Raw genomic sequence first — 288,358 nt, forward strand, 5'->3', positions numbered from 1 at the left:
AAAGTAGGATATGAGAGGTTGTTCTAAGTTAAAACAAAAGAAAAAGATGACTGTCAAAGAATTCATGACTATGATATCAAGATAAGTGATTGGTATTCCATATAAATTTCAGACAACATTAGCATATGTCATTCATCTATTTACTACTTCAGGACAAGATTGGTTTGTTTTTGGTGGCAGAAGTAATTCCATCTGTTTCAAAAGACTTTGGCCCACAGTTATGCCCTATTTTTTATTTGGTTTCATAGAACAGTCATGTTTTCTTGGTTTTATTTTTCCCCCAAGAATTTTGGGTCAGAGCAATTCTATATTTGCAGTGGTTTTTATGAGTTTCTTTATGTGTGTTTTGATATCATATTGGGACAAGGTGTGTCCTTTTGTAGACTTTCTGGTTTCTGGGAAGAATTAATTTTTTTTTCTTTTGTATGCCATGAATCGGATGTTTAAATCGAATGTAAAAATCAGATGTTTATATTTTTCTCCTTGTAAAGTAAAAATATCCTTTGGAAAATGGGAAGGAATACTTTGAGTAAATGCAACAATATGTTTAAAATGCCACCATCCTCTTCTCTCCTCCCCCTTTTCACACTGCATTGATTACATTTGGTGCAATAAGACATAAAATTGGTCCTATCTCTAGTTCAATTTGTCTGCCTTTTTAGACCCTGCTGCCCAATGACCTCTAACAGGCGTTTACACTATAACAGTGTAAAAAAAAAATGTATTCGTGGGCAAACAATATCTTTATATTCCTAGTATTGGTGGTAGTAGAATATGGGATGCAATAAAGTTGATCTAGCAAGGAAGAGCCAAAGCTAGAAATCCAGGAAACAAGAAATATGTCATAAAACACTGAACAAATATTTGTTGAGCATTTTTTTTATGTGCAGGGAACCCAGTTGACCACTATAGAAGTTACAAAGGTGTTTAAAATACAGTTCTTATCCTCAATGAACTTAACAGTCAGCTGGAAGAGACACAGTCACATACCCAAATCACAGCACAAATTACAAAAGATGTTTGAAGATGGCGTCAGCGCCATAGGGGGTTTTCACAGAGTGTGTGTTTATTAATTGCTTTATTGACATATAATTTATATGTGATAAAATACACCCATTGGATAGGCATATTTGAATGATTTTTAGTAAATTTATACAATTGTGCAATCATCACCACAATCCAGTTTTAGAACATTTCCATTACTCAAAAAAATGTCCTTGTGTGCCCTTTTGATGTAAATCTTCCACTTCTATCCCCAGCCTCAGGCATCCATTGATCTGTTTTGTCAAAGGAGACTTGAGTCTAAGGCTAATTTGACCTCACTACTGAGACAGTGCCCTTTTGAGGACTTTAGCCAGTGCCTGTGGGAACGTGAACTATTCTCAGCCCTATGTAAATAACCCTCAAGGGATTTTTTCCTTTTGCCCCTTTCCTGTGGTTCTTTCCTCAGCCTCGTAGATTCCTCACACTCAGACAAGAGGGCTTCTCTGCAAATCTCTGAAAGCACCAACATGTGTGCAGCTCTCGCTTCTCTGATGTTTAGCCCCATACATGGTAGTAGTTGCTTTGGCCTCCTCAAACTCTCAGCACTGGCTCCTCAATCCACTGAGACCATTGGGCTTGATTAGTGTGGCCTGTGAGCTGGGATACTCATTGAGATTTCACCTCATTTGTTCCCTGATTTCAGGGACTGCTATCCCTGAATTGCTTGTTGTCCAATGTCTGAAAATCATTGTTTTCTATATTTTATCCAATTTTCTAGTTGTTTAAGGTAGGAGGGTAAATCTAGTCTCTGTCATTGCATTATGGCTAGAAGGACAATTTCTAGTTTTAAGGGTATTTTCCTGTTATTCCCATGTATCACCTATCTGTTCTATGCAATACAATGAATTCTCAGTAAGTCAGCACCAATTTAAACTAGTTTTAAGATCAAACATGATTAATATAGATGCACACATATGTGTATCTATATAGCTATATTTTAAAAACATTAAAATAGTGATGAAGCAGGGAAAACCTCTATATATTGTTATGAACTACCATACTTGCCACATTATGTCAACTTAGTAACAACCCATCTCTTTCCAATTACATGTAGATAACTGTTATTTTGAATTTCATATGGAACGGGGGTCAAATGATTCATTTGTTTTTAAATTTTAAAAAATTGAATTTATTTTATAACCCTTTGCATGACATTGCAAGTTTGCTTGGTAGAGAAGAAAAGAATGGCAGTAATAGAACAGTGGAAGCACAGAGTATCACAACCAACATCCTGCATGAGATACTTAAGATATGCTCTCATCCAGATAGTTGTATTTGTATTGTCATACTTTGGAATGACATTTACAGATTGAAAGATATATTCTTTTACCAGGATTTTGTGGTTTAATTAGAGAAACCCCCACCCAAACTAGTTAATCAGAAAAGGAAGTGAGTGGCAAGCTCAACTTAAGGTCGATAATTAGGTCTAAGTTTCAGATGTGGCTGGATATTGAGGACCAAAAGATGTTATCATCGTTCTGCTTTTCTGGCTCCAATTCTGGCTCCACTTCCTTTATTCGGACTCCATTCTCAGGCAGTTTCTCCCATCCTGGTTGCAAGATGGTTGCCCTGGGCTGCATATTTCCACTTCATATTTCCAAACATTCCAAGAAAAGATCCCAAGATTCACTGTGAATCAACCTAGGTCTTACATTAGATCTGCAATTAAGTTCGCGAATTTGTTGCAACCATGTTGCTAACCTTTTTTTGATATCAGAGGGATTATTCATTATGAATTTGTACCAACTGGACAAACAGTTAACTAAGTTTACTATTTAAAAGTGCTGAAAAGGCTGCTTGAAAAAATTAGACGACCTGAACTTTTTGCCAACAATTCATGGCTCTTGCATCATGACAATGAACAAGTTCACACAGCACTGTCTGTGAGGGAGTTTTTAGCCAGTAAACAAATAACTGTATTGGAACACCCTCCCTATTCACCTCATATGGCTCCCAATGACTTATTTCTTTACCTGAAGATAAAGGAAATATTGAAAGGAAGACATTTTGATGACAGTCAGGACATCAAGGGTAATACGATGACAGCTCTGATGGCCGTTCCAGAAAGAGTTCCAAAATTGCTTTGAAGGGTGGACTAGGTGCTGTCATCAGTGCATAACTTCCCAAGGGGAGTACTTCGAAGGTGACAGTAGTGATATTCAGTAATGAGGTATGTAGCATTTTTTCTAGGATGAGTTCGCGAACTTAATTGTCCTACCTTGTATGTCCACCTTGACCACTTTGGAAAAGGGAAAGTAATACTCGTACACTGATTGGCTTAAGCCACAGTCATGTACTTTCCCTTAGATCAATGCTAGAGTTCTTCTCAGATCATGTGGCTTAAGACTGGAAATCAGACTGTGGTTGGAAGGTGGGTGAATGGCTGCTGGAAAGACAAGTAATAAATGTGCTCTCTGTGTATCGGATGTAACTGTAGCCAAATAAGTTTACATCAAATCCACTTCAAACAATATTTTGACTGTTACAGCCTATATTATCTCCTCCTCCACTCTTGCACTGAACACACATATAGTCTTATTGCCCTGATTAGCTGAAGACTGATTATACTTGAGTTACATTGTGCAATAGAGCACATAAGGAGAATATGTTAACAGACAGTGGAAATCCTGGAAGACCTTGTAGAAAAGGAAGGATTTTAATATCAAGAGATGGAAGGGGAATGCCATTCAGGAAAAGAGAACAGCACAAAGCAAACAGGAAGGAAAATGTAGAATAATAAATAGATCAGTGAAAGTAAAGGTTGGAGTCAAGGATGAGACTGTAAAGAGGCTGAGGAAAAATCAGGCAGATTCTTGAGCCTCGTGAAAGGATATGAATTTACTCTGAATGTGCTAAAGCTCAGGTCAGCAAACTTTTTCTATAAATATCCAAATAGCAAATTTTTTAGGCTTTGCAGGATGAGAGGCAAAATCAAAGGCATCATGTAAGTAGTACTTATACAAAAGATAGAAAACAAATTTCCATAATGGAAATATAATAATAAAAATAATAGAGTATTTTTTTTATTAAAGTTTATTGGGGTGACAATTATTAGTAAAGTTACATAGATTTCAGGTGTACAATTCTGTAATAAATCATCTATATATCACATTGTATGCTTACCACCCAGAGTCAGCTCTCTTTCCATCACTATATATTGGGTCCCCTTTACCCACATCTACCACCCCCTCCCCCTTTACCCTCTGGTAACCATTAAACTGTTGTCTGGGTCTATGAGTTTTTGTTTCTTTATTTGTTTGTCTTGTTCTCTTGCTGTTTTCAGTTTTATATACCACGTATCATTGAAATCATATAGTTCTCTACTTTTTCTGTCTGACTTATTTCGCTCAGCATAATAGTACTTTTTTGTAATATAAGCCTACTGTATGAAATTCTTTTGGGGGATCACATTTTATTTAATTGAGTCTCAAAATTAGTGTGCCTACCAACAAATGCATTACAAATGTTATGTGTAAAAACCATTCTTAGTTCACAAGCCATGTCAAAGCAAGAAGCTGGATTTGATCCACTGGCAATGGTTTATCGACCTCTATACTAGCAAATCATTTCATGTTTTTGAAAAGGGGAGGTCATCTGATCATAATGTTAGTGACATCATAATGAGACAAACTAGAGGCAGTATAGTACAGGCAAGAGATAATGAGAAACAAGTTAGAATGTCATGGATTCTGGTGGTCATGTAAAGTGGAACAAGTAAGAATCTAGGGTCAAGTCAGAGTCGTAAGGAAGAGCATTAACTACTCAGATGCATAAACCCTTATTGTAAGGAGAGTGTTCACTCCCTTTTCTATACCTCCTTGACATGTGCAGGGCCTCTTATTTCTATTGGGAAAGGAGTCAGATGCCTTTAGGCAAGTCTAGCCCCTGATTTAAGCAGAGTAAGAAAAGCAAAGAGAACCTCCAGAATAAAACTTTTAAAAGATGAATTGACTAGGCAAGGAGAAGGGAGGTACTTGAGCTCTGTTTTCAGGCACTGCGGAGACCTTTTGAAAAGAGAATCACTGCTCTCGGAAGTAGTTTTGTAGCTATGGTGAGACACCATATCTTTAAAATCCGTTAGGTTTGGTCAACTGAGTCAAACTCTCAGTTATCTAATTGATATCCTACTAATCAATAGCTTTTTTGTTTTTTTCTGTAAATCTTAAATTCACATTCTTTTGCCTTTTTCTCCAAAACTAAAAATTGGTCATTAAAAAAAGAAGAAAGGCCAGAGCCACAAGCAGGGCCTGAGAATGGACTCCCCCACTGTCCACTCCACCCCACCACCACCACCACCCTCCACAGCTTCCTGGCATGGAGGCAGGTGGCCAGGCATTGGTTTGGAAATGACTTTATAGTCTTGTTATGGAAGAGTCCTTATACTGTCCCTTCTATTTGTGGTCATCTGTCTGCTGTGTCCTGGGCTGGACGTGCTTGAAGGGCTGGATTGTGACAAAGCTAGGCTGCTATTTTCCCCAACCTACAGAGAAGGGGCACTGTTAACTAGATCTGGAACCAATGCAAGAAGGCTGGGCAGGTGTTTTTTGTGAAAGCTATTCAAACCAGGAATTTTAGTGATTTTTATAGGCTTTCCTACTGGAACTTGAGTTCTTACACTTTTTTCCTTCTAACTTGTCAAACGTGAGGAGCAGAGAAGATGTGGCATTGTGTGCGGCCAGAGAGAGGGAACAGGAGTCACTGCCGCTCACCGAGCCCTCAGGACGGACCTCAGGAGGTCCGTCCTGAGGGCTCCAGTTTGGCACTGAGTGGGCTCACTTCGTTGTTTGAGTTGTGCACAGGCAGACTGTTACAGGGAGGGCCCACCTGGTAGGAGTTCAAAGCTGAACTGGCATTCAAAGCTCAGTTCTTTTTGTGGGGGCCTGACAATGGAGACCAGAGGGATGTCTGCAAGGAGAATGAGGAGGAAAAAGAGGAAGTTGAGGACTGCAGTTTCCTTTTTTTTTGTTAGTTGGAACCTCATTGCTACAGGCAAACAGGACTTTGACGTCTGAGGATTTGCTGGTTTTGATCTTGGATGGCTTGTGGGATGGGAAAGGGATGACGGCTGGTATCGGGGCCACAGCAGATGGGGCCTTGAAGGTTGAGTCCATGATGCTGAAGGTTGCAACCACATGAGGGAAAGCTGTGGCGTGTGACACCAGGGTGCTCAGGCCCAGCGATGTCACAAAAGCTGTGTTTAAGAGCATGGCTGATGTCATTATGTAAGAAGAGGTGAGTCTAGCACTGATGGCAGCATGAAGGAAGATACACAGCACTGGGGTTGCTGAAAGGCCGTAAAACGGATGCTGGAACAGAAATGGTGATGTGACTACTGGAGAGGGCCTGGGCTATCTGCCACACGGGGGATCTTCCTGGCTGAAAGAGAATAGTACGTTGGCATCTCCTGATGGAGAATTAAATGCTTGTCAATGACAAAAGAGTCTTAGCCATTCCTTTTCTCCCTAATGAAGCAGCCAGCCCTTCAGGTTTGGCATGTTGGGGCTTGGGGTTTAGGCAGCGATGTTGAGAGGGCTGTGGGGTGCTACGCTTTCCAGAGTTGGCACCCAGGCAGCCCCAATTTTGCTCAGTAACAGCAGATTGGTTAGGCAAGTCCTGAAATGGGGGGAGGGACCTGGTGCTCTGTGGGTCAGGTTTCTGTGCTGCCACATCTGTGAATTCAAGTGTTCTTCTACCATGGAGTTTAGTGCAAATCGAAAACGATCCCATCTTCTGTCACATAGTACCCTTGTCCCATGAGGCGACTCCTGAATGATTAAAACACAAGCAGTCTAAGGTGGTGGATGGAGAAATGACAGTCTGACTTCTCAGATATTTCGGTTCTGTCCATCTCCCCTTCATCACTCAACATTCGCCTGGTGAGGTCACCTCCAACTATGGGCAGAGGGGTTTCCAGAGTGTAGCCACTGTGATTTGAAGATGTCCTGCTGCTTGTGCTATTTGCAGATGATGGTCTAGGAAGCACAGAGTTAGGTAGCCTGGATTGTGCAACTTTAGGTTTGGCCCAGAGCTCCCTGAAGATCCTGGCAGAGAATTGTACACCAGCCTGGACTGGTTTGGAAGACTTCCCTTGCTGAAGTCTGGAGGTGTTCTTTATCTTTAACTTCTTTTTCCCAGGACTTGGCTTTGTGTTCCGCCAGAAGGAGGTCAAATTGCTTTTTCCAGCTGGTGACTGGCCTCAAATGGCTTAGCTAATATGTCTTGTAGGTGAGGGATCTTGTGCAAGATTTCTTTGTCTCGGGATCCAGTTCTCCACAGTGTTTATTTGGGTAAAATTCTCTCTCTGAACGTCTCCTGTAAGGCTTGTTGTTGTTTTTGGTACCATTTTGGTGTTTTTTGTCTATTGTGGAGGACAAAATTCCTTTGCCATTTAAGATCTTCTCTGGAGAAGGTGGCACTGATTGGACATCAAGACTGGCTTAATTAAGGGTGGGGTGAAGACAGCTGAAGATGAGAGAGAGCAGGCAGTGACCGCAGCAGTGGCTGCAGAGGTCATTTTGACTTTGGCACCATCTGCCTTCACTAAGTAAGGAATTTTCTCTAAACTGACTACAGGAACCTGAACGCATGGTTTGTCCCTCGATCCTTTTGCTGAAAAGACTGTGTGCTGTTTGATGCTGGAGGTAAGTAGATTGTCTTTGGGCATTTTGAATGGCTATGAGGTGCTGCTGGCAGAGATATGGCCACTGAGACAGGCTTTTCTTTTCATCTGTACTTGTGATATCCTGGAATTGGAAGGTGGAGACACTGGAGAGGGAGAAGGTCTGCACATTAGATTGTGTCTTTTCTCTTGAAGAAAATGTAGATGTTGGCAGATAAAGGACAAATGTCAACCTAGTTTATTGGTGGGGTGGGTAAGGAGGCTTCCAGAGAGAATGTGGGGAGGGTCCTCAATATCTTTTACTGCCACATTAGGTAGGTACTGTATCAAGTGAAGTTGCTTTCCAAAAAGTGGAAATAATGTGCTGTTGAAGTTTCATCTTGAACCTGAATCTTATTCATCTAGAATCCAAGGTGAATGTGTGAGCATGTTTCAAGGAACAATATCTGGGCCATAGAAGTTTGTTCACATGGAGGACCAAGGATCCTGCTTGGACAATCAGTGTTAAGGGAAAAGGATGGTTCTGAACAAGGCCGTTTCGTGAATGAAATTGTTCTCCAGCCCAGTTCCTGCAGGCGTATGCTTTGGTTTTAGGATATTGGGGAGACAATGAAGGAGGCAGTTAAAACTGAGTTCAGAGATTAAGAACCCTTGGAATTAGTGATTTCATCAGTAATAGGAGACTTGCTCTTGACACAAATCTTGACATACTTGACTCAAGTATTTACCACTTTTGGGTAAATGTTGGCATCAGGGTACTTGTGTGACCCTGAAAGTGAGGGCCTCCTTCACTTTTGTACCTAGGCACCTAGTCCTGGCTCTAGTTAGCAGTCATAGACAGCAGTGATGGCAATTTTGGTGACAACTAGAAGCTAGTAAGAGTGTAAAAAAGGTGAGTTCCATAGCAAGCCACCACATGTAGTCTTTGAAAAACTCACAAAAAGATAGTTACCCCATGAGCACATGTAGAACAATCTTGGAGAGGCCTTAAAAGAATATGTATTGTTGCCTTACTTCCTATGTAGCACATGGTGGGCTGTACATACAATAGTGACTCAAACAATCAGATAAACATGTTATTCCATATGAAGACTTAGATGTTGTATGACTATGTGAATTCCCTTCATAAATTGAATTGTATTTAGTCTATTATATTCCTCCTGGAAAGCTACAGTGAAGTTGCAGCCATGCAGTTATGTTATTTCCTAGTAAGTGTTTGCTTTATAATGAAGGAAAACAAGCATATTTCTTAAGGAACAGGTGTAGTGTTCATAGTCAGGAGAATAGCAAATAGCAATGTCCTGCTGCCCTGGAAACAGCCTGGTGTCCTAGCAACAAGCACATTTATTTGCCTGGCCTCCCTGGTGGAGTTCTGTCAACACAGGTAAAGGGCTTACCCGCAAAACTGAAGTGACAGCCTTTCTGTTCCAGAGTAAAGCCAGGCCCATATACGTAAACCTGGAAGTGGAGGAGAAACCAAATCATTCTGCCAAGCAGCCAGTGTCTTGGAAGCTAAAAGAACAACAATGTAGGAGTTAAATTTATTTACATTTACTCTTCATCTAAACGGCTAGACATAAGTTTCTTTCTTTAATTATTAGCTCTCCTAAAGGAAGGATTAAAAATGTGGTGGTAGTGGCTAACACCATGATCTATGGCTCTGCTCCCCCTGCCTTATTTGGGTTAAGAAGTGCAGTATTTCCCCTAAAGTTCATTTGACCTCTGCTATGTTTTAAGCCATAAAGACTGGGAGAAAGCGGACAGGACATGTCCTGGTAGTGATTTAAAGGTTGTAGCTTTCCTTTTCCACATTTATTTTACTTATAATCCCTAAATTCTATGAGAATGGTTAAGACTTTTGTTCTGGAAAATGTTCAAAATATCTCATAGTTGGAATATCTCAAAATGGCATAGCACATAGGGCAAATTTTCTGATGCCAGGGCAGAAACTTTATATATATATATATATATATATATATATATATATATATATATATATGATAAATAGATAATAGATAGATAGATAGATAAATAGATAGATAGATAAATAGATATAGAGACCTAGATATAGATATATAAGTATAGATATATAGGTATAGCTATCATATATATTACGTATATAATATATTCATATATGTAGTAAAATTGTACATAATTTTAATGATTGGATAAAAGAAATTAAATACTTAAAACTTTTTAAAAGTAAAATGTTTATTGGTGTGTTGTGTCTTAAATAAGACTTTTATTCCTTTAGAATGGTTTAACCCTTTCTATTAGTTGGTGTCATAGTCTAGTAAGTCATATACACATACACAAAATGTTGAAAAGTTTTTTCATAACTAAATTATCAGAAGTAAAAAAAAAAACACTTTAATAATGAATGTCAGCTCTTAGTTTAGTCTCTAAAGGAAATTCAGCCTTTCATTTTGACTCAAAATGATATCATAAAGTTCTAGTGAATTAGTATTTAAAAAACTAACAAGGACAGTCATAAAACAAATAATAAAATTAGTTTAAAAAAATTCAAGTGGATGCCTAAAAAAATGTCTTTGGTAACTGGGAAGATAATTGTTTATAACAAAGAACACGTTGAGTAACTAGCTATTGTTGTCATTATGACAATTTTGGCTTTTAGAATGAAGTATGACACAGAAGGAAATAGTTTCTTACCTCCAAGTTGGTGACCAACCAACCAATTTAGAGATAAAAACTATAAATCAATTGCATTATATTTCAGCTGATTACATTTCATTAATTAGTAAAAGAAAAGCACAAACCAATGAGAGACTTTTTGTTTTCAGTATGATTGACAATAAAAAACAAATGATGCCGAGTGATGACCTGAGGCAAGTTTCAGCAGAGCATAGGGAGAAACTAAGAAATAATCACAGATAAGGCCAATAAATATAAGGTTAGTCTTGAAGAAGATAGCAGAAGAATATTTTTGTTAAAAGTAAATATAGAGAAAGTACTACATGTGCATAGTGTTGATATCTTAAATAAACACCCAAATATATTTTATTTTAAGCGTTTAATTAAATATAAACAGCACACAGCAGTTACATTAACTTCTATTTTAGTAACATGTTTAAAGCCGATTACAAATCCCCTAGTAACAATGTAGCCACAGATTTTCTTGATAAAAAAATTGTTTCTCTTCAGCACTTGGTTCTGAAAGACAATGTATTTTTTTAACACCAATGAGATATTATTTTGTTGGCAAAGTATGTGAATTTTGACGTTAAGTATGCTCATTGAAATGTATTTAATTTTCCAAAGGACCGTTCTATACAAGGTTAAACGTTAAGGTTTAAGAGAAGTTTTAAAGTCTTGTTAAACATTTCCTAAGAGTTCACCTCACTTCCATTTTACTTCTGCTTCTCTGTGGTCACTACTACTGCGCAAGAAGCAATTTTGCAAGCATTTAAATGGCGGTGAGCCATGTATGAGTCAATTAGATTGCCTATTTTTTAAATCTCTCTAACAGTTTATAGAACAGACTAACCCCTTCTCTCACACTGCCTGAGGCCTGGATTCTGCCCTTTTGAGGAAGAATACATGAGACCGAAAAAAAAAAAAAAATCTCAGTGAGATCAGGGCAGAAAATTAGTATCCAATTTTCTCCCTCTCCTACTTTAAAAAATGACCTACAAACTCCTCTTGATATCTATTTGAAACACCTATACAATGCTCAGAAAACAGTAATTGTTTAATAACAGAGTCCAACAGATTCCCCCATCCTAACAAGCCCCCAGCCCTTTATTCTTCTGTATTTGTATGTTTTAGGTTGGCTAAACCATGTTGCTTATCAAAATTGCAAGTAACTTCCCATTAGAAACCCACTTTCTATGAATGCAGGTCTCTATAGATAGAAGAGAAAGTCAGTGATGTGAAACATAGTCTATTCAGTATTATTCTAGGCCAGTATTTAACAAAGCTAAATATAATGGACTAAGGAAAAGAATAGCATGGATAATACGTAAAGAAAAGGAGTTTGAAAAAAAGATTTTCGTTGCTTTTGGTGCAGCAGACTTGCCTTCTTTCCTCTTTTTCTTCCTTTCTTCCATCCTTCATTCCTGTGTGCTGGTGAAGCTAATATGAGCATTAGTTTGTATTCCCTGAGTGAGGGCAGATGCTTAGGCCACTAGTGATGAGAAGTGGACGAACAGCGTGGTGAAAAAATTCAACCTGGAATTTCTACTTAATATGTTTGCATCATAAGAACTACTTGGCCTGCCTTGATAAGATCATCAGATGCTATTTTATTCAACAGGTATGTTCTGTATTAGGCAATACAGCAATTGATGTTGGCCATTAGCTACATACCGTGTTTCTTCGAAAATAAAACCTAGCCGGACCATCAGCTCTAATGCGTCTTTTGGAACAAAAAGTAATATAAGACCTGGTATTGTATTACGTTATGTTATGTTATGTTATGTTATGTTATGTTATGTTATGTTATGTTATGTTATGTTATGTTATATGATTTGGTCTTATATTATAGTAAAATAAGATTGGGTCTTATATTAATATTGCTCCAAAAGACGCATTAGAGCTGATGGCCTGGCTAGGTCTTATTTTTGGGGAAACACGGAAATATGATAAAAAAGGCTCATGTGAGCACAAAGAAAGGAATGATTATTTTTTCCTGGAGGTTGGGATTAGGCTGTATAGAGGAGGTAACATTTGGCTTGTCCTAGGGATATAAGAAGTTCACCAAGGGGATAATCTGGAAGAACAAACACGATGAGCAAAAACAAGATTTAAAAGTATACAGTGCGGCACTGGAGCTCCACTTCCAGCCAAGCTGGAATAACAGGAACCAGATTTATCCTCTTACCTGAACCACCTGAAAAACCAGACAAAATACATGAAATGATGGTTTCAAGATATTATACACAAGTAACAAAAGACAGTGATGGATGTAAGATGAGGAATAAGTAAGATGAACCCTGTGATTGTCCCAACTTACCTAGACATAATTTTCAGGCCACACATGGATCAGGGAGAAGGAACCTAGGCAGGGCCCACTGGTCTCCCTGAGTTGAGGAGATGGAGCTGGGAGTCTCAGGAGCCAGGGTGCTTATTTCCTACAAGGAAAAGTACTGGAACTGCAAAGAGAAAGAACTCCAGAGATCTGAGGAGATTCCCCCTGAAGTCTTCAGCTAAACACTGATTAACATACTTCAGGTGAAGAAACTACCTGAGGCTGGGGAAAGAATAACCAAGTGGATTAAAAGGAATAATCCTTAGAGTTAATCCACTGGTGGATATGGTTCCTGTTCCCCTAGCCAGAGTGAAAAACCTTATAATTCAGAGTATTGAGTAGAAATGTTTTGCGCCAGTAATGGGATGATATTAGCCCTAGACTCAAAGCTGCTCTAGTCCCACCCAACAAAGCTCAAAAGCAAGAACTGTTATTAATTTTCTATTGCTGTGTAACAAACTACCACAAATTTAGCAGTTTAAAACAACACTAAATATATTTTACAGTTCTTGTGGTCAGGAATCCAGGTACAGGTTAGCTAGCTGGTTTCTCTCCTCAGGGCCTCACCAAACTGCAATGAGGTGAGGTTGTTGGCTGGGGCTATGATTCTCATCTCAGGCTTGGAGTCCTCTTCCAAAATCATTCAGGTTGTTGGCAGAATTCACTGTTTTGCGGTGGTAAGACAGAGATCCCTCTTTTCTTGCTAGCTATTGGTCCAGGACAACTTTCAGGTCCCAGAAGGCACCCACAAGCAACAGACCAATGGAAGTGTGGTCTCTAATGCTTCATCTTCTTTTAAAGGTTCCTGTGATTTGGTCAGGTCCACCCAGGAGAATGTCTCAGTGCCTGATGTTGTTCTAAATGCACAAGGTCTGCCAATTAAGTTCACGAACTTGCCACTGTGTGCTTACATTAGCAGCACGGTACAAATAGCTCGGTAAGGCTTCATAACCTTGATATATCAGTGTCTCACAGCTGTGTTCATGTGGATGTGTGGTATTGTCTTGCTGAGTGGTGTTCATTCCTGTTGTTGCATGTTTTTGTGTGCCAGCGAGAGAATGTCTGAGCTTGAATTAAAGCAATGAACAATCATTAAATTTCTTGTTAAACTTGGCAAAAGTGGAACTGAAATCAGGGACATGTTAGTCCACGTTTATGGGGATAATGCCATGAAGAAAATGGCAGTGTACAAATGGATTAAACATTTTTCTGAGGGGAGAGAACATATCACTGATGAAGAGAGGTCAGGGTAGCCAGTAACGAGCAGAACTGATGAAAACATTGCAAAAATTCATCATTGCGTCAAAATCATCGGCTGACTGTGAGAAGCATAGCAGACCAAGTAAATATTGATAGAGAAATAGTTAGGAAAATCTTAACGGAAAATCTTGGCATGAGAAAGTTATATGCAAACATGGTCCTAAAGGAGCTCATTGATGAACAAAAGCAAAGGAGAGTCGAAGTTTGCAAAGATCTTTTGGAGATACAAGGCAATGTTTTGGGCCATGTTATCACTGGTGATGAAACATGGATGTACTAATATGACCTTGAAACAAAGCATCAAAGTGCACAATGGAACTCAGCCAATTCTCCACAATCAAAAAAAGTTCCATCAGTCCAAATCAAGAGTTAGAACAATGTTGCTAAACTTTTTTGATATCAGAGGGATTATTCATTATGAATTTGTACCATCTGGACAAGCAGTTAACCAAGTTTACTATTTGGAAGTGCTGAAAAGGCTGCGTGAAAAAGTTAGATGACCTGAACTTTTTACCAACAATTTCTGGCTCTTGCATCACAACAATGCACCAGTTCCCACGGCACTGTCTGTGAGGGAGTTTTCAGCCAGTAAACAAATAACTGTATTGGAACACCCTTCCTACCCACCTGATCTGGCCCCCAATGACTTCTTTCTTTACCCAAAGATAAAAGAAATATTGAAAGGAAGACATTTTGATGACAGTCAGGACATCAAGGATGATACGATGACAGCTCTGATGGCCATTCCAGAGAAAGAGTTCCAAAATTGCCTTGAAGGGTGGACTAGGCTCTGGCATCGGTACATAGCTTCCCAAGGGGAGTACTTCAAAGGTGACCATAGTGATACTCAGCAATGAGGTATGTAGCACTTTTTCTAGGATGAGTTTGCTAACTTAATTGGCAGACCTTGTATTAGTAGCAGCTTCATTCATAATTGCCAAAACTTGGAAGCAACCAATATGTCCTTAAGTAAGTGAATAGATAAACTGTAGTTCATTCAGACAATGGGATATTATTCAGCACTAAAAATATATCAGCTATTAAGTAATGAAAAGACATGGGGGAAACTTAAATGCATGTTACTAAGCGAAAGAAGCCAATCTAAAAAGGCTATATACTATGATTCCAACTATATGACATACTGAAAAGGGCAAAACTATGGAGACAGTAAAAATATCAGTGGTTGTTAGGGGTTATGGGGAAGAGAGGGGTGAATTTTTAGGACAGGGAAACTACTCTGTATGATACTATTAATAGAGCGGTGAATACATTTTATCATACATGTGTCCAAACCCATAGAATGTACAACACCAATATGAATCCTGATGTAAACTATGGACTTTGGGTGATAATGATATGCCAATGTTTGTTCATCGATTATAAAAAATCCATCACTTAGAAATAGGATGTTGATAGTGGAAGAGCCTCTGCATGTCAAGGGCAGGGATGTAGGGGAACATTTTGTACTTTCCACTCAGTTTTGCTGTGAACCTAAAACTGTTCTAAAAAACAAAGTTTATTAAAAGTTTTTAAAAAATAAAAATATTTAAAACTGGTATTTATGAGTTACTTAGTATGTTTTACAGCATGTCTAAACTCGACTTCTTAGCCACTCAGAAATAGTTTGGATTTTCAAATATTTTTCATACTTTTATAATGTTAAAGGAAAGCACACTTCTATCAAAATATCAGATAACCATATTCCTTTTAGGAGGCAAAAGAACTATAAAAATGCTAAATGTGCTGATGAGGTACACAATGTGACTATATATACCATATGTTTTTGAAAACCCTTAAAAGTATATATAGCCTACATTATGTACTAGAGAAGGAACAAATTTCCTAGTTTCCTCTTTTAGTACAAGTGAAAATAATACAGTGTTGTATATTAAGACAGACATATACACACAAATATATATAAAGACATGCAAATTCACAGATGAGGAAGTCAGAGAACTGTTGAAAATTATGTTTCTGTCATATACTAGCTTCCTGACATGTATAAATTAATTCATATTCTGAGACTCAATGTCTTTACCTGTAAAACTGGGATATGTCACAGGGTTATGATAACTAAAATGAGATAATCAGATAAAATTCTAGAATTATACCAGGCACATAATAAGGGTTTAATGAACATTGGTAAATATAACAAATAATCATTAAAATTATAAATATTAAGTATTATTATTACATTCATCTAACACTTTCTCTGACATTTTATTCCATATAATTTATGACACTTAAAATAAATAATATATCTTAGTGAAATATCTATATTTGTCTCTTAACTCTGAAAAATACAAAACATGCTTTTAATTAAAATTTTTAATTTTTGGAATTCATCAATTTAAATATCTGGTCACTGGATTTTAATATTGAGAAACTAAAAAGATGAAATGAACAATTCACTTATAAATGACTGTTTCCATCTTTCACAAATGCAAACTCCTAGTCATTATGAATGCATTCTCCTTCCCCTAGTTGCCTATTGATTGAAGAATATATAAAACTCCAGTTTACTCAGAATGTAAGCAATTGAGATAACCAAATAATTTAAAAATACCTATGCTTCATACTTGCAAAGAAAATCTCAATCACAATAAATTCTAAATAGGGAAGCTAATTTAGAGAACTTTCTTCTTTAATTTGGTTTTCCATGTTATGCTTTGAACAGTATTTTTATAGCTTCTATAAACAGTCACGTTCATGTTAATATATGATTTTCAAAAAGATGATGCTGACGCACACTAAAATCTTTAAATTACTCTGAATAATGTAAAAACATTTTAGTACAATTTGTGCTAAATAAACTATTTAAAAATATAATTTATTTTTAAAATTATTCTTGTCAATCTCATATATTTCAAAAACACATATTCTATGTGTGCATAGACTTTAAAACTATGTTTGCATATGCTAAAGAGCTGAATTACACAGTAAAACTATATTCCAACTGACCTTACGTAAAACATACAGACATATATATATGTGTGTGTATGTATGTATATATGTAGCGGGGGTGCCAAAAAATGTATACAAATGGACACTTTGATCAACGTTGCTCAAGCAGTAGTTCGCCATAATCAGAAGTGTCTGGATACGGATGGTAACCACTTTGAGCACCTCTTGTAATTGCAGAGGTCAAATGTGACTTGTATTCATCTTTTGTTATTGGTATATTTTGAGTATTACAATTTTAATGCAATTTTCCTTTCTTAAAATGTGTATACTTTTTTTTTGGCACCGAGTGTGTGTGTGTGTGTGTGTGTGTGTGTGTGTGTGTGTGTGTGTGTATAAAATCTTGAGCTGTAATAATGACTGGATATGAATTCTGAGAACCTGAAGACTAGTATTCATGCACAATATATTCTGGAAATAGCTGAGGAAAGATTTTTAGCTTTTCAAATTTAGTCTTTAAAAGATAAGATGTACCGTGTATATTTGTGGAAATATTTTGTATTCTTAAAATACCTTTAAATGAAAATGGCTTCATTGAAAATAATGTGGATAGACTGAGTCATCTTGTTCAAAATAGAAAGCAGATGAATTAATATAAAGGATAAAAGTCTTTTAAAAATAATTTACTCACAATATATGTAAATACAATCATTATGCTATACACCTTAAACTTATATAATGCTGTAAGTCAATTATATCTCAGTAAAACTAAAAGAAAAAGTTGCTGAAATGCCAATGCTTTTCTTCATAAAGTAAAAAAGGAATTTGAAAAAAATATAGTTAAATAAAAGTATCAACTTTTTCAATTAAAACTAAATCATTAAGATGATAAATCTTATTGGTGCATATAAAAGACAGTATTAATAACTAATATTTACTAAGAGTTTTACAGCTTATTAAATTATTTTTATCAATTATCTTATTTGTTTCTCACAACCACCATCTGAGGCAGGCATTATCATAATTCTCATATGCCAGATGAGAAATTTGAGACTCAGAAAAGATACTCCCCATTTTCATGATTTAACTTTTCTGCCAAATCACAGCAAAGATAGTTTTCCCTTTCTGTAGGCAGTAGAGCTATTTTTTGGTTTGTAGTTTTGTATTTTGTTTTTTTAAGTTCCATGCCACGGAAATAACAGTTCTGAATAGGTGGTGATGTGATTCTGTTTCTTCCCCCAAGCTATGATAGCTAATGCTGCCTTGTTAGGACTAAAAACAAACCAAAACTCTCAACTATTCTGAGATCCAGAAATAGATATCAAGTCAATCCTGGCTCCCTCAGGAATTTAGGTTGGCATTTAGGGAGTGGGATTGTGTGTACTCTGGCATTAGGAATCACTCTAATGCTCAGTCCCACTGACGTTTACTAGAATATTAGTTTGGGGGAAGTATAGGACAAGAAAACAGGCTAGAGGTCCCATAATGTAAGTAAAAACACAAGAGTTCCATACAGAGTTTCAAATTTCATTCAATCTACTATTTCAACTAAAAGACATAAAATGCTTTCCAAATATTGTCTCCTTTGCTAATGTGAGATTGCCTTCTACTTGGAGGTCATATATTTTAGTCTCTACACAGCTCTCAGAGTGTTCTGTAAGCCAAGTAGTTCTGTTTTTAGAAACATGTAAACTAATGTAGTTATCTGACAAAATTAGATTAAGATATTTGACTGGGGACTGTGAAATGGAGTACTTCCAGTTCACGAATCTGGAGGGCTTATATTGAAGAAGATTTGGAAAAAGAACTATTAACATGGATAAACTGAAACATTACATAATATTAAATGGGTTACTCATCAAAAAGGTAAAACAATCCTAAATGTGTACATACCTAACAACAGGGCTTCAAAATATATGAAGCAAAACTAATAGAACTAAAGGGAAAATCCATATTCATGTATGGAGACATCAATAATTCTTTTTTGGAAATGAATAGAACAATTTAATAAAAAATCAATAGGGTATAAAAGACTAATATTATTAACCAACTTGACCATATTTACATTCACAGAATATTTCACCATCAGCAGAATACACAAATTTTCCTAATGTACATGGGGGGCGGGGAACATTTACCACGACAGACTGTAGTCTGGACCATGAAACAAATCTTAACAAATTTAAAGTATTAAAAATGTACACAGAATAGACAAATTCATGGAGACAGTAGAAAAGAGGTTACCAGAGGCTGGAGGAAAAGAGAGTTACTGTTTAATGGATGAAGAGTTTCTCTTTGGGATGATGAAAAAGTTCTAGAATTAGATAGTGGTGATAGTTATACATCGTAAATGTGCTTAAAGCCACTGAATTGTCCTCTTAAATATGCTTAAAATGGTAAATGTTATGCATGTTCTACCACAATAAAAAATCAGTTGGGAAAGAAAACCACATACAGAGTGCATTATCTGACCAGATTAGAATTGAACAAGGAAACAATAGAAAGATATCAGGGAAATGTTCAAGTATTTGGAAATTAAACAACACATTTCTAAATAAACAACATATCAAAGAGGAAATCTCAAGGCAAATTAGAAAGTATGTTGGATTGAATGAAAATACAACATATAAAAATTTGTGGAATGTAGCCAGTACTTAGAAGCAAATTTATAGAACTGAATGTTGATGATAGAAAAGAACAAAGGTCTAAAATTAATAGCCCAAGTTTTCAGCTTAAGAATCTAGAAAAAGAGAAGCGAATTAAATGCAAAGCAAGTAGAAGAAAGGACATAACAAAATAAGAATGGAAATCAATAAACTTGAAAACAGAAAAAAACAATGAAACCGAGAGCTGATTCCTTAAAAAGATCAGAAAAATTTATGATACTCTAGTCAAACCAAGAAGGAGAGAAAATACTAATTACTAATATGAGGAATGAAAGAAGGGCCACCACTAGAAACACTACACACATTACAAGGACAATAGTGGATAATAATTGAAAAATTAATTCCCAGAAATACAATAACTTAGATGAAATAGACCAATTCTTTGAAAGACACAAATTAACAAAGCTCCCTCAAGAAGAAATGGATAATGTGAATATTTACTAAAGAAATGGAATTTATGGCTTAAAACTTTCAACAAGGGCGGCCGGTTGGCTCCGTGGTTAGAGCCTTGGTGCTTATAACACCAAGGTGTTCGATTCAATTCCCACATGGACCAGTGAGAAAGAACGGCTTGAGTTTGGAGCTGAGCCACCGGTGGGTGGCCCGTTGGCTCAGTGGTTCGAGCGCAGTGCTCATAACACCAAGATCGCCAGTTCAATTCCTGCATGGCCCAGTGAGCTGCGCCCTCCACAACTAGATTGAAAACAACGACTTGACTTGGAGCTGATGGCTCCTGGAAAAACACTGTTCCCCAATATTTGTCAATAAAAAAAAAATTTTTTTTTAAACTTTTAGCAAACTGCAGGTTTCACTAGTGAGTGAAAGATATTATAAGAATTCTACCACAGTCTGGTGTGAGGCTAGCATTACCATGACAGTGAAACAAACAAACAATGAAAAGAAGAAAGAGGGAAAGAAAGAGAATATAAACATAAATGTTAGTAAAGTGAATCCAGCAATATATAAAAATGATACTTTATAGTAAGTTGGATGTTTAGCCAAGGAATGTGGAATGTTGATTTTACATTTAAAACTTATGTAATTTACCATATCAAAAGAATAGAAAAGAAAAATTACACAATCATCTTAATGGATGCAAAAAAGCATCCATATTTAAACTTTTTAAAAGCTTATCAAACCAAGAATAGAAAAAAAATTCCTCATTTTAATAGAGGGCACCTGTAACTAACATATTAGTGAAAGACTGAATGTTTTTCCTTATGACTCGGTACAAGGGAAGGATGCCCACCCTCATTGTTTCTATCCAATACTGTACTAAAGGTCCAGGCCAGTACAATAACACAATAAAAAGAAATTAAATAAATACAGATTAAAAAGACAAAATAAGTCTGTCTCTATCGGCTGACAACAAATAGAAAACCCCAAAGAATGTAGGAAACAGCTACTGGGGCTAATAAGTGAATTTAAGAAAGTCACAGGTCAATATACAAACATCATTTGCATTTCTATAATCTAGCAAGAGCTATTAGAAATTGAAATTTGAAAAGAATACTTTATAGAATAGTATAAAATATGAAATGTTTAAGTATAAGCTAATGAAATATGTGCTAAAATTATAAGTTATTGATGTAAGAAATAAAAGACCCAAATAAATCGAAAGTATACTGTGTTCATGGATTTGAAGACTTAATGTTATTAAAATGTCAATTGTCCCCAAATTGATCTATAGAGTTAATGAAATCTCAATAAAAATATCAGCAGAGTATTTTGCAGAAATTAACAAGCTGATTCTAAAATTTCCATGGATAAACCAAGAACCTACAATAGCCAAACAAGAGAACACTTACCATACTTCATTCAAACTCATTATAAAGCTACAGTTATCAAGATATTGTATCACTGGTAAAAGATAAACATATATCAAATATATGGGAGTGGAAGGAGAACTGACTCTGGGTGGTGAACACACAATGGTATTTATAGATGATGTAATACAGAATTGTACACCTGAAATCTATGTAACTTTACTAACAATTGTCACCCAATAAACGTTAATTTAAAAAAAAAAAGAAAAGAAATATACAAATGAAAACTAAAAAAAGAGAGAAATAAACATATAAATCAATTAAATAGAATAGAGTTCAGAAATAGACTCATAAAAACTGGTCAATAGATTTTCAACAAAGATGCCAGAGAAATTCAATGGTGAAAGGATAGATTTTCAGCAACTGGTGATCAAACAACTTGGTATCCACATGCAAAACTAAAAAAGAACTATCTTTCTGTTGCTGATTTTTAATACAATTATTATGATCAATGAACACACTTTGTATAATTCTGATTTATTTAAATTTGTCAAGATTTGTTTTTGCTTCATGTATTTAATTTAAAGCCTTGTTATTAGGTGCATACCCATTTAGATTTATTATATTTTCTTGATAAAGTGACCATTTTATAAATCTGTAATATCCTTTTGTACAAATTCCTTATAATATTCCTTGTTCTGAAGTCTACTCTGACTGATATTAAAATAGCCACTCCAGCTTTCTCTTGATTATTGTTTGCATGGAACATCTTTTCCCATTCTTTTACTTTTAATCTATCTAAGTCCTTATATTTAAACTGGATTTCTTGAGACAAACATGTAGATTTTTTAAATCCAATATGACTACTTTGATCTTTTAATTGGTGTCTTTAGACCATTTACATTTAATGTAATTACTGGTGTGGTTGGATTTAGGTCTATTATTTTGCTATGTGTTTTGTGTTTGTTCTGATTTTTTGTTCCCCTGTTCTCCCTTTCCTGTCTTCTTTTGGGTAGTTTATTTTGTATACTACTTTTTAGTTCTCTGTCTCTCTGTCTCTGTCTCTCTCATTTTTCTAGGGAAAACTTCCTCAACCTCAATACTACTGATATTTTGGACCAGACAATTCTTTGTTCTGGACAGCTGTCCTGTGCATTGTAGGATGTTTAGCAATATTTCTGACCTCTACCCACTAAATGCTAGTTGCACCTCTTCCCCAGTGATGGCAGTCAAAATTGTCTCCAGACATTGTCACTTGTACCCTTGTGGACAAAATCACCCCAAGTTGAGACTCTGTGCTCTAATTATTACAACAGCGATGCTTAACATTTCAAAGTCTGCTTAAACTAATGTTTTACCATTTAAGTAATATGTAGAAGCTTTACAACCATATAAGTCCCTTAATCTCCCCCTTTATGCTATAGCTGTCAAATGTATTAAATCAACATGTATTAAAAACCCCATCAGGCAATGTTAGAATTTTTCTTTCAGCAATTATACGTATTTTAAAGAACCTTACATAAAAACACAGTCTTCGATATTTACCTAGATATTGCTGTTTTTTGTTCTTCTTTCCTTCCTAAATTTCCAGATTTCATCTGGTATTATTTTCCTTTAATCTGAAGAACTTCCTTTAGCATTTTATTCCTTTTTTTTTAACATTTTTTTATTAGTTTCAGGTGTACAAAACAATGTAATAGTTAGATATTTATCATTTATATCCCTCACACAGTGATAGTCCCGCCATCTACTACCCCTCTGACATTTCCACTGCATCTATTCCTAATGCTGTACTCCACTTCTTGTAACCATATATATATATATATATATATATATATATATATATAATTTAGCATTTCTTTTAGTTAGCTATGTTTTCTCTTAGTTCACCTTCATCTGAGTATTTATTTATGTTCATTCCTGATGGTTATTGTTGCTGGATATAGAATTAGGTTGACAATTCTTTCCTATCATTTTAAAGATGTTGTTCTACTGTCTTCTAGCCTCTGTGGTTTCTGATGAGGAACCATCATTGTTAACGTTATTATCTTTAGCTCTGAAGTGAATATCTTCTAGGCAGCACATACAAGTAAGTAGATGGGTCTGGTTTTTCATCCATTCATCCACCCTGTGTCTTTTTAATTGGAGCATTTAGTCCATTTACATTTAAAGTAATTATTAGTAGGTATGTACTTATTGCAATTTTGTTAATTGTTTTTGTAGTTTTTCTCTGCTCCTTTCCTCTTCTCTTGGTCCCTTGTCTTATGGTTTGATGATTTTCTTTAGTGTTATGTTTGGTTCCCTTTCTCTTTATTTTTTTGTCCATGTATTATAGGTTTTTTGTTTGTGGTTATGAGGTTCATGTATATTGACATACATATGTGTATATCTGACCATCAGCTTTAAATACACTGATATATATATATGAGTATATATGGGGGTGCCAAAAAATGCATACCAGTGGACACTTTGGTCAATGTTGCTCAAGCAGTAGTTCGCCATAATCAGAAGTGCCTAGATACTGATGGTAACCACTTTGAGGACCTCTTGTAATTGCAGAAGTCAAATGTGACTTGTATTCATCTATTGTTGTTGGTATATATTGAGTACTACAATTTTAAAACAGTTTTCCTTTCTTAAAATGTGTATACATTTTTTTGTCACAGAGGGTGCCAAAAAAATGTATACACATTTTAAGAAAAGAAAATAACTATTACAATTTATATATATATATATATATATATGTAATTTAGCATTTCTTTTAGCTAGCTATGTTTTCTCTTAGTTTACCTTACCTTCATCTGAGTATTTCTTTGTTTATGTTCATTCCTGATGGTTATATATATATATCAGTTTATTTAAATCTGATGGTCAGTTAAGTTAGATCATATTCTAAAAGCATTACATTTTTACCCCCCTTTATGTTTTATGTTATTGATGTCGTATTTTTCATCTCTTTAATTTGAGTACTTATAGTTCATTTCATTACTTTTGTCTTTTAACCTTCATACTAGCTTTTTAAGTTAGCTGATTCCCTGTCTGTACTATATATTTGCCTTTACCAGTGAGATTTTTTTTTTTTTGTCATATATTTTCTTATTTCTAGTTATGGTCTTTTATTTTCCACTTAAAGAAGACCCTTTAACATTTCTTTTAATGACTGTTTATTGATGATGAACTCCTTTAGTTTTTGCTTTATCTCTCCTTCAATTCTGATTGATAACCTTGCCGGGTAGAATATTTTTAGTTCTAAATCTTTTCTTTCAGCACTTTAAATATATCCTGCCACCCCATTCTTGCTTGCAAAACTTCTGAAAAATCAGCTAATTGTTTTTTTTGGTTTCCCTTGTATGTAACTAGTTGGTTTTCTCTTACTGCCTTCAAGATATTCTCATTTATCTTTAACTTTTCCCATTTTAATTATAATACGTTTTGGTGTTTTCCTCTCTGGGTTCTGCTTCCTGGACTTGGGTGTCTATTTGCTTTCCCAGGTTAGGGAAGTTTTTAGGTACTATTTCTTCAAATATGTTTACTGATCATTTCTCTCTGTCTTACCTTGGGGACCCCTATAATGTAAATGTTAGAATGCTTTATTTTCCCCAGAGGTCCCTTAAACTATCCTCATTTTTAAAACTCCTAATTGGATGATTTCCACTGTTCTGTCTTCTCAATTGTTGATCTGTTCTTCTGTATTATTTAATCTGTTGTTGATTTCCTCCAGAATTTTTTTTTGTTTCAGTTATTGCATTTTTCAACTCTGATTGATTCTTTCTTACATATTCTATTTGTTGAGTTTTCACCATGCTCCTCCATTCTTCTCCCACATTCAGTGAACATGTTTATAACCATTACTTTGAACTCTTTATCAGGTAAATTACTTATCTGTGTCTTATTAGGGGTTCCAGCTTGTTTTTTAATTTGGAACATATTTCTTTGTCTCTTCATTTTGTTTAACTTTATGTATTTGTTTCTATGAATAAGGCAAAACAGCAACCTCTCCCAGTCTTTAAGGAGTGGCCTATGTAGAGGTGACCCCTATGTAAACTGTGTGCCAGGCAGCTTTGACAAACAACTGGAGCTGGAATAGATACAGGCTAGGGTGTCCAAGGTTGCTCTGCACTGGAGCTGCCCTGGTGGGATGGCTGGAGCTGGAGCAGTCATAGTCATGGGATTTCAGGACATTTCACACTAGGACCAGCCCAGTGGGATGGCGGAAGCTGGGATGGGCACAGGCCAGGGGATCCTGGGACATGCCACACTGAGGCTACCTTTGGAGGAACTATTGAAGCTGGTGGGCCAGGGGCCCAGGACACACTGAGGCAGCCTTGGCAAGCCAGCTTGAGCACCTGGACAGTGCAGGGCTATATCCCATGCAGGGCTATAACGGAGAATGTAAAACATCATGTTTACCAGCACTTCTGATCCTGGAGAGAATTCCACCAGTTCTCCAGTCATTTGGCAGACACTGTAAAAAATTTTATTTACTTCACCTATAGTCTATGTGCCCTATAAACTACTGGATTGTTTGTTTGTTTGTTTGTTTGTTTGTTCTGCTGTGCCCCGGGGTGGGTGAGTCTATGCCTTGGCCCCTCAATGGTTTTCCTTCCTACTACAGGACTCAGCATGAGGGTGAGGTTCCCAGTGTTACTGTGTCTCCATCTCATCTACCCTTCTCAATGTGGTCCCTCTATCATTTGTTGTACTAATGCTGTTCAATCAGCCTTCAGTTCTTCTTCAGGAGGAATTGCTTTATATGTAGGTGTATATTTGATGTGTCCATGGGAAGAGGTGAGTTCAGGGTCTTCCTACACCACCAACTTAGACCCTGCCCAAGATTTTTACGTTACATTTAGTTTTCAGCAATTTGGTTATAATGTGTCTGGGTGTGGTTTTCCTTGAGTTTATTCTGTTCTATGTCCACTAAACTCCTTGAATCTTCAAGTTAATGTCTTTCACCAAATTTGCAAAGTTTTCAGCCATCATTTCCTCAAATATCTTTTGAGCAAATATTTTCACACAGATTTATTTATTGTTATAAATATTCAATTTTTGATGAAGTTCCATAATTCCTTGATGTTCTATTCAATTTTTCCAATCTCTATTCTCTTTGTTTTCAGATTGGATAATTTCTACTAATCTATCTTCAAGTTCACTGACTCTTTTCTCTGTGATCTTTATCCTGCTATTGAACTCATCCAGTAAATTTTATATTATAGACGATTTTATTCATTTTCAAAAATTCAATCTCTTTACTAAGAAGTTTTATCTTTCCTTTTATTTTATTCCATGTGTTTTTTTTTGTGTGTGTGTTTTTTTAACTTTTGGAGCTTATTATAGTATCTGCTTTAAAGTCTTTGTCTTACAGGTGGCTGAATGGATAAGAAAACAAGATCCATCTATAGGCTGTCTGCAAGAGACCCACTTCAGATTAAAAGACACAATAGATGGAAAGTAGATGAAAAAAGATATTTCTTGAAAATGGAAATAAAAATACCTAGGATAGCAATACTTATATCAGACAAAAAGACTTTAAAACAAAGTCTATAATAAAAGACAAAGAAGGATGTTTCATAATGATAAAGGGATCAATCCAACAAGAGGATATAAACATTGTACACATTTATGCACCCAATGTAGAAGCACCTAAATATTGATGGACATAAAGGGACAGATCAACAGTAACAGAGTAATTTTAGGGGACTTTAACACCCCATTGACATCAATGGATAGATCATCCAGACAGAATATCAACAAGGACACAACAGCCTTACATGACATATTAGACTTGGTAGATTTAATTGGTATTTTTAGAGCATTTTACCCCAAAGCCACAGAATATACATTCTTTGCAAGTGCACATGGAACAATTTCCAGGATAGACCACATGTTAGGCCACAAAACAAATCTCAATAAATTTAAGAAGATTGAAATCATGTCAAGCATCTCCTCTGATCATAATGCTATGAAACTAGAAGTCAATTACAAGAAGAAAACTAAAAAACACAAACACATGGAGGCTAAATAACATCCTACTAAACAATGAATGGGTTAACAAAGACATCAAGGAAGAAATAAAAAGATACCTTGAGACAAATAAAAATGAAAACACAATGACCAAACATCTATGGGACACAGCCAAAGCAGTTCTAAGAGGGAAATTCGGAGCAATACAGACCTACTTCAAAAAACAAGAAAAATCTCAAATAAATAATCTAATCTTACAGTAAAGGAACAAAAGAAAAGAAGAACACAGGAGGACCGGATGGCTCAGTTGGTTAGAGCGCAAGCTCTGAACAACAGGGTTGCCAGTTCAATTCCCATATGGGATGGTGGGTTGCGCCCCTTGCAACTAAAGATTGAAAACGACAACCGGACTTGGAGCTGAGCTGCGTCCTCCACGATTAGATTGAAGGACAACTACTTGGAGCTGATGGGCTATGGGAAAACACACTTTTCCCCAATATTCTGTAGTTAAAAAGAAAGAGAAGGAGAAGGAGAAGGAGAAGGAGGAGAAGGAAAAGAAGAAGAAGAAGAAGGAGAAGGGGGAAAAGGAGAAGGAGAAGAAGAAAGAAAGAAGAAAGAAAGAAAACCAAAAGTGACTAGAAGGAAGAAAATAATAAAGATCATCAAGGATATAAACAAAATAGAGTCTAAAAAAACAATACTAAAGATCAGTGAAACCAAGAGCTGGGTTCTTTGAAAAGATAAAAAAAACGGATAAACCTTTAACCAGACTCATCAAGAAAAAAAGTGAGAAGACCCAAATAAATAAAATCAGATATAAGAGGAGACGTGACAACTGACATGCCAGAAATACAAAGAATTATAAGAAAATTATATGCCAACAAACTGGACAATCTGGAAGAAATGGATAAATTCCAAGAAACATACAATCTTCCAATATTGAGTCAAAGAGACAGAAAATCTGAACAGACCCATAACTAGTAATGAAATTGAATCTGTAATCAAAAATCTCCCATCAAACAAAAGTCCTGGACCAGATGACTTCACAGGTGAATGTTACCAAACATTCAAAGAAGAATTAACACCTTTTCTTCTCAAACTATTCCAAAAAATTCAAGAGGAGGAAAGACTCTCACTTCACGATGCCACAATTACCCTGATTCCAAAACCAGACAGACACATTTCAGAGAGAGAGAGAGAGAGAGAGAGAGAGAGAGAGAGAGAGAGAATTATAGGCCAGTGTCCTTGATGAACATAAATACAAAAATACTCAACAAAATATTAGCAAACCAAACTCAGCAATACATTAAAAAGATATACCATGATTAAAAGGGATTTATTCCTGAGATGCAGGATTGGTTCAATATCTGCAAATCACTAATGTAATACACCACATAAACAAAATGAAAAATAAAAATCATATGGTCATATGAATAGATGCAGAAAAAGCATTTGACAAAATCCAACATCCATTTATGATAAAAACTCTCAGCAAAGTGGGAATAAAGGGAACATATCTCAACATAATAAAGGCCATATATGACAAACCCACAGCTAACATCATACCCAATGGGGAAAAGCTAAATGAATTCCCCTTAAGATTAGGAACAAGACAAGGATGTCCCACTTTCACAACTTTTATTCAACATAGTATTGGAAGTCCTAGACACAGCAATCAGACAAGAAAAAGAAAGAAAAGGCATCCATATTGGAAAGGAAGAAGTAAAACTGCCATTATTTGCAGATGACATGGTACTATATTTAGAACACCCTAAAGGTTCCACCAAAAAACTGTTAGAACTGATAAATGGATTCAGTAAAGTAGCAGGATACAAAATTAATATTCAGAAATTAGTTGCATTTTTATACACCAGTAATAAACTATCAGAGAGAAATTAATAAAACAATCCCATTTACAATTGCATCAAGAAAAATAAAATACTTAGGAATAAATTTAACCAAAGAGGTAAAGGACCTGTACTCAGAAAATTATAAAACATTGAACAAAGAAATTGAAGAAGATACAAATAAATGAAAGCCTATACCATGCTCATGGATAGGAAGAATTATTAATAATATAGGTAAAATGTCCATACTACCCAAAACAATCTATAGATTCAATGCAATCTTTATCAAAGTACCAGTGGCATTTTTCACAGATATAAAACAAATAATTTTTTAAAATTATATGGAACCACAAAAGACCCCAAATGGATGCAGGAACCTTGAGAAAGTAGAACAATGTGAAGGTATCATGCTACCTAATGTCAAACTACAAGCAAGGTCTGACAATAAGTTCGCAAACTTGTTGCAACGATGTTGCTAACCTTTTTTGATATCAGAGGGATTATTCATTATGAATTTGTACCAACTGGACAAACAGTTAACCAAGTTTACTATTTAGAAGAGCTGAAAAGGCTGCATGAAAAGTTAGACAACCTGAACTTTTTGTCGACAATTTATGGCTGTTGCATCATGATAATGCACCAGATCACATGGCACTGTCTGTGAGGGAGTTTTTAGCCAGTAAACAAATAACCGTATTGGAACACCTTCCCTACTCACCTGATCTGGCCCCCAATGGCTTCTTTCTTTACCTGAAGATAAAGAAAATATTGAAGGGATCACATTTTGATGACATTCAGGACATCAAGGTGTAATACGATGACAGCTCTGATGGCCATTCCAGGTAAAGAGTTCCAAAATTGCTTTGAAGGATTGACTAGGCACTGGCACCGGTGCATAGGTTCCCAAGGGGAGTATTTTGAAGGTGACCATAGTGATATTCAGCAATGAGGTATGTAGAACTTTCTCTAGGATGAGTTTGCGAACTTAATTGTCCAACCTTGTATACTACACGGCTATAGTAATCAAAACAGCATTATACTGGCATAAAAACAGACACATAGATCAATGGAATTGAACAGAGAGCCCAAAAGTAAACCCACACCTATATTGTCAATCTAAGACAAAGGAGGAAAGGATATATGCTGGGTAAAGACAGTCTATTCAATAAATGATGTTGGGAAAACTGGACAGATAGATGCCAAAAAAAAGAAGAAAATAAAAGAAACTACACCACCTTCTTACACCATATACAAGAATAAACTCAAAATAGATTATAGACTTAAATGTTAAGACCTGAAACCTAAAACTCCTTTAAGAAATTATAGGCAGTATACACTCTGACACTGCTCTTAGTAATTTTTTTTTATATATCTCTTCAGGCATGGGAAACAAACAAACAAACAAAATAAACAAATGGGTCTTCATCAAACTAAAAAGTTTTGTGGAGCAAAGGAAACCATCAACAAAACAAAAAGACAACCTACTGAATAGGAGAAGATATTTGCCAATGATACATCTGATAAGGGGTTAATAATATCCACAATTTATGAAGAACTCATACAACTCAACACCAAAACATCAAACAATTCGATTAACAAATGTGCAGAGAACCTGAATAGACATTTCTCTAAGAAGACATACAGATGGCCAATAGACATTTGAAAACATGCTCAACATCACTAATCACCAGCAATGCAAATTAAAAGCACAATGAGATATTACCTGAAACCTGTCAGAACGGCTATCATCAATAAATCAACAAAGAAGTATGGTGAGGATGTAGAGTAAAGAAAACCCTCATGCAGTGTTGGTGGGATTGCAAATTGGTGCAGCCACTATGGAAAACATTATGGAGTCGCCTCAAAAAATTAAAAATAGAGCTACCTTATGATCCAGCAATTCCACTTCTGGGTATTTAGCAGAAGAAATCCAAAACACTAATTCGAAAAGATATGTGCATCCCTATGTTTGTTGTAGCATTATTTACAGTAGCCAAAATATAGACGCAATCTAAGTGTTTATCAATAGACGATTGGATAAAGAAGAAGTGGTACATATATACAATGGAATATTACTCAGCCACAAAAAAGAATGAAATCTTTCCATTTGTGACATGAATGGACCTAAAGGGTACTATGCTAAGTGAAATAAGTCAGACAGAGAAAGACAAATACCATATGATTTCACTTATGTGTGGAATCTAACAAACATACAAAACAGAAACAGACTAAAAAATACAGAGAACAAACTGATGGTTATCAGATGGGAGGGGAGTTGGAGGGCTGGGTAAAAAGGGGGAAGGGATTAAAAAGTACAAATTGGCAGTTACAAAATAGTCATGGCGCTATAAAGTACAGCACCGGGAGTATAATCAATAATTTTGTAATAACTGTATATGGTGTCAGGTGAGTACTAGGCTTATGGAGGGCAGGGGGGATGTCACTCCATAAATTATATAAATGTCTAACCAGTATGCTGCACTCCTGAAGCTAAGATAATATTGAATGTCAACTGTAATTTTTAAAAAATTTAAATTAATAAAGCTAACAATAGTCTTTGTTTTATATTTTCTACATCTGTGACATCTTGGGATTGTCATATGTTGGCTGTGTTTTCCTTTGATAATTGGTCACATTATCCTTGTTCTTTGCTTGTCAAATATTTTGGATTACATTCTGGAATTTTTGAATATTGAATTGTATAGATATGAATCTTGTTAAAATTTCTAAGGGATGTTATTATTATTATCATTATTGTTATCATTATTACTGCTTTAGCAAGTGATCAACTCAGTTTCAGACTGCAAGTTTTAAAAATCACTTTCTAGACGGTGGGCAAGTCCTGTGGAAGTGCAGCGTTCTCCAACGCACAGGGAAGCGAGCAGATTCTATGTGCTCCCAGGGACTAGAGTGGAAGCTATGACGGATTCCCGACGCGACTCGGCCCCTAGCTGCTGGGTCACCTGCACCAACTTCTGGAGCACCCAAAAGGGAGTTCTTCTGTTTGCTGAGATTATAGTCTGCTTGGTGATGCTGATATGCTTCAGTATCTCAGCACCAAAATACTCCTCCCTTTCAGTGGCTGAGGAGATCGTTGCTGTGTTTTTCTTGGTCCTCTACTCGTGTAACCTGCACACCAAGATAACTATCGTCAACTGGCCCTGGTGTGATTTCTTCCGAACCTTCATAGCAGCGATACTTTTCCTGATCACCTCCATTATTGTCCTTATTGAGAGAGGAAACCTCTCCACAATCATCGCAGGGGTACTGGGCCTAATCGCTACAGGCATCTTTACCTATGATGCCTCTGTCACCTTCCCCTTGCGATAATAAAGACATACAGCAGGTGGCTCATTATAGTGTATTTCCTTTATTTCTCTCTGCAACTTGCAAATAACTCCTCCATTGAATTAACTACTCTCCACCCTTATAGCACTCCCAGCCCCCTATTGAAGTAAAAATGCCTTTATCGGTATAATTTGTACTCCAGACTGCCAGTCAACCCTCCTGGGTGTGGCTACCTTTATGTGTGTGCCTAAGTCCCCCGTGTGCAGTATCCAAAAGGAGACACCAGTTCTAACTTATCCCCACTTAAGCCACAAAATGAGTCAGGAAGGCAGCTTAGATTTCAGACTCCAGGCTCTAGGTTGTGACCCCCTCCAAATAATCTCCTGGGGGTGTGTGTGTGTGTGGGGGGGGGGTTAGTTCAGTGGAGGGATAAACAAATAATAAACATTGTTTGAACAACAACAACAACATCAGTTTCTATGAGCAGTGGTCCAATCTCAGTTCAGTTATTAAACCTTGTTGATGCTGTTTTGAGTCTATTCAACACATATATCTCTAAAAGGTTAGTCTGAGACGCGGTTGGTGGTTTAAATCTTAGTTCAATTCTCAAAACTTTTGCTATGCTGCTTTGGGTCTATCTCATGCACAGGCAGCTCAAGGGTAAACTGGGGACTTGTGTAGTTTCTTTCACAGGCTGAGACATCCTTTCCTCCAGCTCACCTCTCTCCAGGATTCTGCCTACACACTCTGCCCTACAGAGTCCCCATTCCTGTTTTTCTGAGTAAAAAGAGGAGGTTTCTTTTAGAGTTTTAACTGCTTGTGTAACTGCTGCTGAGCAGTTCTGCACTTGGGGCCTTGGGGCAAAGCCATAGGAGAAAAGGGAGAAAAATGGAAAACTCATTCTCAAATGTGTTGCCTCTTCCAAGTTTTGACTCCACACCACAATGGGCCTCATTTTGTTTCCCTGTAACAGTCCTCAGGTAATTGTTTTTGTGTGTTTTGCCCAGAGTTTTTAGTTGTCAGGAGGCTAGATAGGCTATAATGCATATACTCTGTTTTGGTCAGCATTGGAAGCCATATCCTGATATTTGATGCCAGAAAAAATTTTCTAAGGATGTTTGTAAAGATACGAGAAATTAATATGATGGAAAACTGAGATCTTAGAGCTCACACCTAATGGAACTCCTCAGTAGTTGCCTGGGGTAGGAATAGATAAGAGGGCTAAGAATAGACAACAACAATCAAATGCATCCCTAAAATAACTGACCGAAGTCAGAACTCAAGCATTCTAGTTATGCTGAGATGTCTCGATGCCCTTTCTCATACTTTTCTTTAGCCTCGCACAAATATCCTTTATTGATGTCTAGGATAGTGATTTAGAAATTAATGCTACTCTGAGCTCTAGGTATCCCATGAACCCCTTTCAGGGCCAGAAGTAGTAGGGAGTGGCTGAACTCTCTGGTGCTCATCCCTCCTTCGATTAGAGCAGCCCACTTCTACTTGTTTTTCATATTGGACTGTGTCATAAGGTCTCATAAAAATTAAGGTTTATGTTGGTAAAAGAAAAATCACAGAAAGCCACCGGTTTATAGTAAAGAGCCCGGGATTGATCAGCAGTAGCCATATGTGATGGTGCTTTCCAACTCTTCTCCACTGATGCTTGTAAAATAGCTGAGATACTCTGCATAGGAAACACTGAGGACTCTTCAGGGACTGCCTGGGGCCCTAGGGAAGGTTCAGAGCAGTAAAAGTGTTTGTTTCTGCTCCCCTAATTTAAAGTGCTTGTCGGAATATTGGGAAATGCAACATTAGCTGCTTTTTTTATTATCAGTTTCTGTGCTGCACTCCCTCACTGCCAGAGCAAACCAGCTTTGCTTGATGACTTAATTTTCAAACCAAGATGATAGTGACTTGTTTTACCCCTTTGGAGAATTTTTTATGAGGCTCCTAAGAATGTCAAGTACTTAACATGAAGAAATTGTCATAATACTTGCATTTAAGGTATCAGGCTAGTGGAGGAAGAGACTCTTCCTTACACATCTTACAACACCCAGGTTATATAAAGTAAGTTAAACAATCTTGGACCCACACTTTAGGGTTAGGATGATGGCTGAGTAATAGTACCACTTAGTAGTTCTTCTCCCGACCTTCTGTTGAATTTTTTGGATATATATGTCCTATGCATGTATCAAATGTTCAAAAAATAATTATGCAAAATTTACAGAATATGGATTAGAACAAGAGATGCTTCTCAACCTCTGTTAGTATTTAAATTCACTGTACTGGTATGATGCTGAAGTTGCTATATCTGGCTTATGTGCAGGGAGAAGTAGAAAAAAATAAGTTTACAAACATAGGGAGGAGAATAAAATAGATCCACAAAGAAGCAAAGATGAGGACCATTTAGGCCTGGAAAGACTGAGAGAATATCACTTGTTCATCAGAGGTTAGCAACTCCTGGTTTCAGTCCCTCTTGATGCCCAGCTAGACTTTCTGCTCTTGACTAAATTGGCTTAAGTTGGTTTCTGTTTCTTGCAACAACTATAACAATACACCTAAAACCTTGGCAATAGTTATAAATACAAATAGGAAAATCCTAAAGAAACTATTAGAAAAAAGAATTCAACTGTATATTAGAATGTGTGTGTGTGTGTGTGTGTGTGTGTGTGTGTGTGTGTGTGTATCTCCAGGAATATAGGGTAACATAATATTAGAAACTTTATATGATACATATATCAATCATTAGCTTATGTATTAATAAAACAAAAGCTATAAAATAACCTCAACATATACCAAAAAAGCACTTGATAATATATGAAAAACATTCATTCCTAACAAAGTTTCAAAACCAGGTTGCCTAGATGATTTTATAGGTGATTCTGACAAAGGTTTAACTGTAGTGAGAAGATTACTCTATTTCAATTCTCTTTATAATCTGATTACTTCCAGGAGAAAGTTCAGTTTGGTGAATGAGTATATATTGAATATATATCATTGGCATGAGGCTCAGAGCCTTAAGCTAGTAACAGAAAGTAAACAGAATTTTATAACATTGTTTTGTGTTACTTTGTTTATTTTTATGGTTACCTTTCATTTCTGGGAAGTGATTCTGTTTTTCCATCTTCTATAATGGTAAAAGGTTTCTTTTTCAACTAAATTTACAACTAAAAAGTGACACAATTTAAGAAAAATGTTAAGTAAATAAAAACACATGTAGAAATTAAGTTAGCATTTGACTGAGGTTATTACATTAGTGAATGGAAAGATACTGTCTTAACATGATAGAGTATTCATTTTAATCAAAAGTTAATACCATGTTTAAAAATGAATTATCTCTATGGAAAACTGACAAAGGACAAGTATGCTTGTCATCTACCTAAATTGCTCTGGCTAAGTCACTGAGACCTGAAGTAGTTGTGAGGTGTGATTACTGCTGAGAAAGAAACCAAATCATCATCATTTAGAAATTTGTGATATTTTATCAAGTATATGCTTTGCACTTTTTCACATTTTAACCTCTCTGAAATTGAGATACATCCTAGAATCAGTGATTTGTTACAGTTTGTTAGTGTCTCCTCCTTTTGATAGTATGTAAAGTAAGTACCTATCTTACATTTAATAATAATGATGTCTTTCACTCAATGAAACACGGTAGTAATCAATATACCGGAGGTGCCAAAAAAATGTATACAAGTTGACACTTTGGTCAACGTTGCTCAAGCAGTAGTTCACCATAATCAGAAGTGTCTGGATGCTGATGGTATATATTGAGTATTACAATTTTAATAGTTTTTCCTTTCTTAAAATGTATGCACATTTTTCAGCACCCTCTGTATACTTTAAGAATTTCAAAACAATTAAGAAAATTTTATGGGCCACCTGGTGGCTCATAACCCGGTGGCCGCGGTTAGAGCTCCATGCTCCTAACTCCGAAGGCTGCCGGTTCGATTCCCACATGGGCCAGTGGGTTCTCAACCCACAAGGTTGCCAGTTCAATTCCTCGAGTCCCGCAAGGGATGGTGGGCTCCGCCCCCTGCAACTAAGATTGAACATGGCACCTTGAGCTGAGCTGCCACTGAGCTCCGGATGGCTCAGTGGGTTGGAGCGTGGGCTCTCAACCACAAGGTTGCCAGTTCGATTCCTCGAGCCCCACAAGGGATGGTGGGCTGTGCCCCCTGCAACTAGCAAGGGCAACTGGACCTGGAGCTGAGCTGTGCCTTCCACAACTAAGACTGAAAGGACAACAACTTGACTTGGAAAAAAAAAAACTCCTGGAAGTACACACTGTTCCCCAATAAAAGTCCTGTTCCCCTTCCCCAATAAAATCTTTAAAAGAAAAAAAAAAAAATTTTATTGACCCAATAGCAGTTCAGTAAAATGGCTGGGTAAAAGATGCTAAATATATCATAATCAATAATATTCCTTTGTATAAAAAATCATGACATAATCAAAACAAAGGTCCTATTCGGGATGGCAAGTAAAATTTTAGAATACCCAGAAATAACCTCAATGAGAAATATCTATGGTCAAGGTGATAAAATCTATAAAACTTTGTCAAAATACATATTTTTAAAATTTTGAGTAAAAGTTACTTAATTTTTGATTGGGAAGATGGACTATCATAAAGAGTTTCTTTTCAAATTAAGTTATAAGTTCAAAATATTTTCAGTTAAAATGGCAATGGAATATAGAGGAGTGTGGAGGTACTTGAATAAAATAGCTTAGGAACTTATTTTAAAAGAAAACTAACAAAGGAGGAATGGTTTTTCTGGGCTATTAAAACATACCACATAGCTATAGTTCTATTATTAAACTAGTGGAATAAATATGTCTATAATGGAATACAATAGTTCAGAAACAAATGCAATTATGTATCACAATTAACATATGATATTAAAAATAGTGTAATAAAAAAAGAAAATATAATCAATAAAGACAAGTTTATTTAATAAATGATGTTGACAGACTTATTTAGCTATTTGAAAAAATATAGTTAGATTCTCATCTTATTCAATATATTAAAATACATGTCTATTGGAATTTTAAAAAAAGAAAGAAAAAACAAGTCATGGTGGGGGTAGGGGAAGGGGACAAAAATAAATAGAACTATATAGCAAACTTTTGAAAGGCAGAAGGACTTTCTAAATATAAAAATAATAAAAGAAATTCTTTAAAAAGTCACAGATTTGACAGAATTGTTTAAAAGTAAACATTTTGATTGTCAAAAATATTCAAAATATTTAAATAAAGAAAAACAGGAAATTTTTTTTCAATTATAAAACAAACGTTAGTGTCCTTAAGACATACGTATATATACATACATATATATATGTGCGCGTGTACATGCACATATATCTGACAAGTTAGCAAACTCATCCTAGAAAAAGTGCTCCATACTTCATTGCTCAATATCACTACAGTCACTTTCCAAGTACTCCCTTTGGGAAGCTATGCACCGGTGCCAGCGCCTAGTCCACCCTTCAAAGCAATTTTGGAACTCTTTTTCTGGAATGGCCATCAGAGCTGTCGTCATATTACCCTTGATGTCTTGAATGTCATCAAAATGTCTTCCTTTCAACATTTCCTTTATCTTAAGATAAAGAAAGAAGCCATTGGGAGCCAGGTCAGGTGAGTAGGGAGGGTGTTCCACTATAGTTATTTGTTTATTGGCTAAAAACTCCCTCACAGACAATGTCATGTGAGCTGGTGCACTGTTGTGCTACAAGAGCCAGAAATTGTTGGTAAAAAGTTCAGGTCATCTTTTTCACGCAGCCTTTTCAGCACTTCCAAATAGTAAACTTGGTTAATTGTTTGTCCGGTTGGTACAAATTCATAATGAATAATCCCTCTGATATCAAAAAAGGTTAGCAATATCATTGCAACAAGTTTGTGAACTTAATTGTCAGAACTTGTGTGTGTTTGTGTGTGTGTGTATACACACGCTTGTGTAATATGCTTATACAAATCAATAAGAAAAAGACCCAGTTGATAAATAGGCACAGATCATAAATTAATTTATAGAAAGAGAAAAACAACTAGTTAACAAAAATAGAGTAAAATATACAACTTTGTAGTAATCAAGGATGCACATTAATGCAACAATGAGATAAGATGTTAATAATGACACCCAGTGCTGGGGAGAGTATGATTTAAAAAGGGACATAAACATAGTGGGAATGTAAACTTGCATTGCTATCTTGAAAAACAATTAGGCAAAAGTATTAAAAAGTGTTTAAAATGCTTTGACCCACCTCTGAGAATCATTTCTAAGGAAATAATTCTCAAGGAAAAACTGTACACATAAAAATGTTTATAGTAGCAGTATTTATAGGATGAACACAGTGATGGTTAAATAAGCTATGGTAAACTTCTGGAATGGAATATTATGCAGGTGTTAAAAATTATGTTTAAGGAAAAATGCTTATGTAATTATGTAAGCTGAAAAAAGTATACAAGAATTGTACACATCATGTATAATCCTTTTGCAGTGGAAAACGATTAAAAGAAAAACTTGGAGTTTTTCAATAGTGAGTGGTGGGAATGTGGGTGATTTTTGGTCTCTGTTTTACTTTTCCTCATTTTCTAAAATTTAAAAAATAAGCATGCACTATTTTTATACTGAAAAGAAAAATATGATTCTTGCTTTTAAAGTCCTAGCCTGTGACCTAGGGCATGTATGAAGCAGCAATGACAAGAACACATAAACAAAAACAAATGTATAAATTCAACTAGCAGACTATTTACACTGCAAATAAAAATGGGTAAAAGTGCATAAAGTGTCCTGGTTAGGAAAGAGTATGTAGAGTGTATATGGGTAATACTTACATGTTGATGGTTGGGTGTGAGGGATCCGTGCCTTTCTTCCAGTTACAGAGATTTTAGGGAAGATGTTATACTTCAGGAGGTTTTTGAATGATGGAAGGGAGGGAAAAATGGTGAAATGCCAGAAACAGACATTTTTCTGTTTGCAGGCATTTGGTTGGTATGGAAGTCTTAAAGTTGGGACTGAGATTAGTAACAAATGTTGTGATGAATGAAAAAAGGGAAGTAGATATTGGGTAAAGAGCCAGTCACTGCCAAAAAAGGCAATTCACCAATTAAGGGCCCTAAAGAGGAAGATGTAAGAACCTAAAAAGCAATGGGTCAGAGAGCACATTTAGCCTTGGAACTCAGTGGAGTGGTGCTGGGTCGGATGGGGAAATTTGGATAGGAGATTGTTGCAATAAATGAGAGAGTATGTGACCAACTATGTGTTTCTGTTATTATCTCCTTAATCTGGGTTTCCCTCTTTTGCTTTGGTCACACATCCAAAGCAAGGGGCGGGGGCCACAAACATAACAGCCCCTACCCTTGGAATAGATTGTAATATTAGTTATTTGCATGCTTGGGCATGTGAGTGTGGTAACAGTAGGGTCCCCAAAATGGCAATGGCATAGAGCAGGGAAGCAGTTGTTTTGCAGAAATCTGTTTCTCTATTCTGTTTCTAGGGTCAATGCAAGTATTTTTGCAGTTGAATGGAACAGCAGCTTCTAAGAAATAAAAAACAGATGTTAGAGGAAGGCATTCCAGGCTGAGTCAGGAGAAGCCCTTCAGGGCACACTGTGCTCAAGCTTGCCTTATTCTTTCCTTGCTGTAGTCTTGATAGTTGCAGGCATCACTAACTCTGTTTTAGTGGCACCAAGGCTGCAATAGATCTAAAAAGTCAAAATACACTGACTCCCAAGCCTGAATGTCCTGTGGAAAGAAAAGAAATGCTTGGCTGAATTTAAAAGGAGTACTCTTACGTAAAGGAACATATTCTACCTGATTAACTTCTCAGATGTAGAAAAATATGTACATATAAACTACTTTGGGGTAAATATTAATCATACAAAACCAACGTCTTAAAACACAACTGAACCTAAATTTTCACAACTTTCTGTTTACTGAAGTTGTTCAGAATCAAATTAAGTTGCTCTACATTAAAAAAAATTAATGCCTTTTGGAAAGTTATGGTAAACATAGTAAGTACTTTCTTGGAAATGTTAGCTAAAGTTTCTATAGGAACTTAGCCACATCACATTCTTAACACATTTGTGGTATGCATTTTTGAAATTACATGCAATTTATGGCACTGAATTACAATTGATATGCAATTTACAGTATGTACCTGAATTTTTGGAATATCTTTTAGACAGAATAGACATGACTATGCACCAAATGAGAAAATATAAAAATGCAGGTAAAAATGTGTTTATATGGGAATTGTATAACGTTATAATAATTTTTTAAATCTGGAAGCATTCCTTAATTAAAAAAAATATTTTACATTTATTTTATACAAACTTTTGTTGAAGACAGTAAACATGAGTTAATTTGTCATTCCTTTACAATGCTCCATGTGGACAGCTTTCACCTACAGAGGTTAATATTAAAAAGTATAAAAGGTATTCTCAATATGTATCTATATACATACTTTACTATGAATAATTCTTTTCCTGAAATCCAACTGCTTTATTTATCTTTTGCTGAGAAATTACCCCAAAAACTCATTGGCTCAAAGTAATACCCATTTTATTATCTACTCATGAGTACGCAGTGCTTGGAAGGATTAGCTTGTTTCTGTTCCTTGTGGCATCATTTGGGGTGTTTCAAATGGCTAGGGGCTGCTGGAGTGGCTCAACGCTGGTCATAAATCTGGGGTCTCTGTTTTCAAGGTCTGCTGGATTCTCCAGTCGTCTTCTATGTGATCTCTTCTGTGGTTAGTTAGCTTAGGTTTCCTCACACAATGGTAATCTTAATTTAGTCCGACTTCCCACAAAACAACAAAATTCAGTACTGAATGGTTAGTTGCCAGGCAAACTCTCAAAGTTTAGGCCTGATGCTGACGCAGTGCCATTTTTACTGCATTATATTGGTTAAAGCAGGTCACAAGGTCCCAGCCCAGATTCAACATAGGGAGGAATTCCATAAGAACATGTATGCTGGGAGATATGGTTTATTGGGTGCCATCTTTGGAGGCTAGCTACCACACCAATGCTTATGAAAGAAATACCATAAACATAAAACTAATTTCTATTTCCTACCAAATAACCAAAAGCAAGGAAGGCTCAACTTAATTATCTTTCACTATACACAAGTCTACATCCAAATCTTTCTTATTTTTCCATAATCTTTCCCAAATATGCCTCATTCAAATTATTTCAGTATTGCAGTCTCTTCATTAGGTCCTAGAATGAGTCTCATCTAATTAAACATTTCCAGATGTTTGAATTCCAAAACCAGAAAAATTAAGATATATCTAACTTAATCTATATATTTGCATAGAGTGCCAACTTTGTAGTTTTTAAATTTCTGTGTAAGAACAATAAAGACCGTACCATTTACTATTACTCTTTCTTCTTAAAAGAAAGTCCATGTAATTTTTTTTTTTAAAAAGTGGTAAAGAGAATTTCAGACTGAAGAACAGTCTTAAATTAGAACTGCTTACTTTATGAAAACATATAGTAATATGTCTTTATTTTTCTAATTTTGGCTCTCGTCAGGAAAACTCCAAGAACTGCCACTGTTTCTTGGACCTAGTGTTTGGGAACCTCTAGTGAAGTCACTGTTACTGAACATTGTTAAGGTCCTTTTTATTCTGAACCTTGGTAAAATCATTTCACATCTTACCCTAGGGACTATAATCATACTGATCACATTGCAAATTTTATAATTCCTTCTTCTACATGGAATCATTTAAAGCTATGCTAATGTAAATAATACTATTATGAAATACTTGTTATTGTATAAGGATTGGATAGTGTTAGCATACTCAGCACTTACAAGTGGGGAAATTGAAGTCAGACTGTTTCTGTTCCAGTCTGGGTCTGTCATAACCTTTAGCAAAAAACGTATCTTTCTGCACCTGTTTCCCTAGCTGTGATGTAAGTATAATCATAGCAGAGATCTCTTGAAGTTTTAATAAATACTATGTATAAAGTACATGGATTAGAGCTTGGCACATGGTAAGCACTCAGTTTGTAAAATTAATATTGCATTTTTATTATATTTATACATGATAGCAATATTTTGCAATTGACTTAGGATCTCAATATATGTCTTATTGGTGATCTCAAATATCCACAGTGCTTTTGAAAAGATTAGTCACAATTAGACAATAGAATTTTAAAGTAGGAAGGAACTTTAATGTCATATGATTCTACCATAATACAGGTGAGAACTTTTCTATTTAAAAACAAAACCAAACATTGATACAGAGCCCAGACAACTAGTGAGGGGTCACAATCATCAGATTAACCTTGTAGATGAGTAACATATATAGACACCACATATTTTTCTAGTCACTTTGCCAGATTGGTTTTCAGTCTCACTTACATTTATCAATGCCACTCATGTTATTGTCGTAGCTACCTGCACTTTTTTGTGTGTCCAAATGGAAAGCAACATAATGCTCATAATCTCTGAGAAACAACAAAATTCCTAAGAATACCTAAAAATGGTAATAAAAAAGGACAAGCAGTGTTTAGGAAATTTAGGGCAACTGCCAGATTTATTTTAAGCCCTATGCTTAAAAATAAATTTAATTCACATGACTGGTTTAAAATACTGGAGCCAAGAAAAGTCATTGCAAAAGCATCTAATGAAATACCTGAATTTTGTCTAGCTGTTGTCTTTGGTACAATTTTTGTGAACTTACTTCCTATCTTGATTTACACAGTGGATTTTATATCTAAGTATTCCTTGAAAATAGAATAGTTGTTTTTCAAACAACCTAAGATTTTCCTAACCTCTGACTCACATCATAAAGTTGGTGGACTGTTCAGATGCTATATAAAGCCTTTTTATGTAGAAATAAAATTGGTTTTATCTGTAGCATTTTCCAGTGTGGGGTAAAACATCCACGTTTTCTATTTCTAGCAACCCTTAATTTGACCTTTGAGCAAAATTATGATTACAAATAAATTAAGGTGAATTTCCTACTGAAAGCAGTGAAGAACATTATCAGCAGATTGAGTAACAAGTCTTTCATGCTGTCTCACACCACATTCAATGAAGCAATTGAATTAGGAGGAAATGCCTATTATTTACATGTTCTATCTACATTAGTTCTAGTCAAATCACAACTCTAAGTTTCACTGAACGTTTTGAAATTGAAACAGGAGGATTATACATCAAGAAGAGAACTACAATGGGAGTGTTAATGGTGTAGAACTAGTATGAATAGCTTAAAAATAATGATTGTTTTCTATGAGATTTTCTTTTAAACTAAATTGAGCTTGGCTTCTATTGACTATATCTTCCGGAGTGATTATTTTAATGCTCCCCTGACACACACGCTCGGTTTAGGAGGGCTGAATACTGCATTGCTTTGTAATTTTCCCATGGAATCATACACGAGTTAAACGTTGTGGGGTTCATGGAGGACCGACGACGAAGTACACCAAACCTCGTTGATGCTAAAATACTGGTGCTTGCAAGCAAAACGGCGTCCTGCCTAAAAGAACAAAAACAAAAAAACCTGTCTCCAAAATAACAACAAGCACCCTTTCTTTCTTGTCAGAATTCTCCAGACGGCTGCAGCCCAGAAGCAGCAGAGCTCGGGCAGCTGCCAGGACGCGAACAGAGGCAGCGAGAGCCCCGCCCCCGCCCGGACCTCCACGGCAGCTCTGGAGCCCTGTGTGGTTCCTCCAAAGCCTGCCAGGGCAAGGGCTGTGCCGCCTGCCGCACCCTGTCGGCTCCTCCCCGCTGCCAGCCTTCCCAGTCGGTCGGCTAGGCCAAGGGCGCGCCCCGCCCTCTATCCCACTCCGCCCCGCTCCGCCCCGCCCTGCGGAGGCGCCGGCTTGTGCGCGCGCGCGCGCGCGCGCGGGGCCTGACCGGTTCCCCTTCCGAACGTCCGCGCCCCGCATGCGCAGTCCGTGCCGGCGGTCTCCGTTTGTTTGAACAGGAAGGCGGACATATTAGTCCCTCACGGCCCCCCTCGCCCCACCCCCCCAGGCATTCGCCGTCGCCACTCGCCCTTTCCGCAGCCGGGGCCGCAGCGCGTCCCAGAAGCTCCCCCATCAGCAGCCGCCCGGACCCGACTCGTCTTCCTCACTGCTCGCTCTCCAGCCTTTCCTAAGTCTCCATCGGGCACCGACCTCGCCCTGCCCCGCCGGACACCGCGGCAGACGCCCCAGCAGCGACCGGACAAAATGGGAAAGTGAGACTATTCTGCGGGGACCAGCTCTTGGTCGAGACGAATCGGTGCGTCGGCCCGGGCCAAGCAGAGCCAGGGATGCGGGGATAGACCGCCTACAGCGCTTCAGAGCGGAGCGGGCCCGGCCCGTGGCCCTAGCGGCGGCTGCGGCAGCTGGCACAGCTCCGCACCCGCCCTTCGATTTCGCCTTTCCTCTTCTCCCTCCCCTGCTGCCCGGAGGAGTCTCCACCCTGCTTCTCTTTCTCTCCCCGCTCCTGCCCATCTCGGGACCGGGAATCCTCCATGGCGAAGGCAGCTGGGGCCCGCTAGGCTGAAGCACCTCTCCGGAGCGACGAGGCTGGTGGCAACGGCGCTGTCGGCTGTCGTGAGGGGCTGCCGGGTGGGATGCGACTTTGGGCGTACGAGCGGCTGTGGGTCGCAGTTGTCCCCGGCCCGGGGTTTGGAGAACGGAGATCCCCTCAGTGAGGGGAAGGAGGGGGAACCGGGCGCACCTGGTGACCCTGAGGTTCCGGCTCCTCCGCCCCGTGGCCGCTAACCCACCGCGGGAGGAAGTTGGTTGAAATTGCTTTCCGCTGCTGGTGCTGGTACGAGGATATTGTCACTGTAGCGGCAACATGTCGACTGGGGACAGTTTTGAGACTCGGTTTGAAAAAATCGACAACCTGCTGCGGGATCCCAAATCGGAAGTGAATTCGGATTGTTTGCTGGTAAGTAGCGCAGTTCTCTTTTGCTTGTCTGTGCTTCCGTACGTATTTGCCTTCCTCTTGCTTTCAGTCTAGTTATCTGCAAAAGAAAGTTTCAGGCGTGCATAATCTTGGACAACACCAAAATCTGTTGTTTTTCCCCGAAGAATCTTGGAGTACTACTGAAATCGCATGCCGTGGCCCTGTTTATCATTGGATTGACTGTACTAACCACTCCCGTTCATCATTACACAAAAGATACTTATAAACCTCTATTGCAGTCATCATATAAAAAGTTACCACGTCAGAGTTATTACTACATATATATAGTTTGTTGAATGGAGATTTTAGTAATATTAATCTTTGTGATCGGTTTGACAGTATTATTGGAAAGACTACTTTTCATTTATAGCGATTTAGCTCCTAAGGGTTTAGTTTTTAGACTTGGAAGTGACAACAGAGAATAGATATTGAGGAAGTGATTTTTGAGCCAAAATGTCACAGGTGAACTGAGTTTGAAGGAACTTTTTGCTGTTCCTTCAAACAGCAAAATCCCAGGGAAACTGATGGTAGGTCATCACAATATTAACGTCTTTTACAATACTGTTGGTTTACAAAAGTACTGCGCAGATATTTTATTTGCCTTTTTTGGTGGTGGTGTGCTTAACATTGTCACTTTTAAAACATTCTACAGAAGTTTTTATGATATGAAAGGACAAAATTCTATTTTAAAAATTCATCAGTGATTTGATAGCATAGACAGACTGGAGTTTTTAAGTTTTATCAGTTTCCTCCAATACCAATAGTTGCAAACTGTAAGCGAGTTTCTCCTTTTACTTTACAGATCAACTAAAAGTTATGTAAGAATTCTATTTTAGTCCAGACAAAACCACATAATCTCTAAAGTTGCAGGGAAAATGTGTATGGATAGTAATTTACAGCCTCCTCAGAATTAATGTTAGATGTACACAATATTTGGAATTAAGATTAAGTGAAAAAAGTACTGTTACGCCATTCAGAGAAATTAATACCATTTAAAATCTCTTGAATCAGGAAAATCATGTAGTTTAAAATTAACATGCATTTTATTTTAGTCTACATACCTCTATATATTTTAAATGTGTATGGTTTTACAAGAAAATTTTCCCCCCAAAGCTTTCAAAATTACTCTAAACATCCTTGACTATGAAATTAGTCTGGTGAATCGTATATTTGAAATGTGTACCCCACATTGTGGGTGCTCTTCAGATTGAAAAACAGAAAGGAGGATTGATGCTTAATACAATTTAAAACATTTTATTGAATGGGAGAAGTGGAAGGAATTAGAACACATCTTTCTAGTAAGGTTTTCTATAACTTCTAAGAAGTTTAATTCTTCTTTTAGTATTTATCTAATTCCCATATAGTATCTTTGATTTTACTTTGCTTTTTGATCTTGTTATTCCATGAAGCAGCTTTACAGGAAGGGTATAGTCTTTTTTTTTTTAAAGCTGTCTCCTAGCCTCTTGCCATAGCTTCATTTAGTGGGAACCTCACAGATTTATTGAAATGTGAATGATCCAAGGAAATGTTAAGTCATGGACTCTTTCCTTGAAAGTCTAATCTATTTAGGAAGAGAAGTCCTAATCTCACATATACATACACAGAAACAAGGCAAAACACTTCACAGATTGAGAAAATATGTGATAAATTTCAAATAGTTGTTATGGATAAATATGTTTTTGGATATTGAAAAGAAGCAATCACTGAGTTGAGCCAGGGTATGCTTTATGATGGATAGGATTTAGAGAGAAATTATTCAGAGGGAGAGTGAAGGATAGCATGAATACGTAGAGGGTGGAGACATGTCTGGCTATGACATGTTTAGGGGAACAGAAGATAAAGCTGGAAGGATAAATTGGCGTTAGAGTGTGGAGGATTTAATAGTTAGGCTAAGGAATTTAGATTTTCTTCAGTATGTTGTGTCTATAAAATATTTGCAAACAAGACTGTGCCAGGATGAATGAGAAGATGAATCTGGTAGCTATGTGAAGGTTGGGTTATGTGGAAAGAGAGTAGAGATGGGGTGAGATTGGGGAGTTTTAAAAAAATTAACAGTCCAGAAATGATTGAAGCCCAAAATTGGGGTATAGAACGGGGGAGGAGGAATTGATGGAACCTGATTGGCAGGGTTGGGGAGGAAAAAGGGGAACCAAAGAGAGAGAGACTTAGATGATTCTAAAAATTTAGAATCTGGGTTGTAGGGAAACTGGTGAAAACAGCAAAGACAGGTTTGGAAATAGGTTGAGAAGAATAGACTTGTTATATTTGAGGGGGTAAATTTAATTTTAGTTTTGCTTTATTTGAGGGCATACTGGGACAACTACAAAGAAATGACCTGTAGACTATTGGAGATATAAAACCGAGCTCATAATTAAAAATAACAATTTGGAAATCATTTGCACAGAGGTGCAAGTTGAAACTGATACAATGATAAAAGGGCAAAAGATGAAAGTTGAAGAAATAAGAAAAGTCAAGAAAGTAGGCAATCAAGGCGTTTCAGAGTTAGGATAACCAAATATCTTGGAGCCCAGGATTTCTAAAAGAACATTTTGAAAAAGAAAATAGTCAACAGATTCCCCCCCCCCCCCTTGTAATCTTATAATCTCGGCTCTTTTTTCTGTTTAGTTCCATAATTGTTTATTGATAGCTGTTGAGATTTTATTAACCTTATTAATCTGAGCTTGGTAAAGATTAAAATTTTCTTTGGGAGATAAAATCCCTTTTCCAGTTTTAGAGTGTCTAGCATAAATTTTCTTTGCATGATAGTTTGTGTTTATTACTGAATAGTCATTCATTCTACCATTCAGAATGACCTATCAGGTAGCTTCACCTTTTTCAGTGAGTCTGTTCTTACTCGTCCCTCTCTGGTCTTTGGACATGTCCTGTATTGTAGGGACAATACTTCTAAATTAATTGCCTTTCTCTATTATTTTGGCCTTTGTTGATTTATTTAACTGATAGTTATTGAGTATGTATTACTATGTGCCATGTGCAACACTCAAGTTCTAGGGGTTTCTTTTGTAATCTCAAAAATTGTCAAATTATGTTTATTCTCCACTTCCTTGGTTAGATCCACTCTTAGGTGATGATAGTTCCTAAACCTTTTGGGTTTAGAAATGTTTGCTGGCAGATGTTTTTTAAACCACCTTGCCCATTGGATATCTTTGTTTTTGTTGTTGAAATACTAATGTATATTAATATTTATAATGTAGCTGGAAGAAGCCCTAGTAAGTGGTTATCCAACCTTTTCTTGAACACAGTCGTATAATTTAAGAACTAGATAAGTCAGCTTTTCATATTGCAAATATAGATTTAGATACTAAAACAGACTGCAAATACCAAAATTATATTATGCTAACTATTCACTTCTTTCCTAGATCATCCAAATTTCTCAACCTTGGGTTTTTTCTCAGTCAGATTCTTTCCAGTATCCTAGTGGTCCATCACCTAATGGTCCATGTTATAGTTTATAATGATTATCAAGAACTGTTTTCCTTTTTTCAACTTCTTTTTAACTTAGAGTTATTTTATCTAGGTCTTGTTAACAATTTGTCAATAGTTTTGTACCTCTGAGAACAGTAAGGAGCAGAGTTTAATTAAGTCTTAATTTTTCTAGAGAAAAAAATGCATATGACTTGTAAGTTAAAAAGCAAGAACAGAGGTAGGTGGGTGGGAAGATTAGGTATATATCGGGGGTGCCAAAAAAATGTATATACATGACTTGTATTCATCTTTTGTTATTGGTATATATTTAGTATTACAATTTTAATACGGTTTTTTACCTTTCTTAAAATGTGTATACATTTTTTTTGGCACTCTCTGTTTGTCTTCAGATTTCACATACATTTTTTGAAAATATGGCTCTTGCCTGTAGATGTTTAGCACACTCCTTTAGGATGCAGGTTAGGAGCATGACTTTTTTTTCTAGTTTTTGTTTAGCTGCTAGATGTGTAGCAATGTTGGGGTAGAAAGGGGGGAAGGAAACCAATGTCGGTTGAATAGTGCATACTGAGTTCTAACACTGCTGTTACCTTTGTACTATTACCTTTGTTGCTACCATTTTTTTATTAGTTTTCTAGAATGTAGAAGGCAAATCTAAAGGAAGTTTCAGGTGTTTGTTTTTGAGATTTTCTTTCTTTAAATTCCCGTTTCCTGGTCTTCTTTGACCCATCCTCTCGTTGCAGATTTCTTTTTCTTTCAGCCTCAATCTTGGCCCATAATACTTATTTTCCTCTTTACTCTCTTGGGGAGTTCATCCATTCTTATAGCTCCAACTACTATCATTTCCGTGCCCATGATATCCAAATCTTTATTTTTCAGTTTTTTTTTTCTGGTTTTAAATCCTAAATATATGACTGCCTACCAGACATCTTTATTTAGATGTCATGTTATCACTCAGATTCTTCCTTTTCTGAAATAAGCTTTCTCCCATATACTTATCTGTTTTATCATTAATATCATTCCCTGTCACTCACCTGGAATTTTTGTTGTGAACTTTAACTTTGACAGTCCTAGGCCACACTTTGGATTATTTCAACAGATTTGGGCTAGCAATCCAGATTCTAGATTATTGCTGTATAGTTCCTCTGTATGTCCTGTCTGTTGAATTGATCACATTTGGGGTTATAGTATTGGTGGTGGAATGAAAAGACCTGAGGTAATTCTCTGGGCCTTAAAGCTATACGTCTGTCAGTATTCATAATTTATGAGTTAATGGGTGTTACCAGTATTAGTTGCATATCTAGATAGTGTGGACCAGAATGTTTTGATGTTAATATGTTGCAAGAACTTAAAACAACAACAACAAATTACTCCACTTATTCAGCAAATCTTTGTATAGGATCTAAATTTGGATTCAAATGTAGGTTCTGCAATGTATTTGCTAGATGATTTTTGGTGCGTTAACTCCTCAAAGCTTGTTGCATCTTCAGGAAAGCAGGAGATAATAGTACTAGATTGTCTTAAGGATTAAATAATATTGATAAAGCAATTATCACAGCATATGGCATTTAGTAAGTGTTCATTAATTGGTCATTATTTTGTCTTATTTATAGTATTCCTGTTATGTTGGTCATTGTGCTTGGGCTGGAAGTTGATATTTATTGTCTTCTCTAAGTGCAGAGCAATTTATTTGGCCCCTCAAGCCATGCCCATAAATTTATAATCCAGCTGTACTTGACTGAAGTGTCTAAGCCAACTATTGCTGAAAATGGAGACATTTAGATGGGATTCAGTAGAATGGGGAGGGGCTTTTGGAGACTGTTCATTTAGTCATGATTTATAACATACCTACTTTGTGCCAAGGGTTTAGATTAATTAAGAAAAGCAATTGGGAGCTGGTTTATAGAGATTTAGTTATCTTGCTCTCTTTCTGTGTGTATCTTTTATATGTTTAGTATGTGTTCCATAAATAGGCCCTCTTGCACTACAAGCACCCTGTGGGTGTATAGAGAGGTGGCTCAGAGTAACAGCTGAGGCATGAATTGGGCCATTCATTAATCTCTTGAGTCAGAAATGTTTTTAATCCGGAAGGAGCCGCATGTAAAATTTTATAATGAACAAAGAGTAAATTCTTAGTTTTAGATTAGATTTTGCATAACTTGACAGTTTTGTTTCATGATTATAAGTTTTGATACTGTTTATATGTAGTAAAAACTAGAGATTCTGTTATGATATATGACAGAAAAGTCCACATATTAGGAAATACATGTATAGTTCTATTGCTGAAGATAGTCCATTAACTCCACTTCCCCATTCCCATCCTACTCAAAAAGAGGTATGTCCTTTTCGTTTAAGTGCAGAGCATAGCTGATGGATACCACACACACATATGTACAAGATGAACAGATAGTACTGCATTTCACAGTGGAAAATATTTACTTTTTTAAAATATGCTATGGTGTAGTGAAAAGAACACTGGACTAGAAATTCAGAGCATTGGCATATCCTTGTTTTGCTATTAACTTTCTGTGCAAGTAAATCTTTTTTCTTATCTGGGCTTCAGTTTCCCCATTTGTAAAATGAAGAGTTGGGCCATGTAATTGCTGATGTCCATTGTGTCTCTAAAAATTTTATGAGTCTTTGTTCATTATACTTTCATAAAAACTTAGAGTTGTGTCATTGATTTATTTAAGAAATAAAATTTAAAAGTTAAATGGTGTTGGGGTAGAAATATAAGAATAGGGACCATCTTTTTAAGTGCTATTGTTGGAGTTAGTGCTATATAGCCTGGGAAGATCATCCTAAACTAATTTTTAGTTGTTATATTTGGCATGTATTTTTTTTTTTTTTTGCATTTGTGACTTTTGTTCATAACTATAGGGGGTTGTGCTTTTGAACAGAGAAAGTATTAATTGAGTTATTCATTTGTATTTCCTTTAAAATGTATAAATATAGTTTACGTCTCTAATACACCTGCCTTCCTTGTTTGGATTTGTGAAATATAAGAGTACGTTTCATTATAGTTTCTAAACAGTAGGAAGTTGGATGTACAAATTAATGTCCAAAGTTTGATATCTCAGAGAGGGGAGACGTTGTTTTATACTTGTGTCATATTTTAAAAGGTAGACTAACCTGTGCCAGCTCTTTATTCCTGTTAATTTTTATTATATTATTGTTATTCCCTACTTTATTTCTAGTCGTTATTTCGTTCTTCCTATATTGACCTTTGGCAAGAAATTGAAATTTATCTCATAGTTCCCTGAAACTAATTTTGAAACAGTGAACTGCAGTTAACCCTTCTTTATTCTCTTTGCTGTTATTCATTCATTTATTCATTCAACAAAACTTTATTTGGTATGTACTGTGTGCTAGGCACTCTGATATGCACTGGGGACACCATGGTGAATAAAAATAAACATGGGCTCTACTTTCCTGGAATTTATAGTCTCAGAAAAGAGGATAAATTATGAGCAGATAGGAGTGGGGTAAGGCTTGAAGGGGAGGTAAGAGATATGATCATGCCTTTCCTTTAAGGTTTGGGGTATATTGAAAGACTTGTGGTAAAGTAGTCTAAGTGTATAATTTTCAGATATGAGTCTGTAGATTGTCTGTATCAGATTTGCTTGAGGACTGCTTAAAAATGGAATCTGGGCCCGTGCCCAGACAAACAAAATGAGAATTTTTGGGGATGGGTCCTAGGATTCTGCACGAGATGTGGATTCTTCCGAGTAGACACATTCAAGTGTTTGAAAACTATGGTTATAGTGAAAGGAACATGGATTTTTGTTTTGTTTGGTAATTTTATAAATGAAAAATTTCAAACACACGCTTAAGTAGGGAAGGTAGTATAGTGAATCACCATTACCCAGTTTCTGCAGTTTTCAAAATTCTGTCACACTTATTTCATCAATCACCATTTTTCTTGCCAAAATATTTAAAAGTAAATCCCAGATATTGTCATTTCACCCGTACATATTTCAATTAGCATCTTTAAAAAAAAAAACAAAGAACATTTTCTTATATTACCACAATGGTGTTATCATGTCTAACAAAACTAAGAGGTCCTTGGTACCATTAATTCCCAGTTTATATTCAGATTCCCTGATTGTCTAAAACAATGTCTTTTTTACAGTTACTTTATTAGAATCTGGATCCAGACAAAGTCCACATGTTGCTTTTGTTTGTTTGGTCTTTTAAGTCTCTTTTTAATAAATAGAGCAGTCTTCTCCCCCGTCTCTTCTAACCTCGATCCCTAATCCTGTCTGTCTCCGACCCATTGTTTTGTTGAGAAAACTAGGTCATTGGTACTGCACAGTGTTTCACATTCTGGATTTTCCTTTTGGTTTCCTTGTGATATCATTTAACTTGCTCCTGTATCTTACATATTCCCTGCTAGTTGATAGATCTAAAAGCTTATTTAAGTATTTAGAATTTTTAGTCAAGTATTTCATAGGTTGTATTTTCTTTTGCATCACATCAAGAGGCACATATATTTGGCTTGGCCCACCCTTAGTGATGCTAAGGTTGATCAGGGTGTTCAGGTGGTGGCAGCCTTTAATAATTTCCTTTGTGACATCCTTCATCATCCTGTCATCTAATGGTTTCATCCATTTTCTGATCTTTAGCTGAATCAGTTATTTCCTTAGAGATACCAAAATAATGATTTTCTCATTTTACCATTCTTTTCACATTTATTAAAAGGAATTCTTCTGTTTAGAGGACTTAAGAATTTTCACTAATCATTTATAGGACTGTTTGCTTACCATGAAATACAATTCATAAACAGGATTAATGCTTTAGTCTTTCTCTTTAATTGCAACTTTTCAGAGTAAGTTATTTGGAGCTTTAGTGTGATAGACATGGTATAGTTTGAGGGAAATTTAAGAAAGACCCTATTTACAAAGGTATAGACAATATTTAAAGAAATTCGTAGGGATAATGCAGTGCCCTGGGACTAGTAACAATGAGCTGCTATCACCTCTAGACCTGAAGGGACAAGAGAAGAGAGCAGTTGTGGAGGGTAGCTCTATGAAGAGGGCTATCTGACGGGCTGTGGTTTTAAGTAGAAGCATGTTGATCTGGCAGTAACGGAACTATGGGAATATACAGAGGGTGCCAAAAAATGTATACACATTTTAAGAAAGGAAAAAAAAGCTGTATTAAAATTGTCTTTATATATACTGATAGCAAAAGATGATACACAAGTCATGTGTATACATTTTTTTTTGGCACTCCCGGTATATTCCCTGCCCTTATTGGCCTTTCACCTTACAGTCTTCTGCTTGGTGTCCCATTGCCTGAAAAGCTAGTATGCAAAAGAACCCATAGACCAATTCTTAAGGGTCACCATACAAGATATAACCAGCATTTATTATTTATTTCTCTTTTAATTTTTGGCATTTTGGAAACCATTTAAAAATATATTTGGTGTGTTTCAGTCAATTTTTGTTATTTTTGCTGATGTTTCAGTTGTCCTATCTTTTACTAATGGGAGCCTCTTCATATTGACTCCCATATTATTTGTATATGATCCTAATAATCTTTGATAGAGCTTTCTTGTTTTTTTTGTATAATGAGATGCCCAGGCTCATCTTGTACATTTGTTGCCTCAAACTTAGAAATCAGCCACTTCTTTCCTAGTGGGGAATGATATTCTGATACCACAATCTGAATACTAGGAGTACTCAGTGCTACTGGGTTGAAATTGCTTCTTGTCCTTTTTAATGAATAGAGCTGTGAAATTTTATTTTTGAAAAGAAAAATGCTTTATACTGATAATTCCAATTTCTATTTATCATCACTTTGAGTTTGCATTTATTTTTTTACGTTAAAACTTTTAACACTAACAGAATTATGCATTTGTTTGAATTCCAAGAATGTGGGGATGGTATAGTGAAAGAAAAATTGAGTGGGGGAGGAGGATGTCTGAAGCCCTGAATTTTACACTCTAATTAACTCTGTAAATTGGAATTGAAAAATTGTATGGCCCTTTTGTGATATCCATTCTCTGAACCCTTGGTTTTCTTTAGGAGTGTAATACAGAATTTATTAATTGAAACCATCTTCAAATTAAGTTAGATACAAGCTTATTTAAATTCTCAACCTTATCAAGAAATTCTCCTTTGGATATATATTTTCTAGTTGTTCTTTCATTGATTGCTTAAATTTTACTACTTTAAAAAAAGTAGGACAACAAAAATGTTTTTCTGATTTTTATCATCCACTCTAAAAGTATTTATCTTTCACTCCAAAAGTATCTTATACTAATTGTATTTCCTCTGCATATTTCTAGTAATCTTGAGCCATGGAGACAATAATAGGATAGTGGTTAAGAGCATGGACTCTGGAGTCAGACTATGTGATTTTTTTTTTTTCTTTTTAAAGTTTATTGGGGCAACAATTGTTAGTAAAGTTACATAGATTTCAGGTGTACAATTCTGTAATACATCATCTATATCTCACATTGTATGTTCACCACCCAGAGTCAGTTCTCTTTCCATCACCATATATTAGACCACGTTTACCCTCTTCTAGAGCCCCGCTCCCCCCTTCCCTCTTACCCTCTGGTAACCCCTAAACTATGGTCTATGTCTGTGAGTTTTTGTTCTTGCAGTTGTTTGTCTTGTTCTTTTGCTGTTTTCGGTTTATATGCCACATGTCAGTGAAATCATATGGTTCTCTGCTTTTTCTGTCTGACTTATTTTGCTTAGCATTATAATCTCAAGATCCATCCATGTTGTCACAAATGGTCCTATTTCATCTTTTCTTACCGCCAAATAGTATTCCATTGTGTGTATATACCATAACTTCTTTATCCATTCATCTATCGAAGGACATTTTGGTTGTTTCTATGTCTTGGCCACCGTAAATAAAGCTGCAATGAACATTAGAGCACACTTGTTTTTATGGATAAATGTTTTCAGATTTTTTGGGTAGTTACCCAGGAGAGGGATTGCTGGGTCATAAGGTAATTCTATTCGTAATTGTTTGAGGAACCTCCACACTGCCTTCCATAGCGGCTGCACCAGTCTGCATTCCTTTTTAATCGCATCCAAGCCAGCCACTTATTAGTCTTGTAACTTTGGGCAAAGTTCTTAACTTTTTTAGGACTCAAACACATCATCTCCAAACAGGATTAATCATGGACCTTTTTTTTTTTTAAACTTTTAAAATTTAAGTATGTTTTTCCAGGACCCATCAGCTCCAAGTCAAGTAGTTGTTTCAATCTAGTGGTGGAGGATGCAGCTCACAGAGGCCCATGTGGGGATTGAACTGGCAACCTTGGTCAGAGCACTGCGCTGTAACCAACTGAGCTAACCGGCCACCCCAATCATGGGGCTATTAGAAATATTAAATGTGATAATGCAGGCAATGTGCTTTGCATAGTTGCCAGCATTTAGTAAATTTTAGCTATCATTATCATCATTATATATGTCTTTATAACTTGTCCTGGGATAAGGACAGGATTATTTAGGTGTCCTGTGCTGATCAGGTGGATTATTTATTATCCACCTCCCTCCCCCGCCCCCCACTCCACAGGCTAGCTTTTTATTTAGTTGTGTGATCTTGGACAAGTTATCTAATGTCTTTGAGCCTGAATATATTTTATTTGCAAAATGAGAATTGTGAAAATACATCATAGGTTTTAATTATGAGAATTAAATGAAATAATTTATATGTAAGTGCCATAGTTTCATTCAGTGTTAATAGTAACTGCTTTCCTTGCTTTTCTGTTATAGGTTTGATGAAGGTTCAGCTGTAGTTAGAAATAATACTTGGAAACTTGTGAGAAAAATAGAATGGGATTCTTTATTTGAAATATTTCTTGAATCTGATCTTTGCTTTTTTAACCCAACATTCTTGGATTAGTGGGACACCCTAACAGTTTTCCAGTATAATCCATACTATATCTTTCTTTTTCTTAACTGTAGTCGTGTTAGTTTACCTGTTTTCTTAGTCTTAATTCCTACCATTCTCCAAAATTCGAGATTATCTGTTCCAAGTGCATTTTCACTTTCTACAGCATGTTGCCTGCTCTTTCCTGCCTTTGCTCTTACAGTTCCAGGCCTTAGGTCTCCCTTTGAGTTCACTCCTATGTCTTCCTCACCAATTTTCTCATCTTTATTGTCTAACATAAGTTACAACTGTGTTTTCTTTTCTGAACTCCTACAGTATTTATAATCTGTCTCATGTAGTTTAGAACTTGATCACAGCTATCTTGTATAAGTCTGTCTTGAGTGTTAGTCTTACCTCTACTGAGAATTCCTTGAGGGCTTAGCATAATTCTGGATATTATTGTAAAGTTAATGTTTGTTGATTGTTGTGAATGATTATTCCCACCACCCCCATTCCCCTTTTCTTTCCCTCTGAATTCGTTAGGACTCTGTCAGTTATATGTGATAGAACTCAGCTTGAATTTTCTCAGGCAGAAAGAATTTATAGATTCAGGGAAACCAAATCTCATTAAAAGTAAGACTCAGTGGAACTTCAGTAAGAGCTGCAACTTTGGGCTCAAATGCAAGCAAGGCTCTCTCTTTATTCTCCTATTTTTTCTTTTGTTGTCTTTTCTGTAGATTGGTGTTAGTCATCTGTGGAAAATATGGCTGCCCAGAGCACTGGAACTTTATTATCTAACAGCTCCAACTTAGCCACTGACTTCAAATCTTTGAGTCTCAAATCCAAAGCTCTGGAGCAAAAGATTCATTGGTTCAGCTTGGGTCAGGTGCCTACCCCTCAACTAATCACTTGTGATAAGGAGAGTAAGATCACGTGTGAACTATGAGAATTGGGGGAGGCCGTTCCCAGGAAAATGAAGGCCGAGGGACAAGGCAGACAAGAACAGTACTACCCTTCTCCCTTTCCTCTTTTCTTTGACCTCTGATAAGTCACTTAAAGTCTTCAATAGCTGAGTCCTCAATTTGTAAAATGGAGTTAATAATAATTTACTCGAGAGCATGATGGTGAGCATTAAATGTGATAGTCTATAAAGCAGAATTTTAAACCTCAGAAAAACAATAGTGTAAGCTAATGATAAATGGCTGCTCCTTGGTTCCTTTTGCCCTCATACCCTGTGCTCATCTGGCCTGGCCCCAAAATTTTTTTGCCTCTAGTTGCTTTTCCTGACCCTACAGGATGCTAACTGGCCTTTTGGCATTACCTTACTCAGCCCCCTGCCTCATGGAGGAAGTTACTAACATCACATAGCTTTTCTCAGATAGTTTTAGGGTACTTATTCTAATGAAATGAATTATAATTATAATGTAAGTAAAATCAGTGGGCTTGTTTTGTAATTGTAGTGTTCATGCTCAGTCCCTTTGCCCACCTTCTCGCAGTAGTTGCCGAGTAACTGCTGACTTTAGTGACTTGAATGCCAAAGGCCCATAGAGATTTCTGCTCATTTCACCTACATTAATTAAGAATCTTTTGATTGTAAAGGACTGAAAACGCAACCCAAAACAGCTTTAACAATAAAGAATGTTTATTGCCTCTGAATACTTCATAGGTAGACTCTAGCTTCAGGAATCTTTTTCTCAGGGCTCAAATGATGTGACTGGGAGCTGGTTTTTCAGTCTGCTGCTTTAGTATTGTCTCCTTTCTCAGAGACACAATTCCTTGTGGTTGTAAGACGGCCAGTAGCTTCTAAGACTACTTGTTCAGGTACAATGGGAAGAAAATGTCTTTCCTTGTAACTTTCTAATAGAGTTTCTTCTAACTGATCTGGCCAATTCAGTTCATATGCCATATCTGAACCAATCCCAGTGGTCAGAAGAATGGTATGCTGATAAGCATAGACCTTCATCATGTACTCCAGTCTCAGAATTGGGGGTGAGTCAGCTTATACCAAGATATGTAGAGTTATATGATGGAAGGGGTGGAAATTGGAGTTCTGCTACCAAGAGAAAGGTAAATGACATCCTGGGCAGTCCCAAACAACAAATATCCACTACATTAGGTAGAGACTCCTCAATCAAAGAAACCCAAGTAATGATAATAGTTTATTCTTATCTTTTTTTGAAAATGACTTTTTTACTCAATTGTTAAGTTATCTGACATTAGAATTAGAATAGGTATTGCCAACTAATTGCCAAAGATAGCTAATTTAAGACCAGATAACATTTGGTCCTTTAATGGAAGGATTCCTGTATGCTGCTTGGCCTTAACGATACATCTTTGGATAATGAAGTGAAAGATTTCAAATGCCTCTTCATGGACCAGTCACATAAAAACCAAATGCAGGTTCCTCTGGCTTCACTATACCCCTAACATATGAGAATTGGAGTTGGCAGATGTAGTATGCTGAAATTTGTATTCTTCACAAGGCCTAGGTGATTGCATAGCCAGGTGTGGGAAGGACGGAATAGTTGCCAACTAAGCTCATTATGCCTCCTCCATGTATCTTATTTGGGAAGCTGCTGTTAGGAAAACAATATAAATTGAAGTAGGATTGGATGGTAAAACTTCCCTCTTATTTAAGAAAATTTTTTCTCATTTTTAAAAAATGATTTAAGGAAAAAGGGTTATGTGAAAGAGAATGAGTATTTTATGAAAAAGCTGGTTTGTTTTATTTGGTTACTCTGATTTTGGGGGGAGGGAGAAGGGAAATAATATTTGATAAAGAATCCAAAAAAGTGTTACCCCCAGTCATCATCATGACTCCCTAGTACCATGTTCCTTTGACTGTCAAAAAGAAAGGACCTGCTATTTTGTTAGGAACTTATGAAGAAACTGTTTAAATGTGAACGGGCTATAAAAGAATAATTACTATGTTTAAAAAAACCTTTCTTTACAAATTTAAAAGAGATTAAAATTTATTGTTTCTATGAGACTCATTTTTTCCCCTAAATGAAAACACATCTTGATTATTTAGATATCTCTTGGAAGAGAGGTCCCGGATAGCGCATTAGGTAAATGCTATGCTTACTGTATCCCAGGATCACATCAAAATTACAAATAAATTATAGAATAATCACCCTCAAGAATCATCTGAAGACTGGCTGAACAGATCTCCTATAAATAAGGATATAAAGATGAGGCCACATTGAGACTGGTAGGAGGGGTGGAGATGCAAAACGGGTGGGCCCCAAACAACCGATAGTGGTTGAACGCCAGGAGCAACACCTCGGTGGTGGAGCTTCCCCCTGAAGAGGGAGAGGTCCCAGGCCCACACCGGGCTCCCCAGCCCAGGGGTCCTGTGCTGGGAAGAGGAGTTCCCATGGCACCTGGCAGTGAAAATCAGCGAGGACTCTGTCTGCCTTGCCTGGTGGGATGGTGGGTATCTGGAAACCCAGACGCCTTCTTGTAGAACTGGCACATGGACTTGGTCTCTTGTGGGCAATCATCTGGTCTCTGGTGGAGAGGTGGCAGCTCAGGGAGGCCAGGAGCATGCAGGGAAGTATTGAGTTGTATGGCTGTGGTGTGGGAGCAGGAAGGACAGGAGCCATTGTTGTCCCTGTGTGGAGCCTGACACACATGTGGCCTACAGAAGGGTGCCATATTTTCAGTGGTAAGCCCTCCCCCAAAGGGCCAAGTCTGGGACCACATTGGTCTGGTGGAATCCACATGTGTACTGCCTTGGTGATGCTCTGGATCCCTGCTCCCCCACCCCCTTTGCACAGCTGGTGCTACATTACCTGGGAAACTCTTGATTGCTGGGCTGCTAGCCCCCGACCCACAGGCTGCAGAAGCCTGTTTGCAGTGGGTGGACGGCCTGATGCAGCCAAGGAAGTGTTTGCTTGTGGGCAGTAACCCAAGACCTGCACTGCAACATCTCTTGGGCAGCTCTTGGGAACCTGCGGGCCTGAGATGAGTGGTGGCTGGCTGTGGTGTTCTCAGGGTGTTTTTGCAGGGTGCTTGTGGGCCCAGCACTGGTGTGGGAGCCAAGACTGCATTGAATTTGTAGAAACTACTGACCACACTCTTTAGCTCCCTGGAACCTTGCCCTGCCCACTTAGAGGTCACTCTGAGCATCTGGGTGGCCATTGCTGCTCCACAAGCTGCAGAGGCCTTTTACAGCAGCAGACAGTCCATGACAGCCTGGGGAGATTTTGGTGGTGGATAGTGACCCAAAACCTGTGCCGCAGCCACTCTTGGGCAGCTCTCAGGTATTTGCAAGCCTGGTAGTAGCTGGTGTTCTAAGGACATTGAGCGAAGTGGTGGACAGATCAACACTGCCCTGAGCTGAGTGGTGGCTGGCTGCGGTGTTCTCAGGGTGCTGTCCAAAGTGGTCACAGGCCAGGCACTGGCGTAAGAAATGAATCTGCATTAACTTTGTAGAAACCACTGGTCATGTCTTGTGACTCCCTTGAACTTCACCATGCCCAGCTCGTGCTGCATTGCTGAGGGCACTCTCAACCCTGGGTCAACCAGTCCACCCCATGCACCTAATGAGGCTCTTTGAATGGCTGGATCTTATGGACAACTGGCGGGCGGAAATAGGCCTAGGGAGCCCTAGACCTTTTGCCAAGCTGCCCCAGGCACACTATTGGTGACAGGTAGCCTTGGTTCACAGAGACGCCACCCCCACATGCTTCCAGGTCCAGCACAAGCAGCAGCCAACCACATACAGCTTTGTGGTTCCTACCAGGCAGCCGCAGGCTGGGAATGGGCAAGGCTGAAATTGGCCCGCATGGGAGCCCCTCCCAATGGACATCAGAAACAGCACACCTAGAGGCCAGCTTCAGACCATACCGGAGCACTACCTGGTTAGCCCCACAAGTGGCACACACAAAAGGGGGGATCTCAACAGGCACAAGAGCCCATAGGGGCAAAGCCTCCTCTGAGGGTCAGCCTCCACATAGTAGCTCATACACTTAGGGCGTAGCCAGTCCTCACAGTTAGTCAGCCTGGGAGTCAGTCCCATCCACTGACGCACCAGAAGCAATCACGGCTTAGCTACAACAGGAGAACACACAACACACAAGGGACACTTCTGGAACACACACACAGGAAATCAGGGAGACTGTGTAATTGGACTACACAGAATACATACTGCATGAAGCCACCCAGCAAAGACTGAGAGACACAGGAGATCTACCTAATACATACCAGAAAGAACAAACAGAGCAGCAGCCAGAATGAGGAAACAAACAAACAAACAAACAAACAAACAAAACATGTCCCAAATAAAAGAATAGGAGAAATCTCCAGAAATGGAACTAAATGAAGTGGAGGCAACTAACCTACCAGAGACAGTGTTTAAAACACTGATTATAAGAATGCTTAAGGAACTTAGAATTTCAACAAACATATAGGAAGCATAAAGGACAAAGAAGCCATAAAAAAGAACTCATCAGAAATAAAGAATACAATAACTGAAATGAAGAATACCCTAGGAGGAATTACCAACAGATTAGATGAAGCAGAGTATCGAATCAGTGATTTACAAGACAAGGTAGCAGAATACACCCAATTGGAACAGCAAAAAGGAAAAAGAAGAAGAAATAATGAAGATAGTTTAAAGGACTGCTGGGTCAACATCAACTGTAACAACATTCACATCATAGGAGTACCAGAAGGAGACGAGAGGGAGCAAGGGATTGAGACCTTATTTGAAGAAATAATGACGGAAAACTTCCCTAACCTGTTGAAGGAAATTTACACACAAGCCCAGGAAGCACAGAGAGTCCCAAACAAGATGAACCCAAACAGGCCCACACCAAGACACATCATAATTAAAATGGTAAAGGTTAAAGACAAAGAATTCTAAAAGCAGCAAGAGAAAGACAACTGCTCACACACAAGGAAACTGCCATAAGACTATCAGCTTATTTCTCAACAGAAACTTTGCAGACCAGGAGGGAGTGTTGGGAAATATTCAAAGTGATGAAAAACGGTCCCATAACCAAGACTGCTCTACCCAGCAAGGCTAACATTTAAAATTGAAGGAGAGATAAAGAGCTTCCCACATAAGAAAAAGCTAAAGGAATTCATTACCACCACGCCAGTGTTACAGGAAATGTTAAAAGGACTTCTTTTGGCAGAAGAAAGGAGAAAACAGATTAATGAAGATCAAAAACACAAATAATAAAATGGTAATAACTTTGTATATCAATAATCACTTTAAATGTAAATAGATTAAATGCTCCAATCAATAGACATAGGGTAGCTGAGTGTATAGAAAACACGACCCATACATATGCTGCCTACAAGAGACCCAACTTAGATCAGAAGATACACAGTAAAAGTAAAGGGATGGGAAAAGATATTTCACACAAATGGAAACAAGAAAAAATCTGGGGTATCAATACTTACATCGGACAAAATAGTCTCTAAAGTGAAGACTCTAATAAGAGACAAAGAAGGACATTACATAATAATTAAAGGATCAGTCTCACAAGAGGACATAACCCTAGTAGACATGCCTGTACCCAGCATAGGAGCACCTAAATATATAAAACAAATACTGACTGACATAAAAGCACAGATCAACAGTAACACAATCATGGTAGGGGACTTTAACACCCCACAGGCACCAATGGACAGGTCTTGCAGACAGAAAATCAACATGGAAACAACAGCCTTAAATGACACACTAGACCAGATGGATTTAATTGATATTTTTAGAGCATTTTACTTAGAGCAGCAGAATATACATTCTTTTCATGTGCACATGGAACATTTTCCAAGATAGAGCACATGTTAGGCTACACAACAAGTCTCAATAAAGTTAAGAAGATTGAAATCATATCAGGTATCTTCTCTGACAGTGGTATGAAACTAGAAATCGATTTCAAGAGACAAACAGAAAAACACACAAACACATGGAGACTGAATAACATGCTGCTAAATAATGAATGGGTCAACAATGAGGTCAAGGAAGAAATCAGAAGATACCTTGAGACAAACGAAAATGAAAACACATGATCCAAAGTCTTTCAGACACAGTGAAAGCAGTCCTGAGAGGGGAGTTCGTAGCAATGCAGGCCTACCTAAAGAAACAAGAAAAAAATCTCAAATCAGCAGTCTATATCTTTACACGTAAGGGAACTGGAAAAAGAACAAGCAAACAAAGCCCAAAGTGAATACAAGGAAGAATATAATAAAGATCAGAACAGAAATAAATGAAATAGAGACTAAAGAAACAATACAAAAGATCAATGAAACCAAGAGTTGTTTTTTTTAAAGATAAAACTGACGAACCTTTAACCACACTTATCAAGAAAAAAAAGAGGACCAAAATAAAATCAGAAATGAAAGAGAAGTGACAACTGACACCACAGAAATACAAAAAATTTTAAGAAAATACTATGAGCAGCTATACGTCAACAAATTGGACAATCTAGAAGAAATGGATAAATTCCTAGAAGCATACAATCTTCCAAAGCTGAATTAAAAACAAACAAACAGAAATTCTGAACAGATCGGTTACTACCAATGAAATTGAATCTGTAATCAAGAAGCTCCCAACAAACAAAAGCCCTGGACCAGATGGCTTCACAGGTGAACTTTACAAAACATTCAAAAAAGAATTAACACCTATTCTCCTCAAACTATTCCAAAAAATCCAATAGGAGGGAAGACTCCCAAGCTCATTTTACGAGGCCATCATTACCCTGATTTCCAAAACCAGACAAAGACATTACAAAAAAAGAGAACTAAAGGCTGATTTCCCTAATGAATATAGATGCAAAAGTCCTCAACAAAATATTAGGAAACCAAATTCAGCAATACATTAAAATGATCAAGTGGGATTCATTCCTGGTATTCAAGGTTGGTTCAATATCTGCAAATCAATTAACATGATACATCATGTAAACAAAATGAAAAATAAAAATCATATGGTCATATCAATAGAAGCAGAAAAACCATTTGACAAAATCCAGCATCCATTTATCATAAAAACTCTCAGCAAAGTGGGAATAGTGGCAATATATCTCAACATACAATAGTAAAGTCCATATGTGACATACCCACCGCTAGCATCATACTCAATGGAGAAAAGCTAAAAGCATTCCCCTTAAGATCAGGAAGAAGAAAGGATGCCCACTTTCACGACTTTTATTCAACAGAGTACTGGAAGTCCTAGCCACAGCAGTCAGACAAGAAAAATAAATAAAAGGCATCCAAATTGGAAAGGAGGAAGTAAAATAGTCATTATTTGCAGATGACATGATTAATATATATATAGGGGACCCTAAAGATTCCACCAAAAAAACTTATAACTGGTAAATGAATTTAGTAAAATAGCAGGATACAAAATTAATATTCAGAAATCAATTGCATTTTTATGCACCAATAACGAACTATCAGAAAGAGAAATTAAAGAAACAATCCCGTTTACAATTGCATAAAAAAAATACTTAGGAATAAATTTAACCAAGGAAGTAGAAGACCTGTACTCAGAAAATTATAAGATATTGACTAGAGAAATGAAAGACGATACAAATAAATGGAAACATACACCGTGCTCATGGATAGGAAGAATTAATATAGTTATGTGTCCATACCAGTCAAAGCAATATATAGATCCCATACAATCCCTATCAAAATAACCAATGACATTTTTCACAGAATCAGAACAAATAATTTTAAAATTTATATGGAATCACAAAAGACCTTGAATAGCCATGGCAATTCTGAGAAATAAGAACAAAGCAAGAGGTATCACACTACCTGATATCAAATTATACTATGTGGCTCAAAAGAGCATGGTATTGTCAGAAAAACAGATACATAGGTCAATGGAACAGAATAGAGAGCCCAGAAATAAATCCATACCTATATGGTCATTTAATCTATGACAAAGGAAGAAAGAATATACATTGGGGTAAAGACAATCTATGTGATAAATGGTGGTGGGAAAACTGGATCACCTTCTTATGCCATATACAAGAATAAAATAAAAAAGGATTAAAGACTTAAATATAAGACCTGAAACCATAAAACTCCTAGAAGAAAATATACAAAGTAAACTCTTAGACATTACCCTTAGTAATATTTTTACGACTTATCTCCTCAGGCAATGGAAACAAAAGTAAAAATAAATGGGACTACATCAAACTAAGTTTTTTCACAGCCAAGGAAACCATCAAAAAAAATGAAAGACGTCCTACTGAATGGGAGAAGGTATTTGACAATGACACATCTGATAAGGGGTTAATATCCAAAATTTATTTAAAAATTCATGCAACTCAACATCCAAAAAAAAAACCAAACCCACAAAACCCCCCCAACAATCTAATTTTAAAATAGCCAGAGGACCTGCATAGGTATTTCTCCAAAGAGGACATATAAATGGCCAACAGACATATGAAAAGATACTTAACATCACTAATCATCAGAAAAATTCCAAGTAAAAACCACAGTGAGATACCACCTCACTTCCGTCAGAATGGCTATCATCAATAAATCACCAAACAAGTGCTGGTGAGGATGTAAAGAAAAGGGAACCCTCGTGCACTGCTGGTGGGATTGCAGATTGGTGCAGCCACTATGGAAATCAGTATGAGGTTCCTCAAAAACTTAAAAGTACAACTTCTGGATATTTATCCAAAGAAATCCAAAACACCCATTTGAAAAAATACATGTATTCCTATGTTTACTGCAGCAATGTGCACAATAGCCAAGCTATAGCAACAACCGAAATGCCCATCAATACACCTGAAACCTATGTAACTTTGTTAACAATTGTCACCCCAATCAACTTTAATTTAAAAAAAAGAGAGAAAAAAAAGAAATGCCCATCAGTAGACGATTGGATAAAGAAATTGTAGTACATTTATACAATGGAGTATTTACTCTGCAATAACAAAGATGAAATCATACCATTTCCAACAACATGAATAGACCTAGAGGATGTTATGCTCAGTGAAATAAATTAGACTGAGAAAGACAGATACCATATGAGGGGTAGTAGACTTGGGTTTATCACTTTGTGAGGTGTGTAAATATCTAATTATATTGTTTTGTATACCTGGAACTAATTATAAATTAAAATTAAGTTAAATTAAAAAAATAGCTCTTGGGCTTTGGAGCTATTATATTTTGAGATACTGATTTTTAACCTACAAGCTCCATGAAAGAAGATATCTGATTGTCTTGTTCATTGATGTGTAACTTGTTCCTGGAGCAATGCCCGGTATATTGAAAGTTTTCAATAAATATTTGTTTATTGTTAAATTACTAGAAAACGTCTTATGTTTGTTTCTGACAGAAGTGAAGAATGGCTAACATAATGTTAAGAGATAATGATAAATTGGTAATTTGTTTAAATCTAAGCTGTATCTATTCTAGGGGGATAACATTTTAAAACTACAAGTGGGGCAGCTGGTTGGCTCAGTTGATTAGAGTTCAGTGTTCATAATAACACCAAGGTCGATGGTTTGATTCCCACATGAGCCAGTGAGCTGTGCCCTCCACAACTAGATTGAAAACAATGACTTGGAGCTAATGGGTCCTGGAAAAACACACTGTTCTCCAATATCCTCACATCTCCCCCACCCCCCCAAAAAAAAAACAACTGCAAGTGGTCTATATAAAGATAATTGTTTTCCCTCTCCTGATATCTCTGAATTTTGGATGAGGGACCAAAAGCCAATAATATTCATTTTTATAAAACTTTGCACATTTATCATTTAGTCTTTACACTGATATCGTGAGCTGAGTTAGGCAGGTATTATTCTCACTTTGTATGTAAAACTAAACTTTATAAAGGTAAATGAATTGCCTAACAGCATATAGTCGGTAAATGACAGACTTTCTGATTCTTTGCCCGCAGTATAGTGGAAAGAGCACCAAAGTTGTAAATTAACATGCCACAAAGAGAAGTGTTTCCATTTAGGACAGTGCTTTGTACACAGAATGCACTAAATGAAAAATATTTGATTGACTGAAAAGCGTTGAGAATTGATAAAGAATAGAATGGGGAAGATGAGATATGAAGTAGTAGGGAAAAAAATCTTAGTGTTTAATGACTGGGTTGGAGGGAGAAGGTAAGTCCTGTGATATTTTATCTTCGAAGCAGTGGTCTAGGACTTGACTGGATGAGGGATGGGAGCCAGTTCTTTGACCAAACCTGCAGTGTATTGCAAGGTTCAAATAGCTGCCTGCTAAAACATACCTTTGTTGAATTTGACATGTGTGGAAAGTGAGTGTTGGTAGGCAATCTAAGCTATGATGCATGGTGATATGAAGTAGAATAAAATGAACAGTTACAATGGTGATTAATGACGTCATCATGCACATAATTTAACAATAGACAATAGTAGCATTTTACTGAATTGGTATGAAGTAAGATATGGGATGACTTTGGGAAAATGTTAAAAAAAAATTAATATCCCTATAGTTGGTGAATGGATTACTGTCCTATAACAGAATTGAATATTCATCAGGGACTGGGGAGGGAATAGGAGAGTGACTACGAAGAGGTATGAGGGAACATTTTGGGTGATAAGAGTGTTCTGTATCTTGATTGTGGTGGTGGGAGTAGTGGTTATGCAACTATATATTTGTCAAATTCATAGAACTATAAACCTAAAAAGGATGAATTTTACTTTACATAAATTATACTCCAATAAACCTGACTTAAAAAAGGAAAAAGTACTTATTTGGTGAAGGGATTAATGATCCAATGACAGAACTGAACATTTGTTTGTTACTGTCAGTAATATGGCTTCTGAATATGAATGATGTGTTTGTCTGTATATGGCTTTACTTATGTGTATCTATTTGTGACTTGGGAAGGACCTGTGCTGACTGGATTTTGAAGTATGACTGTTGGAAAACAACTGATAATATTTGTGGCCAGTAATAAAATTAGAGCTTTTAGGTATAAATTAGAATTTTGGAAAACTTGTATCTGGTATCTGAACTTGACAGCTTCCCAATGCCTAAAGACATTCCTCATGGGGTTGGTGGAAACATTAATAAATGTTATTTTTCAATATTATATGATGAATGTGTCAGTGTTTGAAAGCGTTCATAATTCATTGAGCCAAAATTTTCTAAATGACTTGTATGATGTTATAAAATAATCTGTGACTGAAAGATCCACTCAGAGTGCAAAATATATTTTGTTGGAAAGTGAGTGCAAAAAGTTCATTGACACAGATTCAGATTCTTTATTACAACTAACCTTTAAGAAGCACCTCTTGTCAAACTAGGTGTAGTAGCAAACAACTTCCACAATTATCTGAAAATGCTATTAATATACTCTTCCCTTTTCCAACGACGTATCTATCTGAAGTCAGATTTTCTTACTTAAATCAAGACAGTGTATTGCAACAGATTGTAGATGAGAGTCCAGTTGTCTTCTGTTAAGCCAGACAAAAGAGATTTATAAAAGTGTAAAATAATACCATTCTTATCAATTAAAAAGTTTTCCTAAAAATATGTTGTTATATTAATATGTAATGGATTTATTTTTAAAAGTCCATTCTGATGATTTGTCTTCTAATCTGTATATTAAGACTATTAATATGTAATATAATTGGGGTTTAAGTCTCCCTTTTTGTGCTTCTTCACTTTGTTTTTATTTCCTTTTTCTTGCCTTTTGGGTTGTTTAAAAAACTTTTAGTATTCCATTTTAATTCATCGATTGTGTTTTTGATTTTATCTTTTGTATAATTTTTTTAATGACTGCTGTTCTAGGAATTTTAATATACATAATTAACTTTTCACAGTCTACCTGGAATTGTTATGTTACCACTTCATATGCAATGTAGAAACCTTACCAGTATATAGGCCCCTTTATCCTCCCCTTTATGTCGTAGTTGTCTTATGGATTAAAACTATATACATTGAAAACCCCATCGGAAAATGTTACAATTTTTACTTTCAACTGTCAAAATTTTTTTAAATAACTCAAAGGAGAATAGATACTTACCATGTCTGTTGCTCTTCTTTCTTGCCTCACATTCCAAGTTTCCCTCTCCTATCATTTCCCTTCTGTCTGAAGAATTTCCTTTAGGAGTTTTTTGGTTTTGATTTTGTTCTTTAAGTAGTTCTTTTACAGTAGGTCTGCCGGCTGTGAATTCTCAGAGCTTTCCTTCCTGTCAGAATGGTTTTTATTTCATTTTAATTCCTAAAGGATATTTTCAGTGGCTATAGAATTCTGGATTGACAGTTCTTTTCCTTTGATCGACATTTTAGAAATGCTGTTCCACTTCTTTCACGTTGATTTCTAATGCGAGATCGTTAGAGGTTTCACGTTGTTTCTAATGAGAGATCGGCAATTATTCAATCAGTCTTCCTCTGTAAGTAATGTGCCATTTTTCTTTGGTTGTCCTCAAGATATTTTCTTTGTCTTTGTTTTTCAGCAGTTTGATTATATGTGTGGAAGTGGATTCCTTTAGGTTTATCCTTTTGGGATTTGCCGAGCTTCTTGAATCAGTAGGATTATATTACATCTTTCAGCAAACATGGGGAGTTTTCAACTTTTGCTTCTTCAGATATTTTGCTGCACCATACTCTCCCTCCTGTCCTTTTGGGATCTGATGACACAAATGTTCCAGCTTTGGTATCATCCCACAGGTACCTGGAGCCCTGATAATTTAAAAACAAAATTATTTTTTCTCTTCGATGTTAAGGTTGAGTAATTTCTACTGATACATCTTTGAGTATACTGAATCTTTTCTCTGTCATCTCCATGTTGCTATTGAGCTTATCGAGTGAGTGTTTTTTTATTTTGGTTATTTTATTTTTCCATTGAATTCTTTTTTTTTTTTTTTAATTGCTTACACTATCTTCCATTAAGTTCCAGAGTGCCCTTATTTTTTGGAGCATTTTAATAGCTGCTTTAAAAACCATTGTCAGATAATTGTAATCTGTGTGTCATTTTGGCATTGGCATCTGTTGTTTGTCTTTTTAGCTGTTTTGAATGACAGATTCACAAGAAGTTGCTAATATATTGCAGAGAGGTCCAGTGTGCCCTTCACTCAGTTTCCCCAAATGGTTACATTTTGTGTAATTATAGTACAGTATTAAACTCAGGAAATTACAGTTGATTCATTGTGAGTAAAGTTCTGTCATTTTTCACATGTATAGATTCCTGTAGCCTATAATACAATCAAGTTACAGAACTATTCTATCACCACAAAGATCTTCGTTTTACTCCTCCATAGTCATAACCCCCAACCCCTCACATCCCTAACCCATAGCAACTACTAATCTGTTCTCCTTCTCTGTAATTTTATCATTTGAAGAATGAAATCATACAGTATGTGACCTTTTTAGATTTTTTCCACTCATCATAATGCCTCTGAGATAATCCAAGTTTTTGCATATATCAATAATTCATTACTTTTTATAGCAGAGTATTATTGCATTGTATGGATATACTGCTGTTTATTTAGCCATTCACCTATTGAAGATAATTTTTGTTGTTTCCTCTTTTTAGCTATTAGAGATAAAGCTGCTGTGACCTTTCACGTGCAGGTTTTTGCATGGACAGTGTTTTCATTTCTCTGGGATAAATGCCCATGAATGCAAATGCTAGGTCATGTGATACTTGCTACAAACTATTTTGATTCGTGGCCCTACCATTTTATATAGCCAACTGCGAAGTGTGAGAAATCTAGTTTCTCTGCATCCTCATCAGTATTGGTATTGTAACTACTTTTTGTATTATTGTTTTTTCTTTTTAGTGAAATGTATCAAAATTTGGAAGACCTGTGTAACTCAGAGGGTCTATATTTTCCAAATGACCAATGCATGATGTTACACAATCTATTCAAAGTGTCAGATAAACCCCTGGATTTTAATGAAATAGAATAGGAATTAATTGATATTTTTTCAGGTTCCACATTGCAGCTAACCTTTAAGATATTACCATGTGAACCATGTGTTGAGTTTTGGTGTAGTATCAAAGAAAAATATCTACAATTATTTGAAAGCTAAAATATTGCTCCCTTTTCCAACTCTGTGAGGCCATATTTTCTTCATATACTTCAACCAAAACAGCATATTGAAACTGAATGCAGAAGTAGAAATGAGAATCCAGGTGTTTTCTATTAAGGTGTCTTCATGTTAGTTATTTTAATGGATGTATAGTGATATAATGATTTAAATTTACATTTATTTAATGGCTAATGATTTTGAATATCTTTAATATGCTTATTTACCATCAGTGCATCCTCTTCGGTGAAATGTCTGTTTATATCTTTTGCCCATTTTAAATCAGGTTGATTTATATTGTTGAGTTTTGAGAGTTCTTCAAGTATTCTAGTGTGTGTAGTTTGCAAAATTTCCCCCCCAGTATTTGGCTTGTCTTTTCATCCTCTTACCTGGCTCTTTTGCAAAGCAAAAGTTGTTAACTTTGACAAAGTGTAGTGTGTCAGTTTTTTTCTTGCATGGATCGTGCTTTTTGTTTCATGTCTCAGAAGTCTTCACCAAGTCATAGGTCTCAAGATTTTACCCGGATTTTTTCCCCTAAAAACTTTGTTTAAAATTTAAATCAGTGACCCAATTTGAGTTAATTTTTGTATGAGATAGGAAGCTTAGGTTGAGCTTTATTTTTTCGTATGGATATCTAATTCTGCAGCACCATCTGTTGAAATGACTCTTCCCCCATTGAATTGTTTTTGTATTTTGTCCTGGGTCGTGGGTCTATTTCTGGGTTCTCTGTTCTGTTTCATTGATCTATATGTCTGTCCTTTCATGAATAGCACACTGTCTTGATTATTATAGCTATATAAGTCTTAAACTGGGGTACAACTATTCCTCCACATTATTCTTTCTCAAACTTTTTTTAGCTTTTCTAGTTCCTTTGCTTTTCCATATAAATTTTAGAAAAATCTTGCCTATAGTGACAGAAATTTTTGCTGGGATTTTCTAAGAACTGTGTTTAACCTAGATAACTATTTATTTTTATTTTTTTTTTTAAGATTTTTTTTTTGGGGGGAAGGAGAACAGGACTTTATTGGGGAACAGTGTGTACTTCCAGGAGTTTTTTCCAAGTCAAGTTGTTGTCCTTTCATTCTTAGTTGTGGAGGGCGCCCCTCAACTCCAGGTCCAGTTGCTTATTGCTAGTTGCAGGGGGCGCAACCCACCATCCCTTGCGGGAGTCGAACCGGCAACCTTGTGGTTGAGAGGACGCGCTCCAACCAACTGAGCCATCTGGGAGCTCAGTGGCAGCTCATCTCAAGGTGCCGTGTTCAATCTTAGTAGCAGGGGGCAGAGCCCACCATCCTTTGCCAGAGTCACGGAGTTGAACCCGCAGCCTTGTGGTTGAGAGCCCACTGGCCCATGTGGGAGACAAACGGGTGTTAGGAGCACAGAGCTCCAACTGGCCGAGCCACCGGGCCATTCCCCTAGATATTAATTTTGGGAGAATTGGCATCTCTACTGTGTGGAATCCTCCCGTCCATGAATACCATAGGTGTCTCCATTTATTTACATCTTTTTTCGTTTCTTCGATCAGTGTTTTGTAGCTTTCAGCTCATTTTGTTAGATTTATACCTAAATATTTCTTTTTTTATTTGAGTAAATGTAAGTGGTGTGTTTTTAATTTTGGTTTCCTCATGTTTATTGCCAATATATAGAAATACAGTTGATTTTTGCATGTTGATATTATGGCTTAGGACCTGTGGAACTCAATAATTCTAGGTGTTTTTGTTTGTATTTTGTAGCTTCCTTGGGATTTTCTGCATAGACAATCATATAATCTCTAAATATGGACAGTTTTATTTCCTCCTTTCTGGTCTGTATACCTTTTATTTCCCTTACTTACTTTATTGAGCAGGCTATGAATTCCAGTGCTATATTGAATGAGTGGTGAGAGGACATCTTTGCCTTGTTCTTGATTTTTGAGGGAAAACATAGTCTTTCACCATTAAGAATGATGTTAGGTTTAGGTTTTTTGTAGATGTTCTTTATAAGTTGAGGAGGTTCACCTCTATTCCTAGTTTTCTGAGAGCTTTTCTCGTGAGTGGGTGTTAGCTTTTGTCAGATACTTTTCCTGCATCTGTTATCATGTGATTTTTTTTTTCTTCTTTAGCCTGTTCCTGCAGTGAATTATATTGGTTGGGTTTTTTTTTCACTTTTTAAAAATTGAGATATAATTAAGATATAACAGTAAATTAGTTTCAGGTGTATAACAAAATGCTTTGATATTTGTTTATATTGAACAGTGATCACCACAATAAGTCTAGTTAACACCCATTACCACACAGTTACAATTTTTTCTTGTGATGAGAACTTTTAAGATTTACTCTCTTGGCAACTTCCATATGTACAAAATAGTATTATTAACTGTAGTCACCACGCTGTACATTATATTCCCATGACTCATTTATTTTATAACTGGAAGTTTGTGCCTGTTGACCACCATCACCCATTTTGCCCACAACCCTGCCAACCTTTGCCTCTAGCAACTACCAGTTTGTTCTCTTTATTTGTGAGTTCATTTTTTTGTTTTGGGAATTTTAAAGAATTTTTAATTTAATGTAAAGTGAAATCATATTTCACATATAAGTGAAATCATACAGTATTTGTCTTTCTTTTTCTGACTTGTTTCAATTAGCATAATACCCTTATGTTCTATCCATGTTGTTGCAAATTGCAAGATTTCCTTTTTTTTTTCTTTACGGTCAGATAATATTTGTGTGTGTGTGTGTGTGTGTGTGTGTGTGTGTATGTATGTGTATGTGTGTGTGTATGATTTTCTTTATCATTTTGTCCATTGATGGACACTTAGGTTGCTTACATGTCTTGTCTATTGTAAATAATATGGGTTGATTTTAAAATATTGAGTAAGTTAAATCTTTGGAATAAACCTTGGTTCGTTATGGTGTGTAATTGCTTTTATATATTGCTGAGTTTTGCTAATATTTTAAGAACTTTTGCCTCTATACTCATGAAAGATATTGGTATGTAGTTTTCTTCTTTTGTAGTGACTGTGGTTTTGGAATCGGGATACTATTGGCTATGTAAAATGAGTTTGAAAGTGTTTCCTTCTTTTTTGTTTTGGGAAGAGATTGTGTATAATTGGTGTTAATTCTTTAAAGATTTGGTAGAAATCTCCAGTGAAACCATCCGGCCTTGGATATTTATTTTTCTGAGGGCTTTACATTATTAATAGTATTATTCAACGATATCGTTTTGTATGGATTAGTTTTGGTAGTTTGTACTTTTTAAGGAATTGTCCATTTCATTGAAGTTGTCAAATTGATATGTTGTTCATAGTATTCCCTTATTGCTTTGTATAGCTGCAAGATCTGTATGATAGCACCTATTCCATTTTTGGTATTGGTAATTTGTGTCTTTTTTTCTTTGTCGGTCTTGCTAGAACGTTGTCAGTTTGACTGACTGTCAAAGAACCAGCTTTTGTTTTCATTGAGTTTTCACTAGTATTGTTTTTCTGTATTCAATTTTACTGGGTGTTTTTTTTTTTCTTTATGCTTTCTTTTTATGTTTGTTCTCGCTTTATTTTGCTCTTCTAGTTTTTTGGAGAAAATAACTTAGATTATTGATTGAAAATGATTTCCCTTTTCTAATATGAGTATTTTGTGCTATATATTTCCCTTTCAGCACTGCTTTAACTGTGTGTCACAAATTTTGATATATTTTCATTTCAGTGTTTTTCATTTCAGTGTGTTTTTTTTTAAATTTCCCTCGAGACTTTCTCTTTGACCTTGGATCACTTAGAAATATGTTATTTAGTTTCCAAGTGTTTTGCATTACTATCTTTGTGTTATTTGTTAGTTTCATTACATTTTGGTCAGAGGACACAACTATGATTTTAATTCTTACAGATTTGTTGAGGATTGAGGTATGGCATAGGATATGGTAAATCTTGTAAATATTTCATGAGCACTTGTAAAGAATGTGTATTTTGCTGTTTTGGGTGGAATGTGCTATAAATGTCAATTTGATCCTGTTGCTTCATGGTGTTGCTGAGTTTTACTGATTTTCTGTCCTGTTCTATCAGTTAAGAGAGGAGTGTCAAAGTTGCCAGTTAAAACTGTGGATTGGATTTGTGTATTTTTCTTTTCATTTCTACCCATTTTGCTTCACATATTTTGCAGTTCTTTTGTTCTGAACATATACATTTAAGATTGCTATGCCTTCTTGGTGGATTGACTCTTATCATTATTTAATTTCCCACTCTGTTCCTGGTAATTTACTTTGCTTCAACGTCTATTTTATTAATATAGCCACTCCAGCTTTCTTTTGATTACTATTTCTATGGTGTATCATTTCTCATCCTTTTATTTTCAACCTACCAATATTGTTACATTTGAAGTGAATTTCTTGTCTGTAGATTGGTTTATTGATTTTGCTAATCTGTCTTTTTAAATTTGTGTTGTTGCCTCAGACCATTTACATTTAATGTAATTGTTGTTAGCATTTAAATCTGCTGTTTTGTTTTCTGTGTGACATCCCTGTTTTTTACTTTTTGTTTCCCTGTTTTGCTTTCCTGTGGACTACTTGAACATTTATTATTATTCTGCTTTACCTATAGTGCTTTCGTGTGCATTTCTTTGTATAGCTCTTTTATTGGTTACTCTAGGTTTTAGACATATATAACATCACATTTGATTAGTGTCAGCATTTTAGTTGTGCAAACGAAGGGTAGACATCTTACCTTCTTTATGTTCCTTTACCCTCCTTGTTTATAATATGTTTATCTTTAATACCTTCTTACATACATTGAGAAACAATCAGGTAATATAATTTTTGCTTCAACTTTTCAAGAGAAAAAGTGTATTGTGTTTTTCCATCTTTTTACTGTTTTTCAATCATTCTTCATTCCTACTATCCCAAGATTCATTCTTTTATCATTTTCTTTGTAAGGTCCTTGCCTTACTCCTTTGGGCACTACCCAGACAGGTTAGAATAGACATACACAATAATTTATAAATATGGTCTTCTCTGGTTCAAGGTGGGGGAAGTAGGAACCAATCTGTTGCCTGCTCAAGAGCAAAACTGCCCCCACTCTGGGAGGGATGGAATAAGAGTGAGTAGAATTGTCACAAAACTTTCCTACCATTTGAAGATGGCTGTACTTGATCAGACATTTGCTTATTTGCTTTAAAGCTTTGATTGTTTTCTTCAGTGCCTACAGAGTTGGTTCAGATAGCTCCTGGGGATTTTATTTATGTTTCTGTGAAAATGAGAGCTTGGAGCTTCCTAGTCCACCATTTTGCTGATGTCCAATAATGACTTTAAAGAAAAAAAATGTGAAATATATATAACATGAAACTTAACCATTTTGATTATTTCGTGTTATCCTTGCGCAGGGGCCATGTTAATCTTCTCTGTATTCCAATTTTAGTATATGTGCTGCCGAAGCGAGCACCTACAGTTCAGTGGTATTAAGTATATTCACATTATTGTGCAACCATATCAGTGATATTTTAATTACAAATTATTTGCCTTCTTTTGCATTTTTCATTCTATTTGACTTCTCTGTGGCATTTTATTCTGCTCTTAAATTCCTTCTAGAGTTATCTCAACTTTAATGATGGCTATTATATCTTCCTTCTCTACCTCTCTGACTGCTTATTGACCATTTTTCTTCTGCTTACCTTTCAGATGTTAATGTTTCCCAGGGTGCTAGTCTTGACTCTTTTTCCATTCTCTCTACCGTGTTTCCCCGAAAAGAAGACCTAGCTGGACCATCAGCTCTAATGCGTCTTTTGCGTGTTTCCCCGAAAAGAAGACCTAGCTGGACCATCAGCTCTAATGCGTCTTATTAGAGCTGATGGTCCAGCTAGTTCTTCTTTTCGGGGAAACACAGTAGATCAGTTCAGATTTTTATCTTCTTATACTTGCATTATCACAATATCCTCCTAATTGCCCCCATTTCTAGCTGTCTCTTTTTGTTCTAATTCATCAACTTTATCATTGCCAGACTTTGATAAAATAAAAACCAGTCATATGACTGTTCCCACCCCACCCAAATTCCTATGGTTCAAAATGGATATCAGAAGATAAATACCCAAATTCTTAGCCTGATATGTTATACTTTTACAGCAGTAACCCAGCTTTGTCTTATTCACCTCCTTCTCCCTCTCTGGGACCAGAGCATCTGTTCTCATTCTCTAAGTTCTCCTTGCCTTTTCTCTCTAAATTGCCTGGCCCTACCTCCATTTTATTCCTTGTAAATTCTGTTCTTAAAAATCAGCTCAAAAAAAAAAAAAAAAGAATCAGCTCAAATTACATCTCCTTTATGAAGCCCCAATTGATTAAACATTCTTTTCTCTGTTCATGTAGTACCTGCTTATAACACCGAGGATCTGTATTACTTACTGTTTCCACCTGCTAACCAATGAACTCTCAGATACAGGAAGTATTTTATTATTATTATTAATATTACTGTTTTCCTACAGAAGAGGAGGCAGATTTATAAATAAATAATTACAATATAACAAATATAATAATTCCTATAATAGGAAGCACATAGGCAGTCATTATTTTCTCAGGGTGTTGTGAAAAGCAGCAACAAAGTAAGTGACATTTGAAGCAGTCTGAATATAAGTAATGTTCACATTCCAGCTAGAGAAAAGAGCAAGTGCAAAGGCAGTGGGTTAGGGTGAGCGTGGCCTATTTGACATTACTACATAGATGCCAATGTTCCCTAGGACAGTTATAGTGCAAAAAAATTAATTATTCTAAATATTTAACAAAACATACAATGATGCCTGAGAGAGACTGATTGGAAAGTGCCGTTATAGGGCTATATGTGTGTAGAGAAAATGAGGGAGCATTGACATCTGTGTAGTAATGTCACACTGGTTAAACAGATTTTAATTGTTTTTAATATCAGACGTTGTTCAAATTCCCTGAGGAAATGCTGTTTTCATTTTTATATCTGCTTAATTTTGAGAAATTCCTTATCTCTTTATCTAGCAAAGAGATTTATACATATGCACAATATTTTCTCTAAGTGGTACGTTCTCTGTCTTCAAAAGTTTGACAGAGTTCTTTTAGTACCTAAGGTCAGCCTATTTTGGAAATAGTTTGGTTTTCAGAAGCCTTAGTTTTACTGCTGTAGTTTTAATGAGTTATTTGGTAGTTTCTCAAAAACTATGTCTATTTTTAGAATAGTAACCATTTAGATTTTGAAATCTTACTTAAAAATGAATGTTTTTTATACATAATGTATCTTCCTTTTCTAGTGTTGTTATATTCTCATACCTTATAACAAATGAATTATTACTAGTGGATATAATTCTAAATGATATTTTACGTAGGACTCTTATTTTTGTAATTCAAAACTATTCAGAGAGCTAAAGTTTGTAGCAGTGTTCAGCTGAATAGTTTCTCCTGCTTCTCCTTTTGCTTAAGCTCTGTTGTGAGACAACACAACTGATGTGTTTGCCCCTCCTAATACCAGCACTTCTTAAGAAATGTGAAATGTTCATTCTTTAGAGATTCTTGTAAAATGTTATACTTGGAATTATACCTGCCTTTGTGTGTTTATGTGAAATTACTTCTCTGATGTGACTAGCTTCTTTCAAACAATACCACTATGACTGGTCTGCTATCTTGTTCAATTATGAATAGCGAAGAATTCATTGTAATTCTTTGATATTGATTGGCTCCTCTCTTATATATTCTCTCCCCTACTTGTCTTAAATTGATGGTTAAGCTAAATGATGGACATGTTGTAAAAGTAGAGGGTAGCTTTCCTTCATGCCTAAATCTTAAAATTGCTGGAAGGCGTAGAGGACTGAGTACATGCTTTGGCTGTCATTCCTTGTGAATTGTGTTTGCTCTTGGAAGAATGTTAATTTGTGTTAAGATCTTGAGTTCTGGTACTGGAATATGGACTTTAGGAAGTTGGGAAGTCTTATTCTTTATTATTTCTAGAGAACTTCTGAGTGTTGAATAAAAGTCAGGATCTCTTGCCCCAGTTTATGGTTGGATATAGACATTCCTTGTGTGTGTAGCTCCTCCACTGCATTAACGTGGAGCCTGTGTCCCCCCTCCCCCACCCCACCGTCTTGAGTCCCCTTAGTCTGTTAGTATGTGCTTTAGATTATGCTAAAAGAATGCCTTCTTGCCCATTTTATTTCTCTGATAAAATGCATACAACTTTTACTTATGGTTTATACTGAAAAGCCATACCTCATCTCATGCTACTGTAAAACTACAGTGTATAGTGATATAGTGGAAGCAGCTAGTTTTCATTAACAAATGCATGATCAAATTCTGTGGTCAAGCATTGTCCCAACGTAAAAAAAAGAAAAAATCATAGGTGGGATTACTGCAGTGGGGAAGGGGAAGGGTATAACATTGTGATCTAAGACTTACTCTTAAGTTTTTATGATCACATCACTAAAATGTCTATTTATGTATGTCATTTTTATCAATAGTGAGACTAACTTATAGAACTTTCAAATGTCAGCTAGAGAAATAAAGGAAAGAGACTTCGCTCATTTAATTCTCACAAATCTATTACGAGTTATAGGTAGCTAATATCCTCATTTTACAAAAGAGAAAATTGAGGCTCAGAAAAGTTATGTGACTTGTCCTTCCAATTGTAACATACAAATATACTATTTTTTTTTCTCTTTAAAATGCTTTTACTTTATTTTTTCATGTTTGAATTATTGAGTCATCTGGAATTTGTTTTATTATTAAGCATGACTCAGAAATCTCCATAGTGCTGTCCAGTTATGTGAACATTTACTAAAGAGTGATGCTTTTTGTAAGCCCCATCTTGCCCCTGTTCTCACAATTGAATGAGCAGTAAGTTAGTTCTCTTGCCTTTTCACTGCAACAAGTCCTATAGCTCATGCATTGGTTAATGCTAGTTGGTGCAAAAGTAATTGTAATTTTTGCAGTTATTTTCAACCGTTTAAAACACAATTACTTTTGCACCAACCTAACATTTCAGTTCAGAGGCATTTATTGAGCTCTTTCTAGGTATTTCATTTAGGATGTTTCTAGTCACAAGAAATAGAAAATTCAGTGCAAATAGAGTTAAACCATAATGGAAATGTATTAAGAAAGCATAGGTTGAGCGGCTACAGAGTAGGTTAATTCAGTGGTTCAACAAACATCATCAGGGACCCAGGTTCCTTCCATCTTTTGGCTCTGTCATCCTCTGCCAACTTCCCTTGAGGCTGGCTGTAAGATGGCTGCTGTTGTTTAAGGTGTCACGTACATACACGGTAATTTCTCATGAAAGGAGGGACTGTGTCTTACCTGTATCCTTTCAAGAGAAGAAAATTTTTTCAGAAACCTTCCTGTAGGTTTTCCCTCACCTTTCACATACCAGGTTATTACCATTTTCCTGTTTTTAAGCTGAACACTAGCAAGAATCATGGGTTTTCACGTTTGCCTTGGATTAGATTAACCAGCCTCTTGGAGCTGGGGAAGGTCTCTCCCTCCTTGGAAGATCTTAGTCTCATGGAGGGAGGTGGGTGGCCTGAACAAAATCAAGGTTAAATTAGGGAGCTGGGAATAATTGTTGGGGTAGGCGAGCCAACAGTACCTGCTATGCTATGAATAAAATGTGATGCATGGTCCTGGGATTTAACTTGTTCAAGGTGCTTGAAATCTAGCTGCAAAGATTGAAGTAAAAAATAACTAATACAAAGGGAACTGTTAGTTTTAATAGGTAGTTTAGGGAAGGTTGTGCAGAAGAGGGAGTAATGTATATTAGAATACATTGGAGAAAAAGTAGGGAGCCAGAACACTGGGTTTGCGTCCCAGCCAGCGTACTTTCTAGGTATAATTAGAATGACTTGTGATTTTCTACTAATTTTTGAATAATAAACCTTTGGTTTAAAAATAGATGTTTATTCTCAGTTCTTAATTTCATTTTTAAGACATTGAGGATTTTTAAAATCATGTTTTTATCATGATCATGTTATATGTATTTTGATTCTTACACAGCTTACTAGCTAGCTGTGTGGCATTGGACAAGTCAGTTAATATTTCTCATTATTATTTGCCTTGGCTATAAAATAAGGTAAACAGGGTAATTTTTGAGGTTCTTTTCTAGCATTTAGTAATTTTTCTAAAAACTTATTTGAAGTAAGAGTGGAGGCAATTATTTTAAATATATTTACCAAAGAGAGCATGTGAGTAAAATTTAATATACATTTCCCTCTCTTTTTAAAGTTTTATTTGATATTAGAAAGTAATTTAAGTTAGTATAAATTTAGATGTTCTGAACCTTTTAGAACTGGAAAATGTCTCTGGAAGTAGATGTTTACTAGGAGCTCTTAAAATAATAGTTATTATGAAGTATAATAATATATTGAGGTTATCACATTATAACTACTTGGCATTTCCCAGACAACTTTAAGGTGTCAAAATTTGGTCTAACATTTTTGTTGTGTAGCTATTAGTACAATAGTCTACATGCCCCCATCCGCAAGGATGCTTTCCAAGACCCCTACTGGATGCCTGAAATTACAGATAGTACCGAACCTTATATATGTATTTTTTTTCCTATATATACATACACTTTACGGCTTCTCTTTGGCATATCAGAATTGTCAGCCTCACTACTCCTGCACTTTGGGGCCATTATTAAGTAAAATAAGGGTTAATTGAACATAAGCGCTGTGATACCATTACAGTTGATCTGGTAACTGAGATGGTTACTAAGTGACTGCAGGGTGGGTGGCATATAGGTACAGTGTGGATACGCTGGGCAAAGGGATGATTCACGTCCTGAGCAGAATGGAGCGGAATGGTGTGAGATTTCATCGTGCTACTCAGAGCAGCACACAATTTAAAACTTACGAATTTTTTTTTTTTTTAAGTTTTCCATATATTTTTGGACCAAGGTTTACCGTGAGTAACTGAAACCACAAATAAGGGGGTGAATACTGTACTTGCACTAATCTATAGTCTGTATGATTTTTTGGAGTGACACGATGCATTGAAACTTAATATCTAGTCTAAGAAAATTATTATTTCTTGAATAATGTAATGCCTTTGCTGTTGAGCATAAAAATCATTGGCTTATTATACATTTTATGCCATTTGTTCAGGTTATTGTTCAAGGCACTGTGGGAGAAAATGAGATAACTGTGGTTTCTGTCTTGAAGAACTTAAAATCTAGTCAAAAATTTTAAAAAATATTCATATTTAATTTACCGTCTCCTAGAAAATAGTGAATTTATTGGTTTGGTTTTTCAATTTAGAACAGACCAAGCATTAGCTGGTCTTTCTAAAAATTAAGTTCTCATGTAAAGGTTCACATCTCTTTTCTGTAAAAGAATTAACAGAAATAGTCAAATGGCTTATAAGACTCTAAGAAAATTATCTCAAGAAGAGATGAACTTCCTTTAGTGGAGAAGCTTTTTCTTCAGGTCTGCACAAACCTCTGAATTTTGAAAAGCCAGTATAGGATGTGTTGATCTCTTAAAGCAGTCAACAGTATGAGTATTGTTGGCTGTGTTCTCCATGGTCCATTTCTAACTCATACAATGATATATTTTAAAGCCTGTTTAAATTTGACTCTTCTTTTTGGTTTCTTAGGGGAATATTTTAAATATTCTTAAAGATCTGGGTGAATTACACCTGTGGCTTAACACAAGTAGAAAGTCTGTATGTCCTCCAGCTTTAATTTCTCCTTTTATGAACATGGCTATGTAAGTCTGCAGAAGGTGTACCTTCTTTTGCTGCTTCTGTTTTTATTCTTGGGCTCTGCTAGATAAATAAAATGAAGATTACTTGGATTTGTCTGAATGTTCCTCCCGTTCCTGCTACATGACAAGATATAATATAACCTGAATAGATGCATTCCCATTTCAACACTGATTGGTACACCTTCACATTGCCTGCACTTGCTTACATAATATTTAAATATTTGCTTAATAGTAAAAGTAAAAGCTCATGTTTGTTCTTTACTGATGGTTGCCTTATAAAGTACGTAAAGGAAAGAAAAACAACCCTTGTGAAAATCCAATGTTTTTATAATTAAAAATGTATCTAAATACAGAATTTATTTTATACTGAACTTCACATTTTAGGAGCTACTATTCAGTTACTTTGTAAAATATTTGTAGTCACAAATATAGGCCATTTGTTTTTGATGAGTGCCTATGAAATAAATGCAATAGTAAGGGAGAGTAAAGAGTAAAATTTTATGCTCTCATGAAGGGAAAAGGGCATGAGTTGAAATGAGTTGTAACCAGTCTGTGGTGATTTTGCTGCTCCTGTGTCTGGGAGAGTTAGGTGAAAAATCTATATATAAAATAAAAACAAATTTTTTCTTTGCCAGTATTCATGTAACCTTGTAGAAGGTGTTAAATGAATGCAAGCTGTATGAGAAAAGGCAAGTTAAATGTTGAAGGATGTGTTTTATTCTTAACTCATACAAAAGGACAGCGTTCATAGTGTGATCCAAAAACTAACTATTTGTTTGTTTATTTGTTTAGGATGGATTGGATGCTTTGGTATATGATTTGGATTTTCCTGCCTTAAGAAAAAACAAAAATATTGACAACTTTTTAAGCAGATGTAAGTAATTTTTGTGAAGGTTAACAGTAGACTGTATGTAACGAAATTTTGACTTCGATAATTCAAGCCCTTCTTTTTTCTCTCTGTCTACTTTTTGGTTATTTCATCAATAATTCCTAAATAAAATGAATAGGAAATGGGAAAGAAACTTTATTAATCTGTTTTGATGCCTATCACGGGAATCTAAAACTATAGTCTGCAGAGAAGGGATTGAAAAGTAAATGGCTAAAATAAATATGTTAAAATAAGCATATACATGCATGCACATTGAATTTCAATAATGTTATATTTATACTTATTTTTCTTTTATTAAAAAATTAGCTATTATATTTTAATACCTGCAGGTAAGAATAGATTACATATGAAAAGCCCTCCTGAAATAATGAGAATTTTTTTTTTCAGGAAAGCTGTTTTATATTTAAGTTTTACAGATGTTCTTTTCTAAAAACTCTGTTTTGGATTTTGATATTAGATATTGTCACTTAAAAATTTGATTAAAGAACTTATTAAAATAGTTTCAAACTTTTAATCTTGAAGATTTGATAATAAGATTTAGATCATATTTAGGTTGGGTTGGTTTTAGTATTATCTTTCAATTTTGGTTACATATGTTTTGTTAAAATGTTTTTATTTTTCTAAATAGTCAAATGTTTTTACTGTGTTGTAATTTCTTTTATCATTTCTACTCTGAAATCTTCCTCAGAATTTTACTTATCAATTTTATGTTTTTTTCAGTTTTCTGTTTTTTATAAAAATATTTATTCAGCCTTAATTTTATTTTGGAGTATGGTACCAGATCTGAATTGGGAACTTTTTAAGTATGAAAGTTTTCTTAATTTTTCACATCTTACTGAAACTGCACAAAATTTTATTACTGTTTACATTTGCTTATCTCCCTACTTAACGATATAACGAAAGAACACACACAAAAAAAGATGGAGAAACCTGACCATTTCTTATTTGATGGGAGGCAAAGAATAAGTGTTTGTTAGTACAAGGGGAGTATGTAATTTTATAGTTAGGATAGCAAGAATTGGAAAACATGATTGCTTAATCTGTTACTCCTTTTGCTATGCAACATTGCTGCTTTCATAATATTAAGTATATCTTTATATTACATTTTATAAATAGAAACATCAGTAGTCATAATAGAAATAAATAAAATAAAATGAAAATATAAGCTAAACTACACTTTTAACTGATAAGCCTGTGTAGTCTAGTCTAGTTTTTAAATTGGAGATAGTACAAAGGATGATAAAACAAAATTTTAGCAAGTCATGTGTAGTGTCAGGTAAAAACTGTGACCAAGGAAGGTTTACACCAGGATTGCAAAATTAATTTAAGGTTTAAAAATCAATTAGTGTAATTTACCATATTAGGATCCTAAAAAAGAAAATCCATATATCATTTCAGTAGATGCAGGAAAAGCATTTGATAAAATTCAGTATTCATTCTTGATTTAAAAATATATCTCTGTAAACTAGGAATTGAAGGAAACTCCCTTACCTTGATAAAGAGAATCTACAAAAAACCTACAGTTCAGTTTGTATGTAGTTGTGTATGAGTAAATACTTTTCCTTTAAGATTGGGAAAAGGCAATCATCTCTCAGCATTTTCATTCAACATTGTCCTGGAAGTTTTAGTGCAATTAGGTAAAATAAAGAAAAAAATCATATAGATTCAAAAGGAAGAATAAAATTTTATTGAAAATCCTCAAGATTCTGCAAAAACAGTTTCAAGAACTAATTAAGTTCAGCACGGTTCCAATGTTCATTGATTAGACTGTTCAGTATTATTAGGTTGGTGCAAAAGTAATTGCAGTTTTTGCAATTATTTTTAACCTTTTAAGCCGCAGTTACTTTGGCACCAACATAATAAAATGTTCGAGTCCCCAAATTAATTGATTTATAGAGTCCATGTATTCTCAGAACCTAAGCAGGCTTTTTTAAAAATAAAATGACCAGCAATTCTAAAATTCATATGGAAATTTGAAAGATCTGGATAGCCAAACAATTTTTGAAAGTAAGAGCAAAGTTGGAGGACTAACACTACGGATTTCAAGATCAAGACAGTATAAAATTAATGAAAGACTAAATTCATAAATAAATGGGACAAAATAGAGGCCAGAAATAGACCAATATATGGTCAATTGATTTTTCAATATTCAGCCTTACTTTACACTATATACAAAAATTAATCATAAACCTAAACAATAAGAGTGTAAACTATATAACACTTCCAGAAGAAAGTATAGAAAATAATTATGACTGGTTAGGCAAGGATTTCTTAGATGGAACAGAAATAACACAAATTATTGTATTAAAGTAAAGATAGATTAGACTTCATCAAAATTCAAAACCTTTTCTATTTAGGAGGCACTGCTAAGAAAATGGGAAGGTGAGCCACAGACGAGGAGAAAATAGTTGCAAAACATGAAAGGGAAAAGAATAGTATTTTCAACAAATGGAACTCAGACATCTATATGCAAAAGAATGAAATTCTACTTCGCACTATGTACAAAATTAATTCAGACTGTAAGATCTCAAATTTCAAATCTAAAAAAATCTTCATGACCTTGATTAAACAGTTGTTTCTTAGATATAATACCTAAAGTACAGCCAACAAAAGACACATAAGTAAATTAAAATCATCAAAATTAAAAGCTTTTGTGCTTCAAAGGACACCATCAAGAAAGTGAAAAGACAACCTACAGAATAGGAGAAAATATTAGCAAATCATATACCTGATAATGGATTGGTATCTGGAATATATAAAGAAGTGTTACAACTCAAAAAAGAAAAAGACAACTCAATTTTAAAAATGAGCAAAGGATTTGAATAGATATTTCTCCAAAGAAGATATGCAAGTGACCAATAAGCACATGAAAGCTGCTCAACATTATTAGTCATTAGGAGGTTGCAAATTATGGCTGCAGTGAGATACCAGTATACATCTATTAGAATAACTAAAAATTTAAAAACTGACAAAATCAAGTATACATATATAGAAATGTGGAGCACCTGAACTCTAACACATTTCTAGTTGGTTTGTAAGATAGTAATTAAGGCATTTTGGAAAACAGCTTGCATTTTTCTTATAGTAATACATGCATTTAGTATATTACTCAGGTATTTATTCCTAGGTATTTATCCAAGAGAAATAAAAGTATGTGTCCACATAAAGACCTGTATGAGAATGCTTAAGGCAGTTTTATTTATAATTGCTATAAACTGGAAGCAACCCAAATGCCCATCAGTTGATAAATGGATAAACAAATTGTGGTATATCTACATAATGAAATACTCAACAGTGAAAATGAGTAACTAACTGATACTTACAATAACTGATACATCTCAAAAGCATTGTGGTTAAGTGAAAAAAGCCAGGCACAAAAGGGTACGTAATGTATGATTCCATTTACATGACATAACGTTTTCCTCCAACTCCTGAAGTTGTGTTAATGTAATATTTCAAAGTAATATATTTTCACAAGATGGTATTTTACATACTGCTGAAATTCATACATAAGGATATTTATAGCTTTTATTAGTGAGTTCATCAATATTATTTTACTAAAGGTAGATGTTTTGTTTTGAATTGCTTTTTGCTAACAGATATTATTAAATGTAGTGATCTAAGAATACGCCTGGAATATGGGATAAAATCTTTCTGTTTAGTATGTACTAAGTCTCACTAAAGTATATAGCAGCTTTAAAGTATAGCAACTTGAAATATTTTAAACTTCAGGTCTAACTATATTACACGCTGTTAATTTTCATTTGTTTGGGTTGAATAATGTGTGGTGACTGAAGGGGAAAAGAGAATCTGTGACCATTTGACTGAATACTATTTAGTTAAATAGGAAGATTTGTTGTTCTGAACTCTGGTGTGTGGAATCTAAATAACGAGGACTCCAAAGAAAAGGTTTATCAGCCTCATGTAAGTGATAAAGATTTTAAGGTGAATTTTAGGTTGGAGTTAGAGAAATGCCCATAATGAAACTATCTTGGTAGGAGATACTCACATTTTTGTAGAAACATGTTGGGTGGGGGTGTTGAGAGGTGAAGGGAGGGGGAATTTGGGAACAGTGATTATGACTATAGTTTTATAAACCATTATGAATGTCACTGAGACTTTGGGGTACAAAGTTCATAGTTATAATATGTTCGTAGAAAAGTCTTTACTAAACAAATAAGTTTAAACAAATTAGTATTTATTATTAGTATTTAAACAAATAAGAATTTATTAAACTAATCTTACCACAGTCTAAAAAAAGGTAATGGAGGAAGGAAGAGCATTGTATAAAGAAAATCCATGACTCTGAGAGTAAAAATGTGGTAGAGAGCGTTTGTTTGGGTAAAAAAATAAGCCCAAATTTTATGGTAGCATACTGTGTAATAGCTTTCCTAATGTTGATTACAAAAGCGGCATAATGGCTGTGGTAGTGATGGTGTAGCAGTTATCTACTTATGAAGGCATGTAGAACAATTGATGAAATCTTTATGTGCTTTGCCAATAATTTAATTATTAAGAAAGTAGTGAGAGTAATTGCTATTCTGAGTTTTGAACAAAAACGGCTGAATTGGTTAGCATTTGAGACGTGACAGACCTTGAGACAAAGCATTCAGTTCTCTTTAGATCAGCAACAACTGTTGACATTTTTGGGTCTGATAACTCTTTGCTGTGGGACTGTTCTTTGCATTGTAGGATGTTTAACAGCATCCCTGGCCTCTGCCTTCAAGGTGCCAGTAGCCAGTAGCACTCTCCCTCCTCCCCCCGACCCCCATTGTGACAACCAAAAATGTCTCAATACTTGGCCACATGTCCCCTGGGGATCAAAATTGCCGTCAGTTGAGAACCATTGCCCAAGACTTTATGTTAAGGAAAGAGATGCTGGGTACCAGGCATGTGCTCTAAGCTTAGGAAGTTTAATCAAATTTATTGAAAAGATAAATCCTAGTACAGTGATTCCAAGTGAAGGATGCTATTTCAAAAAGAGGTAAACATAAAAAGGTTGCAGTCAAGGAAACCAGGGTTATTCCACAGGTAGTTCTCAGCTCAAATTGAAAAGGATATTAATGACCGCATTAAGGATGAGTACATATCCAGGGATAAATGCAAAAGAGTAGCATAAATCTATAAAAATTGTGTTGAGCCAAAAGTCTGTGATGAGCCGAGACTTGTGAAAAGTTTTCAAGACAACAAAAATAACTCCCCCCCCAAGCCTTCCCCTTTTAGAGCAGTGGGTTCAAGATGTATGAGAAAATGATAAATTCACTACATGTGACCACTTATTCTTGAATTATTTTTTGAATGTTCAGTCACTAAAGATGTGGAATAGACAGTGTTTTTCTTAGAAACTGTACCTCTTACCATCTTGTGGAGGGAAATACACACAGAAGCAAATAGTAACTTGAATATACCTTTATAATAGTGGAAGTTTGTAGAGAATGAAATGATGCATAGGTATTGAGGGAGTAAAGAAAGGCTTCTGAAGGTAACATTTGATTTGAGTCTTAAAGGATGGACTAGATTTCTCAATTGAGGAAGAACAATTCAGGTGGAGAAGGAACAGCATTTGTTACGTTACAGAGCCATCTGAAAGTGTATCTTTGAAGAACCAGGAGTTTGGTATAAATTGAACTTAGTTTATGATGAACAGGAAGGGGTAAGGAGGACAGATGACGGAAGAGGAGACTGCAATGGCAGGTTGGGCCTTTTGGGTTAATGGATAAAAAAGAATTACATTGTGTCTTGTTTTTTTATTTTCATTTTCATGAGTTTTTAAAAATCTAGATAAAAGAAAGATCAGGGAAAGAAGAAATTTGATCACTTTCGATTAGTTTATACCCCCAGATCTAGGCAGATTATACCCTAGAATATTGAATTAACATGCTGATGTGATTGAGGATCTTTAGAAAAACTTTGGAGAATAGTGGAGCTGCCAGAAAATTAAAGATAAGTAGATGGGCTGATTTTAAACGAGAAAAGACTGATAAATGTAGATTTCTTATCAGTGACAGTCTTCAGACAGAGGCTTGAACTTTTCTTCATTTACTACTACAACTGCTCTTGTTCAAGCTTCACCATCTCCACCTGAATAATCACAGTAAATTTTCTATCTAGTTACAGTGCAGCTACTTTTGCCCATTTACAGTTAGTTACCCACATTATGGCCAGATTCTTTTTTAATTGCAAATTTGATTAATTCAAATCTTCCAGCCTTTCTGTGGATTTTCTTAATCTGGCACTGTATGACCTTTCAAGTTCCATTCTTATCTAACTACTCTCCTCATTTCCTCCTCAGCCACACAGTTTACGTCTATTTCCTGGAAAGTACCTTGATACCTTCTTCACAAGATGTTTTTGATGTTGTTTTCCTCTTCCTAGAATTTCTTCCAACCCCATCTAACTTAAAGGAGTCATCATTTAAATTTCAAATAAGCCTTCACTTTAGTTTCCTAACCCCTTGGGCTAGGTCAGGTATTCTGTTTCTGGATGTCTACTTTCATGGCATGTTATGCACTTATCACAGTTAGATTATATTTATTTGTATGGTTATTTGATTGGTATCCATTACTCTTCTCCTTCCTTCATCACTAGATTGTGTCATTTGAACAGGACATTTGTATTTTTACTCTCAAATCTGACTGAATGTTAGGTACTAATTAAATATTTGTTAAATGTATTTCAGGTTAAATGCTGACTTTTTAAAGATGATCTAAAACGTATTCCTTTGTTGGTAGAGTTTGTACATGATCATTAGTTTTTTAAAATTATTTTTGATTACCACATATGTCAAATATATTGATAATATAGTGGATATCTCTATACCCATCATCACAATTAAACTAATAGTTAGCATTTTACCCTATTTGCTTCTGGTCTTTTGTTTAAAATAAAATATTAAATTACAGTCTAAACCTTGGGTCTCATGTCTTCATCTCCAAAGGTAACCCCTTAGCGTAGAGTTGATATATTTAGTCATTGTTCTTAAACTTTCTCAGAATAGTGATTTGTAAAAAGATGGCCACCACACAGTCATATCAAAAACAAGTGTACAAATAAATCAACAAGCCACACACAATAAGAACAAAATAATTTCATTTGAGATGTAGAAAATAAAGTTCTTTCAAAAGTTTCTATTAGGTTGTCATTGTGAAGAGTAAATCATTATATTAAAAGGCAAATTTCATGTATTATTGAAAAAGGGTTGTATCTGAAGTTTTTGTTAATTTTTCCAAGTAATTATATTTGATAACCAGCCATACGATATTTTAATTTTCCATAAAATGGAGTTTAACCTTTTCTCTAATTGGTTACTTTCTTAAATTCCTTCCAAAAATGAGATTTCATGGATATACACATTTAATTAGAAGTTTATTTATATGTAAACAGGCAGTAATGATCATTAGAAAGTTTGTTCTGCTTTTCCCTCATCTTGAATTGTTAATATGTCCTTATTCTGGCTTGCTTCAAAACATAAAATACCTATTTTTCCATAATGTTTGAATTTTAAAAATGATTATGGTAGTTGAATGTTAGTGTTATCTTTGAATTAGCTATTCACTAAATGATGCTTAAAAATCAGTAATTATCTTTCATTTAAAAAGTAATGGAGAAATAGTCTTTTCAGTTCAGAATGTTCTGCTGATACTCATGAATCTGTTGTTAATCCCAGGAAGTAAAAACAGTTGGACTATGTTTACCGTAACTCCTTGTGGAATTGCACAAAAGGTACATATTGCTCAATAGAAAAGGGAAAACTTTTTTCTCATTTTAAATTAAGGTGTAATGAAAATTTAAACAAAACATCAAAAGTTTTTATGACTTGTATAAGAGCCCACATTTTAATGTTTGTGGCTAGTTTCAGCTTTCTCATTAGATTTGTAAAATCATGTATTGTAATATTGAAAATGAGTACTGCATTATCAATAGTAAAATTAAAGATGTTTTTCAGGTACTCTGAATATAAATTTAGATGTAGTTAGAACTCTATACTTTTTGAGGTATTCTAAGGAACAAAAATACTGAAAACCACAAAATTTATATACTATCTTTTATACACTGTTTACTTCTGCATTTGAAAGGATAAGTTTCTTGAGAGGAGGAGGATATAAATAGATTATATTGACCATATATTGTGATTAGTATACAATTCCAGTTTCAAACTTCTCAACAGATGGGGGGAAAAAGTAAAAATACCATTTTGTAGGGGCATTAAAAACTTTCTTCTTCATAACTAACTGTTAAGGTACGTAGTATAAGAGTGCATTTGTGTGGGACATAACCAGTCAGAAAGCATTGAAGTGTAGTAGGGTTTTGTTATATTTAATTTTTTTGCTTTTATTAAAGTCTATAAATGATTTGCATAGTTCAGTAACTCTAACACTTCAGTGGTGAATGTAATTTCCATTGGAGGAGGGCGGGTGCAGGATTGTAGTCATAATATTTTGAAATTATATTTTCAAACTGGATACTGAAGTATATGAAAAATAGTACTTTGTTGAAGGACGTAAGACCAATAGAGCATCTCTCTCAATACAGAGTCTAGAAGCATATTTTTTTTATTATGTGAAAATTAAGCATAAGCACTTAAGTCATTGGGGAAAAGGTATTCAGTAATTTGTATTGAGACAATTGGATACTGATATGAGGAGAAACTGAATTCAGTCTCCTTAATATATACAAATATAAAAACAAAGTACTGAATGAAAATAATAGGTATTATGTTTATAGTCTTCAAGTAAGGAATGCCTTGTATTTTTTTAAAAGCAGGATATCAGAGCTAGAAGCTAAAGGAAACATCGACATATTTTGGCATATCAAGAAAAACAAATTAAAGAACACTGACAAACTGGAAAAAATTGCAGCATATTTAATGGAATTATATTACTAATATATGAAGAGATCCTTCCAATCAACAAAAACACAAACAAACAAACAAAAAATGGACAAAGTAACTGAATATGTAGTATAAAGGAGAAAAAACAAATGACCAGTGAACAGTTGACAGTTGAACAAATTCATTAATATTTTAAGAAGTCTGGGTTAAAATAAGAAAAAGATTCCGCTCCCATCCCCACCCCAGTCTAATGACAAAGATAAAAAAGAATAATATCTAGGATAGTTCAATATTAAGCGAGAGTGAAAGTTGGTGCAGTCATTTTGGAAAGCAGTTGTACAGTATATTTTAAAACTAATGTTCATGAGCATAATGTATCCTGCAAATCCTTTTAAAGAAATGTATCCTGCAAAAATGGCTCTGCAAATATACAGGAATGTTCATCATAACAAATATATATTGTAAGAGCAAAAAGTTAGAACGACCCAAATACAAATCAGTAGAACTCTTGTCAGCTGTCCAGTGTGTTCATTGAAAAGCAATTCACAAAATATCTTTTTATATCAATATGTATAGGTAACACATTTAGAATAATGAATACATATATTCCATTGAATGAATGTACACCATAATTTTAAAAAGTGTTCTGTAATAGTGGACACTTAGATTCCTTCCAGTTTTTCACTATTATAAATAAGGCTGTGATGAACATTCTTGTACATACAACTTGATATACTTGCTTTTGTCTTTCTTTGCCGTGAATTCCAGGAATTGCAGAATCAAAAAGTTGTATCCAGTCTACATTTTATATATATTGCCAAAATGAAGTTTTATACCATGAGGTGGTATAAAAGTTAGAATTTTTAATGGAGCCATGAAATTGAATATATTATGCAGTATGACCTAGGATATTACAAAGTCATGTTTAAAGTTATTACAAATGAAGTATCACTCAGTCAGATAGATTTTTTAAACAAGTATACCTATTATTATGACTAATATCATTAGCAGACAGGTAAAGGCAAACAAAATTGCTCTGAGTTCAGTATCAATCCATAGGTAAACAGGCCTTGTCAGTGTCTTGGGATAGCTGTCTACCTCTGATGTCAGCAGCTTCTCATCCCAACTTCTCAGTGTCCATTGTTGAGTGTCAGGGACAAGGGTACATACATGTCCACTCACACTTAAGTGCCTGATAAGGTCCCTTCCAATGAGATTGGAGAGTCTCTTATTTTATGTCCTTTCTAAATAAAAACAAAAACAAAACCTCCAGGTAGGTAGTCAGTGATCTTTGAAATCTTTGTCTCCTGGGAGCTCCCTGTGAAAGGAAGCAGTTAACAACTTGGCATTTTCTTAAAGTGACTCTATCAAACCTTGGCAATAGTGTAAGATGTCTCCTTTCAGTAATGTCAGCTCATAAGTTCCTTCATCTGAGTCCAGCTTAAATGTACTGTGATGCATGAAGGAATGAAAAAAACGAAAAATGGTGAGGCTGGGAAGAACCAAGCAGCAGTCTTTGGTTTCCCATAGCCCTAACTATTCATTTAATTTACAACCATTGTTTACCCATATAATATATCCTAGAAGTTTTCATCACTTATTTTATGTTTCCCATGCAATTTCAAATCTTTTGAGGTGTTCTAGGAACACTTCTGAAATACCGCAGTTATTCCTACATGTATTGCAATTTTAACCCTTAAAACCTCAATGTCTAACAAAAACTAAGAAGTTATCAATTAGCATTCTTTAGCTTGGACATTTTATAATCTCTAGAAACATTTTCACAGATACACAAGTTAATTATTAACATGGACTTAAGTAAAACCCAGGTAAAATAAAGACATGTCTGTTTTACTTAAACCAGCAAACGTAAAATTGCTTTTATTTACTAAGGATTAATCTTAGATCACGTGAACTTGGAAAGCATTTGAGTTAGTTTCTATATTTCGAGAATTTTAGACTACCCAGTTCTTACAAGCACTTGCCTTTAAATTAATTTTAATACCATCCAGAGGTAGAAAATTATCTCACATTTACCATACAAACACAGATCTGTTAGCCATGAGAAAAGCTCACTAGTTTATGAAAGAACAGTTGGATCCAAATTTTTCCCTAGAGGCATTTACAATTTATATCTGTTCCACGTCAAGTTCCAAATGACCTTACCCCTTTTAAAAAAAGGACAGCCATTTTTAATACCTCAGAGAATAGGTTTGACACCTAAACAACAACATAGGTTGATCTATTTATCTAAATCCTTTTACATAGTTTCATTTTAGCTTAGGGGAAAAGGCCTTTTAAGTTCTGAGACAGTCTCTAATATGTTTTTCCCCCATGCATTCTGCCTAATTTTTTCTAATTGTGTATGCAAAAATTAATTTAGAAGTATCTAAGAATCCTCATCTTGGACATCTTAGTTATAAATGGGAGGCTGACTCTGGTGGGCCTTGTTGGCCTACTGTGTTTCCCCCCAAATTAGACCTAGCCGGGCAGTCAGCTCTAACACGTCTTTTGGAGCAAAAAGTAATACAAGACCTGGTCTTATTTTACTGTAAGTAAAATATATACTTATTTTACTATAAGACCGGGTCTTATGTAATAATAATATAATATAATGTAATACCAGCTCTTATAATATATATGTAATATATTATAATTATATATACTATACTATAAGATCGGGTCTTATATTATTAATTTTTGCTGCAAAAGATGCATTAGAGCTGATTGTCTGGCTAGATCTTACTTTCGAGGAAACACAGTAAGAGGCACCATTTTCCATGCTAATTTTGAGATCTATAAAAGTTGAACAAACTTCTAGGGAAAACCAGCCTTTATGTGCATGTCTCCAGACAAGCCAAATTTAGTGGGTATCCCTATAGGACTGCTTTACACCCTAGAAGAAATTTTTCTTCAGGAAACCCCACAAGATTCTTAAGTCACCGAAGAATACCTGAGCCAGGGCCAGTGAGAGCTTACCAGACACTACCGGCATTGAGACTTTTTCAAAGGCATGGACTGCTCTGTCTTGTCTCTCTCTCTCTCTCTCTCTCTCTCTCTCTCTCTCTCTCTCTCTCTCTCTCTCTCTCTCCCCCCCCCTCTCCCTCCCTCCCTCCCCCCCCATTCCAGGGTGCCCTGCCCTTCTCCCAGGGTTCCTGCAGGCTTCTGGGATGGGCTACACTACCGCACTGGACAACTCCCAGCACCCATCTCTGCCACTCCGGAATTGGGGTTCTGAACTATCATAACCCCATTGACAATTCGGGTTGGGGAAGCAAATGTCCTTTCTCTTTTGGAGCTCAAGATAGTTCAGTCTCATTTAACCAACAAAGATTTTGTTCAGACTCTCTGTAAATTGGCTTTCAATTAAAAAGCCAAAATTAAAACAGCAACCCATTTTTCCCCCTTTCCCTGAGTATTCTCAACCCTTATCCATCTGAAGGATTTTCTTAAAATAGCTCAAATAAAGTCATGGCCTGCTATTTAAAGAAAGGACGCCCAAAATTCTGAGAGAAACTCACCCCAGTTCACCCGATGAGAAGCGGGGAAGCATGTGGGGCACATTGAGCCCTTGCTGTTGTACCTAGCACTTGGTCCGGTCCACAGGGGCTCCCGAGTACGCTTCTTTGGAATCCTGTGGGCTGTGCCAAGTAAATGTTGATGTATGAAGTGTTGAAACTGTAGAGAAGTTTTATAAGAGTTTATTTGAGCCTAACTGAGGACATGTGCCGGTAGCAAGATCTCAAATGCTTCCCAGACAGATTTTTCAAAAGAAATGTTAAGTATCCTTTTTATTTACTTTTTAAATACATTATTTTGCAATAAACTTAGAGAAAAGCTACAACAATAGCAGAGATTCCTGTAAGCCCTTCACCCACTTTCCCTAATGTTAACATCTTGCATAACCATGGTACATTGACAAGACTAAGAAACTAAAATTGTTATATTACTAGTAACTACATGCTTTATTCAAATGTCAATGTTTCCATTAATCTTTTTCTTTTTTTTTTGGTTCCAGAATGCAATCTAGAATAACATTGTATTTAGTTGCCTTTTCTCCTCAGTCTCCTCCAGTCTATGAGAGTTTCTTAGTCTTTCCTTCTTTTCTATGACCTTGACAGTTTTGAGGATTACTGGTTAGGTATTTTATTGAACGTCCCTCAATTTGGGTTTGCCTGATGTTTTCTAATAATACTGGGGTTAGCCTTTATCACTTGGTTTAAGGTAGTGTCGTCTGCCAGTCTTCTCTCCCGGAAAGTTACTGTTTTCCCTTTCCCTACCTCACTCTTTGCAATCTGCTTCCTAGTCCCACCCACACTCAAGGGAATAGGGATCAATAAACTCCACCTGTAGACTCAAAAGGCTACATAATTGTCTTTCACAGACCAAGTTTTTTTATTTTGATAAAGTCTAATTTATCAGTTACTTCTGTTATGGATTGTGCTTTTGGTATCATATGTAAAAATCACTGCCAAACCAAAGATTGGTTGTTTTAAACAGCTTTATTGAGATATAACTTATATACTATAAAATTCACCCATTTAAAGTATACAATTAATTGTTTTATTTGTATTCAGAGTTGTGCAACCATTATCACTGTCACTTTTAGAACGTTTCATCACCTCAAAAAGAAGCGCCATACCCATTGACAGCTGCTCCTCATTTCTCCCCAAGCTGCCTAGCCCTAGGCAATGATTATTTTGTCTGTATAGATTTGCCAATATGGACATTTCCAATAGATGGAATCATACACTATGTGGTCTTTTGTGACTGGCTTTTTGGACTTAGCACGATGTGTTCAAGTTTCATCTATGTTGTAGCATGTATTTCATTCTTTTTAATTGCAAAATGTTCTATTGTATGCATATATCAACATTTTGTTTACCATTCATCAGTTGATGAACATTTATATTGTTTCTAGTTTTTGGCTATTACGAATAATGCCACTATGAACATTTGTGTACAAAATTGTGTGTGGACATGTTTTCGTTACACTCAGGTAGATACCTGGAAGTAGAATTGCTGGTTCATAATGTAATTCTGTGTGCAACATTTTCAGAAACCTAAGATTGATTTTTAAATATATGTTTTTATTATTTTGGAGTAAATGTATGTGGCTTTTCTGTTGTTCCTGAATGGATAAGAGCTTCATGTAATTGATTGTCTCCATTTGTGAACAATAACATTAAATGTTTTTAATATTTTAATAAGTATCATTGAGCACATATGTGTATCAGGGACATGCCCATAACTGAAGTATGGTCTTTATCCTTAAGGAAATGGGAACTACAGTAAATAGAAGAAACAGACAACTCCAGTCCAGATTGATCGATGAAATAATAGGGAAATAGTAGCATCCCAGAGGAGGGAGTCATCCCATGTGCTTGAGGGGGTCAGGAATGGCTGAGGAAGAGATTCAGGATTAGATCTTGTTTGATAGTAACTTGTCAAATAAAGTGGGACATTTCATTTCAGGCTGGTGATCAGCACCTGCAAAGGCATGGCGATATGGAGCAGTACGACTGTCAGGCGACTGCCAAGAATCGCTTTGCTAGAGCATTGTTGAGGAGAGAGTCTAGAAATAAAAGACTGAAGAATCGGACAATAACAAGACCTAAAAGCCTTTCTATGCTGTCTTGAGGAGCTTGGAGTTTTTTGGCTGATCTGTTTTTCAAACTCTGGTGTGTGTGTGTGTGTGTGTGTGTACACACTGGCAAAACATCACACATCTTACTAAAACTTGAATTCTATTTGAAGAGTTGGGCATAAAATAATAATTGCATTGAAACAATCAGGTTTTTATGTAATTGAATATCACATTGTAAATTTTCCAGATAACTTTAGAGCTTGTTAAGGCTGCTTTGACTACTCAAAAATATGCAAGGTATATTGGGTTTCTTTAGGCAGAGAGTAGCAGCATTTTCTTCAAAAGGTGTATTGTGCATAGCTTTTATTACCATATTTGATCTATTCTGACATTTTAAAAAACTTTCTTTTTTTTAACAATCGGGATACGTCTTACTGTCTATAGTGATACCTGAAATTATGGTGTATTTTACAGTCTAGGATTTTAGGCTAGGCATAATATATCTTTTTCTCATTAGAAAGCAACAGAGTAATTGTAGAAAACTTGAAACATATAGAAAATGTGATGAATAAAATAATCTGTAATCCCACTACACTCAGAAATGACTGCAGTTATTATTTTGGTATATTTCTTTCTGGCCTTTTTTCTATCTATCTATCTATCTATCTATCTATCTATCTATCTATCTGTATATATTTAAATTGAGTTCATAAACCATGTACAGTTTATTTTGTTTTTTGCTTAACATTATTTGCTGAACATCATTCTGTAATTTTTCAACAAAATTTTAAATGTTGCCCAATATTTTATTATATGTATATGAAATTACTTAATCTTTACATTTTAAAAAAACATTTTATTATAGAAATCTTAGTTCCACATCATATCTAATTTCTTTAGGATGAATTTCTAGAAGTAGAATTTACTGAGTATAGAGTGATTTTTTTTTTTCCCCAAGACTCTTAAGAGTACCGTCAATTTGCTTTCTGGAAAGTTACATCAAAGAGTCTGTATGTGATTGAAATCGTTCTGATAACTCTGAAACTAAATTCTCAACCCTTCTGCACTACCTGTTTTGCACAATAGTGATTATTTAAGAGACCAGTTAGCTTTTTAGTGGCCTGTCAAGTTTTATGGTGTCTATTTCTGACTCAGTTTGCCCATTTTATTTCTTACTTACTGTGCTGTGCATTAATATCTCACTTCTCTGAATCTTAGCTTTCTGCCATCATCACCTGGCTCAATGCACTTTACAGTCAGACATTGGTAAGAGAGTCTGATGGTCTCACAGTCCTGTTTATTGGTCTTAGAATTAATGAGAGCTTACTAGATTTATAATTTTGCAAGTTTTATTTTGCATGAAACAAATTTTGTAAATAACAAAAAAGAGGTTGATAATTATGGGAAAAATAGAACATTATAAGAAAGATTGGAAGTTCTCAGAATTTTGCAGTTTTAGTTAGGGTGACTAATGTAGGGTGCACTAAAGTTGATATTTGAGAAAAGAACTGAAGAAGTTGAGAGAGTTAGTTATGCAGATGTTTGAGGGAAGAGAATGACGTACAGAAAAACAGCCAGTACAAAGGCCTAAAGAGAGGGGTGTACCTGGTATGTTTGAGGAGCATCCAGGAAGCCATTGTGTCTGGAGAGAATTAAGCAAAGAACAGTAGGATTATGTCAGAAGGAAGGGAATCAGGAGGCTAGATCATGTGGAGTCTTGTAGACCATTGTAAGATCTTTGACTTTTACTCTGGGTGAGATGACAAGACATTAGAAGCGTTTTGAGCAGAGGAGTGACGTGATCTGACTTGTGTTTTAAGAATATCACCCTGGGTTAAGAATAGACTATGGAGAGCCAAGGATAGACACAAAAGTGATCTCAATAAGCGAAGGAAGAGATAATGGTGACTTGGTCCAGCATGGTAGTGTAGAGGATGAGAAGTTACCAGGTTCAAGATATATTTTAAAGGTAGAGCCCTCATGTTTTCCTGAATGGATGTGTAGTATAAGAAAGAAGAAAAAAGTAATGATCTCTAGGTTTTCGTCCCAAGCAAAATAGAGCCTTCAGCTGAAATTATGGAGATCCTAGATAGAGGTTTTGGGTGAGAACATCTCTTCCGTTTCAGACACATGAAATTTGAGATGTTTCAAGTCTGTAACTGAATATATAAATCTGAAGTTAAGAGACAGTTCTGGATTAAAGATAAATATTTAGGAGCTGCTGACATGTAGATGGTTTTGAAAGCCCACCAAAGAAATGAGTATAGGTAGAGAAGAGAGCACTATGAAAGATCTAGCCTTGAGATGATTCAATGTTAAGAAATCTGGGAGAAAAGAAGGAACCAGCAAAGGCAACTGAGAAGAAACCACTGAGATTGAAAAAAAGACAAAACTCTTAGTATTGTTGGAAGAATGTCGGATCCTGGAAGTCAAGTAAAGAAAGTGTACCAGGAGAGAGTGATCAAATTGTGTCAAAAGCCGCTGACATACCAAGATGAGGACTGAGAATTGGTCATTGGATTTAGCCACATGGTGGTTATTTATGACTTGGACAAGCAGTTTTGGTTGAAAAGAAATGGCCAAAGCCCAGCCAAAGTGGATTTAAGAGCAAATATAAGAGTGATTTACAAACAAAAAGTGTAGACAACTTGTGAGGAATTTTGCTATAGTGGAGTTGAGTAATGGGTAGTAGCTGGTGAGATAAAGGGGATCAAGATATTTGTTTGTTTAAGACAGGAATGAAAATAGCATGATAGAATCCACTTAGGAAGAGGAAAGCTTGATACAGGAGAAAGGGGAGGATTGATGGAGCTATGTCCTTGAATTAGTGTGAAAGAATGACATCATTGGTGGAGGGAGTGATGTAAGATAGAAGTATTCTTCTATAGTAAAAGGTGAAAGACCAAATATATGAGGGCACATGCTGTTAGTTGGAAAAACATTTATAATTATAATTCTGTGGCAGTTTTCTTCTGATTGTTTCATTTGTTTCAGGGTATCAGCCAGTAAGTTCATTAGCAATGAAAGAGGATCAATCAGAGAGGAGGTTTGAGAAGAGAGAAGATAATGTGAAATGAAGTTTCTAGCAGAGTGGGAGAGCAAATAGACTAGGGAAATATATGATTGCCAAGCATAATTAAGGGCCCGCTTTATGTTTGTGATTATGAATTTAAAATGGAATCCGTCAATATGATTTTTTGTGTTTATCCAGATATATTGAACAGCTTGGGTGGCTGACATATGAGTCATGGTCAAAAAATAGAGTGAATGTTTAAATAAAAAATTATTACAGTAAAAGACACACTACCATTAAACCCCCTCAAAATACTCCCTCTCACTTCGAACACACTCATCCCATCATTCTTGCCACTTTCTGAAGCGGTTCTGGAAGTCCTCTTTTATGAGTGTCTTTAGTTGCACTGTCGTGGCTGCCTCAGTGTCCTGAATCAATTCAAAATGTTTTCCTTTCTTGGTCATTTTGGCTTTGAAGAAGAGCCAGAAGTCGCACAGTGCCAGCTTCAGTGAATAAGGTGGATGAGGACACACTGGAATGCTTTTATTTGACAGAAATTGCTGTACCAGAGATGATGTGTCACATGGAGCGTTGTCATGATGGAGGATGAAGTAAAGACACTCACGAAAGAGGACTTCCAGAACTGCTTCAGAAAGTAGCAAGAACAATGGGACAAGTGTGTTCAAAGTGAGGGGGATTAATGGCAATGTGTCTTTTACTGTAATAATTTTTTTTATTTAAACATTTACCATATTTTTCAATCACACTTTGTAGAATTAGTAAGAGAGTTGGGTTTAACTAGGATCATGGTTTTGCCATACTAAGTACAGTATGAGATCCAGGACATTGCAGGTGTATGCAAGCGAGTGACTATAAAAATGGACCATGAAATTTAACCTGGGTAGGTAAGAAAGAAAAGTTATCAGCTCAGTAAGGTACAGTTAAAATGGAACAGGATCAGTAGATTGGATGTCTTGGGAGGGTTGGGGATGTTTGGAGTTGAGTTGTTGGAGGGAGTGAGCAGGAAAGCTAAGGGGGTGCTTAGACAGTATAAGATTTGAAATTGAAATTATGGTAGGATTATAATTACTGACAATGACAATGTGCTGTATATGACCATGGAAATGAGTGGCTGAGATAAGGTGAAGGACAAGATCATTGCAGGAGGGAAGTTAAAGGTATTGAGAGACCAGGCTATTAGAAATATCATCTATGGATATATTAAAATCCTTCAGAATTAAAACAGGAGAATACTGAAGAGAAGATCAGTAAATCAAGAATTAAAATTATCTAGTAATGAGATGTGATGACTGAAGGGTCAGTGGAGTACAGCAGCAATGAGAGGTAGTGGGAGGTATAATCTAATAAAATGAAAACCAAAACTGGCAGATTTAGGGTGTGAGTAAAGAGGTGGCAGTGGAGTTCATCTGTCCTACTTTCAGGGCCAGTGGTATAAGGCATACGTGAGAGGAGAGGTCACCACTTGAGAGCTGCGGGAAAAATGGTGCCCTCCATTGGAGGGGCTGGGTTTCCATGGAAGCAGGGGTTGGCAAACTATAGCCCACAGGCCATCTCTAGCCTATCACTTGTTTTTGTATAGTTCATGAGCTAAGAGTGGTTTTTATATTTTTAAATAATTGATAAAAAGTCAAAGAAAAAGAATAATTCATGACATGAAAATTATATGAAATTCAGATTTCAGTGTCCATAAATAAAGTTTTATTGGGACATAGCCATGCTCAGTCTTTTAGGTATTGTCTATGGCCGCTTTTGTGCTACAATGATTGAGTTGAGTATTTGTGACAGAAATCATGTGATGTCATTGCTTCACATTGCTACTCAGCACACTGTAAACAACAGTGGCGCAGTTACCACTTGACTAGTCCATGTATATCACCATACCACATTATTTATTTTTTTATTGCCACTGCATACCTATTGAGTCATATCAAAAAGGGTGAAGGTGAATTTTGAATGTTGTCATTTTGAGCACAGAGGCAAAGCATTGTGTTTATTATAAAGTAATACTATAGATGTGCTACAAGGATACAATACGACGTTTGACAATTAGTTTGCGAACTTGCCACCATGCACTTACATTGGCGGCACTGTACAAACAATTCGGTAAGATTTCATAACCTTGATATATCAGCATCTCACAGCTGTGTTCATGTTGATATGTGGCGGTGTCTTGATGAGTGGTGTTCATTATTGTTGCATGTTTTTGTGTGCCAGTGAGAGAATGTCTGAGCTCGAATTAGAGCAATGAACAATCATTAAATTTCTTATTAAACTTGGCAAGAGTGGAAGTGAAATCAGGGACATGTTAGTCCAAGTTTATGGGGATAATGCCATGAAGAAAATGGTGGTATACAAATGGATTAAACGTTGTTCTGAGAAGAGAGAACGTATCACTGATGAAGAGAAGTCAGGGCAGCCAGTAACAAGCAGAACTGATGAAAACATTGCAAAAATTCATCGAATTGCTCATCAAAATCATCAGTTGACTGTGGGAAGCATAGCAGACCAAGTAAACATCAATAGAGGAACAGAAAAATCTTCACTGAAAATCTTGGCATGAGAGATGTATATGCAAAAATGGTCCCGAAGGAGCTCACCGATGAACAAAAGTAAAGGAGAGTTGAAGTTTGCAAAGACCTTTTGGAGAGGCAAGATGATGTTTTGGGCCGTTTAATCACTGGTGATGAAACGTGTGTACCAATGCGGCCCTGAAACAAAGTGTCAAAGTGCACAATGGAAGTCAGCCAATTCTCCACGACCAAAAAAGTTCGGTCAGTCCAAATCAAAGAGTCAAAACAATGTTTCTAAACTTTTTTGATATCAGAAGGATTATTCATTATGAATTTGTACCAACCGGACAAACAATTAACCAAGTTTACTATTTGGAAGTGCTGAAAAGACTGCGTGAAAAAGATGACCTGAACTTTTTACCAACAATTTCTGGCTCTTGTATCACAACAATGCACCAGCTCACATGACATTGTCTGTGAGGGAGTTTTTAGCCAATAAACAAATAACTATAGTGGAACACCCTCCCTACTCACCTGATCTGGCCCCCAATGACTTCTTTCTTTACTCAAAGGTAAAGAAAATATTGAAAGGAGGACATTTTGATGACATTCAGGACATCAAGGGTAATACGATGACAGCTCTGATGGCCATTCCAGAAAAAGAGTTCCAAAATTGTTTGAAGGGTGGACTAGGCATTGACGTCGGTGCGTAGCTTCCCAAGGGAAGTACTTCGAAGGTGACCATAGTGATATTCAGCATTGAGGTGTGTAACACTTTTTCTAGAAGGAGTTCATGAACTTAATTGCCAAACCTCATATACTGTATATTGACGTCACCCAGAGTACATACTCATCATAGTATTTCCTACTCACAGGAAAGCAACAATCAGGAAAAAAAAGTAGAAAACTTAAAATGGAATATCTCATTATAGCAGAATTTTCTTCCAAAAATAAAAAAGGAAAATGAGGCTGTAACTTGTAAGTTTACAAGTGGCTTATTAGCCAGGCAGGGAAAGTCATTTGGTGAGTCCTTGCATTAGCAAAACAAATACATACAGAGAGAAAAACTTCCTTAAGAACAGCTTTTTGGCAAAAACCTATTGCTCAAAGAACTCAGGCCATTGGGAGCAACATCAATAGTCAATTAAAAAAGAAGGCAAACAATTTGATTTTCCTTGATTCTTATTGTTCATTTGAGGAGTCAATACTGAGTTTGAAGTGACTAAAGAATTATCCTGAATGTGTAGTCTGCATGGAACAAGTACAGGCAAGAATAGTATTAAAGAAGCTGAGAAAACACTGAGTACAACTTGAAGTGGAGTCTGCTGAGATGTGTTACAAGTGATGGTAGTTAAAATTATGCAAGGCGCAGAAAAAGCCTTAGTTAGCCAAACTAACAAAGCTTGTGAAAACAAGGTATTTAAGCCTATATTTATTCATTGTATATTCAAAGTACCTACATCAGCAGGTATTTTGTGGAAAATATTTGAACCTATCATGTGCTATTGAACCACAATGTCAATGATAAATATCATGCACTCATGGACTTAACCATCAAATCATCAAATCTTAAAATTTTGTCAGAATTTGAAGCTGAACATCCCAATTTATCTTAACATACAGCAAATTTGATGGTTTAGCAATGCTAACATTTTATTGTATTTTGTTTTGTTAGTTGAGGATTGCTATGGTGTGGGGACAGCCCCAGACAGCAGTTTCTAGGCTCTCAGCCTCACGTGGAAAGGTGCTGGCTCGGGTAGTAGATGGCTGTCAGCTGTGGCTAGTTGGCCGTCAGCTGTGGCCCTTGAGCCATTGGCCACTAATATAACTGCCGCCGCTGCGTTAGGGAGGGAAGTCAAGGAGAGAGTCAGTCGGTTGGCAGAAAGCGACAGCAGGTCGCATGTTGTGTGAATCCAGCCTCCAGTGAGACCATAGACGTATGACTCCCCTACCTATGGCTCCGTGGGTGTTCCTTTTTGGCCTAGCCATATCCTGCGTTCTTATGTGGGGAGTGGGAACTGCAGGCCGCCCCATACAACAAAGGAGCGGGACCAGAGACCCCGCAGGCTGCCCCGCTTGACGTATGGACTAAAGCATCCCCCCATCCCAATTCATATGTTGAAGCCCTAACCCTAAATATGACTACTTGGAGATTGGACCAATAAGGAGGCAGTTAAGGTCAAATGCGGTCATAAGGGTGGGGCTCTGTTAAGATAGGATTAGTGTCCTTATCTGTGTGCGCATACTAGGAAGAGGTCCTGGTCCTGTGAGCACGCGATGACACCGGCAACCAACAAGCCTAGAAGAAAGGCCTCATCAGAAACCAAACATACTGGTCCTCTGATTTTGGACTTCCAGCCTCTAGAACTGGGAGAAAACGAATGTCTGTTGTTTATGCCTCCCAGTCTATGGTATTTTGTATGGAAGTGCGAGCTAAGATAAGAAACAAGATGAAGGTTTTTCTGAATGAGAAAAACCACTCAACTGTCACTGAGTTTTCATTGAACACTGATAGACTTTGGGAGTAAGTTTTTGCTCCAGGTTTGATCTTTCTTAATGAATTCAACCTAAAATTAAAATACAAAATAGCACTTTTACACAAAAGTTAAATGTAACAAAGTCATTTGACAACTAATATTGTTTGAATCACAAGTAATGCTTTCTACACTTCTTGTGCTGTCAGAAATTAACAGGAAGCAAGATCTTCATTCCCACACAAATTTGCAGCAGATGTATTTTCTGAGATCAAACTACAGACTTTAAAACCTATTTATGGCTCTAAACTTTGTATAACCAGAGCCAGGGATCCTTTCTCAACTCAAAGGTTATTATATAATACATTATCCTGATTCAGACCTTTCTTGTATCTATTTTACATATTAAGCTGCTTTAAGCATTATTATGAAAAATATTTTTGATGATTAAATAATTTTATAACTACTGGCCTGTAGGTAAATTTCAAGCTCCTTAACTAGTCGGGGGCTCTCCAGCCACTCCTCCAAATCCTTACCAGAAACTTGATACTCCAGCAACCCAGAATTTCTTCTATACAGTTCCTCTGTGCCTTTTGCTTATATATTGCCCATCTGCCTACAGTAGTCTCTCATTTCTTTTCCCCATATGGCTAACTGCTACTCTTCATTTTTGACTTGTTTCAGGTGTCATCATATCCAGAAAGCCTTTTCTAGCTATCTTCCTCCCAGGCAGGCTTGGGTTAAGTGTCTTCCTTAGTACTCCACAATCTGTGCTTATGTCCCTTGTTGGTTTTTTATTTTTTAAATTTGTTTTCATTGTTTTTTTTCCGGTTTCATTTGCTAATTTGAACTCCTTAAGAGCAAGAACGATGTTTTAAAGTTGTCTTTATTTATCTACAGTGATTACTATAGAGCCTATATGGCAGACACAAATATTTATGCAGTAAATTAATTGATTATTGTCTGTATCTTTCTGGTGCATCTTGCAGTAAATATGTAACCTAAAATTAAATGTACTTATGTTTTATGTTATCCCTGTGTGAATAGGTGCTCTCTGTTGCATGTATTTATTGGTCATAATGTACACAAAACATTTGGGTTTATATATGCATTTAAAAAGAAAGACAAGAATATTATATGCAGCTTTTATTAGGAACTAGAACTTAAGTTTAATAGCTGTCCTGTATTTTGTACAACTCTGAAATGTGAAGCTTTTCCATGTAATCTCATGCCAATGTTGACCCATGTGGATTAAAATAGCCCTATTTTAATCTATGACCAAATTAGGAATTAGAATATCTATCCAGTGGGGATTTGTAAATTATTGTAGTTTGTAGTATGACAGGTTTATATAAATAATTGCAGTGATTCCCACTGTGTTTTAAGTTAAAAAAATCTAAGTTCAAATAGAGGAATGTAATGAATGATACAAGTATGTGATTCTTTAGCATGTTTGCCTTTGGTATCTTAAATTAGTTATATCTTTTTTAAAGGATCATCAAAACTGACTTGATAAAAAGAAAATTTTTATTAATCTAAAATATCTACTCATGGTCTCTCAATTCAAATTTGATGTGTACTTAAAATAGCAGGAAGTAACTAATTATCCTCAGTGTGTATTTATAGTATAATTGTTTTCTAAAACATTCTCTTAGGTCAGATTTTAATGAAAACATTTTAATCCTAGAGTGAAGTCATTCTAGAACTTGTTTAAGACAATTCTTAATGCATTGAACATTTCTGTTTTATAACTTTACATTTTACTATATACTAAGTAATTCTTAATTAACTTTTTTTGTTTTTCATTGTGTTTCTCAAGAACCTGAATGTAAAATAAACAGTTTGTTTTAATGCTTCTTTGATTTAAAATTATAAACTTTTCTTTTCATACAGATAAAGACACAATAAATAAAATTAGAGATTTACGAATGAAAGCTGAAGATTATGAAGTGGTGAAGGTAATTGGCAGAGGTGCATTTGGAGAAGTTCAATTGGTAGGTAATTTTAATGAGATTAAAAACAATAACTTTTTTAAATTTAAAAAATCCACTTGTATGTTTAACATGTTATTTGGGAAAATATTATTTTTATAAAATTGTTGATTTAAATTGCTCTGGCATTCTTGCCTAAGGATATGAAAGCCTAGAGTCAAATTCAGTAATGTGAGATATTTTCCCCAGGTGTTCACGGGTAGAGAAAAAGTTTCAAGCATTCAAAGAGAAATCTTACTCCTAATATTAGACTGTCTAAAATGCTAGGGAATAGTAAGTTTTATAAATAGGAAGCAGCATACATAGCAGGGTGGAGGAGGGGGTATGTGCTATAATACAGGGACAACGATTTTTTGGTATTACTTGCTTTGGGTAATTAAAGCCTTGACATTCTCTAGTTGGGATAATTCAGCAGAAGAGAAGAAATAAAAGTGGCTAGAATAATAATGTTAAATTAACAAGTGGTTAAAATCATTTAGTAAATTGTTCTGGGAAACTGAGCTTTAAATTTAAATGTTAACACAAAGTTCATTATTTTCCATTTTCAATTTTAAAGGTAAGGCATAAATCCACCAGGAAGGTGTATGCTATGAAGCTTCTCAGCAAATTTGAAATGATTAAGAGATCCGATTCTGCTTTTTTCTGGGAAGAAAGGGACATCATGGCTTTTGCTAACAGTCCTTGGGTTGTTCAGGTATGATTTTGTTACCGTTTCATTATTGATATACTAGTTTGTAACTAAACATATCTGAGAAGCTTAGCTTATTTTCCAGAACAGTAATAGAGAATTTATTGGCAATTACAGAATGTTTTAATATACCATTATTTCTTAAATCATTAAATTCAGTTTTACTCAATCATCTCTAGTAGCAAAGTAAGGCCAAAACAAAATAATTATGTTCCTGTAGAATTTAAATATTAGAAAATTTAAATAATCTGCTTTGATTTGGGAGAAGTCATAAATTACTATACTCTATAACTAGATACTTTTTATTTAATATTGAAATTTAAGTTTTTTCTCAAATATGAGATCTTATTTGTTTAACTGTCTTTTTATCTATTTGTCTTTCTTTTTGTGGAGAGCAAGGAATCAGAAAAATGAAGGGATGAGTGAGTTAAGCTAGGCCTCCAGATAATATTGTATTAGCTTTAGGCTTCCAGTGGAAAGGAAAATACCCTAGAAGTCAGTAGTTGTAGGTCCTAGTCTTAACCACCACAGGCCTATCTGTGCAGCAGTGGCCAAGTTATTTACATCTCTGGGTCTCAGTTTCCTTCCTCAAAAATTAAAAGTTGGCTTAGATTGGTTATTTTCAATTGTGGAGATACCGCAGGTGCAGTCATAAGGACAAGCAGAAATTTGGGTAGGTTGTCATTCTGGGTTTTCTATTTCTACCTCAAATAGAGCAGCTCCGTGTTTTTTTCACCTGTTTTATATATTAGGGTCCCTATGTAAGATTTCATATGGGGAAAGGGAAGTCTTCTTTTGGTTTGAAAAAGAAATAAAAACTAGGCTAGAGTATTTCTAAATTCTTAACATGTATTTTGTGATTTATTTACAGTATTTAATGAAGCATATCCTAACTAAGCATAGTAGTAACTGAGATAAAAAGGATGTAGAAAACGTTTAAGAGTTACATAATGAGACTTTCTGTACTTGAAATGTCTGCTCAGTTTTTATCAGCTATGTAGAGCAGGGTTTTTTTGGGCTCAGTATTATTGACATTTTGGCCAGATAATCCTTTGTTGTTTGGGGCTATCCTGTGCATTAGAGGATTTTTATCAGCATCCCTGGCTTCTACGCAGGTGATGTCGTTAGCAGCCCACCCCACCCCCACATACCACTTGTAACAACAACAAAAATGTGTTCAGACATTGTTGAATGTTTCCTTGTGCTGGGAAGCGGGGGAGAGATAATTATCACCACTGGGTTGAGAACTGCCGATAGAGAAAATGCCCAGTGAACAGTTCCTTAGACAATTAAAAAACATGATATAACTGTTCCTTTTAGGGTTAAATTTACAACTTATGTACTTGAGACTTTGTTTTTCTTGATACATTGTCTATAAATAGGGTAAACTGCTACCAAAATCAACAGTATTTCTTTCATTATGGTGCCCAATTGTATACTTTAATCTGGGATAGCCATGAGGTGCCACTTGGTTTCTTAACCTTCCACAAAATATATTTTAAAATAAAAACAACTAAATTTGTAACTAAAATCACTAAGCACTATTAAAATATGAAACATAAAAAGGAAGATTTTAAGACATAAATGTCAAGCTAAATTAGGTACATTTTTTTCTCTAGGGTTTATTAATTTTAGTTGGATTCTAATCTCATGTTTACTTAAAATGTCCTTTTGTAAATTTGCTCTTCTTTTAGCCTCAACCCTGGTCACATAATAAATACACTTATTCCTTGTATTCTTGCTAATTTCATACCAATGGACATTACTCTTCCTGCTTTGACTCCAGCTGCTGCCCAGGTCTCTCCCTGCTTCTTTGTTAGCTGTTATTGCTCCTCCTTCTATTGACTGCTATCACTTATTGAGCATCTCTTGTGCAAAGTACTTTCTTCTGTTTTTTTAATTGAAGTTTATTGGGGTGCTAAGTACTTTCTATATTCACTGATTTTTTATTTTTTAAACATTTTATTTATTTAAATGTGTTATTCCAGGACCCATCAGCTCCAAGTCAAGTAGTTCTTTCAATCTAGTTGTGGAGGATGCAGCTCACAGTGGCCCACATGGGTGTCAAACCGGCAACCTTGTGCTCTAACCAACTGAGCTAACCGGCTGCCTCAATATATTCACTAATTTTTTAGCAATTCTAAAAGGTGATTAATCCCCATTGGGTATATCCCCTGTTTATAGACTAATTGTGCTTTTATTCATTGGACATTTATTAAGCACTTGCTAATTGCCAGGCATCCAGATGCTGACTGAGCATAAAAGTCAAACGAGGTATATAATCTGTTGTATTCTTCTAGAACGGATTATAGTGATAAAGACTCAGGGAGAATGAGTAAATTGCCTAGTAACACGGCGAATAAAGGACAGCTGAGACTTCTTGGGAATTGCAGTGTTGATATAAATTTAATAGTAAACCCCACCAAAGCACAACTTAAATTAGAACCAAAATATTTCTTTGCTTGGGAGACTTGTATATTCTGTATTGAAACTATTATAATTTTTAATTCAATTTTGTATTGTTATTTTTGCCAACTTTAAATGAAACAATTTTGTTTTAATCTTAATTTTTTTTGTATTTGTATAGCTTTTTTATGCATTCCAAGATGACCGTTACCTCTACATGGTGATGGAATACATGCCTGGTGGAGATCTTGTAAACTTGATGAGCAACTATGATGTGCCTGAAAAATGGGCACGATTCTATACTGCAGAAGTAGTTCTTGCATTGGACGCAATCCATTCTATGGGTTTTATTCATAGGTAAAGATAAAAATGCTTTAAATTTTCTCGTTTGTTGAAGAGAGAAGCTGAAGAGTACTTAAACTTTATTCGATTAGCATTTCCCACTCTAATCCACCTATTCTTCTTCCATATGACATGAGTGGTATTTCAGAATTTAAAACGTTGAAATTTGTAGTTTTAACATTTCATCTTAATATTGATGTAAATGTATTTTATAATATCCCTTAATCTGATTATATAGCTTTTGTATGGTGTTCAGAAAAATAAAAATGGTAAGCTGGTTTTCTGAGGTATGTGCCAGAGTGTTAAATAGTTTTCATTTTTTTAATATACAAATTAATTTGCTTTTGATTAATTTTATATACAAATTTTTAATATACAAATACATTTGCTTTTAATTAGTGACTAGGTCATATTTACTTACTACATTAATTTTATTTGTTCTGTAAATACCACTTGAATGCAAATGTGCCGTTGCTGTGCTAAATTCCAGGGATACAAAAATGAAAGTGACTTAGTCCCTGTCCTGGGGTTATTTATGTACTTATGTTGAGAAGTATGTTTCAGTTACTTTTTATATCTAAGTGTTACACTTTTTTATGGTTATTCTCTCTCAGTATTATGATTTTCTCCCTGGAAGAATCAACTTCTACTTAAAAAGAAAGGGAATATTATATGTCTTCTTCTGAGGCATTAAAATATGAAGGGGTTTCCCTGCTGAAGTTCAATTTATAAATGTGGTTAGAGAGCACACACAGATCAAAAGTGGCCTTATCTACATTGACTGAGGATACATGACCTAAAATAACTGCCTCATATAATTTTTATCAGTGTCTGATCTGTTTCAGAAATGCTCTACTGGTTGTTGTTTTTTCCTCCCCTTAGAGATGTGAAGCCTGATAACATGCTGCTGGATAAATCTGGACATTTGAAGTTAGCAGATTTTGGTACTTGTATGAAGATGAATAAGGTTAACAATTAGATTTTAATTTAGTTTTTACTAATTCAAGACAAATGCTTTTAAGAAAATATTATAGGAATTTACTGACCATAGCTGGGTTTATACAGAATTGATGTGACGTGTCTCCTTTGTTAAAATTGATGCCATGGTTTCCATGTTGTATTATTAACTTGTAAGCTATTTATTTTTTCCTCTTTATTTAGTGTAAGTGTAGATTGCCAGATTTACTAAATCCTTTATCATAACTCTATAATATACATTATTAGTAACTAGAAATGGAATTAGTCACTAAATACTAATGCCAGGGTTAAAATTAGTTTCATAAATATTGGATTTCAGTAATGTGTGTATATTTTAATGTTTCACTTGGCCTCTTATTAACATGTAAAAGATCTTATTTAAGAGTCAATCTTAAGAGATACCCATTCTCATTATTTATATAAAAAATAACATACACATAGTTGAAGTAGCAATTATATTACTTTATTTTCAGTTAAAACAGTTTATATTCATTCTTTGGAACTTAATTACAGAACAATGTCTAGGAAGTTGTATTTATTATTTTATAAGGAAAATTAATGCTTACAAGGAAACACATGAGAACTTTTGTGTTAACATTTAATTATAATTCTGTTGCATTAACACTAGCTAAATTAAGTAACAAGGATGTAGAGTTTTTGGTTGTTTTGTTGTTGAGAGAGTTAATATGCATATTAGATATTCAGTATGCTTAACACTATTGTGCCCTTCCCCCCCATACACATTCCTCCCCATCTTATATTTGTAGAGTCAATTCTTGTATACGTTTTCTTCAGTTTTAAGCATTGTTAAATTGAATGGCTATTTTAGTAAAAATAATTAAATCATTTATATATTAATATTATCAAATGATTCGTCCTGTTTGCCCCTCAGTCAGTTTGCATTGGTTTATATACTTGCTATCTACATTTAAATGAGATCATTATATTGGCACAACTGGGGGAATGTGTCAATGTGTCTTTCTAGTGGCGTAATTACAAAATAAAAAGTTACTGCTGTATACATATGCATATTGTAACTATACTGTGTGTTTGTGTATGATTAAGTTATTTGTTCATTTTTGTCAAGTTTGCATTACATTTTAATATATTTTATAGCCCAAAGATTTAGAGTTCTATAGATTATATTAAAGTCATTTTAAATGACTGAGACTTTATGTTTGTATCCTAATCAAAATTTGACCTGCCACTCTTTTTAGGAAGGTATGGTACGATGTGATACGGCAGTTGGAACACCTGATTATATTTCCCCTGAAGTATTAAAATCTCAAGGTGGTGATGGTTATTATGGACGAGAATGTGATTGGTGGTCAGTTGGAGTATTTTTATATGAGATGCTTGTAGGTGAGTAAAGGAGGATTCTGTGTACCTCTAAAATAGTTACTCATCCCAAAACTTAACCTATAAAATATTTATTACATTAAGTAGTGTTGATTTTGTTTGTAGGGAACAAACTGATCCAAACTTGCTTTTAAAAAGCTATTTAGAAGATTAAAGCAACTTTGTGACATACTTCTTTTTACATATTTAAGTGTATGTTTTCAGTTTATGTTTATTTAGTAATCTTTAAACAAGTAACATTGACTCTGCCTTTGAAACTGATTTTTTTATTTTCTTTTGTTTTCCCTATCGACTTTTCAGGTGATACACCTTTTTATGCAGATTCTCTGGTTGGAACTTACAGTAAGATTATGAACCATAAAAATTCACTTACCTTCCCTGATGATAATGACATATCAAAAGAAGCTAAAAATCTTATTTGTGCCTTTCTTACTGACAGGTAAATAATCTTAACATTGTGTTTTTTTTTCTATTTATCCTAAGCAAATTCTCATTTTGCTGCTTAGTTTTTAAAGTCTGTATCTGAGCCCCTATGTTTGAACTATTGGAATAAAAATGTTACCATTCCCAAAATCATGCATGGCAGTGAAACCCAATATAATTTTATGATTTTCTGGATACCTTTTCTGGATCTCAACTCACTTGCTTTATCTAAGAAATTAAGATAGAATATATTGTTTTCTGATGGCTAGACTAGATGATTCTTTTTATTTAATTGTTAACTTTTTAACTTGGTTAAGCATAAAAATGATGGTATATTTTATTGAGTCTGAGATTTCTTTTTTTAACATGTTAACATTTCTGAAAATAGAGTGTATCTTACAATCAATGGCATGTATTAATTTAATTGGGAACATTTATTCCCTAGTGATAGAAAAATGATGATGCATCTTCCAACTGACAGCATTTAAGATAACACTGTATTGTATACTTGAAATTTGCTGAGAGTAGAACTTAAATGTTCTCGTTCCCCCACCCACCCTAAAAAAGATAAATATGTGAGGTGAAAGATGTGTTAATTAACTTGATGGGAGAATCCTTTCACAATGTAGACATATATCAAATCATCGTGTTGTACACTTTATCTTAAAATGTTCTCAATTATACCTCAATAGAACTGGGAAAAGGATTTAATTATATACGGTATGTGCTTGTTGAAATTAACTACATAGTGCAAAGCTATAAAATGAAATGTATTTCCTATCTCCTTCCTTCTAGAGATAGTCATTGATATGATGTCTTCCAGATTTAAGAAATACTTTTATAAATGTATATGCATGTGTGTGTTTTAGAAACAAAACTAGCCTGTTACTGTATTTTGCTCAAATTTGTGAGGGAAAAATAAGGATGCAAATTATACATGGGTAGTACTAATTCCATATCTGTATAAATGTTTTTAATTCTTTTGTTTGTGCTTATGAGTTAAAAGTGTAACTTTAGAAGTCAGTAATGATATCCATATGCAAAATAATGTCCTGGAATATGATAATTGGTTTTTTTGAACTTAAGACAAAGTTGTAACAACGAAGAGTTCTTGGCCTTCTATGATGTGTCAATATCATAAATTTGTTACCAGTACATAAAATTTCTTGTACCTTGTATCTGTTCTTGTGTTTTGTAATATTTATTACATAAAGTTTTTTGTCATAATATGTCAAAAAAGAAATGCTATAATTCCTTTATAATATAAACACAAGTACCTAAATATAAACAAATACAAATTTGAATTTAAAAATTAAAATGAAAGATTTTTTCCTCTGAAAGTTTGGGCCCAAAACGTGGGTACGCATTATATACAGAGCCGGACAATCAGCTCTAGTGCATCTTTTGGAGCAAAAATTAATATAAGACCCGGTATTATATTATATTATACTGTACTATCCTGTATTATATATTAGATTAGATTAGATTATAATATGTTATATATTACACTATACTATATTATATTATATATTATCTTATATTAATTTTTGCTCCAAAAGATGCGTTAGATCTGATTGTCCAGCTAGGTCTTATTTTCGGGGAAACAGGGTAGAAATGAACAAGATACACAGCCACTGTTCTCCACCACCTCATAGTCCTTTGGAGGAAATAAAGATATGAGACACTTATCATACAGAGAGGGAGTTACTCAGAATTAAGTAATGTGTGCCATAGAATCATGGAGAGGTGCACCACTCCAGTCTGGGAGAGTCAGGGAAAAACTTCTTTAAAAAATACCATATATCTAAAACAGTTTATCTTTTAACTCATGGAAAAAATTGGAATTCAGGGTATTCTTATTGTTTATAAGCACTCTACTAGAGAACAAAAGTTGCTAAGTTTCTCTTTCAAAATAAGCTCTAGGCATGTTTTTAAACACTATCTCTTATGTTCACTGAAAAAGCCAGGAATTAATAACTTGTCCTATTAAAGCTCTCAAATTTGGTCAGAAATATTTAATAAATTATAAAATGGAAATTTAAAATGCCTTTCTGAGATTTTGTTAGTTTCTGGTTTGAAGTAAAGTTTTTGGTTGCAAAAAATGTGTAACTACCACTGTTTTAAAAAGCTATCAGGAAAATTCAATTGTTTTTTATTCATTATACTAATGAAGAAAGGTGAGTGATTCATCTGGATTTCATTGACAATAGAAAGTCATGTAGTATCAACAGATTTTTTCTTATGTATATTTTTTCTTTAAAAAAAATTCTTTAATATTCTCAGTCTTGAACTTATTTTTTATTTAAGATGAAAATTGTGCTGATGATCAGTATAATTTCAGGGAGACTTAGAACTATATTTAGCATCCTGCACAGATTTAGAATCAAGCCCACAAATAAACCTGGACAGATTATAATATTTTAAATGATTAATAACTTTTCTCCTTCCCTCTCTATTCAGAGAGGTGAGATTAGGACGAAATGGTGTAGAAGAAATCAAACGACATCTCTTCTTCAAAAATGATCAGTGGGCTTGGGAAACACTCCGAGACAGTAAGTTACTTTTTCTTGCACATTACAGTGCATATTTGAAAGTAGTTGTGGTAAATAGTCTGTTGAAATTGCCTTGCTAATATATGTGTATATCTGATGAAAATCTAAAGTATACAAATGCAATACGGGTGTTGTCTTAACCTAGTTAAAAGAGAGTATATTTGATAATATTAGGAGAATTGTACTGCTGCTGCTTTTACATCCCACTCAAGATACCAAGATGAAATACTATGTACCTATAGTGGAGCTGGGCTCAGTAGTCGTAAGTTGATATTTGATCTTAGTTGAATTGATCTTTGTTTTAGATGTTAGTATCTCAGTCAGTGAATGGAAGAGTCAATGAATAACAGGTAATGAAATTAAAATATATTTCCTGTGGAAATACAAGTTATTTTTACTAAAACCTAAAATAAAATATATGGTTGTATTATTGATAAATATTTGTAAAATATTAATTTGTATGAGGATATAGGAAATTATGGTATATTGATTCCATCAGGCTTGCAGCTTACAGTTCAGAAATAAAAATATGTACTGTGCAAGAAGTTCATTTTTGGTTAGTTTAGAAAATCTCCCTATTTCAAAAAACAGTTAACATTATATAATTTCACAGAAAACCTCGTTCAACATTGCTCGATCAAAATTATAATGGCACCAAAGTTCCCATCATCTTTATGGATTTGGGAGGCTTAGAATTTATCTTTCCCCTGTTGAAGACTCAGGAATTTTTTTCCCCTTTTCACTATCAAAGAAAACATAGTGTATACGAGCCCCTCTCTTCTTGCTGTACCAATAGCAATGAATAGTAATGGAAATGGACTCACTATGTGGTTTTAGAAACAGTTATAAATTAGTTATTTGTCTTAAGGACTGCCTATCTATTTGAGACTGTGAGGGATAGTTCTTTCAGGAGAGAAAAATCTTAATTTTGAAGAACTAGGTCATGTAGGTTTGCCAAAATTAGTGAAGTATCCTAGTTATCAAATATTTTAAAAGAAGTAGTTATATTGCCTTTCAGTACGGCACATAACATTCTACTAAGCTATAAAATTGACTGAGAGGGGGGAAGGGGAAATAAAAAATTCCTGTGGAAATTAAGAAATTGTACCTCTACAAAGAATGACATTGAATGACCCGCTATCTGGAGAAGTTACAGGAGCAACTTGACATTGGGAGAGTTTATTAACAGCTATACACCGGGAAATAAGGAACTTCCTCTTCCTCATAAGTAAATATGACATGATTGTGTCTTCATGCTGCATGAGAAACTGTTGCAAGACAGAGATTGAGTAGAAAGAAAGAGAGGTTGCATTGCAAAGCTTTGTGTTATTATTCAATTTATGCTCTTAGTAAAATTTAAGAAGGCTGAAAACATACAAATATGGTTATAAATCTGAAGAAAATTTAAATGAGGACTAAAGAAATACAAAGTATCTTTTGTATTGCTTTAAATTCTTTTGCAAAGTGAAGCAATGCATAAATAACTATAAAATAACCACACAATAAATGACTCTAAAAAGTAGGGAGAACATATTTTTTTGTGTGTATTGAAAGACTGATGATATTAATTATGAGGAGCGGTAACCTAGTCAACAAATATTGAACACCTACTGTATGCTGAGCACCATTCTATTTCAGACAGTAGGAAAACAACAGTGATCAAACCAGCAAACATTCTTTACGTTGTGAAGCTCATAGTGTAGTGGAATTGTGGAGTCCAAACCAATGGCATTTTATGATATTGTTATACCTCCTTAATATAACTGTTTATAGTTATGGAAAAAACAGGTAAAGTGAATTACTTCATTGATTTAAGTCAAAAGAACTTTATATTTAAAGAATGTCTACAATTAGGTAATTTGTTAGTAGTATTATCACTTGTATATATTTTTTAAAGATATTATCTATCGCTTTGCTATAGTATACTTAGATTTAACATACTTACAAACTTTTTGATAGCTTTTCCTAATCCTAATACCTCCTATTTTATAGTTATTGTTTTAAAAAAGAAAGAAAAATTAAAGTCTGTAGTATTTATTGTTCTCTTCTTCCCTTTCCCTCTCCCTATCCCTTCTTCACTTCCCACCCCTAAAATACCAAGAATACTTTTATTCTGGACTGACCTCTCTGACCTTCTAAGTTTTCTAACATTACGTAACAGTTCTAATTCTTTATAATTTTTTTTTGACTGTCCAATTTTCTTTGGCAAAATTGCTTACCTTTTGCAAATAATAGTTCTTGTGGTAGTTTTACCACTTTCATGTCTACAAGTTACAGTGGTAATTAATCTTTATCATCTTTTCCTTGGTGGTGTGGGAGCAGGATACAAACTAGCGTGATTTTTTACAGAATTTCCATAAGCTTTCTGATCTTACTCAGTGCCTCTTAATTTAGAGGCACAAAGTATTACGATTGTAAAATTACCTTTCCATCCATTTGAGATAGAATTAAATGACAGGAGTGAGATTAAAGATAGAAAGCAGAAGAAATGAAAAGACCTAAATAACTTGCTGCAAGTCATATTGCTAGTAAATGACAGTGTCAGGATTCAAATCTAAGTCTGACTCCAAAGCCTTTGATCTTCCATAATACCACATACCACTTAAAGATTTCCACTATTCAGTATTATACAGACTAGAAATGTAGGGAATCAATACTTGTTGGCAGTTAATTTGGAGAAAAGAAAATAACATTTATTACATATAATAATACATTTTTAATAATACTATGTTAATATTTGTTAACTTACAAAACACTTTGCCAATTATGACCTCATTTAAGATATTGCAAGTACTTAATCCACCTATAGCTGGTGAGAAATACACAAGGTGCTAACAGTGCTGTCGGTTCATGAGGAAAGTTCTCAGTTTAGTTAAAAACAAATAAAATTGATTGTCTCTAAGCACATATATACTATTTTAAGTTCTGTAGATTAAGTCTAGTATCTTCTCTTTCAGAGTTACATTCTCATGGGAGAGATTATCAGTATACGCTTAGTGGATAAAGAATTTAGGATCTAACAAGTTTCACGTCTTAGGTGTTTAGACCTTCTCACCATTATGTTGGGCTTTAAAAAAAAACTTTCAGAAGAATTATCTTTTTATTGTAGTAAAGTATATATAACATAAAATAAACCATTTTAACCATTTATTTTAGTGTACAGCTCAGTGGTACTAATCAACTTCACATTGTGCAACCATCACCACCTTCCATCTCCAGAACTTTTTTATCATCCCAGACTAAATTTCTGTACACATTAAATAATACTCTCCATTCTTCTCTAACTCTAGCCCCCCAGTAGCCACTATTCTACTTTATGTTTCTATGAATTTGACTATTCTGGGTACCTCAGATATCATACAATAGTTGTTATCCTTTTGAGATTGACTTATTTCACTTAATCTTTGGGGTTCATCACTGTTATAGCATTTCTCAGAATTTCATTCCATTTTAAGGCTGAATAATATTCCATTGTGTTTTATATACCACATTTTTTAATCCATTTATTTATTGATAAACATTTGGAATGCATGTACATTTTAGCTATTGTGAATAATGAATGCTTCTCTAAACATTGGTGTACAAATATATGTTGGAGTCATTGCTTTCCATTCTTTTGAGTTAATTTTTATATATGGTGTAAGGATATTGTCCCTGGTCTCTACCCCTAGATGCCAATAACACCTCCCTCAGTCTGACAACTGAAAATGAACTTAAGCATTACCAAATGTCCCCCACTCAGCAAAATGGTTTTAAAATTGAGAACCAGCATTTTAAAGTAAAATTTATGCCAAGACCACTTTTTTTTCAATAGTTTCAGTGTACAAAACAACATAATCATTAGACATTTACACCCCTCACAAATTGATAACCTCTCCAGGTCTACTACCCCTCTGACATAGTACATAGCTACTACAATACCATTGACTATATTCCCTATGCTGCATTTCATACCCTGTGACTATATATATATTATAGTTGACATTCAATATTATTTTCATATGTATCGCACATTGGTTAGGCATTTATATAATCTGTGAAGTGAGCCCCCTGATTAGTCCAGTACCCATCATAGTCTTTACATTATTGATGATACTCCCCATACTGTATTTCATACCCTGTGAATATTTTGTGACTACCAATTTGTACTTTCTAATCCTCTCACCTTCTCCCCCATCCCCACCCCCCTCCCATGTAGCAAGCATCAGTTTTTTTCTCTATCTATGTGTCTATTTCTGTTTTGTTTGCTCGTTTATTCTGTTTTTTAGATTCCACATATAAATGAGACCATATGGTATTTGTCTTTCTCATTCTGACTTATTTCACTTGATCATAATACCCTCTAGGTACATTCTTGATATTGCAAATGGTAAGATTTCATTCTTTTTTATTGTAGAATAATACTCCATTGTATAAATGTACCACAGTTTCTTTATCCAGTTGTCTATTGATGGGCATTTCGGTTATTTCCATATCTTGGCTATTGTGAATAGCGCTGCAGTAAACATATATTTCTTTGAATCAGTGTTTTGAATTTCTTTGGATAAATACCTAAGAGTGGAATTGCTGGGTCATATGGTAGTTGTAGTTTTAATTTTTTTGAGGAACCTCCACACTGTTTTCCATAGTGGGTGCACCAATTTGCAATCCTACCAGCAGGACATGAGGATTCCCTTTTCTCCTCATCCTCACCAACACTTGTTGTTTGTTGATTTATTGATGATAGCCATTCTGACAGAAGTGGGGTGGTATCTTCTTGTGGTTTTTATTTGCATTTCTCTGATGATTTGTGACGTTGAGCATCTTTTCTTACGTCTATTGGCCACCTGTATGTCCCGTTTGGAGAAATGTCTTTTCATGTCCTCTGCCCATTTTTTAATTCGATTGTTTGTTTGTTTTGGTGTTGAGTTGTATGAGTTTTTTATAAATTTTAGATATTAAACCCTTATAAGTTGTATCATTGGCAAATACGTTCTCCCATTCAGTATGATGTCTTTTAGTTTTGTTAATGGTTTCCTTTGCTGTGAAAAAACTTTTTAGTTTGATGTCCCATTTTCTATTTTTTATTTTGTTTCCCTTGTCTGAGGAGATATATATCAGTGACAATATTACTAAGGGTAATGTCTGAGAGTGTACTTCCTATATTTTCTTCTAGGAGTTTTATGGTTTCAAGTCTTACATTTAAGTCTTTCAAGCAATTTTGAGTTTATTCTCCTATATAATGTAAGAAGGTGGACCAGTTTCATTTTTTTGCATGTATCTGTCCAGTTTTACAGCACCATTTATTAAATAGTCTGTCTTTACCCCAGTGTAAATTCTTGCTTCCTTTGTCATAGTATTAAATGACCAGATAGGCATCGATTTATTTCTGGGCTTTGTATTCTGTTCCATTGATCTATGTGTCTGTTTTTATGCCAATACCATGCTGTTTTAATTACTGTAGTGTTGTAGTATAATTTGATATCAGATAGTGTGATACCTCCTGCTTTGTTCTTATTTCTCAGGATTGCCATGGTAATTTGGGGTCTTTTATGGTTCCTTATAAATTTTAGGATTATTTGTTCTAGTTCTGTGAAAAATATCATTGGTATTTTGATGGGGATTGCGTTGAATCTGCACATTGCTTCGGGTAGCATGGACATTTTAACTATACTCTTCCTATCCATGAGCATGGTATATGTTTCCATTCATTTGTATCATCTTTAATTTCTTATTCAATGTCTTATAATTTTCTGAGTATAGGTCTTTTACTTTCTTGGGTAAATTTATTCCAAAGTATTTTTTTTTTTTTGATGCAATTGTAAATGGGGTTGTTTTCTTAATTCTCTTTCTCATAGTTCATTATTGGTGTATAAAAATGCAATCAATTTCTGAATATTAATTTTGTATCCTGCTACTTTACTAAATTAATTTATCAGTTCTAATAGATTTTTGGTGGAATCTTTGAGGTTCTCTAAATATAGTATCCTGTCACCTGCAAATAATGATGATTTTACTTCCTCCTTTCAAATTTAGATGCCTTTTATTTCTTTTTCTTGTCTGATCACTGTGGCTAGAACTTCTAGTACTATGTTGAATAAAAGTGGTGATTGTGGACATCCTTGTCTTCTTCATGATCTTAAGGGAAATGCTTTTAGCTTTTCCCCATTGAGAATGATATTAGCGGTGGTTTTGTCATATACGGCCTGTATGATGCTGAGATATGTTCCCTTTATTCTCACTTTGGTAAGAGTTTTTATCATAAATGAATGCTGGATTTTGTCAAATGCTTTTTCTGCATCTATTGATATGACCATATGATTTATTTTTCATTTTGTTTATGTGGTATATCTCATTAATTGATTTTTGGATATTGAACCAACCTTGCATACCAGGAATGAATCCTACTTGATTGTGGTGTATGATCTTTTTAATGTATTGCTGAATTCGATTTGGTAATATTTTGTTGAGGATTTTTGCATCTATGTTTATTAGGGATAACAGCCTATAGTTTTCTTTGTTTGTAATGTCTTTGTCTGGTTTTGGAATCAGGGTAATGATGGCCTCATTAAATGAGCTTGGGAGCCTTCCCTCCTATTGGATTTTTTGAAATAGTTTGAGGAAAATAGGTGTTAATTCTTTTTTAAATGTTCTGTAAAATTCACCTGTGAAGCCATCTGGTCCAGGGATTTTGTTTGTTGGGAGCTTGTTGATTACTAATTCAATTTTATTGTTAGTATTCAGTCTGTTCAGATTTTCTGTTTCTTCTTGATTCAGCCTTAGAAGATTGTATGCTTCTAGGAATTTCTCCATTTCTTCTAGAGTGTCTAATTTGATGACATATAGTTGCTCATAATATTTTCTTAAAATTTTTTGTATCTTTTTGGTGTCAGTTGTCACTTTCATTTCTGATTTTATTTATTTGGGTCTTCTCTCTTCTTTTTTGAAGTGTCTGGTTAGAAGTTTGTCAATTCCCCCCCCCCCCAAAAAAAAAAAAAAAAACAGCCCTTAGTTTCATTGCTCTTCTGTATTATTCTTTCAGTCTCTACTTCCTTTATTTCTGCTTTGATCTTTATTATTTCCTTCCTTCTGCTCACTTTGAGCTTTGTTTGCTGGTTCTTTGTCCAGTTCCCTTAGCTGTAAAGACAGATTGTTGATTTGAGATTTTTCTTGTTTCTTCAAATAGGCCTGCACTGCTGTGAATTTCCCTTTTAGGATTGCTTTTGTTGTGTCCCATAGATTTTGTGTTACGTTTTCATTTTCATTTTCATTTGTCTCAAGGTATCTTTTGATATTTTTCCTTGATCTCATCGTTGACCCATTTATTGTTTAGTAGTATGTTATTTAGTCTCCATGTGTTTGTGTGTTTTTCAGTTTTTTTCTTGTGTGATTTCTAGTTTCATACCACTCTGGTCAGAGAAGACACTTGTTATGAATTCAGTCTCCTTAAATTTATTGAGACTTGTTTTGTGACCTAATATGTGGGCAAAGACTATAATTGACTTACGTACTCCACTGGGAAGAAGAGATGACTTTTTTCTTACTCATTTTACAAATTAAAATTAGGCAGTTGCTATTACTAGGGAACTGGAATTGTCTAGTCAGGCAGTTTTCTTGACCATTAAGTAAGAAAAGGCCTTTTCTCATTCAATGTTAGTCAGTACCACAATTTCTTTGGTTTAAATGTATTGTTTCACTCCCAAATTCATCAAATAGTTCACTGTAGCTGAGATGCACATTAGTATTTCTTACCTGGAATACCCAAAAGATGCAATAGAAAAATTTATTTATGTAAAAGATTAAGACCATAAAACTAGTTGAGTTGTTTTCGTTTTGTTTGCTTCATCTTTATCTTTTTCTCTAAAGAAACATGAAGTGATTGTATCTAAAATAATTATTCAATATTTTAACGATAATATTACAGTGACCTTTGTTATACTCTATGTACTTTTGTATCTTTAAAGTAAAAAACATTTTTCCTGAAATTTAGTTCTGGATGTACTCTCAATAGCAAGCCCCAAAGAAGATATTAGTATTAGTTTCATATGGTATTTTCTCTCGTGTTACGAAGATTTAAGCATTGCCATGTATGGTTTTATATTATTAAATATATATGAGCTTTGTTCCCCTACCAAATTTGTAACTTTTCAAGATTCTGTGTCCATGTTTTGTATCCTTGCTTTTTTTCCTTATGGCCAGTTCATAAATACCTCACTGAGTTATTCCTTAATCACTTTTTTCAGGGAAGATAGCCAGTCTAAAAATATAATTCAAAATAATTTGCTCCTTGTAACTTAATCTTATAGAGATACTGAGTTTGGGGGCAGGGATTATCTAGATTATAGATAAGTAAAGGTATTTCAGTACCAAATTATTATATCCAGGATTACTAAGAAGTAACCTTGATTTCTAGTTTGCTATACAAGCATATGAACAAACAGAATACTGTGTTTGAACCTAAAGAACTTTGAGTACAATTTGTTATGGTATAGTTTATGGAAAGTCTTTTCTGTGGTTCTAAGTACTTTTGCATATTTTATACTATGGTGTATTCTAAAACAAACCTTAACAATACTTGTAATATTTAGATTAACTTGAGGTATAGATGATACTTACAGGTACTTTTGAAGATAATTGTTTCATAAAACTACATGTGATCAATATCAATTGATTAATAATCTTAATAAAGCTTACTATAATAGGATTCAGCCCATTTGAAACTTGTAGTTCATAAGTTATGTATATGTAAGAAACTATTTGTAGTTGGCATAGAATCTTTGCTTTACTTTATTTTTATATCAAATTTGAAGTAAACTTCTGATTTTGTTCTTATTTTTAGCTGTAGCACCAGTTGTACCTGATTTAAGTAGTGACATTGATACAAGTAATTTTGATGACTTGGAGGAAGATAAAGGAGATGAAGAAACATTCCCCATACCTAAAGCTTTCGTTGGCAATCAACTACCTTTTGTAGGATTTACATATTATAGCAATCGTAGGTAAGTATAGCAGTCGGAGCTAACCATTGATTTTAAGGATAAGTACTAAACGTTGTTATATTTTCTTAGGCATATCTAAAAATCATTTTAAGAACATTTAAAGTATCTTAATATGCCATTTTTCAGGAACACATGATATTTCTAGTATTTGATATTTAATTTTTTTCAGACTCATCCATGTTCTGGATACTGTTTTTCAGAAATTCTTTGCTAAATGCTACACTGTATATCTTCAAGTTATAAAAATTAATAGATTAGAAGATTCTATTAATACTGATATTTTTGGTTAATTTTGTTATGCAAAGAGTTCTCGTTTTTTAATACATTTTGGAACAATGAATAATTTTCTAGTATAATCATCACTATCTTGATGTTCACAAAGGCCTATAATTTTCAGGTCTTCAAAAATTGATTCCTTCCAAAAGTACTAAATGAATTCACTGTGTCATGTAGCATGTAAGACCTTGTGACCATAGGCAAATAACTTTAACCTTTTATGCCTCTATTGCCTTAAAAATAGGGATGAGGATGATGATAATATTTTTCTCATAGTGTTGTTGTAAGGATTTAGCAAATCACAAGAGTAAAACAGAACAATGCTTTGCGTGGAGTAAGCACTCAATTAATGTTAATTTATTAGTGTGAGCTAATGTTAGCTTTAATTATTTCAAGTAGACTTGAGATATAAGTTAAGTATTTAACATTATTTCACTTTGCTGAGCATTCATTTATTCATTCATTCAACAAACATGTTTGACAATTTACTCTTGTCAGGTTCATACTAAGCACCACAGTACAGAGAGAGGATGAAGAAGATACAGTACCTTCTTTTAAGATGCTCATATCCTAGTGAGGATATGGATAAATTGTACAATATAGGTTGATAAGTCCTGCACAATAGAAATCTAAACAAAGTGCTGCACCAGCATACAGTGAATCATATGGCAACGTTTACTAGATGTATCAACTCTATTTATTAAATTTATTTTATTTGCTTCTGATAAAATTATAGTCCATTAGAATGATACCACGTATTTGAATTGCTTGCAGTAATTATTAAATTTGAGGTTATTATCAACTAACTTTATTTTAAAGTGAGGATCATTTTAGTCAAAACTTTTTTATAAGAGCTGATTCAGGTCAAGTTTAGAAAACAAGAAGGCAATTTAGTCCTGGCTTATGAAATTTTTCTAATAACTATAAGACAGTACTGAATATTTTTTGTTGTATCACCAACCAGGTACCGGTAGGTAGTATTTGAGTTTTGACCCTTAGAAAAATCCAATATTTTAATCCTTTTTCTCTTCCTAACATTTCATGAGTATAATATTACAGCTATTTTATATTGACATACATACACAGTGAAGCTTCAAAGTGGTTTTTGCTGAAGCAGCCTTTTATTGTTTTGTATTTTTATCAGTTATTCTTGGGTTGGTTTCTGAAACACTCTAGATTTTGAGTTAATTACTTAGGTTTATGCAAAGGTCATTTTCAAGTAAACATTACATTGTCATGCATTTGATTATGTTGTCTGGTTTTTCCTTTTATTCATATGCTGTATATCCCAAACTAACTTCTTAGTTTCTTAAAAGTAGAAATTGTACTCTGTTCGTAAGCACCACCACCTTATTGAGTAATACGAGCTGTGATCAAAAAATATGGTGAATGCTGCTGCCACATGCCATCCAACAGAAAGGCAGGGATCTTCAATATGGGAGGCAGTGCGTCGAACCTTAGTAACAGTGTGTGACAAGTTTCAACTTGTTTGGTGCGGTTAGTTGGGTGTGAGCTACGGTTGAGAAAAGGTGTGTTTTAAAGTGTGCCATAAATCATCCTCCATCATGATAGCACTCTGTTTTACACATCACTTCTGGTATATGGCAATTTCTGTCATATAAAAACATTATGGTGTGTCTTCGTCCACCTTATTCACCAGATCTGGCACCATGTGACTTTCCCAAAGTCAAAATTATTCAGGACATTGAGGCAGCCACAACAGCGCAACTAAAGACACTCATGAAATAGGGTTTCCAGAACTGCTTCAGAAAGTGGCAAGAACAATGGGATAAGAGTGTTCGAAGTGAGGGGGAGTATTTTGAGAGGGATTAATGGCCATGTGTCTTTTACTGTAATACATTTTTTTTTTAAATTTAGACATTTACTGTATTTTTTAATCACACTTCGTTGTAGTGTTGTTTAATAGTTGCTTATTACATGAATGGTCAAAGATACAGTTATGCTTAATAAAGAAGAAATCAACAAAATATTGATTAGCCTTATTGTAATGTGTAGGTATAATTTTGAATTACTGGCATAAAATAGAAAACTTCAGAAATTCTTCTGAAATTCAGACATGCTTTCAATTTCCAAGGGCAGAGATTTTTATTGCTAAAGTACAGCTGAATTAAAAGTGATTTTAGGGCCGGCCTGGTGGCTCAGGCGGTCAGAGCTCCATGTTCCTAACGCTGAAGGCTGCCGGTTCGATTCCCACGTCGGCCACATGGCTCGTTTGGAGCGCAGACTCTCAACGACAAGGTTGCCATTCGACTCCTCGACTCCCGCAAGGGGTGGTGGGCTGTGCCCCCTGCAACTAAGATTGAACATGGCACCTTGAGCTGAGCTGCCGCTGAGCTCCCAGATGGCTCAGTTGGTTGAAGCACGTCCTCTCAACCACAAGGTTGCTGGTTGTCTCCTGCAAGGGATGGTGGGCTGTGCCCCCTGCAACTAACAACGGCAACTGGAGCTGAGTAGCTCCCTCCACAACTAAGATTGAAAGGACAACAACTGGACTTGGAAAAAGTCCTGGAAGTACATACTGTTCCCCAATGAAGCCCTGTTCACCTCCGCCCCCCCCCCCCAAAAAAAAGTGATTTTAAAAACAGCCTTAAACTTTAGCTATGTTTCTTATAGTCTAACTCCTCTTTCATAAAAGTTCCCTAAATTTACACTTTCTACATAAAAACAACATAATATGCAAAAGAACCTTGAAAGAAAATAAAACAAGAAGTATAGCAATGAATGTGTACAGGTAGTGTTCTTACATTTGCAGTGCTGCATTCAGAGATACTATGCAGAAGACTAAATATCAACTTCAGTTATACAGCATATTAAATTTAGAAAGTATCTTAGAGATCAAATAGTGCGGTCTATCTAATTCAGATTCTACTGGCATTGCTGTATATTTTTATTTATTTAATGCAGACTCTCACACTGAATTTCTGAGATACTTAATAGTCAATGGAATTAAATTGCACTACATACAGAATGTGTCATTTGTTACATGGGACCTTTTTCTGTGCAAATCTGCTTTGTAGCACCTGTTGTTGTCTCCTGATTATTTTTCCAAGGAAACATAGGAAGGGACATTTTCCTGCTGTTTCTTTTACAGCACTGTTATATATGTTTAAGGACATAGTTAAAGAACACTTGATTATCTTCTATTTTTCACTATTTAATATGTAGTACATCAACAACCATCCCATAATGGCTGTAAAGTATACTGTTACTATTTGGTACTTTTTTGAGAGCTGTACTAGTTAAGGCAGTGACTGGTGGCAATAGTAGAAGTGTTAATAATAGTAATAGTTGCATGGTAGAGAAAGTAGCAGGGGCAGTGGCAGCAGCAGCAGTAGTACCTTACCTGTACTCAAGTTTTAAAAAGCAGAGCAACTACAATACTGAACAAAAAACAAACGTAGTATTTGTCATTGGTTGTTATTGGGTATTAAAGAGTTTTTTGTTCACTTTTAAAATCTTTTTTCTTCCCAGATACGTATCTTCAGCAAATCCTAATGATAACAGAACAAGCTCCAATGCAGATAAAAGCTTGGTAGGCATTTTCTTATTGTTTTTTTAAAAAGTCTTGTGGATAATGTGTTTTGTGTGCATGATATTAAGCATGCATATTCATGCTTAAGTAAGCATGCATTCATTGCTCCTGAATATGTTGTTAGTGAACTTAAATTTTCATAGCAGTTTTTACCTTCTGTCCTCTCCAGTTTGATTTCTTGCCTAAATATCAAATGGGATATTATATGTGGAGGCAGTTAGTAAACTATAAATTGCTACACAGATGGACATTGGTGGTTTTTCTAATCCTTAAAATTAGGAATTTATGATAAATCAATGTATCCGTAAGGGTCTTCACAGGAAAACAGATGGCACATTTGAAAGATTTAAATAAAGAGAATTTTTTGTGTGTGATAAGATATACATAACACAAAATGTACCATTTTTAATCACACAGTTCAGTGACATTAAGTACATTCACATTGTTGTGCAACCATCACCATACATCTCCACAACCATTTCTTCATCCCAAACTAAAACTCCGTACACATTAAACTCCCTATTCCACTCTCTTCTCCAGCCCCTAGTAACCACTGTTCTTTCTGTCTCTGAATTTGACTATTTAGATACTTCATATAAGTAGAATCATACAATATTTGACTTTCTGTGATTGGTTAATTTCACTTAGCATAATGTCCTTAAGAGTCATCCATGTTGTAGCATGTGTCAGTTGTATTCCTTTTTAAAGCTGAAAATATTCTGTTGTATGTATGTACCACATTTCGTTTATTTATTTATTAAATGAAGAGAGTTTAATAAATGGAAGAGTGGTATGAGCAGGGTCTTGGGGAGCAATAAATAAAGGGTACTAAAGCACCCACTGATTAACAACAGTGGGAAGCCATTGCCCGCCTGAAGGGACAAGGAGAGACAAGTCTTGTTATCACAGTTCTAAGAAAGTCTAGAATCATAAAAGAAGCACAGAACATAGAACACTGCCAGAACCACAGTAATACAAGAAGAGTGTGGGGAGAGTGAATAGTATTTCATTTCTCCCATCTTCTGATTTTCTGCTGGTGTTCCCTGTAAGCTGAAAACAACCTTAAAATTAAAGGGCAATGGAGCCCAGGTAATGTAGTCTGTAGATTTCAAGGCAAAGAAGGACAGAGGGTGGATCTTCAAGGCTAGAAGGAAAAAGGTTCAAATGAAGAATGACTGTACTGGTTTGTCCACTGAAAATTACTGGAAGTAAATATTAGAGACATTAGTCCTTTCTGTTGTTCATATAGCTCAGGTTCATGAGACAGGTGACAGAGGTTAAAGCAAAAAATATTACTTGCTTACATTTGAGAAGGTCCCTTTTGGGTTAACTAGACTTTTCTTATAAGTATCAGAAATAATTATCTGGCCATTCTTAGAGCACTTCTTTGAAGTTTATGTGTCCTAGAGCCTACTTAATTTTAACTGAGAGGGGAGTAGGTAGCAGTCATTTTTAGAAGCTGATATAATTCTCTTTCTCCTTGATATATTTACTCTTAAATATCAGGGAACATGTAATGGGAAGGGAAAGTGAGAAAAAGGGAAATGAACTATGTGAGTACCTGTTATTTGTTTTAGCCATCTTTCTCTCTTAAATTCTCATCCCAGTAGAGCTATTTGCCACATTATATAGCTAACAAGGGCTCAGAAATCTTTAAAAATTAAACACCTTTAACCTAGGGAAGGTGACAATAGGAGCTTCCATAAACCAGTTCTCACTGTGTTGCTTATCCTTAGAATTAGTGGTACACAAAGACTTCACAAAATATTCAATGGAATCATGTTTTTTGGAGACTCGTCTTTTTCAGTAATGATTGCCATAAGTTTCTTTCAGTGGCTGCTACCATGTATCTTTTGCTCTGGTAGGATCACAGGGGAAGAAGAAAACTATTGGCATGCCTTCTATTTTTATTAACGTAGAACTAAGTACAAAAGTCAACTAATTTAATTTCAGCTCTTCCTTGAAAGCCTTCTAGCAGAGATGCTAATGAACTTTACAGTTGTGAAATACAATGTATAATTTTCATTCCATATCTTACTACTTTATTTATTTATGTATTGATGTATTTATTTATTGCTGCATTTGACACTGACTAATCCCTCTTCCATGGAACTTCAAGTTTTTGTAACTTTTTAATGCTACCATTCTTTCTTTTTTTCTTCCTGCCTCTTTGCAGGATCTCCTCCCTCCCTGCACACCCTTTTCTTCCTCTTCCCTCCTTGAATTATTAAATGTTTCTCAAGGTGGTTTTGATCTTGGCTCTATTCATTTTCTATAGGTAATTTCATGTGTGTCCGGCATGTTCCTCTGAGCTCCAGACCAGAATCTCTCTTCTGTCTCTGACTGGACTTCTCTTCCTGCATCTTTCAGGCACTTCAACATAGGCCAGAGCTAAACTCACAGGTCTTCTCTCTCCATCCCTTCCTAAGCAGTTCTTGTTTGTGTTACTTATCTTATGTAATGGTACTCTGTCTGTTCTTATTTCTAATCATTTGTTTGGTTATAAATTCTGACTTGTAATTGATAATTATCCATTTCTTCCTCTTCATTCATAGAGCCTCTGCCTTATATCAGACCTATATACTCTTTTGCCTGGACTGTCTCAGTAGCCTGTTAACTGGTTAACTGGTAGAATTTCTCTACTGTCCAAATCTATTCACCTTATTATTACTGAAGTGATGTTTCTGAGGTACCAGTACTGTGTCATTTCCCTTTTTAACATGCTTATACGGTCAAAGCCCCCAACTCCTAGTTTTGCATACAAGGATCATGGTCCCTCTCACCTTTTCAGATTTTATGTGACTTTTCTCCCTGTTATATGCTCTGCCTATACCTAATTTCTTTCCATTTCCCAAATACATCATATTTTCTTCTGTCTCTCTACTTTTGGAAGTCTAAAATGCCTTACTTATACCACATTCTCTGTTTGGTAAATCTCTCTTATCTTGTAGGTCTCATCTCAAACATTACATCTTCCTGGAAGAATTAGATGTGACTTCTTCTCTCCTTTATAACTTTTTGTATATAATTTTGTTATCACCACATTGTATTATAATACTTATATACCTTTGGATTATTATAGGTTCTTTTCACCCTCCCATGCCCTTATGCCCCACTATTTAACTATTAGTTTCATGAGAATAGGGACCAAATCTTTAATTTTTGTATTATTAATGCCTACCGCAGTGCCTGACACGTGTAGGTGTTAGAAAAAATGCTTGTTAAATTAATAATAAAAATTTCAGATAGAAAGGAAAAGGATAAGATTGAACCAAATAATTTCCTCCTAAACAGGTATAAAATGGTAACATAAACTTGCTATTTTTAAATTCTCTATGAATATTCTTAGTAGAATGAGTTTTGTTTGTTTTCAATTAAAGCAGGAAAGTTTGCAAAAAACAATTTATAAGCTGGAAGAACAGCTGCATAATGAAATACAGTTAAAAGACGAAATGGAGCAGAAGTGCAGGTGAGAATATACTTGTATGTTTTTTACATTAAAAATTGTGTAGCAAAGTTTATTTTAAAGCTTGCACCCTATAAACACTTGAAAGTTGACATAAGTAAAGTGGGGGTATAAAGGTTGCTACTGATACACAGTCAGTAAAGAATGTCTAGGCTAGAATTGGAAAGTAATATTTATGTTGGCATTAGTTACAACTGTATTTTCCTCAGAATATTTAAAGTACGTTTGCTCCCCACAGCCTTTATTTAAAAATTGTAGTATCGATTCACTTAGTGCCTGATTTATTGCTTTTCTCCTATTTTAATTAGCTAGCTAAAAGAGCAAATTAATTTATGTTAAATAAGAGGCTTTCTAAAATTAGAAAGATGCTTTCTAAAATTAGAAGATTAAAATTCACTAAACTTTTGATATAGACATTCTAATTTCCACTATGATTCTTTGGAGCAGTAACTCAGAATTTTTCTCCTATGAGTCTAAATCTAAGAAGAGTTTGTATATTTATGAAAATATAGGAAGATTATTTTAAATAATCTAGCATAATAGTGCAAGTTTTACTTATTAATTACAAACAATAACTTTTTATAATTATATTTTTAGTAGACAGTATTGAATAAATGAAATAAAATACAGAAATAAGTTGGAGGTTAGATATGCAACAAATGGAATTGAGAAAACTGGCAATTTTGTGACTGGGAGTGAGCGGAAACAAGTGAAATTCTCACTGCATACCGTTCCTGATAGGTTAAATGGTTATGTATGTGATACAAATATTTTTTATAAAAGCAATTGAATGTAAGTAAATAATCAACTGATGCCAGGATTTGGAAGGGATTTCTAAGTATAAAATGTAGAAATAAGGGGAGGAAATGGATAGATATTATTACATAAATGTTGGAAATTTCTTACATTCAAAAAAATATTATCATCAAAATTAGAAGGCAAATGACAAATTGCTAGTGGTAGTGGTGATGGAGATCACTTCAGGAAGAAAAAAGAGTGGCCAATAATCACATGAAAATGTAAGATGAGACTGTGAAGGTCAACAGAGTCTAGATCTTGGAGGACTTTGTTTTTGACAAGCTAAAATATTTGTAATTTTTATCCTAAGTATGATGGAAAAACACTAAGTTATTAAACGAAGAAGTGAAAAAAACTTTTAAAAGATAAAAAAATACTAATCAGATTTGCTTTTTAAAAAGAACTGGTTAGTTGGCAGCACTTGACATTTATTCAACCAAATGGAAATGAGGAAGATGAATCAAGGATGATTCCCAAATGGTGTCCTTTACTTAGGGACACTTAGAGGAGAAGCAGATTAGTGGGTGGAGGTGTGAAGCAGAGGGAATAAGTTTAGTTTTGGGCATGCTAAATGAGGTATTTGATGAGACATCCATGTGAAATGTTGCATATACAGATTTGAAGCTCAGAATTATGTTTTGAGCCAAAAAAAAATGAATTGTGATAAATATAATACACTTTTCAGTTTATCTCAAATTTTTACCAAAGTTGCAAATAGGTATATTTACTGATTTATATATGCCTCCTTTCCCTTCATTTACTTAATCTTGTATTAAAGGTTAAATGGCTAATTTTTATTTGGTAGCAAGTATTGCATAAGTTCAGGAATCCTTAACCTGGAATCCATAGGCCTCTCCTGCAAAGGGTCCATGAATGAAATTCAAGGTCTTTAAACTTGGATGACCAAAAGTGAATATTGTCTCCAACTTATAACTGAAATTCAGCATTCCCTTTAATTATGAACATAGGCAATAATCCACAATTATTCGCATAGCTGTGACTTTTTTAATACCAATAGAAAGTATGTTTTTTCTTATATATAGTTGTTAGTTACTTCTAAATATCATTTATGATCACTACTACTTTAAAATTATTGCCACTAGATGTTGCGATTTAATATATTAACCAAGAAGTACACATACTACTGAATCATACATTTTTTCAAGTTTATGACTATTTCAGTATAATTTGGTTTCTTTTAATCCTATGTATTTTATTTTATGCTTTTAAAAATATTCTGAAAAAAGGCTGTAGGCTTCACCAGATTGCCAAGGAGCTCCACAGCACAACAAAAGTTAAGAAATCTTAGTTAAATGAAAAATTCAGATCTAATCTTTATTGCTTTTGTTTTTACAGAACTTCAAACATAAAACTAGACAAGATAATGAAAGAATTGGATGAAGAGGTACTTTCTGTTTCCTAATCAGAAGTGTTTCTTTTTTGAGAGTTTTCCCCCTTTTTCATATTACTTTGTTTTCGGAGAAAATTACATTTGAACTTTATGGTACATTTTACATATAGTAAATTTACATATAGTAAATTACATTTGAACTTTATTGATTGAAATACGAAGAATTATGATGAAAGCCACACATTGGAACTGCAGGTTGAAGTAATGCAGATTAGATTATACTTTAGTTTCTTTTGTATAGATTTATTCTAGAACAATATTGAAATTTTAGTACAAAAATTTCATTGCAGTGGTTCTTAATAGTTGAAAAGTGAGAAAGGAGCAAGAAAACTAAGAGATGAGAAATTGCAGCTGTAAAATCGGAAAAAGCAAAGAATACAATTTAAAAAGGACTGACTAACATAATTTCATGTGATCAAATGGGAAATACATCAATTTTAAAATTACTCATATTTTCCATGGTCACCTAGCACGAAGTTTTTATTATCAGGGAAACACAGCATAAACATTTCATTATACAGATGTCTGTTGGCAAATACTAAGTCATTTTCATTCCTTTTGGTCAACTTATAACTCTTTCTATAGTGTATATGTAGAGTCCCCTGGAAAAAAAATATCCTCTCTATAGTCTTCCTCTCAGTGATGATTTCCTTTGTCCTTTTTAGATTTAATCTTTTTGATGGTTTTTGTGCTGTGTTAATTTTCTTTAAGGAATAGTATCTGTCAGTGGCCGGTTTTTTTGTTTGGTTTCTTCCCCCACCCACCCCTCCAACCCCGCACTTGTAATTTTATACAGATATATATATATATCATCTGAGAAGATTTAGATATTATTTTACCAACTTGCCATTGGTCAGTGTGTACTTAGTACTATTTATTTGACTGTAAGTATTTAAGAAATCCTTTTCGCATATCCTCCACTTTTTATTTCATTTCTAAAACCCAGATAAAATTCACGTGTTCTAGGTTCAAATTATTCAGCTTTCCACATTCAAAATAGAAAGGTAGATCTTAATTATAACATTAAAATACAGTAGTGCCCTGTTATCTGCGGGGCTATGTTCCAAGACCCTGAGTGGATGCCTGAAACCACAGATAATATCGAATCCTATGTATATGTTTTTTTTCCTTTATATTGTTGCTAATATAATGCATTATGGTCATCTTAAACTAATAAATTTTGCATACCTAGTTCGAATCGGGGACTCTCACTGTCTTATAGGGCAAGTTAATTCTGTTATTAAAAAGTTGTCATTAGGAGATACTATCTGATTTTAAAACAAAAAATCCATCTTAAGTCTTTGTGTCTTGTTGTTTTTTAAGAAGTGTATTCTCACAAACAAATGAGTATTAATTGCAATACTAAATTTTGTCATTATAATTTCAGGGGAATCAGAGAAGAAATCTAGAATCTACAGTGTCTCAGATTGAGAAAGAGAAAATGTTGCTACAGCATAGAATTAATGAGTACCAAAGAAAAGCAGAACAGGAAAATGAGAAGAGGAGAAATGTAGAAAATGAAGGTAAGTTGTTACTTCTTTTTAAAAACACTGGAATTTCTGTCTTATACTATCCTTGAGGTCTTTGTCATAAGATTATCTTAAATTTAGTGCCTATGATATATTTTTGAACCCATAATCCTAAGACATCCCATGTCCCACGATAAATTTATAACATACTAAGGTCAGTAGTAATGTTTTAGCTAGAGTAGTGATTTTTATCCTGTATCTATATTGGAATCTCCTGGAAAGCTTTGAAGAATACTGAGCTTAAACTCCAGAGATTCTAATTTAATTGATCTAGACATGTGGCCTGAGCATTGGTATTTTTAATAAGCTTCCTAGCACTTCTAACAAGAAGCCGCATTAGAGAACTACTAAACTAGAATTTCGTGTGTTTTAATGTTCGTGTTATAAATGCACTTAAAATAGCTTTCTACACCCATTGATCCAGTGATTTCACTTCTAGGAATTTCTTTTACATACATACTTGTGGCACATGCAGATTGATGTATAAACAAGGATATTCATTTAGCATTTTTTAAAATGGCAAATATTATAAACAATGTAAATATAATCAGTGATATAATAAATTTTGGTATACCTGTATGGCAGAATACTATGCATCTTAGAATAAAATATCTCCTGATAGATGTTATAAAAGGATCTCTAAGATGTATCTTTAAGTGGAAAAAAGTACAGATTGTTAAAAACAAGAGTGCTTGTCAGTATAGCTTAAATACAGATATGCATGTGAAAATACACATAGGTGTTATGTGTGTTTTTATATATTAGTGTACTGATACATAGACTATGTTAGGAAGGATATGCAGGAAATTAGTAATAGTTGCAGCTGGGGAGGAGAGTCAAGGGACTGGGAGACAATGTGAAGGCGTGAAGACTCATTCTGCACTGTATTCCATTTGGTGCCTTTTGAATTTTGAACAATTTTAAAAATACTGAACTCTATTCAAAGATTTGTATTACTCAAAAATAAACAATATTAAAACTAGCTTTATAACATTTCACTAATAGATTGACCTTATTAAAGGAATAAAAGAATTTGAAATATTGTGACAGAAACAAATCTATTTTTGCATTCTATATTATAAAATGATGCTCTACTTTTTGATGAATTTAAAATATAAGGACTTCCAAAAAAAAGAAAAAGTATGTACTTCCAAGACGGAATTTTGCTTTTGGAATGGACCTACTGTAGCTGACTATTAGGGCCTAAGACTAAATGTCATTTTTAAAAATAGATTTATATGTTTCCTCCATGAAAACTTTGTAAATTCTATGTCTTAATCCTTTATTTTCTAGTTTCTACATTAAAGGATCAGTTGGAAGACTTAAAGAAAGTCAGTCAGAATTCACAGCTTGCTACTGAGAAGCTGGCACAATTACAAAAGCAGGTCAGTTTTTGGAATGCTTTTTTAAAAAAAATTATAATCAATAAGTTAGATTGTATTTTGGTTAAAAACCTATTTTCTTGCTCTCTTTTTTAATTAGCTAGAAGAAGCCAATGACTTACTAAGGACAGAATCAGACACAGCTGTAAGATTAAGGAAGAGTCACACAGAGATGAGCAAGTCAATTAGTCAGCTAGAGTCCCTGAACAGAGAATTGCAAGAGAGAAATAGAGTTCTAGAGAGTTCCAAGACACAAACAGACAAGGAGTATTACCAGCTGCAAGCTGCTTTCGAAGCTGAACGAAGAGACAGAGGTCATGATTCTGAGATGATTGGAGACCTTCAAGGTAATACTTTTTCTTACTGTAGTGAAATATAATGTAGTATAATGTAGTAAACATAAAATTTACCATGTTAGCCATTTTTAAGTACAATTCAGTGGCATAAAGTACTTTCACATTATTGTGCAACCATCCCTACTATCCATCTCCAGAACTTATTTTCATCCCAAACTAAAACTACATCCACTAAACAGCAGCTCCCCATTACTCACTCTTCTCAGCCCCTGGTAACCACAGCCTATTTTATGTCCCTATGAATTTGACTATCTCATAAAAGTGAAATCAGACAATATTTGTCCTTTTGTATCTTACTCCACTTTGCGTAATGTCCTAAAAGTTCATCCATATTGTAGCACGTATCAGAATTTCCTTCCTTTTTAAGACTGAATATATTCCATTTTATTTTCATAACACATTTTGTTTATCAGTAGAAGATAATTATTTTGGTTTTATTTTAAATTGAGGTTAAAAGCATAAAATTTACCATCTTAATCATTTTTAAGTATAAGGTAATGTATTTTTGATCATATTGCCCTCGTAAAGAAAATGACCTTGGTGAAACCGGAAATGGTTAGCATTTGTCCTCTTTCAGGATAATACCTACATTTGTATCACATTATAATTTCTTTATGCTCGCAGGCACCTCTATGAAGTAGGTAATGTGGCTACATCCCAATTTTACAACCAGATTACTAAAAACTTAATTTTAAAAGGTGCCAAATTCACAAAAGTCCAACTCAAAATGGGACTATTCCAAGCAGAGAGGATTATCGTTATTAAAACCTGGGAATTCCTCATGCATTGTTGGTAGAAATAGAAACTCAGTTGCAGAAATAGAATCTTATTATAAAGAATTAGGTACTTGAGAAGGTTAAGACTAGAGATAACGGCAGTCTCTCAGTCTAAAATAAAAAAATTGATTATAACTAACAGTGAAAAAGGAACAATTTTTATAATGGTAATAAAATTCAATTTGTTTTCAAATAGATGCCTAGTTCTACCCACTTCTCATGCAGTTTTCTTTTTGCTATTCTTATTAGCAATAGCATCTATGCTACCTAATCAAACAGATATGCATGGAAGTTGCCAGATCTCTCAGGGAAAAAATGGGGGTGGGGTAGTCCATAGTCACAGGATGGGAACATAGTTTGGGGTCTCATGGGGCTTGATGATTAGCTATAATTCTGTGGAGAGAGGTCAGGGTCAGTTTTTGTGACTGTGGAAACGGAAATTAAGATCTCCCGTTGGTTCTTAGCAGAGGAGTAGTTGTGCAATCTTATTTCTCAGGGACTAGGCTTAAAATAGATCTAAATGTAATCAAGAAAGTAACCTCATTATGTGTATTAGAAAAGCCTCATATTTGGCTTCCTTAAATTGCTTTTCTAGGCCTTTTTAAATACAGGTTATGAACTATGTGAGAGTCACTTCATCTGCCTCCTTTATAAACAACAAAAAAAAGAGTAGACTAGGTGACCCCCTATAAATCCTACCAGTTCTAACATTCTTTTAAGTCTGTGATCTACAGGATGTGACTGAGTTTTGAATCTATTTCATAGATGTTATTGATGTTAAGGAAAATTCACAGCATGATTTTATTGTTAAAGTTTATCTTTTTTTCCTTTAAGGTTTATTTTTTTTATTTAAATGTGAATCAAAGCTCACACATATTAAAAAATGCACACAATTTATATGAGCCTCAACATACATATAAAGATGCATTATGGTTAAAAAACACATAACAAAATTTTTACATTAATCTTTTATGGTCCTTAAGAAATTTCAGGTCCCTCAAGTATAAATTTCTCACAGTTTAGGATGCTGGACTCCTGGCAGAGTCAGGATTATTTCCTAGTTGAATGTCCTCCATGTATACTCGTGGGCAGAAGCTTCTTTGTTTGTATGGGAAATGACTTCCCAAATATAATTGGATTGTAAATAGTTTAGGCTTTGTGGGCCACATATGATCTCTGTTACATATTCTTTTTTACTTTTTACAACCCTTTAAAAATGAAAAAAAAAAAAAAATCTTCATGTCTACAGAGAAACGGCTACACCTGGACCAGTGTATAGAAAAGGCTGCTGTTATAGACAAAAAGTTCGCTTCCAAAAGTCCAGGCCCTAGAGGCTAAAACAAAAGGGATGAACAGCGGCAGAGGGTTAGGTCATTTGGTTAGAGCGTGGTGCTCTTAACAACAAGGTTGCTGGTTCGATCCCCGCATGGGCTGCTGTGAGCTGTGCCCTCCACAACTAGATTGAAACAACTACTTGACTTGGAGCTGATGGGTCCTAGAAAATCACTCTTAAATAAATAAAAACTTAAAAAAAAAAAAAAAAAAAGAAAGGAATGGACAAAGATCAAAATGTCATGGAGGAACAAAAATTTTAACTGAAATGATGAGTTCTTCGTCTAGTAAGTCTGTGATTCATTCTACAGTTGAAATGCAGAAGGGCAAATTTTTTAAATTAACCTTTTTAAAAATCTTGTTGAGTTGGCTTTTTTTTTTACTTTTTTTTTTGGAAAATTTCAGTCATATACCTTAGGAGAATACTATAATGAACCCCTAGGTACCCATTATCCAGCTTCAGTAATCTTCATCTAGCAGCCAGTCTTGTTTCTTTTATACCCCTACCTTCCCTTCCCAATCCCGTCACACTGAATTATTTTGAAGACAATTGCAGGCACCACATTGTTTAATTTGTAAATATTAATATTTCAGTATCTCTTAAACATAAGGATTTAAATAAAAAACACATATCCACAATATCATTATCAAATCTGGACAATTATTTAATATTGTAATATCTATAGTATTGTAATAGCTATAGTATCGTAACATCTAGTCAATGCTCATATTCTTCCGGTGTCCCAAAATTTGTTGTTGTTGCTGTCGTATTTCACTTGAATTAGGATCCAGTTAAGGTCTACACATTGCATTTCATTATATGTCCCTTGAGTTTTGTTTTTTTCCTTGAGTTTTTTTTTTAATCTGCAGGTTTCCCCTCCCTTTTTTGTTCTTTGTAGTTTGTTGTTGCTTTAGGTTGAAGAAAACAGGGATTTTCTGTTCTATTGAATATCTCCCATTCTGAATTTTGCTGATTTCGTCTACTGGTGTCAATTAACACGTTGCTCTGTCCCTGGTAGTACTTTAAACTGGTAATTCTGGGAAGCTTGATCTATTTTATTTCAGGTAGGACTTTGGCAAGAATACTTGTAAGCCGTATTATTTATGCACCAAGAGACACATAAAGTCTGGCTGTCTCTTTTTGTGATGTTACGAGCCATTGATGACCTTTGTCTAGATCCTTTGTTTTTTTAGAGTTTGCTCTGGTGATGATAATTCTTCATTCACTCATTAACTGGAATACAACTATAAAGATAAATGTTTTCTCATTAATTATACAGTTACCGTTATGTAACAGCTTTTAAAAAAATAAAAGTCAGGTTAAGTACTTGATTCTTTTCCTTTACTGTTTCTTAGAACAGTAAGTTATTTCCCCAGCGTCCTCCACAGGTAACCAATGATATTTTAAAATATATTTATGAACTTACAAATTTTAATATATTTAATATGTTAGCTCACTGCAGTATTATTTATGCTCATTTATGGCTAGTGAGAATTTCTTCAAGTTTAGACACTGCCCTCGTAGTCTTGGATAGCATTTTTTTGGTATGCATAGTATATTTTCCGATCATTTTCTGTCCCAGACCTGGAATCAACCATTTTCCAAGGAACCCTAGTCCTTTTTGTGGCATATGGCATTCAGAGACTAAATCTGGATGCTGTGGGTACTCACTGCTTTTGGATTGGCAAATTTTGTAGAACTTTTTAATAGACAAAGGTAGGAAAAATTAAATAATACAATTTTAATACAGTTTTTTCCTTGCTTAAAATGTGTATACATTTTTTGGCCCCCTTTGTATTGGTGTGTGTGTGTGTGTTTAGTTATAGTTGACATTCAATATTATTTTATATTATTTTCAGGTATACAGTGCAGTGGTTAGGCATTTATATAACCTATGAAATGATCCCCCTGATAAGTCCAGTACCCATCTGGCACCCTACATAATCTTGACAACATTATTGATTATATTCCCCATACTGTATTTCACATCCCAGTGACTGTTTTGTGACTAGCAATTTATACTTTCTAATCCCTTCACCTTCTCTCTCATCCCTCAACCCCCTCCAATCTAGCAACCATCAGTTTTTTCTCTATATCTGAGTCTATTTCTGTTCTGTTTGCTCGTTTATTCTGTTCTTTAAATTCCACATATAAGTGAAATGATATGGTATTTGTCTTTCTCTGTCTGACTTATTTCACTTAGCATAATATCCTCTAGGTCCATCCATGTTGTTGCAAACGGTAAGATTTCATCTTTTTTATGGCAGAGTAATACTCCATTATGTAAATGTACCATAATTTCTTTATCCAATCGTATATTGATGGGCATTTCAGTTTTTTCCATATCTTGGCTATTGTGAATAGCACTGCTGTAAACATAGGGGTGCATATGTTTTTTCAAATTAGTGTTTAGGATTTCTTTATATAAACACCGTTAGTAATATTTTTACAAATAGGACTACATCAAACTAAAAAGATTTTTCCACAGCAAAGGAAACCATCAACTAAACAAAAGACATCCTACTGAATGGGAAAAGATATTTGCCAATGATACATCTGATAGGGGTTAATATCTAAAAGATAAAAAACTTGTACAGCTCAACACCAAAAGCAAACAATCCAATTAAAAAGTGGGCAGAGGACATGAATAGACATTTCTCCAAAGAGGACATACAAATGGCCAATAGCCATATGAAAAGATGTTCAGCGTCACTAATCATCAGAGAAATGTAAATTAAAACCACAGTGAAATGCCACCTCATTTCTGTCAGAATGGTTGTCATCAGTAAATCAACAAACAACAAGTGTTGGCGAGGATGTGGAGAAAAGGGAATCCTCTTGCACTGTTGGTGGGATTGCACATTGGTGCAGCCACTATGGAAATCAGTATGGACATTCCTCAGAAAATTAAAAATAAAACTACCTTATGATCCAGCATTTCCACCCCTGTATATTTTTTTATTGAGGTAAAATTCATGTAACAAAAAATTAACCATTTAAAAGTGTACAATTCAGTGGCATTTAGTGCATTCACAATATTCTGCAATCACCTTCTCTGTTTAGTTTCAAATATTTTAATTATCCCAAAAGAAACCTTGTACCTATTAAGCTGTCCCTTCCTATTTCCCCCTCCACCTAGTCCTTGGCAACCACCAGTGTCCTTTCTACCTCTGAATTACCTATTATGGATATATGACATACAATATGTGACCTTTTGTGTCAGACTTCTTCCACTTCACATATTTTTAGGATTCATCTGTGTTGTAGCATGTATAAGTACTTCATTTATGGCTGAGTAATATTCTGTTGTATGTATATACCATGTTTGTTTAGCCATTCACCTATTGATGAACACTGAGTTATTTCCACCTTTTGGCTATTGTGAATAACAGCGCTGTGAACATTTGTGTACAAGTATTTGTTGGAGTATCAGTTTTCAGATCTTTTAGTTATATATCTGAGAGTAGAATTGCTAGGTCATATGGTAATTCTGTGTTGAACTTCTGAGGATCTTCTAAATTGTTTTCCGCAACAGCTGCAGCATTTTACATTTCCACCAGCAATGTATGAGGGTTCCAGTTTCTCCACGTCCTTGCCAGTACTTGCTATTTAGCTTTTTTAATTATAGACACTTTAAATGGGTGTGAAATAATGTCTCATTGTGGTTTTGATTTTCATTTTCAATTTCCTAATGACTAACAATGGTTGAGCATCTTTTCATGCGCTTATTGGACATTTGTATATCCTCCTTGGAAAAATGTCTGTTTATATCCTTTACCCATTTTTAATTGGGTTGTTTGTCTTTTCGTTGTTGACCTTTCAAAGTCTGGATACTAGACCTTATCAAATATATGATTTGCTCAGTATTTGTTACCATTCTGTAGGTTGTCTTTTCACTTTCTTAATAATGTCCTTTGATGTACAAAAGTTAATTTAGATAAAATCCACTTTATCTATTATGTGTTGCTCATATTTTTGGTGTCATATCTCAAAATACATTGCCAAGTCCAATATTATGAAGATTTTACCCCTATGTGTCTAAAAGTTTTATGGTTTTAACACTTATATTTAGGTCTCTGACGTATATTAAGTTAATTTTGGTGTTGTAAGATGTAGGGGTCCAACCTTATTCTTTGGCCTGTGGATATTCAGTTGTCCTAGCACTGTTTGTTTGAAGAGACAGTTCTTTCCCCTTTGTTTGTTTTTGGCATCCTTGCTGAAAATTAATTGGCAATAAATATATGGATTTGTTTCTGGATTCTCAGTTGTATTCCATTAGTCTATATGTCTGTTCTTTGGCTAGTACCACACTTTTTTGATCATGGTAGCTTTCTTTATAGTAAGTTTTGAAAGAGGAAGTTTGAGTCCTACATCTTTGGTTTCTTTTTTTTTTTCTCAGTATTTTAGTTATTCAAAGCTCCTTAGAATTTCATCTAATTTGAGGATCTGATTTTCCATTCCTATATAAAAGATCCTTGGAATTTTGGTAGGGATTGCACTGAATCTGAAGAGCACTTTGGGTAGTATGGCCATTGTAACATATTAAGTCTGCCAGTCTGTGAACACAGGATATACCAGGGGTGCCAAAAAAATATACACACATTTTAAGAGATGTTATCTATGCTCAAGCAGTAGTTCGCCATAATGAGAAGTGTCTGGACGCTGATGGTAACCACTGTGAGCACCTCTTGTAATTTGCAGAAGTCAAACGTGACCTGTATTCATCTTTTGTTACCAGTATATATTGAGTATTGCAATTAATACAGTTTTTTCCTTTCTTAAAATGTAAATACGTTTTTTGGCATAGCCTGTATTTCCATTTGTTAGGTCTCTTTAAAATTCATTTTAGCAGTGTTGGTTAGTTTTTGGTATACAAGTCTTACACTTCCTTGGTTAATTTATTGCTAGGTATTTTATTCTTTTAAATGCTCTTATAAGTGGAATTGTTTTAATTTTCTTTTTACATTGTTTATTGACTATATTAGCTGTGGGTATTTCATAAATACTCTGTTTTATATATATTTATTTGTTTGGTGTGTTAAGGTTTTATGATTTCTATATCTTCTTACTGGATTACAATTATATTGTTATATATGAAATTAAATGCATCTGACCTTGAGGGTTTTTCCCTTATTTTCCATTTTCCTGTTATGTCTTGCCCATCCATTTTTAAAAAAATTTTTGTATGTAGTTGGTGGGCTTCAAATTTAGATTGTAGGTTTCATATTTGGGGATTTTAACATATTTAGATTTTTTTAAGTGCTTTTTTTTTTTTTTTGGCTAAAACTTAGCATGTATGCACATATTAAAATAAATGAAAGATATGTTTGAATTTTTTACATGAACACACCTCCACATAACAAGAATCTAGATCATGAAGCTGAACATTACCAGCAACCCAGAAGTCCCCCCTGTGCTTTCTTTTAGTCACTAAACCTCTTTCCCCTGAGTAACCATTGTTCTGACTTCTAACACCATAAATTAACTTTGCTTGTTTTCTAACTTTATATAAATGGAATCATGCAGTTAAATACTCTTTTGTGTCTGTTTTAATTTTATTCAACATTGTTTGTGAGGTTCATCCATATTGCTGTATGTGACAATCGTTTATTTCTCCTTGCTGTGTAATACTCCATTTATTTTATATGACCACTGCAATTAATCAACCATTCTGTGACAAATGGATATTCTGATTATTTCCATTTGGGGGCTATTATGAATATTGGTGTTACGAACTTTCTTGTACATATTCTTTTGGTAATTATACATGTGGTACCTGTTGGTATACACCTTGGAGTGGCAGAGCCATAGAGTGTATGTATACTTGGCTTTAAGTAAGTATTTCCAAGCATTTCAAAGTAGCTGTACCCATTTACATTCACCAGCAGTATATGATAGAATGCCAGTTGCCCCACATCCTCATCAAGGACAGTACTTATCCCAACTGAGTATTGTCAGTCTTGATGTTTTTTAGCCATTCTGGTGGTATGTGACAGTGTTCCCTTATGGGTTAATTTGTATTTCCCTGGTTATGATACCTGATATTTTGGGTATTTTCCTTCCACTATGTATTTATATATATTTCTGTATAGGAAGCTTTTTTGTTTTCATGTGTTGCACAGATAAGTTAGTTTCTTCCTAGCATATTTTTAAAAATAAAATAAATGAGGATATTTTATTTAACATGTCTTGCATGCAGTTATTAGGAATCTGTAATAAATTAAAATGTTTTCATTACTTTGTCTTGTTGGGAGTTGGTTTATATAAACTTTTATATGAAAAATTCAGTTTAATCTGAATTTACTATCTCTACAGATGTAAAAAAAAATTTATTATAAGTACAGGAAGAAGCATTTTTTTATAGTACTTTATCATTTACATCTTGCCACATTTATTTTATCTCTCTTCATACAAACACAGACTTTATATTTTTGCCCAGTCATGTGAAAGAAACTGGCAGGTGTTTCTTTCTCCTCTGTGAACATAATGCCATTATCGTGTGCGTGCTAGTGCTTGTAAGTAAAATTGTTTCATTGCTCTGTAGCAGACAAGTATTATCAGGTGCCCAAGATTTAATATTCATTGGTTCATTAAAGAACTACTTCAGAAACACTAAAATATGGGAAACAAGTAGAGTGAAGACTTCAGCAAGTACAAGTTAAACACTGAACTTTAAGAAGTACAAAACTTTCTTTGGTCTATCATGGCACTTTATCCATTTGCCTGCCAAATCCTAGGCCACTTTGAATCACAAAATAAGAAAATAGATTCTTACGTCTGAACTAGACTATAAAATAGTCTAGAATTATATGTTAAATTCTACATGTATTAGATTTGTGTGTTTGTTAAATACTTATGCATTAAAATTTTTTAAGGCATAAATAAAACATGTTATTTTAATGATAGTTACTAAATATGAGTTGCTACCATTGCATGTTGTGAGCCTCAGGTGGGTTAAAACTAAGCTTTGTTAGGGCACTTGGATTCCTTAGAACTTAGTTTTCTATAAAAATGAAGTTTAGCTCCATTAATTTAAGAGTAGCTAAATACTTTTAGAATGTCTGGCACGTAAAAAGGACTTAAATACTTGCCTTAATTAACTGAAGGGTCTCACTCTTAAGATGGTAGAAAAGCACTGAATAACGACTCAGCTCTGATTTTGGGACCAAGCCCAGTCTCCATCTCTTTGACCAAATGTGAAATGAAGATGCTCTTGAATTAACATTAACATTTTGGTTACTATATTATAGTTATTGTATGTACTACCAAGAAAAGAATTCTATCTGATCAGAACATTTAAAACTTTGTTTTTATCGTAATGGTCATGCTGAACAAAAAGACTTGTTTTAATAACCATGTAACTTTAACTTTTTTCTCACTTGATAGCTCGAATTACATCTTTACAAGAGGAGGTGAAGCATCTCAAATATAATCTCGAAAGAGTAGAAGAAGAAAGAAAAGAGGCTCAAGATATGCTTAATCATTCAGAAAAGGTACATGATTTAACATTACCAATTATGAGGTAGTATTACTGGTTACCAAATATTATAAGGTGGTTTTATAAAATAGCATTCATTTCTAATGTTTATATATTATGTTTCTAAAAGTTTTTATGATTGATTAATTGGTTGTGGGGGATGGGGTATGTGTCTTAGTTAGGGCTTTTTATTGTGTTATTTTTGTTTTTGCCCTTGAAGGGTATTAGTTGTTTTGTATTATCTGATCATCACAAATTGCTTTGGTTTGGAAACATGTTTTTCTACAGAATTTTTTTCCAATTTTTTTGTATATGGGTAACATGAATGTGCTGAACCTTATTACTACTAGCCTTACGAAGAAGGAAAACAAAGGATCAATATATAGACCATGTATACTTTTTCCATTTTGTTGGTAAGAGCGAAATAGAAAATGCATAAACTGGCCTTTACATGTAGAATTTTCTTAACAACGAAAAATGTCATTGGTTATCTGCTTGTCCCTACCTTGCTTTAAAACAAACAAACAAAAAGATTAAATAGATAATACACAGGTCTAGCTCTCACTTTTTTGATGCCTCCCTGAAATGTAGGATTCCTAGATCCTCAGATAAATGATGAGACAATCCACCAGTTATCTTATCCTTTGAACATGTTTTGTGACAATCAGAATAGTTTTGATGTCGAAGTCTGGTGTAGAAATACGATGAATGAAGATTAGAAGAAGCACCCAAACAGAAATGGAATACAATTTGATTTGGTCTTTTCATCAAAGCAACATAAATCTAGGTATAGATGCAAATGTAGATAGAGATAATTTAATTGTTTAAAAGAGCAGTAGCAACAATTTTTAAAGGAAGTGAAGAACTGTCTTATTATTTATTTCTAATTTTAGCAATGAACCCTCCTGAACATCACCACCACCACCACTACCTTGTCCTGCCATCAGCCATAGCTTAATGATTCAAATGGGAACTAGTAGGTTTGGAGGGGAGGGTAAGGAAAAAATGATACTTCGCTTTTTATTATATGTGCTTATTGAGATTTTAAAAGACATTACAGGCAATGTGAAATACACAAGAAAGTATCAAAAATAAACTTACATATTGAATAAAAATATTTAAGAAATATAATGTCACATTTCAGGCCAGTTGATTCATACATTATTTCCTGTGGAATATTAAATAATGTAAGATTTAATAATGTATCTTTTGAACAGTATTACATGATTTTCATTCTCATTTTACAGGAAAAGAATAATTTAGAGATAGATTTAAACTACAAGCTTAAATCATTACAACAACGGTTAGAACAAGAGGTAAATGAACATAAAGTAACCAAAGCTCGTTTAACTGACAAACATCAATCTATTGAAGAGGCAAAGTCTGTTGCAATGTATGGTAAGTGTCTGTGTTTATATTTTCTACATGATTAGTTTTTAAATAGTGCCTACAAAAAATTTTGATTTTTGATCAGAATTTCACTTTATAGTAGTATACATTCTTAAAAATCATAAATAGTGATCTAGGAAGAGGATATCTTCCCTTTTTTTTCTTTTTTTTTTTTGATAACTTCCTTTTTTTGAAATCACAATTTCACTTTCTAGTTCCCTCACTCTACTATCCTTTACTCCCTATAAAAGTCAGAGGAATCGCTCTTTTTTTCCCAGTTTCTCAGTTCTTTATTTTCTTCCCCAACCATTCTGGAACTTACTGTTTGTTAATTTATTTGCTTTCAATTTTTTCATTCCTTTGTATTTCCACTGTATTAGGTCTCTAAACACATCTCTAGATCAGAACAACCAGCCACTTTCTTCATCTCATAGAGTTCTTCAGATGGGCACTCACCCAATACATTATGTGCAACCACAGTTGAGCCATCAGTTTTTTTATATATCACTCATCAGTTCCTTCTCCCAGACTTTTATTTCTCTTCTCGAGCTTCCTATACCATTTCTTTGTTACTCCACTTTTAGGTGAATAGTTCTCTCATTTCAAAATGAAATTGTGAAAGCATAGTTGTGAGCTCCTCAAAATCTAGTTCTCTTATTTAATTAACCTAGCCTACTTCTTTACCCATCATCAGTATCTTCCCTCTCATCTTAGAGGAGGGTGATCCTCTCTTCCTGTCCAGGTTGTTATGTTCTTGCTGTACTCAGATCCAGTCTCTTTTTACCTCATCATAACTTATTATAGTAGTTCCCCCTTATTCATGGTTTTATTTTCCACGGTTTTAGTTACCCGTGGTCATCTGAGGTCCAAAAATATTAAATGGAAAATTCCAGAAATAATTCATAGATTTTAAATTGTGTGCTGTTCTGAGTAGTGTGATGAAATCTTGTGATGTCCCTCTCTATTTCACCAGCTCTTGAACCATCCCTTTGTCCAGTGTGTCCATGCTGTGTATGCTTCCTACCTGTTGGTCACGTAGCCTTCTGTCGCAATATTGCAGTGCTTATAGTAACCCTTATTTACTTGATAATGGCCCAAAGCGCAGGAGTAGTGATGCTGGCAGTTTGGATATGCCAAAGAGAAGCTGTAAAGTGCTTGTTACATATCTTGACAAGGTCAATAGTAGCCTAACGATGTTACATCACAATGCCTACCTATATCATTCACCTCACTTCATTTCACATCATCGCAAAAAGGGTGAGTAGAGTACAATAAGATATTTTGAGAGAGACAGAAGTCACAGTCACTTAACTTTTATTACAGTATATTGTTATAATTATTCTATTTTATTAGTTATTATTGTTAATCTCTTATTGTGCCTAATTTATAAATTAAACTTTATTATAGGTGATATGTATATATAGGAAAAAATATAGTACATGCAGGGTTTGGTACCATCTGTGGTTTTAGGCATCCCCTGGACGTCTTGGAATGTATCTCTGTGGATTAGGGGGGACTATTGTATCTCTTTTTCTCTTGTTCATCCTCAACCTTTTCTCCTCCACTGAATCCTTGATTGTTGTAAACATGTGCAAGTCTCTCCCACCTTAAAAAAAGGCAAACCCCGGCTGGCTTGATGGCTCAGTTGGTTAGAGCATGAGCTCTAACCAGGTTGCCAGTTCGATCCCACATGGGCCAGTGTTCTGCACCCTCCACAACTAGATTGAAGACAATGAGCCACCGCTGAACTGCTGGAGGAGCGGCCGGCCGGATGGCTCAGTTAAGTGTAGAGCGCAAGCTCTTAACCACAAAGTTGCCGGTTCAGTTCTGCACGGGATGGTGGGCTGCGCCCCCTGCAACTAAGATTGGAAAGGGTGACTGGACTTGGAGCTGATGAGCCCTGGAAAAATACACTCTTCCCCAATAAAAAAATGTTAAAAAAGACAAACCCTTGCTGCATCCTGCTGTCTTTACTAATTGCCACTGTTTTATTTATCCCTTTATACCCAAACTTCTAAAAAGAGTAATCTTCCTTTTCTTCACCTTCTACTCACTTCTTAACCTACTACAAGCTGGACTTGTTACTTGGCACCTTTAAATTCAGTTTGTTCAAGGAGAAACTTAGGATATTATCTGTCAAAACTTTTCTTACCCCCTATTGTCACTATTCTGGTTAATGGCTATATAGTTTTTATGAGGCCAGGCTTGGAATAAGACAAATCTATTTTGCCTCTTAGCCATTCTGTGACTAATGAAAAAAAATTAGATGAGAAAAATGCATGTAAAGTGCCTGTACCTGGAGAGCTTTTCGATAAATGGGAGATGTTATCATGGTTAAGGAGAGTGGTAGTTTCAATAGCCAGGAGCCCAAGCTAGAAATCTGGGAATCATTCAGGAGTTCTACTTCCAAATGATATATATAACCTAGTCCTCCTTTCCTATTCTCTTTTTTTTAATTAGTTTTTTTTTAAATATAGTCATCTTTTTTTTTTCCATTGTATTGGGGAATATTGAGGAACAGTGTGTTTCTCCAGGGCCCATCAGCTCCAAGTCGTTGTCCTTCAAACTAGTTGTGGAGGGCGCAGCTCAGCACCAAGTCCAGTCACTGTTGAACCATCAACCTTGTTGAGAGCTCACACTCTAACCAACTGATCCAGATCCATCCGCTGCCCCTCTGGAAGCTCAGCGACAGCTCATTGTCTTCTAGTTGTGGAGGGCGCAGCTCACTGGCCCATGTGGGAATCGAACCGGCAACCCTGTTGTTCAGAGCTCACACTCTAATCAACTGAGCCATCTGGCTGCCCCATTTCCTATTTTTCTTCTAGTTCATGATAACATCATCACTTTGCTTGATCTGTTACAATAGACAATTTTTACTCTACCAGGAGATGTGCTACTCATCAGTCTGTTCTCACTTAGGTCAGAATGATCTTTTTAAAATTCAAATCTCATTATGCTAGTCTTTCTTAAAATCCTTTTGTGGCTTTTCACTATTTACAAGGTATATATATCAAACTCCTCATGACATACAGAATCTTTGAATTAGCACTTAACCTATCTTTATAATCTTATTGCTTGTTATGTGTACCCCTTTCCTCAGCTATTGAACTACTTTTATCTCACATGTGTTAATTATTGAATGCCTGCTATAGGCCTGGCACAACTGAGAATATAGCAGAGAATAAGACTTACAAGAACTCTTTCTCACAGATTATATTCTGTTGGTGGAAATAGGCAAAAAAGCATATAAATTAAAATATGGAGAGATTGTAATCATTAATATAAATAAAATAACACACAATGTGATAGTTTCTAGGTAATACTACATTAGATGGTGTTCCAAGGAAAGACCTCTCTGAACTAATGATATTTGTGGTAAGAACTGAAAGTTGAAATGAATCAGGCATTAAAAAGAGTGGGAGGAAGTATATTCCAGGCAGATTTGATTGTAAGTTCAATACTCTTATTCTAAAAATGGTGGGAAGCCATTGTAGTGTTCTAAGCTATGCTGAGATGTGTAATTTAGGTTTTAAAAGACCACCCCTGCTGCTGTGTGGAGAATGCTTTTGAGAGATAACAGTTTAAAAAGGGAGATTAGCTACCGTGTTTCCCCGAAAATAAGACCTAGCCGGACAATCAGCTCTAATGCGTCTTTTGGAGCAAAAATTAATATAAGACCTGGTATACTATACTATAATACAATACAATATAATTAATATAATATAAAATATATAATATAATAAAATATAATACCAGGTCTTATATTAATTTTTGCTCCAAAAGACGCATTAGAGCTGATTGTCCGGCTAGGTCTTATTTTCGGGGAAACACGGTAGAAGTCTACAGGCTGTAGACATTGGTGGTAATAGAGCTGAAAAGATGTGGAGATCCAGAGGACAAGAGTTGGTGATAAATTGAATGGAACAAGGAAGAAGAAGGAATCAGGAAAGACTCAAGGTTTTAATTTTAACAACTGGATGGATGTTAATATATTTTGGCATTGAGATGACTGAGGTAGGAGTGATTTGGAATAGGAGGGAAATAAAGGTGTCTGTTTTAGATATGTTGACTTTGAAAAGCATATTTGATGTCTAGGTGGAGATGTCAAATAGTCAATTAATATATAAAGCTGATGCTCAGGGGCGTGGTATCCGTTTAGTGGTCATACACATGGAGCCATATGTAGACCCTGATGAAATCAGCAAAGGGAAGAATAAGGGCAGAAGAACAGAAGAATCATAATGGAGCCCGTAGGGAGTCTAACATTTGGGGGTCAGGTAGAAGAGGAGAAACCAATAAAGGAAACCAACAAAAGAAAGAACAGCCAAACGGGTAACAGGAAAACGAAGAGAGTATGATATTAGAATCTTGAAGAGTAAAGTATTGAAAAAATGAGGAAGTGGTTCAATATACTGAATTTTGTTAAGGTCAGTGAAGATGAAGAGATGGGTATTATGTGTCCTCTGAATTTTGCGGGATGGATGTCACTGGTTACCACATAAAAAGTAGTTTCAGTGGAAGAGTGGAGATAGAAGCCAAATTGGAGAGAGAGAAATGTATAGTATATGTGGCACTAGAGACAGTAAGTGTAGACAACTCTCAGAGGTTTGGCTGTGAACAGAGATGGGGCGGTAGCCAAAGAAGGATGTGTGATCAGTGGAGAATATTTTAGGAGGGGAGATAATAGATTAATGTGTTGATGGGAATGATTCAGTTGGGAGGAGGAAATTGTTGAGTCAGAAAGAGATGAAATAATTGAAGGAAGAAAGTCCAGAACAGAAGTGGATGAATTTATGTTTGGTTAGAGACATGGGAATAAGGTGATGATGTATTGGTGCAGCTAAGTTTGTAGGTTTGGGAGGAAAGATGGGGAAATTCCATTCAAACGGTTTCCATTTTGTCACCTAGAGGACAGTGTCTGAGTGGGGGAAAGCAGACTTAACAAGTTGGAATATTGTTGGTGCAATTTACTAGTTGTAGGAGCATGGAAAAATTGACCTTTCAGAACCTTAGTTACCATATCTCAAAGAAGGAGCCTCACTGTATGTAGGTGTTATACTACACGAAATCTTGTTTATCTGAGTTGCATAAATTAGAATTCCTATCATAGCCTAAGTCTCTTGAAACTTTTCCAGAACAATACAAGGTGTAGATTAATAACCACAACCTTATTTTCCTGCTTTTATCCGAACTATCTCTATTTTTCTTCTTATATTCCACTTTTTTTTTCCAGCTATGCTTTCACCTTCTGGTCTGAAAATGGCTCTGAATAATCTCTTACATCATTGGGCAAAGGCTGGATTTAGAAGGTTTTATTTTATTACTATTATATTTTATAACTTTCTTTAGAGATCCCACTACATAAATCATTCAATTAACATTAGGACTTCTATAATGAATAGCTTTTTTAGAATCCCAGGATAAAAACAGGAGGGATTTTTTGGCAGCAGTTTGTCTTATACAGCCCATGAAAATGAAAAATATTAAGTCTCTTTAAATGTATGTTTGAACTTTTTTTTTCACAGAGATGGAAAAAAAGCTGAAGGAAGAGAGAGAAGCTCGAGAGAAGGCTGAAAATAGAGTTGTTCAGATTGAGAAACAGTGTTCCATGCTAGATGTTGATCTGAAACAATCTCAGCAGAAGCTTGAGCATTTGACTGAAAATAAAGAAAGGATGGAGGATGAAGTAAGAGAAATAGACAGTACTGACTTTTTTCATCTTATAAAAGAGAAATAATCCTGAGCTATGACTGAAAAGCCATTATCTATCATTTAAACAGTATTGGGGAAATTTGAATGAAAATAACCTATGTGTATCTATGTTCACTGCTATATGGTCACCACTATATCCCTAGCTCCTAAAATTTTCATCTTCAAATAGTTATTGAACATTCACACTAGAGGGTCTATGCCATTTTGCACTGTGATAGTACAGCTGTGTAGAAGTGTCATAGCTCCTCCCCTGAAGAAAGTGACCGTCTGCTTAAAAACAAAACAAAACAAAATCCTGCCTTTATTGTAAAGTATCCTGTAATCTCAAAAGGAGCATTGCTGACAGATTTCAAACACGTGTTAAACTGCAGAGCTTTGACTGGCTTAGATTGATAGAAAGCACAGGATACACATTCACAAAACAATAAAAAGACAGAATGACATATCTTTGTGGTTACTGTATGTATTTTAGAAATTATTTATAAGATTAAAGTAATTAGTCCATATATGTAAATTAGAGAATGGAGAAAAAAGAGCAGAATAATCAGGAAAGACTTCACAAAGGAGGGATGGAATGTTACCATTATTTTATAGGTTGAGGAAGACCTTAAAAGTTAATAGTTTGAAAGTCAGAAGCCTGAGTTGGTGGAGGGAACATTATCAGTGAAGATAGCAATAGAAGAGTGATTACTGAGTGCTTAAGAAGATAGGTAAATGAGAAACAAAAGAGACTTCGTCTGACCAATGAAGAAGAGACATGTTGATTCGTAATGGGAGAAACTTGGAACCTAAGTATTGATAGTCTTTTAAACTTAAAATGGGAGCTCTAAGTGAAAACACTCTTTTAGGGAAATTAATCTGATAGTAGTATATAGAATGGTCTAGAAAGAAGAGAGATTAGAGATATTTATTAGAGCCAGCATGCAGGAAGAATGTATGTTGAAAATTTGAAAGACAATATTCAGCTATTTAAAAAATACAATTTTTTAACATCGTGTTATCTGCCTGTTTCTGTGCTAGGAGTTGGGGTACTGAATAATATAGGTATGGTCTTGACTTTTGTGGAAGTTGCAGTCCAGAGGGAAAGACAGATATTAAAATAGTAATTACAACATGACATAATTTAAAAGAGAAAGTACTGAGTGCTGTAGGAGTGTTATGACTAATCCCATCTAGGAGTTTTATGACTAATCCCATCTAGGAGTTAAGGGAGGCCTCACTCAACTTTGGAGGGTTGTAGACTAGACAGAGCACAAACCCTTACAAATGAACAGGTGAATTGAAATATCCCCTCCTCCAAAATGGTTTTTATACTCACCTTCTACTTCAGATTTCCAAGCAGGTGGGGGTAAAAAGAAACCTGATTTTTTCCCCCTGAGATCTCATATCTGAAGTTTGGGAATTAATTTGACTTAATGGTAAATTCTACAGTAATAAACACATAGAACAATGGAAACTTTTTAGAATACTGATATTCTCTATTTGTATAAGGCATTATAATGTACTTGAGATTTGATTAGTATTCTTTCAAATAATGTCTAATAAATTTCAAGAGATTTAAGATCCCAATTATTCTTCTCATTCATAGGTTAAGAATCTTACCTTGCAACTGGAACAAGAATCAAATAAGCGACTGTTGTTACAAAATGAATTGAAGACTCAAGCATTTGAGGCAGACAATTTAAAAGGTCAAGAAAAGCAGATGAAACAGGAAATAAATACTTTATTGGAAGCAAAGAGATTATTAGAATTTGAGTTAGCTCAGCTTACAAAGTAAGTCTCAAAAATAACATTGTTGATTTCTATTTGCGTTCAGCATTGCTTATTTGTTTTATATTTTGTGTGTGTATAGATTACATACTTAGAGTTTGTAAAAGGAAGATTTAGAAAAAAGCATTTAGAAACAATAATTTACTTGCAAAGCAAGTTTGCAAGGGAGTTCGGGCTTTGGAAGGACAGGCTCACTTAATAAATAAATACATGTTTAAAGGAAGAAAAAGGAAGATTATCACAACTACGTTTTTACAGTAAGTCTTTATGGTGGAAAAAACACAATTTTCTCATGATTTTCATATCCACAGAAGTCATCTTTTTTCACACTAGAATTATAAAACCAAGGGATAACCTTCTTTTTAGTAAGAATTCAGTACCTTACAGGAAATGTTCAAGGTTTATTTTATAGAGAATAGAATTAGACATGATGACCCTGTGTTTGTTTGTTTTGTTTGTTCTTTTGGCTCATCTCAGAATGCATAGTGCCTTTTTTCTCCTCCTACTCTGAGATGTGATGTACCCACTTACTTGAAATGAAGACAAAGCATGATGTCAGTATTACTTTGAGAATTTGTGTAAGGACGTGCTTCAGAAATTTAATTTCAAAGATGGGTATATCTTATGCCAAGTCATGTGTTTTTATTTCCTCCAAATTGTTATAATAGCTTCATTTGCCAGCTTCATTTACAGCACAGTAAGTTTTGGAAAAAATTGTCAGTTTTGATTTTATTGGATTTATATTGGTGAAATTCTTTTCCCCTTTTAGAGCCACTGTTTTCAGCCAGTAATGCTTTATAGTTTTCTTCTCCCAAAATAATTTTAACTCAGCATTCAACGAACATTTATTGTGTACCTTCTATCGATGGTATTCCTTATTAGATGCTGAAAATACAAAGCTATTAATGCATAGTTATGAAAACATAGCTGCAGATGGAATTGTTCATCCTTGAAAATCTGTGTCTATCAGTTGTATCATGTCTTTCTGCAACTGTTCCTCTCAGTGTAAGTTGTTTCTATGTGTGTGTTAAATACATGTAGCTGTCTCTGTTCCACCACCTTTGTCAGTTCTTGCCTCCCTTCTTATTCCTTACCTGATGAGTGATTTCCACACCACTCCCCTTGTGCTTAATTGGCCATAAAATATAGTACTGAGTTATTCTTATTATGTGTTAAATATTTTCATGTCCTCTGTTTTTAAAGGTTTACACTATATAAGACATTGTAAATGTATCCCTAAGAATGCTTTTCTCTACAAAAATTTACCAAAGAAATCATTTTTATTTTTGCAATTTGGATTAATCCATAATTAATCGTCTTCTGAAAGTAGAAAAGTGTTTCATCTGCTTTGCGTGGTCTCATTTTATAAGGAGCGAAATGGAAATAGTATGGCCTAACCAAATATAATTAGTAAATACTGCATAATGAAGTATGAATTTCAAAAACAAAGGTCATTTTAGTAAACCTTTTTATTCTAGCAACTTTAAACAACAAAGAATAATATAAAGTCTACTATAAATAGGAGCATTTGTTTACTATTTTCTCTTTTATCTGAAGACAATATAGAGGAAATGAAGGACAGATGCGGGAACTTCAAGATCAGCTTGAAGCTGAGCAGTATTTCTCGGTGAGAATCATTTTTAACATATACACTGTTTCAAAGCCTGACTTAAAAGAAGGTATTGAGATTTTTAATGTGAACTGATTCTTTTTCAAATGACTGTGAAGTGGTTTTCTCCCTGTTTATATTGTCATTTCTACATTTTATGTCTGAATCTGAGTTCATAATCTTTTAAGTTGTAAAGAAATGACCACTTTTGTGCAAATATTTCCAGAATTGCTGTTAAACTAGAGCTACATGTGAGACTTTGGTAAGGGTTCTGTCTGCATGATAGCAAGCTCGGGTGGTTTAGAGTGCCAGTATTATCATGTGTGGTTTGTGTATACACATTACAGTAGCCTGCATACATCCATTTGTAGGTAAAACTACATACAGGTGTAAGTATAACTATTGTTCAAGAGCTTTTTTCTGTTTTAGCTCTGCATTTTATGCATCTATTTTGCTTTTTCTCCATAAAAATCACTCTCTTATTTGTTACAGGCCAAGTTATTTTCACTACTACTATTGATGAGCATTTATAGCTAATGCTTTGAAGTTTTATTGAAGCCTCTGAATTTTTTTGTTTCTTTTGGTTGCCAAGCTTGTGCTCTACCATTTAAACTTAACGTTCTCTAGTTGCTCCATTGCTGTTAACACTGGCGGTCACCCTTCCCACGAGCCTTGTGTAGTGTGATTAAATGTATACAGTTCAGGTTGTGCTGGTCGACATGCCCTAGAAATCAGTAGTGAACAGTATTGGAAGTAATAGTTTCCCCAGTAAAAAAAAATTCTGAATACCATTAAAGCTATATAGATTTTTCACATGATTTAGACTTCCATGCTCTGTTTTGCTCATCTCCTAATAAACAGGGTGACTTGCTATTTTTTTGTCTCTTTATTTCTTGGCTTATTAGACCATTACTGGAGTTATGTTTTTAAATTTTTTAAAAAGTCAGTATTATTGAAAAAACCTTTCCCTGCGTGTAGATCAATCTTATATGTTCAAAGTGTCCTGTAATACCATGCACATTTTCTTGGCCACAGACTTCCATAGAGTAATTATCTAGTACCTCCAGACTTTGGGATGCCTGTCACATGACTTTTGGTGGTTCTTATGGATTCTTGATTGTGCCTCTATAAAAACAATATAAAACCTGACTTTGTGTCTGTCTTAGTTCTGATTTATTCCATTGCTTTTGAGGATTGGGTTAGATATTGTTAAATATGATACGTTATTATGAGCCAAATTTAACATTTTCTTTAATTTAGGCTTTCAAATCAGATTTCTTTTTATTTCTTCACCGATTACATACATAAATTTTAGTATTTGGAGTCAGACAAAAGAGAGATGAGATTGTTTCCTAAAGGCAAAACGGATTATTTTATGTTAGAAATTGTACACCCTTGAACTAGATAGAGCAAGCCATCCCTCTTCTTTCATTTGCAATCCCATAAAAATGTATGTATTTTTCCTCTAAAAAGTTCTATTTCTTAGCGGGATAATTAAGTGTACAGTATAAAATTTGTTCACAACTATTTACTGGTCCTTCCTTACTTTTTTCAAATATTTTATAGTAAAAAGGATAGTTAATTTTAGAAAAGAAAGAAAGAATCTTCAGAACTGAAAGTTTATTCAGACCCCAGCACCTAACACAATGTGGGTCTAATACTTGTTAAATATTTATTGATGAAGTTGGCAAAAGCTTAGTGAATTTTGTAAGAACCATTGTTCTAAGTATACGTTATTTATATGTTAACAGAACACTTGATAAATCTTTGTGGCTATTACTCCATCCCACCCTTCCAAAAGAGAAGTGGTTTCTCAAATATTATTCACTTCAGGAATTGATCTAACGTTTAAATAAGTAGTGCTTGCTAAGTTTCTTTATAATATTTTTCCCAAATCAACATAATTTTAATATGCTTTTGAGGTATAATTTCTATATAATTAATTGTGCCCGTTTTAAGTATATGTCGATAAGTTTTGACAAATGTGTATACTGTGTGTCCACACCACAATCAACACAGAAAACATTTCCTTGACCATAAAAAATTCCCTGGTGGCCCTTTGCAGTCAGTCTTCCCCACCCTCCTCTATCTGCAGGCAGCCACTGATTTGCTTTGTTCAATATTAATTATTTTCACCTGTTCTAGAATTTCATATACATGGAATCCTTCAGTATATACTCTTCAGCGCCTGGTTTCTTTAACTTAGCTTAATATTTTTTAGATTTATTTTGTTGTATATATCAGTATTGCATTCCTTTTTATTGCTGCTACAGATACACCACAATTTAAAAAATTTGTTGATGGATATCTGGGTTGTTCTAGTTTGAAGCTATGATGAATAGAGCTGCAATAAAAATGTGCATTTAAGACTTTGTGTGGATATATACTTGCATTTTTCTTTGGTAAATACTTGAGAGTGGAATTGTTGGAGCATATGATAGTTGTTTAACTTTATAAGAAACTACCAAACTGTTTATTAACCCACCAAAAACATTTATTTCTTCTTATCACCTGTTTTGCAGACACTTTATAAAACCCAGGTAAAGGAACTTAAGGAAGAAATTGAAGAAAAAAACAGAGAAAATTTAAAGAAAATACAGGAACTACAAAATGAGAGGTATGTTCATTTTACTTTAGTGCAAGAATCAGTGCTACAACAAAGCATTCTTAAATGAAAAGTTTAAAGATAGAAAGATGTGCCATATTCTGATGGCAGTGGTATAGCAAATCTTAATGAGTTAATTCAGAACCAGTCAAACTAGATTTAGGCTAAAGTTTACCTTTATGGTGAAGAAATAATTTGTTATTAATACATTAACACTACAAATTATACAGATTCACTAAACTGTGACAGCAAATTTTCAAGGGTCTCTCAATCTTCAAACACCTATTTGTATATAAATAGTTCATGCTGTATTCTCAAGTCATGATTTTGTTATATAAATGTATTTAAAGTCTTCCTTTTAGTATTATTATGCAGGTTAATTTCCATTGCTTGTGTGCTTAGAACCTTAAAAGGAGACCTTAAGGTCTCTTAAGCTACTTAAGTGTGCCAACTTCTCATAGCTAGATAGTGTCAGAACAGACACTGTAACTCGTTTTCCTTTAAACACCTTTTAAAGAAATAACATTTTTTTAAACTTTTGTTGAAGCAAACAAATACATAAACTAACAAAACATGTACAGTATTATGAATTATATGACAAATATCATAACTACCACCCATGAAAGAGATGGAACTTTGCTCTCCACCTCACAATTCTACTAATTATACCTCCTTCCCTCCGCACCACAAGAGTAATCACTGTCCTAACACTTATTTGTTGAAAGAACTGGATCATTTGTCTTACACAGTTTTCCTCAGTTGTGATTTTGTTGATTCTGTTTCCATAGTTAATTGAACATTTTCATCGTCTTTTTGTCTTTTCTGCAAAATGGTTACATCTAGAGCTGTGCTGTCCAATATGGTAGTCACATATAGCCATTTATATTTAAACTTTAATCCATTTAAATAAAATAAAACCTTTAGTTCATTAGATGCACTAGCTACATTTTAAGTGGTTAATAGTCACATATAGTTAGTGTCTACCACATTGGACAGCACGGGTGTAGAACATTTCATCATTATAGAAAGTTTAATTGGACATCCCTAATCTGGAGGCTTAATCAGATTCAGATGGGTTTTTAGAGGGGAGAAGACTGCCTCATATATAACTTTGTAAAGTCTGGTTGCCTGTTGTGTTGTTAGCAACCACTGACGCTCAATTCTTAGAGCCTTAATATATTAGGTAGAGTCTAACGTAGGTACAAAACTACATTTCCAGGTTAGTCTGTGTGACAGTGATAGACTCCTATTGTAGATTATAATCTGTTGCCTATCATTTGTATGGTATCTATGGTGTAATATGCAATCCCAGGTTGTGTGCATTCACTGTGATGGGGGCACCCAATCCACTACATACTATTGTTTCCAAAGGTTGGTATGTTTGCCCTTGTTTGATCTCTCTAAGAGAAATATATTGATCATTGCTATTGTGCTAACTACTGTACCTCATGCCAGTGATATAATTATCAGTAAATTATGGTTCTTACCTTCAGGTACTTCAGAATCTAGGCTGGAGAAAGATAAAAATTAAGGTAGATAGCTGTGACAAAGTGATGTGGGAGCATATTGAAAGGTTATACCTCATCTTATGTGGGATTCAGAAAACATTTCCCAGGTGACAACTAAGGAAAAGAAGAATTCACCAGGGGATAGAATATGAGGAAGAGGAAAATATAGGTAAATGCAGTCTGTAATTTGGATAACAGCAGATGGTTTAGTTAGGGAGACAGTTGGTGACACATAATGCTAGAGAGGTAAACCTGTGTTCATGCTAAAGAGTTTGGAGTTATCAAACATTGAAGAGTGGAAAGTTTTGTTTTTGTTATACTCTGTTGTGTATCCACATCATCTAGATCAAGGCCTTGCAAAGAATATAGTATTCAATAAATGAGAGAGAGAGAGAGAGAGAGAGAGAGAGAGAGAGAAGAGAAGAGAGAAGAGAAGAGAAGAGAAGGGAAGGGGGAAGGGAAGGAGAAGAAAGGAAGAAAGAAACGTCTATGCTGGAAATTGACAAGGCGATGTTTTAGAAAGCTTCACTCTTTAGCGTGGAGAGTGGATTAAAGTGAGGCAAAGCTGGGTGGATACAGGGAGTCCAATTATACAGCCATTGGAATAATCTAGATGTCAAATTATAATGGAAGTTGGCAGTAAAAGGAAAGGCAACTGCATGAAAAAAGTAGGAAATAGAAGCAGTAGGACTTACAGATTTGGGGGACTGGTGGTAAAAGTTAGAGAAAATTTCAGGTCGACTCTCAAGTTTCTGACCAAGGTAATTGGGTTGATGGTAGTAGCGCTGGTCCCTAAGTTAAGGAATGCCAAGTCTATGAGATGAGAGGAGACAACATATTTCCATTTCAGACCTTTCTATAGTCATTACTATTGTTATATAAACATACCAGTAAATATTTCCTTAAAAAATAACCGTCTTTTAACTGCGTATCCTCTTCTACCTACTGTCCCATTTTTCTGCTTCCTTTTGTAGCAAAATTCCTGAAAACTGACATGCCATTTCTCTTTTCCCATTCCCTTGAGCTCATTCCAGGCAGATATTTGCACTCATCACTGTACTAAAATAAGCCTTCTCAAAGTCACTGGTGACTTCCTAAAGCTAAAGACAATAGTTCTCAGTCCTTATCTTACTTAACAGCAGTAGTTGACATAGTTCATTCTCTCTCGACAAATTTTTTCACTTGGCTTTTGTGACATCACACAATATTTTCTTTTTTTTTTTTTTTTTTTTTTGAACTGGCTACTCTTTCTCAACCTTCTTTGCTCCTTTGTCCCTTTCCATCTCTGAGACCTTTAAAGTTTGGAAGGCCCAAGGGATCACTCTACTTGTTCTCATCCAGCCTCACAGCTTTAAATAGCATCAGTGTACAAGTATATTCTCCCCTGAATTCCAGGCTTATATATCCAGTTGTCTATTTGACAACTCCACCTGAGTGTTTAATAGGCATCTCATATGTAACATGTCCAGAAAAAATTCCTGATTCCCTCACCTTGCCAACCTGCTCCTCCATCTTTCCTATTTCAGTATTGGCAATTCTATTATTCCCAGTTATTTAAGTCAAAAATTTGGAGTCATCCTAGACTTCTTTTTCTCTTATATTCTGCATGCAATCCATCAATAGATCCTCGTAACTATAACTAAAAAATATATCCAGACTGTAATCAGTTCTCACCACTTACAGCATTTACCAGTCTGATCCAAACTGTCATCATTTCCAATCTTGATTACTTCAGTACTTTCATAACTGGTAATCTTGCTTCTGCCATTGACCCCCAACTGTCTGAAATTAATACAGCAGCCAGAATTTTAAAAACGGAACAGTCAGAGTAAAAGCCAAAGTCCCTGTATTGTTTTAGAAAGTTTTATATGTCTGTTCTTCACCTTCCCACACCCTTTCTCTTACTGTGTCTTTCACAACTTTCCCCCATCTCTCACTCTGCTCACATTAGCTTTCTTTAGACCAACGTTAGGGTATTTGTAATTATTATAGATGGCTCCTCTGCCTAAACACTGTATTCCTAGGTACCTACATGGATCACTGTCTTACTTGCTTCCTATTTCTTCTCAAATGTCATTTTATCAGAGGCCTCCCTGATCACCCTATATAAAATAGTGACTCCTTTTTTATGTAGTGACCACATTCTTCCTTTTTTTTTTTTTTAATCGTTCTGTATAGCTTACTATATATTGTTCATTCTAATATCTTCTTTCATTTTTCTCTATGGGACTCTGTGTATTACTTCATTTTTAAAAATTGTCTCATCACCCCACTAATGTATGCCTCCTGAGGTCAGGTACTTTGTTACTGCTGCATGCCTTAATTTCTAGAGCAGTGTTTGGCACATATACTTAGCATTCACATATTTATTGGATAAATGAATGAATATCTTTTTTTCTTTTTCTTTTATAGTTATTATATGTCTCTCTCTTTAGGCCTGAGACAGAAAATTCTATTTGCCTCGCTCCCTTAGTAGAAAATAGATAGAAGGTATTCACTTGGCAAACATTTATTGAGCCTAATGTATACAGGGGGTACAGTCATGATCAGGTTAACTTAATGAAGAGAGGCTCTCTGGGAAGAAAGAGCCGGCAAGGCAAAGGCAAACTGGAGTGATCTGGTCTTGATCTGAATGTCAGTTCTGAAAAGCCTTAAAGTATAATTCACAAACGATTCCTAGAATCGTTTATAGTAGTTTGCAAATCTATTTATAAGTCTTTATAATCTCATTGAATTTCAGAGCTGGAAGGGACCTCAAGAATAATTTTGTTTAACGCTCTCATTTTACAGATTTGATTAAATTGAGCTCCAGGAAGTGTAAGGAACTTGCCCAATATCTCTCCACAGTTAGTGTTAGAATAGGGATAAGGGTTTAAATCTAGCCTCGTGATTTACAGGGCAGTGACTTTTCCCCTATGCCATACTGCCTTCCATTCCAAATCCACAACGGATTCCTTTTCAAAAGTAGACTGCTTACCATTGCTTTATTACCTTTTCTTAGTTAAGCACAGAGCAGATACAAGGTTAAAGAGCTCTTTTATAGTTTTTCAAAGTGAGAGCTTATATTTATAGAAAGTTGGTAATGGATTCAAAGTTTATTTTAACCACTAAAAAACTTAATTCTTTTTCTCATTTAAATATAATTGTGTTTTTAAGCATATGGTTAAGTTGGAAGAATGAACTCAATTTGTTCTATTGCAGAGAAACTCTTGCTACTCAATTGGATCTAGCAGAAACAAAAGCTGAGTCTGAGCAGTTGGCTCGAGGGCTTTTGGAAGAACAGTACTTTGAATTGACCCAAGAAAGCAAGAAAGCTGCTTCTAGAAATAGACAAGAGATTACAGATAAAGATCATGCTGTTACTCGGGTAAGTGTGATAGTCAGGTAAGTTATATGACTAAAATTAATTTAAATCAAAATAGGTCACATCTTAAAGTTTAGGGTGTGTGTGTGTGTGTATGCATATTTACTTATATACAGTGAGTGGTCAATCTGTATTCATGTATAAAATAGTTTGTATGATCCAAAATAGTTGTTAAGGATTGAAATTTTATTCAATGTATTGGGTTTTCCCCCTTCTGGCTGTAGATCTTAACATATTTTATGCAAATAAATATTTAATTTAAATTTATTTGTTGTGTTATCTTAATACATTGCAACTTATTTTTATGGCCAGAATTCTGTAAAATTCAGAGAAGCTATTTGGGGATATCTACAAATACATTATAGAAAAACCAGTTACTACAAACAGTTACCTGTTCCTGAAATTTATACTATAAATAGACCATGGGGCTAGAAAGGGGAGTTAGATTTTTCTTCTTTTGAAGCCACCATAAAGTGCTATGATTCAAATACCAGCTTTGTCCCTAAGAAGTTACAGTTTTGACAGTTTGCTTTAACTTCTCCAAGCCTTAGATGCTTCATCTGTAATTTTCAGTCTAGTTTTCTTTCCATTACATTTTTCTTCCTTTTATTCATATGTATATATGTGTATATGTACACGCGCAAACATATTCTCTGAAATAATTTTTGGAAGATACCAGTTGTTTTTAAATATTTTATTTTAATTATAACCACATAAACTGGAAACCAGGCATTTTTATAGTTAAGCAGTGTCAGACGTGTTCTCACCTATGGAAAAAGCAAAGTATTTTTTATAAAGGTTATTGCAATAAATGGGAGACTAGCAAAGAGACTATAGCTTAAACCTTTGTGTGCTTTGTTTAGCTTGAAGAAATGAACAGCATGCTAACCAAAGATACTGAATTATTAAGAAAAGAAAATGAAGAGCTAACTGATAAAATGAGAAAGGCAGAAGAAGGTATGTAGGGTTTTTATTTTTTTTAATCATGTTAAATCAGCTCAGTAAATTTTTGCTAATTATGTTGTGCGTTAAGTTTTGGAAATATTTGTTTTCATATGTTAAATAACTTCTATAGCCTTAAGAATTTTCCTTTTTTCTTTTTTTTAAATTTTTATTGGGGAGTATGTTTTTTGAGGACCCATCAGCTCCATGTCAAGTTCTTGTTTTCAGTCTAGTTGTGGGGGGCGCAGCTCACTGGCCTATGTGGGAATTGAACTGGCGATCTTGGTGTTATGAGCACTGCGCTCTAACCACTGAGCCGGCCACCCACCCAAGAATTTTCTTAATAGAACTTAAATATTCTCACCCCCCAAAAAAATAAATGAGGTAAATATGTGAGTTGATGGATGTGTTAATTAACTTGATGGGGGAGAAGAGAATCCTTTCACAATGGGCATATATGTATGTATATATGAAATCATTACCTTGTATACTTTAAATATCTTACAGTTTTGTCAATTATACCTCAATAAAGATGAAAAAATTATCTTGAAGAAGTTACTAAAAGTTCCTTTGTAGTATATGCTAATTTAAATAAAGACATTGCTAATTTGGAATGCAAAAATTAATGCCATGCAATAACATTTTATATAATTTGTTCACAGAATATAAATTGAAGAAGGAGGAGGAGATCAGTAATCTTAAGGCTGCCTTTGAAAAGAATATCAATACAGAACGAACTCTTAAAACACAGGTATACATGTGCTCAGCCTTTTCTATAAGTTTGTATTTGAGTATTGTATATTCAGAAGTTAATATTTGCTCTTTGTGTACTTTTTCTTAAAAGTGAGGTTATAAGATTCAAGCTGTTCATTGGAACAAATAATGTAATAGTCTTTCTTCACTAAATAGAGAAGACATTCAGGAAACAGGATTTCAACTGAGTTAAGAAAGCTAGTTTGTCTAGTTGTTTGACTAGTAAGAATGTGTTTTATATTGTATAGAAGACCTGTAATTGACAATAGCATAACTTAGTGAAAAGATAAAATACTTGATTGAAGCCGAGAAAGAAAAATTGGGAATAAGACAAATTATAGGAGTGGCTGTATTATTTTGCTTTGTATTAATGATGCAGCTAGATCAGATTTTTTTACACTAAAACTTGGTATCTTGTCATTTTACTAAGTTACCAATAGTTTAAATTCTTCATAAGGTACTATGTAGAATAAATATCTTCTATGTTTTATTAAATGATTATAACAGATTCCTTATTACCATTCCACTCTACGTGTCAGTAATCCTTCATGTTAGAACTAGAGTAATCTTTCAAAAATGCACTTAATACCTGTTGAAAATTCTTCAATGGAGGTCTTACTTACTTTTATACCAAAAGAGAGACAATGAAGAAAAAGATTGACATTTATTACATAAAAATGTCGGTCTGTAGAGCCCAAAACAGCATAACTTGAAAGAAAACAAACTAGGAAGAATGTTTACAGCAAATGTAGATAAATATAAAAACCATCTGCAAATCAAAAAACCATTCAATAGGAAAAAAAAAAAGTAAGGGACATTTAAGAGAAAAAGAAACACTAAAGATTTTTTTAAAACTTAACCACAATAATAAATAGAAATTAAAACAATAATGAGGTATCTTTTTGACAGTTTAATGGACAGATTTAAATGAGATAAAATATTTAGCTTTGGCAAGAACATGGGGAAAGTTTATTCGTATACTTTTTGAGTGAGTAAACTATAAGAGCAATTTAACCAAATAAAGCATTTTAATGTGCATATTCTTTGATCTAGTAATTGTGCCTTTAGAAATTTATGCTATAAAAATACTTCCATATAAATGCTCAAAAGAAATACATACAAATATAATTACTGCAACATTTTCAACAGTGAAAAAATAAAAATAACCCAACCATCCATCAATGTACTATTGATAAATCATGATACATCCATACAGTGGAATGCAAAGGAGCCATTAAAAATAAATGAAGTAGATTTACATGTAATGGCATGGGGAAATAATATTTCCATGATATATGAAATAGTATTAAATTAAAAAAAGCATGTTGCTGCATAATGTACAGCATGATTCCATTTTTAAATTTAAATACATATTTAACCTACTTATATATGAGTATATAGGGAAATGTCTAGAAGGATATATACACTCAGAAATTTAGAGAAAAGAGAAGGCTTTAGCTGAGGTGGTCTTTGAGGAGTGATATGTCAAGTACTTTTCACTTTTTTTATAATATATCTCTGTATTTGATTTTTCTTGTAATTAGTATGGTAGAGTTACTATTAGAAAAATACCAAATATGCATTTATAAGTTCAATGAAGTAAGCTTTTACTGCATTAAGAAAAATATGTTCAAGTGTTCCTCATCCTAGATGAGACCTAATCTACATGGAAATAATAGTGGTTAGGGCTTTTTTCTGTCTTAATGGAAAATCTGGCTTTTTTTTTTTAAACATTAATACAGAACACGCGTACCCTGACTTACGTTTTATAGTTTCTGTAGCTATTTCACATGCTTTTACCAGTTCTGACTCGTTTTGAATATATTTTTTCCTTCTGACAAAAAGTGTTAGCCTCAACTATGTTTACATTTCTTTTCACTTTCAAAAGGACCCCTCAATATGGCCTACTCAGGTGCCTTGTCCCCTTACTTTTCTTACTTGTCCAAAGGAAAAAAATTATGTTGGGCTTTTTTGCCTGTGTACTGTTTACTCTTACTATAATGCCATCCTCCTCTCCTATCCACTCCTTCATATCATTTTTTTGCTTATCCAACTTCTATTTGTTTCTTAAGAAACGTGTAATCACACATGTTTCCCTGCTTCTCCAAGTCCCAGGTACTGTTCATATCACACTCTTGCATGCCTCTTCTTACCACTCAGTACTGTAATGCTTGTTTGCTTGGCTCCTCTACCAGACTAGAATGCCTTTGGGGCATATCTATATTTACAGTCTTTATATCTAATGCCTATCAAAGTATCTATATACAGTATAATAAGTACTGAATAATTGTTGAATGATAAATGCTTTTGCAAGCTTGTCTTGTTCATACATTTAAACAATGAGAAAAATCAATAGTAGTTGTTACTTGTGCTACCATATCCCAATCTTCATTAGATTTTCCTCATTTTTAGCACAAAAAAGTCCTACATCCTGATTTTGTAGGAAAAAAATACATTTTTAGTGGAGATTTAAATTGGATGGCTACACTAGATCCTATTAATAATGTTTTAATGTTTTAATAGGCTGTTAACAAGTTGGCAGAAATAATGAATCGAAAAGATTTTAAAATTGATAGAAAGAAAGCTAATACACAGGATTTGAGAAAGAAAGAAAAGGAAAATCGAAAGCTACAACTGGAACTCAACCAAGAAAGAGAGAAATTCAACCAGATGGTAGTGAAACATCAAAAAGAACTAAATGACATGCAAGCGGTAAGATATGTGTGGGTGTGTGTGTGCGCGTGTGCACGTGTGCACACATATAGGGTTATTTTCTTAAACTGTTATTACTATATATGCCTATTATCTATTGATCTTATTTAGATTAGATTTTTTTCATATAAAAATGCATAGTTTGGTTTATACTCTCCACAGTTCTGTCATTTACTCTAATATGAACCATGATCTTAAAACACTAGAAAATACTCAGTTGCTCAACCAACTAACATCTGCTTGATTACATAGACTACTTTGAGCAGAACAACCAAGAGATTTTTGCCTCTTTGGTTTCAGACTGAAATTGAGATATGGATGGAAATATAGTGACTATAGTTGGGATAGAGCTTTTGGTGTATTGGAGCTTATTTGTTTTCTCTAATCAGGACTCACTGTTCTGAAATCAGAATGTCAAACTTAATTGTTTGATACTTCCTTGGTTGTTAATAGCACAAAATAGAGAACGTGGTCTCTGGTCTTAGACAGACTTAGACCCAAGCATTGACTCCATCATTTATGGTTTTACCAGACTGAGAAGCTTTCCATACCTTTTAAATTACTTTATTTGGAGCCCAAAAAAAGCGTTTTCTGTTGTTTTAACAAGTGCTTACTTTTTGTCTCTGTTTTTTGATGCCTGTATTTAAAAAAAAAAAAAACTTTTAAAAACCTCATGTAAAGCAAAGAGGAGCATATCTAAGCAATGTATTTACTAAGGAAGAGAACTTGCATTTTTATAGTGGTTTTAAAATCTGTAGTAGTAAACATGAAAATTTCAGTAAATTTTTAGTTTTAGCTGTTTTAGATTACTTGTACTTCCATTAATTCTTAATTTCTTAATGTTGGAAATTTGATCTTAACACTTCATATGATCTTGAAATTTTTCACAATTAGCAATTGGTGGAAGAATGTACACATAAGAATGAGCTTCAGATGCAGTTGGCTAGCAAAGAGAGTGATATTGAGCAATTGCGTGCTAAACTTTTGGACCTTTCGGATTCTACAAGTGTTGCTAGTTTTCCTAGTGCTGACGAAACTGATGGAAACCTTCCAGGTAGGAATATTTCTGTTACTTCATCCAAATTTGCTTAAATGTCATGGAAATTAATGTATATTTCTTTCATTTGGTATTCTACCTCTTGTCATTTTGTCCATGGATCCTTAAAAAGGAATTTATGTTTCTGATAGCCAAAGTCCTATGATGTTTGTATACTTAGTGAATTTATAGACTAAAAGCAGTCATAAACAATCTTAGGCTATTAAAATAGATCTCAGAGGCTCTACCCTAATAGAAACCTGAAGAAGTTTCTGAACCTATCTTGAGCTGCCTAACTCGATGGTTGAAGCTGTTGCACATCTCTCACTATTTAAAGAAAATTATACATGTTTCATGATGAGCAGCTCTTTAATGTTTTATGTATTTTGTGCTAAAACTAAGAACTGTACTTAATAATCAGAACCACAGGAGCTCTATTATAGAAGCCTGCCTAATGTAGTAGTGATAAACTTTAATCAGACTTTAAGTTTCAACTTTGGAGAAATAGATAAAAAGGGTTGGGAGATGCAGATGGGGAGCAGGGAGACAACTAAAGGCAAAAGTGAGTAACTAGGATTTCAGACATTTCTTCTATATCTTCTTTTCTCCAGTGCAGAACCAATTAAAAAATAAACACAGCTTCATTGTTGGGTTAATTGTAGTGCAAGCTATAATACATTTATGTCTTTTTATGAACAATACACATATTACAGGTTCAATTTACAAATGAAGTAAATATGTTATATATGTATTAAAACCATGCATTATGATTTTAAAGGCACACACACAACACACACACACTTGACATATCACACATTCTTAGTTCAAGGTATTAGAAATTTTATTTACATGGCCATAAACTTGAAAATATATTTTAATTAGTATATTTCCTGATTAATGCATGAATAAAAAATAAAAAGATATTTATGAAGCAACGTGTTTGATATTGTAAGAATTTTATTTTAACAATTACTTGATGTAAAAAACTTGATAGACTAAGAAAATTTTTATGTTATCATTCTTGGCCAAGAAGAAAGTGGGACTCAAAGTGGGAAGTGAATTCAACTTCTATTTGTATGCCATATGATGCCTGTCCTCATTCTTTGTAGCTTTGCGACCTCAAAATCAGATATATAGAAAGGATAGGGCAGGCAATAACTAGTTCTATTCCAGTGCTCAAGGAATTTCTTCTGTTTTCTCTAAAAACTCCTGCCTCTTAATAAACTTGTAGGTGTATATTCTTATCAGAGAATCAACTTTAGATTTAATAGGAATCTCTAGCTTCAGCACTAGTTTGAACATCTTTCTGAAAGTTTGCCTTGGTTTTCTTTGTATTAGGTTAAACATTTCAGAGACTGATCTATTGTTGATGAATGCTATTTAGGAGATTTGAATTGAAAGATGAGTTTGAGGGACTTCTATAAAGAAGGAAGGTGATGAGTTTTATCTTCCATCCTGGCTTATTCACGAAGGCTACACTCAAAAGATCAGATGGTTTGACTGGCAGACTTAGGTTAGGAATCCATTTGGACTTCAGAATCCTGATCTAATCCTCTTGTGAGTCAGTCAGCAAAGAGATTTTAAAATGTTTCTACTGGCTCCATTCTGAGTATATTACTTAAAATAGCTGTGTATGTTCAGAGATTTTGTTTTTAAGGTTTTCAAAGTCCAAACTAAGTGAGGGAAAAAATAAAAAGTACTGGTGGCCATTTTCCATTGCTATAAAAGGAAACAAGATATCTCTTTATTACTATATTCTCAGTCTTAAAACTTGTGAAGATCTCTACAGTGTTGTGCCCTTGATTTTCATATTGGAGGGAGAAATTAATGGATAATTTTTATCAATGTTATTTTACCTCTCTCTGTGTCAGATATTTTGCTAGTAAATTGAAAATCTGTATTAAACCCACCATTTACTAGATACTTAAAAATGGTCCCTTGCAAATAAAGTAAGGTTGGCAGTCATATATAGGAAGAATTATTAAAGAACTTTTATTCTTAATTTGAAAAAGTTATATATCATTCAGTTATCTGAAAGATTTTTCAAAGTTGATGACTAATGATTAATTTTGCTTTAGAAAATGAATTTAAACTACAGACTAAAAAAGGGAGAACTTTAAATAAAAAATGTTTACTCAACAGTTAAAGGCCTTTTGAAATATGGATCATATTTTTAGTTCAATGACATTGTTTTTTTAAGTAGTTGGGTAGATTGCACTTAATATAAAAATTCTTGTTTAACTATCTTCTATGTATCTAGCGCTCGCCCTCTATAATCTTCTCAGTGGACAGCTTGTCATTAACTAGATTAAATCTCTCCTCTAAATTTCCTACGCTGAGAAGCTTACAAAAAATTGTTACTCTTTCTCTGATTTATAACCCTTTAAGGTTCTTAAAAATCACGTTCATTCTCTTAATTCTTTTTTATTTTTTTAATTGGGGAATGTTGGGAACAGTGTGTTTCTCCAGGGCCCATCAGCTCCAAGTCATTGTCCTTCAGTCTAATTGTGGAGGGCGCAGCTCAGCTCTAAGTCCAGTTGTCGTTTTCAATCTTTAGTTGCAGGGGGCACAGCCCACCATCCCATGTGGGAATTGAACCGGCAAGCTTGTTGAGAGCTCGCACTCTAAGCAACTGAGCTATCCGGCCACCCCTCTCTTAATTCTTTTATGTCTTTATCTTCCTTTTGGTTTTGGTGCAGGTTGTAGCGTAGCACACTAAATATAAAGATTTCCCTTAGGGTTAGGGTTTGCCTATTGCCTAGATGACAAAAAGACTAATGTAATAGTAGTAACTGTCACTTGTTCTTCCTCTTTTCTAACTATTGACCTAAGAATGTTATGAAGCATTAAGAAAAACACTTGGTATCAATACTCCATAATATTCATTATCTGATGGATTATCTGCATCATTCTCTTTTCATCTAGCTTGATCTCAGGCTGTGCAATTTAAACCTTTAAATGGTGCTTTCTTGATGTGTTTCCAAGTATTTGAGTATATGAGAGTTTCTAACTTTGCCCAAATCTAATCCGTGATTTGGAGATAATCCGTGCATCTGAATTCTAAGCATTGATTGGTTTCATTTTTTTTATATCACTTCTGAATATAATTAAAATATTTTGAAATGGTTGTCGAGCTTTGTTTCTTAAGTAGTATGTGGTTTATCCAGGTAAACTTCGATAGTCTTCAGAGGTTAGCTTTAATGTTTAAATTGGCTTATTAATTGATTTATGTATAGCCTTTCTATCTCTTATTTGGGTAAAGGATTTAATTGCTGATATTACAGTAATACACATCTAATTCTTTTTGTAAGTTAAAATTGCTCCATAAATATAGAAAACATGGAGCCAAGTTTTTGTACTTCAGTAGCATATTATTGATGATAACTAGACTTAGAAGTTTTCAGCATTTATTTATCTGGAGAAGCTGATTTCTGTGTTTCTGATGTAAAAGATGGACTTTACTGCATTTTACTTCCAGATTGCCACTTGGGTCACAAGTGGTCATATTTTTAAAGGACATCTTTATATAAAAAAAAAAAAAAAAAATGGTAAGTTAACTTGCATCTACGATAGGAGTAGGTAAAGGAAACAGAGGAGAAACTAGTGTGTATTTTTTTATTTCTCACTGAGCTTAGTTCAGCTTTTTCTCTGAAGAGAATTCACCAAGAAAGAAAAGTAAAATTCTCTCCCGTAACATTATTGTTTTAAGTTGAGAAAAACCAGATATCCTCAACACCTTTTTTTGAGTTCCAAATTTCTTCATTTAATTTAAATTACAGCAAATATAAAATTGGGCTCATTTGATTCATAAAATGCTTTTGATCAATAAAGTTTCTATGGGCACACTAAAATGACAGATAAAGTCATATATGTAACAATTCATTGAAAATATATTTTAAAAACTGGCAAGTTAATCCAAACCTAGAACCAGAAAGCTTAAATACTTTTGGCATTTATTCTCATAGAGAAATAATTGAGGAGAGGGGTATTTTGGCACATAAAATTTTTTATAAATGTCAAGATTTCAATGGCTTTCACATCTTTTATTTTCAATAGGATTTACTGATATTCTATTTACTTAGGAGTAAGAGGTGCAATTTTTGGCACACTAGAGGGAATTTTTTCCTAGCAATAACTTTTTTGCTTTTGTAAGAGAATATTTGTGAATGATCACCAGCCTTCTACAAGTTATTTAATATTAAACTGCCCTGTGGTTCTTTAATTATAATCATTATTTACAGAGGTTGACTTTAATTGACTAATTGGAAAAAAAAGCAGAATTGCAAAATAATCAAGTATTTATCAAGTACCTACTCTGTGTGTCGGATATAATGAGGTATATAAAAAAAAGTGTTAGGATATGGTCTCTGCACTCTCAAAACTTACTAAGGCACTACCTAAGAAAACGAAATAATAATGAATGAAATAAATGACAGCAACTAAGAAAAAAGCTAGGAGAAAAGGGGGACCATTTTGAGTGAAGTTTCTCATTATTTCCTCCACTCTAACAACTGCAATTTAGATGAAAGGGAGTAAATAACAAAAGCAAAAGACATTAAGTACACGGAAGAAGTTGGAACTAGAAGAACATGACCTGCAATTCAATTAACTGCAAAGCTTGTTACAGGACAGAACAGCATTGTGCTCTAGGAATATAAACTCAGAAATTAGACTGCCTGGGCGAACCCTAGAGCTTTGACACTTTATCTGGTAGAGTGCCCTTAGGCAAGTCAGTTCCCCTGGCTAAGCCTCAGTCTCTGCATTTGTAAATGGAGGATGATAGTTGAACCGACCACCTGTCCTATTCCTGAGAATATAATATTTTATATTCATGGGATTATATATAGCTTATATATGAGATACTACTTGTAAAACACTTGGCAAATGATAAATGTTCAGTAAGTATTACTGTTATTTTTACTGTAAGACTGAGCTGTTTTACAGCTTTTAGGTTATGTGAAGTACAATATACGCGTATATACTGATCAGATTATGATTTGAGCCATAGTATAATCTGTCACATTATAACATTGTACTTCAAAGTTGCTTACTTTTCCATTCTTTATGTTTCAAATATAAACTAGATATAGAAAACAATTAAATGTGCTATCTCTAACCTGATACAAAATAACCATTTCTAATGGAATCATCTTTTCCCGTGAATATTTCTAATAAACATTAATTACATTTAAACAGTAGTAATAATTACTATAAAAGCCTTGATCACTCAAATTAGTCAAGGAATTTCTGGTATGTACAAACTGGTTAAGATATTAATGGTTGACCAACTGAATTCTGTGTTATTTCACTGTTTATTAAATTCTGGTAACGCAAAGTTAAAAGGCTTTACACCTCTTTAGTTTGATAAGAATTGTAATTGGACTTAACACTAGAATTAAGCACTCCACCAACTAAATTTGGACAGTTTCATTGAAATTTTTATGGGTGTTTTACCAAAATGTTTATCAGAATATTGTACTGAGAAAACAAATAAAATGCTTTTCTCTTATTCTTTATATCTAGTTGATTCTGCCTGCATTCCTTATTTATTTATCTTCTATTCTTATCTTCTGTGAGTAATAGGACACTTCTGTACTTTTGCTTGCTCTTGTGTAAATCATGGCTCTGATTTGTTCTACTTGCTGCATAATTTTTTTTTGCTAAGTATTTTTATATGAATGTAAATGATATTTAAAGTCTTTTGTATCATATCCCATTTAAGCTGCAGTCCATTCCAGTCTTGCCTGGCTCTTAAGGGTATTGTTGTTACTTCATACTTTTATAATTGAGTACTAAATGTTAATTTTATGGGAAAAGTGGCTTGGATTTTTTTTCTGCAATATTTGTATGGCCATTAAAGTTGATTTGTGTGATTGAAGCATGGAAGAGCAAATTATAGTACTTATTCATTTAGCTGTGTTCAAATGCCTGTTGCTGGCTGCATGCTGTCAGTCAACTTGTAATAGCTTTTCCTTTTGTTACAATTTAAGACTGAATACTGTATATTCTTTTTTTCCTAGAGTCAAGAATTGAAGGTTGGCTTTCAATACCAAATAGAGGAAATATCAAACGATATGGCTGGAAGAAACAGGTATCATACGTCTCATTATTTCTAGTTGATACTTTGTTATATATTTACTTTCAAAGCATAGAACTTGTATTAACCATTCCTAGAATCAATTTTAGATTAATACAATATAATCTAGACATAAATGGCAAATATGCTTGTTACTTTAAACCAAGTTAATGTTGCTCTTATACTTCTTTCCCCTTTTTTCTCATTTCAGTATGTAGTGGTAAGCAGCAAAAAAATTTTGTTTTATAACGATGAACAAGATAAGGAGCAATCCAATCCATCCATGGTATTAGACATAGAGTAAGTTGCCTTTGATTGAATTGTTAACTTATGATAATTATTTTTAGACTTAGAATTTAGTTCATATTCCGTTTAAACAATGTTATGTTATCTACTCTTTTTCTCAAATAATAACTTACATTAAATCTAACTTATTTTTTAAGATTAAGTTTATTGGGGTAACGTTGGTTAATAAAATTATATAGATTTCAACTGTACAATTCTGTAATACATCATCTATGTATTACATTGTGTGTTCACCACCCAGAGTCATATCTTCTTCTGTCACCATATATTTGGTCCTCTTTACCTTCTTCTGCCACCCTCCTCCCCCCCTTAACCTCTGTTAACCACTTTACTTTGTTATCTGTGAGTTTTTATTTGTCTTGTTCGTTAGTTGCTTTCAGTTTTATATCCCACATACCGTTTCCCCAAAAATAAGACTAAGTCTTATATTAAGATTTGCTCCAAAAGATGCATTAGGACTTATGTTCAGGGGATGTCATCCTGAAAAATCATGCTAGGGCTTATTTTCGGTGTAGGTCTTATTTTTGGGGAAACACGATATGAGTGAAATAATGGTTCTTGACTTTTTCCTTCTGACTTATTTCTCTTAGCATGATATTCTCAGGATTTATCCATGTTGTTGCAAATGGCAGTATTTCATCTTTTCTTGTGGCTGAGTAATAGTCCATTGTATGTATGTTACACATCTTTTTTATCCAATCATCTATCAAAGGACACTTGAGTTATTTCCATGTCTTGGCCACCATAAATAATGCTGCAATGAACATAGGGATATATATATCTTTACAGATAAATGTTTTCAAATTTTTCGGGTAGATACCCAGAAGAGGGATTACTGGGTTATATGGTAATTCTATTTTTATTTTTTTGAGGAACTTCCATACGGTTTTCCATAGTGGCTATACTAATTTACATTTCCACCAGCAGTGTATGAGGATTCATTTTTCTGCACAGCCTCTCCAACATGTATTATTACTTGTCTTGTTGATAATAGCTATTCTAACAGGTGTGAGGTGGTATCTCATTGTGGTTTTGATTTGCATTTCCCTAATGGCTCGTGAAGTCGAATATTATTTCATATATTTGTTGGCTGTTTGTATGTCTTCTTGGGAGAGGTGTCCAGGTCTTCTGCACATTTTTTTAATTGGATTGTTTGTTTTTTGTTGTTGTTAGGTTGTATGAGTTCTTGGTATATTTTGGATATTAGCCCCTATTGGAAGTGTTGTTTGCAAATATCTTCTCCCATGGTTGCCTCTTTGTTTTGTTGATGGTTTCTTTTGCTGTTCAGAAGCTTTTTAGTTTGATGTAATCCCATTAATTTATTTTTGCTTTTACTTCCCTTGCCTTTGAGGTCAAATTCATAAAATCCTCTGAGGTCCAAAGTTTAGTACCTATGTTTTCTTCTATGCATATTATTGTTTCAGGTCTTCTATTGGTCCTTGATCCATTTTGAGTTAATTTTTGTTATATGGTGACAAATAGCAGTCTAGTATCATTCTTTCACATGTGGCTTTCCAATTTTCCCAGCTTTCTTTTCTCCATTATATGTTTTTGTCCTTTATTGAAAATTATTTGCCCATTTATATGTGGGTTTATTTCTGGGTTTTCAAGTCCGTTGCATTGGTCTGTGTGTCTGTTTCTCTGCCAATAACATGCTGTTTTGATTATTGTCGCTTTGTAGTATAATTTGAAGTCAGGGAGTGTGAAACCTCCAGACTTTTTTCTCTTTTTTTCTCAGGATTGCTTTGGGTATTACGGGTCTTTTGTGGTTACATACAAATCTGATGATTTTTTGTTCTATTTCTTTTTTTAAAATGCCATTGGGATTTTGATGGGGATTACATTAAATCTGCATATTACTTTGGGTAATATGGCCATTTTAACTATCTCAATTCTTCCAATCCATGAACATTGGAATATCTTTCCATTTCATTTCTTTGTGTCTTCTTCAGTTTCTTTTAATAACGTCTTTCAGTGTATGGGTCCTTCACGTCCTTTGTTAAGTTTATTCCTAGGTATTTTATTCTTTTTGTTGCAATTGCAAAATCAGCTGTGTTCTTTATTTTTTTTTCTGAAATTTCATTGTTAGTATTTAGAAACGAAATGGAATTTTGTACGTTGATTATATTAAATCTTTATCAAAATGTGAGAGGGAAAATTTTGCATACCTGATTCATATATTCTAAATACAATTTTTTTATTTCAAGTGTCTATTGCTTTTAAGTTCAGAGAGCATCTTAAAACATATGATTATGGGGTCATTTTTAAAAAGGAAATATGAGTGTATCTCTTCTGTCTTAATAATTGGTCAAAAATGCCTGTAATAAGCTTAGGTTTTTTTTCCTTGTATTCATTCTAAAACTATTCTTTTTAAGATTTTTTTACTGGGGAAGGGGTACAGGACTTTATTGGGGAACAGTGTGTACTTCCAGGACTTTTTTCCAAGTCAAGTTGTTGTCCTTTCAATCTTAGTTGTGGAGGGCGCAGCTCAGTTCCAGGTCCAGTGGCCGTTGCTAGATGCAGGGGGCGCAGCCCACCATCCCTTGCGGGACTTGAGGAATTGAACTGGCAACCTTGTGGTTGAGAGCCTGCGCTCCAACCAACTGAGCCATCTGGGAGGCAGCTCAGCTCAAGGTGCTGTGTTCAATTTTAGTTGCAGGGGGTGGAGCCCACCATCCCTTGTGGGACTCAAGGGATTGAACTGGCAACCTGTGGTTGAGAGCCCACTGGCCCATGTGGGAATCAAACCGGCAGCCTTCGGAGTTAGGAGCTCTAACCGCCTGAGCCACCGGGCTAGCCCCTAAAACTATTTTTAAAGCATGCTGCCTTTACAATAGGTGCTATAGATTGTATAAAAATAATTAAGACAGTTCCATATTTAAGGAGCTTATAGACTAGTAGTAGAAAGGGTAAAAAATATGCAACAAAATATAAATTCAAAGTGAAGAGTGCTATTCAAGAAAAATATAAACTTGAAGTATTGCCATTCCTTTGGGATTAAATATTTGTGGAGCCATTTATAGTTAGAATGTAAAAAGAATTGAGCAAGTACCAGAGAATACTGATATTTTATTTCCTGGTTTGTTTTTTTTAAGTACTAGTTATGAAAACTTAAGTGATCACTTAAACGAAATAATACATAAATACTAATATGCGAGACATCATCTTTCAACTAAGTTAAATACTTTTTAGATTGATGAGAGGTTGTTTTACCTTTTTAATGAGGTATAATTTTCATGCAATAAAATGCATGCATCTTAAGTGTTCTGTTCAGTGACTTTTGACAATTGTAAACACCCCTGTAATCACCACCCAAGACAGAATTAAAAACACAAAAAACATTTCCATCACCCTAGAAAGGTCACTTTGCCTTCTCAGAAAAAAAAAAAGTGAATTCTATCACTGAGATTAGTTTTGCCTGTTCTAGGACTTCATACAAATTGGAATTACACAGTGTGTACCTTTTATGTGTCTGACTTCTTTCACTTAGCATAGTGTTTTGCTGTGTATCAGTTGTCTGGGTTTTTTCTTTTTTTCTGTTTTTGCTGAGTAATATTCCATTGAATGAATATATCTCAGTTTGTTCATCCATTCTTCTGTTGATGAACAATGGGTTGCTTCCAGTTTAGAACTATTATAAATAACACTGCTATGCACATTCCTTTTTGGACTTAAGTTTTCATTTCTCATGGGTGAATATATATCTAGGAGTTGTGTCCTGGGTCATAGAGTAAATCGGTATTTAACCTTTAAAAAAAATCTGCCAAATAGTTTTCAAAAATGGTTATACAACTATATACTCACCAGTAATATGAGTTTTAATTACTCCACATCCCATATGAGTTTCAGTTGCTCCAACTTTTGGTGTTGTCAGTCTTTGATTTTTGCAGTTCTAACGCATGTGAAGTGCTATCTTGTTGTTTTAATTTGTATTTTCCTCATGACTGATGATACCAGGAATTGTTTCATGTGTTTATTGGCCATTTGTATATCTTTTCTCAACTATATCTTAAGTGTCTCCAAGTTTTTTGCCCATTTTTTAATTGGGTTGCTTATCTTTTTAAGATTGGTTTATGAAAGTTCTGTATATATTCTGGATACAAATCCAGTGTCAGAAATATGTAATGCAGATATTCCCCAGTTTGTGGCTTGCCTATTCATTTTTCTTTATGGTATCTTTTAACAGAGACTAGTTTATCATTTTTTGATCACTAGTTTATCATTTTTTTAAAAGAATTACTGCCTTTTTTTAGTCTGTTCAAGAAATTTTTCCTTGCCCAAAGGTTGTTGAAGGTACTGTACTCTATGTTTTCTTCTAGTTTTAATTCTGTCTTCTCAATCTGTATGCCCTTATCACATGTATAGATTTTTACATATGATCACCACAGTCAGAATACAGGACAGTTCCATCACAGGTATTCTTTATGCTACCCTTTTATAGCCACAGGAAGCGCCGTTTCTCCACCTTTCCCTAATTCTTGACAACCACTAATCTGTTCTTCAACTCTATAATTTTGTCATTGTAAGGATGTTATATAAACAGAATCAAATGTTATGTAAACTTTGGGATTGGCTTCTTTCACTCTGTGTAATTCCTCTGAGATCTATCCAAGTCTTAGTTTGTTTCTTTTAACTGTTGAGTAGTATTTCATGATTTGTATACCACAGTTTGTTTACCAGTTCATTTGGGTTTCCAGTTTGGCACTATTATGAATAAAGCTGCTATGAACATTTATGTACAGGTTATCACATAGGTATATTTTCAGTTCTCTGGAATAAAGACCCAGGAGTACAATTGCTGGGTCATATATGATAAACATAGTTTAGTTTTCCAGAATGGCTGTGCAATTTTACATTTACAATTGTATGAGTGATCTAGTTTCTCTGCGTACTCATCAGCATTTGATTTATTAGTATTTTTAGTTTTAAATATCTGATAGGTGTACGGTTATATTTATTGTGATTTTAATTTCATTTCTCTAATGACTAATTTATCTTCAAAGAAATGTCTGTCTTTTACTGCAAATGAGTTTTTATAATTGTCTATATCATATTTATTTTCATTTTAGTAAATTGTTTCATGTTCGACCGGTAACCCAAGGAGATGTGTATAGAGCTGAAACTGAAGAAATTCCTAAAATATTCCAGGTAAAAATCTGAAATTATAATTTCAAATATTTTTTACCTAAGTATTAACTATATTTTGTGAAGTAAATAGATATACACCAATACTTTTATACATTTGTAATTTGTATGCACAGATACTAATCTTTATTATCTTTTTACCATTCCTGAATGTAGATACTATATGCAAATGAAGGTGAATGTAGAAAAGATGTAGAGATGGAACCAGTACAACAAGCTGAAAAAACTAATTTTCAAAATCACAAAGGGCATGAGTTCATTCCTACACTCTACCACTTTCCTGCCAACTGTGAGGCCTGTGCCAAACCTCTCTGGCATGTTTTTAAGCCACCCCCTGCCCTAGAATGTCGAAGATGCCATGTTAAGTGCCACAGAGATCACTTAGATAAGAAAGAGGACTTAATTTCTCCATGTAAAGGTAAGGCGTAAAAATTTTTACAACTTACAACAAATTAGATAATTAAGTCCCAGTAACTTTTACAAGTGTAGCATTTTCTATACCAAGTTGAAAAGAAGTCAGAGGAGGTAATATTTTGACACTAGTGGAGCAACATACAGCTATCATTTTACAGTTACAGATTTAGCTTTGAACATAATGTTTTTAAAGAGAATCACCCCCTTGTTAAAAGAAAATAAAAAGTACCACTGAGAAATTATTCTAAATCGGAGAGAAGAGTTATAGGTGAGTTCCACTCTATTCCCCCTTGGGTTTTTATTTCCTACTTGTTTTCTTTTTATCTGGTTCTCACTGCCTGGACCAGCATGCTGTATTACAGACAAAATGTCTTCTAGTGTAGCAAAGGTAGCTTGAGGGAAATAGTACAGGTTATAGCTATTTTAAGATAAGAAATTTATATTCCAAAAATACATTTATTTCCACTTCTGCATTTTTTTTTTGTATTTCTGATTTTACTTTATTTTTCTTACTAGTTTATGACTAATGTCTTGTTTTAAATTTTCAGTCTTAATTAAATTAAAGAGAAAGGGAGGTTGTCCAAGCTTAATTAAGCATAGTAAATGTTAAAATTTTAAGAACTTATAAAATTATGCGTTCAGTAGGGCTTTTTTAGATAATGTATGAATTTAATAGTACTCTTTTTTTTTTTCTTAACGTAGTAAGTTATGATGTAACATCAGCAAGGGATATGCTGTTGTTAGCGTGTTCTCAGGATGAACAGAAAAAATGGGTAACTCATTTAGTAAAGAAGATACCTAAGAATCCACCATCTGGTTTTGTTCGTGCGTCCCCTCGAACAGTTTCTACAAGATCCACTGCAAATCAGTCTTTCCGGAAAGTGGTCAAAAATACATCTGGAAAAACTAGGTAAGGATTATAATGTTAACCTTTGTAACAATGTGAAAGTAATTAAATAACACCTATTAAAAATAAAAAGGGTTAAATAATACCTATTAAAAATCAAAATCTGATTGTTTCTTTCCCCATAGAGGGCATCATTTGAAGCTAGGTATTTACATATCACTTGAAATGACTTTACAAATTAATTAGTTCAACTGATTCCTGTTAGAAGTTAATAATATTTATAAATATAAGCATTTAGTTCCATGTCAAATTTTGTTATTGGTTGGTATACCTGGCACATATTTAGCCCTTGATGTTTTAAAAAATATGTCGTTTACCTCTTTTTTTAATGCCAATAGATAATATAAAACTTTGCTCATCTTTTATTTTTAACTATGTTGGTATAGTTTATTTTTAATCAAAATTATTTGCTATTATCAGTGACTATGGTGTTACAAATAAACTTCCCAGTTAAGTATCCTTTTGAGGAAGGGGTTAACTGGTTTTGATGGAATTTTTTCAAAAATATTTATATGCTATAAAAAAAATTATAGGACATAATTAAACCCTTTCTTGAAGAGAGGTTATGATACCAAGTTCTCATTTTGACATGAATGAATGAGTCTTAATGGAATTAAGCAACTTATAAAAGATCACACTAGTAACTAGTGGCATAGTCAGGATTGGGACCCATTTTCATCTAATTCCTATGTGTTTTCTCCTGTATCAAATACCAACTTACCTTAGAGTGTAATCCTTATAGAAAGACCTATTACTTATTTGCCTCTCTGCTAATGTCACCCAAGTCTTCCAAGCAGTCTTAATACCATCTTTAGTTCATCCCATTTCTTCATTCCCTGTTGTCAATAACCAAGTCTAATTCTTGGAAAATTCATACTCAGTTTTCCTTCTGTGTTCTTTAGCTGCCATACTACTCCAATGTATTATTGCCTACCTCATGACTTATTTCTGTAGAATCTTATATCGACCCACTCCTGTATGGGATAAAAGTTGGATCTAAAATTATTTAAAATTAGATTATAGCTACAAGTATGTAAAAAAAGATATGGTTGAAATAGAGTGGAAATAAAAAGGAGATAATAAGTGTATTTTTTCATTTTCTTACTCTTCAATTTTTTGTGTTAATTATTAGATATAAAGATAATATGATTTACCTTTCCCTCCAACTGAGCATTTCTTAAATTAGAGTTTTTTTCTTTTTTTCCCCTCCAGCAGTTAACCATGTGACCTAGCGCCTTATGGAATCGTGTGGGATGCTACCTGATAAACCAGGCTTCTTTAACCATGCAGAGCTGACAGGCTCTTCCTTTGACACAATATCACATCACAGGCTTCAGGGTTAAGATTGCTGTTATTCTGTCCTTGCTTTGGCACAAAAGCACACCAAGGGTTTTTTTGGTTTTTTTGTTTGTTTTTTTAATGGCGGGTTTGCCTACAGGTAGATTAGATTAATTATTACTATGTAATGCAAGTACAATTGGGGGAAAGCTTAGCTAGATATACTTTTTTTAAAAAGGTGCTGCCTTTTTGAATTTCTAAGAAAATGCCTGTCAATCATGATAGAACACAGTTTCCTCATATGAGTGAGAGGAAGGGACTTTCACTTTTAAGTGGAATGGCCATCGCTATCAAGATCAGCTCATGGAAGGAGTAAAGAAAATATCTCAAAATGAGACAACTGAAATTTTTTTTAATGACTTCAGTTTTTGTGCTCTTGCAAGACTATACAAAACTATTTTAAGAAAGCAGTGACATCACTTGACTTCAGTGCCCTCACTGTAGAATTTAAAAGCCTTACTGTTGATTGCCCATGGTGGACTTGATGGAGAATAAATATCTTACATTATGCTTTACAAAATACTGTATGTGTTTCAGCAAGTTTGTAGATTGGGGGATGGGAGAAGGCAAAAAAAAATTACATTTAATCTATGCATTTTTGCCAAGCCATATTGAGTTATTCTACTACTAGAAACATTAGGAACTAACTGTACAAAAGAACCAAGTTTAAAAGCATTTTGTGGGGTACATCATTTCTGTAATTGTATAATGTATTTCTTTTTGGTTTTAAATGATAAAGACATTAAGTTAACAAACATATAAGAAATGTATGCACTGTTTGAAATGTAAATTATTCTTAGAACACTTCAATGGGCGTTGCATTGAGCTTTTAGTGCCTTAATTTGAGAGAATTATTTTACTGCCGTGACTAAATATAGAAGTTCAAAAAACATATTTTCAAAAAATTATGTGTCAGTGGGTTTTTCATTGATAATTGGTTTAATTTTAAATATTTAGAAGTTTGTTGGACTTTCATAAATTGAATACAATCTTTGCATCAAACTACCTGCTAACATGATGAATGACTTTATAAAACTGCAAAACATGTAGAACGCTGCACCAATATAAAAGAAAATTATGGCAATACATCTGTGATGTTTTCCAGTTAACATAGGAATTACCAGATAAATACTGTTAAACTCTTGTTCAATGACAAGAGTTGATTCATACAGGCAGTATGATTTATTGTTTATTTTTTTAACCAAATACCTCCTCAGTAATTTATAATGGCTTTTGCAGTAATGTGTATCAAATAAGAAGCACTGGAAAACTGATTCGTCTCTAGGATGATATGCATGTTTCAAGTGGTATTGAAAGCCGCACTGATGGATATGTAATAATAAACATATCTGTTATTAATATGCTAATGACTCTGTGCTCATTTAATGAGAAATAAAAGTAATTTATGGATGGATACCTTTAATAATGACTGCTATGGTGTTTTCTCATGGCTGAAATGAATAGAAACCATGCTATAAATTAGTTTCTGACTCTACAAATGTTTGTTAAATTCCATGATTAGATTAAAGTGAATTTTTAAAAGATAAAACCTGGTTTGTACTCTAAAAGAAGAATGGCTACAGTTGAAATGAAAAGTTGACTAATGTGTGTTGGGAAACAATTTTCCTTGGATCTCTTGCATTTCTCCTATCTGTGAGCAGAGGCTGTGACAGCCTTTCTCCTGGACTCTTTTCCAAGAAGATTTGTATAGTGAACAGTCTTGGAAGATATTGTGTCGCCCTCAAGAAGAAGGCAGGTGTATCTACTGCCCAGTATAATAAAGATAATGCTCCCTCCAGTGCCAAAGTTGGCTAGATTTGCTTGAACTCGTTATAAAAGATTCAGGTACCCTAAGCTTGGGGTTCCTCAGCTGTGATGCAAACCCACTGTATGCCCAAGCACCCACCTGAGCCACTCTTCATTGCCCCAGTGAGACTTGGGGGGCTAGGGGAACTGACAAGAACATGAAGCTCAGGCTGCTTGCTGTACTATTATTATACAGTCATTTGGCTCTGATCCAGAAATCTTGCCAGGAACCATAAAACTGTGGCAGGCTAACTTGTAGTTTGCATGTAGAATAAAATCTTAGATTCTTGACTCTTCTTGATGATGTCCTTATTATCTTCTCAGAACCATCACCGTTACCTAATGTGTTACGGTCTAATGTATTATGGTCCAGTAAAGTGCAGAGAACAGTTATTCTAGTTAGTTTAAGCAAGAAAGGACTTTTTCTTAAAATATTCACCTGAGCATAGAACACTTGAGAACTGACAGCTTTGAGGAATGACTCCAAGTGCCACACTACAGAACCATGTCAACCCTGACACCTGCTGCTCTTCTAAGTTCGGGAAACCACTCAGTCCCAAAGTACCCCAACATGGTGTGAGGATCAGGAGAGTGCCGTGGTACGGAAGCCACACAACTACTGGTTCTCTACAGTTTTTACCATCCCTACTACAGTCCTCTCCAAGTTAGATGCTTTGTACCATTCCTCTTGCCACTTATGAACCTCATGTCTGGACACTGGGATCTCTCATCACTGCTTCAGAAAAATCACTTTCATAATTCTGTTTGCCAGCATTAGTACCGTCTCCGTCTCACTTCTACCTTCTGTGGGTGCATCTGCTTGGCTGAAACTAAATCGTATCCATAACTAGATGCATGGAAGTCTGGGAAATGTAGCTTTTGCTTTCTATCCGCTTTACTATAGGAAAACTGAGTGAAATGAAGGTTCAACATCAAGCCTGCCCATCCACCACACCTGCAAGCTTGAGCTGACCCAGGGACTCTTCTAGAAAGAAAACAGCCACTGTCATTATTTACAGGCTCAAAACAACTGTAGTCACTTGTCATTATTTGAGGCTTCAGCTTAAACAAAATAACCTGTCCACTCTTCATTTAAAGTAAAAACGTGAAGAGAGAATTTAAATATGACAAACTCTACTTGATAAATATGTTCTCATTTTCTTTTTCATATCACTAGAAATTTTATAATAATTATAGTAACCACATAAATCAGTTTGTTGGTTTTTACTGGGTTGCAATTTGAGTTTTCAGTTTCTATTTTTCACTTTCTAACACTTCCACAACTCTCTGCTGAGCAACAAAACAACTCAGGCTTACCTTGGACATATTGTGGTTCGGGTCCAGACCACCACAATAAAGTAAGTCATTAATTTTTTGGTTTCTCTGTGCATATAAAAGCTACGTTTACACTACACTAGTCTGTTAAGTGTGCAGTAGCATTATGTCTTAAAAAACAATGTACATACCTTAAAATTACGTTATTGCTAAAAAATGCTAACCATCACCTGAGCCTTTAGCAAGTCTTTCTTGCTGGTGGAGAGTCGCCTCAGTGTTGCTGGCTGCTGACTGATCAGGGTGGCAGTTGCTGAAGGTTGCAGGGGCTGTGGCAATTTCTTCAAATAAGACAACATTGAAGTTGGCCAAGTCAATTGACTCTTCTATCCAGAGCAATTTTTCTATAGCTTAGCGTGCTATTTGATAGCATTTTACCCACAGTAGAACTTCTTTCAAATTGGAGTCAGTCCTCTCAAACCCTGCCGCTGATTTATCAACTTAAGTTTATGTAATATTCTAAAGCCTTGTCATTTAAACAATCTTCACAACATTTTCACCAGGAGTAGAGTCCATCTCCAGAAACCAGTTTCTTTGCTCATTCATAAAAAGCAACTTCTCATTCATTCAAGTTTTATCATGAGACTGCAGCAATTCAGTCACATCTTTAGGCTCCACTTCTAGTTCTGCTCTTTCCACCACATCTGCAGTGACTCCCTCCATTGAAGTCTTGACCCCTTCAAAGTCATCCATGGGGGTTGGAATCAGCTTCTTCCAAAATCTTGTTAATGTTGATATTTTGACCTCTTTCCATGAATCACAAAGGTTCTTAATGGCATCTAGAATGGTGAATCTTTTCCAGGTTTTCCATTTGCCCAGATCCGTGGGAGGGATTACTATCTGTGTCACCTATAGTCTTAGAAAATGTAGTTCTTACATCATAAGACTTGAAAGTTGAAATTACTCCTTGATCCATGGCCTGCAGAATGGGTGTTGTGTTGGCAGGCATGAAAGCAACATTAATTTCATGTCTATCATGTTTATCATGGAATTACTCAGCTTTTGAGTGACAAGATAGGTTGTCAAACTAATATTTTGAAAGCAATCTTTCTGAACAGTAGGTCTCAACAATGGGTTTAAAATATTCAGTAAACCATGTTGTAAACATGGCTGTCATCCAGGTTATGTTGTTCCGTTTAGAAGGTACAGGCAGAGTACATTTAGTATAATTCTTAGGGCCCTAGGATTTTTGGAATGTTTCAACTTGGTCACCCACTGCATTAGCCCCTAACGAGTCAGCTTTGTTTTCTGAAGCTTCGGGCCAGGCATTGACTTCTCTCCAGCAATGGAAGTCCTGAATGGCATCTTCTTCCAATATGTATAAGGTTGTTTCATCTACGGTGGAAATCTGTTCAGTGTTGACACCTTCATTAATTATCTTAGCTTGAACTTCTGGATAGCTTGCTGCTTCATCTTGCACTTTTATGTTATGGAGACAATTTGTTTCTTTAAATATGAACCAACTCTGCTAGCTTCAAAATTTTGCTTCTACAGTTTTCTCACTTCTCTCAGCCTTCAAAGAATTGAAGAGTTAGGGCCTTGCTCGGGATTAGGCTTTGGCTTAAAGGAATGTTGTGGCTGGTTTGATCTTCTATCCAGACCACTAAAACTTTCTCCATTATCAGCAATAAAGCTTTCTTATTATTTGTGTTCATTGGAGTAGCACTTTTAATTTCCTTCAAGAACTTTTCTTTTGCATTCACAACTTGGCTAACTGGTACAAAAGACCTAGCTTTCGACCTATCTCTACTTTCCACATCCCTTCCTCATTAAGTTTAATCATTTCTAGCTTTTGATTTAAAAAGACATGCAACTCTTCACTTGAGCATTTAGAGGCCATTGTGGGGTTACTAATTGGTCTAATTTCAATGTTACTGTGTTTCAGGGAATAAGGAGGCTAGAGGACAGGGAGAAAGACAAAGGAATGGCCAGTTGGTAGAGCAGTCAGAACAACACAACTTTTATCAGTTAAGTCCCCCATCTTACGTAGGTGTGGTTCACGACACTGAAACCATTACAATAGTAGCATGAAAGGTCACTGGTCACAGATCACCGTAACAAATATAATAATGAAAAATTTGAAGTATTGTGAGAATTACCAAAATGTGACAAAGTGAACAAATGCTATTGGAAAAAGGTGTGCCAATAGCCTTGCTCGACACAGGGTGGCCACAAACCTTCAATTTGTATAAAACACAATATCTGCAAAGGGCAATAAAGCCCAGCACAGTATAATGAGGTATGCCTGTACTAGCAGATATTAGGAAAAATAATTAAAGACAATATGTTTTTTTTAATTGTACAATTTATAAAACTAAAAATTGTAAAAGTTAATTGTAAATGGCATAACGTTTTGTGTTTATTACACTTACTTTTTTACTCTTCACAGTATTTACTGAACAAAGAGTCTTAATTTTAGTTAAGTAGAATTTATTGATCTTTTTCTTTGTAGTTAATGCTTTTGTTTTCTGTTTAAGAAATCTCTGCGTATTCTCCAGGGTCATGAGGATAATTCTATGTTAGTTTCTTGAAGCTATTGTTTTAACTTGCACATTTGGTGAAATTCTTTTATATGTGTGGAGTAGGGGTCAAGGGCTTTTGGCCTTTTTAATTTTTTCTCCATATGGATATCCAATTGGCCCTGTAGTATTTATCTAACAACTGTTCTTCCTGAATCATAAATCAGGTGACCAATCTATTTCTCTATCCTTGCCAATATCACACTGTTTTAATTACTGTAGCTTTATAACAAGATCTTATATCTATAGTGTATGTAAGTCCTCCATCTTTATAGTTCTCCCAGATTGACTTGGCTTTTTTGGCCTTTTGGGTTCCTATATAAATTTTCAAAACGTGCATTTCCACCAAAAAAAAAAAAAGATTCACTGGGCTTTAAATTGGTGCTGCATTCAACCTGTAGGTCAATTTAGGGAGAATTAACATCATCACAATTTTGTTTTCCACGCTATGAGTACAGTAAGCCACTGCATAGAAATAAAACTGGCATATTTGCAAATGTCATAATTGTATATATAGAAGTCTAAGAGCATAAAGTGTTAGAATTAAGTGAATGTTCAAAGGCCACTGGATACAAAATCAATACAAAGAAATAAATTGCTTTTCTGTATACTAGCAACAGTTGGAAAGTGAAATTTTTTAATGATACCATTTGTAATAAAAAACCTCTTAAACAAAATCCACTGAAAGATGTGTAAGACATCCAGTTAGAAAATTATAAACCATTCAGAAAAATTAAAGATCTAAATAAGTATAAATAATTTTTTAAAGGACAGCATTTTCACATAAAATTACTAGCATAGTTGTAGTCTGAAGAACTAATAGAATTTTAGTCTTTCTTTTTAATCCACACTTGGAAATGTTAATCACAGTTGTTCTTTATAATTTTTTCTGCACAAATCAGTTTCTAGTTGAACAGTATGTGTGCGTAAAGCTATATACTCAGTGCTTTAGGTATATTATATCCCAACATTTTTATACTTTTAATGTTATCATTTTGTGAGCAAGATCTATGCTCACTGCAATAAAGAATTGCAAATGTGCATATGGTAAATGAAGTCTGCCCTTCCTGAACCCTACCTTCACCCCACTAATTCCTTGGTAATCAATATTAAGTTTAGTGTGTTTGCTAATTGATTATCTCCAAAGTATATATATAACTTGGATTTTTGTGAAGGTTAGGGAAGGAATAATATAAATTCTACTTCACACATAGAAGGCCTGAAGTTTATTACAAAAAGGTGAAATAATCTGTTTTGTAAAATATTAATGAATTGACATATAAGAGATTTTAAAAATGGCATTTTTCCTGAGCTGTTTTGTTTCCCATAAAGGTTTCTGAGATATTGGAGATATAAGGGGAAAAAAGAAAATGTTTAGCACTAGATCATATAACTCAAAATTCTTGAATAGAATAATACTTATATGTTGTTTAATCCTATACATATGGTCCCTTGTAGGTTTACAAAAGTTACTAAATAGGATGATTTGGCCATTAAATTGAATACAATGGTTCATTTGCCTGTATCACTGTTAGTGTGGAATCTAACATTTATTAAGACTAATTTTTTAAGAAAGTTACAACTTACTAGCATAGCAAAAATTAGTTTAGCTGAATAAAAGGAAATATTTTGGATCTTTCTTCTTTGGCTGAATGAATGTTTCTCAGATCTGTTCCTCATTACAGCTGGTCAAGGTGTCTTTGATTCTGTGCGATACAAGTTTTGTTATATGTGCGACACCTTTGCTAACTCTACTCAGACCCAATTCTCATTCAAAATATATCAGTTAACAACAAGAAGGACCATCTGAGATTTGGGGCAAGTGAAGTCATGTATAACTACCAGAAAAAACTCAAAAATGTTTCGACTACTGCATTTATTATTACCATGAGATACCTCAATCTTGAAACTATCAACGAAATGTTTCAAAGTGAAAACATGACTTTGAGCTTTGTAAAAAACAATCTCTTAGTAATTCTCACTACAACTCTATGAAGTAAGTATTACCATCCCTAATTTATAGATGAAGAAACAGTTTAAATGGTTTGATCCTCTGTTCTGGGGCACAGTTACAAATCTCAATTTTCCTTCTGGGATATGAAAGTTAACTCAATTTTGAAGGAAATCAATAGTGAATTAAATCTTGACTCTTTCGTACATTTCACATATTGTCATCTATTATTTTGGGGGAAAACTTGGATTTCACTGTCAGGGTATGGAAAAAATTCCTTACTGGTTTTCTAAGCTTTATAGTAGGTCAAGATATAAAGGAACATTTCAACAAATGCAAAATAACGCAAAAAATAGGTGTCTATTTTTACTGGATTGAAAGCCTCTGGTTGACTGAATACACCTCATGAAGGAAATATTAAATGAATTATGAGCCTTATAAACCATAGACATTATTTCTCCTTTATGATGTCATTTAAGAGGAACTTTATTTGCTAAAAGTCATCTCTAAACAATGTTCAGTTATTCCCAAAAGCAATAACTGCCATTAATAACTGCCATCATATTCTAGCCCTTTACTGAATATGCATACATCCATATATGCATATAAACTTGTAGGTGGCTTTTACATTTATATAAATGTCTTTATACTTTTCATGAGTAATATTCTGTAATGTATTTATTTCATTCATCATTGCTATTTATGGTACTTGTAATCTAAGTATTTACTTCATTACAAGAAATAATAGCATTAGAACTTTCTATAATAACAATTGTCTCCCAAATTTAAACATTGCTTTATGTGAAGCTTAGAAATCCTTTGTAATTAGTTTTAAGTCAGCTTCACTATTTTTTATTTTCTAAGCAGAAAATATATAAAAATAACGTTGTCAAACAAACACTTTAAATTTTAGTGGCATATCCATTCTAACTGGGCTTTCAAGACAATGATATCAGAAAAATGGGAACATCTTCATAATTATATACTTATTGAGATTGTATTTCTCATTAGCTCAATTGTTTCATAAATTAGTCTATTAAATTAATGCATACTTGCACCACAAAAGCTCAAAAAGTTAAAACAGTATACTATCATATCAACAATAATTATTTTAATCACATAATTTTTGTTATCTACATAATATCTCCTCTAACAATAAAATAAATAAGTCAACATTTAAAAAAAACTATTAACAAAGAACCATCAGACTCAGAAACAAGACTAGGATTCCTATTATTCACCCTTACTCTAAAGATCCTAACAAATGCAACAAGATAAGAAAAATATTACAAATACAGAAGTAAATCTGTTATTATTTGCTAATTATATAATTGTTTACCAACACTGTTCAAAACAACTGAAAAATTACAAGAACAATAGAACTTAGTAATACTCAGCCTTCATAATTGTTTTTGTTAGACTCATACAACATTTCAAACTGTTAATTACTAATTTTAAAAATAAGAATATTTCATCTAAAACCTGATTTCCAATAACTCTTTGTTTCCCAAGATAAGTAACACTGAATCATATACAGCAGCAATTGCCTGTAGCTGTTTTTTGATAGGGCATGTGCTTAAGTTCACCCTGCCTCTACCTGGACCACTTACTTGTGTTATTGGTCTGTGTTTAAAATCATCTGAATTGTCAAAGCTGACAAAAGATAACATTTACCAGACTTGATACAAAAAATGTAAAATTTCTATATGGTAAAAATTCGAAAAACAAAAACTAAATGGCACTGGAGAAAATATTTTTAAAAATTTGAGACAAAGGGTTAAAATTTTAAAACTCTTACCAATCAACAGTAAAAAAGGGGGGGGGAATAAAAGAGAGAGAGAGAGAGAGAGAGAGAGAGAGAGAGAGAGAGAGAGAGAGAAGGGGAGGGAAGAAGAGATGGGAGGAAAGGAGGAAGGAAGAAATTCTGTAAAAAATAAATGTGAAATAGGTGAAATAAGCCAGGCACTGAAGAACGAATGATCCCACGTACTATATATTGCCGTGTATAATGCGCTCCCGTGTATAATGCGCATCCATGTTTCTTGCCCAAATTTTTAGGGAAAAAAATCTTTAGTTTTAGTTTTTTAATTAAAATGTTTATTTGTTTACATTTAGATACTTGTTTTTTGTATTATAAAGGAATTTTAGCATTTATTTTTTAACATACTATAGTACAAGAAAATTTATGTAACAAATAATTTGAAAACACAAGGACAGATACAAGGTACAAGAAATTTCATATACTGGTAATAAATTTATGATATTTGCACATCATAGAAGGCCAAGAACTCTTCATTGTTGCAAGTTTGTCCTAAGTTCAACAAAACCGATTATCGTATTTCAGGGTATTATTTTGCATATGGATATCATTATTGACTTCTAGCGTTACACTTTTAATTCATAAGCATAAATGAAAGAATTAAAAACATTTATATAGAATGTATAATGCGCATCTTTATTTTTCCCTCACAAATTTGGGCCAAAAAGTGTGCATTGTACATGGCAAAATACAGTATATGAGGAATCTCATTCAAATAGTCAAAATCAAAGAAGCAGAGAGTAAAATGGTGGTTATCAGGGCCTAGGGAAAGAAGGAAATGGGGAAGTATGGTCAAAGAGTACAAAGTTCAATTATTCAAGATGAAAAAGTCCTAGAGATCTATAGAGCGTAGTGCTTGTAGTTAATAATATTCTATCGTATACTGAAAATTTTGCTATGACAACAGATCTTATAGTAAATATTCTTATGACACATCAATAAAGGGGGAGGAATCGTTTGGAAGTGATGGGTATGTTTATGACATTATGGCATTGATTGTGGTGATGGTTTCACGTGTGTGTATGAGTTCTGACAAGTTCACGAACTCATCCTAGAAAAAGTGCTACCTACCTACTTGCTGAATATCACTACGGTCACCTTCGAAGTACTCCCCTTGGGAAGCTATGCACCGATGCCAGTGCCTAGTCCACTCTTCAAAGCAATTTTGGAACTCTTTTTCTGGAATGGCCATCAGAGCTGTCGTCGTATTAACCCTTGATGTCCTGAATATCATCAAAATGTCTTCCTTTTGTGGACAGAAAAGGGGCCATATGTTAAACCTGACAAGCTCAGGAGACTGAAAATAACCACATAGGATGGCATGAACATAAAAATATCTAAGGTGGGCCATGGCGGGAAGTCACATCCTTGGCCTGTAGCTTCCTTGACAAAGGTCAATCTTTACCTTAAGTGAGGCAGTGTGTCGTCCTTTTGCATCTAAGATAACATACCCTTGGAATGTCAAAATAATCCCTTTTTCCAGACCCCCACAATGGGCACAACCCACCACACCAGAGCAGGAAACTACAAAATCCCTCATCGTTATCTTGTTCCCTAAATGTTTAATCCATTTATACACTGCCGTTTTCTTCATGGCATTATCCCCATAAACTTGGACTAACATGTCCCTGATTTCACTTCCACTCTTACCAAGTTTAATAAGAAATTTAATGTTTGTTCATTGCTCTAATTCAAGCTCAGATGTTTTTGTGACAGCCCATAAAAAACACGCAACAACAGTAATGAATGCCACTCAGCAAGACACCACCACACGTCAACATGAACACAGCAGTGAGACACTGATATACCAAGGTTATGAAATCTTACTGAGCTGTTTGTACAGTGCCGCCAATGTAAGCGCATGGTGGCAAGTTCGCAAATGTAATTGTCAGACCTCATACTTATCTCGACACTCATCAAGTTGTATATATTAAATATATACAGATTTTTCTATGTTAATCATGCTTCAATAAAGTGGTTTATTACATGTACCAGGGTGCCAAAAAAATGTATACACATTTTAACATGTTATCTATGCTCAAGCCATAGTTCACCATAATCAGAAGTGTCTGGACGCTGATGGTAACCACTTTGAGCACCTCTCATAATTGCAGAAGTCAAACATGACTTGTACTCATCTTTTGTTATCAGTATATATTAAGTATTACAATTAATACAGTTTTTTCTTTTCTTAAAATGTGTATACATTTTTGGGGGCCCTCTGTATATGGCTTTTAATAGGGAGTTTCACTTTTATGAACTGATCCCATAGAAATGCTCACATGTCTGCTCCAAGATATACATGCATAAGGAAATTTATTGTAATCTAAGTGTGCATTACTGAGACATGAGTGTCCTCTCATCATCATATTTGTGTTTCATGATCCCCTTGAGCATAACTCCAACCCAGGCTTTATTTTGAACAGTCTGTGTCCTTAAAGGAGAATTCAGATGGACGATACTAAAGGGAAAAGCAAAGGAAGTTGGGTGGTGAACACACAATGATATATAGATGATGTATTACAGAACTGTACACCTGAAATCTTTACTAACAATTTTCACCCCAGTAAACTTTAATTTTTAAAAATTAATAATATAAAGTCCTGGCCCACAGAAAAAAAAAAAAAAAAGGAAGTTGGTCTAAGGGGACCTGAGGGTGATCTAAACTAATCCAAGATTTGGAAGGAAGGCGGAGAGGGTGGGAAAGAGCCTATAGAGGGTCCAGAACCCCCTGCAGATCTTGTATGGGGTTTGTATAGGCATGCATGTGTGAGTACCTAGGCAAACCAGCCACTAAGAAAGCAGGCTCTGAGGATGGTTCTAATGGTAGCATCCAAACTAGGTAACAGAAGGATTAGCAGTATTAGTGGCGACCACTTTGGATTAAATTCCATATCCCTCCCATTTTCTTGGATCAAGATAAGCTCCTGGGTTCCAGTAGAGATGGGGAGAGAACCTAAATAATAACTGATATTGTAGTTACCATATATATTATCCAATCTGGGATACTTTTGAAAGGAAAAAGGGGGTTAATTATACCAAGACAACAAGCATAAACTGGGATATATGGTCACCCTACTGATAATAAATACCTTATCTACTTTGTAAAACAAAGTAGAAATAATATATATATATGTATTTATACATATATATGTATGCTATTGTATATAGAAAAAATGCAACATAATTTCTTATATTTTGAGTGTCACGGAAAAATGTATATCATCACCTTTGTAGTAATAAAAAATTAGAAACCAAAATATCAAATAATTTGTTAACAACTGAATTATAGAATTCTCTATAAACATGATAAAAACTGAGATAGTTTTATATGTACAGATGTGGAAAGATATGTACAATACAATAAAATTATAAAAGGTTTCCTGTGATTTTGTGCTGTCAACTGGCATACTGGAACTATGTTCCCCATAATCCATGCCCTGTATGATACTGGACTAGAGTTGGCCAAAGAGAAATTTATGTGAAATTTGGAAGTAATGCACCAGACATTACTCTCTGCAGGTCTTCATGGTTAGATAGGGTGACTATCTTCATTATTATTGCTTTTAGGATTCTAATTGAGAATTCCTAGTCAACTATTTCAATCTTCATGATATTTTTTCAAGGAGATTATTTTCAAGATTATGAAACACTAATTGTGCAAAAACTCCTTGATTATAGAATAGTCTCCATTATTGTCTTCAAAGCATTTTCCTTTGCAAGCTCCCCCAGAGTCTTTTTTTTTTTTTTTCGGTATAGTCTAGTCCCTACTTCAGAATATGGCACGTAAAATTGCCTACAATCAGTAATTCATCCTTTATAACTCCCCTTGAAATAGTTATCTCTATTTTTATTGGGCTCAGGTGCATTAATTACATGTGTTCAATATGCTCTTTTAGAATCTAAAGTGTAATTACAGTCAGATTTTACACATAATTACAAACACAATTTATTATAATTGCTTCAGGTGTTACTTTACTTCTGTCTATGGGGTATTTTAAACCTCCTTTCCAATTTCTGATTGAATTTATATAACCATTTATTTTTTAAGATTTCATAGCTTCCACCTAAGTACCAGCCTCACTCTTGAAAAATCATTATTTCCTATTTAACTATAACTTCTTTTCACATCAAATCACTTCAGGCTTGAAGTAGCTTCCTGTTATTGAACTTTTATTGATGTGGCTCCTTTATGATTCTGGCACTATTGCAGGCCATATTTTTCTACTATTAAGTAATACATTTGACACCTAATCAGTTTTAGAAAATTTTGGAGAAAAAAAATAATCGTTTTATTAATTTTCTGCATTAATACAGTACTAGCCTCAATCCTAGTCATAATTACATTATTACCTCGACTCTATGTTATATAGATATAGATATAGATATAGATATAGATATAGATATAGATATAGATATAGATATAGATATAGATATAGATATAGATAGATATAGATACAGAATAAATCAAGCCTTTATGAATGTGGTTTATAATCTTTAGGGTCTGCATAACCACCTCACTACAGTTTTGCTTGGTCACCTTTACAGTATTAGTAGAGGCTAGATTATGCTGTGGTATCAAACAATCCCCTAAATCTCAGTGGCTTACAAAAACAAAGGTTTATTTCTCCCTCACACTACATGTCCATTATGGGTCAGCTGCAGCTTTGTTCCGTGTCCTATTCACTCTGGGACCTCAGATGATAGAGTGATCTATGTCTGGAATACCACTGATAATCATGGCCAAGGAAAAGAGAACATGGGTGGCCCAGGAGTTAACTCTTGACACTTCTGCCCAGACACAATACATGTCATTTCCATTCACATCTCATGGCCAAAGCAAGTCATAAGGCCAAACCTAATATTAAGGAAGTGAGAATACATAATAACCTGATAGACAAAGACAGGAAAAATTAGGGGAAAACAATGTATCCTACCGCAATTATTTTATTTTTAATTGGCCAACAAATCATAGTTTTTATACATGTGCACCTCAAATAAATACCCAGGTTTTACTGAAATAAAGTAGTTTAATTTTTCTTCTCTATTTCCTATTATGTAGTGTAATCGTTTCCATTTTTTACTCTCCAACCTATATTTCATAAAGTCACAGAATTTTAATGTTGGAAGAGATCTTAGAGATAATCCAACTCAAGGTACTTATTGTGTCAATACTCAAGGAGGAAATTGTAACATGTTCATGTTCCAAATTATAATTAGACACAAAAAGGATAGAACCCAGATTTCCCAACTCATAACTGAATACTTCTTCTATCATATGTAGCTTTGTTTCCAAAACTGAGTTATTAAAATGATGTGCTTTTTAATAATCTGGAGTATATGTTATCATTTATCATAAAATGTGATTACAGAAAACATTTAAACGTGCGGGGAAAATAATGTAAAGATATTCATGTTAGAATATCATTTTTACAACCTATGCATTTGTATAAGGAATCTTTTGGCTGCGAGTAGAAACCCAACCCAAACTGATTAAAGAAGAGGAAATTTATTGACTGTACGGAGTGTGATAAAAAAATACAGTGAATGTTTAAATTTTTAAAAAATGTGTTACAGTAAAAGACACATTGTCATAGTCCCCCTCAGAATACTCTCTCTCACTTCGAACACACTTATCCCACCATTCTTGCCACTTTCTGAAGCAGTTCTGGAAGTCCTCTTTTGTGAGTGTCTTTAGTTGCGCTGTTGTGGCTGCCTCAATGTCCTGAATCATTTTGACTTTGGAGAAGAGCCAGAAGTCGCACGGTGCCAGATCCAGTGAATAAGGTGGATGAGGAAACACTGCAATGTTTTTATTTGACAGAAATTACTGTACCAGAAGCAATGTGTGACACAGAGCGTTGTCATGATGGAGGATGAAGTAAAGACACTCACGAAAGAGGACTTCCAGAACTGCTTCAGAAAGTGGCAAGATTGATGGGATAAGTGTTTTTGAAGTGAGGAGTATTTTAAGTGGGATTAATCGCAGTGTCTTTTACTGTAATACTTTTTTTAAATTTAAACATTCACGCTATCTTTTGATCATATCTTGTAATTTAAAAGTTTAACAAAGAAGGTAGCCAGTTAGCTCAGTTGGTTAGAGAGTGGTGCTGGTAACACCAAGATTGCTGGTTTGATTCCCACAAAGGCCATTGTGAGCTGTGCTCTCCTTAAAATAAATAAATAAATAAATAAATAAATAAATAAATAAATAAATAAATAAATAAAAGTTTAGGAGAAAGTTGGCTGAGCATGAATCCAGGGGATCAAGTGACGTCAGGATCCTGGTGTCTCTGTTTTCTCCTCTGGGTTGGCCTCCTCACACAGTCTTCTCTAAAGCACCAGGGTTATAATCTTGAGGTATAGCAATTTCAGCCAAAAGTCTATTCCGAACTGGGGAAATCCTCTCATTGCTTGAGTCACATGTCTGTCCTTGAAATCATCACTGTGGGCGGAGGGAAACAGTGTTCCGACTGGTTACACCAGAGTCACATGAGGTCAGAGCCACAAAATTCACTTTCACTGAGAGAGGAGGAAGAGTTGGTTTGCGCAGGAAAAATCAGGGTCTTTTGCCAAACAAACCAAGAGGCAACAGCAACAAGTGTTTCTCATAGCTGCTAGTTGCTCTGGTTGTCTATGGGGAAAACCAGGAAATTTTGGCAAAGTTTATATTTAAAAAAAAACTGAATAAAAACCATAAAATAGATTTGGTAAATAACATATGACGATAATTAGTATAAGAAATTTTAGCATAAACACGATGAAATTGTCTATGGAATGAAAGAAATCTGAATGTGAGGATCAAAAGTAAATTCGGGGGCTGACCTGGTGGCTCAGGCAGTTGGAGCTCCATGCTCTTAACACCGAAGGCTGCCGGTTGGATTCCCACATGAGCCAGTGGGCTCTCAACCACAAGGTTGCCAGTTCGGTGCCTCTACTCCTGCAAGGGATGGTGGGATCCGCCCCCCTGCAACTAAGATTGAACACAGCACCTTGAGCTGAGCTGCCGCTGAGCTGCCGCTGAGCTGCCGCTGAGCTGCCGCTGAGCTGCCGCTGAGCTGCCGCTGAGCTGCCGCTGAGCTGCCGCTGAGCTGCCGCTGAGCTGCCGGAGGGCTCAGTTGGTTGGAGCGCATCCTCTCAGCCACAAGGTTGCCGGTTTGACTCCCGCAAGGGATGGTGGGCTGCGCCCCCTGCAACTAGCAACGGCAACTGGACGCAGAGCTGAGCTGCACCCTCCACAACTAAGATTGAAAAGACACAACATGACTTGGAAAAAAGTCCTGGAAGTACACACTGTTCCCCAATAAAGTCCTGTTCCCCTTCCCCTCCCCCCACTCCCAAAAAAGTAAATTGGGAATAAAAATATATGTGATTAAAAGAGTCTGTTTTTCTTTGGGAAATGTCTACATATTTTCCTCATGTTTCCCTCCAAAAGACCCTGCTTACTACTAATCTTTGTTAAAATGTGTGTAGGTTTCCAGGAGAGAAATTTCTAGTGTTGTTGCTCTGGTTCCCAGGGGGAGTTGGTAGTATGAAAACGAGAGCACCGTTATTTTTTGACAGAGCATTCTGTCACACTAAGAAATCGTTTAAGAGCACATGATTTTAAACTAATATTTCTTTTACTGCCACCCAGTTCTCCACTTTAATTTTCTGCTTCAGAGTTCCAAAAAATTTTGCTCCAAATTACATATATGCAAATAATTTATCTCATTGTAGATTTTTTAAAGAGAATAAAGTGAAATTTTATACTTTTAAGTGCACACTCAATAAAATGAACTTTAGGATGTCTGTCGGTGTTTAAAACAGAAAAAAAAATGAATGAAATAAACATGGCTTACATTTTGTTTCTTGAGGATACCGACATCTTGGAAGTTTACAAGAATCTCAGCCTTTCATTTCTGACTAGTCTAGAGAACATAGACATTTCTGTACTGGGATAATGAAATGTTTCTTCCGTAGTCTCCTGAATTATTTTCCAGAACTAAGTAAATGGCCTCCATTTCAATGTAAGAGCTGTGAAAGCAAATGTCAATTTCAGAAAAGTAGCTATCTTTTCACATTTAACAATCAAGTTGATCTGTATAGCTTAAAACTTAAAAATGTTAATATAAGTAAATATGCATGGACACCAATTTTAAATGATTTAATAAATAATTATTATTGAGTTAAACCTTATCAAAATAGTTTGCTTATTGCTACAGTACCAGGAATATCATACTTCAAATTTGTTTACATAATTGAAGCAGCAGGAGCTGGGGTTGAAGTGGGAAAGTGATTGAAGGATGTCTTCTTGCTCATTCCATAGTAATGGTACTGTTAGACTTGCCTCACATCAATATCTTTGAATGCAACATGTTTTTGACCAATTTTACATGCTTTTGTAAGTGTTGGTGAAGTTTTTAGGTAATTTTAGTCTTTTTTGATGGTAAGGCCAAAGACTCACTATAGGGGTCATTTATGGTTTTGTCATCCAACATCCATTTATTTTCCTTTCTTCTTTTTTCAGCATCCCAATTTTGAGGGATGAGGTGGGAGGAACTTCCTTCTGCTATTGTGTTCTGTTTTGACTGTCAATGAAGGTGTTTCTTCTAATTAAGTGGTGTCATGATTTTTGATATACCAGTTGCGAAGATTAATTTTATGTGTCAACTTAACTGGGCACCAGGACACCCAGAAAATTGGCTGAACATTATTATTCTGTGAGAATGATTCTGCATGAGATTACCATTTGAATCAGTAGACTGAGCAAAGTAGGTTGCCCTCTCTAATGGGAGTGAGCCTGATGCAATCAACTAAAGGCATCAATAAAACAAAAAGGCTGAGTAAGAGTGAACTCTTCCTGCCTGACTGCATGAGCTGGGACATTGGTCTTTTCTTGTCTTCAGACTCAGACTGAAACACCAGCTGTTCTTGGTCACATCCTGCCAACTTTGGGACAGGAAATTATGTCATCAGCTCTCCTGGGTCTCCAACTTGCTGATTAAAAATCTTGGGACTTTTCAGCCTCCATAATTGCATGATCTAATTTCTCTTACAAGAAAATTGGGGGCTATAGGGAAACTATTTAAATGGTGCTGTAAAAAAGAAAACCAACAATTCCAGAATACAGAACATTTTATAATGTGGAACAGGTTACCCCGCTTTTCTAAAAGTCAATGGCATGAAAATAAAGGGAGGAAGGGGAACGAGGGAGCTGCTTTATTTTAAAAGACTTAGAAGGCTTAACGACCCAACGTAGTATATAGTTCTCATTTGTATCCTGATTCTAGGAAAATACAAAACAGACAAAAAAGAAAACAGCAGCGATGAAAAACATTTTAAACACAATTATGAAAGTCTGATTATAGTCTCCATATTAGGTGACTCCAAGAAATTATTGTTATTTTGTTAGGTACAATGATGGCATTGTGGTTATATGAGGACTGACAATTAAGTTCATGAATTCATCCTAGAAAAAGTGCTACATACTTCATTGCTAAATATCACTACAGTCACCTTCAGAGTTCTCCCCTTGGGAAGCTATGTACCGATGGCAGCACTCAGTCCACCCTTCAAAGCAATTTTGCAACTTCTTTTCTGGAATGGCCATCAGAGCTGTTGTCGTATTACCCTTGATGTCCTGAATGTCATCAAAATGTCTTCCTTTCATTATTTCCTTTATCTTTGGGTAAAGAAAGAAGTCATTGGGGGCCAGATCAGGTGAGTAGGGAGGGTGTTCCAATAGTTATTTGTTTACTGGCTAAAAATTCCTCACAGTGTAAGCTGGTGCATTGTCGTGATGCAAGAGCCATGAATTGTTAGCAAAAAATTCAGGTCATCTAACTTTTTCACACAGCCTTTTCAGCATTTCCAAATTGTAAACTTGGTTAACTGTTTGACCAGTTGGTACAAATTCATAATGAATAAACCCTCTGATATCAAAAAAGTTTAGCAACATCATTTTGGCTCTTGATTTGGACAGACAGAACTTTTTTGGTCGTGGAGAATTGGCTGACTTCCATTGTGCACTTTGATGCTTTGTTTCAGGGTTGTATCGGTACACCCATGTTTCATCACCAGTGATAACATGGCCCAAAACATCATTTTGCCTTTCCCAAAGGTCTTGGCAAACTTCGACTTTCCTTGCTTTTGTTCATCAGTGAGCTTCTATGGGACCATTTTTGCACACACCTCTCTCATGCCAAGATTTCCAGTGAAGATTTTCCTGTTTCTCTATCGATGTTTACTTGGTCTGCTATGCTTCTCACATCAGCTGACGATTTTGACACATAATTCAATGAATTTTTGCAATATTTTTGTCAGTTCTGCTCGTTACTGGCTGCTTTGACCTCTCTTCATCAGCAATACGTTCTCTCCTCTCAGCAAAAAGTTTAGCCATTTGTATACTGCCGTTTTCTTCATGGCATTATCCCCATAAACTTGGACTAACATGTCCCTGATTTCACTTCCACTCTTACCAAGTTTAACAAGGAATTTAGTGTTTGTTCATTGCTTTACTTCAAGCTCAGACATTCTCCCGACAGCACACAAAAACATGCAACAATAATAATGAACACCACTCAGCAAGACACTGCCACACGTCAACACAAACACAGTTGTGAGACACTGATATACCAAGGTTATGGAACCTTACCGAGCTGTTTGTACAGTGCTGCCCATGTAAGTGCATGGTGGCAAGTTCATGAACTTAATTGTCAGACCTCATCTGAGAAAATGATTCATACATTTTTAAAGATGATTAAAGAGGCTCTTAAGCAAAGAAAGAAAGAGGGGAAAAAACAGATGAGGCAATTAGGAAAATTTTGAATTTTTATTAAATCTGGAAACTGTTAATGTAGACTTTCAGTGTACTATCCTCTACACAACTGGCATTATGATTTTATTCTAGATGTATTTACTTTTATGTAAAACTCTCTAAAAATCTTTACACTTAGGCTGAGGAATTGTTCGAGATTTAAAAAGATTAAAGAGCATAACACTATCTGCAATGAGTGATCCTGAATTGGATCCTGGACTAGAAAAAAATTGTTAGAAAAGACATTTTGCATAATTTGATTAAGGTCTATAGATTCGGTAATAGTATTATTGTATTACTGTTGAATATCCTGACTTTGATTATTGTCCTATGGTTATATAACTGAATCTCCTTTATCTTGGGAATTCACACTGACGTATTTAGGTCTACAGGGACATCATATCTGCAACTTATTTTCATATAATTCAGAAAAAATCATGAGAGTGCATTTAGATGATAGCTAGCTAAAGCAATGTGGCAAATTGTTAATAATTGGTGAATCTGAGTTAATAATTGGTGAATCAGAGTTCTTTATATTATTCTTGCAAATTTACTGTAAATTTGATATTATTTCAAAATAATGTTATAGAATAGTAATAACAATAACAAAAATTAGTATGAATGAAGGAATCATATCTTCTTTAAAAAGATCAATAAATTGCAAACACAAAACAGGCAAATATTATAAAGTTAAAATAAAAAACTTGTGAAAAAGAACCAATAAGCAATCTTGGAAATGCAAAATAAAGTTATTAAAATATAAAAGAATAGGTGGGAAAAACTGTATACTGGACACAGTTGAAGACAGAAGAAAAGATGCAGAAGATAACACTAAGAATTCAGACATAATTTACCACAGAGAGATAAAGAGATTTTAAAAATATGAAAGACCACTCTTCTGGGTATTTATCCAAAAAAATCTGAATACATTTATCCATAAAGATATGCATACCCTGATGTTCATTGCAGCATTATTTACGGTGGCCAAGACATGGAAAAAACCAAAGTGTCCTTCAATAGATGATTGGATAAAGAAGTTGTGGTATATATACACAATGGAATACTATTCTGCCATAAGAAAAGATGAAATACTGCCATTTGAGATAACACGGATGGATCTTGAGATTATTATGCTAAGCAAAATAAGTCCAACAGAAAAAGTTGAGAACCATATGATTTCACTGATATGTGGGATATAAAACTGAAAGCAACAAAGGAGCAAGACAAACGAATAAAGAAACAAAAAGTCATGGACATAGACAACAGTTTAGTGGTTACCAGAGGATAAATGGGGAGGGAGGTGGTAGATGAAGGTAAAGGGGGTCAAATATATATATGGTGATGGAAAGATAACTGATTCTGTGTGGTGAACACACAATGTTATATATAGATGATGTATTATAGAACTGTACACTTTAAACCTATGTAATTTTACTAATCATTGTCACCCCAATAAATTTAATTTAAAAAAATTCAAAAAAAATGTGAAAGGCCTGATAAGAGAAATGAAGGGTGGAGAATGTTCAACAAAAATCCAATTGTAACTCCAAAAGAGACATTAGGCAATATTAAAAAATGTAAGTCCTTAGTTCAAAAGTTTACCCATAGTACTGGAAAGGGTATATTAAAAGAAATACACACCCAGATATAGCAAAATGAAACTGCATAATATTAAGAGCAAGAGAAAATTTTAAGAGTTACCAGAGAGAAAAAACATTACCTACAAGTAAGAAAAATTAAACTAAAAAATAAAGTCTTATCAGCAATACTAGAGGATAGAAGACAGTGAAAGAGTATCTTTAACGTACTAAGGGAAAATTGCTGTTAATTTACTAATCCCAACTCAGCTAAGCTATCATCAGGAATAATATTAAAATAAAGATATTTGCAGCCAAATGTAGGATAAAGGAGTTCATTCTTAGAAATTTACTGAAAAAAATATATTAAAGTTGTACAGTACTTAAATAAGACAGTTCATCACCTATATGAGTATAGTGATACTGAAAATGGTATAGTTTAGTGGACAGTAAAAGGATTATTAATGTAGTTGATAATAATAATATGATGAAAATTCATTCATCTGAGCAGCGTTGTCTTGAGCAGACTGTCATTACTATCATATCATTTATATTTCCTAGTCTTCTGGAGGTACCCTAATTTTTGTCTATTGCTTGTTGATGCTATAACATTCATTGTTTCTGTTATTGATAATCTCTCGCTATTTGAAGAGTGTTGGTATAGCTGAAAGATAATTGGAATGTGAAAGGGGAGAGAAAAAGAGGAAGGGAAAGCTATACGTTCTACATTGCTTATCTCATATAGTTGCAGTCAAGAAACAGTCTAAGGTCTCATGGAACAAGAAATAGAGGTTTAAGTGTGTTAAAAAGGTTAAAGTAACCAATAAAAGAACTAAAACTTATTTTAAAAGTTAGGAGAAGGAGGAAGAAAGGGAAGAACAGGTAGGTATCTCACAATGAGTTATATCCTCTTATCATGAGCTATATTTTACAAGGGGGATTCAATAGACATTGTGTAAACTAGATTAATTAACAAATAGTGTTATATGAACATCATGTAGAATTAGGGAGGTGACCACAAGGAGGCCTAAAATCGCAAACGGTGAAAGTCAGTTGCCAGTGAGAAGTGTTGTTAGAGGTGCGGAGAGAGAAACTTTTATTTGTTTTCAATGTTTTCCTGTCACTGTTTGAATTTTAAACCTTGTACATGTATCACTTTAATAATTTTAAAAGCAGAGAACATTAAAGTGGCCTTTTTGCCTTGTCTCGCAGGGAATCCTATAGAAGAATTCTTGACTTAGGTTAGATGTTTGGAATGAGAGATCATCAGGAAAAGTGTAGCACATGGAAATTTCAGTATTAGTTTTCTTGTTTGTGATGACTAGTGACTTTAAGAACTTAGAAAACTTCATTTAAGTGAAAGTAAACTTTTTATCCTGGTCCGCAGGCTCCCTATAATCAGGCCCCATATGACCCATTCTACATTATCTATTGCCACAGCCCTGCAGATATGACCTCTGCTCTATTCTAGCTAGTCTCCTTCCTATTCTTCACAGGCATAATTATTATCTAGATAATTTTTTCCTACATTTTCTGATAGACTATGAGTTTCTGCAATGCAGGGTCCATGAATAGACAATCAATAAATAATTGCTGAATTAATGAATTTGATTACTATGAGGGTTTGTTTTTTCTATCTCTCCAGAACCCTCCTGCACCAACTGCTTCCCACTTGCTTCAATTTCTTTTTCTTTTCTGAATTCCTATCACCAACACCTGTAATTCATTTCTCAGCAAATATATAGGATGCCTACTCTGTCCTGCACCTGTTCAGGCCTAGAGGATAGAGAAATGAACCAGATGTAGTTGCTGTCCAGATATGAAGCAGTTAATACACAGGTAGTGATCTAATGAAAATTATTAAAGTGCTTCCTAGTACAATATTATCCTGAGTTCTAGAATTGAATTAACCATCAAATATTTCTGAAGGAGGTGCAAAGAAGTTTTCATAGTCTAGATGGAAATGTAAACTACATCTGCTATATACAGATGTAAAAAGGACAGTAAATATTAAATGTTAAATGAGTGATGCAAAAAAGCAATTGCTTAAAGAGACAGAAAACTTTGTAGTTTGTAAGGTTTAGAAATGTATCATGGAGGTGAGATGTGAAATAAGTGAAGAGTAAATGGGGAGAACTTGATTCTAAGGTAGGAATGGGAGAGAAAAATGGAAGGCAAGAAAGCACAGAATATTCAAGTATCATTGAATTAAATTGATGCAGAAGGTAGTGTAGGTATGGAAATATTGGGCCAGAACAGTTTATTTGTGGCCAGTTGTGGAGAGTTTTATTTCTGAAAGAGAATTTTTGAGGGTGAAGATCATTTAATTCTTCTGTTTTGGGTTCATTAATTAAAACTTCTGGAATTGAACTTAGCCTAGAAGGTAGATGTGTAAACATACGAGTGTACCTGGTATTTGTTCTGTTCTAGATCTGCTCTATTTGGTCATTTTTTTCCTGACATATATGTACCCAACCAACTATTTAAATCTTAGAACATTGAGAGCATCCAGGGACAGATATTATAATTTTCCCTTCAAGGGTGAGAAAGTTAAACAACCAGGAGTTTTATCACTTGTTGAAGGAAAACTTTAAAGCTTGAACATTACTTACAAAAGAATCCAACATTTGCTGACATAGATGTCTAGGTTTCCACCAAAACTCACCGTCTCTCTCTTGTGTAACAATAGAGTTTATGTTTGGATACATCTGCCCTGTTAGAGACATTTCCCAGACTTCCGTACAGCTAGGCCAGGTCCTGTTTTTACCAATGAAATGTGAATGAAAGTGATTTGTGCTTAAGAAGAGGAATGCTCTTCTTAACAGGAAATTGCTGCCCTGTAATTTTCCCCCTTCTATTTCTTCTTCTTGTGGGCTGAAACCAAGATATTCCTGCAATGTGTCTTCAACCAAATCCCTTAATGCCTTGCTGCTCAAAAGGGTGATTTCCCGAGAGCTTGTTAGTATCTTAGATGTCATTCTAGACCTACTGATTCAGAATCTGCATTTTAACAAATTCTCGGGTGATTCACATTAAACTTGAGAAGCACTGCTTTAATGGAAAACAGAGGAACTTCAAGGGTGGAATGTTGGCCTTTGAACAACCTCTTGAAACAGAGCCATTGCTCTCTCCCCACTCCTCCATAACCTGCTAGCAATTGAGTTTTGAGTCCTCTTTATTATAGCAGCATAGCATTCATATAATTAATTTGGTTATCATATATAATTTGGGAATCTATATATAGATTGTTAACGTAGCCAGTAGAAAAGCTGAGAGACACCTTGCTCCATCCCTCAAATCAATCTGCCTGCTTAGTAATGAAAATGGCTAGCCCTCCCTTTCAGGATTTTTGTAACAAAAATAAATGTGATTAAGTTTGTTTTCAGCACACTCCTCACCATTTTGGGAATCTATATGTAGATTCCCAAATTATTCCCAAATTACTTAAGGCTGGGCTTTTTCCTCTCCAAGAGGTTATAATTTGGTAGAGGGAGAAAGATACAGGAATATTAGAATTATAGATACTGTAAGATAGTGTACTATTTGCAGGTGTTTTTTTTAAATCCTGTATAAGAACAATGCTCCCCCACAGATGTCCATGTTCTAATCTCTTAAACTTGTGAATATGTTATCTTCTATGCAAAGGTTTTAGCAGATATTATCAAGTTAGTGATTTTTAGGGAAAAAGATTAGCCTGGATTATTCAGGTGGGGCCAATGTAATCACAAGAGGCAGGCAGAGGATCTGAGTCAGAGCAGGAACCACGAGGACAGAAGCAGAGGTTGGAGTAGTGCCATTGCTAGAATGGGGCCATGTGACAAGGAATGCCAGCAGCCTCTAGGATGTGGTAAAGGTAAGGAATGAATTAGCCACAGAGCCTCCAGAAAGAGTGTAGTCTTGCTAACACCTTAAGGTTAAGACTATTCTTGGACTTCCGTTTGCCAGAACTGTAAGATGATAAATTTGTGTTGTTTTAGGCTACTAAATTTGTGGTAATTTGTTAGAGCAGCAATGGGGAACAAAAACACAGTTCTTCATTTTGGGCAACCTGTGCCATGTACCCCAACGTGTCTGTGTGGAAGGCAGAGCCACACACTGTTGGTCAAGTATATATTCTTGCTCAAGACAGGGAATTTACAGGAGTGAGATACACACAATTAGAAATTACTCATGGAGCTGGTGACAGGAGTGGCTAGACTGTTCCTGTGGCATGACCTTGCCTATGGTTCCCTGCTGCTGTATCTCTTGGTTCCTATCCATTATCTGTGCTCAGTTTGGTTTTCTTACTGATTCTGTTAGCTTATCCGATATTCAACCAATCAATTCCTTCTCCGGTTTCTGTTGTTTACATCTAAGAGCTCTAATTCAGAGAGCCATGTAGTTAATGTGTGCATATTTCAATATTCCTGGTAGATTCTCCCTCTTATGAGGGCCAGACCTTTGTTTGATTTCATCTTTGAATCCACAGCTTCTATATTATCTTGTTCTCAATATAGATACTCAAGATACTTCTATCTTGAGTATCTTGTATATTTCAATATATGCTTATTGAAAAGGAGGAGCCAACAGCTACAATGTAATGCTACTTTAAAGAAAAGTAATTGTAGGAGTAGGCTTTACATGTATATGAAAGAGCATTAAATGTTGACTTTAAAGTTGGATACAATTTTTTGCCCAGACGAGGAAGGGGCATTCTAAGCTATACACCGCAGATAGTTCACTTTCTGATATTTGGCCACAATTTTACAGCCTTTATTTATTAGCATGCGGGTTAAAATATTACCAATATATATCATTTAAAGAAGTCAACCTTAAGCAGAAGATTCTATGCACTAGACACACGTAGAGCAAGGCTTTGCAACGTATGTTATGTGTAGTAAGATTGCTATCGTCTACAACTCTTCACTGACATTTAGGAAGACCAGCTACGTAAAATTTCTTTTATCACATCCTCCCTGTGCCCCATCTGTCTTAAATTCAGCTCTCCAGCTCCCCCAGAGGCTAGACGTTAGCTGCACCAAAGTGGGGGTGTGCTGAAAACAAACTTGGTCGCACTTATTTTTGTTACAAAAATCCTGAAAGAGAGGGCTATACGCATTTTCATTACTAAGCAGGCCGACCGAGATGAGGGGTGCAGCAAGGGCTCGCTCAGCTTTTCTACTGGCTACGTTAACAAGATAAAAATCCCCGGCTTCTACTGACCCTCCGTTTTGAAAAACGGCGAAAAGACATTTTAAAAACAGACGGCCACATGAACACCAGGTTCCCATGGCACCTGCGGCCAGGCGGGGAGGAGCCAGCCGAGCGCCGCTCGGGGGCGCGGGGCGGCCACGTGCAGTGCGCAGGCGCGCACCTGTACCCGCGGAGGGGCCGAGCGCCCACGCGCCGCGCCCGCGGGCGAGCGCGCCCCCGCCCAGCCGGCCTTCCCTGCACCGCCCTGGTCTCCCCGCCCTCCAGGCCCCGCCTCGCCGCTCCGCGCCTCCTCCCTGTAGTCGCCCCGTGGCTCCGCCGGCGAGCTGCGTGTTGCTGCGTGTTGCTGCGTCATCGCCAGTGGCCGGTTTGAATGAGGTTCTCGTCGCTCTCGAGCTGCCGCCACTACCGCGCCTCCGCCTCGGCTGCTGCCACAGCTTCGTCGTGTCCCTTTCCCTTCGCCTCCCTTGCCAGGGGCCCAGCCTTCCTGCGCCGTCGCCTCCCTCCTCGCCCGCCATGCCGCTCTACTCTGGTGAGCGCCCTTCTCGCCTTGCGTCCCGCAGCCTTGCCCGGCACTAGGCCTCTGAGTAGCTGAGTAGGCCTGGCCTGCGGGGCGGGCGCCCGTCTGAGCGCGGGGCGGGGAGGCGTGGGTGACTGCGGCGTGGAATTGACCCTGTCCCCTTTCTCTCCTTGCCAGTTCCGAGCCCAGCGACGTCAGAGCGCTGTCTCTCCTGGTCGCCGGGTGGGTGGGGTGGGAAAAAGAGTGGAGATGGGGAAGCAGCGAGCGTCGGCCTCTGGGAGTGGTGACACTGCAGAATAGTTTCTGTCGCTGTCCTAGTGTGCCTGGAAAGGTGGGGGGGTGTCCTGGGGCTTCGGGGACCAGGCTGGAGGTATAGTTGTGGAAGGCAGAGGCACGGAGGGAAGCCTGAAGTGAGGGAGGGATGCAGGGATGTGTAAGATGAGCCTGTATCCATGGGGTTTCCCTTAATTACTTCCCTTCGCTTACTCCTGCTGCCTTTGATTCAATCTCCTCTTTTGTACCAATTTCTGTGATATCTCGAGGCAGATTGCGAACTTATTTTTTGGCTTCGTTTTCCTGTCATCAGACATTGTCTTGGGTTTCTACGTCCGAAGCATAGTGATAGCTTTGAGAGGTATATGAATACAGATATCCTCGGCATCATTTCCTTTTGATTGGCGTTTGACGGGTCTTTTCTTTTTTGTGTGCGAAAAAGATCTTGTAAGATCTCCAAGGTATTGTGCAGAGATCCCATTTTTAGTTAATCGACCTTGCTGTTTCCTAGTCTGATTCAAAATGGCACCTAAGATGTAAGTGATGGCTCTCTTTGGATACGGATGTGTGACTCGATGGCCATTCCTGACTACCATTCCTTTAGTGAAGATTAAGCATTTTCAAAGAATGATGGGAAACAAAAGACTAATATTTAATCTCCAGGTTGATTCTTGGTCTTCTAGAATCTTGAATGCTTTCATAATGATTGCTCAACTTCTTTCTATAATTATTAACAGTAGGCTAATTATCCAATAATTAACAATAGAATGGTACTGGAAATATCCCATTTATGCAGTATAGAATTGAGGGGCATTAATTAATGGTGAGAAAACACAGCGTATGCTAATATTTAAACACACAGACTCACATACAAAAAACCAACACTTCTTTGTTACCCTCAAAAAATGCCTATACTCACCAAAATTTCTAAAAAGTTGAGTTTCATCTTAAATTTATTTAATCAAGTCTTTTTCCTAATTTCCAAAATGAGGGAATTGAAGTAGATTTCTAAGGTTTCTTCCTTTGACTTCTCTATATTGAGAATCTGTATTTTCACGTTCTGCAAAAAGGCCTATATTTACGCGAGAACATTTTAAGTAGTGTTTCATAAGTTTTAGTAGAAAATTAAATATCTACTATGGTTAAAGTAAGTGCCATAAAGTTTAATGAACACCTGTGTGCGTAGCGCAGTACATGCTGCTTTGTTTTAGTCTTCAACATAGTTGTTGAAGACTAACAACATAATTCTGTGATACTGATATAATTGTCCTTTGTGGGTAAGCAAAAAGTTTAAATAACTTGCCCACGATGAAACAGCTAAATACATTTCACTTAGGTTCCTCATCATTATTTCTAATACTGTTTAGGTTTAATCCTCTCTCATCTTTGCTTGTACTATTATATTTGATATATATTTCTAGCTTATCTCGATTACAGTTGTGTACTCTTCAAATCCATTTTCTCTGCTGCTGCTAGAGTGATCTAATGTTCAAACCAGACCAAAGCAGCCTTTATGAAAACCTTTCGGGGTTGCACATTTCCTATAACATAAAACCTGTGTGTTTTGCATGATGTGTGTTATCTTCCTTGACTTGATCCTTGGCCGCTTCCAGTTTCATCTGCTTCCCCTTCACTGGGAATTACTTATATCTCAGAACACCCTGTATTGCTTTATGTTTTTGAATGTTTTTCTTGTCTTTTCCAGGAATGCTTTTATTCTTATTCTCTGGCTAACGCCTAATTTTTCTTTCAGACTCAACTCAAAGTTATCACGTCCTCCGGTCAATCCTTCCGAACTCATGAAGCGTTCTGTGCTCCTGTAGCATTTATAATATTTATGTTGTGTTATTGTTTTAACCTTTTTTGCCCCCTGTTTCTCCCTTATTAGACTAAGTTCAGAGTCTCCTTAATGCTTGTTACTGGGCTTGTTGAATGATTGCTGAGTATATTAATTAAACTGAGATGAAATTAAACTGATGAAAGAATTGGGATTTGGAGTCAGGGTGAAATTTTTGTATTCTGATTTTAGTAGTTGGAAATCAGGCAGCTATTAGTTGTGAAATTCTCATTTTGAGTAAGTATATAGTTTTTAGTGGAAACAAACTATGTACGAGGTGTGATCAAAAGATACGGTGAATGTTTAAATAAAAAAATTTATTACACTAAAAGACACATTGCTATTAATTCCCCTCAAAGCACTCCCCATTGCTTTGAACACACTTATGCTGTCATTCTTTTTTTTTTTTTCAGTTTTTTTGTTTGTTGTTGTTTTGTTATTTTATTTTATTAAATTTATTGGGGTGACAATTGTTAGTAAAATTACATAGATTTCAGGTGTACAATTCTGTATTACATCATCTATAAATCCCATTCTGTGTTCATTACCCAGAGTCAGTTCTCCTTCCATCACCATATATTTGATCCCCCTTACCCTCATCTCCCACCCCTGACCCCCCACCCCCCTTACCCTCTGGCAACCACCAAACTTGTCTGTGTCTATGAACTTCTGTTTCTCATTTGTTTGTCTTGTTCTTTTGTTGCTTTTGGTTTATATACCACATATCAGTGAAATCACATGGTTCTCTGCTTTTTCTGTCTGACTTATTTCGCTCAGCATTACACTCTCAAGATCCATCCATGTTGTTACAAATGTTCCTATATCATCTTTTCTTACCGCCGAATAGTATTCCATTGTGTATATATACCACAACTTCTTCATCCATTCATCTATCGAAGGACATTTTGGTTGTTTCCATGTCTTGGCCACCGTAAACAAAGCTGCAATGAACATTGGAGCACACGTGTCTTTATCTCTAAATGTTTTCAGATTTTTTGGGTAGATACCCAGGAGAGGGATTGCTGGGTCATATGGTAATTCTATTCGTAATTTTTTGAGGAACCTCCACACTGCCTTCCATAACGGCTGTACCAGTCTGCATTCCCACCAACAGTGTATGAGGGTTCCTTTTTCTCCACAGCCTCTCCAACACTTGTTACTATTTGTCTTGTTGATGATCGCCATTCTGACTGGGGTGAGGTGATTATGCTGTCATTCTTGCCACTTTCTGAAGCAGTTCTGGAAGTCCTCATTCATGAGTGTCTTTCATCCTCCATCATGACAACGCTCTGTGTCACACATTGCTTCTGGTACGGCAGTTTCTGTCAGAAACATTTCGGTGTGTCTTCATCTACCTTATTCACTGAAGCTGGCACTGTGCGACTTCTGGCTCTTCCCCAGTCAAAATGACCATGAAAGGAAAACGTTTTGAATCAATTCAGGACATCAAGGCAGCCATGAGAGCGCAACTGAAGACACCCACGAAAGAGGACTTCCAGAACTGCTTCACAAAGTGGCAGGAATGATGGGATAAGTGTGTTTGAAGCGAGGGGGAGTATTTTGAGGGGGATTAATGGCAGTGTACCTTTTACTGTAATAAATGTTTTATTTAAACATTCACTATATTATTTGATCACACCTTGTATATCCTTAAGTTTCATTTATACATATTTCAAAAATCAGCTGTTTTAGGCAATTGATTGAAAACTTTTTATTGGTTGATTGAAATTTTTCTATATGATAAAGTATATGCAGCACAAAATGTACTATTTTAACCGTTTTTAAGTGTACAGTTTTGGCATTTAGTAATTTACATTGTTGTGCAACCATCATCGCTATCCACCTCCCAAACTTTTTCATGTTTCTAAACTAAAACCTTGTTTCCATTGAACAATAACTCCCCGTATGTACTTCCCCCCAGCTTCCTGGTAACCATCATTCTACTTTCTGCCTCTATGAATTTGACTTGTCTAGGTGCTTCAATTAAGTGGAATCATACAGTATTTGTCCTTTCGTATCTGGCTTATTTTGCTTAGCATGTGTTCAGGGATCATCTATGTTGTAGCGTGTGTAAGAATTTCATTACTTTTTAAGGCTGGATAATATCCACTGTGTATATATGCCACATTTTGTTTACTCATTCATCTGTTGATCAACACTTGGGTTGTTCCCATCTTTAGGCTATTGTGAATAATGCAGCTATGACATGAATATATAATTATCAGTTTGAGTTCCTGCTTTCCATAGTTTTGGGTGTATACCTGGAAGTAGAATTGCTGGATCATGTAGTAATTCTATATTTAATTTTTTGAGCAACTGCCATACCTTTTTGAGCAACATCAAAATGGCTGAACCATTTTATATTCCCATTAGCAATGCACAAGAGTTCCAATTTCACCACATCCTTGCCAACATTTGTTATATTCTTTTTTCCTTTTTTTTGTAATAGCCATTTGAATGGCTGTGAAGTAGGATTTCTATATTTTTTAGTGCTTTAGTTGTAGTTTTGGATTCTTCTTAATGTTTGACCTCCTCTTGATCAACAAATAGACCGTTCAATTTTTATAATCCAGAATCTGTATTCCTTTCCCTGTTTTAATTATGCTTTATTCTCCCAAGAATTTTTTTCCTCTCATATTGCCTTTCTAAAAACTGTCTTTCTCCTCTCTATCCCAACAGTATGTATTGATTTTAATGATTGCTTAAACCCATTTTGAAGTCTGTGAACCTTATTCTGGGAAATATTTCAGTGTGATATTTTGCAGAGATTATTGGAGTAGGATTCAGAAGACTTCAATATTTACTAATTAGTTTTTTGACATTAGTAAATCATCCAACTTCTCTTCAATGTCATTTTCCTTATTTATCAAATGAGAAGTTGGATTAGATCCAGTTAAATTTTATTCAAGACCTACTGCATCCAAGTCACTCCTGGTTAGGTGTAGGCATTACGAACATAAAAAGATGAATGACATAGTTTGCCTTTCAAGAACTAGCCTAATAGGTCCCGAAAGGATTGTCTAAATCTAAAGTCTTGTTATTTTGTAAATGAAAAGAAAAATTACGTTTTTTTTCTTTTTTTTCCTTTTTTTTTTTTTTTTTTGCAGTTGCTGTGAAATGGGGAAAGGAGAAATTTGAAGGTGTAGAATTGAATACTGATGAACCTCCAATGGTGTTCAAGGCTCAGCTTTTTGCACTGACTGGAGTCCAGCCGGCCAGACAGAAAGTTATGTTGAAAGGAGGGACGTTGAAGGTAAAACTTAGTCCAAAATTTCATTATGTACTATTAATATATAATTAGTGAAAATAACGCTAGGAAATGTGGCAGTTGAGGTATTTTTTATTTGGTGAGAGTATATAGTCTATGGGATTAAAACTTTTATTCATGTTACTGTAAGGAGCAACATTATAACCATTTCACTATATTATAAAACACTATTATAAAAACATCAATTTTTTTTTATTTTAAAATGCACTGTATCAATGAATACCTCCGGTGATCAGGGGAGTGGGGTACTTCTATTTGTTTGTATTTGAGTTTTTTTCCCTATGAGAGTACGTTAAAAGTATTTTATTTTGTTTAGGCCTTTATGAGGTCTGTTTGTATTTTGTTAGTAATATGTATGGCGTGGAAAATTTTATCTCTGTTAAAAATATGGAACAATATGGTAGATTTGTTTTATTTAACAAAAAACTACTACAAAATGTAGTTTTGTGCATACATTCAAATGTTCAAATTCAAAGTATTTCAACATCATTACCAAAGCCCCAGTTCTGGAATACTGGAAAACTGTTAATTTTTTCCTTTGGCCTTTCTTGCATCCTACCTATTAAAAAGGAGCTCCTTTCTCTTAAGAGTAACTAATATCTAACTCCTATCTGGAGATGAGAGAGAAAATATTTTTTGTTTAAAAAGAGAGGGAACTTAATTTTCCTCTAGTTCCCTTGGAATGATCATACTGACTACAGTTAAGAGTCCAGGCTTACCAGCATCACTGATGGAATGGCCACAAAAAAGATGTGAAGGTATTTTCCTTATTGTTTATAATACTATTTAAGTATAGTTTTTTAAAAGTATTTTCTTCAAGAGTTAGATATGAAATGCTAAAGAGCTGTAGGTAACTTTAGAGATAAGAGCTAACTACCCCATCATCCAGGTGGTAAAACAGATATTGGCAAAGAAACATTGTTTTCCCTCCAAGTTGTACTATGAGCTTTTTAGTCTTAGTGGACTTGATAATTTGTGCTGAGCTGTGTACAGGCATACCTCAGAGATAGTGCAGGTTTGGTTCCAAACCACCACAATAAAGTGAATATTGCAATAAAGCGAGTCACACGAATGTTTTGGTTTCCCAGTGTATATAAAAGTTACGTTTATACTATACTGTACCGTGTTTCTTCGAAAATAAGATCTAGCTGGACCATCAGCTCTAATGTGTCTTTTGGAGCAAAAATTAATATTATACCCGGTCTTATTTTAATGTAAAGTAATATTAAAATAAGACCGGGTATAATATAATATAAAATATAATACACCAGGTCTTATATTAATTTTTGCTCCAAAAGACGCATTAGAGCTGATGGTCCAGCTAGGTCTTATTTTTGGGGAAACACGATAGAAAGCAGTACCAGTATGTCTAAAGAACAGTGTATATACTTTAAAAAGTTCCTGGGGCGGCTGGATGGCTCAGTTGGTTAGAGCGCGAGCTCTGAACAACAGGGTTGCCTGTTCGATTCTCACATGGGCCAGCGAGCTGTGCCCTCCACAACTAGAGTGAAGACGAGTTTCTGCTGAGCTGCCAGAGGGGTGGCCAGATGGCTCAGTTCGTTAAAGCACGAGCTCTCAACAGCAAGGTTGCTGGTTCAATTCCCACATGGGATGTTGGGCTGCGCCCCCTGCAACAAAAGATTGAAAACGGCAACTGGACTTGGAGCTGAGCTGCGCCCTCCACAACTAGCTTGAAGGACAACGACTTGGAGCTGATGGGCTCTGGAGAAACACACTGTTCCCTAATACGCCCCAATAAAATTAAAAAAAAAAAAAATCCATTGCATTCCTATATACTAACAATGAAATCTCCGAAAAAGAAAAAGAAAAAAAGTGTCCTTTAAGAAAAAAAAAAGTTCCTTATTGCTAAAAAATACTAACCGTTATCTGAGACTTCAGCGAGTGGTAATTTTTTTGCTAGTAGAGGGTCTTGTGAAAAACACAATATCTGCAAAGTGCAATAAAGCAAAGTACAGTAAAATGAGGTATGCCTGTACTGGTGGTGTACTGTGGAGAATTATAGAAAAATATGAATAAATTAAATGAAATGGACTACTGATAGCTATCACTCATTGAATACTTATTCTGTGCCAGGCTTTTATTTTCTTTAATTCTCAACTGTATGTATTTTAAAAATGATGAAAGTAAATGATTTTATATATTATAAATGAAGAAACTGAGCATCAGACAGCTTTATGTAACATGCAAAAAAGCATGTGATTTAGAAGTCAAGCAGATCTGGGTTCATTTCTCACCTATTTTGACCTCGGATAAGTAAGTCCTCTGAGGCGGCATATATAGTTATAATTACTTACGATTAGCAGTAATAGCCCTTAAACTGACAAGGGTTGAACGTTACTCCACTTGAAGCAGGGTGTCCAGAGAGATAATTAGTGGCACCACCAAAGGGAAGCATGTTGAGTTCCTGGTACCTTCTGCAAAAAGAAAAGTGTAATATGGAACTGACTTTATCCTGTGAAGGTAAGGGCTTAGCTTCAGTAGTCCAAAATACCTGTGGACCAATCATGGCATTAACAAAAATCTTGATTTAGTTGAACATATTGATGTAAAAGTATTTGTTAATTGCTTCACAGATGTGAAATTTAGTACTTTGAGAAACATTTGTGGACAGGGCAAGTATTATTAAGGGTTAGTTTGCTTTGGGTAATCCTGTTTACTCTCCTGGTATAATTTGTAATAGCACTTCCTTTCTCAAGGATCTCCTGATTTGGGTGATAAGTTATATAATTTCCTTATTTATGTACATCTTATTTCATAAGTTACTCTTCATTCTTACCACATAAGCTAGTTATTAACTCTGTTGGTTTCAAACATAAAACAAACATGCAAAAAATTAGTTTCTGTTATTTGTCATCAATCAAATTTTTTAGTACTTTTGGTGCTGCCAAGTTTACTGTCTTTTAGATTGTGTTTTTTTACATAGTTTAAGCAATTGTTAGACTTAATATCTTTAGGACTGTATGTGCTTTTTTAAAAAACTTTTGATTACAGTAATTTTAAATATGCTGACAAAAAGTTCTATTTTGAACTAGCTTAAAATTAGTTGATTATTAAATTAGGCTTGGATTGTACAAGGTGGTGAAATGCTTTTTGTATGTCTTTAAAACAGGATGATGATTGGGGAAACATCAAAATAAAAAATGTAAGTATTATCCTAAGAACACTTATTATAATGCAGTTTCCTAATTATTATACCAAAATATATTCCAAATGCCCTTTTTCCATATATATATCCAATTGTTCCAGCACCATCTTTTGAAAATACTTTTCGTTTTCCCACTGACTTATGTTGGAGTCTTTCTTAAAAATCAATTGTAGATCTATTTTTGGACCCTTGTTTCATTGATATATTTGAATAAACTTGTATTATATGGTCTTGATTACAAAGACTTTATAACAAGTCTTGAAATAAGGTAGCGTAAGTCTCCAACTTTTTCTTCTTCAAGAATATTTTATTTTAGCTTGTTTGCATTTCCATATAATTTTAGAATAAGTCTGTCAGTTTCTACAAATGGACTCCTGGAATTTTGTTGGAGATTGCATTGACTAGTTCTGTAGTTCAGTTTGGGGAGAATGAACATCTTAACAGTATTGAGTATTAAAATCCTTAAATATGGTGTACTCCATTAATTTAGGTCTTTTTATTCTTTTAGCAGAATTTTGTAGTTTTTCAATTCAGTATAGTAATCTTGCATGGTTTTTGCTAGATTTGTGGAACTTAATGTTTCTTGGCTGTTGAAAACAATATTTAAAAAATAAGTTTTTTCAGTGTTCATGGTTAGATTATTTTCATCCTGTGACCTTACTAAATTCACTTAATAGTTCCAGTAGGGTTGTTTTTTGTAGATTCCATTGAGTTTTCTATTTACATAAGCATGTTATGTGCAAATAGAGGCAGTTTTACTTCTCCCTTTCCAATCTTTATGATCTCTGTTTTTTTTTTATTGCTTACTTACTTCACTGGCATGTAGAAATAGAATTAATTATTGTGTATTGAGCTTGTATCCTGTGACTGCTGATTTTACGTATTAGTGTCCTAGGATTATTTAAATATACAGTCATATCATCTGCAATTCAGAATGGTTTTCTTTTTTTCCTTTTCAGTCTCTGTGCTTTATCTTTTTCCTTTTTTCTTGCTTTATTCCACTGGTTAGGATTTTAAGCACAATGTTGAGTAATGGTTAATAGTGAACATCATTGCTTTTTTCTGATCTTAAGAGGAATGTTTCCAGTCTTAGCTGGAAGTTTTTTTTACAGATGTTCATCATAGATTGAGGAAGTTCTGTTTGCAGTTTGCTGACAGTTTTTAGCATGGGTGGTAGTTGAATTTTGTCAGATACTTTTTCTGTGTATCTGTTGAAATGATCATTTGGTTTTTTATCCTTTAATTTGTTAATGTGAACTACACTGACTTTTTTGAGTAGGAACCAACTTCACATTCTTGGGATAAACCCCACTTGGTCATTATATATTTTCCTTTTTATATATTGCCGGATTCTATGTGGTAACATTTTGTAAAGGATTCTTAAGTCTCTTTTCATGAGAGGTATTGGTTCATAGTTTTCTTAAATTGTCTTTGTCTGATTTTGCTATCAGCATAATGCTGGCCTTATAGAATGAGTTAGGAAGCATCCCCACTTTCCATCTTTTCTGAAAGTGTTTGTGTTGTTTTTTTTCTTTGCATGTTTTATAGAATTCGCCAGTGAAGGCCTCTAGGTTTGGAACGTTCTTTGTTGAAAGATTGAAGAATTTAGTGTCTTTAGTAAATGTAGGACCATTCAGATACTGTATTTTCTTTTACATCAGTTTTGGTAATTTGCATCTTTTAAGGACTTGGTCCATTTAATGTAAATAGTTGAGTTGATTGGCATAACATACTCTTTAATTCTAGAATCTATAGTGGTGGTTTTTTCTCTTTTTTCCCTCGTATTGAGGTTTGTTAATTTCATTGATTTCCCTCCCCCAAAGGATCAGCTTTGCTTGTTTATTATTTTATTGATTTTCCCTCTTTGCTTTATTTCCTCCTTTTGCTTTGGACTTAATACGTACTTTTTCTAGCTTCTTAAGGTAGAAGCTTACTATTTTCAATATGATTTTTTTGTTTTCTGTTTATCTCTTTTGCCCATTTTTCTATTGTGTGTCTGCCTTACTGATTTTTTTTTTTTGGTGCTCATCTATATTGTATAATTCTATTTTCTAGTTATCTTTTTGATTATGGTATGTTTTATGGAAGTTTTAAAGATTTATGTACTTAGTGACATCAGTCCATCTTTTATGTCAATTTAAGAAAATATTTTAACAAGGCAAGATTTTTTTTTTCATTCACTTACATGTTTTTATAATTGTATCATATTTTTACATTTACATCTTTGTAATTCATTTTGGGTATGGCATGCCATGAGGTGGAGAACTGATAATATTTTTTTTCTAAATTATTATCTGCATTACCTCAACATTCTTTATTGTGTAATCTGTTTTCTTAATTTTAAATGACATTTTTTGGTCTTTTTTATTCCTTTTCAGAAATTTCTTAGCTGTTGTCAGGGATATTAATTTGCTACATGAATGAATCATTTTGCAAAGTTTCAAAAAGGAATTTCATTAAATTTGTGTAGTAATTTGGAATCACATCTTTATAGTAATTCTCGATTCCAGAAACCTGCATGTCATCTTCAATTTATTTAGGTGTTTTTCTATATCCCTAAGCAAACTTTATAGTTTTCTTATTACATATTTCTTGTTAAGTTTATTCTAGATATTTGTTGGTATTCTTTCTGTTCTTTTGTATTAGGTTGGTGCAAAAGTAATTGCGGTTTTGCAATTGTTTTCAACCTTTCAAACCACAATTAACTTTTGCACCAACCTAATATTTTTTGACTGCCTATTGCTAATATGTTTTTTAAATATTTTGTTTTCCTGAGAGAGTTGTCTTTGGAAAAAGATTCTTTAGTGATGGTTTAGAACTGCTGTGCCATTATCTTATACAAAGTTTATGTAAAAATAACAGGTGATGATAGAATGAAGATTATTAGATTTCAACCTACCATGTTTCCCCCAAAATAAGACCTAGCCGGACCATCAGCTCTAATGTGTCTTTTAATATAATTAATATAATTAATGTAATATAATGTAATAAATACCTGGTCTTATGTCATATAAAACCAGGTATTATATTAATTAAAATAAGACCGGGTCTTATTAATTTTTGCTCCAAAAGACTCATTAGAGCTGATTGTCTGGCTAGGTCTTATTTTCGGGGAAACACGGTAGGTACTCTCTAACACTATGATTTTGTTGACCTTATTAACTTCCTAATTTTAATCCTCATCTGGGTATTTTTCTCTTTTTTTTTAATCTCCACTTCTGGTTTGTTTTTTTTAAACTTCCCAATCCTTTTCTTTGTTTCATGTGTTCATGTCTTCCAGTTAAGATATTGAGTAAGATGTTCACATTTCAGGATTATGACATTTAGGGGCACAGTGTCTTTCTTGTTCTTCTATTGTATGGAATGTTACCTATATATTGAATATAAGTATTCCCTTAGGTTAATGATATGTAGAATTATAAAATTGGATATTTTGAACTTATTTATGTGTCTGGTTTGATGTTTTCCAATAATGGAGATTGCAGTGCTCTCAAAATATTTCAGTTCACATGTAAATAATGGTTACAGTTACATAATAGACATTTACAGAAAGAGTCTTATCAGTGCTTAGTTTATTTGTTATGGGAAGAAATTATACCACTAAATGTTAATGATCATTTGAAGAATTCCCTCCTCTAATACTGTAAACATTCTTAACGTTTTTAATGACAATATTAATTTTTTCCTTAGCTTTATTGATATATAATTTATATAAAATAAAATTCATCTATTTTTAGTATACAGTTTGCGGAATTAGGTTTTGTACAGTTGTGTATCCACCACCACTATCAAGATACAGACGTTCCACCACTCTGAAAAGTATACTCCTGTTCCTTTGCACATAAGCCGATGACCTCTGGCTTGAAGCAGCCATTTTAGTACTTTTTATTTTTTTAAACAATTCAGTGATTTTTGGTATATTTACAGAGTTGTGGAACCTTCTACAATCTAATTTTAGAACATTTAGAACATTTCCATCACCCTGAAAGAAATGTGTGTCACTTTTAAAGTCACTCCCTCTTCCCACCTTCAGCTCTAGCACCTACTATTCTATGTTGTGCCTCTATAGATTTACCTTTTCTGGCAATTAGAAGTTTGCAATATGTGTTTTTCTATGTCTGGCTTCTTTCAACGGATATAAACATCAACTTTTGAGCATTTTTATGAAATTAATTTTTTTTTAAAACTAGGGAATGACTCTACTAATGATGGGATCAGCGGATGCTCTTCCTGAGGAACCCTCAGCCAAAACTGTCTTCGTAGAAGATATGACAGAAGAACAGTTAGCATCTGCTGTAAGACGAACCATATGTTATATGGTTGATCACTGGTTTTTAGAAGTACAGTTACTAAGGTGCCTCTCAGAAAGTAGCATCTGAATGTTTTTAAGATTTAATATCAAGATGTATGTTTTAGGCAGTAAATAAGTTTTATTTTTGAAATTGGCTTTAGGGTCCTTCTATAATTGGGTAATTCATTATAAAGTCAATTAATAGCTGTAATAAATATGTGGTGGGTAGTCAGCACTATTTAAGTGTTTATTATTTTTATGGGAAAACAGAATGGTTACGTAGTTTAAATGCTGGGATATTTAAATTCATAAAACCTTCCATGTGAAAAATACATACAGTTTAATCTTAATTTAAGTGCAACATTGATTTAGAAACTGGCCAACACATACTTGTCAAATGTTATTATTATATTATTTTTACCATCCAGCATTTACATAGTACTGTTAACCATTCTTTTTTTTTTTTTTTTTTTTGAAGAGTTTCTATGTATGTTTGTTACCGTGTTCTAATGATAAGCCTGCAAAGGGGGCAGGATGGACATGACTGTCCTCTTATTATTTTTAAGAAGGGAATTAAAACAGAGAATGATTGTCAGTATGATAACAAGTAAAAATTTTGGTTGGGGAAATAAAACATGTTACTTTAGGATAAAGGTGGAACATAAATTGGTATGAACTGGTAAATTGTACTTGCTTCAAAGGGTGAAATTTAGTGATTTATATATGCTGTGTCATTTTGTAAAAATGGTTTAATCCTTTTTTTTTAATCAGATGGAATTACCATGTGGATTGACAAACCTTGGTAACACTTGTTACATGAATGCTACAGTTCAATGTATTCGGTCTGTGCCTGAACTCAAAAGTGCCCTTAAAAGGTAAGGAACCTCATACTCATTATCAGTCACTCCTTGTACCCTTCCTACCTGCAGCTCTAGGCAACTATTATGGTACTGTTTGTCTTACAGTTTTGCCTGTTCTGTATATTTCATGTAAAAGGAATTATAATAATATATGGTTTTTTGTGACTAGCTTCTTTTATTTAGCATGTTAGTGCTGAATGTAGGTGTATTGATTTTGATTTAATGTTTTTCTAATGCCTTTTTTTTCATTATTTCTGAAGTTGGATTTTATTTTCTTCGTAATAATGGGCAGTTAAGGTGTACTTTTTTGTTTTACACTATTTTCAGAAAATATTTGTTAATAGATGAGTTAGACAAGGGGAAAGAATTTAAAGTGGGCTTTATTCATTTAAGTTTCCTTTTTTTTGAGTGTGCCTTTTTGCTCATATAATGCTTAAAGGAACAAGACCAGAAGAGAAGAAAATAAAGAGGTTGAACAACTCTGAGAAACTTGCAGATGAGGGGGTCATAATAAGTCTTTTTAACTGGTTTCTTCGCATTTGAGTTTCAGAATGAATTGAATCCCATTATTTAATTCTGCCTTAATGTCCTTAGGTATGCTGGTGCTTTGAGAGCTTCAGGGGAAATGGCTTCAGCACAGTATATTACTGCAGGTCAGTATCTTAAACATGCTACTATTTGAGAGGGAGTATAGTACTCAAATGTTATTTTTCACTTAAAAGTTTGTTTAGTATCTTTCAGTTTACAAAATGTGTTTTATAAAACATTAAAATTGGAGTACTTATATTAAACAACTGAGGGCATACTTTATTATCCAAATTAGAAACCAGTGATGTGTCTCCTTTTTCAAAAACAGTCTTTAGATATTTTGGATTAAATTATAATTTTGGCTTTAGATTCTATTAGTAAAGTAGGTTTTGTGATAGTTGATGTGATCGTTTTATAAAAGAGTCTCAGTGGGTATTAGTGTAAAGAACTGGCCTATGGGGAATGAGGAGAAATAGACATTCTTAAAGGATAGAAATAACTTATTTCTTCATTACATGAATCCATGTATCTCTTACCTAATTTTGGTAACAGCTTTATCGAGATTTAATGCACATATCATACAATTCCCCATTTAAAGTGTATAATTTGTTGTTGTTTTTTGTATATTCAGCGTTTTGTATCCTTCACCACACTCAATTTTGGAACATTTTCATCACTCCAAAAAGAAACTATAACCTTTAGTAGTCATCCCGTTTGCCCCACACCACTCTCAGCCCTATGCAGACACCAATCAGCTGTTAGCCTTTATAGATTCCCTATTCTGGACTTCTCATGTAAATGGAATTATATAATATGTGGTCTTCTGTTCTTTTTTAAAAAGATTTTATTGGGAAAGGGGAAGAGGACTTTATTGGGGAACACTGTGTACACTTCCAGGACTTTTTTCCAAGTCAAGTTGTTGTCCTTCCAATCTTAGTTGTGGAGGGCGCAGCTCAGCTCCAGGTCTAGTTGCCGTTACTAGTTGTAGGGGGCGTTGCCCACCATCCCTTGCAGGACTCGAGGAATTGAACTGGCAACCTTGCGGTTGAGAGCCCACTGGCCCATATGGGAATCGAACTGGCAGCCTTTGGAGTTAGGAGCATGGAGCTCTAACCGCCTGAGCCACTGGGCCGGGCCAGCCCCCAACATGTGGTCTTTTTTGAATGATTTCTTTCACTTAGAATGTTTTTAAGATTCATCCACAATATAGCATGTATCAGTATTTTATTCCTTTTTATTGCTGAATAAGATTGCATTGTGCGGATCTACCACATTTTGTTTGTCCTTTTATTATTGAAAGGCATTTGGGTGGTTTCCACTTTTTGACTGTTATAAGTGTTGCTAAACATTTGTGTACAAGTCTTTGTGTGGACATATGTTGTCATTTCTCTTGGGTTAATATCTAGGAGTGGAATTGTTGGGTTATATGGTAACTATATTTAACCTTTTGAGAAACTTCTAGACTTTTCCAAAGCAGCTGCATTATTTTACATTTTACATTTCTCCCAGCATGTGTGAGGGTTCCAATTTCTCCATATTCTCACTAACATTTGGTATTGTTTGTCTTTGATTATAGCCATTCTAGGGGTGTGAAGTGGTATCTCACTGTAGTCAACCATTAACTTTGAATACTATAAACAGTAGGTTTCTTTGCATCATTTGGAGTTAGAGAGATTTCTTCTTTTTTTCTAAAAGTAGATTATTTGTTGAAATTAAGTTTTTAATGAGAAAATGTGATCAATTATATCTAGCTCAGTTGATTGCTTCACTTGATCTAAGAGTAACTCAGAATGTCAATAAGTTCTTCGGTGTCATAGGCTTGTATTGATGGGATGAAAAATACTGTTCTTGTCTTTTTTATTTTGAATTAAATTTAAATTTACAGAAAATGTGCAAGAATTCACCAGTTACGAATTTTTTGTAACATCTGGTTCGTCATTCTCTATAATGCATGTTGTTTTATTCTGAACCATTTGACAGTAAATTGCAGACATGGTTTTTATTCCTGAAAACTTCAGTATGTATTTCCTAAGAGTAAGGTCATTCATAACCACATTTTTCATAATCTGGGAGTTTCACACTGATAACAGTACTCTAAAATGCAAACTTTATTTAGAGTTTGCCAGTATTGCCCATTTTGAAGTTGTTTTTCTTTTTTGTATCTGGAGCCAGTTTAGGATCACACATTGCATTTAGTTGTTGTCAAATCTCATTCGTCTCTTTTAATGTGTAATGTGTTTTTGACCTTTTTTCAAACTAATGAAATACTTTGAGATACTCTGTTCATGGTATGTATTAAATAATCAAATCATTTTTTTTGAGTAGCATGTACTTTAAAGTGTTATTACAATTTAAGTTTTTTTTTTAATTTTAAAAATAATTACCTTGGTAGTAATGCTTAAATTGCAGCCCTTCAAAAATATTTTTCAGTGTGTTTAGTTGTTTTATTCGGGAACATTTTATTGAGCACTTGCTTTGTGCTGAGATCTTGGAGTGTTTGCTGGGTTTCAGTCTGTACACAGACCGATAACATTTCACATCTTAGTTAACAAAACAAGTCGAGATAAGCTAGATTGGAGTTTTGCTGTACACGAAATAAGGACAAAGTGTGGTAGCTAGAAATCAGCAGAGGAAAAAGTATTCTGAACGCCCAAGAGCAGGGCTGAATCCATGACCATGGACTTAGGAATTTGAGAGTGGAGGAGCAGTGGAAAGATTTTGAAGGAGGCAAATTAGTTTTGGTTCTTAGCTGTTCAGTAGAATTAGGAAGTATGTTTAAGGAGCCAGATTTCAATATTCAGGAGTTCAGTAGATGGGAACCAAGTATGGGCTTAAAGGGGAGTAGGCTGGGAGTGGTGACCCGATGGCCTGAGAAAAGCAAAGCATAGTGGCAGAGCAGTAACATTATGCCTGTTTGATCCTAGACAAAGGTTGTTCTCTATTGAATGAACATACCCTGCTTTGGGAAGACAAAGGCTGGCAAGGGGGGAGAGAGGGACGGGCAGGGCTCAGAAGTTGTGTATAGCTAGTGATTGCAGTATAAAGTCTTCTGTGAGTTCTTTAAGATTTAAAAACAAATCTTATTAGGAATTCAACAATTGCAAAATGAATCGATATACTTAAAAATAGTTATTAAACAGTTTTTTGTTTATAGTAATTGAGATTTGATTTACAGTAGCGTGTATTAAATATGCCACTATTTTACTAAAGTACTGTTTGCTTTGTGTTTAAGCCCTTAGAGATTTGTTTGATTCCATGGATAAAACTTCTTCTAGTATTCCACCTATTATTCTACTGCAGTTTTTGCACATGGCTTTTCCACAGTTTGCAGAGAAGGGCGATCAAGGACAGTATCTTCAACAGGTAATCAGGGCAAGGTTCTTGGCTTTCATTTTGTAAATGTAAAACTTAGGTTTCCTATACTTACTATACTTAATTGGAGTATATTTGGAAATATAAAGAACAGTCCTCTCTGGTTCACACCACGATTATCTCTTGCCTGGAGTGGTGCAATAGTCTGTTAACTGATCATCTTGATCCTGCTTCTGTCCCTATGCCGTGTTTCTCCATACAGCCCCCAGAGTCCTTTCTAAAATGTAAATAAAATTATGTTGATCCCTTGTTCAATACTTCCTAGTACTTTTCTATCCTGAATAATCTAAATCCTAAATAATCCTAAATAATCTAGTTCCTGGCTACCTCTCTGAACTCATCATGTGCCACTCTCCTTGCTCACTTCTCTCCAGATGCACTGTTTTCTTGCCGTTTTTTAAACCCTCCAAATATCCTCTTTCTGCAGGGCCTTTGCTCTTGTTTCTTTGGCTCTCAGATATATGCATGGCTTTCCCCCTTACCTTGTTCTGGTCTCAACTGCTCAAATAGTCAAGGTTTTCCTTAACTATCCTGCTAAGATAACATACTTTCCTTCCCCTGATCACCTTCTGCTCCTGTATTGCCTTTTTTTCCTTAATAATCTTTTCTCTTTACTTGAATCTGTTATATTTTGTTTATTTGTGTTTCCCATTAGGACTTTTTCTATTTTTTTATTGTTATGTATTCCTAGTGTCCAGAACAGTAAATATTTAGCATAATTAGGAGTTCAGAAACATCTCTTGAATGAATGAATAAACTATTTTGGAATGTTTCATTGTTTTGAAGATATCTAATTTGGATTAATATTTTAACAGCTTCCGCTTCTCTAAAGAAACTAGTTATTTTGGAAGGATTCTATAGACTAAACACTGTCACAGCCAGGAATACTGACTATGTCATTTTTAAATTTAGGATGCTAATGAATGTTGGATACAAATGATGCGAGTATTGCAACAGAAATTGGAAGCCATAGAGGATGATTCTATTAAAGAGGTAATTGAAATATATTTGTGATTACAGATTTTCATTATACCTTGATTCACCCCCACACCAAAGACTTGAAATAAATTCATCTTAATAGACAGACATGTACTTGAGTACTATTTAGATGCTTAATCTATAGTTGGAATTTGAAAGGTTGCATTTCACACTTGAATTCAATTTATTTTTATTAAACTTAATTAATATTATTGAACATCTGTAGTCTTTTGGTAATGTTTTTTTGAATAGTAGAAAGATTTTACAGAAAGGGATTACATTTTAAAAAGCTTAAATATGTATTACTAAATGATTGTGTGGGAGGAAATGTACATTAATATCTATAGAGTAAAATTGGAATTTTTATTTCATTTTAATTTTTGCAGACAGATTCTTCATCTGCATCAGCTGTGACACCTTCTAAAAAGAAAAGTTTAATTGATCAATTCTTTGGGGTTGAGTTTGAAACTACGTATCCTTGTGAGCCCAGATATGTATAAACTATTCAACTTACACTAGAAGTGAATTGGTATAGTGTTGACTGATTGGAATGGTGGGTAGGGTAAGAAGAAACATTCTTCAGAGGTTATGATGTCTGAAAAATATGGAAATTAGGAATTCGGACAATAAACCCATTGGAATGATCTTGAAGTTTATATAAATGTACACTCTAAGGATATTCATTATTTTTTTCTAAGAACATCTTTAGCAGAATCTACCTCATTAATTTGCCTCATAGAAAATTAATTTTTAATTATATAAAATAGAGTGTACTAATTATATACATGAGATTGAACCAATTCATAAAACTAGAATTTAGGGAAGTTCTATTTTGTAGGAGATGGGCAGAAACTTAGAAAATATTCCTGTTTATGTGCCTTTGGGTTTTTAAGACCATTTAAATTGCAACATATTGTTTAGAGTTCATTTTTTAGCATACATTCATTACTTAGTATTGTTGGTAAGTGAATGAACATTTTTATGTATGTTGAAATCTCTATTGGGAGACCACAATATTTTAAATACTAATGAATGATGCTATTAACTTAAATAGCATTAGGATAACTTACTATATTCAAGATTACATGATAAATTGAATGCCTGTTAGTATATTCCTTATCTGATTTTGCAAAGCATGAAATGTACAGAATCTGAAGAAGAAGAAGTCACTAAAGGAAAGGAAAATCAGCTTCAGCTTAGCTGTTTTATCAATCAAGAAGTCAAGTATCTTTTCACAGGACTTAAATTGGTAAGGATAATTAGTTGATCCTCATTTTTCACAGGTTCCATATTTGCACCTGCTTGGTAAAATTTATTTGTAACCCCACCATCAGTAATCATGGTGTTTTCATAGTCATTTTCCATGTTCAAAGTGGCAAAAAGTTTGAGTTGCCTGACACACACTGTCCCACCTGAGGTCCAGAAAGGTGATGCTCTGCCTTCTTGTTTCAGCTCTCATCCTATAAACAAGTGTCCTTTTTGCAGTCATTTTAGTGCCACATTTGTCGCATTTTTGTGCTTTTTGATGATTTTGCTGTTTAAAATGGCCTGTAGGCGTAGTGCTGAAGAGGTGCCTAGTGTTCTGAGTGCACGAGGGCTGTGATACACCTTAAGGAGAAAATAAATTTTCTTAGATAAGCTTCGTTTTCAGGGATGAGTTTTAGTGTAGTTGCATGTGAGTTCTGTGTTAATGAATCAACAGTATATATTAAGTAAGGTCATTATACAGATTGTATTGATTGGTTGAGTAATATGTGACAAGAGGCTTGCAGAACACCCTTGAGGGTATTATGATGTAGGTATATGAATAAGTATGCCATATAAACTGGGGTTGTACTGTGCAAATCAGGCCATATAGTCGTTCTGCTATTGTACTAGTATTGCAGGTAAGGTCCTAGAATTTAAGTGACTTAATTGATGTGTGGCAGAGCCAGCTCTAGAACTGGCTCCTCTAATTATTTAGTTATCCCTCTTTCTCCAGTGTCATACTAAAGAATGCATTCTAATGAGCAGATTGATAAAATAGAATGGTTTTGCTTGCTAACATTAATTTGACGTGGTTTGGGGAATATGCACAGCTCTTGAAGGATAGGTGATGAATTAGGGCAGGGATTACATTGATAAGATAATTTGTCATCTGGGAGCTCGTATCTACAGTTTGGGATATGATGGGTTAAGGGAAGGGTTAGTAAATGTAGACTTAAGAAGCAGATAGATAAATAGTGATATTCTTCTCTGTGTGACACTGAGAGGAGAGGTGTGAAGCATAATGGCTTCTGAGAGAAGTTCATTTTAATTTTATAAATTAAAAATAATTTAATGTAACCTAGCATTACAAATACTAGCTAACCACCAGGAATCCTATGACATACGTGTATTAATGATGTGCACGTTTCAGGGCATTAAAACGTGAAGTATAAGTGTTAATTGGAGCGTATGAAATGGAATGGAGTGTGTTGGCAGGGACTCTCCAGTATGATCTTTTCTTCATAATTTTATAAATTTCCAGGAAAACCAAATATACTTGGAACTTGTAGATAATAGTGGGTTGGTAATAATAGCTTACCTGATGAATAACATTGTACTGGATACAGTTTCTTAAAAAACATGAGATTTTGTATTTTTTGCCTTCGTAATTTTTTAAATGCTTTATCGTCATTTTTTCTGATTATTCTTGAGTAATTGGATTCACCATTTCTTTACTTCATTGCTGCTGAATAAACTTGATTAAATGTTAAAAAGCTACACCACAGTGATTCCTTTTGTAATAAGAGTAATAGTTTTTAAAAATCAAACTTTAAACAATTATTTACACAAGTGTAACATGCTTGGAATAAACATTAACAGTAAATTGTTTTAACTCTTATGTTTGTGTTCTCAAAGCAGAGCACATTAGTAGTGCTAATTTTTTTTGATATTAGAAATAGTAGGTAATGTTTATTGAACATAGACTATATGCTAGTTTCCAAGTTTTCGACATGTACTAACAACAGAACTATAATTAACATAGGCAGTTTCATCACCATTTACAAATGATGTCAAGAGGGGATAAACTATCTTGCCCAGTGTCACACAGGCCGTAAGAAATAGAAAGGCAGACATGATCATTAAGACATATAAAACAACCAAAGTCTTTCTCACATACGTTAGATTAACAGATTTTCTTTGTTATGACTTTTATGAAATTTAACAATAATTGATTGGTTCTGGAAGGCGTTTAAATATAAAGCATAAAGAACACGGACTTCCTACATTCTCTTAATTTTCCTCTAATATGAGTATTCTAATAAACCATAAGTAGAGGAATGCCATAAAAGGTTTTCTTATGTTATATAAAATGCAGTATAAACTCAGAATCTGAGTAACAGTGGGGTCATAATTTAAAAACTTAAAACATTTACATGCCGATGAGTTCGCACTAGTATAAATTTTTTGATGGCTTTTAAGAACTGAACCATATCTAAAAGTCTTCCCACGTTGTCCTCATTCAAATTATTTCTCATTGGTGTAAGTCCATTGATATCCTTACTGTACATTGTCTATTAAGTAGTACTAATTTTTAAAAGAACCAGGTGTAATTCTGATTTGCAGAAAAAAGTTATTTAAAACTAACATTTGGTTTTCTGTTACGTTTTTTTAGCGACTTCAGGAAGAAATCACCAAACAGTCTCCAACATTGCAAAGAAATGCTTTGTACATCAAATCTGTAAGTTGTGCATTCCTTTTGAAATTGAATTCCGTTTCGTTAAAAGTTTTCCCGTGAGTTAATGTTGCCCAGTCTTTGTTTTTACCAATCCAAGGAATTAAAAACTTGTGTGGTATTCGCATGTAAATAGGATTTCTTTCCATTTTCTCCTCAGTCCAAGATCAGCCGGCTACCTGCGTACTTGACTATTCAGATGGTTCGATTTTTTTATAAAGAGAAGGAATCTGTGAATGCTAAAGTTCTTAAGGTTAGTAATGAACTCTTTAGTATAATAAAAAGATTAATTATTCTCAGAAGGCAATCCCTTACAGTAGGTTTCTTTATTCCTTAGGGATAAACTCTTTGAAATACTATAAATAGGGAATTTATTACTTAGACAAATGATTCTTAACCAAGATGTGCATTGGAATTGTCTGTTGTCCATTTTATTTTGAATCATACGCATGCTTGGCTTCTCCCCAACGCCCAGTATCTGTTTCAGTGGTCTTAACATTTTTAAAAAGATTTCCAGATAATTCTGATTGATGCCTTCCGTTCTCCATTAATACTGCCCTAGACCAGGTTCTCAGCTCCAGGAAGATTTGGGGTTAGAGATGGGGAGGGTACAGTAGAGCACACTGTAGTCTGTTCTAGGCGGTTCCTTTCTTCCAAGTGAAAGAAGAGAGTATTAAATTATTGGTGCCCAAGAGTGTAGGGGCCAGCCTTAGGAAGTAGCTGTTATTGAGCTGTAGCACTGCTACATATCCAGTCTCTGATCCTTGAAGGAGGTATATATAATTCTAGCCTCTTAAGCTGAAATTCGTAATATATTTTCAAATATACTTAGTGTTAAATGAAAAGACTGAGTGTAGTTGAAGTATCTACTAGTGTTAACTTTATATATTAATATTAGTTATTGAACTATATCACTGTTCCTGTATAAAATTGTATTTCAAATTTTAAAAAGTCGTATGTGACTCCATTTGTAAATTGACTCCTCTGCTGGTTTTAGATATCCATTATTTTCACAGCAACTAGTCTGATATTTCTGAAATGCTTCTTTGGTCATATAAATTTTGGTAACTCCTCTGTGGTCAGTTTCATGGCTCAAAATATTTAATGGAGAAAAATATTAAAAAATTTTTTACCTTCAAGTTAGGACCAGATTGAAAATAAGCACGATGATGTTTTCAACTGCATAGATATTTCCAAGTGATTTTTATGCATTTTATTTTCAACTTGAGTTGAATTATGGAAGCGTTACTTTAAAAGTGTGGTAGGTATTTTAAATAACTACCTTTATGTCTCTTACACTTTATTTTCTTTCTGGTTTGTATGTAGGATGTTAAATTTCCTCTTATGTTGGATGTGTATGAACTATGTACACCTGAACTTCAAGAGAAAATGGTCTCTTTTCGATCAAAATTCAAGGATCTAGAAGATAAAAAAGTGAATCAGCAGACAAAGACAGTAGGTTCTTATTGCTGATTTTCTAATCTTAATATTTTAGTATCCAATCAGTGTTTAACAGTTACTTTGTATTGTTAACTTATTAGTAAAAATGGATGACCCTGTGTTTTATTTAGCAAATACACAAATCCCACATAAATTGATGCAAGCCTTTAAAGTTTTAGGTGTATTTTAGCATAAGAAAAAGAACTATAGTTATGATAAATGGGTCCTTTATAGTAGAATAAACATAATATTTTCTTTCCCCCTGTAAAACCTTGCCTAGTATTTTCAGCATATTTTATTTTCCTTGCAAGGCATGGAGTTATATCCATTTTTAGATAGACTTGGTTGTACAACATATTGATTCAGTTATTCTCACTGTGACAATTGAGTCGTATCTTTTAATAAATGCTGCTAGAATTCCTGTAGCTTCTAAAATTATAACCTTAGCAACTTTATGTTTAACACATTGTATTGTCTTGGGTTCAGATAAAGTGCAGCTGAATTATTATTTGTTGGATTTTTTCCTTCAAAATGAAAATGGTATTTGCTGGTAATTAGAAAGATTTCCATTGTGATATTATAATCTATTAAATTTTAAAATAGGTTACTGTTAGAGAGAGAGAAGCAATTTTTAAAAAATGAAACTTTATTTTGAGAAAGTTGTAGAATCACATGCAGTTTTAAGAAATAATACAAAGATACCTGGAGCATCTTTGATACAGTTGCCCCAGTGGTTACATCTTGCAAAAACTGTAATACAGTATCACAACCAGGATATTGACATCGATACAATCCAGACACAGTACATTTCCATCACTACAAAGATCCCTCATAGGAGTTTTGCCCCGTTGTAGCCAAACCCACTTCCCTTTTACCCTAACCCTCTCCTTGATTCCTCACAACCGCTGTTCTCCATTTCTGTAATGTTGTCATTTCAAGGAAGGAATAAATGGAATCATACATTATGTAACTTTTTGGGATTGACGTTTCTCACTCAGCATAATTCTCTGGAGATTAATTCTCTGGAGATTGTTTCATATAGCAGTAGTTGTTTTTTTTATTTTTATTGCTGAATAGTATTCCATATGGATAAGGATATACCGCAGTTTGCTTAGCCATTCACCCATTGAAGACAGGTGGTTTCCAGTTTTGTCTATTAGGATTAAAGCTGCTGTAAGCATTCATTTAACCAGTTTTAGTGTAAACTTAAATACTCATTTCTCTGCATGGTTGTTGTATATTTAGTTTTTAAAGAAACTGTCAAATGTTTTCCATAGTGGCTGTACCATTTTAGGTTCTCATCAGCATATGACTAATCCACTCTCTGCATTCTTGCCAGAATTTGGTGGTGTCACTTTTTTATTTTAGCCATTTGATAGGTTTGCAGTTATACCTCATTGTGGTTTTAATTTGCATTTCCTTACGTTGAACATGTCTTCATGTGTTTATTTGGCATTTGTATATCCTCTTTGGTGAAATATCTCTTCATGCCTTCTACCCATTTTCTGATTGTGCTGTTTTATACTCTTGAATTTTGAAAAGAGTAGTCCTTTGTTGGATAATAAGTTGCCAAATATTTTCTCCCAGCCTGTAGCTTTGTCTTTTTATCCTCTTAACGGTATTTTGCAAAGGGAAAGCTTTTAATTTTGATGTAATTCAGTCTTTTTTTTTGCTTATGTTGCATTTGGTGTCATATCTAAGAAACCATTGCCTAGTCAAAAGGCCTTGAAGATTTATGCCTATATTTTCTTCTAAGAATTTTATAGTTTTGGTTCTTCCATGCAGGTCTCTGATTTATTCAGGGTTAACTTTTGTATATTGGATCAGGTACAGGTCCAAATTCATTCTATTACATGTGAATGTCCAGTTGTCCCAGCACCATTTGTTGAAAAGATTATTCTTTGCTCATTGAATGGTTTTGGCACCCTTGTAGAGAGAATCAGTTGACCATAGATGTATGTTTCTGGACTCTCAGTTTTATTCCACTGGTTTATTTGTCTGTCCTTATGCCAGTACCACAGTCTTGATTAGTGTAGTTTTGTAGTAAGGAGTGTAGCAAAGTATGAGCCTTCCAACTTCTTGTTCTTCTTTTCGCTCTTCTGAGTCCCTTGTATTTTCATATTTATTTTAGGATCACTTTGTCCATTTCTTCAAAGAAAGCAAGTGGAATTTTGATAGGGATTGTATCAAATCTGTAGATCAATTTGGGGAGTATTGCTATTTTAATAGTATTAAGTCTTACAATCCATGAACTTGATGGGTCTTTCTCTTTATAGGTCTTTAATTTTTTCAACAATGTCTTATAATTTTTAGTGTAAAAATCTTGTACTACTTTGCTTAAATTCCTAAGTGTCTTATTCTTTTTGATGTTTTTGTAAATGGCATTGCTTTCTTAATTTCATTTTTGGACTATTTATTACAAATGACTTTTGTATTGATCTTGTATCTTTTACTTTGCTGAACTGGTTTATTAGCTGTTTCTTCTTTTTCCTCTTTGAAAGAGATTGTGTAGAATAATTGGTGTTAATTTTCTTCAAATGTTTGGTAGTATTGTCTGGTACAACAATCTGGGCCTGGAGATTTCTTTTTCAGGAGTTGTTAAATTACAAATTCAACTTTTATACTGGGAGTGCCAAAAAATGTGCACATTTTAAGAGATGTTATCTATGTATTACTTTTAGAAGTTGAATTAATTATGGTAGCAATGTGTGTAGTATGACGTTTGCTCAAAAGATGGCGTTAGTCAAAGGAATGCTAGCGTCATTCATTGTATTACAATTTTAATAGTTTTTTCCTTTCTTAAAATGTGTATACATTTTTTTTGGCACCCTCTGTAGTTATGAGCTATTCAAATGATCTGTTTCACTGGGTTTGTTTTGGTAGTTTGTGTTTACATGGAATTGATCCATTTCATCTAGTTAATCAGTTTTATGTGTAGAATTGTCCCTAGTATTTATTTTATTATTCTTTTGATGTCTGCAGGGTATGTAGTAATTTGTGTCTTTTTTACCTCATTTGTCAGTCTTCATAGAGGATTGTCAATTTTATTGATATTTCAGAGAACTGGCTCTTTGTTTCATTGATTTCTGTTATTTTTCTGTATCTAATTTTATTGATTTCTACTGTTATTTACTTTCTTCTACTTGCTTTGGGGTTATTGTGCCTCTTGCAGGATCTTAAGGTGTGGGAGCTTAGGTTTTTTTCAGACTTTTCTCTATTTTCTAATGTATGCGTTTAGCAGTTCTTTTACTGTGTCCTACAAATTTTATTATACAGTGGTACCTCGGTATTCTAACGTAATCCATTCCAAAAGACCGTTAAGAGTTCTGAAACGTTCAAAAACTGAGGCGCGGTTTCCCCATAGAAAGTAATGCAAAATGGATTACTCCGTTCCAGACCTTTAAAATCAACCCCTAAAACTGCAAATTTAGCATGAATTTTACTATCTAATGATACCATAGATCCATAAAATTTACGGCGTTCATAAACTGAAATGTTTGTCAACGGAGATGTTCAAAAACCGAGGTACACTGTATTGTGTTTTCACTTTCATTGTTTCTTGTATTATTATTATTTCCCTCGAGACTTCTCTTTGACCTTGAATTATTTGTTAATATTTTTAGTTTCCAAGTGTTTGGAAATTTTTGCTGTCTGTTGATTCTAGTTTGATTCCATTGTAGTGAAAGAGCATACTTGTGTTATTAAATGCTTTTAAATTTGTTGAAATTTGCTTTATAGCTCAGGATGTGATCTATCTTGGAATATGTTCTGTGGGCACTTGAAAAGAATGTGTGTTCTGTTGTTGATTGTTCTGTAGACATTGATTAGATATGGTTGGTTTGAGAGGTTGCATTTTTCTATAACCTTGCTATTTTTCTGTCTAGTTCTATTGTCGAGAGAGGATTTGTGAAGTCTTCAGCTAATGTTGTGGACTTGTCTGTTTCTCATTCAGTTCTGTCAGCTTTTGCTTTGCATGTTTTATAGCTCTTTTATTTGGTGCATACACATTTAGGATTGCTTTGTGTTGGTGGAATGACCCTTTTATTATACAATATTCCTTCTGTCCCTGGTAATTTTCTTTGCTCAGAAGTCTACTTTATCTTATATTAATTTGCCACTGCTGCTTTCTTTTTGTTAATGTTTGCATGATATATCTTTTTCCATCCTTCTACATTAAATTTTCCCAGACTGTTATATTTGGAGTGAGTTTCTTACAGACAGCATATAGTTGGGTCATATTCTTTAATCCGTTAACCTCTTTTTATTGATATATTTAGACCATTTATACTTAATATAATTACTGATATGTTAGTGTTTAAATCTATATTTTATTCTGTATTTTCATTTCTTTTGCCTTCTTGTACATTACTTGAACATTTTTTAGAATTCTAGTTTGATTTATCTATAATATATTTGAATGTATTTCTTTGTATAGCTTATTTGTGGTTGCTGTAGATATTACATTATATACAATGTGGGGGCTTGGGTTGCCGACCACCCATGTAGTCAAAAATTTCCGTATTAAGTTTGTCTTCTGCATTCTTAAAATGTGTATACATTTTTTTGGCACTCTCTGTAGATTATTATTGCAATAATTCAACTTCTCTTTTTTGAGGCAGCTTTTTTTTTGTTTTTTTTTTTTCCAACAAAACAATTTTATATGTGGTTTGATAGTATTTGGTAAAATTATAGAATTGGGTTTTCCATTTCTACCCTAGAGCACTGTTTATATGTACTAGTATATGCTCTAGCTTTAGTGGTGTAGTGTTGGTTTTGTAATCAGAGGATCTGTTACTATACATACAAGATTGTATACTGTTAAAGTGTAGTACTTTTGGGTTTCTAGTTTTGTGTTAATTGTAGTTATATCATTTTACTAATTTGTAAGGCAGACCATATTTTGTTGCTGCCTCGTTGCTTTGCACTTGTAAACAGTAAATATTGATGGAAATGAATGCAGGTATTCCCTGCTTTCCAAAAGTTTGCGTATACCACTTTGGTTTTATGAGACATACCTGTCTTTGCTAACCAAAAGAAATCCAAGGATTTTCACTTTTATAAGAAAAGCCATTACTGTACTACTGTAGGTCTTTCGCTTACAGTAAAAGTGAAGTCGTATAATGTGAACTTTCAGAAAGCAGGAGATACTCTTCGCTTTATGCCATTTTGGTTTATGAAAGTTTTCACAGGAATGCTCTACTTTCACATAGTGGGGAAACCTGTACTCTTTGAGAATGCAAATTTTATTTCCAATATCATGGTTTAAAATTAAACATATTTTTCCTCAGACTGACAAAAAGAGTAGTCCCCAGAAAGAAGTTAAGTACGAGCCCTTTTCTTTTGCTGATGGTAAGTGAAATCTTCATTTCAATTGAGGTATCGTGTGTGCGCACGCGTGTGTGTTCCTTTTTAAAGTAAAATTACTGTCTTGCCATATTTTTTTAGATATAATGCTTTTTTTTAAAGTTGGGTTTCTTTAAGTATAATTTATGTGTTAATATGACATACAGTAAAAGTCACTCTTTGAAGCTTATAGTTCTATGAATGATATACTTCTTTAAAAGTCTGAGTGAACAGTAGTGTCTTACTGGATTCTAATATTAGAATAGTCTTTAGGCTAAACTTTACAGTTGTTCTTGCTGGTTACTTAGCTTAAGAAAGTACATAGCTGTTCATTGCTTAATATTAGTGGATTTATATCTTTCTTTAGACATTGGCTCCAATAATTGTGGATACTATGATTTACAAGCAGTGCTAACACATCAGGGAAGGTCTAGCTCATCAGGACATTACGTATCATGGGTGAAAAGAAAACAAGGTAAAGATTCTACTTTTTTCAATTGTTACACACTATTTTAGCAGTTTGTTTAGTGTAAATTTTATAGCACAGTGGTTCTAGAACTTTTTTGTCTCACAACCCCTATAAATTCGTAATTATTGAGGACTTTTCCAAAGAGCGTTTGGTTATGAGGATTATGTCTCTTATTTACTGTAATAGAAATTAAAACAGAAGTAAATTCATTTAAAACTGACAATAATAAACCCATTATATATTAAAATAACATTGAAAAAATATAGTATTTTCCCCCAAAAAAATTTAGCAAGAAATGGCATTGATTTACATCTTTTTAGGTCTTTTTTTTGTCTGGCTTAATAGGAGACAGCTAGATTCTCGTAATAGTTTCTGCATTCCATCTGTTACTTTATCCACATTGTGTAGCCTATGGAAAATTCCAGAGCACACTTGAGAGAATGAAGGGGAAAAGGCAATTAATCCTTTAGTAATGTTATGAAAAATAGTCGTAACTTTCACGGAACTCCTGAAAGGAGTCTTGAACCTGAGTAATTCCTGGACCATACTTTGAGAACTGTTGATATGGTAGATGGAATACTGCTGTGCATAATGTTACTTGGTACCTTTTTTGAAATGGAACTCTGAAAAATTGTGGGATATTAACTTTCTTTTCCACTCTTGTTCTTTAGATGAATGGATTAAGTTTGATGATGATAAGGTCAGCATTGTGACACCAGAGGACATCCTGCGGCTTTCTGGTGGTGGAGACTGGCATATAGCTTATGTTTTACTCTATGGGCCTCGCAGAGTTGAAATAATGGAAGAGGAAAGTGAACAGTAATCTTCATTTTAGCTATTTATGCTTAGGTGTGAAATAAATGTTATTTGTTGATCATTTCTATAATCCAGAGCTTTAGAAGATACGTAAGTGGTTTCCTTTCCCCTCATGTGGAACGAAAGAGGGCAGAAGCAGACCACTCCGTGTGTTAGCCTAAAAAATTACAGAAACGAGAAAAATGGCCTTTGGACTGTGCTGCCCTGTATTAAAGATGGCAGGAAGATATTTTAAAAAGCTAATTCCTTGCATTAATTTTTAAAAAATTTCTGAGTTGAAATGCCTTTCAACTATTACCTTCTATGATGGTTTTTTCCCTGCCCTTTTCAGCCCAAGATTCAGCAATGTGATGTTTATTGCACACCTGTTACTGTTATTTGTTGTTCTTGCATGGTTCACACCACAAGTGATTCAGTAGCTGTCCATCCTTTGCCTTACCTAACAGATTTTCCCAGGAAGATGGAAAGGAAGTAAGTGTTGCTCTCATTGTGCTCTCAGTGCTGCTGTCCACATCCCATGGCAACATGGGGACAATCAAGTATTTGTCCAGCCTGATAGTTGCTGGCTTTTCATGACTTTAAAATAAATTGTGATCAATAAGTACATTTGATTATACATTTATTACTGTCTCTGATGTACTATGGTTTGTACATTTAACTTTGCATTGGTTTTGTAGTAATCAACCTTAAAAAATGTTGACAAGCTCTGAGTTGCTTATTTTTAGAAAAATGAGGATATTTAATAAAAAAAAAAAAGGGAATTAACAGTTTTTGACCTCAAGTCTTTTGTCTCTAGAGTGTTGGAGCTTGGCTGAAGTTCAGATATGTTTAATCTAATTTTTGCAGATGGTTCGTTTTAACCTGTTAAACATCCATTTAAAAATGTTATCTTGTGTGTGCGCTAGCATTATATTGTTTAAAAAGAAACACAAAGTTGTGAATGTAATGGAGTTCTTTGGATGCTGAATGCAACGATGTTATCAGTAAGAACTGTTCCTTAGCTCAGTTAGTGTTTCTTTTTACACTCCTGTTCAATTCCCAAACTCTTAATGTCTATCTCAAAATTTAGTATCAATGATTTTTAAAGTGATAGAAATACTAACAGTATGAGGTATTTCAATGATAGATTTCTTTAATATTCTAATTAGTTCCTCATCTTTGTTTCAGGAGCTTGATTGTTAGAGAAATGATAGAATATTACCTAAATTGTCTCTGATTTTGAATTAGATATTTATAACAAAGTTTTGGGGATTATCATGAAATCTCATCCTTATGCAGTTTCAATGCTTTGCAGAACACAGCAATCAAAACTAGCAGATTCGTAAGAGAATAATGGCCATTTTCCTCAAGTTTGAACAGTGTGGTATAATCTGAGAACACTACAGGATGTAAAATAAGCATTTCAGGGAAACTTATTTGTAAATAGCTTCTTCAGAGAAACTTAATTATTGGCAATCCGTACTCGGTTTGCTTTGGGAGAGGGTGTAGAAGAGAATGGGGGAAGGATGAGACCATAAGACTTATAATGTTTCTTTTATATTGGTATGATGCTTGTTAAGTTTGCAAGGTTTTTTTTTTTTTTACTCTTATTTGGTCTGAAGAACTTTGAAAACATAAATTTAGCAATTAAAATTTACAGATTTTCTGATTTGCAGGATGCTTTAACTACTAGATCAGGTGAGGTAGGTTTAGAACAAAGTAAGCTGTGTATGAAATTAGTTTTAAAATTATAATTAACTCCTTGTCATTACAAAAAACTTCATTTTATTTGATTAAAAAAAGCATTATTCCAAAGATTTTTTAAGTATAAGAAATTGGAACTTAGACCAGTGTTATTTTAAACTAATAAAGCTACTTTAGAATTCAGCCTTGTATATAAGGTCTCTGAGAGCAGGTGAGAAAATGTCTTGACTCGTGAGTGTGCCTTATATGCTGTGCAACTAGCACTGAGGCCCTTTTGATATTAAGAGCTGTGCTGTACAGTGTATAGCTAGTGACGTTAAGCCCAGGCAAGAACATTTCTAGTGTGAGATGCATTTAGTAGCTGCTCTTCAGAATTCAAAATAAACAATGATTACTTACTCTTAGACCTCTAAAAGGTAATGCTTATGTGCGAACAGGAGAACGTAGATAGTACCGTCTCCAGCCATTACTACATTGTGCTTTTTGCTGTTTATAGGGTGCTTTCACAGACATTTCATTCAAACTTCACAACAATCCCTGAGGTATACATCCCTATTTTAAAGACTTGAGAGGTTAAATAATTTTTGTAAAGCTAAAAGAACTAGGTTTTAGACTTGACCCCATTTCTTTTAAAGTTGGGGGTTGGCAAACATTTTCTATAGTGGGCCAGATAGTAAACCTTTTCATATGTGCAGCCCATACCATCTTTGTTGCAACCATTTAACTTTGCCGTTGGAGTGTGAAAGAAGCCATAGATAATACTTAAATTAATATGGCTGTGTGCCAGTCAATTTTACTATAAAACCAGGTTGTGAACAGACCACTGTTTGCCGATCCAGTTAAAACATAAATGAGACTAGAGCAGGCATATGGTTTCAGAAAATGATATTCTGGGGTTTTCAGAATAGCAAATTAAATTTTGTACCTACTAATGGCATGCAGGAAACTAATTTGGCATAGTGTATTTTATAGGCAACACCAGGTCCATAAATACTGCTTCTTAACTTCATCACACATTTCATTTATAACAAAAATAGATGATCTTGAGGTCACTTTATTTTGGCCATTTTCCCAACCTGCTTCCTCCTTTTCCCCAAACCCTGAGGTCAGTTATCAAGAGCCAATATGTGTTCTGTTGTTCTTGGAGCACCAGCCAACTGTACAACTGTTATAAAAATGTTTATTGTTTACCAAAACCAGTGGACCTCTTATCAAATGCTGCTTGGTAACAAAATCTTATCACAGTTTTAATAAAAAAAAAATAAGCTAACTATTCGTCTCATTGTCATTAGTTAGACTTTCTGCAAGGTCACTTAATCCAGACTTAATCAGTGCGTTAATCAGATTCTCGGGCGTTGCATGTACTCCCTCTTGATCTTGCCAGGCAACTAGTAGCTGCTTAGCTCTCATCTTCATGTCTTCGCTGTCACACTCAATCTGTCTAATTTCTGAGTCTTTCATTTCCAGGTAGGGAGCCAGAATCTTCCATTGTTCACCCAGTTTGTTGGCAAAGACCTCTATTTGTTCCCCTGTTACAGGTTTGTCTCGCCGAACATCAGGGCCTATAAAACAAGGAATGTAAATTATGTACAAAGTACAAGAATATGTGCAATTCAGAGTATAAAACAGAACTGGGAAGATGCCACTGAGATATTAATCACCTTTAATTAGGTTTATTTTAAAAGGAAAACAATTCCTTTTTTTAATTTTCCATGAGTTGAACTGTTCTTAATGATCATGCTCAGTAGGAAATCACCCAAAGCTAAAGTTGTTGCCTCTATTATAATTGTGCAAGTTTCTACTGAAACTAGCTGCGCCTTCTAATCCCCCCACCCCAAGAATGAACAGAGGTACAAATGAGTCACCTTTAAATAGAAGTACCTTCCTTCTCATCACTTCCAAATTTTATTGTATAAAATACTTTTTAAAAGTTATTATCAAGCAGTGTTTTAAAATTCCTCATTATAGAAACAGCTGAGATAACGTGGTAAAAGTTGAGAAGCAGATCAAATTAAATAACGTACCTCTCAACAAAGAACCCTAATCTTTTCCAATTTTGTAAAATAGCCAAGAAAATTCAATTCTTACTTTCATTTTCCTTCAGTAAAGCATCATTATCTTCCTCATCTTCATCCTCACCTGTTTTTATTTCTTCAGAAGGAGGCTAAAATGAGTAAGAAGAATGTTTACAAGAATGCCAACTTCTAAAATAAGATAACTGAGGATCCGTTTTGTTTAGATAAGAGTGGTTGTGACATTCTAAGTACAGGGCCCAAACTTTACCCCTGAGAGTGTTAAATGTGAATGTCAGGTTAAATGTCACAAATGGGTGACAGGGTTGGCCTGGAGAAGGAATGGACAAAAAGACCTGAAAGTGGGAAAGTCTCCCCTTGTCCCCCAACGTGGGAAGAAAGGAGCCAGTAAAAAGTATGGTAAAATGACTTTCAAATACCTATATAGTAACAATGGTCTAGAAAAGACTGGGGAAGCAACTGTCCTTAAAAATTCTTGAGTAACTTTATTTGGTTTCATGCACACAGTACCAGACTGTAGTAATACAATGAGAAAATGGTAGTGAAAGAGCAGAGTAGATAGGCCAGGTTGCCTCTGCTACCTTGTCTCTGGTAAAAGACAGTTTAATGCATTGATTGACAAACAGGAAAAACGATAATAGTTTACTTCAAAGTACTGCAGACTTAAATTGCACACTGTATAAAAATTATTAAAGTTACTTTATCAGTTTATGTACTTCCTATAAAATGTATACTGAAATGCATTTTTTCATCATTCTAAAACATGGGGGTATATGGATAATTTTTTTTCACGATTAAACTCTAAACTCAGCTCTGCTCAAATAGCAGTTTTAAAGAACATACCATCAACTAAAGGATATGAAAAAAATTATAATACTTACTGGTAATTCCTTGGCTAGCTTTATTACCATGTTTTCAAGATATTCTGGCAAACTTTTAAACTGCTGGTTTGTTGGCTGGAAGAAATGAGGGCTTCTCCGTGCTAATAATCTCAGGGCTCTCCAACCATAATTTGAATTGTTCACAGCCCTATAAAAAGAGATGTCAGTTTTATAATTTCTATATCCCCTTCTACTTAATCTGATTCACCATGTGAAATTCTGTAAGGTAAGTAGTTGAAGGCACCATTCTTTTCATTCTGATCATAGTCCTAAAGAACCTCTCAGTATGCAGTTCACTTAATAACAGAAACCAACAGAGTCTGAAAAGGCAGGTTCATTTGTAGCAGGCACATTTAAAACTTTATATGCAAAGTCAGTATGTGTCCAATACTGGCTAGATGCTGTATGTGCAGGACAGGACTCAGCTACCTAGTTATTTGAAAGAAAAATTCATAATAGGTTCATTATGTTCAGTGAGTTCATATCCATACGGCAGTCACCTACAGGTGTGAGTTCCAGTATATTTTATAAATTCAACACTGAGGTTTGATTGTTGAATCAACATTTAGTTTTTCTAGCTGTGTACCAGCTAAACTTCAGTTTGCTTAGTACCAACCTCCATGAATAAAAATGGCTCCAAAATTAAAAGGGAAACATCCAGTAGCCAACACAGTAAGTAATGATGCCAAGAACAGAATCCATGAACTGTTCTCTAATGAAGCAAAGCAATAACAGGTGTTACAAAGTAAGGTACGAAATGGGACACCTCAGGAAAATTCTAAACATAATGTCCCTGAAAGAGGCAAGCTGCAGAAAAATCCACAGTACAATTTTTTTCCCATTTGAGTTTTTGCAAGTCATTTGGAAGTTCCCCTCCAACACCCAAGTTATTAGAGTAGCAACCTGGTTTATTTAGTCATCTCTTAGAAATGAGCCTCATTACCTCTGAGACATGCTGGCACCTGCAAACCTATCCCTAGACAGTGGGGACCAAGTTAACACCGTGCTACGAAGCTTTGCCTGAACAGGTAAAGAGCCTTTCTGACACATCTCTGCTTAAACAATTTGAATCTTTTAAGCATTTACAAAATTCCCTGTCAGTTATACATACAAACTTTCTTATTCTCCAGAGATCCATACCATCTAAGTTTTTAAACCAATCTTAGAGAACTATCACTTTAAATAAAAACCTAACTAGCCTCACCTAACAATAATAAGTCAATATTCATTCAACAAGTCCTTGTTGAGCTGGGCACTCAGGAGTTGTGGAGAGTGTAAATACACCCTGAACAGCTGAGGCACCACAACACTGCAACTTAGGGTAGGGTCCCTGAGGCCAGAGGGATTTTCCTGGTTCTCCCATTTACTAGCTGAGAACTTCAGTAAATTATTTACCCTCTGCCTTAATTTCCTTAAAATTGAGAAAAGAACAGTTTCTACCTTATAGGTATATAAGGTTACGTGCTTAGGAAGTACCTGATACATAGTAAATGTGGAATATGTTGCCAAGCATCATTACTGACAAACACACAAGGTATAAGATGATTTCAGGCAGTGTTAAGGATGACAACACGAGAAACGAGAATGTCAGATGTGTGCTATCAAATAAATATAACAGGACTGCATTACAGGGGGAAGGGAAGGAGCTTCTTGGTCAGGGAAAACTGCTCTCAACATCTGAGATGAGAGCTGAAGTGACAGAAATACCGTGAGGGAAGTTTCAAGCAAAAGGAGTAGCAAGTGCAAAGGTTCTGAGGTGGAAAGACCTTTTCAGTTGAACAGGGCTGGTATGGTTAGAGCAGGGAGAAAAGCAAAGAGATGTGGTTGGAGAGGTAGATGCCAATCAGATCAAGGAGGTAAATCTTTTAGACCCCAGTGGGGAGGTTGGATTTCATCTTCATTTTAATAGTCACTGGGAGATTTTAAGCAGGAGATCTGACTTGTGAATTTAAAGATCAATGGTTGATGCATGGAGAACTGACCAGAGAGTCACTAGTTAAGAGGTTACAGTAATTTTAACTTAAACCTGGTCACAGCACTCTTTCACACTGAGTGCTAGTTACATGTCATGCATGGTTCAAAGTGAATTTTATTTAATCCTCAGAACAACCCTGTGAAATGGTACTACAGTGGTACCTCGGTTTTTGAACATAATCTGTTCCGGAAGTCCGTTCGAATTCTGAAACATTTGAAAACTGAGGCATGGTTTCCCCATAGAAAGTAATGCAAAATGGATTAATCCTTTCCATACCTTTAAAATCAACCCCTAAAACTGCAAATTTAGCATGAATTTTACTATCTAATGATACCATAGATCCATAAAATTCACGGCGTTTGTAAACCAAAATGTTCGTCAACGGAGACGTTCGAAAACTGAGGTACTATTGTATTCCTATTTAGTAGATGAGGAAACAAGCAGAGGGATTAAATCAACCCCAGTAGTCTAACCAGTAAGTGGCAGAGTGCTGGGACTGGACCCTAGGCAGGCTGACACAGGGCCCTTGCCCTTAAATCACAACGTCATAATGCCTGTTCAAAATCATAATGCTGTGTGGTGTCACCTAGAAGATTTAGACGAAGAAGCTGAGACCGAGTCCTGAAGTTACTCCAAAACTGCAGAGGATTGTTGAGCCAGCAATGGAGATTGCAGCAGCAAGACGAGGAGAAACAGTAGGAGTGTAGTTTGATGGATGTCAAGAGAAGAAAACATTATCTAAGGAGGGAGAGATCAACTGGGAAATGATATTGAGAAGTCAACAAAAGAAGACGTGACCTTGGTAAGAGCTTTTTGCCAGGGAAAGACAGCCTAGCAGGAATGGGCTGATGAGAGATGGGGAAGTGAGGAAAAAAAGGCAGCAATTATCAATAACTGCTGGGAGATACAGGCATACTCGAAGATACTGCGGGTTCCACACCACTGGAATAAAATCAATATAGCAAAAAAAAGTGCTGTAATTTTATTTTTGCTGGAGGGTTTTGCCTTCAATATGTAAAACACGTGACATCTGTGGAACATAATATAGCAAAGCACAAGAAAACGAGGCATGCCTGTACTGTGATTTGAAGGGGAACAGATAAAGAGGTGATAGCTGGAAGGAGATGTAAGCTCAAGGGGGACTTCTTATTTCTTAAACATGGATAATTTTAAGTCGTGCTTGCTAGTCAATGGGAATGGGCATCGAAATCAGGATATGTAATGTGAACTTGGAACATAAAGACACCAAAGAGGAAAAGTACTACTCCTCTATCAACTGTCTCCCTTAATAAGCATTCTAATTAATATACATACAATTCCTAAGAAAAATATTGGAGAAAATTAGCTTGTGAGAAACATTACTTACTTATATTCAGTTTCAACCATGTTTTCAGGGTCCGCCTGTTCAATGGCTTCTTCAAAAAATTCCTCCAAAGTCGGCATGTATTCCCTGGGTGATAAAAAATAACTAGTGAGGATCATGTGTGTTCTTAAAAATACTTGTAAAATGGTGGCAAAGATTCTGATGTTACCCATACTTGAATTACAGTTAGATTACTTAGAAACTCAGATTTTTAAGGAGGTAAATGACTCTAAACTTCTCAAAGGGGACTAAGGGGGTAGTGTGGTACTATCCCATATTATCTACCATACACTGTGTAACGTGACATTGTATTCTACACTAATATATGACAATGTTACTGCTCACAGAGGGCAGTTGGAGGGTTACTACCATGTTTCCCTGAAAATAAGACCTAGCCGGACCATCAGCTCTAATGAGTCTTTTGGAGCAAAAATTAGTATAAGACCCGGTCTTATTTTAATATAATATAAGACCGGGTCTTATATAATATAATAATAATATAATGTAACATATAATACTGTGTCTTATATTAATTTTTGCTTCAAAAGACGAATTAGAGCTGATGGTCTGGCTAGGTTTTGTTTTTGGGGAAACAGGGTAGCATTTGAATTTCACCAGCAAACAGGAAAGTTTCACGTTTCCATTCATGGGTACTTTTTACTTTAAACCAGAATTAAACCAAAACTAATAACCAGACATACTAAGATTCTAAGAGTTTAACTTGAGCTGATTTTAATCATCATGGTAACATGGTTGGTTTTTAATTGCATCTTCTTGAATGTTTTTAGAAATAGAATTTTGATAAATAATATCCAAAGATCTAATGTGAAGGTATCTTTGACTAAAATGGGAAAAATGGCTCTCTAAAGAAAAATCAAGCATCAAATCTTATGACTTTCATTACAATAACATGCTAATTGGTGAACATTACAGACCTGTAAGGTTTATGAGTTTACCACCCTCTTTTCTCCTACATGTCACACTGACAAAACGGCTCACACTAACATCCCAACCACTGATTCATAAATGTTTGGAACAATTTGCTAGTTTTAAAATGACTGTATTGCAAGCAATCAGGAGCAATGTAATAAACTTTCCGGGCCTTTGCCTCACCTGCTTCGGCTTACAAACACTGTAAGTACAGCTGAGAGTACCCAACCCCCCTCCAAAATCTTGTTTTCTTCTCCCCACAGAGGTAGCCACTCTTCAGAATTTTGGATTTATCATTCATGTGCTTTTTTAAAAAATTTGTTTTGAATCTTTTCAAATTTTTAAAATAGAATTCTGCTTGTACCCTTTCACAACCCTGATTTACTTGTTTCTTGAATTTTCTATATTTACTTTTTTCCTTAACTCATTTGAAAGTTATACATTCTATTGCTTTTACATACTTAGCAAGCATGTTTTACTTGAAGTATAGGTATTCGTTATCTCTATTTTCATCTGTAACATTCTTTAATTCAGATCACTCCATGTATTATATAACTTTTATTAAGTATGTTAGTTCTACCTTTTTAAATAACCCCTAATTGGTAATATTGTTTTATACAGTGAATTCTTGATGAAATTTATTCATATTTACCAATGTCTTTGCATAGTAATCCTTCTGCAACTTACACATTACTCCTGGGTTCAGTTTCTATCTGACAGCCTTTTAAAGTAAGACTGCTGATGATAGAGTCTCATTGTTTTAGTCTGAAAGTAACTATTGCTCAGTCACTCTTGACTGACCCACTGTTTAACTTGTTACAGAATTTGGGATCGATATTTTCTCTCAACACTTTGTAGCTATCATTTAACTATCTTCTGGTTTCTTTTGTTCTTGAAGTCTGCTGTCAGTGTAATTGTGCTCTTTTGCTGTGGTCTGGTTTTTCTCTCTGGTGACTTTATTACAATGTGTAGAGTCAGTTTATCTACTTAAGATCTATACTTCTTGAACATAAGAGTTTATGCCTATTCTGTCATTATGCCTGAGTATTGCCTCTTTCCCATTCTCTATTATTTCCTCCTCCTATTGGATGTTTGTTGGACTTTGTCACTCTGTGGTTCTTGACTTTTGCACTTTCATATTTTCTAACTCTTGATCCCTCTGTACTGCTTTGTGGGTGATTTTTCAAATCATTAATTCTTATTTCACCTGTGTCAAGTCTGCTATTTAAACTATTAAATTTTGTAATTTCAATGACTATATTTTCTTATTGCTAAAAGTATTTGTTTTTTCAAATTCATCTGGTCCTTTTTGAGAGTGTCATGTTCCCTTTTATTTTCAATTCTTTCTGTCATGTCTTTAATTATATTAAATATACTTACTTTATGTCTTTACCTGATTGTTTCAGTATCTGAAGTGGCTAACTTCTGTTGCTTGTTCCACCTGCTGGTTGTACTCATAGTAGACTGTCTCCCTGAATGTTCGTTCAGATTTTTATCTGTAGGATCCTTGTGTGGCTTAGGTTGAAGGTGTGACCTCTGGAAAGCTTTCTATCATTAGCCTGGGACTTTTTAGTTTATTCCCTTAGCTTGGGGGTTCCTTTACACTGCTGGTAGTATACACTTAAACTGTAAGACTGAATGACAGCAGGCTTGTGGTTATAATTTCCCAGGGAATACTTTTTTCCTTTTCACCCACACCCCAGGTAGAAATGGACAAGCTTCTCTGTTTCTTGTGCCTCTACCTCCCACGCTGCCCTTCTTTTACAGATAATGTAGTGTGTCAAGGGGCTCAGCTTTATTCAGGGAAAACTCAGTCACAAATTCATGCAGGCCTAAGTCCTTCTGTGATTACTAAAACCCAAGTTTCCTAGTTCCCAAAAGTGGGAGTCATTCTATACTGTTCTCCAACTAGAAGCAACCAAAACATTAGTTCATACTTTGGTTTTTAGCTCCCTCTTCTATTGTTCCCCTGAGTCCTTATTTTTTTGTGATTTCTCAAATGATTTTTATTAGCACTTCTAGGTGTTTTATGATGAGAAGCCATATTCTGCTGTCAACCACAATAAACTTTTACATTTCTTTTGTACTCTCCTTATAGCTGACAAAAGGCTCCATTCTACTTAATATTTGAGAAAAGCAGTATTTCATGTGAAACATTTGAAACTTGCCTTGTCTCTGATTTACAGGCTTCCATATTATCAGGGCAGAGATTCCAAAGCCTTGTTAACTCCTCACTATAAAATAGACACATAAACAAACACATTTTTAATGGGAACCTCAGATGTGCACATCTTCATGTCTTTAAAACTATAAAAATACTTACAGTAAATAGTTTTAATTTTCTTCAGTAATTTTTGATATTTAGCAAATTTTCTCTATGAGCATATACTGAATGATAATCACCATTACTTTTTTCTAAAAATATTCAAGCACAGTATAAAGCAATGAATAGTTAACTAGAAGGTAACAGAAATTCAAGGATTATAGTACCTTGCAACAATTAGAAATGAGCTGGATCAATCTAACAGCAACTGTATTATGTGTGATGTAGAAAGAATGCCATAGCCTAGAACCATGCATTCTGGAAGGAGACAAAATAGAAGTTTGTCTAGTTGTATGAACCCACAGAAGGGGCCCTATAATTTGATAGGGAGGTGTTTTACTTCAGTCACCTATACACAAAAACTGGAAAAACACAAAAACTGAGAGCTCTTAAAGTAACATCTTCAAAATATAAAAATGACTAATAACACCCCAAATACGGAGACAAGTTAACCTACTTTCCCATCAGAATCTTTTTGTTGGGTCCTTTCCCTAGGAAGTCCTCTGGTGCTGTTCTCTTCCATACTACTCTCGTTGGCTTGGTATCTGATGTTCTGTGGTGAACAAAACATACTGGAATTACAAATGGACAGCAGACATGGAAGAATGTTTAATGTTAAATAAAATGTATTGTTTTCTTCCTAAAAAAGATAGAAGCTTCATATTATTACAGAACACTCATCAGATAAAAGGCAAAAATGCCACACGGTACAAATTACAAGAAGTGGGTATACAACATTTTTTTCAATAATTAGTTATAGACCAATTTGTTCTGGGAACTTAATCACAAGAAATTAGAGGTAAAAAATTCAAACAGAAGTAAATCAAAATGGTTGTATCTTATAGAACAAAACTTACATTTTTTAATATGAAATACATATACACATAGCTGTACATAATATGTCAAATTAAATTTAGAAATGCCATTTTCATATTGCTTGAGATGAGTATATATTTACTACCTTTCTTTCACAAAACTTGGGCAGCCTTCGTTTTTCCATGAGTTCCAGTTTTCTTCAGTGTTTAATATATGCTGGGAAAAACAAAGAAATTACATTTGCATATGGAAGCTTCTGAAATTCTATTTGGTGCTAAGAAGGCTATGTAAATATAAAACACATACCTCTACCATCTTTGAAAATCTTTCTCCATCAGGTGGGTTTTCAGATAGTAGCTGTGATTAGAAAGAATATACTAAGCTTTCAACAACTTTCTGCATCATAGGAGTGGTTTGTAGGCAGAGAACCAAGAAGTGTTTGTGGTCTTGTACCTGAGCTTAACTTTATCCTTATTTTCCTATTTGGGGCTGAAACAAAGAAAATTCTAAATTTCCGTTTTGTTCAATCATGGGTTTGTTGCGTGTTGAACTTACTTGATAAACTGATTTTGTAGTATCTTCAATCCAGAGTGACTGTTCATCAGTTAAAACATAGTTTGAACTAGGAAACAAATAAAAGCATGCTTGAGTTAACAGCAATATGTACTCAATTTCAAGGTTTATTATACTGTCTTGAAAAACACAAGACATGTAAAAGATAAGTTAACAATACTGTAAATAGTGTCAAAAATTACCAAGACAAGAACAATCACAATTGAGCGGATTGTAAGAGGAAATTTTTGCACTTCATCCTCAAGATAAGATGTGGTTGAAATTGTATAAAGGAGAATAAAACATTCAATTAATTTGATTAACTGAACAGAGCAATGAATGTTTCCTAAAGTAAGTTTAATATGGGATGAAAACCTCTGATCCAATATTAACATATTCCTCTACGGGATGCATTTAGATAAAGCAGTTACATTCCTTTAAAATGCATTCAAAATATAATGAATAGCGTTCCAACGTGGGCCAGGCAGGATGGCTCCTGCGAAGGGTCTTGAGAAGAAGGGCTGTTCTGCCATCAACCAGGTAGAGACCAGAGACTAACCATCAACATTCCAAGCATATCGATGGAGTGAATTTCAAGAAGTGTGCCCCGCAGGCACTCAAGAGAGATCCGGAAATTGGCCGTGAAGGCAACAGGAACCCCAGATGTGCACACTGACACCAGACAACAAAGCTGTGTGGGCCAAAGGAATAAGGAGCGTCCCACACCGCATCTGGGTCTGGATGCCCAAAAGCGTAATGAGGATGAAGAGAGTCACCAAATAAGCTCTATGTATTGGTTACCTATGGACCTGTCAGCACTTTGAAAAATCTACAAACAGTTAATGTGGAAGAGAACTGCTGATTGTCAAAGTTACAAAACTGCCGTTGAAAAAAATATATAATAAAAAATATGTAAGGAATAAAGCCCGCCAAACCCTGCATAAGGAGGAAGGCAGCCCATTAATTCAGCTCTCATATGTATTAGGTGCTTTAGAGCCATCCAATAAATGTTCATAAACTACCATGTGCCAAGATCTGAGCATTTCCCATGCATTATTGATTCAATTCTCAGAACAAGTACGTGTGCACATTAAACAGACTACAGAAGCTCAATGATTTGCCTAAGGCCACAAGCCTGAATTCAAGCCTAGGTCTGGCTCCAAAGTCTTTGATCTTTCCACTATGCTTTACCAAACCTCCACAACAGATAGAAGGATAAGAAATAACATTTTTGAGTGCTTGCTACATGTTATCTTAAAATTACAAGTCTGAAAGAGCTGAACTGCAGCTAGTGAGTGATGAAAGTGGGTTCTGAAACCAGCAGGTAGTAAAACCAGGTTGTTGCACAACTAATACAATCTGGCTTTTCAAACTTAACAAAAATGCCATAAAGTAAAAGTGTGCACTACTTCAAGTACGGCTAGGACAGGAGGACGTGCTCTGTGCTCCAGGTGGAGGTGTCCAGGTAGACAGTACAGGTCCTGATTAGATTTTCTGAAACCACAAAGAAACGAATCCTCCCTATCTCCGAGTTTCATACATTTACTCTTATTTTTTTCAGACAGCTCCATACTTTGTGAAACGATTACTGGCTTAGTTTGCAAATCGGGTTTGGAGAAGGTCTGAGCGAAGTGATATGGGGATGATCAGTCTGGAGCGAAGACCTCCTCCCACCAACACAACTGAGAACTCCCAGGAAACCCCAGGGCTCGGCAGGAAAGACTCCCATGGACAATGGATACAGTCACCGCCTCTTCTCTAAAACAAATGTCCTAACCTCTACGAGTCTAACAAAAGCCCCTGATTATCTAATATTGCTGCAAAAGAAGTGTTTTAAAGATGTGACCCTTATACATAAAATGAGCCCAATATGTAATAGAAATGCATCAATAAACAAGTCCTTCTCTTTGTGGTTTATAAAACCTTTACTACCCATTTAACTTACCTTTTGAATTTGACCTGTCCCTTGAGATATTGGAATAAAATGAGATACTGCAGTAGGATGTGTCGACGAAAGTTACTGTCGCTCAGTTGTAAATCCATCAACTACTCGAAAAACAAGCACATACACAAAACAACACATTAAATTCAAGTTTTGCCTAAAGATACAGGCTATGCTAATATAGAAATGAAAGATTTCAATTGAAAAACATTTGCTAAGAGCTCACTGCAGGCGAGGCATTCCTGCATGCACCCAGGATAGGGTAGCAAATCTTCATTTAGATTCCTTAATCCACAGCTGGATCAGTTATCACTCACAGCTGCCCAGCTCTGAAGTCGTTCACTCAGTCCTCACTGTAACCTTGCGTTCCAGGTCTGTCACTCAGTTAATCCCAATACACCGAACATCTGGACCTTACTGACCTCATGTACCTGGACCGCTCTATTTTCTGCCTATTAGTCCCATCCTGTTTTTACCTATTTCAGTCTAGATAAGTGGTCAGGAAACTTTGTTAGAGGGCCAAAGAGTAAATACTTTAGGCTACGTGAGCCAAGAGGCATATTATGGATATTATGTAGGTACTTATATAAACATTTAAAATGTTAAAAACGAAAGAAAACAAAATGGTGGTGGGCTAGATGAGGCCGGTGGGCTGTAGCTGGCTGACCCCTGGTTTAGACTTCCTGGTCTTTTTTTTCAACATTTTCTTGCCAACTTCCTCAACACCCTTATCCCACACTCTGTCACATCGACGGGGCAAAACGGCAACCTCAGATCAAACCAATTGTTACCCCCCTTCTCTGTACCAACACGAAGGCTTCCAATCTAGGCTGCAAGAGGAGCGACTTAAAACTCTTTCTTGTCTCCAATCAGCAATCTTAACTTACTCTCCAAGGCTATTCTCTCCTATTCGCCACAGCAAGTATTTCAAACCCTTTCCACTTACCCAAAACACCACTGACTACATACACCCCTCTCATGCTTGATAACTACCTCCACCTTCAATGGGGAGAAGAAACATTCATTAAACTGGAAGTTTCAGCTGCACTCACACCCTTGTTTTCCTCATTTTTGTCACAACATCTTCATTGCTAAGGAAATCCTCCGTCCGGACATCCCAGTCTTACTAAGTTAACTGAGTTCCATCAAGTACCTGCCCCGCACCTGCATCTTCAACCCTTTCTTTCCAAGCACCTTTCAATTAGCAGTAAATAACTTCTCAAGGAGATCCTACAGCCCCCACTTACCCTCCCTTAACAGCAAAGATTCTGGAAAGAACTGAATACACTCATGGTTTCCAGTTCACCCTTAACCTGCGTTCTGGTTCACCAATCCACCGAAAGTGTTTTTGCCAAGATCATTAATAACTTTTTTGTTGTTAAATCCAATGAACACTCTTTTCACAGTCCTCATCCTGCCTGGCTTCCCCAAGGTCATACTTTTCTAGTTTTTCTCCAATCTCACAGGCCACTCTTCAGTCTTCTTCCTCTCTCCTCTTCCTTCTCTCTTAAATGCTGGTTTTCTACAAGATTCAGTTTTATGCTTTCTTCTCTTTCTAGTCTATACTCTCCTTCTTTACCACGTATAAGCTGATAACGACCAAATCTACACTTTCAACCTAGATCTCATTCCTAACCTCCAGTCTGTATACTCAAGAAACGACTATGTATCTCTACTTGAATGTTCAACTGACACTTGGTCAGATTTTATGCCCAAAATAAAACACACCAGTTTTCCCCAAAAAGTCTGCTCTTCTCCAGTGTTGGCTAATTCAGTCAGAGGTTCCACCGTCCGTCTATTTGCCTTTGCAACCCCAGGAAGGCTTCCTGGTAAAAAGCAGCAACTATAAACCACAGGAGCAAACCTAAACTAGAGAGTACATGGGAAGAAAGAAATAGGAGGTACGAAGACTGAGACAAGAAAGAGACTCGCCTGTTTGAAGACGGTAAGTAGTTCAATCAGTCTGGAGTGGAGAGAGAACTACTACTGGCTTGAAGAGATGAACTAACATGGCTGGGCCCTGCTTACTAACTCTTCATCTATCTTGGGCTTTAACTCCCATACCACATTTATTTATGTTGGAAAATAATGTGTTCTGATAGATACAACAGATTGAAAATAGGAGTCAACAAGACTCAGAGGTGGGATGGTAGCAGTGTGATCATTCAAGCTAATTGCTTCCCATCATACATAAGAAAACTACGCCCCAAGAAGTTAAAGTGACCTCTGAAAGGTTGCATAGCTAGTGAGAGAGCTAAGACTAAAACTGACACAATTGTTTCTTTCTCCCATAATATGTATTTGCTAGTTCTGCTTTGGTTATTTTTAAAATTACACCATTTACATGATGCAATGGGTCAAATATTTCTTTGTCATCTTTGTTTCTTGAACAAAGGGCCTTTAACTGCACATCTTAGGTCAGGCCTCAGCCTTCCTGACACTATTTATTCTAAAAAGGCTCACACTATTCTTTCCAATTATCCTTATGCTTTCGGTCAATAAATTGTACATGTAAACAATATTACTGGTAAAAAAAAAGTATGAAATCTTCCATTTCTATCACTTTAACCCAAAATACTTGAAAAATCTGTGCTAGAAAACAATATTAAGAGCACTGTCATGAAATAAAACCTTACTAATTTGTCATCATTAACACATCAGCTAAGATCAAATTATCCAATTTTCAAATTACGAAATTTTTTAAATGTTCAAAAGGTATATAGTTAAGTAATACAACATTCATGTCCCAATATCTAGTTACATATCAAATCCTAACATTTTCACTTGCTCCACATTTGTTAAAAAAGTAGGATATTGTCGAAACTGTTGAAGCCCCCTCTATAACCCGCCCCACTATAGTTTTAAGTGCTATCATACATTTGGTGTTTATGATTCCTATGCATATTTTATACTATTAATACACATGTAAGTATCTGTAAATATCAATGTATTTTGCATGTTTTTGAACTCTCTCGTATACATATTATTCTGCAATAAGCTATTTCCACACATTATGTTGATATTTATACTACTTAATACATGCAGCTCTAGTTCAGGAATTGGCAAATTTCTGTTAAGAGTCAGTTAGTAAATTATTTTAGGCTTTGTGGATTGTAAGGTCTCTGTCACAAGTACTTATCTCTGCTGTTGCAGCGAGAAAACAGCCATAGACTATACCGGGGATGCCAAAAAAATGTATACACGAGTTGTATACATTTTGTTATCAGTATATATTGAGTATTACAATTTGAACAGTTTTTTCCTTTCTTAAAATCTGTATAAATTTTTTGGCACCCTCTGTACATAAATGAATGAGCACGGCTGTACTCTAATAAAATTCATTTACAAAAATAAAGGAAGCCAGATGTGCTGCCCCCTGCTCTAGTTGGTTCATTTTCAGTGCTTTCTAGAACTGTTGTATAACTTTGCCACGTAGTCCTGCTCATGAACACTCAGGTTGTTTCCAAACTTACACTTTCAAACACATAACTTACAAATAATGAACCTCCTTATGTATTTTCTTTGTGCACTTGTGTGATTCTCTAGGGGCCACATTAGGAATAAAAGTTTTAACTTCACTAGCTATTATAAAATTGTTCTACAAAGTGGTTGTATGAATTTATACTTCAACTACTAGCAGTGCATGAAAGTTTTCCTTTTTCCACACCTTTGTCAATACCATTTATTGTCAGTCTTTTTTATTTTTGTCTATTTAATAAGTGTGAAATGATTATCTCATCAGTGTAATTTCTTTGGCTACTAAAGACATTTAGCATTTTTTATAAGCTTATTAGCCATTCAGGTTTCTACACGTGTAAATTACCTGTGCATACCATTTTCCATTGGGTTGTCTTTTGATCAATGGAATATTCAGAATACTAATTTTTTTTCAGTTATATAGGTGGTGAATGTTTTCTAGTTTGTGGCTTGTCTTTATTTGTCTATGATAACTTTTACTATTCAAGACTTTTACATTTTAATATTAAATATATTGATTTTTGGTCTCATGATTTGTGCTTTTTGTAGCTCAAGAAATCTTTTCCTACTCTAAATGTACGTATTTTAGTTTTTCTTCTAAATGTTTAAAAGTTTTACTTTTCTAATGAGGCTTTTAATTAACCTGGAATTGAGCCTTGTGCATGTACTAAAGTATGGATGGAATTTTATTTTTTCCATATGGACAATGACTTGTCTAAGCAACATTTATTAAGAATAATCCATCTTTTCCTCACTAATTTGTAATGTAACCTCTTCTGTATATCAAACTTTCCTACAATGTGGCTTTTCATTGTTCCAGTATGGTTTTCTTCTTTATCCCGATACTGATAATTACTCACTGTTTTAATTTCTAGAGATTTATAGGTCTTAATATCAGATAGGACAACTATTCCCACCTTCTTCAAATTTTTCTTAGTTGCTCTTGGCTTTTTGCTTTTCTACAAAAACTTTTAAGATCAACTTTTCAAGTTCCCTCAAAAATATTTTAACTTAAAAAGTGTATCAATGAAATAGAACAAAAGACCACTTTTTATTATGCTTCATAAAAAAGAAAGATTTATACCTTTTCACTTGTTAAAAATTTTGCAAAATATACATGCTCCCCTCCTGTTTTCAATTCTTCCATCTTTTTCCTTGAGGCCTGAGTATCATCTAATTTATAACTCTTAAAAACAGCTAGAACTTCTTCAGAATACTGCAAAATAAAAATATCAATTAGTTTTATTTGGCATTGTTGTCCAATCATTTGTTTAGTGCTTTTCTGTATCAAAATACCTAGAATTTATTCCCAGTTAATGATATATGTATATTTTAAGGCACATTAAACAAGAAAATTATGATAGCAAAATGAAAGTAAAACTATTTTCTATGAGATTCCATGGTATTGTAAGAGTAGGAATAAACTCTCTACTCCGGGAAAAACTGCATTTCTTATGCAGTTTGTGTGGGGGCAAACAGAAAGGGATGCTTTGCAAGTATACAGAAATGTACAAGTGACATAGCTGTTTAATCAGCTGTGGAAACTCTCAAGCATTTCTTGTTCTAAAGACTGCGAAAAAACAAAACAATGATGTCAAATCCTATCTAGTTGAAGGGCAATTCCAGATGATTTCTCACTCACCACTTAATCTGGATTTGGATGGTGGCTAAAAAAAGATATTGCATATAAAATAAAAACTTAAAAAATAACACAGAGCTTACACTATCTTACTTTTAAGAGCTACCTATTAACCTTGGATTTTGTCCTTGAAAAAGGACACATGATCTTAAAGTAGTCATAAAAAAAGAAATATAGAGAATTCTTATAAAAAGGGCTTAGCAAATTTTTTCTATAAAGTGTCAGAAAGTATTTTAGATTATATGGCTCATATGGTCTTAGCTGCAAGTACTCAAATCTGCTATTATAGCACAAAACATCAACAGATAATATGTAAATGAATGGGTGTGGTTTTGTGCCCATGTAACTTTGCTTACAAAAACAGGCAGTTTGCTAGATTTGGTCCAAGCCCATAGTTTACAGACCCCTTTTCTAACAGGAAAGCTGAAGTAGTTTTGTGCAAAGTAAAAACAGGATGTATTCTGTAAAAAATTAATCAATTCATGTTAACAATACTCACTGTGTAAAAACATAAAAACAAAACTAAGGTTGTAATTACTAACTTTTAAATCCTCAAGTCATTTAAAAACTCCACAAAATTGTTCAATTTACAATGTAGCTTCCATATATTGAAACAAGTATAAAAATGTAAGAGGTAGGGGCCGGCCCGGTGGCTCAGGCAGTTAGAGCTCCATGCTCCTAACTCCGAAGGCTGCCGGTTTGATTCCCACATGGGCCAGTGGGCTCTCAACCACAAGGTTGCTGGTTCAATTCCTCGAGTCCCGCAATGGATGGTGGGCTCCGCCCCCTGCAACTAAGATTGAACACGGCACCTTGAGCTGAGCTGCCGCTGACTCAGTTTGGTTGGAGCGTGTCCTCTCAACCACAAGGTTGCCAGTTCGACTCCCACACAAGGGATGGTGGGCTGTGCCCCCTGCAACTAGCAATGGCAACTGGACCTGGAGCTGACCTGCGCCCTACACAACTAAGACTGAAAGGACAACAACTTGAAGCTGAACGGCACACTCCACAACTAAGATTGAAAGGACAACAACTTGACTTGGGAAAAAAAAGGCCTGGAAGTACACACTGTTCCCCAATGAAGTTCTGTTCCCCTTCCCCAATAAAATCTAAAAAAAAAAAAAAAGAAAAAAATGTAAGAGGTAGAATTATAGTAAAAAGTATGCTGGACAAGATTCAAGTTTTGGCTCTGCCATTAGCTATAAAACATTGGGCTTTTGGTAGTCTGGGATTGGCAACTCACCTTGAGAAAAGTTTTCCATGAAATCTTCTCATAGCATTGCACAGGGTTCCTGAAATAATCCTGAAGTGACCAGAATTTTCGATACAGGTTGTAATCAATTGGAATGGAGCTAATAAAATAAACGATATATTAAATAAATCATTTAAGTTCTTCTAGAAATATCTGACCGCTCTTAACTTTTCTTGGGTCACAAACGCTTTTAATAAGTTGATGAAAGCTATGGTTTCTTTCCCCAGAAAAGTGCACATTCATAAATACTTATAAATGTTTATAAATAATTGCAGGGAAAATTAATAAATAGACAGTTTATCTACAGTGATGGAATCCCTGAATTTTGGCTGGATACATGATTATTCAGAATCAAAGACTGTTTCCCAACCTCCCTTGCAGCAAGGTGTGGCCATGTGATTAAATTCTGGCCAATCAGTAGACAGTGGAAGTCATATGTGACCTATGACTTGGGCCATGTGTACTATTTTCCTTTTTTCCTTTCTGCTGGCTAGAATGCAGGTGTGATGATGAGCCATCCTGGACTATAGGAAAAAGAGCAAACACCAAAGGATGACGGAACAAAACGTTAAAGGGAACATGGGTCCCTAGGCACTCTCCCTAAGGAGTGCTTCTGTATTAGCTCTGAACTGTCTCTAGACTTTTATATTAGAAAAAAGTCAACTTCTATGGTGTTTAAGCTAAAGTTAATTTGAAACTACACTAAAAGCCATAGGCATTATATCCTAACCAACACTCTAAGTTAAGAAGTCCCAGTATGAGACAAACACATTAGGTACATATCAACTTAGTGTTACAAAAATAAGCCCTCTCTTTAGTGTCTTTGTTATGGCATTACTAATTCAATTTCTGATTGGACTATGTTACAAATCTAGTGTCAATATACATTCTTTTAATTTTCAAATTAACAATCATTGTGCTATAAAATGTTTTAATTTTTAATGTTAAAACAAACATTTCACTTTTTAAATCAATGAGATTGTTTTTAACAAATTCCTTTACATCATGCAAAACAACCAATTAAGTCTGTTAGTATTAACCATATGTCAAAAATGCTTGAGGTACTGAGTATTTCATGTTCTTAAATAGCCACAAAAATTTTCAGCATCACTGCTATAAAATTAATTTTGTCTGTAAACAGTTGTGTACTACCTAACTCCATTCTCTGTAAATAAACCTTAAAATAAGTTGAACCTATGTATTGCAGTTAGTATTTTTTCTAAGTTTCATGCCCATATAAACATGCCAAGTAAGACAAATTTTATATGGGAAACGGGAAGTAGGTTTAGGGATCCACACAGCACCATGATCTTAAGAGTCCTGCCATCTCCATTCTGGCCAATAAGAGGAAGTAAGTTAATTTCCCACTCTTCATTTTTGGGATGGATATATTGAAAATGACTTTTCCTGATGCCTAGGGAACATCAAGGACAATACTATCATGCTTTTAAAAGATTACTGCAAAATAAAGTGAGCACAATTTTTACCATGTACTTTTTAAAAGTTTTTGGAGGGGGGATGAATGTTTAAAAGACTGAAAGATGCCTTAGTTTCTTTATAAAATAAGAGTTAAAAATGTATAAAATAATTTTATAGTGTAAAATTCAGTTTTCTAGCAGAAGTCTGAAAGGTATATTAATGATCTAGGAAAGAACAAAGGAAAAGTATTTAGCAAAACATATGGAGGCACACTGATAAAAAAATCTCACCACAGGAATTTAATTCATATGGTTAAGAGGACAAACTTCAAGTCAATGTCATGAAATATCCACTTAAAGAATAATTTTATTAGTTTACATTTATATCAATTGGCGTATCAATTCAAGAAAAACATACAAACATCTACATACATAGTAACACATCACTTATCTTACATTCACAATTCTGACAACTTAACTGCCTGGAACAGAGCTTTGAACTTGGAAGTAATTGAAAAAGCCCTTGGTCTACAAGGAAATAGCAGTCACAAAGCTCATACATTTTATTTTACAAAATAGGCTTGTAATTATGCTTACAATGGCTTACATTACCTGTAAAGTCAGGTAAATAATTTAGCAAGCTTAGCTAATTTTGATAAAAGAATGCAAAATTTGCTACAGTAACTGCCAGTACCTCAAGTGGATTTTGCTTCAAAACAATAATGAAGAATACTGACAATTTTTAATTGACAAAAATCTAGCTCCTGACAAAAGTTTTATCAAGAACCAACAATACTCGAAAGACTAATGGGCATGTTAACTTTTGCTCTTTTTAAACTCTTCCCTAGTAACAACCCTGAGACCAGGAAAAACAATTATCTGAACATCAACTGTTCTATAATCAAAAACTTCAGTATCTACAACAGTAAGATTATTGGTCTGGGTTTTCTCTGGATTGAAAATAAAATAAAAAAGCCGCAGAAAATACATTTCCTAAAATGTGAAAGTAAAATAGAACAAGAAACAGCCATATACAAAACAAATTATTTGTACTCATGAAATAATACAATAACCAATATTTGTATAGTTCTGTATACTTAATGAAAGAACGGTTTGGAAACAAAACTATTTGAGAGTATTTATTTATATGCATACAAATTCTCTCTCTCTCTCTCTCTCTCTCGCTCACACACACACACACACACACACACACACACACACACACACACACGTTACTCAGTTACCACATATAAGGATAAATACCTTTTGAAGTACCAGGGAATTTTGTCTCATAAGAAAACTGGTAAGTTACGTCTAATTAGAGAATGAGAATTATATAAACATTATATGTCCCTTTTTGTCTCAGTTGCCAGGAAGCTCATAGCTAATTTAATGTTTAATACCAATAACAATCTATTCTAAGTTGCTAATTATAATCTCCTACCTGTAAAGGTTTCTGATCTCTCTCCTCTTATCTTTACGAGTAGTTGGCCTGGTATGTGTTTGAAGTACCTTACGGAATATATATATATATTAATTACCACTAGGAAATTTTTACAGTTGAGGACTAATGTTTTTTTAAAAAATCCTCTCTCTTGATGGTTCTATTTCTCTCCACCAGATTCTGCCCCCCTCTCTTTTCTTTCATGGCTAAACTTCTTGAAAGATTTATTTACATTCAATGTTCACGACTTCCTTACCTTCCTTTCATGTTTCAACTTCTGCAATTTGCCTTCCACCTTCACCATTCCACAGATACTTTTGGATTTTGTATTTATCCACACAAAGTAAATGTAACTACTTATTATATTACAAATTAGAGAGTCACTATCTAAAATACACTGTTTTGCAACTATTTTAACCAAGATATTCTATAAAAACATACAGTAGTCTCTCCTTATTTGTGGCTTCCCTTTCCATGGTTTCAGTTTCCTGTGATCAACCATGGTCCAAAAATACTAAATAGAAAATTCCAGAAATAAACAAGTTTTAAATTGTGAACTGTTTGGAGTAGTGTGATGAAATCTCGTGCCATGGCGCTCCGTCCTGCCCAGCACAAGAGCCACCCCTTTGTCTAGTGTATCCACACTGTATATACTACCCGCTCATTAGTCACTTAGTAACCATCTTGGTTATCAGATTGTCGCTAAATAGCAGTACTGGTGTTCAACTAACCCTTATCATCAGAAGGTCAATAGTAGCCTAGCTACGTCATAATGCCCATGTCATTCACCTCACTTCATTTCATCATGCAGCTGTTGTATCACCTCACATCATCACAAGGATGAAGATAGTACAATAAGACATTTTCTAAGAGAAACAGACCACATTTACATAACTTTTATTACAGTACAGTTATAACTATTCTTTTATTATTAGTTGTTGTTAATCTCTTACTGTGCCTAATTTATAAATTAAATTTTATCACAGGTATATGTGTGTAGGAAAAAAGAGTATATATAGGGTTTGGTACTACATGCAATTTTAGGCATCCACTGGGAATGTCTTAGAACACATTCTCCACAAATAAAGCGGAGGACTACTGTATTTTTTAAATGTTAAGTTGATGATTTTATAGGATTTTATACATTGAAAATTTTTTTAATACAAAAATTTTTATTGGTGTATTTCAGTCAAATCTGAAATGGGCTTCATATTATAGATACATGAGTCACGTGTTCTTTACAAACTGCTGTCTAAGAAAGTCTGGTGATATAGCTGGTCACAAAGTAATTCCTCATACAATTTCTTCCTCTATTCAAAAAATAGTGATTGTGACAGACTGAGAGGCAGTTGAGTGTTGAGTCCTGTTCAAGTGATTTTCCTGCAGCTAGTTTATGAACATCACCAAGGGAGCTGAATTGTCTACACAGGCTTAGGCAGGGTCTAACTAGAAAAAGCTGCATTGGTCAGAGTTTGTTTTTGGTCCTCTGTCTACATCTCAGGTGACCTGTTATTTTGGAGCCTAATATCTTGGCTCAACACCCTTTTGCAGGTCAGACCCTAAAAGCCTACTCTATCCACATGCACATAACAAAAAACCAAAAAATTATAATAGCTACTAGATACTGAATAGACAGTGTTCTAAGTGCTTTACGTAAATCACTCTATATAACATTAACAACTATAGTCATAATAAGGATAACAACCAAGGGCCTTAATAGACCACTTCCAATTAGCATCTCATTTAATCCTCTCAATAACTGAAGCAGGTAGGTGGCACCACTGCATTTAAAGGCTCTGCAACTGTGTTGCATAGAGGTTAAGTAGTTTGCTCAAGGTTATATGACTAGGAAATATTGGAATTAAGCCTGGAGCCACACTACTTTCAATGTTTCTTTGGGGATACATATTTGAATTACTGAGATTTGGGATGATAGGACTACATCTCCCTGTGCAGATATAGGAACCTCTTCTTGATCTTTTGGAAAGTCTTTCAATTGTAACTGATGATGATAACTTTTGTCACCTCAGACACCTGGAAGAATGTTAGTGAAAGTGTTTCTTCATACCTTCACTTTCTCTTACTCACTGCTTTTAACCAGCATTAGGAAGAAATTATTTGGAAAGAAAGCATTGGATTATAGAGGATGAGATGAGAAATAGTGATAGGAGGGAACACAGGGGAGGAAAGAAAAGTTTCTTGTCCCTCCTACCTCATTAAATAGTCAGTTCAATACCCAGAGGCATTGAGTCCACAAAGCTACTTGGAAGGGAGAGGGGAGGAGTGCGGAGGCTGCTTGTAGCTGGTTTTTCAAATGTTATGAATATATATAAGGCAGGCTGTTTAAACAATGAACTGTCCACACACAATTTAGAAACCAACTGATACAGCCCATTAGTGATTTAGGATTTAGAATTTTAAGTAATATAAATGAAAGTTACAAATAAAAACAATACATAAGAATGATTTCCTACCTCCTTGTGTACCTTCTCACCCTGGTACTCAATAAGTCATTAAGGTGTTATCTTTGTAAATCAAGAAATCTGAACTTCTAAAAACTCACCAAGTTGTTGGAGCTTCATCATCTCCCATTTCACCTTCTTCCACATCCATTCCTTCTTCTCTATCTTCAGTGTGCTAAATTTAAAAAAATGTACAGTCTGTTGTGAAGTTGTTAGGTAGAAGGTAAATGCTAAAATAATGTCACACACACTGGTGGACAACCATTAGTGAAGATGTCTAGTCACAGTAACTCTCTAGACCTACAGTTTAAAGCAATGGGAATTCTGTGTGACAGGGATCTGAGAACTCAAGAGCAGTATGACAATGATGTAAGATAGTCAATGATGACAATGTGAGAAGTTTTAAACCAGTATTTCCCCAAACATAGATTCGCTCTGGGAATAAAGGGTCTATGCAAAAATACGTTTTGGAAATATATGAGGTGTGACCAAAAATACAGTGAATGTTTAAATTAAAAAAAAATTATTACAGTAAAAGACACATTGCCATTAATCCCCCACAAAATATTTCCCCTCGCTTTGAACACACTTATCCTTGTTCTTGCCAGTTTCTGAAGCAGTTCTGGAAGTCCTAGTTTGTGAGTGTCTTTAGTTGCACCATTGTGGCAGCCTTGATGTTGTCCCAAATCAATTCAAAATGTTTTCCTTTCATGGTCATTTTGACTTTGGGGAAGAGCCAGAAGTCGCATAGTGTCAGATTCAGTGAGTAGGTGGATGAGAACACACCGTAATGTTTTTATTTGACAGAAATTGCCGCACCAGAAGCGATGTGTGACACGGAGCACTGTCATGATGGAGGATGAAGTAAAGCCACTCACGAAACAGGACTTCCAGAACTGCTTCAGAAAGTGGCAAGAACGATGGGATAAGTATGTTTGAAGACAGGGCAAGTATTTTGAGAGGAATTAATGGCAATGTGTCTTTTACTGTAATAATTTTTAAAAATTTAAACATTCACCGTATTTTTGATCACACCTCATATACAATGACCTTTTAGAGAACTGAGAAAATCATTAGTATATTAAGGACTCTAAAAACTGCAGTAAATAACTCTTAAAGTGAATTTAAGTAGTTTTTATCCTGACCTTTAATTTGACCATGGAAATCCTCCCAACCCCCACATAGAACACTTGTTATCTGAGAACACGATAGGATATGCTGGGTGTCCAGCTCTATATTGAAAAAGATCAAAATAAGTTTACATGGAATAGTCTAAGAAGTACCTAAACGATACATAAAGGTGAAAGATAAGATTCTGAAAAATCTTAAGCAAAGTCAGTATCATTTCCAAATTTATAATGATTAGACTTTAAGAAATAAATTAGTCTGATTAAGCTACAGTGATATTAGTTATATTTAATTAATTTTTTAAACTTTATAACTTGCTCCTAATTGAAGAATAGATGCTGAATGTCCAGAAATTTGCCAACTCAGGATTGTCTTCCAGATATATCATAATCTTTGAAAATAAAGTTGATTATAGCTGATGTCCTTTTCAAAATCAGTGGGCAAATAATGGATTATTTAACAAATGGTTCTGAGATAGCTGGCATGCTGTTTGGAAAAAATGAAATTATAACTAAATTTAGTCCAAACTCCAGTGTTGCTGCTGGGTTTAATGAGTTCAAAGAAAAAATAAAATCATAAATGCACGAGAAAAAAACAAAGGGACTGATATAATCTTGCAGAATGGAAGCCTTAGCATCACACAATAGGCCAGACACAATAAAAAGACCAACAAATGTTTATATGCAAATTTAAGTTTCACAGAGCAAAGGCACCATAAAGTTACAGGAAAAAGTATAAACGGAGAAAAAAATGTATCAACATATGGTAGATAATAAATTAATAACATTCCATATGAGCTTCTACACATCAGTAAGAAAAAGACAATTCAACAGTAAATTGGGCAAATGGCATGAAGAGATAATTCTCTTCCTCACTGCTTCAAATCAGCAAAGAAAAATAAATCCCAATAAACATACAGTAAGTTTCTTGACTTCATTAAAAACCAAGGAAGGTAAGTTCAAGTAAAGACGACTTGCTTTTCAAGTACGTATTAATTAAGCAAAGATTGTTAAAAGTTGGTAATTCCCAGGGTTGGCATGAGGCTGTGGGAAAGTGGTACGCTTTCTCTATGTGCCACTGGCGGTAGTATAAACAGGTACAGCCTTTTTGAGAAGTAATTGGGCAACAGCTATCAAAACCTGATATATGCATATATTTTGACATAGAAATTTCACTTATCAAAATGGAGACACCTGCATAATATAGCAATGATATACACAATACTATTCAGTATAATGCTGCGAACAATTTTTTCACTGTTAAAGATTATCTAAATACCCACTGACAGTGGATTGTGATATATCCAAAGAATTATCATGAGCCATGAACCTGAGACATATCCAAACATCTGATGCAAAAATGTACCCATTTTGTACTGCTAAAAGAAGAAAGTGAATTGCAGAACAATATATATGTCCTCATTTTTGGAATAAAACTACATTATACAAAAAGTTCTGTAAGGCTAGATAGTGAAGACAGTGAATGCTAACAGTGGTTACCTTTGGGGCTTTGGATTATGGGTAGCTGTACTTTCTATTTTAAATATTTCAATTTTGTTTGCATTTTTAACACAAAATACACATTATTTCTATATATTGGAAATAAAGGTTTAAAAATTAAAAAAAAAATTTTAACTTAGAAGACTCATTCATATGAGTTATCTCAACAACAAACTTATAAACATGCTCCGTTAGATCTCATATCAGCCTTACCTTCTGACCCAAGGTGCTTTCCTGCTCATTGGTATTGAAAACAGTGACATTTTCCAGATTAAACTGACTCTGCAAGTTAAGACCTATTAAAAAAAAAAATAAATTCAAAGCAAATCCACCAAACGCCTAAATTTATTTAAGAATATAACTTTGTTGTCATAAAACCAAAATATAGAAAATGATAAATCCACAACTAAGCCAAAGATCAAGCCAGAAATACCACTCTTGGATTTTCAAATCCTTTGTAAAATTCATTTCTTAAAGGTGCCTTTAGAGTGCATAGAATTCTACATACATTATAACAAATAGAGTTGATTTGTTATTCATGAATATTTAAGAACAATTTTATATAATGCAGTATGTAACTTATAATTTTTCTGAATCAGATAAAAATTGTATCAAAAAGTGAGAGTATGGAATAATATTTATGGTAAATATATTGTAGTTAATGAGAGCCAGGTTTCTCATTGTCAGAGAAAGAAATTAAAAATAAGCAGGTCTACTGGATAAACTCAGAAATACTAGTATGATGTCATGGTTTTTGCTGTTGGTCATTTAAAAATAGAGACAGTGTGATATGTAAGAAATATATACATTTGGTCATTCAGATGACCAAAATATATTTCTCAGATATACTTGGTCTTCATCCACAGTTCCTAGCTCATAGCTCTCAAACCCCTTAGAATTTCCTAAGTGATGAGAGCAACAATGCTGTTTCTCGTTAAAGGGGTGACTTTTGGACTCCCACCAAAGGGGAGAGGGACTGTTTGCCAATACAACCAACTGGGTGATTAGAGAATTGGAACTTTCAGTCCCACCCTGTGATTTCTGGGGAGAGAGAGGAGAACGGTTTGACATCTAATCAACTGCCAATGGCCAATGACTTAGTGAATCATGACTATGTAATGAAGCCTCCATGAAACCCAAAGGGACAGCTCGTTGTCATCTTTATCGGAGAGCCTCCAAGTTGGGGAACCAGAAAGCTTCCATGTGCCATTATGCTGGGCTCCAAAGCTCCATGAGAACAGAAGCTCCTTTGTTTGAGACTTCAGCCTATGTATCTCTTCATTTGGATGTTGATTCATATGTTTTAATATATTCTCTGTAATAAATTGGTAATCCAGTACATACATGGGTTTTCTGAATTGTGAGCCTTTATAGCAAATTAATTGAACCCAAGGAGGGTTGTGTGGGAACCTCTGATTTATAGCCAGTGGTTCAGGGCTTGTAACTGGCGTCTGAAGTGGAGGGCACTCTTGTGGGACTGAGCCCTTTACCTGTGGAATCTGATGCTATCTCTGGGTACATAGACAGTGTCAGAATTGAGTTGAATTCAACTGCTTGTTGGTGTGGTGAAGCCACTTGTAACCCCATGTGGGAAATGCGTCCAGGAACCCCTTTCAGATAGATATAGAAATATAGATGTTTATGTATACACGGGTTTGTATACATACGTAGCTTTCCTAGCTATGTTCACTAAGAGGGCCTAGAAGAAGTGACACCCCAGTAGCAATTAGCATATTAGCAGATTTTGGCTTCTAAGTACCATTCTTACATAAAAGAAATCAGGCTCTTTGGAGAAGCATGTGATTTCAGAGCTGAAACAGGGAAAACATAAAATGAGCCTGGACTGTCTTCTCATACCAGGAAAACTTGAAAGAATTCCTAATGGGCAAAACTAGAACAATTTGAGTAACAAAAGTAAATAATGATATTATGGGATTATAACCCAGAGAATAAATTATCCATGAGTTCATACTGAAATAGATAATTGAATAAATAAAGGAGAAGAGACAAATCTTCCTTATAGAAGAATAGCAATTAATAAATGTAGAAAGAATGAAATAGAAAATCACCACCAGGACAACCTAATAACAATCACTGAAAGCAAAATCTACTGACGAATATGTACTACTAAAATCAGTGAGCAAAGGTGTAAGGAGAAAACGAGTATTTGCAAAGCCTCAAAGTATCTCCCTCCAAATATTAATTACAAAGGGAAAAATAGTAATTTTGCAGCAGAGAAATACAGTGATCAAGGATAACATCACTAATAATAAGACATATCAACATCATGTTGAAATGATGCACTGAGAAGAACACACCATCTGTCGGCTTCTTCCCCAAAATCCATAAATAATCTTAATTTAATTATGAAAAACCTCTAGACAAACCTAAATTAATCCTACAAAGTATCTGTAGGGAAGATGTTGAGAAAATTTGCCTTCAATGGCTGATGTTATCTTTTGTCTGTTAGCTTTTTCTTCCCCCACATGAGATACTGCATGTGGGGTTCCCTCACATGAGGTACTGGTTAGTTTTTTGTTCCCTCGCATGTGGAGGACTGCATGTGAGGTTTGTTCCAGATTAACTCTGAGTTGTTTTTTTGTCTATTTTGCCTGCATCAGCAGATGAGGTAGAGAAGTTAACTAAGTTATATCAGAATGACGTGACAGGCACGTTGCCAAGCTCTGGAAGGCTTTGGGCCGATGGTCCCAGGCGAAAACAGTAAGTATTGTTTGTCTGAATGAACTGGCCCTTCAGCCGGATAAACAATATTTTTATCAGAGTAACTGCCAGACCCTCCAAGAACTGGCGATTCCCTGAGGGGGAGGCAGGAACAGGAGCTTGGCTCTAACGTACATCTGAAAAAATATGTAAGACAGACCTCAGTTGGCAGTGTAATTTCATCTTTTGTCACTGGTGATTCTTCATTATTCTAGCATCATGGGAACTTGTATACAACATGCAGCTTACAATACCAGGAGATGCCCTGACTTCCAGGCATGGACCTAGTGAGATCTGGTTGGTTCCCAACCTCCCCAGTGTTGTTCCCCAAAGTTAGCCTTCTTAAGAACTTGTTAGCATTTAGGGAACTTGTATGCAACTTGCAGCTTGCAGCATCAGGAGACACCCTAATTTCCAGCAACAACAACAGCAACGCAACAATAGCAAAATTCTTGGGAACTAACAAGCAGCAGTGGGAGACACCTCAGCTTTCCCCACTGAAGACCTGGCAAGGTTTTGATTCCTGACCTTTCCACTGTTGTTTTTCCAATGGTTTGGTGAGCTTCTGGCATCTACTGCAATAGTTACTATCCTATAAAATTTATTACTGCTTTTGGATACTCCCTACTGATGTTATTTGCATATTTAGCCAAGTGACTTTTGATCAATAGTAAACATATGTTGAGACCTCTTAAACTTGTATGTATATATACTCCTTTGACGTGACATTGTTATCAATGTATATAACTTAGTCTTAACCACCTTTACTTTCTGTCATTAGCACATTCTTTTAAATGCCTTTGTTTTTTGCTATTACATATTGCTAAATAAATTGATTAGATATTGCTAATAAATTCATTAGCTCCTCTCTAGCGTGTCCTCTACTCTCTTTACCCTGGTCGTCATTATAATATCTAACTAGTGCTCTTCAAAAGTATCAAGGTCATGCAAAAATAAGCAAACTCTCAGGAACTCTCACTGATTAGGAAGATTAAAGCAACATGACAACTAAATGCAATATGGGATCCTGGGTTAGCTCCTTAAATAGAAAAAAAGAAAGTAGTGATAAAATTAGTAAAATCCACACAAACTCTTTAGTTAACAGTGCTATACCAATGTTGTTTTCTTGGTTTTGGTAACAGTACTACAGTTATGTGGGAGGTTAACATTAGGTTAAAGTTATTTAGGTATTTATTCTCTTTATTATCTTTGCAATTCTTTTTCAAGTCTAAAGTTATTTCAAAACAAAAAGTTAAAAAAAACACGCCAGAATGCTAGATCAAGTCATTAAGTTAGTGAACAAACCGGGCTGACCATTCAGCATTGACTACTTTAAAAAAACTTTGTCTGTTCTCTATTTGTTACTCAGTATAGCACATACCATAATTTTCATTAAGTTAAAAATTTCAGTCATACTTTACTACATTTAATGGGTGAGCTACATGTGAAAATAGCTTTGTGAAGGTCTTGGGATATACCCTAAGTGAATTTCAAGCATGTACAAATGTGAAAAAGGAAAAAAAAAGTACTATAAGAAAATATCCCAAAATGCCAGCCTAATTTACATTAGGGTGGTAGGATTGACTATGAATAGTTTTTTTCCTTTACTTTCCAATTTTCTGAAATAAGGTTGTGTTACTCTTATCATTAAAAAAAAATAAAGTATACTTTATTTACATATATATGTGTGTGTGTATATACATGTATATATATATATATACACACACACACACACATATATATATAGTTACCTTTACCAATGTATTGTTAGTCTTTCAACTAGTTAATAAGAGAAAGAAAAAAGTGGTTTCTCTGTCTTGTCAATTTAGAAATGCAGTACATTAAAAAAGATTGAAATTGTTTTTTACAAAACGATGAGAGTGGAGGCTAGAGATAACCAGGAAGGACAAAAGACTGGCTGGGAATTGAAACCTTGTTCTTATGTCTTCTGTAAATTCCAGAAAAAGAAATCGCAGATCAGTATTTATGAGGAGGCATACTTCACTTCATAGAGATAGAGCATTCATTACATATTTAATTGGTGACCAGGTGTCTGGCACTATTCTAGGCACAGGGAATACAGAGGTGAGCAACATAAACACACTGAAAATGCCAGGTGGTGTTAAATGCTAAGAAGAGATTTGTAATCAGGTGGTGATGATGTGTGACTGCAGTGGCAGGTTTAAATTAGATGTTCAAGGACAGCCCCTGTGAGGAAATAAAATTTAAACTGAGATTGAGTGACAGCAAGAGTCAGTAAAGTGACAATAACTCACAAAAGGATTACAGCAGGAACACTTAGTGCCAAGTTCTGAGGTTCAAAAGACCTTGATATTATAAAAACATAAAGGTGAGCTGCCAATTCAATGGGGAAAGAATAGTTTTTTTCAATATATGGTTCTGGGAGAACTGGGTATCCACTTACAAAAGAATGAAATTGGATCCCTATCTCACACCATCTACAACAATGAACTCAAAATGGATCACAGACCTAAATGTAAGAGCTAAAACTCTTAGAAGAAAACACAGGAGTAAATCTTTGTGACCTTGGGTTAGGCAATGGTTTCTTAGATATGACACCAAGAGCAAAAGCAACAAAAGAAAACAAATATATCTAAAACTTTATCAAAATGTAAAACTTCTGTGTAGCAAATGATACTATTGAGAATGGAATATCTGTGAATTGTATACTCAGTATGGGTCTAGTATCTAGACTATAAAAAGAACTCGTGTAACCAATTAATAAAAAGACAAATAACCCAATTTTAAAAATGGGCAAAGAATCTGAACAGACAGACATCTCTTTAAAAAAGACATACAAATAACTGGTAAGCACATGAAACTCATGTTTAACAATCTTCATTCATTAGGAGAATGAAAATCAAAACCACAGCAAGATACCACTTTATACCCACTAGGATGGCTATATAATAAAACGACAAAAGTGTTAGTAAGGATGTAGAAAAATTAAAACGTATGTGCACTGATGATGGGATTGTAAATGGTATAGCCTCTTTGGAAGATAGTTTGGTAGTTCCTCAAGAATGTTAATATGACACAGCAATTCCATTCTAGGTATATGCCCAAAAGAAATGAAAACATACATCCACACAAAAATCTGTAAACAAATACTCATAGGAGCATTATTCATAATAGCCAACAATTTTCTTGTTGTCATCATGACAGATTCTAATTTATTAAAAACTGGAAAAGATTTTCCTGCAAAGCATGTGTTTAATGTATAAAAGCTTACCTGATTTTTCAGATAAAGGGAAAAGCCTGGCCAAAAAGAGTTGAATTCGTCCACAGAAGACTGTATTCTGGGATTTCGATAATCTTCTTAGGAGATCTAACAATATATGGAAATGAAGGTTACACAGAAGAGATCATTCTATGTTTATTACAACCATACCCAAGTTTCTTAACTAGTTTGTCGAGAGTATTTTTCTAAAGCAGTTCTTAAAATGGGGGTAAAAACTAATGTTACAAAAAAGCACTAGAAAATTAGGAATTAAGCAAGTTAGCAAAGGCAAGATAAGCTTTACCAATTTTTTTTTTGGTTTTTCATTAAGTTTCCCAGAACAGGAACAGTTTAATTTAAAGTAAATGATCAGTTTTAACAAATCAGACTGTTATTTAAAAATGAAGATACTAATCTATGTAGAAAATCTTAGTACTTGTGTTTATTTCAACCACCTGTTTTTCTGGCCACATTTACATTTCAAAAACAATCATTTACCACTGAATTACTTACCATTGCACATACGTAGTAAATAATTTTTCCCAGCAGAATAGAATGTATTCTGAAATTAAGACAGAAATTATTACTATAGTTCAGAAGTTGTTGCACATCCTTCAATAAGTTGCAAGAAGTAAAATATTAAAGAATACAAACATGCACTCAGAATCTACTATGCCACTTTCACTTTTTTCAAGCAGATAACATTTTCAATGAAATAAAAGTATTTTCAGATATGTGAAATAACAAAACATGATACTAAGAAGATGTTTTAAATATGTGAAAGTGTGCATTTTCAAGTAAATTGTTACTACTAAGTCAAATTTTATACTTCAAGTTTTTCACCATACATGATTCTTACTTGGCTCCCCCCATAGAGTATTATGTAATTCTTTCATAGGACCAAGTGTTTGGTAATCAGCAACATTAGAAATACAAGCAAAAAAATCTATACTCAACTCTGAATCAACAGAGATAATGTTAGTAGAAAAATAAACTAAGGCACTTACTGATTTCCAAGTAGCAACATTTTTTTCCACAAAAGTGAATATTGTGTCACACTGATCCAAAGGAAGACAATCCAAAACATCTCCCAACAACACAAACGGTGTAGATGCAGTACAAATACCTACAAGTGGAGCACAAGCCAACTAAAAGTTTAAAATACTATTGAGTAAAATAGCCCATGCAAAATCATTCTGAAGAATATCGTAAAGGTACTTTGTTAATCCTAACAGACAAGAAATGGAGGCAACCTAAAAGTCCCCAAACAGGACATATTTAAGTAAGTTTTGGTATGTGCACTCAATGATGATGACAATCATTTTTCATAACACTTTTAGAGCATTTACTATATGTCAGGCACACTAAGTGCTTTACATATACTAACACATTTAATCCTTATAGCACTATGAAGTAGATAATATTATCTCTAGCTTATAGAATGGGAAAACTGAGACACAGAGAAGTTAAATAACTTGCGCAAGTTCAAAGAGCCAGTAAGTGGTAGAGCTGGGATACGAACCCAGGCAGTCTGGCTCCACAGTCTGTTTTCTTCACCACTAAGCTATTCAAAAGAATATAATGCAACCAATTAAAAATGATGGTTATAATGACTATAGTAACTTGGAAAATGCTTATTAAATAATGTTAAGTGAAAAGGGAAGGATTCAAAACTGTATGTATATTTGTTATAAAAATAATAATTTTTTAAAAGACTAGAGAAACTAATACCATATACCAAAATGAATGATAGTTTTTTTAAGGTAGAGGAATTTATGACTAGCATTGTCCCTTTTTCTCATTTCCAAATGTTCTGAAATGTTGCTAAATTGCCTTTGTGCCTTGAAAAGTTTATCTTCAAAAGGTTTGATACTGATTTCAATTATTATTAAACATTTAAAATAATAGTATTGGTTCAGGGGAAAAAATAGTACAATAAAAAGTTCTTTATTTCTAAATTCAATGTTTAATCAATGTTTATTTCTAAATTCAATTGTTTATTAAAGCAATAAATTAAAGGTTCTCAGAAAAAGTCATTTAGACTAGCTAAAAATATTTTATCTCCCCGCTCCTTCTTTCTTCCAGTTTAAGGTGATACTAACACCTTACTGTGCAGGAAAAGTAGCCACTTAAGCATGTATGTGAAAAAAAAAAAAAAAATCGAGGGGACACTGTAAGCCCGAAGCACTGCATTAATATGTCATATTCAGAAAAAAGAAGTAATATCCAGCTCTACAGTGCACTAGTAAGATCACATCTGAAATGTGATGTGAGGGACACTGCCTAGAACTAGTGGGGGGCATAAGGCAGCTGATTTCAACTCAATACAAGAGAAATCAAAGCGTGAGCTCCATTAATGGGTATAGAGGCTGTATGATCACCTGCCAGGGACAGTACAGAGGGGAAGCAGGATAGGCCAGAGATGAAACTGGACTAGATGACCTCTAAAGTCCTTTAACATTTAGATTCTGTGACACTATATGCCCTGGACCTCTGAGAGATATGAAAGACATACTCCCTCCATTTAGTTGGCCTAAGTCAACTCACATTTGATAATTATAGAACTTAAGAAAATTACCTAGATTCTACTCCCAAAGATTCTGATTCAGTAAAACTAAGTTAGCGCCTGGCAATTTCATTTAAAAATAGATTCACTGATGATTCTGATGAGCTGGGTTATAGCATGAGTTCCCCAGAACTTTCACAACCTGTGTCCCAGCCACTACACGGCCCTCTGTGCTTCAGCTTAACCTCGGCCACATACACCCTCTCCTCAGTTCCCAAACACCTTGCTATGTTCATACTTCCACAGTTTTGTTTACAATGCTTTTCCCACCAAAGTAGTCTTCCTCCTCTCATGTGGCAGATTCCTACTTAATCTTTCAAAGCATAGAGTAGACAGCACATCTAAAAAACTCCCCTAATACCTTTAAGCAGGCCACCTCAGCTATGCTTCTGAAGCACACTGTACATACATTATAGCACTTATCATATCCTCTTTATCTCTGTTATGTACACTTTCAGCTTTCTAAGGGTAGGCATTTTTGTATGTTTTAACCAGTAAAGTGACTGACACTGAATAGAAACTCAATAAGTATCTGTTGAGTTGAATTCAACAAAATATAGTTATGGACAACTGGAAAACATGTCACATAAATAATATAATCTCAAGAAGAAATTTTCCCCACCAAATTAAAATAAATAAGCATGTAAGTGTTCACTTACAATTTGACTAAGTTCGTAAGTCCTCATCTTTCTCAAATAAAGTTCTAAATACTGACTGTACAATTTTAAGTGTTAAAAACATTACCAGTATACAAGAATAACAGATCAAGGAAATCAATGAACTAAGCAGACACTGCAAACTGACAGAAACTGGGCAAGGAATGCTCCATCACAGAACTCATTTAAGTATGCTTAATGAATGAATGAATAAGCATCTTATATAAAAGTTTAATATGTAAAGTCAGAATTTATGAATTATGTTTAAGTTCACAAAATAGCTTGCTGCTACACTGGAAGACCACTTTTACTTTTTATGTTCCAGTCTTTGTAGGAGCTAAGTATCAAAATAATAAATATGTAAATAATGCTTTATAGATTAAAAGGCACTTTTCACATGAACTATCTGAATTAATCAAATGAGTATTTTCACCAAATTGGATAAAGAATTAAATGAACTTTTTTTACTTTATGTTTTTTTAAAGGAAGGCGCAGCTCACAGTCAACCTTGGTGTTATCAGCACCATGCTCTAACCAACTGAGCTAACCGGCCACCCCCCTAACAAACTATTTTTTCAGTTTTTTTCCTACAAATATTTAATGAGCTCTTACTACATATGTGTTAAGCATTGTGTATTTATTATACTATATGTCTTTTTAAAAATCTCTTGAGACTATCCCCCAATGCCACTACTCCACTTCAATAGTTCCCTACCTAGTTTTGCTGCCAGTAGTCTCTCAAGCCAACTTTTCTTCCATTGCTCCTCTTTAAAATATTCAAAGGCCTTTACAAATGATACTAACCTAACCCTCCTACTTCTTTCCTCACCAGTTGTATCATCCTCTCACCCCTCTGCTCCACACGATTTTTCAGCCATGCTGAGGTTGGCCTTGACATAGCTATTCCCGTCTGTTTCTATTTGACAGATTCATCATCCCTCACATCCCAGCTCATATTACAGCTTTCTTTCTAAGCTCTCCCTGATTCCTTTAGACTCTGAAGTTGAGTCACTTCAACCACACTTCATTTCCACTTCAACCACAGTAAGACATTTACAAGTCTGTTTCCTCCATTAGCCACTAGGCTCCTTATGGGCAGAAAATACATTTTATTCACCACTGAATCTCCAAGTCCTAGCTTAGGACCAGGCACATAGTAGATGCTCAATAAGTATTTACAATGAATGAAACAACTGGAAAACAAAGAAGTGCTAAAATGGGTGCTGCATACTAGAGATGAGAAATAAATGTGAGCTAATTTCATTGGGACACCTTCTTCGTAAAGGAAGTAGGCAGAATTTGATAAATGAGCAAAATCAGATAGGTGGAGCGGTATAGGGAGAATAAGTTTTAAATAAAAAATAGTCATATCCAAGATTACTTTAAAAAAAGAAAACCATACTTACCTTCAGTTACTCCCCCAATAGCAAGAGAAATAATAGCTAAAACATTTTCACATGGTGAATGATTTATCTACCAAGAGAGGAGAGAACAACTTAATTTAGGGGCCACAGTTCAGACTAATTTGATAACAATAAAAACATCCTCTGACATTAACCTGATTATCACAAATATGGGATAAAAATTTTTTCAGAGATAAAATTACTATTAAGATGAAAATGCAAAAAAAACCAAAAGAATAGAGTCGCTAACTGTAGAAGTATATGGCATAAGTATTAACATATGATTCACTTAACATACAATGGTCTTAGAAAAATGCCTACATTAGCACGATTAAGGCTGTAAGCTCATCAAGGACAGAAGTGCTGAGGTCATAATTCAATCAGTGGGACGGCAAAGGCAGCACCAGGGGGATGGACTGTACTGGTGCATCAATATGTTTGAGAGAGGGTATTAATAGAAGGGACGTAGTGCCTAGGTTCAATAACATCATAAAAACCAGCATTTATTGAGTGTTCATTAACTCATTCTACACAACAACCTTGAAAGAATGGTATTTCCGTTCTCACAAACAAAAGTGAGGCTCAGTAAAACAAAGTAATTACCCAATTTCTCACAACATGTAAGTGACTAGAAGAGGAAAGAATGAGTTTTGATGCAGAATTGTTTGAAAGAAAGGGACATTATTATGGTCATGAGAAAAAGTTCTAGCTTCTCAGGACCCAACCTTCACTTAACCAAAAATAAACTGTTGAAACTTCTCCTTTCATTCGGGTGCTCGACCAATGGTAAATAGATTTTTCACGTTTGATTAAATTTCTCTACTGAAGTTGGATTGGCTCTATTTATTTTTTTTAAATGCTGATGAGAAGGATGCATACTATAAGAAAATGATAGCATGGAATCCTAGTTTCCATGTTGAATGTCCCTGGACTAGATCTTTTGTGTGACTACAGGATGTGTCATTGGCTATATAATAAAGTGAGAGGGCCTATTTTCCAATTCTAGTTCTTGCCCAGGAACACCTCACATCAACTTGGAAAGGGTATAAGAATTCTTATACTCTTCACTTGGAGAGGGTTGTCTTCATCTAGTAAAACAAAGTCTTCTAATGATTTAGCATCTGTGCTGTCAAAATCCTTAATTATTACATAACTCCTATACTACGATATACTTTGATACACTTTGCTTTTGCAAAGTAGCAAGCTCATGCTAGAAAAAATAATCATATTTAAACACTCATTGTAAGAATAAAAGCAATTTAAAAAAATAACAATTTATTAATTTGCCAGCAACACTTTAACAATAAAGGAAAACATACTTACAATTTCTTCTTCTAGAACACCTCTGAAAGCTTGGTCAAGGGTACATTTTTTTTCATTTTCACTATTGAAAACAAAAGACAAGCTCCATTTTTTAAACAGCTCAGGGTAAGTATAAAGATTCAGGCAAGTATGTTTCATGGATACTAATGCCTTACCTGCCAGGTAACTGGGTGAAGGTATTCAACAATGGTTTGATATTTTTGTTGTTCAAGGCCTCTCTGGTAGACTTCTAGAAAAATAAATATAGCAAGTAAGTGGAAAGATTTTTGCTTATTAATTACTGAAAAACATATAACTCATTAAATCTAAAAATGTTTATAACTGGGAAAAATTATCCATCAGTCATTCTATCGGTAGTTTTTATTCAAATGCCACTTACTGACATATAGACTCTCATCACGTTAAACCTGGATAGAATTTCCTAGCTAGACTTTCTCATTCCAATTTTTCCCTCCTACCATCTCTTTAAATATCACATTCATGAGAGTATTCTGCTTTTTAAAAAACCGTCTCCAAATGGCTCCTTACAGACTTTGGTTTTGAAGTTTGATAGCTCCCTTTCAAGGTCCTTGAGAAGGTTATCCCACTCAAATCTATCCAACCTTATTTCCCACTACCCCCTAACACATACTCTCCACTAAGGTCAAGCCATTTTTTCCATATTTTTCTATCAAGCACACTCTAGTGTATTTACACATTCATGTTGTTCTTCCCACCTGCTCATGCAAATTTTATCCATTCTTCAGGACTCATCTCAAGTCAGACCTCCTCTAGGTAGCTTAGCTTGCTCAGCATAGTCCCTCACACATAGTAAACATTGAATAAATACCTGCCGATTGTCTTAGTCATAATTGAAAGACAAAAATACTGAAAAGTCAATTCATTCTGTGAAAATTCACATACAATTCGAAAAGTCATCTTATTACCTCACAGGAGTTAGACGGAAATGTCCATTCCTGACTCTGCCAAAAATAGGCTGTGTCAATCTGGGCAAACCCCTTAATGCTTTGTTTTCCTCACCAGTTAAGTAAAAGATTGTTGCAGATCCTTACTACCAGTAGCAGCAGTGCAATTACCTGGGAACTTGATAGAAATGCAAAATCTCACAGCCCATTCCAAGCCTACTGAATCAGAATTTACATTCAACAAGATCTCCAGGTGATCCACCACACACTGAAGCTGGAGAAGCACTAGACTAGATGATCTCCAATTAAATGGCCCTTTCCAGGATTAATATGATCTTGGATTGTCCTAACAATTACTCTTAGAATTTCAAAGCACCAGTATTACAGCAAAATGCACAGAAAGAAAATCATTCTGATAACATAAACTAGATATAATCTGGTATTAAAAAAACAAACTCAATACTGTATGAGGAAAAAAAACAACCTGCACACAAAAAACTATTTACTACAAAGAATCAATTTTCTTTCACAGAATTTTCATTCTGGCATGACTATAACTATGTAGGCAGTTAAATATGTGAGTCGTTGAATCATGACTTGAAATATTGGCACAAATGCTAAAGACAGTCAAATAACTTAGAACAGGGATTCTTTGTGCTGGGGGCTGTATGGGCAACATAAAAAAAGAATACTGGCTTTGAAGTCAGAAATAAAAAAGTTTAGTAAATCACTTAACTTTTCGGGGGTGTTTGTCTCATTTCTCTCTCATCTAGGAGGGGATAATAAAACCTAGCCTACTTCACAATGCTAAGACTTAACCATGAAAACGCTCTGTAAGGTGTTTCTCAAATGCTAAAACTACTCTTCTCCAATATGTAGGAATAAATGACATCTGACAACCCTTCCCAAGCTGCTCTGTTTGTCTTTTCCCACTTAGGATCTCTTAGGAGTGAGACACTGAGGGTTAAAGGTACGGTGAATAGGCAGCCGGAACAAACCACCTGGCAATTAGGAGGCGGGGCGGGAGCCAGTCCTCTGGGCTAAAACCACTTCTGCCCTCGTCTTTCCCCCGCTCGCTTCCAGTTCTGGAGACACCTGCCCGGCTAAGCGAGCGCTGCAGAGTAGCTGGACCGGACGAGAGAGAGTCTGAAGATGAGCCCTTCCTGCCGGGCGACCAGAACGCGGAATGGAGGCGGCGGACCGCAGAGGATGCGCGGAAGAGGCAGGTACAGCGTCTTTTCCACCTCCCAACCCCCGAAGGGGCCGGGAGCCAACGCTGCGACTTACGCACCTCTGTCCCCGCTTTACCTCAGAGCAAAAGTCCAGTAATTAGAGAGGAGGGCAAAGAGAAGCGCCGGGTCAGGCTTGCACCCTCCCGCTTTCTGCTCACCGTAAACCGCGTCCGCGCTTCGGGTAAACTGAAGAGCGGCGGTGTCGGAGACATCTTGGCTGCGCGTGCCCGCCACCGCGCTGCGGCGCAGGCCGATGACGTCAAGCCGGGAGCGAAGAGATTACCGGCTGCGTGCGCGGCTGGAGCGGCGTGTGAGCAAAGGGGAGGGGCACTGGCAATTGGGAGCTTCTGTGGCGGTCAGGTGGGCGTTGGAAGCCAGAGTCAACCACACAATGCCTAGTCCGGGTTCGTGGGTAACCTTTGGGGTGACGGCATTTGGGCGGGGCCGCGCCCTGTGAGCTCTGCGCTGCAGGGCGGGAAATAGGTCCTGACGCGCACCGCCGAGGTTTTCCGGGTTTGGGGAAGCGCTAGGTAGCTTAACGGGCTACGCGGGAAGGTAACCGCTGCCCGAGAATCCAGGACAAGAGGGTTATCTAGGAAAGCACCAGGCTGGGAAGTGTTGGCAGACCGCGGTCATGCGCCAGGAAGGAGTAGTCTCAGCTCCCGATTTCTGTATCAGCTCTGTAGTTCGTGGGCCTTGTAGCAGCAGCAGTTCACTCTTCTGTGAAATAGAAACAATACTTTCGTATTTTGCCGTGTGCTCCTGTGTATAATGTGCACCCACGTTTTTGGCCCAAACTTTCAGGGCAAAAAAATCTTTCGTTTTAATTTTTTAATTCAAATTGTTATTTGTTTACATTTAGGTACTTGCTTTTTGTATTATAAAGGAATTTTAGCATTTGTATTTTTAACATTATGGTATAAGAAATTTTATGTAACAAATAATTACAAAACATAAGAACAGATACAAGGTACGAGAAATTTTATGTACCGGTAACAAATTTACGATATTTACGTATCACAGAAGGCCAAGAACTCTTGATCGTTACAAGTTCATCTTAAGTTCAACAAAACTGATTATCGTATTCCAGGGTATTATTTTGCATATGGATATCGTTATTGATTTCTAGAGTTATACTTCCAACTCATAAGCATAAATGACTTAAAAACATACAGATATGGAATTAGTACTACCCATATATATTGCACATCCTTATTTTTACCTCACAAGTTTGGGGGGAAAAGTGCACATTATACACGGCAAAATATGGTATGTCTGTCACAGTGCTGTTGGAAAGCATGAATGAAATAAATGCAAGTGTGGCATATGTAGCCATATAAGACTTATTGTTATATCTTGGAATTGTTAACTTGGTGGGCACATATGGGTCTCTACAGAAAGAGAAAGACCTTGGAGGAATGCAGTGTTTGGCGCTGATAGTAAAATGGGTGGCACTGCCTCCAGGGTAGAAGCACCCC

At 34.9% G+C, this 288,358-nt stretch overlaps 3 protein-coding genes, 1 non-coding gene and 2 pseudogenes across 7 annotated transcripts; 3 read left to right on the forward strand and 3 right to left on the reverse strand.

Moving 5' to 3' along the window:
* Positions 1-5,407: 5,407 nt before the first annotated feature.
* LOC109452330 (ataxin-7-like protein 1) lies at positions 5,408-7,834 on the reverse strand (annotated as a pseudogene).
* LOC109452338 (proteolipid protein 2) lies at positions 7,363-32,406 on the forward strand (annotated as a pseudogene).
* Positions 32,407-44,976: 12,570 nt separating this feature from the next.
* Positions 44,977-187,530, forward strand: ROCK1 (Rho associated coiled-coil containing protein kinase 1). 4 transcript variants are annotated; one of them, XM_019741229.2, is made up of 33 exons: positions 44,977-45,227; positions 83,972-84,053; positions 108,397-108,497; positions 109,051-109,188; positions 111,770-111,945; positions 112,813-112,897; positions 114,126-114,270; positions 114,568-114,706; positions 117,151-117,242; positions 126,061-126,220; positions 129,989-130,049; positions 133,430-133,518; positions 135,670-135,718; positions 137,112-137,247; positions 138,547-138,638; positions 138,736-138,982; positions 148,487-148,593; positions 149,825-149,975; positions 155,492-155,652; positions 157,267-157,451; positions 159,006-159,075; positions 161,580-161,674; positions 166,372-166,537; positions 167,398-167,491; positions 168,139-168,227; positions 170,753-170,941; positions 171,836-171,995; positions 177,998-178,068; positions 178,265-178,353; positions 183,429-183,507; positions 183,661-183,922; positions 184,621-184,828; positions 186,038-187,530. In XM_019741229.2, exons 1-33 carry the CDS (start codon positions 45,135-45,137, stop codon positions 186,042-186,044), a joined length of 4,068 nt encoding a protein of 1,355 aa, XP_019596788.1. In that variant the 5' UTR covers positions 44,977-45,134; the 3' UTR covers positions 186,045-187,530. The 4 variants fall into 4 exon arrangements, 3 of the variants coding, with proteins under 3 accessions (XP_019596788.1, XP_019596791.1, XP_019596790.1); XM_019741232.2 differs by having other exon boundaries at positions 186,041-187,530; XM_019741231.2 differs by having other exon boundaries at positions 133,433-133,518.
* Positions 76,818-76,920, reverse strand: LOC141567058 (U6 spliceosomal RNA). Its single transcript, XR_012489454.1, has one exon. It is a non-coding gene; the product is annotated as a U6 spliceosomal RNA (small nuclear RNA).
* A 25,801-nt stretch (positions 187,531-213,331) lies between the features above and the next one.
* Positions 213,332-246,970, forward strand: USP14 (ubiquitin specific peptidase 14). Its single transcript, XM_019741213.2, has 16 exons — positions 213,332-213,687; positions 218,893-219,038; positions 222,184-222,216; positions 226,410-226,514; positions 227,282-227,385; positions 227,965-228,023; positions 231,131-231,261; positions 232,183-232,263; positions 232,635-232,720; positions 233,383-233,497; positions 235,889-235,954; positions 236,109-236,201; positions 237,275-237,403; positions 242,677-242,737; positions 243,099-243,206; positions 243,872-246,970. The coding sequence occupies exons 1-16, from the start codon at positions 213,672-213,674 to the stop codon at positions 244,021-244,023; spliced, it is 1,485 nt and encodes a 494-aa protein (XP_019596772.2). The 5' UTR covers positions 213,332-213,671; the 3' UTR covers positions 244,024-246,970.
* THOC1 (THO complex subunit 1) lies at positions 246,863-287,195 on the reverse strand. The gene is made up of 21 exons (XM_019741212.2): positions 287,039-287,195; positions 284,899-284,972; positions 284,744-284,804; positions 283,424-283,490; positions 279,803-279,921; positions 279,309-279,357; positions 278,808-278,903; positions 273,047-273,129; positions 270,308-270,381; positions 264,874-264,982; positions 263,076-263,207; positions 258,518-258,618; positions 256,576-256,642; positions 256,327-256,377; positions 256,166-256,236; positions 255,662-255,757; positions 255,050-255,115; positions 251,955-252,038; positions 248,614-248,761; positions 247,788-247,863; positions 246,863-247,261 (listed from the first exon to the last, which is right to left on the reverse strand). Exons 1-21 carry the CDS (start codon positions 287,090-287,092, stop codon positions 246,966-246,968), a joined length of 1,974 nt encoding a protein of 657 aa, XP_019596771.1. The 5' UTR covers positions 287,093-287,195; the 3' UTR covers positions 246,863-246,965.
* Between the last annotated feature and the right edge of the window lie 1,163 nt (positions 287,196-288,358).

Source organism: Rhinolophus sinicus, linkage group LG09, assembly GCF_036562045.2.
Source record: "Rhinolophus sinicus isolate RSC01 linkage group LG09, ASM3656204v1, whole genome shotgun sequence".
Classification (NCBI taxonomy): domain Eukaryota; kingdom Metazoa; phylum Chordata; class Mammalia; order Chiroptera; family Rhinolophidae; genus Rhinolophus; species Rhinolophus sinicus.

Bases quoted from the DNA above. Each gene is read 5' to 3' on its own strand.
- USP14 (XM_019741213.2), top strand. The intron at 222,217-226,409 runs GTAAGTATTATC...TTTTAAAACTAG, and splicing joins GAAACATCAAAATAAAAAAT to GGAATGACTCTACTAATGAT. The intron at 235,955-236,108 runs GTAAGTTGTGCA...TTTTCTCCTCAG, and splicing joins ATGCTTTGTACATCAAATCT to TCCAAGATCAGCCGGCTACC.
- THOC1 (XM_019741212.2), bottom strand. From the start codon at position 287,092: ATGTCTCCGACACCGCCGCTCTTCAGTTTACCCGAAGCGCGGACGCGG. The intron at 255,116-255,661 runs GTAGGTTAACTT...TCTATTTTATAG, and splicing joins AAAAAGATTCTGATGGGAAA to TGAGGAGTTAACAAGGCTTT. The intron at 248,762-251,954 runs GTAAGTAATGTT...CTCTTTTTATAG, and splicing joins ATGGTTGAAACTGAATATAA to GGCTGTGAACAATTCAAATT.
- ROCK1 (XM_019741229.2), top strand. From the start codon at position 45,135: ATGTCGACTGGGGACAGTTTTGAGACTCGGTTTGAAAAAATCGACAAC. The intron at 157,452-159,005 runs GTAAGTCTCAAA...TTTTATCTGAAG, and splicing joins GAGTTAGCTCAGCTTACAAA to ACAATATAGAGGAAATGAAG. The intron at 167,492-168,138 runs GTATGTAGGGTT...ATTTGTTCACAG, and splicing joins AATGAGAAAGGCAGAAGAAG to AATATAAATTGAAGAAGGAG.